The sequence below is a fragment of the Pleurodeles waltl genome, chromosome 4_1, assembly GCF_031143425.1.
Source record: "Pleurodeles waltl isolate 20211129_DDA chromosome 4_1, aPleWal1.hap1.20221129, whole genome shotgun sequence".
Lineage (NCBI taxonomy): Eukaryota > Metazoa > Chordata > Amphibia > Caudata > Salamandridae > Pleurodeles > Pleurodeles waltl.
In genome coordinates, this window is record NC_090442.1 from 82063396 (window position 1) to 82351753 (window position 288358).

The 288358-nt window shown below is 46.2% G+C and overlaps 1 protein-coding gene across 2 annotated transcripts; it reads right to left on the reverse strand.

Annotated features, from left to right (window-relative positions):
* Window positions 1-14079: 14079 nt before the first annotated feature.
* On the reverse strand, window positions 14080-179355 carry LOC138288428 (glycine N-acyltransferase-like protein 3). 2 transcript variants are annotated; one of them, XM_069229978.1, is made up of 6 exons: window positions 179159-179355; window positions 114668-114752; window positions 91263-91370; window positions 65934-66054; window positions 56239-56365; window positions 14080-18336 (listed from the first exon to the last, which is right to left on the reverse strand). In XM_069229978.1, the coding sequence occupies exons 2-6, from the start codon at window positions 114743-114745 to the stop codon at window positions 17919-17921; spliced, it is 852 nt and encodes a 283-aa protein (XP_069086079.1). In that variant the 5' UTR covers window positions 114746-114752; window positions 179159-179355; the 3' UTR covers window positions 14080-17918. The 2 variants fall into 2 exon arrangements, with proteins under 2 accessions (XP_069086079.1, XP_069086080.1); XM_069229979.1 differs by lacking the exon at window positions 114668-114752.
* Between the last annotated feature and the right edge of the window lie 109003 nt (window positions 179356-288358).

The following is a 288358-nucleotide window of genomic DNA, read 5'->3' on the forward strand; positions in this document are numbered from 1 at the left end:
GTCTGAGGTTATACCTGCCCCTCCTGCACTAAGCTGTGGTACCTCAGGTCAGGCACCTCACTAAGTAGGAGGGGGACAGGATCAGTCTCCCCTGCGATGGACTGTCCTGACCTGTTCAGCTCAAGCTCCGGAATCTTCAGAGTCACAAACAAGGGACCACGACCAGTGCAACATGATGGTTCAAGATGGACAGGTTGTCTCCATGGAAACAATGAATGGATGCAGGTTCTGCACCAATCAGTGTAAGCACAGCCTCAGCCAAGCTCGACCAAGGATAGTAAAACTGAGAGGACATGACAGGCACCCTCACGGGCATGGTCTGCTTCATCCTGGCAGCTCTTACTGTATTTATAGGCGGCACTTCATTACTGGATGCTTCATAGTATCCCAGCGGGACAAATTAAAAAGTTTGTAATGTAAGGGCTACAGGGAGCAAAGCACAGTCAGGTTTACCATGCATCTCACAAGGATGAAGCAAGGTACACTTGAAATACTGTATCACATTCCTATAAACATCAATACACAAATATAAATATTTTGGACGTGTCCGTATTATCGAGTAGTGCAGTGCCCCACAAACCAGTAAAATCTCCTGATAATGACCTTAACGCACAGACACAATCCATGCAGAATGCAGCACACATAGAAAGAGCAAAAAACGAGGAGGAAGAAAGATATTTCTTCTCATTGCGCCTCCCTTGTGCAGTGTAAGGCACTTCTTGTTCATCTGGTATTGTGTCAAAATCCATGGGAGTGTATAGGAAAAACCCCTGCAACACCCATGGAACGCCTCCCTGATGCAGTGTAAGGCAACGCAGCAACTTTTGCTGCATTGCCTCATACCATATCTACAAGACCATGAAAAGTCATGCAAAGCGGCTTTGCATTTCTTTGTAGATATAGCTCTACACTATGTGCCGCCGGTACATCACAGAAAGTGGCGCACCGGCGGCGCCCAGGGCTTGTAAATAAGCCCCTGAATTTCTACGAGTTTGCTCATCATTTGCTCATCATTTACTCATTTGCAGCAGTAACCTTCCTAAAGATTAGTGAGTTATGACAAAAATCTATTCCTACATTAGCCAAAGGTTAAACAGGCAAAGTTCATTTTGCTTTTAACATCCTTCATTGTAGATAAAATCAACCCCCGACACTACAACATCTTAGAGGTCACTTTGCTTTCAGAAATTCCTCTTCCCAGATTGAGCCTGCTCAGCCCCTGTCAGCTTTTTAGATGTTGTTCACTTTGATTTTTCTGTAAATCAAGAAGCCACTGTGGTGTAAATCATACTTTAGAAATAAATCATTCTGTCAAATCAATTCAGAGGCAGGGGCGTAACACAGTGGTGTGGCGGGGAGGGCCCAGCCCTTCCCAGCACCCTCAAAATTCAGGAGCGGCCTTTTCAGCATGTGGCTAATGCATATTTGAGATGTAACGCTCCCTCATCACATTCTTGATGGGGGTGGGGAGGCGGGGAGGGCAATAGTTCTGTATTCAGCCACTGTAGAGGCGAAATATGAAATGCAAAAGTGATTGTTTAAAAGCACTGCAGGGATCACAATAGGAACCTGCTGTGGATACTTGCAGACTTATAATAGAACATGTTCTTTGCTATGTTCTGTCAATGAGTGGAAACCAATGTACCTGATTCAGCGAGTGAGGGAACACTTTTGGATCTCATCTATATAGTATATTGTATTCCATCTCAAGCTCAAAATCCTCTAATGGGGAAAACTTGAAACAGTATCTGAGAAATCACACCAAAATAGGGTCTCACTGATGCTGCAGAGATCTTGGAAGTTCAAAAATGTTCTAAGCCCTGATTTTTCAGAGTTTCTGAAGTAACTCATCTTGGCCAATTCTAAGGCTTTTAGGACCTCAGGAATAGTACTTAAGGTCCAGGACTTACTTCAGCAGAGGGCAGCAGTAGGCTCTAATCCAGTTCCAGTTGCTACTTGTCAGTTGGGCACTTCAAAAAAAGACTCTTGCAGCTTGTTGTTTCCCTGCAGTCACAGAGGAAGTCAGACAATACTTCTTAGTCCTTGATCCAGGTACAGCCGCCTCAAGCAAGGGTTAAGTCACCTTCTGTTCTACGGCAGGTCCAGATACTGTTTTGATGAGCAATGGGTGAGGTGCCAGCTTTTAGGTTTTGTTGTGACATGTCATTGGTTGCTATGCATCCTCTCCGTAGTTCCCAGTTCCCTGCTGCTCATCCAGTGTGTATGTGAGGTCACAGAATGTTGAGGGGTACCTGGTTGGTGAATGTCAATTTGTGAGAGTGGGCTGAGCAGCAAGGATGCTGCTCCTGGTGGGCCTTAACTGTAACCTGTAACTAAGCTGAGTAACCTACTGCAAATCAGTCATTATCTACAACACTGGCAATAACTGGAAAAATAATATATGCGTGGGAGAAACAAAATCTATAGAACAAACCAAGAGGAAGATTAAGAGAAAAAGAAATTGAGGCCTGGAAGGAAGAAGTGCACCCTGGAAGCCCCACTAGTGCCTTTAACACTAGACGGCCTGCAGGCATCGGTGTTTGAACAGGTCAGCATAATGTGAGATTGAGAGGGCAGGCTATTTCACATTGACAATTGACAGCCGCGTTAAGTACTGGAAGCATTGTCTAACCCTGTCAACTTGATTGAGACGGTTGCCGTTATCGGTAAGAGTGGGCCATTTAGAAGACTATCCGACCTGCATGAGGAGTTACTGCAGGTGTGCACAGAGGGGTGATCCTGAAATGACCGTGGCACTTCTATTAAGAATCAATGGGTGGTGAGGGTGCTTGGGGAAACTATTTTTGGATGGCTAGAGCTCCACCAGGCACCGCTTCATGTGCTTTAAGTGTGAAACCAAGGGCCAGATTTACAAGAAAGTGGTGCATCAGCTGCGATGTGCAACTATTCTTGAGACCGCCCTACTGGCAGCTAACGACACCATGTGTGTGCCGTATTTACAATTTTGTGCACGATGGCGCATGTAAGGACAATAGCGTTATAATTTATGACACTATTGTGGTACTTTGCAGGATTAGCACCATAAATTGTTGCTCTAATCCTACAAAGTAAAGGGACGCTCACTGAAAGGAATGGGCATGTCATTTTAACGCTTGTTCTGAGCAGGCGTTAAAAATTATGCTAAAATGGTACAGTGAAATGTTGCAAATTTTATTGCACCATTTTTATGGGCCTCCCTGAGGGGAAATGCCCTCCTTGCATTTATAGCGCAGGCATAATGTGGCGCAAGTGGGTGCAAAGTGGTGTAATGCAAGCATTGTGGCACTTTTTACATTTGCCAAAGGGGAAAGACCTCCTTAACACCACATTGGCATAAAAAAATGACGCTAGTGTGGTGCTAAGAGGGACTTGGGCATTGTAAATCTGGCCCTAAGTTTTCCCATACCACGAGGGCAGCATGAGCTTTTAGAGGCCGGATATTACCTTTTATAAAAATTACCCTTTGTAGTGGTGCATGCTACAAGCTGTCAAAGCAGCATCTCTGACATTCCAAGCTTTGTTGTGTTGCACCACACTCTGTGGTGTGCCTGTGATAGAAAGGCTGATTTTAATATTGAAAGGCTAGACCTCCAACTAAAAAGCCATTGTTATATGTGGCGCATTGAGGAAACTCACACCAATTTGTGCATGTCCTTTGAGTATCAGACTAGTTAATGTGAGACACTTTGATGGGTGGGCAAGTGTGTGATTATTTTGGGAATTCAAACAGAGACAAAGCAGGACGTTGGGGAGCATCTAGGCTGTGGTTGGAGTGGTATTGAGAGACATAGCATAGTATTGTGCTTAACTGACTAGCTCACTTGTTCATCTTGGGTATTCACATGGAATTGGGGGATACGTAGGTACATTTCTGGCCTGTGCTATGCTGACTTGATCAGGGATTGGGAGAGGCAGGTTTTGGCACTTTCCTGTCAGCTGTGATTGAAGGCTTGATGTTCTATGTGATGATCAGTACCGGGAATCTCACATGCTGGTGGTGTGGAGTTTTGGCATTGTGTTCGGGTGAGAGATCATTCACCTGGGTGAAGAACAAGTCACCTGCCAGAGATGGAGTTTTTAATCCTATTCTGAATTTTACTTGCCAAAGACTTGTTTTCTTTTAATGTTGATTTCTTTGGATATGCTGAACATGTTAATGATGCATTGATTATTTGACTATTTGTGAAATGCTATGCTAAGGTCTGTTGTTAGTATAGTGCAAATTTTAACTAGATAAGATGCTGCTCCTGGGGATAGGTACAGTAGCTTTTATGAAGATTAGTGGTTATGTGGAATCTGTGTGAGTTATGAGTACTTACCCTGGTCCTGTTCTTGTATATAGAAGAGGGGGGGGGAATATGTACCCCTGGTTCTGTTAGGTATACACTGAGGCCCTCATTACGAGTGTGCCTGTCTTAAGACTGCCACACTTGTGGAGGAGGTCTTACCACCGCGGTCCTGGCAGTAAAAACAACTGCATTACGGGTTTGGTGGTTTGGCTGAAGCCAAACCACCACTACGCCACCAGTCCCGCTGGTGCGGTTGGACAGGCGCAGGTGTCAGTGAGCTCCTCCAGGCTGGCGGCATGCCTGAGACCACCGGCCATATTAGGAGGCAGCAAACCGCCAGGCTTTTCGTGGTGGTTGCCCCACCACGAAAACCCTTTCGGTAATGCACCCGGCAAAGGGAATCCCCATTCCTGTTGCCGGCACACGCATCCTCACAGGTCCACACACTTGTGGACACACACCTACACATGTCGGCACACTTGCAGACACACACCTGCACCCGACCACAAGCATAAAATCCAGACACCCCCACACAACTGCATGCATACATCCAGACATCCCCATTCACCCCCACACAGACATGCACCCCCACTCGCTCGCACACAGACACACACCCATACCCAGCTGAACACAAACAGACACGCACCCCCACTCGCTCGCACACAGACATGCCCCCCACCCAACCAAACACAAACAACACTCACCCCCACTCACTGGCATGCACATGCACCCCCCCTCTGCATACATTCACACACACACACACCCCTCTGCTACATTCACACACACAACACCATGCATGCATACAGTCACACACACACATGCAAGCACACCCATTCTGACACACACACACACATACATGCACACACCACACAAATGCATCTGCCACACACACCCTTCTGGTCGGTCCACCAACCTGTCTGGGCCACACAGGGCCCACATCGAGCTTGTCATCTAGATGGAGGTGGATGTCGGCGGTTCCACCACCAATGTCGCACCACCGTGCCATATTACTGCTCGTAATATGGCGGGTGGAGTACTTCCTGCATGGCGGTGCTGGCATTGGAACCGCCTCTCACCTGCCGTTGGTCAGGCCGACCGTCTGGGATTTCCACCTGTCTTCGTTCTTTTGGCGCCCTCTTTGATGGCCACCAAAGACCACCAAAGTCGAAATGAGAGCCTGAATGTTGAGATTTAGGGGTCATGCATCCTTGTGTTATGTTGTAGAGTTGTGGTCAATGCTGGTCTGGATTTGCTGCATGCGAATATTTTTAGAATGCTCACTATTTGCCTGAATGTTTTTTTGTGGCAGCAATTCTGTGATTTCTGCCTGTGTAAGTGTATTATGCCATGCTTTTAACCCTGGTCCTATTGTTCGGACCATTATCTGTTCTTTTTGTTTTTGCAGGCCCACTAATAGCATTTAATTTACAGGTCCTGGGTACATGTAGGGACTTACAAGTAAATTAAATGTGGCAATTGGATGTATGGTAATTGTACCATGTTTAAAGGAGAGAGAACAAGCACTTTAGCACTGGTTAGCAGTGGTAAAGCCAACAGAGCCCTAAAAGCCCAAACAACTGGTTCAGAAACTGGAGGGATGAAGGCAAAAAGTTTGGAGGTGACCCTGCAGTGAGGGCCAAGTCCAACACTTATTAATTTTGCTCACCATGCCCTCTGTAGTCGGGCTTCCATGTCCCAACCAATTCACCAAATGTATTGTGCCTTACATTGCCCTTTGGTGTACTTCCACTGGGGCTAAGATTGTCTATTCCAAGTCCATTCTTTCTTATTGAAGTCACGCACAAACCCACCTGATTCAGATTATGGCCATAGAAATACTATAACATAAGACTCCAGTAAATGCAATGCAAAAGACGCTGCTGCACCTATACTTACCTGGTGTCTTATACAAATATCATTTCACTTGAACCATCTGCATTACAGCCAATCCAAGAAGGCTTCTCCACTCTCTGGCCCATTACAATACTTTCATTTGGGTGACTTCAGCCCTGTGAACACTGATAGTAGGTGTGACTTTCTTCCCTACTTGCAGTTTCCCATCTTTAACATAGGGGCTTTGCTCCTTCTGTACTAGCCATACCAGTACCTCATGCATCTTTGTAAGAAAGGTGTCCCTGTTCCTCAGTCAGAGGGCTCCTGTTCGGGATTGTTAAAGGTGCCAGGAATGTAAGTATGTATGAATAATTTCTTCAGGCAACCCACAACGCAGCTGTGTAGGAAATTGGGAAGATTTTTGTAATTTTGTGAAGACGAAAGTATGAGTCGTTGAATTTACCTGACCTGGAACTTGGAAAACTGATTGCACCTGCAGGTAGGAGATTTGGGGGCATATTTATACACTGTTTGCACCGGATTTGCGTCATTTTTTTTTACGCATATCCGGCGTAAACTTAACTCCATATTTTATACTTTGGCGCTAGACCCGTCTAGTGCCAAATTTATGGAGTTTGAGTCATTTTTTTACTGAGGAAACCTACCTTGTGTTAATGAGATGCGAGGTAGGCGTTCCAAGGCAAAAAAAGACTCCAAGGCCTTTGTGCCTTATTTATACTCCCGTGCAAAAATGACGCACGGGAGGGGGAGGGCCTTAAAAGATGACTCTAAACCAGTTTAGAGTCATTTTTTAACGCCTGGGCAGGGCAGGCGTTAAGGGACCTGTGGGCTCATTTCCATGGTCTCTGACCATGGAAACAGTCCACAGGTGCCCTTCCCTGCCCCCAGGGACACCCCCTGCCACCCTCGCCCACCCCTGGAGGACACCCATGGGTGGGGGGACCCATCTACAGTAAGTAGAGGTAAGTATATATATATATTTTTTTAAAGTGGCATAGGGGGGCCTAACGTGGGCTGCCCTACATGCAACTGTGCCCAGTGGCCATGCCCAGGGGACAGAAGTCCCCTGGGCATGCCATTGGACAGGGGGCATGACGCCTGCCCAGTTAGAGTCATTTATTTTGACGCTAACCAGGCCGCAACGCCAGATAACATAATTCCATAAATAAGGCGCCCAGCTGACGCGTTGGAATGGCGTTAGCCGGCGGTAAACCTTTTAACGCAAATCTGCCCAAGTGCTGATTTGCGTCAAAAAGTATAAATATGGGCCTTGGTGAGATCCTGCAGGAAGTGTTTGGATCTCTGGTGAACAAACTGCCAGCACATGAAAAGTGGCACATCAGGACCGATGCGCCACTTTCTTGCAAATATTCCCCAGAGGAACTTCTGATGAAGTTTCAGTTGCATTCTGTTGTTCAGGTTTCAGGTGACATGCTGGCCAACTACTTTTCATGTAATCTACCATATTGATGCAGTTTTCTCGGAAATAAGGTACAGTCAGGAAACAAAAATGTACAATTTCACCTATATCCATGCACGTTAATTCACCAAAATGCGGGGGGTAGCAGAAGGGACATCACACCCCCTTAGATCTTCACTCACACACACATGCTTATACATATACACTCTCACATAAACACAGTCTCACACGCGAACACCCACACAACATACATTTAAAAAGCATTTTTTATTCTACTTTCCTCAGCTGCCAGGGAAGGTCATAAACCAGATAATTGAACTCTGTTTTTATTATAGTAATAGTGAAAAATTATATGTATGTATGCCCCAGGATTTTACCAACTCCGAGGCCAGGGGTCACAAGAGGCAAGGCAAGGGTCGCAGCTTTCACTACGATGTATTTACAAGGGCACTGGTTACCATGAAAGTCAGGCATGTATCTAACCTCCGGGCAGTCCTTTGGACATCCTCGGATAAAAGCATTCTTTTTGCCAGCTGAAGACACAGACATTGACATTACTAAAACGATAATTTCAACATTGTTGTTTTTTATTGTAATTGTATTGTACCTGCTTACACAGCACCTTCAGTAAGTAATGACGTAAAAACAGCGAGATTATATGCTTATTTTATACCTAGAGCACAGGTTCACATGTCCACTTATACTGTATACAGTCTATACAGTGAGGCTATCAGAATCAACTGGATTTGCAATACTATAACCTTTGAATCAATTGTGGTTACTTTAGTCATTTTTGCTGGAAGTTGCCTTATATATTTTATTTTAAACATTCCTTATTTAGAAACATTTGGAGCAGTAGGTTCTAAAGGTTTTATATTTTCCGTATACAGAAGAACCAAGTGAACCACTTCAAACCATTACTGCCACATTCCAAATGGCACAGTTCAATGTTTTGCCCTCTGTTCAGTCCATGGGCATTTCCTTGCAGTCACACCAATTTCAAAGTCCCCATTGTTACTGGTGACAACTTGTATGCTCAGCGGATGAGTCCAGATCACTTTCCCAAGCACTGAGGTCTGTCTTCAACATGCATCTTCATGTGGTCCTTCTACTCACGACCACTTAGTAAAGTTTACCAGCCTGGAGTGCCCCAAGGTAAGTTTGGGTGAGACAGTCAACAAAGTTGGATTGGTCAATATTGCATACCTGTGGAGATTCCTCTAGCAGCAAACATGACACACACATGTACTAACTATGAGAGCTTACCACGTTGAGAAGAAGGGGTAACAAAGCTACTCATACATACTGTGTTGTTAATTAGCTGATTTCTTTGTAGTTACAGCCCATTACTTGTGGCTGAGTTCTAATTACAGCTTTCCAGACATTGCATCCTTATGGTGCCAGGCTCTGGTCATAAACGTCCTGCCACAGGAGCAAACGCTAGTGATTTGCACTATTTATTGCAATACTGCTAAACCTATTTTTTAATTAAATATCTGACAGTATTTGAAGAATAACCAACCGATCATTTCTCTAAAGCGTGTCGTTCATTTTCCTTGACTTTTGCACTTGTGTACTATATGAGCTTGGTTGCAACTTGTGTCCTCATATTACAGGAAATCAATATTAAAACACTGACATTATATTGTTAAGATAAAACGTAGTCTTGCAAAACTAATCCCACAGAAGCTGATGTAACATAGCAATCTTGTCTCTCATTGGATTGCTTTAACCTGTACTACATTGTACTCCAGACTGGTCTATAGTTAAAATATTACATAAATTTGCATGTTGCATTTGTCGTTGGCTAAAAACATGTTTTACATCAATACACACAGCTATGTAGGGCTTGGGTTCTACCCTATGTTTAGCTTTACAAATTTGACATGTGTGTGCTGTTTGTTTGTGTGGTACTCTGTCTTCCTTACTAGTTTCCAGTTCACTCACAGTTTGTGTTTGCATGCATCATGCAATGGTTATTATCAAACAGTATTAATTGTGTAGTGCCTCACCACAGTCGCTTAAGTGCTATGTAGGTGAACGGAGACATCAGTTCTAGTTCACTACTATTCCTCATGCAGCCTGGGTTCCAGAAAAAAAGGAAACAGTCACAATGTGGCAACATTTAAATCAACTTCATCTCCACAGGATGTAGTTAATATTGGAAGCCAATTCTAATACTAAACACAGGTAAAATTGTAGATATCAGAATATTTTTGAAGTACATCCATGAAATGACTGCTTTTGTTTAATTTATTTCGTATTTTTAACTTATTTTCTCTACAAGTGCTCAGCAGGTTCCCAGACACCACTTAGGGGCTGTCCCCATTAGTTGCAACGCACTATATTATGCATACGTACTGCTAGCAGCGATGCTTTCTTTTTTAAATGGTCAGTCAGTGTGAGAAGGTAGCCTCTTTCTAGCCTTGTTACCCCCACTTTTGGCCTGTTTGTGAGTGTATGTCAGGGTGTTTGTCACTGTTTTCACTGTCTCACTGGGATCCTGATAGCCAGGCCTCAGTGCTCATAGTGAAAACACTATGTTTTCAGTATGGTTGTTATGTGTCACTGGGATCCTGCTGGTCAGGACCCCAGTGCTCATAGGTTTGTGGCCTATATGTATGTGTCACTGGGACCCTGTCACACAGGGCCCCAGTGCTCATAGGTGTGCATGTATATGTTCCCTGTGTGGTGCCTAACTGTCTCACTGAGGCTCTGCTAACCAGAACCTCAGTGGTTATGCTCTCTCATTACTTTCAAATTGTCACTAACAGGCTAGTGACCATTTTTACCAATTTACATTGGCTTACTGGAACACCCTTATAATTCCCTAGTATATGGTACTGAAGTACCCAGGGTATTGGGGTTCCAGGAGATCCCTATGGGCTGCAGCATTTCTTTTGCCACCCATAGGGAGCTCTGACAATTCTTACACAGGCCTGCCACTGCAGCCTGAGTGAAATAACGTCCACGTTATTTCACAGCCATTTTACACTGTACTTAAGTAACTTATAAGTCACCTATATGTCTAACCTTTACCTGGTAAAGGTTGGGTGCAAAGTTACTTAGTGTGAGGGCACCCTGGCACTAGCCAAGGTGCCCCCACATTGTTCAGAGCCAATTCCCTGAACTTTGCGAGTGCGGGGACACCATTACACGCGTGCACTACATATAGGTCACTACCTATATGTAGCTTCACCATGGTAACTCCGAATAGGGCCATGTAACATGTCTATGATCATGGAATTGCCCCCTCTATACCATCCTGGCATAGTTGGCACAATCCCATGATCCCAGTGGTCTGTAGCACGGACCCTGGTACTGCCAAACTGCCCTTCCTGGGGTTTCACTGCAGCTGCTGCTGCTCCAACCCCTCAGACAGGCATCTGCCCTCCTGGGGTCCAGCCAGGCCTGGCCCAGGATGGCAGAACAAAGAACTTCCTCTGAGAGAGGGTGTGACACCCTCTCCCTTTGGAAAATGGTGTGAAGGCAGGGGAGGAGTAGCCTCCCCCAGCCTCTGGAAATGCTTTGTTGGGCACAGATGTGCCCAATTCTGCATAAGCCAGTCTACACCGGTTCAGGGACCCCTTAGCCCCTGCTCTGGCGCGAAACTGGACAAAGGAAAGGGGAGTGACCACTCCCCTGACCTGCACCTCCCCTGGGAGGTGTCCAGAGCTCCTCCAGTGTGCTCCAGACCTCTGCCATCTTGGAAACAGAGGTGCTGCTGGCACACTGGACTGCTCTGAGTGGCCAGTGCCACCAGGTGACGTCAGAGACTCCTGCTGATAGGCTCCTTCAGGTGTTAGTAGCCTTTCCTCTCTCCTAGGTAGCCAAACCCTCTTTTCTGGCTATTTAGGGTCTCTGTCTCTGGGGAAACTTTAGATAACGAATGCATGAGCTCAGCCGAGTTCCTCTGCATCTCTCTCTTCACCTTCTGATAAGGAATCGACCGCTGACCGCGCTGGAAGCCTGCAAACCTGCAACATAGTAGCAAAGACGACTACTGCAACTCTGTAACGCTGATCCTGCCGCCTTCTCGACTGTTTTCCTGCTTGTGCATGCTGTGGGGGTAGCCTGCCTCCTCTCTGCACTAGAAGCTCCGAAGAAATCTCCCGTGGGTCTACGGAATCTTCCCCCTGCAACCGCAGGCACCAAAAAGCTGCATCACCGGTCCCTTGGGTCTCCTCTCAGCATGACAAGCGAGGTCCCCCGAATCCAGCGACGCTGTCCAAGTGACCCCCACAGTCCAGTGACTCTTCAGCCCAAGTTTGGTGGAGGTAAGTCCTTGCCTCACCTCGCTGGGCTGCATTGCTGGGAACCGCGATTTTGCAACTACTCCGGCCCCTGTGCACTTCCGGCGGAAATCCTTTGTGCACAGCCAAGCCTGGGTCCACGGCACTCTAACCTGCATTGCACGACTTTCTAAGTTGGTCTCCGGCGACGTGGGACTCCTTTGTGCAACTTCGGCGAGCACCGTTTCATGCATCCTCGTAGTGCCTGTTTCTGGCACTTCTCCGGGTGCTATCTGCTTCAGTGAGGGCTCTTTGTCTTGCTCGATGTCCCTTCTCTCTGCAGGTCCAATTTGCGACCTCCTGGTCCCTCCTGGGCCCCAGCAGCATCCAAAAACGCCAAACACACGATTTGCGTGTAGCAAGGCTTGTTGGCGTCCTTCCGGCGGGAAAACACTTCTGCACGACTCTCCAAGGCAAGAGGGACCGTCCACCAAAGGGGAAGTCTCTAGCCCTTTTCGTTCCTGCAGAAAACTCAGCTTCTTCTGTCCAGTCGAAGCTTCTTTGCACCCGCAGCTGGCATTTCCTGGGCATCTGCCCATCTCCGACTTGCTTGTGACTTTTGGACTTGGTCCCCTTGTTCCACAGGTACCCTAGATTGGAAATCCACAGTTGTTGCATTGCTGGTTTGTGTCTTTCCTGCATTATTCCTCTAACACGACTATTTTGTCCTTAGGGGAACTTTAGTGCACTTTGCACTCACTTTTCAGGGTCTTGGGGAGGGTTATTTTTCTAACTCTCACTATTTTCTAATAGTCCCAGCGACCCTCTACAAGGTCACATAGGTTTGGGGTCCATTCGTGGTTCGCATTCCACTTTTGGAGTATATGGTTTGTGTTGCCCCTATCCCTATGTTTCCCCATTGCATCCTATTGTAACTATACATTGTTTGCACTGTTTTCTAAGACTATACTGCATATTTTTGCTATTGTGTATATATATCTTGTGTATATTTCCTATCCTCTCACTGAGGGTACACTCTAAGATACTTTGGCATATTGTCATAAAAATAAAGTACCTTTATTTTTAGTATAACTGTGTATTGTGTTTTCTTGTGATATTGTGCATATGACACTAAGTGGTACTGTAGTAGCTTCACACGTCTCCTAGTTCAGCCTAAGCTGCTCTGCTAAGCTACCATTATCTATCAGCCTAAGCTGCTAGACACCCTATACACTAATAAGGGATAACTGGGCCTGGTGCAAGGTGCAAGTACCCCTAGGTACTCACTACAAGCCAGTCCAGCCTCCTACAGTCAGTCAATAAATTCTTTATTCAGCATAACAGCCATAAAAGCATAAAACATGAATACATAATATAATCATTCATAAAACTGATCTGGCACATAGCTTACAACCTCATAGTTGTTCTTAATTCATAACAATTCTTGATTATAAAACCCTCATGAAAAAATTCAGTAATTACCGAACATATCCTATTCACAATAGGCTTCGTGGACATTATTACATGCTTGCATAGAACAAACCCAGCCTGTCCCACTAAAAATACTACAAGCATCGGTCTAGAGTTTAAATATGACGGGCAGATCTAGATAAAGCGGCATGTGCTTTGCAGTAAAACCTGATTCCAATATCATGCGGATAAATAATTTTTCCATGTTCCTCGGATGGTGAGCAGCTTCAAATATAAAGATTCAATTTAAAAGTAGTTAAATAGAACAGTAGCTTAAAGTCTTGAACCTAAATTCGCATTTGCATCATTACTTAAAATACAAGATGCTCACAATATAAGATAAGAGTATCATCATCTGCTAAATCCACTCAATCATACAAGGCAGCGTTATGCAATATGACAACGATTCTCGCAGTTCCCCGAGGTGCCACTGATTGTATTTCTTGGGGAAGCAGACCTACCTAACCCTAAATGCATTTAAGTTACCATTTGCGTATTCCTTATCATATATTAGAACATTGGAATGCTGGAGGCTCCATTGAAAACAATGGAGTGCTGCGGGCTTTTACTGGCCGGTAAAAGCCCGCAGCGCCAACATTCCAATGTTCGCTTTGTTCACAGCAGCAGCTGTGAACAAAGCCTCACGGAGCCCGAGGGGATTTAAATACCCTCGGGCTCCGTGAACATTTTTTTTTTTAATAGAACATTCTGCCCTGTGTGGCAGAATGTTCTAATAGCCTTAGAACCCGCCGTAGTGGGCTCTACCGGCTATTAAAGTCCCTCTCCCTTGTTAAATGCCCGAGCCGAACGCGGGGAGCGGGCCTTTAATAGCCGGTAGAGCCCGCTAGGGCGGGTTCTAAGGCTATAGTCAATTATTACAATGGTTTAACCCTTAAAAAATACCTTTACTTGATTATATCTCGCATACTTGCTTTTTCATCCCTTACAAAGCATCAGAGAGCCCGATTAATGCACTTCTTATTTCATTTAAAAATTGGCCTAAGGCACAGGTCACATTAAAAAATCTCTTCTCTACTAATAGGTTGAGAGCTTGATCCCGGTTAATAACATTGCATTCCCAACAAATTGGCTTTAAAAACTTTTTCTGTTCAGTTAAGAACCACAAGCAATCCAGTAAAATATGTTGGCCACTACATTTTTGTTTGAGGCCGCATGTACATAAGTCCAAGTCATCCCTCATTATGACTTTTGTTTTTAGATCCATATAGCATGGGTTTAACCCTACCCTGAATTTTAACACTGAATCCCTTAACTTGGGGTTAGGCAGAGCCTTTAAATAGGGGAAGTTTTCCTCGTTCCTTTTAATAACTATAGCACACAGCTCGTGCTTTGGGATGTGTTCTCTGCACCACTGATCGGCAGCTAAGCCTAAGGAGACACAAATCTTCTCTAGCCGACCTCTCACTTGCGAGGCCCAATTCATGTTGATTGTCCTTATTTCCCTTTTACATAATCGTGCAATTTTGGAAATCCCCTATTCAGACAGGCTCAACCAAAATTTTAATGAGGCTTGCATTCCCTGGTAACTCCACACCATCATTTGGCATTCTGCCCTTATAACCTGTATCATGCTTGAGGAGGGAAGTGCAAGCAGACGTTTCACACATTTACTTTCTTCCGGGTCCCAATTCAACTTCCAAGCAAAAGTTAAAACTTTCAAACCGTATTAAAATTGAGGACGCACCATGGCATTAAAGGCAGAAAGTACAGCACGAAGAGACGGACCCCCATATTTCCAACTAAACTGCTTTAATCCCCAAACCAGTGTAAATGTTGTGGCTTTTAGTGACTCTATATGCCCTTTCCATCGTAATTCAGAGCCAAACCACATACCTAAATATTTATATTTATCAATCCTTTCTACTTTGTCACCTCCCAAATACCAGAAAAAGGCCCTCTTCTTTTTTCCCGGCACCATTATTTCTTCTTTGTCCAAATTTACTGTAAGCTTTTTACTTTGACATTAGTCATAAAAGGCGTCTAATTTTCTTTGCAATCCCAGCTCTGTCATATCAACTATCACCAAGTCATCAGCGTATAATAAACAAGAAATGTTGGTCCCATCCATTTTTGGTCAAAAACCCCGTGCCTCCTTTAATATGCTTAGAAAGTCAGACAGAAATATGGCAAACAGCAGTGGGGCCAATATACAACCTTGTCGCAGCCCATTATTAAAACGGATCTTCTTCGATAATGACCCACCAGTATCTAAAATCACTTGGGCCCAATTTTGCGAATCTAGTCCCTGGTGGAGAAAAAGAATCGACCCCGAGCCGCCTTAACATATCCCATAACAATTTCCAAGCTACCAGATCAAAAGCAGCTCAAAAATCAACAAAATAACAAAACAGACGTCCTGGCACCTCTATTACGTTTGTAAATGGGCTTTCAGTCCATTGTAAGATGGCTGCTCATTCGTGAGTATCCGTATCCATGTGAGCATATGTGGACCCATCTTTGAATGTTTCTGTAAAAAGTTATTACATAAATATTAGACCTGGCAGCCCTGGTGTGGTTTCCCCTGTCTTTTTGCCTCCTCTTCCTGTATTTTTGGCTGTGTGCTGGACTTCGTTTTGCTGGTTTGTGGTACTTTGGGCACTTTACCACTATAGACTAGTGCTAAAGAGCAAGTGCTTTCTGCATAAATTGCGAGTATGATTGGTTATCCCTGATTGGCATATTTGATTTACCAGTAAGTCCCTAGTAAAGTGCACTAGAGGTGCCCAAGGTGCGCAAATCAAATGCTACTAGTGGGCCAGCAGCACTGATTGTGCCACCCACATGAGTAGCCCTGTAAACATGTCTCAGACCTGCCACTGCAGTGTCTGTGCAGTTTTGCACTGCCAATTCGGCCTGGCAACTGTACCCACTTGCCAGGCCCAAACCTTCCCTTTTACTACATGTAAGTCACCTCACCCTTAAGGTAGGCCCTAGGTAGCCCCATGGGCAGGGTGCAGTGTATTTAAAAGGTAGGACATGTACCGGTGTGTTTTGCATGTCCTGATAGTGAAATTCTGCCAATTTCAGTTTTCAAAATTGCAAGGCTTGTCTCTCCCATAGATTAATACGGGGACTGCCTTTAAATATCTTGTAAGTTTCCGGTTGGGAACAGATAGAGATGTGGAGTTTGCGGTCTCTGAACTCACAATTTAAAAATACATCTTTTGGTAGAATTGTGTTTAAGATTGTCTGGTTGAAAATGCCACTTTTAGAAAGACTGTACTTTGCTGTGTATCCTGCTTGTGAAGATTCTCTAAGGGCTTGGACTGAGCTTGCTCCTGTTCTGAAGTCGTTGGGCAAGGAAAGACTTCATCTGCCAGCACCTGGTCTCTCTTGCTGAGACCCCAACCCTGCCAAGTGGTGCTACATCCAGGCCCTGGGCCCTTGAAAGGCGAAGCTGGTAAACTTATGATGTAAATCCACGCACCGGAGGCAAGCAGCAGAAAAATCAACACAGCACCTACAACGCTGCTGAAAAATCAGTGCATCGACGGTAACAATGATGCATCACCAGCTCAGTGCCTGTGCTGCTTTATTTTTTTTAAACAATGCATCCATTGGTTTCTATGGACTAGGATTCATTTTACTTTAAAAATGCATATCTTTGCTTGTGGTTGTTGGATCTTTGTCCTTTTGGTCTTGTTAGATTAAGATAGGTATTGTCTACTTTGCTAAATGGAGTCTTTTTGTAGTGTTTTCACTGTGTTACTCTGTGTGTTTGTACAAATACTTTACATATCACCTCTGAGATAAGCCTGCCTGCTTGTGCCAAGCTACCAAGGGGGTGAGCAGGGGATATCCTAGGTGTGTATCTCTGATACTATGACGAGAGTGAGGGTCCCTGCTTGGACAAAGTGCAAACTAACTTCCAACCAGTGATCCCATTTCTAACAATAGACATTTAAAGAAGGCCACCTATATGTGCATACATGAGTCCACATGAGCAGCCATCTTGCAATAATTTTTTATAAAACATTTTTATTAAAAAAATCAAAGATGGTTGCCGCACATTAGAAAATATATTAGTTAGATCAAACAGCCTAAATCATTGGTTCAAGGAAGAATGAATATTTAAATGCATCTATTATAACATTGGGGGAATACTTGCAAATTTTTATTTTATCTTTTCCACTTGAAAGAAGCAGCAGCATTATAATTGCAATGTTCTCTTGAGCCCTCTAATTCACTAACCATTAATATTTACATTTGTTAAACACATTTCTAGTGGCCTTTAAGTATCAAGACTGCTTAAGTGAAAAGCACATCTTCTCTTTGTGATTCAGGCTTGAATTTATTGTCAAGAAGTTTCCATTATGTTACACAGAAACCTTTTTTAGAATTCCATCACTTATGTCTACTTAAACATGATGAGGTGATGAGACTAATGAGAATCTGAACTCTCAAAATTATTTTATAATACACTACAAGTAGACATGAAATATTAGTGAGATCAGGACATGAGGAAGTAAGCATGCAATTTGGAAGAAACAGACAAATTAAATGTTGTACATTACAAACATATGGACACACAGCATGAGGGATGGTAGCATTTACAGTTAGCTGGAAAGCATTTTCTTAGACACACATGGCTCTCGTAATTAGATATATTTGGATGTCTCGCCTCCTTCACAACTATTGTTTTGCGTCTGGTGTACTATGGAACCACAGTAGTTTGTCACTTGTGACTTCCTTGAAGCCCAAACTCCTAAACAAAGCCTTGGAAGGTTCATTGTCTTCTTCCACATGACAGTAAACTGGACGCCCATCCTGCCTTAGCAAATCTGCCAAGGATGAGACTATGCACTTTGCATAACCCTTACCTCTGTACTCAGGCAGAGTGTAGGCCATGCGTATAGCCCAGTACTGATCTGTCAGTGCCCAGGAAATGGCGCGCTCTGAATATTGTGTTAAGCAACAGCGGCTGGGGGAGTTTGTGATACAGGCCCTCACATACTGCAGACTGCAGTCACTGCCTCCAAATGCCCAGGTCTTGTCCACTAGTTCTGCATGTGAAAGTGTAAGGGATGCAATCTCTGCCTCCTTGCCTCTGCTGTAAAAGACAAAAATAGTGCTATTGTTATGGAGATATTCCAGTATCCTTTATTGAAGTATAGGGATAATAATACTAATACTTACACTAACAATTGGTCCTCAACCCAATCTGCCAAGATCCTTAAAAATGTCTTTAAATAAAATGTCAACAATAGCATTTTCCAGATTAAGGCAAATATATAATATTCTGCAGTCTATGGTTGTGGAAATGTCTTTGCTCTTGATGTCCTTCAATGTTTTCTAGATAATTTGCCTCCTATCTTCACTGCTAATACTTGTTCAGAATACAGTAGATCTTACCTGTTAGAAACATATTGCAATCTTGCCACAGCATAGACACTCAACCTATTCCTTACACCCTTCTGGCCTTGCTTTGATCACCCTCACTTTGTTTTACTTGACTGTATGTATTTATATATCTATGTATGTTTGGATGGATGTATCTATGCATGTATGCATGAATGTATTTATGTATGTGGGTGGTATGTTTGCACAAACCTAGCCAAATTGCAACAGAATATTGTACATGGTCAACTTTCAGCATAAAGTTAACGAGTGATAGGAGAGGTAGCTAATTTGTGGAATGTTAATGAATTATGGTGTTGTGCTTTTTAAAGAAGTGCATCTTTAACTCTTTTCTAAAGTAGAGAAAAGTTGGGGTAGTCCTGATGGATATGGGGATGTTGTTCCAGATTATTCAGAATCTGGGATGCACAGATGAAAAAAACCTACCCTTCTGCTTTTCTTACATTTCTTAGTCTGCAGTGTACAGTCTAATGTTACCATGGTGTAGATGTGCCTAGGACCACCAGAGAGGGTAAGGTTGTCTGCAAAAAATTAAAGTGGGTGCTGGTTGTGATGATTTTATAAATGGTGCAGCTGGTTTTGAAGATGATATGGGCTGGCAAGGGAAGCCAATGGAATTCCATCCATACGGAGAAATTCCAAGGAGAATGGGGATTATTGCATTTTACTTCCCCTTTATTGTATATAGTCTGATGTTTGGCAGGGTGGTCAAGCTGTATAAGTCATGTTCAGAAATGCTTTCAATTCTCCTATTAATAATAACATATTATTGTTTTAATCAACAATAATAAATAGATGTTGAACTTGCAAAAGTAGAATTTCACTCTTATTCAAAGTTGATTAAGCTACTTAGCAAGAAAGGCGGGATATCTAATTAAATATCCAAATTTAGTCAGGCTATCATCATTTACATTATCTTAGAGTACTTTCTGCAATAGTAATGTGACACTGCATATCATAGGTCTCATTGAAATCCATCAACAATTAAAAGAGAGGAGGAACAGGGAGGTTTTACCTGTTTTTAGGCATAGGCATAGCTTAGAAAAAACAGTCTTCTGAATATAAACCTAACAAGATAATGCATTGTCTTGGTTCTACCGAAGCCATCATTATCTTGCTAAATTTCTTAAAGGTTATGGTGGTCCAAAACTCAGTTAAGTTAGACGAGGTAAGAAACATTTATTTCATATTAGCTTACACATTGGAACATAAAGTCAAAGCTTTGTCTGGTGGCAGCATTTCTTAAATTTGGATGGAGTTATATAAAACTCAACTGAAGTGCGGTATACTTTAATGCTTAGTAGTTTTAGAGTGATGATATTACAGAGACTTTGAAGTGTGCAATAATTTTATCCTCTTCAATTGAGTCAAATAGCCATGACAACCACTTATTAGTCCACAGTGATAGTTAATCATTGGTCTCCCTTGCCAGGCATATAGATGCCATATAAATGCTGCAACACCAAGAAAACATTAGCTTTAGGAAGTTATGTTGGTACAGCAGGGCAGCCAAATCTACTTTCCTGAGGAGGAAATGTCTAGTTTAAAAATATTAGAAAAAGGCAGTTTAATGTTGGCTAAATTAATTTTGCAGAAGAGAGAAGGGTTTACTCATTACATTGTGAAAAAAATCTCTAGCTCACTCCACTTATGAAATAACGTTCCCTAAATATATCAGGTATCTCAGCATTACTTAGAGCAATGTAAATGAGTGAAGCTCAGGAATATATAGAAATTGTATTATCTTGTACCAAATGCTTTCCACATTTCCCAGAGACTTGAGTCTAATTTACTTCACACTTTGGGATCACCAAACTTTATGTGCATTCTGGTGGTAATTTACATGAAGTAGGTTATTAAACAAGCATCCTTTTGGTGGATTGATAGAATATAGAAATCTTTCAGGTTTCCATACTCACCCAGTAGCAGAACATCCAGTCATAAAGTTCCTATCCACCCATACTAATAGCATCTTTAAGTGAGTTTAGAGATCTCTAAGAGATATTTCTATGCTTAATGAAGCAAAAACTGCAGCATCAAATTTCTTAAAGAAGGCATCACGTACATAAAGTGGGTATGCACAGAAAATAAATAAAGCTTTTTGGAAGATCTACATTTTAATTAGGTTCAATTGGCCCACCAATGAGCTAGAATTGTTTTCCATTTTTATAATTGAACTTTATGTAACAAAAGTAGAGTGGAATGTGTCCTCAAAGCTTGTCCGACCTTACCTATAATCTTAAAGGCACTGCATCAAACTGAATGTGTTACCCTTGAGTCATGTTTGGCTAGCCCTTGAATGATTTCTGTCTTAGTAGCAGTGAGTTACTACCAAGATATGGAGCCGAATTCCTCCATTGTTTGTACTATAATATTGAGGGCTGAATTTAATGAGGATTCAAAAATAGCTATATATTCTCAATAAACCGCAGATGCAGCAGACATTTTCATATTTAAGATTGGTGGTAGTGGTGCTTAGCAAGTCCTAATACATGTCTTAATTGTACACAAGGTGGGAGGAAATGGGCAATCCTATTTGGATTGGGGAAAACATACTAATGTTGATGCATATGTAAACTTTGGGAGAATAATAGTAAATTGAGGATAAAATGTCATGACCTGTAACATCTCCCATAAAAAACTCCAAGGAAGCCTTTTTAAATATCAATACTTTATTAGCATACTGCTAGAATACATGAATAGAAAACAGAACTTGTTAAAGCCACCCAAAAGCAGCAAACCACCCCACAATGTATTTGTTAGAGTCTCAATCATGAAATGCTGTACACTTGCCTATAAACCAGAAACATTTTCAAAGCACAGATCCATTAGATGCCCGCAACACAATTAAATCCCGGAAGTAATTGTATAGTGACAAGAGGAATGGAGAAACTCTGCCGAAAGATGGAGCGGTGAGATTCCACCATGTGGTTCTCCCACAGTCTGCTCCACTCCCACTCTCTCTCAATGTACCCCCTTCCTACATTCTGATCCCTAGCTACCTAAAGATGAAGCTACGAACACGACCTCCAGCGGATCTGGTCCCCATGCCATTTGGCTTAGGTTTTCAAAACAACCTCTTGAAGCCTTTTGAAGATTTTATGCATAGTCAATCAAAGCTATGACAATATTTGTGTAAGTTATGGAAAGATAGGGTGAGGTGAAATCCATGGCAAGTAAGAAACAAGTGATAAAAGTGTTTAATGTATTGGTTAACATTTTAGCAAATGTTTTGGGTCAAAGGTTAGCAAGTGGATTTTTTTATAAAGTCGCCAATTTAAGGGATCCTTTTCCTTTTTCAGAAAGATGACTGCTGTTTTCTCAGATTATAAGTGGGAATTCGGAAATGTATTCTGGCTTCTTGAAGTAGATCTGATATGCTACATTTACCAATACTTTGTAGACCTAGGGTCAAATATTATCTGCACCATGATGTTTGCTAAGTGGCAGATAGTTTATGGCTTAATAGTTAAGCCAATAGTTTAATGGCAGTTGTGTCTTCTTCAAGGTTAAATTCTGCTGTTAATGTAGAGCTTGAATTATTTTCATAGAGGCAATTCCCATATAATGTAAAAGGTTCTAGATAGTAGATGCATACTATCCCTTGTGATTTTGCTATTGGGTGGAGTAGTATTTACTGAATACCAAGGGAATTTCTTTACAATAATGATGTGACCTGACTTGTTTAATTGCTTAAAGAAATAATATAATACAAACCGTGTGTTGTCTGCTCATAAAAACAAGGAACAATACATTTCTACTTGTCGTAGCTTTAAAAATCATGCACCCAGCCTTTTGTGCAATAAGGCCTATTTAGGAGTGAATTATTAATACAGTATTTAAAAGGAAGGTTTAGGTCTATAAAAAGGGTTTATTTTTACGCTGTCACTGTAGAGGATGGCACAATATGTACTGAAGTCCACTAGTGACATTTAACTTCCTGGCCCTGGATACACTTTTGTACTGTGTACAAGGGGCTTATTAATAAGTCAAATAAGCCAGTTATGAGTATAGCAATTTGGACATGTTTTAGAGGGCCTGCACTGGAGCCTGGTTAGCAGAGTTCCAGTGCACAGAGTCAACCAGCAGCATCCGCCCACAAAACACTGCGGATGACCAAACAAAAACAGGAGGAAATATTCCTATACCCACTTTTATTTGCAGGTTGGTGCAAGTAAAACAGGAACTTACAAAATCAATTGCTATTCTTGATTATGACATGCTATCATCAATTCTATTTTTGTTCTGCTCCCTTTTTAAGCTAGTGAAGTGCTTTATTGTCGATGTGTATATGGTGATGATGAAGAAAAAACATACAAAATTAAGTCTTGCTCTTACTGAGAAAGGGTTGGGGTCAGCCAAGATGTGTCAGGCGGCTCATTTCTTGCACTACTTCTGCACTTGCATTACACACTTTACTCACCAATAAATAGACAACATTTTCCAATGCTGTTGTGCCTTCTTAGAAAGTTTCATGGCTGCCCGTGTGTGGTGATTTAGGGGATTACCTCATGAATCAGGAGGAGTGCTGCTGTTTGTGTGGAGCATTGCTTGTGTGGTCACAACTGTGTAGCTATAGTCAGGTCTGACATTCTATAGGAAGAATCTTTTTTATTTTGCTCATAACTTTAGTGCCTTTTGGCATCTCTTCACTAAACTTTACCCCAAAAAATCATCCACCTTAGATCCATTACAGACATTTTTGGAGTAATCTGTCAAGTGGGCACTGAGAAACAGGGGGGGTCCCAAAACAGGTATCCCAATGCAGGGACTTGAGAACAAAGGTACGGCAAACACTGCTGAACAGAATTACAGCAAACCAAAATCTATATCTTTACCTAAAAAGCATGATATTTGTGATTTGGTGTAAACCTTCTCTGCAGTTTCTAAGAAATCAAGGCCCATATTTATGGTGGCCATTCCAACGCCACATTAGCATAATTTTTTAATGCTAATGTGACGTTGGCAGGGCAAAAACGCTGCACCATATTTACAAAGTGGCCAATGTTTGCATTTTTGTCAGTTTAAAAAAAAAAAGTTATATTCTCTTGGGGTGAGGGGCCTGCGGCACCCCCTGCATCCTCCCAAGACACTCAAATAAAAATTTGGAGGTGTCCTCCTTGGGGCACCATAAGTACTGAGAGGCATATTTATAGGCCCCTAGTGCCACCTTGTGCCACTTTAACGTCATTTATTTTTACGTTAATTTGGCCTAACGAGGCTAAAATCCTGTGCCGTATTTGCAGAGTGAGGCAATGCATGCATTGTTCCACTCAGTAACCTTTTGCGCTACATTATGCTTGCACCAGGCCTGATTTCGAGTGACCTCAGGGTCAAGGTCCATTCCCTGGTCTCCCAGCACCACCTGCAGGGCAAGAAGACTGGCAGTGGCCCTCCCAGTGCTTCATTACAACTTTCCCTGGGAGTAGAAGGTCTTGGCCATCTTGCATCCAGAGGGCTTGACAGTAATACCTAGTGGAGTGGAGTCTAGTAAGCCACAACAAGAAAGACGCCACCAAAATGTTATGTAACCCATGGTCACTGTCCAACTTTTGCCACCTTCACTGTTACTCCACTCACCAGCCCAGTGTCCTTTGCAACAAATCCTAGTCAGTCAACTTCCAACTGAAGTGTACTGTGTGTACTAGAGGGACTGACATGACTGCTAAGGTCAGGAGGCACTGTTACTGTTACTCCACTCAGCCAGCCCAGTGTCTTCTGCTCCAAAGACCCTTGTTAGTCAACTCCCAATTGATGTGTACTCACTTGGGAGGATAACATTTCTATACTGTATGTCGTACAGGATCTGACATGACTACAACTCCCAGCAGGTACTGTTCCTGTAACTCCAAGCACCAGACCAGTGTGAACTTTCCCAAGTGCATCCGTTACTGAACTCCCAATTGAAATCCACTCACCTGTGAGGATAGCATTTCTATACTGTGTGTAGGACAGGTACTGGCATGACTACAGCACCCAGCAGGCACTGTTCCTGTACCTTCAAGTGCCAGACTAGTGTGCACTTGCCCTAATGCATCTGTTAATTATCTCCCAATTGAAATCTACTCACCTGGGAGGATAACATTTCTAGACTGTGCATAGTACAGATAATGACATGATTGATAAGGCCAGGAGGCTCTGTTACTGGTACCCCACTTAGCCAGCCCAGTGTCCTCTGAAACAAAGACCACAGTATTCACTTGTGCAAGGACCCCTGCGTCACAACTCTGTGTTGAAGTGTACTCACTTGGGAGGATAACATTTGTACAGTTCTTGTGGTACAGGGAGTTACAAGTCTGCCAACGCCAGGATGCCCTGTTCCTAGAAAACCAAACACCAACACAGTGTTCTCTTTTCCAAGGACTCCTTTGTCTCAACTCTCTGTTGAAGTGTAGTCACCTGGGAGAATACCATTTGTACAATGTGTGCAGTACAGGGAGACACATGACTGTCAATCCCGGGAGGCCCTGTTCCTAGAAAACCAAACACCAACACAGTGTTTTCTTGCCCAAGGACCCCAGTGTCTCAACCCCCTGTTGAAGTGTATTCATCTGGGAGGATACCATTTGTACAGTGTGTGTAGTAGAGGGAGTCACATGACTGCCAAAGCCAGGAGGCCCTTTTCCTAGAAAAACAAATACGAACACAGTATTCCCTTGTCCAAGGACCCTTGTGTCTCAACTCCCTGTTGAAGTGTACTCACCTGGGAGTATAACATTTATAGTGTGTGTAATACAGTGGTTTGTAGGAAACTGGCCCCTTGTTTGCATTACCCTCCCACTTTTGGCCCGATATCTGATGCTAACTTGACTGAGTGAGAGCTGAGATCCTGCTAACCAGGCCTCAGCACCTGTGTTATTTCCCTAAACTGTACCATTGTTTTCACGATTGCCACACCCCTGACACAGAGCTAATTCCCTTGTAAAAGGTGCCAGTGGTACCAAGGGCTCTGCGGCCAGGAAGGGTCCTTAAGGGTTGCAGCATATATTGTGTCACCCTAAGGGACCCCTCATAAAAACACATACACACTGCCATTGTAGGTTGTGTGTGTTGATGGGGAGAAAAAAGTAAAGTTGGCATGACATCCCTCTCAGAGTGCCATGCCCTCAAACCACTGTCTGTGGCATAGGTAAGTCACCCCCTTACAGCCCTACAGCAGAGTGCACAATACCAGCGGGCATAACTGCATGAGCAATATGCCCCTACAATGTCTAAGTTCACTTTTAGACATTGTAAGTGCAGTATTAAGTACATGAGCAGGGTGAGTAGTGTGCTTAATACATTTTTTGATTGATTGATTGATTGAGCTGGGAGTTTGTCATTATGAATGCCACAGCTCCATGATGGCTTCACTGAAGTCTGGGAAGTTTGGTATCAAACCTCTCAGCACAATAAATCCACAGTGATGCCAATGTAGGATTATTGTAAAATGCACACAGAGGGCATCTTACAGGCGCCCCATGCATTTCCCCTAACCCTTTAGTGTAGGGCTGACCAGTCTGTGCCACCCTGCCTCTAACAGGTAAGCTTAAGACCCCATGGGGTGAGGGCCTTTGTGCTCTCTGGGGTCAGAAACAAAGCCTGCTCAGGGTGAAGGTGGTTCACACCTCCCCTGCAGGAACTGTAACACTTGGCAGTGAGCCTCAAAGGCTCAGGTCTCCTGTTACAGTGCCCCAGGGCATTCCAGCTATTGGAGTTCCCAGACCCCCTAGATCAGGCCCCACTTTTGGCAGCAGGTACAGTGGAAAAATTAAGTAAAACAGAGAGGAGTGACCACTGCAGCTAGGACCGCCCCTAAGGTCTCTAGAGCTGGAGTTACCCCCTGTTTGAAGAATTCTTCATCTTGTTTTGGAGGATAGGGACCAATTGGGATAGGACTGGGTCCCCCTCCCGAAAGGAAATGGACACCAGAAGGATGTAATCATCCTCAGGGACAGTAGCCATTGGCTACTGCCCTCTGATCCATGTAATGCCCCTAAATCTAGTATTTAGGGGCTCCCCTGAGCCTCACTCACCAGATTCCTAGTGACCTCAGAAGAAAAAAGCAAGAAGAAGGACTGCTGAGCCGACCCCAGCAGTGAAAACTCCAGAGAACAACTGATTTGGGCCAGTGCCTCCAGGTTGTCTGCAGCTTCAAAGATACCTGTTCCAAAAAGGTGACGCATCCTGCAAGACCAGTGACCTCTCCAAACCCCCAGAGGACTGCCTCCCCAGCAGAGGACCAAGAACTCCTGAGGATAGTGGCCCTGTCCACAAGAGAATCTTGAAAAAGACTCCAGATATGCCTCGATCTGCATGTCCTGCCCACTCTGCACCACGAAACCCACATTGCAAACGCAACACCAACTTTGACCTCAGCAACCAGCCGGCCCCTTGTTGTTGGTGGTGTGCTTTTGTGGTCAACTTGAACTTTGACCTGTGGACATCCTAACCCCTGAAGACTGGAATCGTAAGTTATTTGTTTACCTGTTTTTTGTGCTAACACTTTTCTTCCCCAGGACTCTATTGACTCCTATGAAAAATTGCCTTGTCAACTTTTGAAATTGAAGTGTTACTTACTTGTAAACTGTTTTAACTTTGAAATTCAAACAAAATATAATTGATACATATGCTTGATACATAACTCTGACTGTACTTATCTACAACTGAGATCCTTTGGTTCTAGTAAATAAGGGGCAGATGTAGAAAAGTTTTGCGAGTCGCAACTGGCCCGATTCGCAATTTGCGACTTCGTTAAATCCGAAATGGGATGCAAAAATCCCATTTCCGAAGTGCTAATAGTGATGCGAGCCAATACCGACCTGCAAAATTTGCGACCTGATTGTGCGACCCGCAAAGAGGAAGTTGCAATTTGCGAGTCGCAAACCATATGAAAAAGCCAGTTGCAAATTGCGACTAGTTTCAAAAAGCCCATTTTGCACACCCAAATTACCACTAATTCAGAGCAGTTGGTAACCAGAACCAAAGTATAAACGGAGACCCAGAAGGCATCTGGGTTACTCAAAATGGCTGAACTGTATGTGATAGCATGGAGGCCAGCAGAGGAGGAGGAGGAGCCAGAGACAGGAGAGGATATACCAAACCAGGCAGACACTTTTCCAACAAACTGAGGAGGAGATTTATGACAAATATAGATTGAGCAGTGCAGCAATATTAGAATTAATTGAACTACTCGTTCCGCAGCTTCAACGACAGACAATGCGCGGCAGCGTCATCCCCAAACATGTGCAAGTGCTATGCTCACTGCACCTCTTGGCCTCGGGTAGCTATCAGGGGGTGATTGCTGTGGCAGGTGGGGTATCCCAAAGTGCACTCTCACGATTCTTCAAATGTTTCCTAGATGCCATACTCACACACATGTCCAGATACATATACCTACCCAGGAATGAGGCAGAAATTAACAGCACCAAGTTGGACTTCTACAGAATTGCCAGCTTCCCCTATGTAATAGGGTCTGTGGACGGGACACATATACAAATCTGCCCTCCTGCAAATCAGGAATTTGTGTTCCCGCAATAGGAAATGTACCCACTCACTAAACATCCAGGTGGTATGTGACACCCATACTGTCATTACTGACAATGTAGCCAAATTTCCAGGGAGTACACATGACTCATACATATTCAGGCACAGTGGGATACACCAACGCCTCGAACGTGGGGAGTTTGGAGACGGATATCTATTAGGTATTGGTGACTACACTCTGAAGCCATACATACAGGTAACTGTAGAAACCATCCATGCCCTGCTAACATTGCTTATTTTTGCCAAACAGGTGACAGTGCATATGCTCTAAGACCATGGATACTTACCCCGTACCTAACACCTGGCAATGAGAACGAGAGGCGAGATAACAGTGCCCATCGGCGGACCAGAACTGTCATCGAGAGGACCTTTGGATTGTTAAAGGCAAGATTCAGATGCCTCCACAAAAGTAGAGGTGCGCTCCAGTATGCCCCAGAAACAACATTCAAGATCGTTGGCACATGTGCAATCCTACACAACATTGCCACCAGACGTGGGCTACATCTCACCCCTTAAGACACAGATTCGGAGGATGAGGAGCAAGAGCTACCACACCGACAGCCTGGGGATAGAAGCATTGCAAATCAAGGCAGACAGAGACGGGACCACATTGCAACCTAATACTTTGGCAGGTACGTGGCAACTGTCACCACACTCACTGATGTCGGACAAACAGAGCCCAGTTGTGTAGTGGAACAAACAAAATCTTTTTATTAGTAAACTAAATGATGAAAGAAAAGTGCTGTCCGTTAAAGTCTGTACATGTCCAAATGTAATGAGGACACATTAACATCATGTGCCTCATGACTCATGCTGTCTGATGGCTTACACCCTCCTCCTTGTGCGCCCATCATGGCTCATCCCAGGTGGGTCAGCTGACCCCTGCCGTGCACTTGCACTCCTTAACACACGGGTGTCACTGGCAGACACACTGCTTATTGTGGACCCATCCTTACTGTCCTGAGGGGTCTCACCTGTGCCCCTTGCCACCTGCCTAGCTTCCATCAAGTCCACTGCGTGGCTGATGCGGCCAAGTCCACGTGCCACATCCCCTGCAAAGTGGCCAAGTTCCACCTGTAAACTCACTGTCCATCTAGACAGGGCAGTAGTGTTTGTTGCAAGACGCCCAATTGAAGCTGCCATACGGTCGAAGCGTGCCACTGTGTGGCGCTCCCTGCGCCTTGCGCTGCGTCTGTCTGCCACCAGTTTCATCACAAGTTGGCAGATGGCCTGTGTGAGATCCCCCACATTATCATTCAGTCTAGTGAACTCCGTGTTCACTTCAGCCACTCTGGTGGTGTCCTGCTGGGCCCAGAAATTTCTGCTACAGCCTCCTGCACTGTCTCTGGCCTGTTGTCTCCTCCCTGCATGTTGTCGCTGCTGGGGGTGTCTTGTGGGAGACCTGTGGGACATAGGGAATACACTGTCAGTCTCTCACATCTGTTTTATGCCTCATAATAAACATTTGCCTATATGCTGACTACTGTACTACATTGCCCATAATGCACTATTCTAGTGGTTGCTAGACTGGAATGGAGCTAGTCTGGTTGTGCCTGCTGCTGTGTACTGGGAGAGTGTGGATACTGCATTTGTAGGTGTGAATGCATATCTCATGGTACTCACTTTTGGATGTCCCTAGCGCAGAACTGTCCACTTCTCCCATTCCAAGTACGACCTCAAGCTCCAGGGTCTGCTCCACCATTGCTTCCATTGCTGTGGGTGGTGGGACAGTGGATGGGCCTCCTCCGGTGCCTCTCATTTCTCTGAGCTGCTCTGCTACCCTCTCCTTTGTCCTGGAGCGCAGGTCATACCACCTTTTTTTTATTTCCTCCAGGGTGCGGTGGCTCACCCCTATGTCATTAATCCGGTCCTGGATTTGCAGCCAAATCTTCTTTTTTTCTGTGTCTGGGACACTCAGGGCTGTCTTCCCAAACAGTTTATCATGGTGCTGGCAGCATTCCTCTGTGAGCACCTCCAGGTCTTTGTCAGAAAACTTCAGTTTTCTTCTTCTCCCAGCACTGCCTGTTTCCTCCATAGTAGCAGCAGGTCCTCCCCCCCTGGGTGTTGCACAGCAGTTTGGAAAGGGTGTGGTCCTCACTCCTCCCAGGTGTATTTGATGACTTCCTGGTTCTGATGTCATCACCAAGAGCCAGGAATTGAATTTCCAAACTGTTATGCTGCGCCTTCAGGCAATTTGTGGGCCAGTCGCAATTTGCGACACCCTATTTGCAAATTGCAAGCTTGCTTTTAGCGAGGTCGCAAAAAGCGACCTCCTTAGAAGCGAACTCGCAAAATGCGGTGCAACATCATTTGCGAGTCGCAAATTGGTGTCACACTTTTTTCTTGGATCCCATTTTGCGAGGCGGAAATTGTGATTCGCATTGAATCGCAATTTCCGACTCACTATTTTTTTCATACCTACATCTGGCCCTAAGTAACAAAATATAATTTTGCTATATAAAAATAATTGGCCTGGACTTAGTCACTGTGTGAGTACAATAAATGCTTTGCACTATCCTGTGATAAGCCTATCAACTCGACTGAACTACCACCAAAAAGCTGTTAAGCCTCTGAGAAACCCCTGGACTCTGTACACACCATACCTCATTTTGGTGTAGTACCTACAGGAATTTCTTGATTGAAACTCACAGGAGGCCCTGTTATTGTCACTCCAACCACCAGGCCAGTGTCCTCTTCTCCAAAGACTCTTGTTTGGGAAATCACAAATACCCCTGTACTTTAACTCACAGTGGAAGTGTACTCTCCTGTGAGAATGACATTTCTCTAGTGTTGGATGTAACATGGAGTAGTGACATGGATGTACAGCACAATGGGCCCTGTTTTGCTAACACTATTCACCATTCCAATGTGCACTTGCCCCAATGCATCTGTTAGTGAACTCGCAAAGGAAGTTTACTCACCTCAGAGGATACCATTTGTCTAGTATTAGGAACTAGGGGAGTGACCTGAAGGCAACTACCAGGAGGCACTGTTCAAGTAACTCCAAATATCAGAATAGTGGTCACTGGTCCAAACATCCTAGCCTGATAACTCTCAAATCGTGTTTGCTCACCTGGGGGGGACCAATATACAGATAATGCCCATCTCAGAGATATGCCTGGCCACCTAGCTCTATCTTGAACTGCTATCCAAGTTGAAACTATTGTGGACAGGAAATAAAGCCTACACAGTATGCAACATAAATGATCAACAAGGCCTCAGGATACATCACCAGAATGGTATTGACTGCAGACACATTCATCATGCACTGACCAAATTATGACTTCAGTCACATTTGCAACAAACTCCTGGTTTGGCCTGCATAACATTCAACTAGGTCTCAAAATGGTCAAAGCCACATTCTGCCCAGCCACTGTTTGGGCGGCACTGCTGGCAAGATGTAAATCTCTACCCATCCTCCCAAGTGCTAATGAACTGCCTAATTCAGCAGCTGCTGGACTTTAATGAAATTGGAATGCTTCACAAATGTCAGCTCAATACAACCAACAGCATGGGTACCTTTCAAAATAGGATCGCCTGCAAATCAACTATGTACCCACGTTGTATAAAGTGTCACTGTAAACCTTTAGAACTAGATGTCACAATAACACCAGTAACATTGTATCTTTCACATCAAGAAGTTGAGCTGCCACTGGGCACACAGAGGCCACAGACGACTGCAACCATCTCCATGGATGAAGCCCTCCATGATCATGACACTCCTGAACATCTGAATGTGAGGACGGTTCTGGCACCTCTGGGCAACATGGTCAGATCCCTATTGTGAGTCTCACTGTGCCCACATCAAGGCCTTCCAGCCCGGTTGCCTTGACATCACAGACAGCCATTCGCCCCCCTAGCCTGTGGCCCTAGGACAGTGCCTACCATCTCTTGGACCCAGGTCCAGGATCCTGAGTCACAGGACACCACCTCAGACAATGATGGTCCTGGAGCCAGTGGGAGGGGGCACCCTGTGGCAAGGGCACAGGCCCATAGGGGTATGGTGCATGGGCGGGGTGTTGTGGGTCTGTGGGAAGAGGCCACTGGGAATGCTCCTGCCAGGATTATTGGTGTTTTTAATCTTGACCAGCACTTCCGTATATTAATAAATTTGGTTTCAAGTGAGTGTCAGAGCCAATTTTAATACTTTTCTTTCTTTCCAGCAATTTTTTGCCGTTTGTCTTTCTTCAAAATTGTGGCAAAGAGGCTCCCACAAGGGTCCCGTCAGACATTGCAGTGCCAGTCTGACATGGAGCAAGCCCGATGATGGCACATGAGGGCCCTTGCTTCTGAATTGAATGCATCTGAGACATCTGCTAGTTTTTTTGTATTGTTTTGCCTCTTTTTTGGGACAGTGTACTTTGTTGATTATATATGATGAATAGGGAGTATGTACACTGGACCAGTTAATCCCCCAGTCCCTTTTTCTTGTTAGATAAGGATTACAACCAACACACCCAAACACATTGGTACAAGTGTCTGCTCACACCAAATATTTTATTTCACTAGAAAGCACATAGGTTGTCCAAATGTCTGGCCTATTCAGAGCCAGGAATTGCTGACTCATAATTGTGTCAAGGTAAACAAGCAGAGGTACAGTCCCCCAGACCACAGACAGGAAGGGTCTCGTCAGACATTGTCCTGTAGAATAGGCAAATAGGAAAGTGAATGGTGTCACCAGCTTCAGCCTTATCACATACCAAAACCAAGTAATTCAACATCACATAATCAAAGATACGGACAGGGGGCAGTACAACAGTCCCTGATCACAGGTCCATCATAACCCAATGACCACATCTGATGGCATGATACAAACATATGTCAGTGTTGTGGCACAGGCACTGTGGCTTGTAATCATGAAAAATACCTATGGCTACGTACAGGTCATACAAGAACAGTGTTTAGTCATAATGAAGGGTGAATGCCTGGCTTGCACTTACTGACAAAATATTTTTTAGGCCATTTGATCACACACAATGGGCCTACCACAGCACACAAGTCAAGTACAATGTGCACTTCAGTCCTTCTAACCCCACACCATCCAGCTGGGTTGGCACAGGTCTCATATACCCCAAATCTGTGGCCCACATTACCTGAAACTATCCACGTCCACTTCCTATGTCAGAACAGCATCAGATACCTGCTGATGTTACAAATCTGAAATGCACACATGAGGATATTAGGATGAAGGTACCTGGAAATAGACAAAACAAGGAGCATAGATTTGAAAACATACCTATTACACAAATCACATAGCAAGCATCTGGAAATGAAGTTACATTGCAATGAGACTGACACAAACAAATCAACTGCATCAAGGTGGGAAGATGACAGAGGCTAACTCTTTAAGCATCCTTTGGCTCAATATTGATAAACATTAGCAGTGTAATGGCAAGACACTCTATTCCACACATTCTGACAACTACAATTCTTCGTACAGAAACGGTCATTACATCACATGACATATTTATCTTGAAGAAAATTAATTATTGATGAGATCTTCCTGCAAGTCAGCTCCTTCATCTTCACCACTGTCATCCTCACTTGTCATTGCAGAAGACTTGCCTGGTGGCACTTTGTAACCACGTCTGGTGGGAAGGGTCACCTACCTAACCCTGATTGGCTTTTTTCCCATCTAAGATGGAGGAAAATGAAATGGAGTGTCCAACTTGCAGGCAACACCTTAGAGGTGGTTCATGCCAGGTGGGGCCACTCCTCCTACCCTTTGTATGTTTTCCCGCCCTTGCTCCCACCAAAAGTGGGGGGCTTCAAAGGGGGAGGCCATCTGCTGCTAGCAGCAGGCCTGGGGGCGAGTTTTAAGGGCGGTTAGCCCTTTGAAGCTCACTGCCAGGGCAGTGCACATTCCTGAGGAAGGGGGTGTTAGCTCCTCCCCCCAGGAAGGGCATTGTCTTACAAACCAGAGAGACAGGGCTCTCCCCCAAGGTTTATATATTGGCTGTCTGGAGGTGGCAGGCTGGATGGAACCTTTCAGCAACCATGCCAGGGTAAATAGCTTTTGCAGGGGCACCTCTAAGGTGACCCCTCTGTACACATAGGGATAAATCCAATACTGGCACCAGTTTGGATTTGTAATTCTGAGTTGTTTGATACCAAACAACCCAGGGTTTAGAGTGGCCATAATGTGTCTGAGAAACTTGTGTTGACCAGTGTCCAATATTACAATGGCTGCTCTGTTCACTCACTATGTCCCAGGTTTGACAAGTACACAGTGGGGGCATTTTTCCCATGCAGCTATGCTCTCACATATAATATGAAGTAATATGAAGGAGCCTGCCTTAGGGATGTAAGGTCTGCCAGAGGGGTGTCTTATCCATAGTAAATACAGCGTATGGTGGACAGGGCACACAGGGGGTGTGCCATGTCGAGTTTGTGGTTTAGGTTTGCACCAGGACACCCAGCCTGCAATGGCAGTGCTGGGTGCATCTGGATGCATGGCCCTAGAGGGTGGCACAATCAGTACTGCTGCCCTCGGGCCATAGTACCCATGCACTGGGTACCCAGGTACCCCTTTACTAGGGGCATGTAGTGCCAATGCATCACAACAGTTTTAGGGAAAGAGCTCTTGCCCAGGGAACCTGATTAGCAGTGGCCCTGGGCACTACAACGTCTAGTCGACATCAAACATCAGGCAAACATTGGGGGCTAACCATGTTAAAAAGAGGCCTTTTTCTCACAGTTCCTCCTCAGTGCAATATTGTGGACCATGCAGCAGGCCACAGTGATCTTACACACTTTCCCAGGTGAGTAGAGGAGGGCTCCACCAGTCCGGGCCAGACACCTAAATCTGGCCTCCAGGAGCCCAAAAGCCAGTTTCACTACCCATCTTGTTCTTACATGGGCCTCATTGAAACAGACTTCCCTTGGAGTAGTTGGATTCCTCAGGGATGACAACAAGCAAGGATGGTTTGGATATGCTGAGTCTTCTGTTTAGACATTTGAAATATGTGTAAGAATGAATCCCTCTTATCAGTAAATCCTCACCAGATATTGCACACACACAAACAGGACAGATGTGACATACCTACCAGCCAGGCCCCCTCTGGGTACATTTGTGTTATCAGCTGCTGGATTGTGCTGTTCCGCATGATGGAGGTATCATGGACTGAACCTAGGAAATGGGCACAGACATGTGAAATGTAGCGTTCTGCCAAACATACAACTTGGACGTTGATGGAATGGAAGTTCTTTTGGTTGTGGTATACTTTTTCATTGCCATGTGGTGTGACCAAGCCAACATGTGTGCCATTAATCGCTCCCACCACATGTAAGATGCATGCAAAACCATAAAAGTCAGCCTTCATATGAGGTCAATCTCCACATTGGGGAAACTGGATTTAGCTGTCCATGTATTTCAACATTGCTGAGACAACATCCTTCTACTCCAGACTAAACATAGGTTAGGACATACTACCAGTTTGGGGAACTATATGTTGGAAGGTCCCTGTGGCTAGGAAGTGCAACACTGACATGACTTGTACAATGGGTAGTATGATGTTTGGATTACTAATAGCTGGCATCAGATCTGACTCCAACTGAAAACTTAGATCCACTATTATTTGCAGACTCAGATGATGCAGTAGTATAATATGTTTTTCTTCCATGGCCTGAAGGTCTGGCAGTGGACCGTAGACCAGTGGTTGTCTCATCACCCTCTCCCTTGGTACCTAAATACGACAGGAAATGAGTTCTGACATTAGTAATTGTGTCCACAGCAACATACATGATGCTTGTCATTCTTAACGTGTAACAACACAATTTATAAGGGATGAACATGGCAAACAGTACACATCACAGCTGTTAATGACACAAGGTTCACATGTCACCCCTTTGATTTGCCACTCATATGTACACAACATGTATCTGGACCTAAATCCAAAATGTGCATCACAAACGTCCCTTGGAATGCGACCGGATTTCCAGAGCACAAACATGACATTTGGCAGGGGTAGACTGTGCCCCACTGTGAATTGCCATCTGTGCCCTGCAACAATCAACAATGGTGTTTGAGTAGTAGGACCTACATGACAAGACAATATGAGCAGGTCTTTGTGCAAAAAACAACATTTTCTTAGGTGTAACAGTGTTAATAACCCAATCCTACATTTCACGCACTAAAATGGTGTCTGCCCGACCTACTCCACTTGACATTCGGAACCGCCTTTGACCACTGGAGGAAGTCGTCATGATGGTAGGTGGTTGAAACTGCGGTGGACACAGCCATAGGCTAATGTTGTTGCCAGTTGCAGTCACAAGCCAATGGCTGTGTCTGCCAGCGGTGACAACCGCACAAGTGGCGGATGCGACTCCCATGTTCTGCAAAATCCCTCAGTTGACTCCTGACACTGCTGCCAGCAAGACCTCCACTACCGAGCTGCTGTGTAGCACCTCTGGGAGCAATAATGCAATTTTCAACAGTCATTGTAGGGCCTGAGCAGGGTGGTGGGTTGGTCTGAGGATTGGGAAACGTATGTCTTGAGTCATGTGATTGTATGCGTCGGGGAGTATTGACAATATGATAAACTTATAGTTTGATGTAACTGACATGTATGTGACTGAACCATTTGTGATGATATTTGGATCATGATCTCTTGATTTGTCTTTTGCATCCATGCAGGCCAACGCCCATCAAAAGAAACGAATATGGAGAGACATCGTCAAGATGGTGCGGACCCTGGGGTCCAGAGCCAGCCGGCCATCTGCCCACTGCAGAACTAGGTGGGAGGACCTGAGATTGGGTGGGGTGCCCATCTGACCATGACCCCCCTAATGGCCAACATTCTGGCAGTGGCCTATCCAGAGCTTGATGGGCATTTGAGGGCAGCACAGTGGCCACAAGGGTGTGAGTACATGGCATATTCCTGCGTGTCTCATTGATAAGTGATTGAGTGAGGTTCTAACTGCTCCCCTGACTATGTGTCATACAGTGGAGGAGATATTTCTTGTGTTGACATGTCATGCATTTTGTACTGATGTGCCTTTCATATTGGACCGGGCACCTGGGAAAAAACTGGGTGGAATCCTCACACCGCTTGTTCTGAAAAGACCACATATGGCTGTGTACAGTGATAATTATATACTCTTTGTTGTTGTAGTGTGCATAATTTCTATTCAACAGACTACTACTACTTAGTGTTTCACGCCACAAATAAGTAGGTGATGGATGACTGTCCTCAGCCATGTGTCTGTGTAAATGTGTATGTTGGCATCTACCACCCAGAAGCTTGTTTTCTCAGTGTATGATGTTTGCTGGTGCCTCACTGCAGTCTGTACATGTGAAGTGGCTCGAATTGTTCTATGTGTGCAGCTATAGATCACTACTTTCCTTTGGTAAGGTTGGAATGTCATTTGACATGGACAATGTGTCATCACTGTTGCCAACATTCCTTGTACCTACATGTCAGCATGTGTCCCTTTCTCTTTCGAAAACATTTGTGAGCTGCAGTTTCAAGCATGGTCTACCTACTTTGATGGGATGATGTCTGTATTCCCTCACCTATCTCTGTATGGCAAACTGTTGGTGGAATAGTACATTTGCAATGGGGGTACATTTATTGTTGTGCCATATACAAGAGTATATCACAATTATTTATTGACTGACACATTTTCTCATGCGTCTTTGCGTGTCATTGGGCATGTACTACTGCAGTTGCAATGAGGGACATGACAGGTAAGCCTAGAGTTAAGAACCACAATGTGAATATCTTTGAGCTTGATGTCGCATTATGTGCAAAAATGCACTGCACATGTGTAAAGGTTAAGGTAAGTGCCCTTACCATTGGCATGCATTATCGAATGACTAGCAGTTTTGTTTTAGACACATGTGTTTGGGTACAGGCATACAGACACAAACAGACATCTGGGTTTGTATGACAATGATGGGGATGGAGATGTAACGTCCCATTGGGCAATATGTTGGGGTCCTCCTACAAATTCTTGCTAATTCAGGGGCTATTTATACTCTGATTGCACCTTTGTAGTGTCATTTTTTTTTATATGCTAAAACGGCGCAAACTTAACTCCATATTTTATTTTGATGCTAGATACCTCTAATGTCAAAATATTGGAGTTAGCGTCATTTGTTTGGATGCATGAACCCACCTTACTTCAATGATATGCAAGGTACGCATTCCCGTCCAAAAATGACTTTAAGCCCGTAGCGCCATATTTATCCACCGTGCACCATGTGGGTGGGAGGCGGACCTAAATAATGGCACTTAGCCTGCTTAGCGCAATTATTTAATGCCTGGGTCGGACTAGGGGTAAAGATACCTGTGGACCCATTTCCATGGCCAAACACAATGATATGGGCCCACAGGTGCCAACCCCACGTCCCAGGAACACCCGCACCCACACCAGAGGGACACTACACGACAGGGGACCCCATCCTGGGTAAGTGTAGGTAACTGAAGTATTATTATTATTTTTTTCTGTGCCATTGAGGGTCCCTTACATGGGCCCCCCTGCATGGCACTGGGTCTAATGGCCATGCCCACGGGACACTGGTCCCCTGGACATTGCCATTGGGGTGGTGGGCCTGACTCCGGTCTTTACTAAGACAGGAGTCATTTTTGGGTGCTATTGCTTCAAGAAATGATGCTAGGCTGGTTAACGGCAAATATATTTGGCGTTAACCAGCCTAGCACCCGCCCACCACTGCATATTTCCAGTTGAATAAACCCAACCAGTTTGTTTCCTTGGGCATAGATTTGTCCTGCAATTCCTTTTCTACCTTAGTGTTGTTCCTGATTAACTCGTGTTTTGTGCCTACAGTTGTGTGTGTTTGTGCTTGCTTGCAGCACCATGTGCTGTTGTTTGCAGTGTGTAACTTTCAATCAATCAGTCAAAGTATTTGCAAAGCTCACTATTCACCTGTGATAGTCTCAAGGCGCTGAGAGGGGATGCTACTGCTCGAAAAGCCAAGTCTTGAGATGTCTCCTGAAGGTAAGTAGGTCCTGTGTCTATCGCAGGTGGATGGGAAGAGTGTTCCACATCTTGGCAGCGAGGTGGGAGAATGATCTGCCGCCGGCCGTCGTTCTGTGGATGCGTGGTAAGGTGGCGAGGGCAAGGTCAGAGGAGTGAAGCTGTTGGCACGGGGTATAGCAGGAAAGCCGCTTGTTGAGGTATTCTGGTCCGGTGTTGTGCAGTGCCTTGTGAGCGGGGGTGAGTGTGGGCAGTGCTGATGTCCACCAAAATGAGAGTATATTTTGAGTGTATGTATATGTGTGTGTAAATGCAATGGTGGTGTTATGGCATTGTGCGGTGTTTGTTTTGGTGAGTATTTCATCTTCTGTTGTCCACCATTAGACCTGTCACCTCATATGGTTAATGTATCATTCTGTTTGCCAGCTGGAGTTTTGTTAGTGTAGACATGGAGTGTGTTTAGTTGTGCTAGTTTTGTTTGTTTTTAACTGAGCACATGTCTATTTAGGTATGTGTCCCTTGCAGCTAATTTCTGTAGAGTTATGTCCCATGCAGGTAGAGTTGTATGTGCTTGTTGATTTGCAGTTCATATTGTACAAATGGGCAGGTGATTTGTGTCTACTACTGTTTGTCTTAAACACACCTGTAGGGCTATGTCCTGTGCAAATGAGGTTTTATGGGCAGCTGCAAGGTGATATATGTCCCATGCAGCCTCCTTCCCTGAGTTTTCCTGATGCCCTCATCCCAATTTGCAAGTATTGTGTGCATAGTACTCTTTGACTATTCGTCTCTCTGTGTATTGTGCATGCCATTGTGCTTCCATTGTGCTGTAATGTGTGTGTCCATTGCAGGGCTATTTCATGGTGGTGGTGTTTGTGTTCCATGACACATTGATACATATGTGTGTTGTATGTGATAACAGTCCCTGGTCTGTGTGGAATGTGACTGTGTGAGTTATTTTTGTATGAGTGATTTTTGTGTTTTGTTGGTGATGTGAAGGTGAATGTTGTGTACCCTTAACTGTCCCTGTGGCAGAGATGTGTGGCAGTGTGTTTTTGTGTAGTGTGAGTGAGCTACCAAAGGGGGTATATTATGACTGTAAATGGAATGTGACGTGTACTTGGTGCCCGAGACGTGCCCCCCACATGATGTGAATGACGGCGCTACAATTTGTTATTAGGCATTCTGATATGGGTAAGCGTATGTATTTAATGTCAGTGGCATCCACAGCGGTGTTGGCTTTGTGCACCTTCAAGGATCATCAGAAAAGGCAGGACATGTGTGATGGGCTCCATGGTAGCATTGTACAAGTTAGGCTGCCTACAGGTGAGTGTCTTCCTTCATACTGTCTGTTTCCGCCTTCTGAGATGTGGTGGTTGAATCGCCAAGGTCACATGGCAGTGTGCAACCTCATAATTAGTCTTGCAGAAGCACAGGCTCTGCCAGCCTGCTTGTGCAGCCTCATGACTGTGGCAGTCTGTGCTGTCTGGCTGTGATGGCGGAACAGCAGCGGTCTTGGCTTCAAAGGCCCACTTGACTCATAAAACGGTGGTCCGACTACCAACCTGACGGCGGTCGGATCGCCACCGTTTTCAATGCAGTCGAGGGACCGCCAAACTAATAATGAGGCCCTGAGTCTTCTGGGTAATTGAATGGATGACCTCAGGAGAGGTCTCTGTAGTGCGGGAGTCCCTTCTTATTTGTCCTGTGGCTACATTATGTGGTTTTGAAATTGTATACAAAATAGCACATTACAAGCAACAGATGCTATAGGCAAACACACATAACCATATCCAGAGCACAGAGTTTTAAATCCTTGCAGTTAGATGAAATCACAACAGTTTATTTTGATGTATGTAGCCCCAGTTGTTTTCTCCCTTTAACTGATCCTGGATTGGAACAAGTGACACAATAATCATTATTTTGTCGCATCAGTTACAGTATACTTTAGTAAAAAAGGAACTTGCTATGTATTCTGGAGTAAAACACGAGGGGAACTGTTACATATAGGGTATTTCTGTGTTTTATTAGTGTACTTGTTTCAGATACGCAATGTATATAATAAATATGTATGAATCATTAGAGTAACTGTAGTAATTAATACATATTCACACTTAGTGCAAGGGTCTAATTCCATGTTATGACCACCACATTACAATGAAGCTAAGATGAAAAAATACTGTTCACTGCCTTACAGATTGCATGTTACTAATATTTCCCGTTCCATACGGATGCAAGTAGGCTAACTGTGAGACTGCTTCAATATGTATTTCCTCAATGAACCTCTATATGGCCTGATCTACTAAAGAAATTTGCATTAGTAAGCTCTGCAGTTTGCAAAATCACTGTGTTTGATACCTCAAAATGCCTTTTTCAAATGTACAAAAATAATTTTACAAGGCAGAAAATTTTTTTGTCTTGAAAAATAGTTGTTGCGACGCATATAAAAATACAACTTCCTTTTAATTGTATGACAGAATATCGCAGGCAAAAGTGCATAATACAGAATATCACCAAAACAACATCATGGACACAATATATGTACTTTCTATGTAAAGTGCAAAAAAACTTGTCTGCAAAAATATAGGGCCTTATAATGACATTGGCGGTAAATGCCGCCTACCGCCATGGTGAAGGCTGCCAACATACTGTCGCCGTGGCTACCAGCCCCCAACCGCATTATGGCCGTCGGCAAAAGACTGGCGGAGTTCCGGCTACAGTTTTGGCGGCGGACGGCAGCAGCGCCACGCCAGAAAATCACTGCCTGCCGTATCATGTTGGCAGCAGCGCTGCATCCCGTCTCCTGCTGGAGGAACACCAGCAAGCAGGTAAGTCGGGTTCTCTGACAGGAGAGAGGGGTTGGGGGTGTTGTGTGCATGTGTGGGGATGTTGGGTGTGTGTCTGTTTTTGAATGCGTGTATGCGGGTGTGAGTAGTGTGGAATGCATGCATGAATGACTGAATATAAGTGTACGTGCAAATGTTTGTTGTGAGTGCATGTGTGCGACAATATATGTTAGTGTGTGTTGCAGTGTGTGGGTTTGTATGTGTGGATGTGGGTATGCGTATGCGTATGAGTGTGTATGTGTGCGCGTGTGGGTGTGTGGATGTTGGGGAGGGGCTGGGAGTGGGCAAAGTATAGATTCAATTTCAAGAAAAAGAAAATGAGCGGCGAAGAGCATAGATTTGCAATGGCCATTCCAAACTCTGCAACAGAAGGGAAAGTATTGAACTTTTGGGGCTCAGATTTACCATTTATGCTACAACATAAACAACAGTAGGGAGTGTGTTGGGCTTTGAAGAGGTAATGTTTACTATTCCTAATCCAACCTGAGCAACAATAGGGAAAGTGGTGGACACTGAAGTCCATCCATGCAAATGTGCAGAGATTAATGTACAACGCTAAAGGTGGGGAAGAGCACTTAACCCCCTCAAGGCTTCACCTCTCATGAGTCATGGTCATTCCTCACATTCAAAAAGTTGAATTATAAAACAAAATATATATATTACACTTTACACACACACACACATATATATATATAGATATTTATATTTTGTTGGACAATGGGTTCTGCCAATCTAATCCGTCTGGATTGTTCACTTTTTGATCACCTGGTTTTTGCCCCTTTACTTTGACTGTGATTCACTTACTGTAAACTCATGATATATTAAATGGGTTTACCAGCAGTGTCCGCCTTTTAAGATAAGGCTGCTTCAAAGGGGCCCTGGATTGAGTACACATGAACACATGTGCATGCGCACATGTATGAGGGCTGCGCCTGAGAAACTCCTATTGTGTTTAGCCATGTAACTGTGCACAGGTAGCCTGGCACAGATGGTACTCTACAAAATTGCATATTGAACTGGGATAGGCCTCAAAATGATATTGTACACTCATAGGGAAAGTCAGTGTGGTTTACTGTCTTGTTTGCAGTGACTCCATTATACACCTATGGGAAGGGCTACCTTAGTGTGCAACTTCACTTCCCTATGGCCTACCGAGACTAGAGACACATCGAACTGGGGTGCAACCTGTGTGGAAAAATCAATTCCTTGAAGTTTCAAAGAGATATATGCACAGCATATGGGTCATCGAGGAATGTCATATTTCTCTCAGGATCAGAGTCCAGTCCTTTTGTCACACTGCAGGGCTGTATTAATTATATTAGTCTCAGACAGCAGGAACAAAGGACTTCCCTCACAATGGGAGCAATTAACAATGTTTACCTTGGCTCCTAAGGAGGAAATGGGTATGGCAGAATGTTCTGCATCAATCAGCCACCTGTCACACTGTACTAGGGATGGGCCTACCCAAGCGCACTAAACAAAGAATGGAGCGCATACCTCTGCAACCAACCCAAGAGGGTGTTCCCTTTGACGATGTGCTGGGTAAGGCCCTGGTAGTGATGTCAGTAATGGACAGTTGTAAGGAAGAACCCCCTGTTGGCCATCTGGACCAAGGACTCAGACTTCAGTTAACCCTAGGACCAGTGGGGCTCTCTTCAGGACTAGGGAAGCCGGTCTCCTTACATCCTTCAAAGGACTAGTTGGGGGAAAGACTGGGCTTCTATGCAAGGAGGAGAAAGGCTTAGAGGAAATCAAAGAAAAAAGGCTGGTGCAGAGAGCCAGTGAAACCAGTTCCCTGCACAATTCAACACCTTTGAGGCCAGAAGGCCTAAAGAGAGTGCTTCATCTGGCTAGAGCTCACCACGAGAAGCAAAACTAGACCAGAATCAAGTAAAGCATCCCAATGAGGCCTGATAAATAAGCCTGCATAGGATTTGACCTTTTATCCCCCCAGTGAGGCCAACTGCGTTTGGGGCTCTGCTACCAGAGCCTTTCTAAACCCTCACGGTAGGCAAGGGCTCAAGAGTCACCTCAAGCAGAAATCCAGTAATTGAGCTGGGAGGTGGCATGTGTGGGGCCCCCTTTCCAGCATCCAGTGGTCCTGGGACCCCATCCCCTAGGCCTGTTTATGTGAGGGGAGTCCAGGACCCCAACTCTCGGCCCCGATGGACCGGTATGGCAGGGGGTGTAATTGCACTCCCTTCTGCGGGAGGAGGAGGGTCCCAAGACTCCATCCCTAGATCCCTGCATTCCTGGAGTGACTCCCCCAGCCATGGTAGGCCTGCCCCCCTCCCTGTGCCTATGATCGGGGGAGTTGAAACCTGTCACTGGCATCAGCTCCTGCCCGCTGGCTCCCATGACAGCACAGAGCAGTGCTGTGTAGGAAGGGAGCATGCAGGGGGAAACCAGGGGTGGGGGTAGGCTCCTTGGGCTGCCCCAACATCAGTAGAGTGTGGGGTGCAAGGGTAGGACTGGGCACTCCTAAAAAAGAAAAGGGCAGCACAGTGCAATGCCTTATGGCAGAAAAACAAAGATGAAGGCAGCAGATTTTCCCAAAGCAATGGGAGAGCTGCTCATGAAATATTCACTGCTCCTGAAGGAGCTCCCCATAATGTCCTGCGGGGCTTGTTCATTTTTTCCCTTATGGTGACTCCAGGAAGGATGGGACACAATCAACAAAGGCAAATAGAGTGCAGGGGGGCTGCAGATGTACCGCAGCTCCCCACAAAGGCCCAATGAACATTTAGGAATTGTACTGTCCTACGCCTACAATAGCATGACCACCCCAGGGTTTCTTTCAAGTTTCAAGCACTCCCCAGGCTGGAGCTTGTGCTCTTCACCTGGGAGTTCATCTCCCTCCAGTCTATGGCTCCAATTACTGTGATCTAAAGGATGTTAAAGAAGGTGTACATGTTGTGCAGAGCAAAATGTGATACCCCCTAGGGGCTATGTTTACAGTTGTGTTTTCCATGTTGAAAGTTTATCAAGAGTACACAAACCATTAAAACATGCATGTACATTTTTCTTCAAATGCGTTATTGAAATAATGATATTGACAGCCACTGGTGATCAAAACGAATATGCTTTATTGCCAGTAATAAGTGCATTCATTAATGATTCTATTCAAACATTCCATGTAAGTACAATATAATGTTTTGACCTTTGGTTTGTTGAACTGGACCCCCTGTGGAAGGCCAGAATTGATTACTCAATGTCATCAAAAGGTACTTTCATCAGCCTCTGTATATTTGTAAATTACTGCATTGCATTGAGAAGAGTGTGTGTAATGGATGTACTTTTACTTTTACAAAAGAAAAAGCACAGAATGGACAGTCCTTATTGTGTGTAATTCTGGTATGCCAGTGAATGGTGATTTCTTGATCACTAGCCACACAGTCTCCTTTGAGTAGGCCTGGTGTTGTGTTCCCAGTGGAGGACAAATGTGGACCCATTACTTGTGTAGGCCGCGCAACTGTACACGCACACACACACACACACATGTGCCACAGCTATTCGGATCACAGATGCAGCACACCTCCATAGCTAGGAAGATGGAGCTATGGCGAAGAATCGTGGACAGGGTCAACACAGTGGGACAGCACCCAAGAAATAGGGATGACATCAGGAAGAGGTGGAACGACCTACGGGGGAAAGTGCGTTCCGTGGTCTCAAGACACCACCTTGCGGTACAGAGGACTGGCGGCGGAACCCCACCTCCTCCCCCACAACTAACAACATGGGAGGAGCAGGTCTTGGCTATTCTGCATCCTCAGGGCTTCGCAGGAGTAGCTGGAGGAATGGACTCTGGTAAGTCAAATCTTTCACTACTTCATCCCCCACCCTACCTGCATGCTATCACATACCCCCACCCTCGCCCTCACCCCCATCACTCCTACTCCTCACACATGTCCCAATATCACAAACCACCCATCCCAACACCAAGCCCTGCATGCAACACCAAAGCATGGACACCCATCACCAAGGCATGGCCACTGCACATACCCATACACCCCCCTAAACCATCATCACACAAGGTCCTACACAGAAATGCAAGCACTGGGGTACACGGTCATCCACCCATTGCACACCATCTCACACACAGATGCAATAATCATGCTTTTACACCCCTGCAGGACCCCTACCCAACGTCACCGGACAGGAGGGTCCAGACATGTCCACTCCACCCACAGAAGAGGCCCACAGTGATGACAGCAGCTCTGTCCAACTGGATCTAGACAACCAGCCCGGCCCATCTGGGACCTTGGGATAGTCGGTTCCCCTCACACTGGCACAAGCCACTACAGGGCTTCCCCTCTCGGGAAACACCAGCACAGCACCCACCCAGCGGGCCCATACCTCTGTCCCCAGGACACGTCAATCAGCAGTGTGTCCACCACTACAGGGAACCCAGGCTAACCCACCACCCCAACAACAACAGGGACCTGGGGGCAGTGGCAGTGGGCACATGGTTCAGGGGACAGAGGCCCAGGAACACAGGGTAACTGGGAGGGCTGCTGTGCGACAGGGGGAGGACAAGGCCAGGGAACCCACTCTCCACGAGCCCCTCTCCACCATCATGGGAGCCTACCACCACTCCCAGGAGACGATGGCAACGGTACTGGCCAAGTTTCAGGAGACCCAGCGCCTGCAGGAAGAACAGTATTTGGGCTTCAGGAAGGAACTCAAATCCATCAATTCCACCCTGGGCACCATTGTAGGGGTGCTGAAGGAACTCGTCAACACCAGGAGGGACACTGTGGCACAACAAGGGGCCCCTGACACTAGCCTGGACGATGAACTGCCCACCACCTCCGCCGGCACTAGTGGACAGGAGGCACCGCCACAGGACCACCACACCAGCACCCCACAACCTGCAGAGGGAGAACCACCCCGCAAACGGTCCCTGAGATCCAGGACAAAGACAGAGAACGATGCCAAGAACCCCGCCAAGAAATGACACCACCCTGATTGTCATCCATTTGTCCCACCTTGTCATCCTGTCCATCCTTAAACTGCCCCAGCTCCACTTCCTATGCCCCTTTGGACAATGCACCTGTGAGACTAACAGACTGGACTCTGCCATGGATATTCCTCCACCATCACCCCTCACCATTTTACAACCCCCACCAATATTGAGCACTTAAATAAACTCCCTTAAAGCAGAAAACAATCTGGAGTCTGTCTGTGATTTCTAAATAGTGTATTAGCAATTACAGTGCCAAAATGCTCTTTCAAATGTAATGTCAACATACCTATGTCACACAGCTCTAGTCCATGAGGAAACAAAGCAGATGTCACACAGTGGAACCCACATCTGTGAAATCGTAAGGGAAAGTGACAACTCAGTGACCATACACTGGGTGAAAAGACAGACAGTAGAGAGATATTAGATTTAAATTAGATGTAGCAGGCAGTGTTGTCTTCTTGCCTGTGTCTCACTGGAAGTATGGCATGATCACCGTGTTCCTGTTGTCGATGTCCTCTTCTTCTGCTTCCTCGTCTTCACTGTCCACAGGCTCCACAGCTGCCACAACACCTCCATCTGGACCATCCTCCTGCAGAAAAGGCACCTGTCGTCGCAAAGCCAAGTTGTGAAGCAAACAGCAGGCCACGATGATCTGGCATACCTTCTTTGGTGAGTAGAATAGGGAACCACCTGTCATATGAAGGCACCGGAACCTGGCTTTCAGGAGGCCAAAGGTCCGCTCTATAATCCTCCTAGTTCGCCCATGGGCCTCATTGTAGCGTTCCTCTGCCCTTGTCCTGCGATTCCTCACTGGGGTAAGTAGCCATGACAGGATTGGGTAACCAGAGTCACCTGCAAATGGCGAGGGACAACTGTTAGACACACACCAACTCATAGGGACATCCACAGACCAGACAGCTATTCCCACAGATTTGGGTCCATGTGCTCCCCTAATAGCCACACCCGGTGCCTCTGTAGTTGCCCCATCACATAAGGGATGCTGCTATTCCACAGGATGTAAGCGTCATGCACTGAGCCAGGGAACTTTGCATTAACATGGGAGACGTACTGGTCTGCCAAACACACCATCTGCACATTCATGGAATGGTAACTTCCGGTTTCTGTACACCTGTTCACTCCTGCGGAAGGGGTACCAAAGCCACATGTGTCCCATCAATGGCATCTATGATGTTGGGGATATGTCCCAGGCCATAGAAATCACCTTTCACTGTCGGCAAATCCTCCACCTGAGGTAAAAGGATGTAGCTCCGCATGTGTTTCAGCAGGGAAGACAACACTCTGGACAACACGTTGGAAAACATAGACTGGGACATCCCTGATGCTATGGCCACTGTTGTTTGAAAAGTCCCACTTGCTAGGAAATGGAGTACTGACAGCACCTGCACTTGAGGGGGGATTCCTGTGGGATGGTGGATAGCTGACATCAGGTCTGGCTCCAATTGGGCACACAGTTCCTGGATTGTGGCACGATCAAGCCTGTAGGTGATGATCACATGTCTTTCCTCCATTGTCAACAGGTCCACCAGCGGTCTGTACACCGGAGGATGCCGCCATCTCCTCACATGCCCCAGCGGACAGTGCCTATGGAGGAGAACAGCGAGCACAGAGTCAACCAACTCTGAGGTACGTAAACACAGCTTACTCTGAAAATATTCATAAATCGAAATTTGCCTGTATGAGTGTTTAGGCAAGGCCTAGGTATGTGTGACGCAGTCAAAAATAATACCATGTGGGCACCTGAAATGGCGGCTGCCGGACCTGTAATGTGGGACAAGGGGATATGAGGTAACTGCGCTGGCATTGTACACCGTTGCGGTAGGTGGTCGAAGACCGCGGCGCAATTCTGCATTAGTTAACATTGGACCCAATGGGTCCCAGGAGCCAATGACAAGTACGCCGGCGGTGACGGTACGCACCGCCGTGGACGTGACCGCCATTTTCTCTCTGTTCAATCACTCGATACCTGATCTTCGACAGGACAGGACCTACACTGCAAGTGCTGCTGTGACCTCAGTCTGGAAGAGACAATGGCTCGTGTGTCTGGGGAAAGGGCCCCTGCCTTCAGCACGGAGGAGTTGGAGAAATTCGTGGATGGGGTCCTCCCCCAGTACACGCTACTCTACGGTCCTCCAGACAAACAGATAAGTACACTGTGAGCATGCTGTATGGGCAATGCCTGTGTGGAGTGGGGTGGATGAAAGATAGGGGGGGTGAGAATGAGGCGTGCATGAAACAACGGTGAGTGCATGTGCGTCATGGCAAGGGTAGGGATGCGGGCCAATGACTGTGATGGTGCAGTTGGTAATTACTTCTCTTTTTCCCCTGTACAATTCCTGTAGGTCAGCGCCCACCAGAAGAAGGACATCTTGCGTGCCATCGCCAAGGAAGTCCAGACCCTGGGGGTCTACCACAGACGGAGCACCCACTGCCGGAAAAGATAGGAGGACATTCGCCGCTGGAGCAAGAAGACGGCGGAGGCCCAGCTGGGGATGGCCTCCCAATGTGGGAGGGGTGCACGTCGCACCATGGCCCCCCTGATGTTCAGGATCCTGGCGGTGGCGTACCCGGAGTTGGAGTGAGGGCATCACAGCAGCAACAAGGGGGTGAGTACACTCTCATTCTGCTGATTCAGCGTGCATTGTAGGTGTCTGGGTGGGGGAGGTGGGCTGTGGGTTCCCCTAGGCCAGGGCGAGTTTGGTAGTTAAGTTCCCTTCTTCAGGCAGGCTCTGTGGCACCCCACCCCACCTGTGTACAGTGCCAACTACACCTAGTCAGGCTCCTGTGACATCCATGTGTGCAGAAATCGGCCATAGCCTTGTAACCCATGTCCCAGGGATTGAATAGTGGACCCCAAGTGCGCAGCGTAGCGCAGGGGGCTTCTGTGTCTGTCGTGTCCGCCGACGGTAGCGGTATTGCATGCACTCAACATGTCTTTCTTCTGTCTTCCCCCCCTTTTTGTGGTCTCCCTATTCTTGTGTGCATTAGCATCATCAGGCGGAGGAGCAGTGGCACCGGAGCATGAGGGCAAGACTACGGACTCCGAATTCACCAGTGGGACGGAGGGCGAGGGGACCTCCACGGCAGGGACAGGAGCTGACACCAGTGATACGGACTCCTCCTCTGATGGGAACTCCCTTGCGGTGGCGGCCCCATCTGTGCCCCCGCATCTACAGGTACAGCCGCCACCCCCCCACCAGCACCGTCCTCCCAGCAGCCCCTCAGCATTTGCCCCGTGCCCCCTCACCCAGGAGGGTGGGCATCACCTCCGCCCCAGGCACCTCAGGCCCTGCTCCAGTCACCCCTGCTGCCCTCAGTGAGGAGGCCATTGACCTCCTCAGGTCCCTCACTGTTGGGCAGTCTACCATTTTGAATGCCATCCAGGGTGTTGAGAGGCAGTTGCAACAAACCAATGTATACCTGGAGAGCATTCACTCTGGTCAGGCAGACTCTGGCCTCAGCACTGATGGCAGCCATTGTCCCTGTCTCTAGCCTCCCCCTCCAACTTCCTCCACCCAGACCCACACCCCTGTACTTCAGCCTATCCCAAGCACACCATCAGGCCAGCATGCACACACCTCAACACACAAGGGTAGCTCTGGCAAACATAAGCACCACACATCCCACAGGCACTCACTCAAGCATCACACACATTCAGACACAACAGCATCCACTGACTCCACTCTGTCCCCCTCCTCCTCGTCTCCCTCCTCTCTCCCTGTCTCGTCTCCACTCACACCTGCATGCACTACATCCTCAGCCACTACGTCCATCACCAGCACACACACCACCACACCCCGCTCACGTGCAGCCACCACCTCCACTACCATTCACACATCCCCTGTGTCCTCTCCCAGTGTGTCTGTGAGACCACCTCCCAAGGTACGCAAACGCAGCCACACACCCACCCAACAGCCATCCACCTCACGACAGCCTCCAGCCCATGCACCTTCCCCCAAAGTCAGCAAACATACACCTCCTACAATAACTACCTCTTCCTCCACTCCCAAACCCCCTCCAGCTACCCGTCCCAGTGTTCCTAAGAAACTTTTCCTGTTCAGCCTTGACCTCTTTCCCTCACCTCCCCCACCCCGCCCGACTCTCCAGGTCCCAACCTAGCACCTCAGCTACACCATCGGCGGGACCAGTGGTGCCAGTAGTCACCGGATTATGGAGTGCACCAGGCAGCAGGGCAGCCAGTGTGGCAAGGAGCCACAGCACGGACAGTCCGCCACCTGTCAAGCATAAAAAGTTGGACAGTGCCCGGCGGAAGAGGGGAAAGAAATCAGCCACCAAAGCCGCTCCCAGGGGTACAGTTGGGAGTGTGGAGACAGCTGCGACACCATCCTATGTGGGGAAGAGGCACAGTAAAACCGGCAAGTCTGGGAAGATCAGCACGGCGGACAAGACCGCCAGCAGCCCCACTGCCAAAGACAGCACCGCCAGCAGCAGCCCCGTTGCCAAAGACAGGACCACCAGCAGCAGCCCCGCTGCCCAGGAGATGACCGCCAGCAGCCCCGCTGCCAAAGACAGGACCGCCAGCAGCCGCCCTGCTGCCCAGGAGACGACCGCCAGCAGCCCCGCTGCCAAAGACAGGACCGCCAGCAGCTGAACCGCTGCCCAGGATACCGAGAGCAGCTGAACCGCTGCCCAGGACACCGACACCAGCTGAACCGATGCCCAGGACACCACCGCCAGCAGCTGAACCGCTGCCCAGGACACCGCCACCAGCTGAACCGCTGCCGAGGACACCGCCGCCAGCAGCACCGCTGGGTAGTGAGCGCCAATGATTCTGATGCTACTGAGTCCGCCATGGGCAGGATGAAGCACTCTGGGCACAAAGCCCCCTCCAGAACCAAGGGAGAGATACATCCACTATCTCTGTCCTTGGCAGGATGAAGCACTCTGGGCACCAAGCCCCCTCCAGAACCAGTGGAGAAAGACATCCACTACCTCAGTCCTTGGCAGGATGAAGCACTCTGGGCAAAAGCCCCCTCCAGAACCAGTGGATAACTGTTATCCACGAGAGACTGTGGCTTTGCACTCCCCAGAATAAAGCAGTGGGCAAACCACCCACTGTAGAGACTAGAGAGACTGTGGCTTTGCACTTCCCAGGATTGAACAGTGGGCAAACCACCCACTGTAGAGACTTGTGAGACTGTGGCTTTGCACTCCCCAGGATTGAACAGTGGGCAAACCGCCCACTGTAGAGACTTGAAAGATTGTGGCTTTGCACTCCCCAGAATTGAACTGTGGGCATGGAGACCCCTCGTGGATCTGGCATTGTGCCTTCAACCGGCTGAGGTGCCCTCCCTTCCCCTTCCCCTGAGGTGCCAGTTTTATTTCTAACTTATGCCCCTGCAGTGTTCTCTCCGTCTTGTTCGGGTATTGAGTGTGGGCCTCTCCCATGCCTTTTGGGCCCAGTGATCCACGGACTATGATGGTGGAATCCCTTGGACTTGTGTTCTTGGTGTATATAATTGTATATAGTATAAATGTATATATTTATAAATATTTTTGATGTATGTAATTGAATATATCACAATTATTCGACTCATTTCCTTTTGTCCTTGCATTCTTCCAGGAGGGGTTGGGGGGTGTAACTGTAATGTATCAATGTGTATTAGCATGTGTGTTGTAGTGGGTGAGGGTGGGGGTGTTGCGTGTGTGTGTGTCACTGTTTTTTCCCTCCCCCTCCCCTGTGTCGTAGGTGCAGTACTCACCGTGGTCTTCACCTCCGGCGTTCGTGCTCCTGGTAGAGGAGCAGGAAGATAAAGGCTGGCAGAATCTGGAGCTCGAGTTCCATGGCGTCCTGATTCCTCGTGGGGTGTGTAGAGGTGAGCGTTTTCCCTTCGAAGTCCTGTTTCCGCCGTGTCTTTGTTCGCGGTGAATCCGCCCCGGAAAAGGTGGCGGATTGGCGGGTTGTAATAGTGTGGGTGGTACATTGTCCTCCGCCTGTCTGTTGGCGGTTACCGACGCGGTGTTTGTTTGAACCACCGTGGCGGTCGGAGTGTTAAAGTGGCTGTCTATGTTGTCGGTTTCCGCCACGGTCGTGATTCCATTTTGTTTTCCGCCGGCCTGTTGGCGGTTTTACCGCCGCTTTAACACCGACTGCCAGGGTTGTAATGACCACCTATGTATGTTGGATGGGGGCCTCGCTCATGAAGCTCTCGCGCATGGAGCCTGCTATGTCCTGGGGTGCACATCCCGGGATATAGCTGTTTGCTGTGGCACGGGGGTTGCTTTGAAGCTGCCGACAAGCTACAACAATCACTCTGGTCTGATGAAGAGAGAGCTGTCATAGAGCTCTCCCTTCATCGGAATGGAGTTTCCTCTGTTTGCCTGCCCGCGAAGATGCAGGCAGACAGAGGGAACATTGCTCTCATAGAGAGGGAGCTGTTTTAGCATCTCCCTCTCTGTGCCAGAAACGCTGGCTCCCACTGGAGGTGTGGGGCCAGCTGGGACGTGGAGACTTCAGGGTCCCCAACATTGAGAATGGGTGCCCTGGGGAGCATCCATGTCACATGGTTGGGCCCTGGGGGATAGGGTCTCCCGGGGCCGAGATCGGTCTTAGGGAGGGGGCCATGCGGCTCCACCATAAAAAAATTAAAGTTTTAGGCCAGGCCTCGGGGTAATGTGGTCCCCTGGGCCAAGATCATCCTGGGGAGGGGTGGCCACCCGGACTCCCTCTCAAAAAAAAAAAAAATTGGGCTAGGTTTTGGGGGAGGGATGGGGTCCTATGGTTTTTTTGAGTGAATTTCTGTTTTTTTAATTTCTATGGTTTTCTTACTATATGTATATGTGTGTATATATATATATATATATATACATAATATATATATACATATGTACAGATGTATAAATATATATATATATATATATATATATATATATATATATATATATATATATAGATAGATATATGTATCATTAAATATATATGTACTTTTTCAGCAGGTCCTCACCTCAAGTAAGAATAGCTCATGCACTAAGGTAACTATAATTTGCTCTGCACATAAATACTTCCTGGGTTTGGTGAAATTCATGACCAAATTTGTTAGGAACCTTTCGGAAGTGTGATAGCACCTATGAGGGCCCTATTAAAAAAATAACTCTTTCAGTTGGGATAATGCATGTCAGGCGTCCTTTGAAGTGCTAAAGATAGCAGCTGCAGACGCTCCCAATTTAGGAAACGTTGACAGTAAGAGGAAGGCAATACTCACAACGGTTGCAAGGTGTAAGGGTTTAGGTGTTACCCTATCACAAGTTGTAAATGGGAAAGAAAACATAATAGCATTTTCATCCAGAGCTCTAAGAGAAGCCGAACACAACTATTCTACCATAGAATGCCAAGCGTTAGCCTGTTACTGGGTGATGACCAATTTCAAGTTCCTTCATCGGGGAATGCCTTTTACCTTGAGGACAGATCACAACCATTCCACATATCTCTTTTCAACTAGAGGCAGAGACAACACTACTCCACAAATAGCTAAATGGTTGTTGGGCCTAAAAGGATTAACCTTTTGTATTGAATAGCTACCTGTCAAAAATAACTTAGCTGCTGACTGCTTGTCCAGGTTGCCTAGGACAGAGGTATGTGAAGAGGATCAAGATTCCTCAAACCCGGTTTTATGTGTGGAGATACCAGTTCAGATAAAAGAGGAATTTGAGAGAAAAGTTAAGGAAGAACGTTACCTTAAAGTTATTGATAAAGAAAATAATCCAGGGATGGCCACCTAAAACAAAAGATCTACAGGAGTAACTTAGAAGCTACTAGGATGTACATATGGAACTTGCTATCTGCAATGATATGGTAATGAGAGGTGAGAGAATTGTACCACCCAAGGAGTTATGGGACAAGCTAGTTGATATAGCTCACAAAGGTCATTTAGGAAGAAACATCACAAAGTCTAAGCTCAGAACCACTTATTGGTTCCCCACAATGGTGGAAACAAGAATGAAAGAATGTGTAAGGTGTGCAATGAATAATACATCTGAGCACACCCACAAAACCCCTGTTTCAACAGTAAAAAATCCCCTTAAACCCTGGGATATGCTAGGGCTAGACATAATTGGTCTTTAAATCAGGGTAGAACACATTTTGGTCTTAGTTGATTATCATTCTCACTGGATAGTCACAAAGGTAGTGAACTGCATGACTAAGCAGAATCTAATTGCTTTTCTATCTGACATGTTGGTAATAGAAGGGATACCCAGAGTTTTGATAATCGATAACGGGGTGCAGTTCACTTCTGGAACTATGAAACAATTTATTGCGGAAATGTTTATCCACCACCACAGAACGGGCTCTGCACTTGCCAGGAGCTAATGGATTAGTGGAAAGAGTATACCAAATGATTAGGGAATGATTTGAACTTGCCACTAATTCTACAGAACTATTGGAGACATCCCATAAGAAGATGCTGTGGTCATACCATACTGCACCCAATGCTATCACAGGTTTTTCTCCATTCCTATCCTTGAAAAGGGAGATTTCCAGGCACTAAATTGAATCCCAATTATTTGAAAGGCAGGAAGTGAACCTAAATGGATACTCAGGGAAGAAGAAAGTGAGAAAGTCCGTCAGCATCACAAGAAATACAGGGACAGGTACAACCAGAAACATGGGGTTAAGGATGGTCATTGGAAGGTGGGGCAATGGGTTTTGGTTAAATTACCTAATTCACGCCAGAAAGAGGGCTGCACATTTTCCAGTCCGTTGAGAATAATAAAAGCTCAAAGGGATGTGGTTACATTAGATGACGGCAGAATATGGAGCACGTACAGGCTCTCAAAATGTTGCCTATTCTCGCACCTTAATTCACCGGTCTCATGATGTAAATCCTCTGTTACTCCTGATCAACAGGGGTTCGCTAAACCTGAGAGAAGCAAGACATTGCCATCTTGGCATAACAACTACATTTTTCATTAATTGTGGAAAGGAGATGTATTGACATATGCTAACTGTAATTTAGTATATCCTCTGTAGTTCAGTAACCTATATACATTTATAGCAGTAGTTTTATGATCACCTGCGTAACTATATACTATGTGGCTCCTTTAGAATATATCTAAGTATATGTTTAATTAACTGGTACATTCCTCTTCCCTTTCCCCCTTTGTCCCTCTTTCCATTTTGGAATGTTCTGAAGGTTGTGTTAAAATGTTGGGGACCTGTGTTGAGTACTTGAGGAGTCGTATCTACTGAATAAAGTGATCTAATTTGCATCCCTCCTGAGTGATTACTTCATGCAATATTAACTAAAATGGTCTTTTCCTAAATAATACAACATCTCACCTTGGATTTGGTATGGAAATGTGTGTTTCTTTGTCCTGGCAGAAGGTGATCAGTGTTGTCATTTCAGTACTTGTGTGCCTAACGTTTGCAGCATCCAACAGTATCTCTCCCAAGAAGCACTGGAGACCTGAAGATGGGAAGAAAATTGAATTAAGTTGTTGTTGTCATGAGAGCTCATGTGGAAATATTTTAGAAAATGGCTTTTTGTAATGGATGGATTATAATGTCATTACACTGAGGATGAGATGGGTGGAGATGTACAACCAGAAAGCGTTTAACAAAAGTAGAGAAAATGTTAGATTAAAATAATGGAAATTAAAAGTAATTAAGTTATGAAAAAGTTGTGTGAAAGTAGAATGAAGGGCAAGAAAAGGAAAAACAGAGAGGAGAGGTTGAATAGATTGCAAAGGGATACTCATAGTTTAGCAGGTTTGTGAAGAAGAACAATAGAAGAGTCATAAAAATCAATAGAGTTCCTTTATTCTGTGCTCAATGATATCACAGGAAGTAATTTCACAAATATAGATGTTACTGGCGAGGTCATTGCAAAAAGTGATATTACACGTTACAGAGAAACCCCATATACCAACGAGTTTCTGTGTATACAGACTAACATAAGGGGTACCTAGAAGAATTATTTTGATTTGCTCATATTGCTATTCATATTGCTTTATATAAAAAAAAGTAAGTGCTTCAGTTCTTAACTCATCACATGTAGTGGACCATAATCATAATGATGAACTGAAATCCTCTAAAAAAACTAGCAGTGAACTGCACTATAGACAAATGGTCAAATAATGTTTACACTGGAAAAACTATAGAAACAAATTACAGTAATTCTTCTTGGCTTTCAGAGTAAGTAACCTATTTATGAGAGGCATGCACAGCCATTGCCTCACCTTTATTGATGCAAAGGCAGCGGAAACCTTTCAATCAGATCTATCTGTGCGTGGCTTTGAATGGCTTCATAGATATGGAGTAAGGTAAGGCATCGCAAATCACTGTGCAAGGGAGGCATTTTGATGCATTGTCAAATTTACAAAGCCATGTAAACCTGGGGATGCACCAAAACTTTATGCCTCACCAGGGGAAGCGCCAAGAGGAGAAGTATCTTTCTTTCTCCTCGTTTTTATGTGTGCTAAATTCTGAGGTTCACATAAAAATAGGAAAATGCCTCCCGGGATTGGTTATGTGCAGGAAGATGCCCCTTCCTGCACAAAACAAATCCTGCCAACAATGCAGCCTCCCAGCCCATTGTGCGGCATTGTGCACCAGTACAAGGGGAAAGGATAGGAATGCACCATATTCTATAGATACAATAAATTCCTGCCCTTTCACTTTGACGCAGGGGAGCGCAGCAAGGTGACCCAAATTCCAGTAAATTTGCCCCTAAATCGGCACCACAAACGGCCAACGACTGGCAGCACAACATCCTCAGATACAAAAAAATGGAGGTAGGGATTTGAAGTAGAACCCCATAGGTAATAATGCTAAATTAAATCCAGATATTTTGAAATGTTAAAAAGGTAAATCTTATTTAATGTTAAAATAAAATGTTTATTTTATTTGCGATATTTTAGTACCTTTTTAATTTAAAAATGCATGGAATTTTTTTTAATTAAAATATAATCATGTTACATTATTACTCATCATTTTTAAAAATTATTACAGCAGTTCAACTGTCAGTCTGACCCAGACAGGGAACACACAAGCGGGCCGAGACACAGAATGGTTTAAGCAAGAAAATGCCCACTTTCTAAAAGTGGCATTTTTAAACTGACAATTTAAAAGCCAAGTTTACAAAAATATGTATTTTTAAATTGTGGGTTCAGAGCCCCCAATCCCCCCATCTCTATCTGATCTCAAAAGGAAACTGAAAGATATTTAAAAGCAGCCCCGATGTTAACCCACGAGAGAGAGGGGCCTTGCAACACTGAAAAATAAACTTGGCAGTATTTCACTGTTAGGACATGTAAAACACATCAGTACATGTCCAACCTTTAATCTACACTGCACCCTGCCCATGGGGCTAACTAGGGCCTATCTTACGGGTGACTTACATGTATAAAAAGGGAAGGTATGGGCCTAGCAATTGGGTACACTTGCAAGGTCGAATTGGCAAGTGAAAACTGCACACACAGACATTGCAGAGGCAGGTCTGAGCCATGTTTACAGGGCTACTCACGTGGGTGGCACAATCAGTGCTGCAGGCCCATCAGTAGCATTTGATTTACAGGCCCTAGGCAACTCTAGTGCCCCCCCAGTCATTGTGAACCTGTTCAGATCCGAAGTGACCCTTCCGGAAATCGATGCATCACTTTCATGCGAAAGAGAAAAACAACGCATCTCCCAACTGACCGGAGACGAAATGATGCAGGGCCTCACTTGTGAGTAAGGAATCGACGCATCGCTGACTTTTCCGATGCATGCTCACCCGTGGGGCTTTATTTTTTACGCAAGCTAGGTACTTTGTGTAAAACCAACGTTTCCATTGTTTTTTATGAAGTAAGTCATTTATTCTTTTGAAAATGTATATCTTGACTTGTGTATGGTGAATTTTTTGTCGTTTTGGTCTTGTTTGAGTTAGATAAATATTACATATTTTTCTAAACTGGTGTGGTGTCAATCTTGCAGTGTTTTCACTGTATTACTGTGTGTGTTGGCACAAATACTTTACACATTGCTTCTGAGTTAAGCCTAACTGCTCGTACCAAGCTACCAACGGGGTGAGCGGGGGCTAACCAGGTGTGTTTCTTTTTTGCCCTGAATATAGTAAGGCTCCTTGCTTAGACAGGGGGTAACCTGCCTGCCAAACCAAAGACCTTGTTTCTAACAGAGGAGAAATATGTTTATTTCTCCTTGTTTTCTCAGTGGATTGTTTTTGTGCAGGAAGGTGGCCCATAATGGCCCCAGTGCAGGAACAAAGTCTGTAATGTGCCATATTCATTTCAATATGGTGCATTCCTACCCTTTCCCTGTCACGCACTGTAGCAAGGTGACTCGTTGCTGCATGACTTAGCCATCAATATGGACCCATATGCAGTGAAATACATATTGGATTTACATCAATATTATTATCAACTCCAGTTGTTAGTATATGTTTATCATATGCTTCCATTACAAACACTGATTAATAATTTCATGATCTATTGTAATTCTATGCTATATGCCACATGCTGAAAAGAACCTTGGCCACTTACTCAATTACTGATTTAATGTACATAAATACCATTCCTGATGTATTTGGAATTGTGTATTATCTGTCATAAACATTGTGAAAGGTTGCCAAATGTCCAGATATTAAAGGAGCACGTTTGACTGTATTTTGAATTCAAGCAAGGCGGCTGACGCAAATAACATATAAGTTAACTATTTTAAAATGACAGCCTTGTTAGATGGTTTATTGATTCCGGAGTGTTTGTCATTTGTTAATGTTTATGCATTTGATGCTATTATTTAAATGCAGTGCTTAATTTGTGGTGGTGTTTTATGGTGCTCAGGACTACACTTTATTCTCAACATTAGTACCTATTTCTGATATTCCACCACATGTGGGCACTGTCAGTCCATTTATGAGTAGATCTCATCCACATATGTTTAAAAATTCAGTTTACATGTACATTAAAATAACATTATCTCACCAGGTCACTGTTGCAGCTTTAGTGACATGGGATAATCCAAATGGTCACTTTTGTTGGAGAGTTTTGGTTATAAGGTAACAATGACAATGACATTTGTCAGGGATGGCTGGTTGCACAAGCTGCGTTGGCATGCTGTAATATACCATGTGCCCTGGAATGTATTTCTACACAAATAAAGCACTGTTTAAATGGCACTATCTCAAGCCTCACTTTTTACCAGGGGTGTAGCAAAGACCCCTGCAACCCTAAGGTGCTTGAGGGTCCCCCTCAGCACAGTACCCTGGCCTGAGAGCTCCTGAGTGAGTCTGGAGGGGGGGCACTCTATGTGCTTTGCAGGGGGCCCCCCTCAAGTTTCATTATGCGACTGCCTTTGACCTGTGAACAAGACTTTCGCTGCAATGTGTCCGGGTCATCGCTAAATCAGGATCATGGTTGGAGAATAAAAGAGATGTCAGTACATGCAGATGAGTAGACTGTTAATTGCAGGATATGCTTGATCAGTAGGTAGACATTACTGTTGTAGAACATTGGAGGGATCACAGGGTCATACAATAAAGATCCAATAGGCATGAAAGTGTATGAAAGGAAGAAGGAAGAGAAAAGATCTTTTCATTGAGGTGGTCTGCTGAATCCTGGGAGCTGATGGGGGGCAACACCAAACTGTACAGATATCTTCAATAAATGATAGATGATGACAACAATGACAATGCTTTGTTAGTGCAGATCTTGCAATCAACGCTCAACTTTCAATATTGTGTTCTGTGTAATGTTTCTTGCTCTCAGATGTTATGCATTCTGAAAAAGCTTGAGGGTCATCACAAAAGCACATGCCAGTTCTGTTGATTTGTGCAATAGAGTCAGTTGTTGTGTCTAAGTGTAATATTTTTAAAGAATTATGGCCTGAATTAGAGGTTAGCGAAGGGGCAATCGTGACGGATATTCTGTCTGCAATATTACAATTCTATTATAGCCTATTGAACTTGTAATACAGTGGATGGGATTGGAATATCTGTCACATTTGTGATGGAGTAATAATTCTGCCTAACTCTAAATCAGGACCTAAATCTCCTGATTAGCCTAATGACATCTTCAAGGGTGTATTACATGCTTTTAGAAGAGCAATGCTGAAACTCACTTGGTCACCTAACTCAAGACAGAGACAACAAGCATGTGCAGGTGCTCCTTAGGAGAAGGGATGAGAGGGAATCAACAGTCGGCGAAGCCTCACCCTTGATGAAGATGTAACGACAGGGTGACATCCCAGTTCCTCCCAGAGTTAAGAGTAATTACTGTATCCTTAGAAATTATTAGTGACGTCAGAAACTAATTCCCACACAGCACACCGTGTCCACAGACTGGTGTTTAATTAGCATGCAATAATATCACATATAATATTTGGTGTTACATATTGGTTTAGCCTATGTGTACAGCCATAGACCCATATAGGTCCTCATGAAATCCGCAGACCAAACATTAATTTTCTTAAGCAGTTGGAACATGTTGACCCAGTCATATTGTAGGATAATAATAACCCTTACCTATTGCCTATAATTCTTATTAACATAAGCTTTTATTTCACCCAAGAAAACAAGGAGTTAAATCCAGGTGGTTGATATATACTAGATTGTTTTAGTTTCTCTCTGGCAACAGAAGCAACACTTTTCCCTGGGATATCATTTACAGTACAAAAAACACTCGCTCCCACCATCCAGTGGTTGTAGCTCATCTTGACTCATATCATTCAAGGTGTGGGAAAGCCCAATCTTGTGGGTGAGAGCCCTGCTTTTCCCAGTGCCAATGCTGTCCTAGAATTGGTGACAACAGTTAGACCAACCCTACTCTTCTGCTGTTGTGTGTTTGGTAGAGACACGTAGGCCCACCAAGAGGAGACAATCTGTTTTTGTTTTTGCAGCATCTGATAGTGACCTAGGAGCTACCTGAGAGGCTGGTGGTAGCAAGGCATCTCCAACAATTAGCAGATGCATACTGAGCTAACCTCTCAGTTCCCCTGCCTCACTTACAGGTCGGGAGGGCCTTGTGTTGTATCCTGCAGTGGAGCCATCGTTGGAAACACCCTTGGCAATGGAGAGCTGATGAAAACTTGGTGACAAATGGCCTGCCCTACTCACAGATTTGTTTACAGCATCAGCATTTTTTCCTCATCTGACAGCCTTGCAATTCATGGCTGTAGCACCAGAGATGTTTTAAGGCATGGGCAAAGTGGCCACTTGCCCAGGGCCCCAGCCTTTCAGGGGGCCCTGAAAGAACCAGCCTTGTTCTGCACTGAGTCTTGCCCTAATGACCTTAAATACTTCTTAAACAGGTGGTTTTAAATACAATTTTCCTTGAATTTATTTTCAGTATACATGATGAGTGAGTGTCTATTGCAGAGATTTTCCAGAGAAATATTTTGTTTATTTTTTGTCCATAAAAAAAGTGTTTCTTTGAGATCACAGTGGGAACTCACATAAGAAACATGGGAGGGTATCACAGAGAATATTTGCATTAAGATTAGTGAACTGCCGTCGGTTTTACAAGATTGAAAACACAATCAACTATATCTGAATATTTGATGTAAACACATTTAGAGATTGGATGATTGCGCCTGTGCGTTTGTCAGTAATCTGTTTAAAGAGGGCACGAAGAGCTACAATTTAACCATAAATTCAAACCTTTTCTGAACAGGGGCCCCCAAAATATGTTTGGCCTGGGGCCCCCAAAATCCTTATGATGACCCTGGTAGCATATATGAAAATAAAACAATATACTCCCCCATGTAGGAAGAAAAGTCCATGAGCTTCAAGGATAGCCTTTATTTCTAAAAACAAATACCTGCTCCATGTCATAATGGTGTGCTAGATAGGCAAATATTAGGCCTCATTTATGAGGCCCTAGCAGCACACTGGGCGACCCGGTTGTCATTTTCTGTTTACGCTCCAGTGGCGCAGTGTGCCAGTCCATATTTACAAGGACCTTGTGTGGCATTTCGTGTGCCAGTCCATATTTACAAGGACCTTGTGTGGCTTTTCATGTGCCAGTCCACATTTACAAGGACCTTGTGTGGCTTTTCATGGCCTTGTAAATGTGGTATAACACTGCGTGAAAGGGGCGACACCCATGGAACCTGAAGGAGTCTGACACATTCCCAGATTTACAAGTCTAGGAATGTGTCAGATTCCTATGCCATATCAGGGGTGGCATAAGAATGACAAACAGAGGAGAGATATACACAGAGGGGCATATTTATACTCTGTTTGCGCCGGATTTGCGTCGTTTTTTTTTACGCAAATCCGACGCAAAACTAACTCCATATTTATACTTTGGCGTTAGACCCGTCTAGCACCAAAGATCTTGGAGTTTGCATCATTTTTTAGCGTGGACACCTTCCTTGCGTTAATGATATGCAAGGTAGGCGTTCCCGTCTAAAAAATGACTCCGAGGCATGTGCGCCGTATTTACACTCCCGGGCAAAAATGACGCCCGGGAGTGGGCGGGTCAAAAAAAATGACGTCCAGCCGCTTTAGCGTAATTTTTTAACGCCTGGTCAGGGCAGGCGTTAAGGGACCTGTGGGCTCGGAAGGATCCCAGAGGTGCCCTCCCATGCCCCCAGGGACACCCCCTGCCACCCTTGCCCACCCCAGGAGGACGCCCAAGGATGGAGGGACCCATCCCAGGGAACTTAAGGTAAGTTCAGGTAAGTATTTTTATTTTATTTTGTGGCATAGGGGGGGCCTGATTTGTGCCCCCCTACATGCCACTATGCCCAATGACCATGCCCAGGGGACATAAGTCCCCTGGGCATGGCCATTGGGCAAGGGGGCATGACTCCTGTCTTTGCTAAGACAGGAGTCATTTCAATGGGGGTTGGGAGTCCAAAAAAATGGCGCTAATCGGGTTGAGGAAAATTTTGCCTCAGCCTGACTTGCCCCATTTTTTGGCGCCCAAGCTCCATTTTCCCCTATGCCGGCGCTGCCTGGTGTAAGTCATTTTTTTTTACGCACACCAGGCAGCTCCGCCGGCTAACGTCATTCGTCATGGCGTTAGCCGGCGTTAAATTTTTTATTTTTTGACACACAACTGCGTTGGCGCAGTTGTGCGCCAAAAAGTATAAATACGGCCCAGAGTTTTTCCTCTTTCTCTTGCTGCATTATGAGGCACACAAAGCAAGAGGAAAACAACTCTTGTGATTGTTTTTGTGCAGGAAGGTGTCCCTTCCTGCACAAAAACAATCATCCCCTCAACGCAGGCATCCTTGCACCCTGCTCAAACTGCAACATACAACATCACAAACACCTATCGTGGGTTACATTTCCTTGTGTGGCTTTCTAAATCTGCATTAAGGAATTGCGCTTTGTTGCATCACCTTGTGGGATGTAAGGTCACTCGGGCTCCTTAATAAGCTTGGCCCTTTATGGCACCAGGGGTGGCTCCTTCTTTAGGGTGGAAGAGTGTCACCTCACTAATTAAAATGCCCCCAGATGAAAAATAAAATGCTAATGATATTTATTACACATTTATTTCACTAACTAAGCAAACCTGCATCCTGAGATGAGTGTCAGGACAGGGTGGGGTATCTGCTGATTGGCAGGAGTGGTGGGCTGGGCACTTTAAGTTTAAATTGTACATGTCTCTATGGCCGGCTGAATTTGCGCAGCAAGCAAGACATGCTCAGTTTAAACCTCTCAACTCATCTGTCTTAGAAAGCTGGTTTGAGAGAAAGCTCAGGCCTCCAGTGCTCTTGGGAGCACTGAGAGAGCCTGCTCTATCCAGTCCTGGTGCTTTTCTCATGCTGGTAAAAGCATGAAAGCAGCACAAGGATTGGTTAGGGAAGTTGACTGGATCCCTTCCTGGAGGAGAGAACACTGGGACGGAGCGAGGACATGCAGCAATGTAAGTGAGTATTTTATTTCCTTTTTTAAATGTATTTTACATGGATATGTATGCCCTTAATCGCTGACATGCATTACATTACAATTTAAAAGTTAAACATTTTGGGGCAGATTTGAAAGGCCCTATCACCTCTAGAGCATATTTACACTTTTTGTGGCTTTAATATGGCCCCTTCTCACGCAGCACCTTGCATGGAAGGCGTGCAATGGGTGTTGCTGTGGGCGTGCCACAGCAACACCATTCCATTTTGACGCTCCCCCAGGTTTATGAGCTTTTGTAAACCTGAGGCACCGCCTAAATTGAATGCCACCCCAAGGGTGGCATTGGCATGGCATAACAAGAAGAAATGCTTTCATTCCTCCTGGTGTTTTGCTCTTTCTATGTGTACTGCATTTTGCAGCACACATAGAAAGAGCAAATCGCCATTGAAGATTGTTTTTGTGCAGGAAGAACCATCTCTCCCGCATTGCAGCCATCCTTGCTCCATGGCGCAAGGTTGGCTGCATTGGCGCTTGGCGGCAAATTTAGCTCAAGCGCAGGAGGCAAAACAGGGGTGCACCGTATTCTATTAAATAATCCCTCTGTTTTGAAAATGATGGAGCATGGCGCTACCAAATGGTGCAGCGTTGGGCTCCATCATTTTCGTTTAAATCTGGGCCTTTAACTTTGAAATGATAAAACGATAATGTAATGCATGGCGGCATGAATTTAGTTAATATATTTTTGCTTTTTCTTGCACCCACCACCCATTTGTCCACCCTACCACATGCCACTGACTGTTTTTCACCATGACAGTGGGTCTGCACTTTTAACACTGAAAGTGGGTGTGCACTGTTGACACTGAAAGAAGGCATACACTTTTTACAAATGCACATGCCTAACTTGTTGCTTGTTCCACTCTCGTATAGGAACTTTTATCGATTAACTGCAAGCATAGTCATCATCAAAGCAACTCCTTGACACGCATGCGGTTTCTTTCAATGATTTGTAACATCCTTAAAGAATCTACAGTAACAGGATCATTTGACTGATGATTATACTGAATGCTATAGAAACTCCCACGGAATTCACAACTCCAGCAGTAGACATCCTAAACTTTACACAATGAGATCAAAATACAGACATATCTAAAAGTGTCTCAGATAAAGGTGACACCCCTCTCACCTTGTACTTCGAATGCCTGAGTCCAGTCAATGGCCTCAATAAAAGATCCAGGGACACTGGTTGGATCCTTGAAAAAATACACATAGGAGTTCATGTAGGTGTCAGAGCTACTGGTTTCCCCCTATTCAAAACAAGAGAGTAAAAAACACTCATTTTAGAATTCATATGTTTCACCACACGTTTAGGGATGCGATAGGTAACACATGAAATCTAGAACTGTACAAAATTTAAATTACGCCAGCGTGACTTCCTTATTGTTTGTTAGGTGGAATTCCCAAAAGTACATCATAATGTCACATCTTGTCAAGTCAAAGGAACTTTATTTCGGCTACAAGAGCCATAAAAGCGCATAGCAGCAATAAATACAAATAAATACACAAAGTAATAAATGTAACAATACATCTAATGCTAAAATGTAATAAAGATAAAATACACTCACACAGTGTGATGGGACAGTCTTGTTGGAACCATTAAGCAGATAAAAATTTCCCTCTAGCAATCCAGCTAGCTCCGAGGAATTTGGCAATGGCGATCACTAGCGTTGGCCTAGTGTCTGATCTGAGGATTCGCAGGGCTATTTCAGAGCTGCGGACTCCCAGCATTCTGCATGCCGGGGCCAGCCATTTCCTGCGTGAGGCGGTGTACGCGGGGCAGGCCAAAAGGACATGAGGGAGGTTCTCAACGGGGGCTTTACAGGCTGGACAAGCAACTGATTCTTTGTGTGGTAGCGAGCCAATGCAGAGCTGAAAGTACAGTTTCCTTTCCCTTGGGACCGTGATTATGTCCCAAAAAGCCTCATACTTGCATGTCTCTTTTAAGTTAACAAAGTCACAAGATAATTTAGTGTGAAGTGCGGCCCCTAGATCTTCGTGATCTGCCATTTGCCAATATAATTTCTTTAGTTCGCTTTTCGAGGGAAAGACGGAGGTGGTTGGTGAATTCCAGAGTTCACTGAGCCCGAGTGTGTAAAGTGACCCCTTGATGTATCGTAGCCAGGGGATGCTGTGAAGATGATCAGCTTTCAAAATAACCTGCAGGGCTTCAGTAAAGGTTTAAAGCTCTGGGGTAGTCCAGAGATGCCGCCAGTACAGGAGAGGACGTAGGCGGGCTTTATGACCGATGTGTTTTATGCCAAGGTCCTTAAAAAGGGGGAACAGTTGAGTGATTGGCGGAAGGGACACAATGTTTCTTAGGAAGTTGTTTTCAGCGATGGTTATGTCTTGGATTTTAGCGTAACCCCATAGTTCAGCCCCGTAAAGTGCTGAGGTCACAGCCTGGGCTTCGTATATCTGTATTGCTGGGGGAATTGGTTTTGTGTGCGAGAGGTGAAAGTTTTTTAATAGTACCCCTGTTGTTTGCTTTAGTTTTAAGCTTGCTTTCCTATATGTGATTTCCAAGTCATGTTGTCAGTCAATGCTATACCCAGGTAGCTGAAAATGCCCACCTTCTCAAGTGTGGTGCCCTCTAGTGTAAACTTCCCTCTAAAAGATCTGTGGGGATTGAGGGTCATTAGTTTTGTTTTAGAGGCATTGATTTCAAGTCCCTGCGTTGAGCAGAATTTCTCGAAGCACGTGAGAAGTTTCCTTAGTCCACTAGCGGTCTTAGATATCAGGAGAGTATCATCTGCAAAGAGCATGACAGGGGTTTTTTGTGTGCCAAGTGATGGTACGTCAGCCTCCACCCTAAGCAGGGAGTGGACGATTTCATTGATATACAGAGAGAAGAGGGTCGGGGCAAGGACACACCCTTGCCGCACACCCTTTGATACATGGATTCTATCAGTCAGTTGCCCCTTATTGTCCCACCTGACTCGTGCATAGTTGTCCTCGTGGAGCCGTATCAATAGTGCTAGAATATGCTCCGGGATTCCCATTCGGGAAAGAGTGTCCCATAGTTTGTTGCGAGGTACTGGGTAAAAAGCAGAATTTAGATCCACATAGCTACGTAAAGGCTCCCTTTACCAATGAGTACTGTTTTCCAGTATAAAATTAGGAACCTGAGGGCTTGGCCAGTGGTAGATATTTTTTTCCGGAAACCGGCTTGGAGGGGACTAAGGATATCATGTTCAGTCATCCAGCCTTCAATCTTTCCCAAGAGGCAGTGGCAGAAGACTTTTTGCACACAGTCAATTAGACTAATTGGTCTGTAGTTGCAGGGGAGTGATCTATCGCCCTTTTTAAAGATCGGGACAACAATAGCCCCTTTCCATGACTCAGGGATAGGCGCACCAGATGCTATTGCGTTCGCTACGATGGTGAGGTATCTTGACCAGGATGCAATGTCGGTTGAGAACAGGTCTGCTGGAACACCATCTGAGCCGGGGGCCCTGCCGCGTTTTATGGTGCCTAGGGAATATGTTATGTCACTTTTAGAGAACAGCTGGGGCACTTCGGTGGTGGGTGCTAAAGAAGTGTTTAGGAAGGGGTCCATGTGAACAGGAGTGGGGTTATTATGGTCATGGGAGTACAGCCTGCTAAAGTGGTCTACCCAGTCTTTCGGGGCGATGTTGGTTGTAATGTTCAATTCACTGCTTTCTGGGCCTCGCGCTGCCAGGGACCAGAACAGACTGCAGTTCCTCTCGCGCACAGCGTCGCTAAGTGCTGTCCACCACTCATCATCTTGGTCACGCTTGGCTTTGCGTTTGGCTGACTTGTAGGACTTTCTAGCTAGGCGGATGGCAGTGGCATTCTTGGATTTAATAGCTTGGATTAAGTGATTATTTAAGGACCGGCACATAATATTGAACCAGTGGTGCCTACCTTCGGGTCTCTTGCCATCATGGGCTGTGGATACTGAGAAGTGGGCTGCGATATCCCTGAAGCATGAGGTGTGGATTAAACTTATTTCCTTATAGGGGATTGCGGGACTCACCTCTAAGTTCATTAATGTAGTCTTTAGGGTGTTATTAGCTGCGTTGATGAGTGCGGGCCGAGCCGCAACCTTGTCCCACTATAGGTGTCATTTGCCGTTAACCAGGCTAATAACCTCTGGTGCTGCTACTGAGGAGTTAATCGTGGGCGAGTGGTTGCCCAAAGCTAATGTGTGGACAGAGAGAGGATTATGATCACTATCAGTTCTTTCAATGATCGTCATGTCGATGACTAGGGGCCATAATCTTATGTTGAATAGACAGTAGTAGATTCTGCTGGTGTGGTTGATTTTGTTGAATGTGTGATGGCCTTTGGCGTCTGATTTGGTCCTGCCATTTAATGCCCTGAGCCCAAATTCCATGGTCAGTGAATTAACTTGGACAGCGACCTGCGTCCATCTCTTGATGGGTGGAATGGACAGGGCGGGGATAGACCAGGCTCGATCCTCCTCGTCTGTGGACCTGAGATCATCGCAGTCTAGAGGTTCGAATGTGACATTAAGGTCACCTGCCACAATGGTTTTATGATGGCAGGGACAGTTTTGCAAGAGGGCTGCCAGGACACAAAGGGTTTTGGAGACTTGACCCCACCTGACCCCTCGAGTGTATATATTGAAGATGTTCACAACAGTGTCAGGCCTGAATGATAGACGAAGACCTAACAGGTCGGGAGAATCGGTGGGTAGCTGTAATATACGACAGTTAAGTGATGTTCTGATCCAGATGGTCAAGCCCCCAGAAGGCCTGCCTCTAGTACTGGGCACGTCAGGAATGTGGAAGTTTGAATAGCCTGTTCGAAAAAGTGGATCAGTTGACCATGTCTCTTGGAAAAGACATATGTCATGTTCTTCAATAAAAGAGGTAAAAGATGGAAGAGGGAGAATAGATTTAAAACCTGCCACATTCCATTAGACAATTCGTGCCCCAGTGAGTGGAGGAGCTATACCAGGAGCTGCCTGGTATTTACATAATTAGCTGCCAGAGGTTGGTTTGGCAGGTGAGGTTGAGTGGGAAGAAGTGGATCAATACCAATGTTGGTCAGGCAGACCTGGGGTGAGTGGTGATTTTCGTCTAATGGGGCTGACCTGGCCCTGGTGAGGGAAGTGCTTGCAGGCTTGGCTATCGGTTCTTGATTTGGTGGGCAGTATTCCTGAAAGATGAGAGATGCAGTATTGTCATATTTGCACAGCAAGCCGTCAGAGGTCTGGAGGAATATGTCATGAGAGGGAGAATGAGTACTTGCACTGGCAGTGTTAGGGATTGCGGCATGCCTGGAGGTGATTGATATATGTTGGTTGCGTAGTTTTTCAGCATAGGTTTTAGATGAAGCTTTAAGTCAATCGTTCTCACCAAGGGTAGATAAATTTATTGCTGGACAGTAGCTCGGGCAATCCCCGTAGTGCGCAGGTAGCCCAGGGTATTTGAAATGGATGCGCGAGTGTGCTGGTGGGCTTGTTCTTGCATCTAGGGCCACCAAATTGTCCACCATGGTCCCGTCCTTGAGTGTCAGTTTTAAAATGTCAAAATGTATTCTCGGGTTAGGCCATCTTGCTACATTAATTATGTCCTCGTGTAGTACAGAGCGACAGCCTCTTACATAGGGAATCCAGTGAATTGCCTTGTTTTTAATAGAGTCCCTTCCTTTTGTGTCGATGTGTTTAACTTGTGAACGTTGACCATTAGAACTACATTTCCTGATTGAGACCAATCAGTGGCAGGCTGTACAGAGTATTTTGGGGCAGTATTGCTCATGAGTTTGGGGATTTTGTATGATCGTCTAGTGTATTTCCTGCGCCTGAGCTGTTACGCAAAGGAGGCTGGTGGAAGTTCTTGGTCTTAACACTGGCTGGGAGGAGGCCATCACAACGGGGTGGGCTTTGGGTAAAGTTCATGGTGGTCGTGTCATCTGAAAGAGTTAACTGTTTTACTATTGCAATTAAGGAGTTAACCATGAGCTTAAGTTCTAGTACTTCCTTTTTTGATTCTTGTATCCATTGAATGTGCCGTGGGTTTACGTGAGTTGAGTGTGTTCTTGCGGCTGCTAGCCCGTCCACCCTGGTGCCTGGGTCAATGTCATCATGTGATTCTAGGGCATTAATTAACAGGTTAAAGCGGTTGCTGCACTGGATGAAATCGTTAGAGCCCAGTGGTAGCTCGTTCACTAGAGATGGAGAAGTGTGGGTGATAACATTCCTGGCCTCTCCCTGCCCTGTAGTGGCTGTGTCCTGTTGCCCACGTTTCACAAAAATCTCAGCAATTTTCTTTGGGCCAGCCCTCCTTTTGGTTGGGGAGCGCTCCCCACCAGTATCGTTAAAGTTATTTCCCTGAGGAGTAGTTAAAATTCCCTCGCATTCACCCAAAAGAGTGTCAATTCTGTTCATAACGCAGTTACTAGCTGCATGCTTGTGCCTTTTCCGCCTAGCTTTTAGTACTGCCCCTGCCCCATCCTCTATTGCTTTCCTTTTACCCATCTGGGACTATTATTGGTGATAAAATGTTCTATAGAGTATCAATATAATGATGCAACCTACGGGATGGCACAGTATTGGCAATAGCGCATAGAGCTAAGATCAATGATGCCTACTTGAATGGTCAATGTTAGGGGGTGGCTCAGCCTAGCCTCTTCCGGGCTCCGACGGGCGTGGACGGGCCCGCCCTTGGCCTGAGCTTTGCCCGCGCGCGTCCCGCAGAGCGAGGTGCCCCCACGCGCTTTATAGCGCTCGTTGGTGTCAAGTGGGTGCAGGTGAAAATGGCCGCCTCCTGGGGCCTCAAAGCAGGTTGGGATAGGTAGTCCCTCTCAAGTCTTTAGCGCGTCCCGCGCAGCAAAGTGCCCCCACGCGCTTTATAGTGCTCGTTGGTGTCAAGAGGGTGCAGGTGCAGGTGAAAATGGCCGCCTCCTGGGGCCTCAAAGCAGCTTGGGATATGTAGTCCCTCTCAAGTCTTTAGCGCATCCCGCGCAGTGAGGTGCCCCCACGCGCTTTATAGCGCTCGTTGGTGTCAAGTGGGTGCAGGTGCAGGTGAAAATGGCCGCCTCCTGGGGCCTCAAAGCAGCTTGGGATATGGTGCCCCCATGCGCTTTATAGCGCTCGTTGGTGTCAAGTGGGTGCAGGTGAAAATGGCCGCCTCCTGGGGCCGCAAAGCAGCTTGGGATATGTAGTCCCTCTCAAGTCTTTAGCGCGTCTTGTAATTCTGCACCATTTGTTGTAAACATTTACCGCAATTGTGCTATATCCATGGGAACACGCATAGGAAACAGCATGGGAATAAGCACTGGGAAACTCACATGACCACCTAAATGAAAGCTTCTTTTGTTCTCATTGTTTTTAATTTTAAGAAATTCACACACACCTGATGTAGAAGAAATGTTACAAATAACCGCGATGTTACAGTGATCATCTATACGTAACAACCTATGAAAATGGTCAATTAAAATATTAATAGTTTTTGCTGTAAAGTGGTGCACTGAAAGTCATATTAAAGTACATTCACTAGATCACTAGACAAAAGTGTTGTGGTAAAGCCCTTAAACTTCATGTTTAATCAATTAAATAATTTCTATTTTATCTCCTATTATGTTAATAAATAGAGAGCAGCACTAAAACGATTAAATATTTAAAGAGAGAAATGTTTTAAATATTACATGTTTTAAATGCTACACGCAAAAATTTAAGTTTGTAGCTCTGTATTATACTTAAAAGAATGTATTAACTGGGTTATTTTCTTTGAATTCTACCCAGTCAATCAAGAAATGTTTATTTAGACTTTTATCCTTAAAACTATAACATTAAATAACAAATAAGATAACCCATTCATTAAGAATTATATTATAAAAGATCTAAAAATACATTTTATAAATACATTCATCATAAAATCTGCTATCCTATATACACATAAAAACATTCTTTACTGCAGTCATAAACCTCCTAATAGCACAAGCAATGTCCAGGGAACGGCCTTCAGTTGATAATTCACCTGCTTCTACACAATGTTTATTATTATACTGTGAAAAGATTGGAAATAAAATCATTTTGTGTAAAGTTACAACCTTTAAACAATCCAGTAAAATGTTCAAAATATCACATTTAATATTAACCCACATGTAATTCCCCCCTGAATACATCAACATTTGCATTTTCTCATTAATATAACAAGGGGTAATTGCAATCCTTATTAATTATCCGTATTAATTCACTTCTAAACTGGAGATTCAGAAGTATATCTTCATACGGAAACCAAGCTCCATTCTGCCATGAGGTACACATGAAATAAACAGATTTTTCCCCTCAAGATACTGTTGATTAAAATTCCGGGACAATTCCTTGTTCGTTATACTAAGCTCACTTTTAGCAACCTCTATCTGTAAATTTTGTGGATACCACTTAGCTCCCTTATCCCTACTAACTTTCGCTAAACCTTTCCTAACCCCATTAACCCTCTTCAGTTAACTTTTCTGAACTTAATTTTTATACCAATGAGATACCTTGTTTCTCTCCCCAGTATTCAGCCTTTGCCAAAAACTAATCACCGCCACTCTAGCCAGTACATTCCATGACACCAAGCCCACCTCCATTCTTATGGCGTGGGCCATGGAAAACCTAGGTTGGGACAATAAACATGTTAAACATTTTCACTCCTCCACATCTCATACCTTTTTTCCATTTATTTATATATAACAATTCGACTCCTTACTGAACCCGGGGGGGTATCATAGCCGCATAAGGTTTCAGAACAGGTCTATATGACATCTCACCTTAATCCTTGTTAAATCTTTTCAGGCCACCAACTGATGTGAGAGCCTTTATTCTCAATATCTCCAAATGAGTATTTAATTTCAGGGACTTCTCAAACCAAGTTCCTAAATATTTATATTCCTTCACTATTTCCAACTTTGAGGCCCCTAAAGACCAGTTAAACTTTACAGTTTTTTCACCAAACCTGAACACTTTTGTTTTTTCATATTTACCACCAGTTTTTATGACTACAATACTCCCTAAACTCATCCAACTTCCTTTGCAGACCTATCTCAGTTGGAGCTAATATTACTATGTCGTCTGCGTACAGAAAGCATGCAGCATGCTTCCCATCCATTTTAGGGGTGGCCGCGCAATCCACCTCCTAGACTGAAGGTAGATCTGCTATGAAAATGGAAAACAAGAGGGGTGCCAATATTCATCCCTGTTTCAACCCATTTTCAATGAATATTTTCTTTTTCAGGGTTCCTTCCAGGTCTATAAAAACCTGAACCCAATTTTGGCTGTGCCTGAATCATAGCTAAGTTATCCTTAAGCATGCTATATTTAGACTGGGTTACCCGTAAACAATTCTGATCTACTAGATCAAACGCTGACCGGAAATCGACAAAGCAGTTATACAGACTACCCCTCTTCTCTACTGACTTCCATGCAATAGGCCAGAGGAAAAACAGCGATCAATAGTGGAATGACCTTGCTTAAATCCACCTTGTTCTGGAGGCACAATATGATATTCTTAAACCCATCCCTTACGCCTTCCCAAGACAATTTTTGCAAACACCTTTTCCTCTACATCCAAAAGGTTTATCATCCTATAATTCTTAGAGGATTGCACATCAATCCATTTATGAATAGGCCTAATATTAGCTCCTCTACAATTTTCTGGAATCTGTCCTGTGTCTAAAATACCAGTAAACAATTCAGCCCACAAATCTGATCCAGTCTTTATTATCACAGTGGGAAGATTATCAGGGCTGGCAGCCCTAGTCAATATTAAGCTTGCTATGATGCATCTAATATTACTTACTGATAAGTGGGACCTAATCTGCTCTTCTATGCCAGGCAACAGGATTATTATCTTCCTTACCGGTTCTACCCTGTTCCCATATATTTCTTCCAAATGTTCTTCCCAGGCGTCATTTTCCACCACACAGTTCATGGTCACCTGCAGCTTGCCAGAGCCTTCCTGTATTAATTTCCAAAATGTCTTTATATTTCTTGTTTCTATCACTGCCAGCGGGTCTCTCAAAATTTCTCTTTATATATTATTTTCTGTTTCCTAGTGAGTGTCTTATGCATTTTCTTTTTCTTCTGGAGTTCATAATAGCTCTCCTTGTTATACCTTTTCCCAAGGTTTCTATCCCCTTTTCTTATCAGTGCCTTTAATTTACAGCGTTCCTCATTAAACCAAATCAGCCCCTTAGTTAATTTTCTCTGGTTCCTACTTTCACTAGCTATATTCCTTTTGAATTCTATTCTCAAACAATTAATTACATGGCTCATTCTATTTTCATACCACTGAATGGGCCAGATTTACAAGGCCCTATCACTGACACAGCATCACTTTTTTAAACGCTCCGGTGGTGCTAACCACTTCTCCATATTTACAAGGAAGTGTAACACCACTTTTTGTGGCTTTACGCCACCTAGTAAATGTGGGCCCCTCTGATGCAGTTTTCTATGTCAGAGGGGCATGCAATGAGTGATGAAGTGGGTATTCCACTGCAACACCCATTGCTTTTGATGCTGCCCCATATTTACGAGAAATCGTAAATCTGTGGCAGCGCCAAAAACTAACACCACCCCAGGGGTGGCGTTAGCATGGCAAAACAAGGAGGAATACTTTTATTCCTCCTTGTTTTTTGCTCTTTCCATGTGTGCTGCATTCTGCAGCACACATAGAAGAAGGAACATGCCATGGATGAGTGTTTATGGGCAAGAAGGCGTCCCTTCCTGCACAGAAGCAATCATAAAAAAATGACGCTTTGGTACTTCTATGTGTGCTGTATTCTGCAGCACAAATAAAAGAACCAAATCACCATTGTAGATTGTTTACGTGCAGGAAGGGACACATACATGCACATAAACAATCAATCCCCTCTACGTACACATCTGTGCACTATGGTGCTAGGATGCCTGTGTTGGCGCAGGCAGCTTAATTTAGCGGTGTAGCATGGGGAAATGCAGGGCTGCGCTGTATTCGTGGAAATAAAGCACAGCCCTGCTTTTCAACATTGGCACAGCGCTGCTGATTTTAGCACAGCACTAGTTTCTTGTAAATCTGGCCCTATATTGTTTATTGGGGCACTACTTAGCTCTTGATTCTTCTGGAATTTAGTCAGTTTTTCCAGACTCCCTTCATTCATTCTGGCAGTAAGACATCTTGGGTGATCCATTTGTACTAGGATCACTGTATCTTGCTGTCTTTTTTCACCTCCTTCTAATTTAAGTTTTAAGGGGAAGTGATTGATTCCTCCACTTTGTACGACGTGGAACTCTTTAACTTAATCGTAATTCCAGACCTGTATATAAACAGTCTATTAGGCAAGATTGCTGACCTATCTTAACCCCTTCTGTGCCCAGGACGTGATGGTTACGTCCTGAGGCACAGTGCTCGTGTGCCCAGGATGTAACCATTACGTCCTGGGCACAGAGCCCAGAGGGAGCAATAGCGCGCCCTCTGTGGGCTTCTCACCCCCCCAGCCCTTCCCCTTCCATCCGACCCCCCTCACTCCCCCTGTGACGTCAGCGCACGACCGCACGCTGATTGTCACAGAGGCCTCCTCCCATCGCGCTGGAAGCTCAGCTTCCAGTGCGATCAGAAGAGAAATGCTTTGCATTTCTCTCCCGATCACGTGGAGGGGGGCCGGAGAGGCTTCAAAGGGAAGGAAATGAATTTCCTTCCCTTTGAAGGCTCTCTGAGCATTTCAAAAGCCGGCTTTTGAAATGCCCACTAGACACCAGGGATTTCTTTTCCAAAAGGAAACTGGCATGAGGGGAGCGACCCCTTGGGCAAGGGTCGCTCCCAGGGGGGGGCATTTTTTTGAAGGCTTTTTCTGCCCCCCCCGGGGGCAGATCGGCCTATTATTAGGCCAATCTGTCCCCAGGGGGGGCAGAAATCTCTAGGCACCAGGGATATATATATTTTTTTTGTTTGTTTTTGTTTTGTTTTTGTTTTTAGAGGTGGGGAGCGACCCCTTAGGCAAGGGTCGCTCCCACAGGGGGCAAATTATATTTAGGCCATTTCTGCCCCCCTTGGGAGCAGATTGGCCTATTTTTATGAGGCCAATCTGCCCCCAAGGGGGACAGATACCACTAGACACCAGGGAGTTTTTTTTGTGTGTGAATATCACGCAAGGGGAGCGACCCCTTAGGCAAAGGTCGCTCCCCTGGGGGGCAAATTTATTTTAGGTCATTTCTGCCCCCCGGGGGGCAGATCAGCCTATTTTAATTAGGCTGATCTGCCCCCAGGAGGGGCAGAAACCACTAGGCAGCGGGGATTTTTGTTGTTGTTGTTGTTTTACAGATGGGGAGTGACCCCTTAGGCAAGGGTCGCTCCCCTGGAGGGGCAAATTGTATTTAGGCCATTTCTGCCCCCTTCGGGGGGCACATCGGCCGATTTTAGGTAAATCTGCCCCTAAGGGGGCAGAAACCACTAGGCACCGGGGATCTTTTTTTTTGCGCCAATGTCACGCAAGGGGAGCGACCCCGTAGGCAAGGGTCGCTCCCCGGGGGGGTTGGAGAGGGAAATTTATTTTAGGCCATTTCTTCCCCCCCCGGGGGCAGATCGGCCTATTGTTATTAGGCCGATCTGCCCCCAGGGGGGGCAGAAACCTCTAGGCGCCAGGGCAATATTTTTTGTGTGTTTTTTTTTTGTTTGTTTGTTTTTTTAGAGATGGGGAGCGACCCATTAGGCAACGGTCGCTCCCCTAGGGGTCAAATTGTATTTAGACCATTTCTGCCTCCCTTGGAGGCAGATCAGCCGATTTTTGTTAGGCAAATCTACCCCCATGGGGGCAGAAACCACTTAGGCACCAGGGATTGGTGTGTGTGTATGCGTGTGTTTTCTTTAGGGGGCAGCCCCTTGGGTAAGGGTCGCTCCCCATGGGGGCACATGACGTTTGTAATGGATTCTGGGTAACAGAACCTGGTCAGAGCCCCACAAGTCACCCCATCTTGGATTTCCCTTGGTGTCTAGTTTTCAAAAATGCGCTAGTTTGCTAGGTTTCCCCAGGTGCCGGCTGAGCTAGAGGCCAAAATCCACAGGTAGGCACTTTGTAAAAAACACCTCTGTTTTCTGTGAAAAAATGTGATGTGTCCATGTTGTGTTTTGGGCCATTTCCTTTCGTGGGCGCTAGGCCTACCCACACAAGTGAGGTACCATTTTTATCGGGAGACTTGGGGGAACGCTGGGTGGAAGGAAATTTGTGGCTCCTCTCAGATTCCAGATCTTTCTGTCACCAAAATGAGAGGAAAAAGTGTTTTTTTGGCCAAGTTTTGACGTTTGTAATGGATTCTGGGTAACAGAACCTGGTCAGAGCCCCACAAGTCACCCCATCTTGGATTCCCATAGGTGTCTAATTTTCAAAAATGCGCTAGTTTGCTAGTTTTCCCCAGGTGCCGGCTGAGCTAGAGGCCAAAATCCACAGGTAGGCACTTTGTAAAATACACCTCTGTTTTCTATGAAAAAATGTGATGTGTCCAAGTTGTGTTTTCGGCCATTTTCTTTCGTGGGCGCTAGGCCTACCCACACAAGTGAGGTACCATTTTTATCGGGAGACTTGGCGGAACGCTGGGTGGAAGGAAATTTGTGGCTCCTCTCAGATTCCAGATCTTTCTGTCACCAAAATGAGAGGAAAAAGTGTTTTTTTGGCCAAGTTTTGACGTTTGTAATGGATTCTGGGTAACAGAACCTGGTCAGAGCCCCACAAGTCACCCCATCTTGGATTTCCCTTGGTGTCTAGTTTTCAAAAATGCGCTAGTTTGGTAGGTTTCCCCAGGTGCCGGCTGAGCTAGAGGCCAAAATCCACAGGTAGGCACTTTGTAAAAAACACCTCTGTTTTCTGTGAAAAAATGTGATGTGTCCATGTTGTGTTTTGGGCCATTTCCTTTTGTGGGCGCTAGGCCTACCCACACAAGTGAGGTACCATTTTTATCGGGCGACTTGGGGGAACGCTGGGTGGAAGGAAATTCGTGGCTCCTCTCAGATTCCAGAAATTTCTGTCACTGAAATTAGAGGAAAAAGTGTTTTTTTTGGCCAAATGTTGAGGTGTGCAAAAGATTCTGGGTTACAGAACCTGGTCAGAGCCCCACAAGTCACCCCATCATGGATTCCCCTAGGTGTCTAGTTTTCAAAAATGCGCTGGTTTGCTAGGTTTCCCCAGGTGCCGCCTGAGCTAGAGGCCAAAATCCACAGGTAGGCACTTTGTAAAAAAAACACCTCTGTTTTCTGTGAAAAAATTTGATGTGTCCACGTTGTGTTTTGGACCAATTCCTTTTGTGGGTGCCAGGCCTACCCACACAAGTGAGGTACCATTTTTATCGGGAGACTTGGGTGAACGCTTGGTGGAAGGAAATTTGTGGGTCCTCTCGGATTCCAGAACTGTCTGTCACCGAAATGAGAGGAAAAAGTGTTTTTTTGGCCAAATTTCGAGGTTTGCAAAGGATTCTGGGTAACAGAACCTGGTCAGAGCCCCACAAGTCACCCCATCTTGGATTCCCCTAGGTGTCTAATTTTCAGAAATACGCTGGTTTGCTAAGTTTCCCCAGGTGCCGGCTGAGCTAGAGGCCAAAATCCACAGGTAGGCAGTTTGTAAAAAACACCTCTGTTTTCAGTGAAAAAATTTGATGTGTCCACGTAGTGTTTTGGGAAATTTCCTTTCGTGGGCGCTAGGCCTACCCACACAAGTGAGGTACCATTTTTATCGGGAGACTAGGGGGAGCGCTGGGTGGAAGGAAATTTGTGGCTCTTCTCAGATTCCAGAACTTTCTGTCACCGAAATGAGAGGAAAAAGTGTTTTTTGGGCCAGATTTTGAGGTTTGTAAAGGATTCTGGGTAACAGAACCTGGTCAGAGCCCCACAAGTCACCCCATCTTGGATTCCCCTCGGTGTCTAGTTTTAAAAAATGCGCTGGTTTGCTAAGTTTCCCCAGGTGCCGGCTGAGCTAGAGGCCAAAATCCACAGGAAGGCACTTTGTAAAAAACACCTCTGTTTTCTGTGAAAAAATGTGATGTGTCCACGTTGTGTTTTGGGCCATTTCCTTTCGTGGGCGCTAGGCCTACCCACACAAGTGAGGTACCATTTTTATTGGGCGACTTGGGGGAACGCTCGGTGGACGGAAATTTGTGGCTCCTCTCAGATTCCAGAACTTTCTGTCACCGAAATGAGAGGAAAAAGTGTTTTTTGGGCCAAATTTTGAGGTTTGCAAAGGATTCTGGGTAACAGAACCTGGTCAGAGCCCCACAAGTCACCCCATCTTGGATTCCCCTAGGTGTCTAATTTTCAAAAATATGCTGGTTTGCTAAGTTTCCCCAGGTGCCGGCTGAGCTAGAGGCCAAAATCCACAGGTAGGCACTTTGTAAAAAACACCTCTGTTTTCTGTGAAAAAATGTGATGTGTCCACGTTGTGTTTTGAGCCATTTCCTTTCGTGGGCGCTAGGCCTACCCACACAAGTGAGGTACCATTTTTATCAGGAGGCTTGGAGGAACACAGAATAGCAGAACAAGTGTTATTGCCCCTTGTCTTTCTCTTTTTTTTTCCTTCCAAATGTAAGGCAGTGTGTAAAAAAGACGTCTATTTGAGAAATGCCCTGTAATTCACATGCTAGTACGGGCACCCCGGAATTCAGAGATGTGCAAATAACCACGGCTTCTCAACACCTTATCTTGTGGCCATTTTGGAAATACAAAGGTTTTCTTGATACCTATTTTTCACTTTTTATATTTCAGCAAATGAATTGCTGTATACCCAGTATAGAATAAAAACCCATTGCAAGGTGCAGCTCATTTATTGGCTCTGGGTACCTAGACTTCTTGATGAACCTACAAGCCCTATATATCCCCGCAACCAGAAGAGTCCAGCTGACGTAACAGTATATTGCTTTCAAAAATCTGACATCGCAGGAAAAAGTTACAGAGTAAAACGTGGAGAAAAATGGCTGTGTTTTTACCTCAATTTCAATGTTTTTTAATTTCAGCTGTTATTTTCTGTAGGAAATACTTGTATTTACACAAATGACCCCTTGCTGAATTCAGAATTTTGTCTACTTTTCAGAAATGTTTAGTTTTCTGGGACCCAGCATTGGTTTCTCACCCATTTTGGTCACTAACTGGAAGGAAACTGAAAGCACAAAAAATAGTAAAAATGGGGTATGTCCCAGTAAAATGTCAAATTTGTATTGAAAAATTGTGTTTTCCAATTCACGTCTGCCTGTTCCTGAACGCTGGGAAGATGGTGATCTTGCACAGCAAACCCTTTGTTGATGCCATTCCCAGGGAAAAAACCACGAGCTGCCTTCTGCAGCCCTTTTCCCCATTTTTGTGAAAAAAACTAAGTTTTCACTGTATTTTGGCTAATTTCTTGGTCTCCTTCAGGGGAACCCACAAAGCCTGGGTACCTCTAGAATCCCTAGGATGTTGGAAAAAAAGGACACAAATTTGGCGTGGGTAGCTTATGTGAACAAAAAGTTATCAGGGCCTAAGCGTGAACTGTCCCAAATAGCCAAAAAAAGGCTCGGCACAGGAGGGGGAAAGGGCCTGGCAGCGAAGGGGTTAAACATACTATACACTGGACAGTCAGCCTCCATTCTTCCATTTAAACAAACTAAAGGGCAAATTTATACTCTGCTTGCGCCAAATTTGCATCATTCTTTTTTATGCAAATTCGGCACCAACTTAACTCCACATTTAGATTTTAACGCCAGACCCGTCTAGCGTCTCAATATAGGAGTTCACATCATTTTTTGGATGTGTGAAGCCACCTTGCGTCAATGAAATGCAAGGTAGGTGTTCCCCTCCAAAAAATGACTTTAAGCCCATAGCGCCATATTTATCCTCCCGGGCCAAAATGGTGCCCGAGTGGGAGGCGGGCCTAAATAATGGCGCTAAGCCTGCTTAACGCCATTATTTAATGCCTGGGTCAGACTAGGAGTTAGGGGCCTGTGGACCCATTTCTGTGGTCAAACACCATGGAATGGGCCCACAGGTGCCCATTCCAAGGCCCTAGGAACACCCCCATCCTCACCGGAGGGGCACCAGAGAATGGCGGACCCCAGCACAGGTAAGTAGTGTAAATATTAGTAAGTATTTTTGTTTTTGATTTAAAGTGCCATTGGGGGTCCAACAAGGGGCCCTCTGCATTGCACTGGGGGCAATGGCCATGCCCAGGGGACACTTGTCCCCTGTGCTGGCCATTGGGGTGGTGGGCATGATTCCATTTTTTTGTGATTGTGTGCCAGGAAATGGCGCTTATCTGGTTAGAGGCCGTCTTTTGCCTCCAACCAGGCCAGCGTCATTTTCTAACAAACAACCCCCTCCTTCTCTACCGCCACCCCCACCCAGCTATAGGCTTCTTCCAAGACGCTAGCCCAAGTTTAGCGCCGGCTTGCACCATTCAATAAATACGGCGCCCAGCATTTTTAAATGACACAAGCCAGCACTAAACGTAAAAAGTAGAAATATGGGCCCAAGTCCTTAGATCTCAGCAACATCCATGAAACCATATCTAATGCTGCCAATTAGATTTTTGGAAAAACTAGCAACACTTATGTTATATGCAGACAATAGATATTGTTTATGGTTAAAATCTCCAAACAGAATGAGAAGGCCTTTATGATACGTTTAATTTACTAAATCTATATATTATTTACATCTTCTCATTTCATTTCTATACTCCTCACTTCACCCCCGCATATATACATTCACTACCACCAAACATTCATAGCTAAGATGGAAATCCTTGGGGTGCACTCTGCAGGCTGCCAACCAATTACAATTAACTGCCAAAGGTATCACCTTTTTGGCTATGTTCGTAGACACCAGCATTACTAACCCTCCAGATGGATGCCCCTGTTGGCTCTTCTTTGCAGGCCTAGTCAACTGTACAAAACCATCAATTGTAAGGGTGTTGTCACACAGACATGTTTCTTGCAAACACAAATTTCATGGAGATTCACTATGCTCCAGAAGTTTTTTTTTTATTCTTGACATTCTCCTGAAACCATTTATATTCCATGTCAATACCTTAAGGCTGGCGAGTGAGACAGCCCTGATTAAGTCATAGGGAAACCCCCGGATGACAAAACACCTGTTGGCTGAGACTTCACTTTGGTTGATGGTCAGAGGAAAAGGCCAAAGGGGACATGAATAAACTTTCAACAAAAAACACAGGACTGCCTAAAGAATGTACATTGCATCAGTGTGTGCCTTAAACCTTATACACTTTCTTTTCTTTTACCTACTTTTTGCCAATTTGGTTAGCCACCTTATGCCCCAGATGTCATTTTTCCAAAATCTTTTTGTCATTTTCTTTGTGCTTTTTGTCCACATGTGTTCTCGCCCAGCACATATTAACTTTTGGCTTGTTAATTTGTAGAGATTTTGTTGGAAAATGGCCTTTTCTGAAGAGTCACCCCAAACTTTTTGCATTCCTCCTCCTCTTCTTCAGACCTAATTTTTTGCTGGTTTAGGTCTTTGGGCACTTTACCACTGCTAACTAATTCTAAAGTGCATGTGCTTTCTCCCTAAAACCCGGTAACATTGGCTTATACCCAATTGTCATATTTAATTTACTTGTGAGTCCTTAGTAAAGTGCACTACATGTGCCCCGGTCCTGTAAATGAAATGCTCCTAGTCCACCTGAAGCAGTGGTTGTGCCACCCACATGAGTAGATCCTTAACCTTGTCTCAGGCCTGCCATTGCTAGGCCTGTGTGTGCAGTTTCACGGCCACTTCGTCTTGGCATTTAAAAGTACTAGCTAAACCTTACATTCTCCTTTTATTTACATGCAGGTCACCCCTGAGGTAGGCCCTAGGTAACCCATAGGGCAAGGTGCTATGTAAGTAAAAGTCAGGCCATGTACTTATGTGTTTTATATGCCCTGGCAGAGAATAATTCACAAATTCCTTTTCCACTTCTGTGAGGTCTGCTCCTTTCACAGGCCAGCATTAGAACTGCATTTGCATACTGAATGGCTCTCCTTGGGCAGAGGGGTGGACAGCTCTCTCTTACACTTCAAAGGCCAGTGGTCTGCCCTCACACAAAGGACTGATAACCCCCCACATGGACCTGGGAGTCAGGGCTGGGTTGAAAGGGGAACTTGTGCACTTCAAAACCTCTCTTTGAAGTTTCCCCCACTTCAAAGTCATTTTGGGGAATTTATATGGGTCCTTTACCCTACCAAATCAAACACTTCGTGATCTACCCCTGGACTCTGTCAGAGGGACTACTTGGCTGCCTTCCTCCACAAGTGCTCTCCAATGGCTTGGATTGAGATTGCCTCCTGTTCTGAAGTCTCAGTGGCAACAAAGACTTCACCTACAAGCTAGTTCACCGACTTCAGTGACTCCGGAACTGGCGCCGCTGTCTGAACCCGCACTGCTGCCTGCTCCGGCTCTGTGGTCCTCACTGAACTGAACAACGTGGCCTGCAACGTAAGTCCAACATTGCTGCAACGCCACTGAAGTCCCACAGTGTGATTGCATCACTGAGAAGTTGAAACCTCATGTTTTGACCAGCTGGATTCATCGACCCCGCTGGATCACAAGGAACTGACGACTCGTTCCCCTGCAAAACAACAGAACCAACACCTTGCCTCCCCTGCTGTGCAGTAAGGAACTGACGCCGCACCTGTTCAAGTGATGCCTCACCTCCCCAACTTAGTTTCATTGTTTTCAAAGGTACTGTACCTGGGGTTCCATGTGACTCTGTGACCGGCACCACACTCCCTCACGAGTGGCGTTGGACTGTTGGAAACGACTCCGTCAATGACGTTGTGATAGCCCCAGTTGGAGCTATTGCGTTTCGAAGTGCTTTATTGGGATTGAATCTTTAAAATTTCATATCTTTGCATGTGCACATTGGATTCTTGACATTTTGATTTTATGTTATTCTATTTTTCTAAGCTGGTGTGGTCTGCTTTTGTGGTGTTTGTCTTATGTTACTGTATGAGTTATTCCACAAATACTTTACAAATTGGCTTCTAAGTTAAGCCTTCCTGCTCTGTGCCAAACTACCAGAGGCTGAGCACAGGATAATTTGGATTGTGTTTGATTTTCCCTGACTAGGATTACGGTCCCTACTTTGACAATATCTCTGCCAACTAGAGACCCAATTTCTAACAGCTTTCCCTTGCCTTTGCTAGCGAAGCTTAGTGGATTTTTAAATTGCTTTAATGCTTGAACAAACTGAACAGAGATTGTTTTCTGTGCATCGGATTATTCTTCTGATGTTTTGCATTGCCTTTGTCAAATGTCTAGTCTGTTTCGTATTAGTTAATTTTCATAATTTTTTTTTTAGATCTTTCTACATGACTTTGAGTCTGAGCTCGTAATAAGAATTCTTAACCTTATTTCAGACTGGAGTTATTCTTGTGTGGCCAAATTGGTCATACTATAATTTTAAAATGTACTTGTTGTGAAGTATTGATGCCTTATGTCTCCAAACCCCTATGGTGGTTGTTATACTTGGCATCCTTGGTGTGGTCTCCCCTAACTTTTTGCCTCTGCTCCCCAGGTTGTTAATGTGTGCTGGACTCGGTTTTTGCTGTTGTTGATACTCTGGGCAATTTACCATTGCTAACCAGTGCTAAAGTGCAAATGCTCCTGTGTAAAATGCAATGTTGTTGTTAATGTGTGCTGGACTCTGTTTTTGCTGTTGTTGATACTCTGGGCTCTTTACCATTGCTAACCAGTGCTTAAGTGCAAGTGCTCCTATGTAAAATGCATGTGTAAATTGGCTAATCCATGATTGGCATATTTGATTTACTAGTAAGTCCCTAGTACAGTGCACTAGAGGTGCCCAGGATCTGTGCATCAATTGCTACTAGTGGGCCTGCAGCACTGGTTGTGCCACCCACCTAAGTAGCCCTGTAAACATGGCTCAGATCTGCCACTGCAGTGTCTGTGTGGGCAGTTTTAAAGTGCCAATTTGACTTGGAACGTGTACCCACTTGCCAGGCCTAAACCGTCTCTTTTCATTCATGTAAGGCACCCCTAAGGTAGGCCCTAGGTTGCCCCATGGGCAGAGTGCACTGTATGTTAAAGGTGGGACATGTACTGATGTGTGTTACATGTCTTAACAGTGAAATACTACTAAATTCAGGGGCATATTTATACTCTGTTTGCGCCGGAATTGCGTCGTTTTTTTTTTACGCAAATCCGACGCAAAGCTGTCTCCATATTTATACTTTGGCGTTAGACCCGTCTAGCGCCAAAGATCTTGGAGTTTGCGTCATTTTTTAGCGTGGACACCTACCTTGCGTTAATGATATGCAAGGTAGGCGTTCCCGTCTAAAAAATGACTCCAAGGCATGTGCGCCTTATTTAAACTCCCGTGCAAAAATGATGCACGGGAGTGGGCGGGTCAAAAGAAATGACGTCCAGCCGCTTTTGCGTCATTTTTTAACGCCTGGTCAGGGCAGGTGTTAAGGGACCTGTGGGCTCGGAAGGAGCCCAGAGGTGCCCTCCCATGCCCCCAGGGACACCCCCTGCCACCCTTGCCCACCCCTGGAGAACGCCCAAGGATGGAGGGACCCATCCCAGGGAACTTAAGGTAAGTTTAGGTAAGTATTTTTATTTTTATTTTTTTGTGGCATAGGGGGGCCTGATTTGTGCCCCCCTACATGCCACTATGCCCAATGACCATGCCCAGGGGACATAAGTCCCCTGGGCATGGCCATTGGGCAAGGGGGCATGACTCCTGTCTGTGCTAAGACAGGAGTCATTTCAATGGGGGTTGGGAGTCAAAAGAAATGGCGCAAATCGGGTTGAGGCCAATATTTTGCCTCAGACCTGGCTTGCCCCATTTTTTGACGCCCAAGCTCCATTTTCCCCTACGCCGGCGCTGCCTGGTGTGGGTCATTTTTTTTGACGCACACCAGTCAGCTGAACCGGCTAACGTCATTCCATAAATAAGGCGCCCGCATGGCGCTTTGGAATGGCGTTAGCCTGCGTTCAAATTTTTGACGCACAACTGCGTTGGCGCAGTTGTGCGTCAAAAAGTATAAATATGGCCCTCAGTCTTTACTTTTGCAAGGCCTAGCTCTCTCATAGGTTAACATGGGGGCTGCCTTTAAATAACTTTAATGTGCAGATTCCCTCTGAGAGCAGATAGAAATATGGAATCTGTAGTCTCACAATTTAAAAATACATCTTTTAGTGAAGTTGGTTTTTGGATTGTGAGTTTGAAAATGCCACTTTTAGAAAGTATGCATTTTCTTGCTTAAATCATTCTGTGACTCTGCCTGTTTGTGGATTCCCTGTCTGAGTCAGTTTGACAGAGGAGCTGTTTACACCTCTCCTCTAGACAGTGACCCAAAGGGAGCTGGGGTGTAGCCTGCATATCCTGATGAGTCATCTGAGCTAGAGTGGAGGGAGGAGTGGTCACTTGCACCTGAAAGGACTGTGCCTGCCCTCACACAATGCAGCTTCCAATCCCCTGGTGTGTGTCTCGGGCCTTGCCTGGACAAGAAAGGACCTTGCAAACACTTGAGACTTTGCTTTGGAGTTTGCCAACTTCTAAGGCAGAAAGGGGTATAAGTATTGGATCCAAACCCCATACTTTTAGAATCTTTCTGGAATCAAGATGAACCTCTGACAAGGAGAAGTGCTGAAGAGCTGGAGGAGGATTACTATCCCTTGGCTGTGTTGCTTTGATGGATTGGCCTGCAGTTGCTGCTTCTGCCTGAAAAGAGTGCAAAGGGTGAACTTTACTGTGTATCCTGCTTGAGAAAGTACTCCAAGAGCTAGAAGTAGAGCGTGCCTCTTGTTGGAAGTCTCAGGGACACCAAAGACTTCAGTTTTCCTTGACCTGCAGCACCGGGAACTGAGTGTTTTGTGCTGTTCAAGAGGAAAACCACTGTGATGCCGCCAACGACACCGCTGGCCTGCACCCTGACCTGACGGCACTGCATGGAGCCGCACTGCCCCGGTTCTCACCGCAACCCTGGTCTCACCAATGCAGTCATCGGACGATTTCACTGAGATGCTGTTCGCGCCGCAACCTGTGGGCCCGCACTCCGCCATCGCCTTGTTCACACCGCAGCCTGGGCATCCCTGAAGCCACCGCTGCTGCTGACACCAGAGCGCTGCCTGCACCGTGGCCTGTGGACACCACCCGTGAGGAGCACGAAGCACCGTCCCATCCTGCACCACAGCCCTGGTCCACCGACGCCAGCACCATCGACTCCAGTGTCGTCACCAAGCATCCCTGCCCGCACCATGGCCTGTAGACACCGCTCGTGAGGGTCACAAAGCACCATCCCATCCTGCACCGCCGGCTTTGGCCTACTGATGACAATGCTTCAGCAACAATGATGCCGTTGCCTACACTGTCACCTGGTGACTCTGCATGTTTCACCTCCCTTCTTCACACTGCAGCCCTGGTCTCACCGACGCCATTGGACACTGTCACCGAGCCGCTGCCTGCACCATGAACTGTGGGCACTGCACGTCTCATCGTCCTGCTTCACACCGCAGCCCCAATGCCATCCATGCCAGCTCTCCTGACTTCTTCTGCCGGAGTCCGATCTGCACCGCATGTGCCTTCAAGGGCCCGACGACGACCACACCGACTCCGGAACCATACTGTTTGCGGGTCTTCCCAACACTGTAGCTGGCCCGCGACGCCACAGCCGGCCTGAACTGTTGATTTTGTTGAGCACAACGCCGCAATAGCCACAGGTGGAGCTATAAACTTCAAGGAACTGTATTTTTGAGCAAATTTGGGAGAATTCACATTTTTATTACAGTATGTTGGATTTGTATCGTCTTTGGTCTTGTTTTATATAGATAAATATTGGCTATTTTTTCTAAAACCGGTGTGGCGTCCTTTTGTAGTGTTTTTATTTATTACTGTGTGTTATGTGCAAATGCTTTACACATTGCTTCCGAGATAAGACTGACTGCTCATGCCAAGCTACCAAGGAGGTGAGCAGGGGTTATCTGAGCGGGTATCTCCCTTATCATGACTAGTGTGAGGGTCCCTACGTGGACAGGGTGCAAACCGACTGCCAACTAGAGACCCCATTTCTAACATTCCATTTCTAGCTGGCGTAAAACAAATGACACTATTGCTCCTTATCTGCGCCATGATGCGTAGTAGTATAAATATGGTGCACACATGGTGGCAGGAGGGGGGGCGGTAAAGGGAGTAAGAAAAGTGGCGCTGCACTGTGTGCAGCACCACAGTTCTTAAATATGCCCCTCTGCTTTTCTCTTGCCATTATGTCATCAGTGACAGGGCTGGGTAATTTTCAGCTTCATAAGTTCGTTTTCATAGCGTCCTATTACCACCATGTGTCCAGTGCTGGTACTACAGGCTTAGCAGTGCAAGCTATGTAATGACATTATTTGGAGCCAAAGAGTAGCTATTGCCTCAGCTTCACCATTCCATTCTTCAATCAAACTTTTGCTTTATTTTTACTGTTTGTCTAACAGGGGATGGCGCAGACATCATGTGTTCCAAAAAATACCCTTGCATTAGGTCAAATCTACATATTGCATCTCTAGTAATAGTCTTTAACACGTTCCTGAATTAGCGCAATCTATCAGTTACTCCCACATTCTGCCCTTGTATTGAATGATTTTTAAAATAATTGCCCACTTGATTTTCCTCTTGGGCCATCCTTGGTAGATCAATGCTGTGGCTGTAGCAGTTCTAGTCCTCATCAGTTAACCTACTAATCATGGACATTTTGGAATCAAATGTGACTCCCAGAGTTTTCCTTTACCCTTAGGTTACTTTTATTCTGATCATTCTTAAAGCTTATCTTTTGTTTGGGAAGTGTCTGAACTATTAAGGTTTGTTCAGGCCTAAAAGTGTGCATCCATCCACTCATCAATCTTTTCAAAGGTTTCCTCTTCTGTGCTCCTATCACTCTCAGGTTCATTCGAAAGTCTGAACAACACTTGGGGCCGTCACAGTATTTGTGGTAATCTACATCAGTGGGAGTAAGGGACTGCATAATGGTTTGGCATTTATAAGTCATGATAGGTATGAGCCCTGCTGTACCTAACATGCCACCTGCCTGGGACATTATTTATAATGGAGCAACCTGTCTTAAGTGGATGAATGGATAGAAGGACAACGCCTCATCTGAAAAGTTTATTTTAGTCTTTTTCTAATACATTGATATAATATAAAACCGAGCAAATGATGGCAAAAAGGGACAACGGGTAAGGCAATCTGATTGTTCATTTTCAGCACATAATCAGGAAAAATATAGCAATCTTTGAAAAAAAAGTATTTCATGGATTGCGGTTTCTTGGTGTCATTTCTAAGCAAGACAAACAAGCACACAGACAGACAGACTCACACATTTTTTTTCTCGTTCTCTTTAAAAGCGCGTTGTTTCCAAGGACAAAACATCACTGCTCCTCAGTGACTGTATACCTTCAAAGGATGTTGCCTGAATGAAAGGAACTGGATTGTTTAGGTCCATTTTTTTATCACTTAGCAAACAATAAATAAAGAAGATTGTCGCGATAAATGCTTCCTGCTGAATTTGGTGCGATTTGCAAACGGTTAGGCCTGTCATACTTTTGAGACTTTTGAGACTGAAGAGTTCAATAACATTACAGTGACGTAATAATTGTTCTATGAAGCATTACATACAATAAAGTAATTACTCAATACTTGGAGACACTGCTTTGAAAATGGATGTTTACCGCCCTGTACCGCCCTCGACTCTGAAAACTGGAGATCCTTAACGAGGGCACGCACTTGATAGGTATGTTTAGTTGGCCTAATATTTCTGCCTAGGTTTTGTAGAAGAGGTAAGCGTTTGATGGGCAGAGAGATTTGATCAGGTACCTTGTATCTTACTAAACCTTAGTGGAAATACATTATATGTAGCGTCACTTTTCTTGGGGCCCCTTGCGCCCCCCCTACCGCCACCATGTGTGCGCCGAATCTCTTAGATTCCACTGCACCATTGTTGCGGTGCCCTAAAGGGGGGAATGCTCCCCTTGCATACATTATGCCTGGTGCAGGAATAATGTGGCGTAATGGGTTACAAATTGGAGCAATGCATGCATTGCACCACTTTGTAAATCTGGTGTGGCGGTATTGGCCTTGGGACATATTAGTGTAATAAAAAATTATGCTACTGTGGCTCAAGGAGGCGCTAGGCCCTCTTGCATCTGGGCCTAGGGATCTAGATTCTAGCCCCAACGATACAGGAGAGAGAAATATGTGTCTCCCTATTGGAAAAGGCTGCACCTTTGAGGAAGTACTTAGCAGGTCACTGAGACTGAGCGTTTGCCCTTTTAGTCCTGAAAAGCGCGATTAATGGGGTATGTAGCATTGGCTTCTCCTCTCTTCTGACATCCCGGGGCTTAGAAAAGCCTTTCATCAGTAATCCGGTGTACTAGACATTACCATTGTACTTCATGTTACACAGATTACTGTCGATTTCAGCCTCATGCCATGTGTTACTTGGTTTAGAAGTGGTATGTTAGAGAAAGACAAAACTTTGAGTAGGAAGATTTACCTTCTTTTGGGGCCGCACAAGCACAGCATTGAAGTTCGGCCAGGAATCTACCAGGATCTCTTGATGAAATGGGTTTCCCTGAAGAATTTTTAACATAGCGCCATAAACCTGTTTGAAGGATTCAAAAATAACAAAAAGATATCTTTAAACAGTTTAATTTTATTGTAACTTGATAAGCAAATAAAAAATTAATAGGAAAAATCATCCTTGATGTCCTTCTCTCGGATTACAGACGCCACAAAAAAAACTATGGGGGTCATTATGTCCCCGGCGGTAGGCGATAATGTGGCGGTAGTACTGCCAACAGGCTGGCGGTACATACTGCCACTGTATGACATTGTCGGGTTTTCTGCACCCAACCAGCTAATTTACCACTCCGACCGCCATGGCGGTAGCAGCCGCCGGGATGAAGATAACAATCTTCAGCATGGCGGCCGCTATTGTACTGTCAGCGGCATTTTGACCCTGCCTACCACCATGGTTTTCATGGCATTCGTAACACTACGAAAACCATGGTGGTGGGGCCTAACAGTGACAGGGAATTCCTTCCCTGACACCGGTAGGAGGCTCACCTACCCCCCAACACTCCTCAGATGCCCCCACCCATCTCCATCCATGCTCCCCCTTCCAATCCTCCACCCCCCATTCACTCACACTGGCATACACGCATTCATTCACGCATGCATCCATTCATTCTCACACACATCCATACAGACATTCACACTGACACGCAGAAGCGCATTCACATTTCCATTCTTACACGCATTCTCTCACATGCATACACCCACGACAACAACACTACACAATCACATTCACGTACACACTCACACATTCATGCACACAACCCCCCCCACACACACACACGACACCTCCCACCCTCCTCCCCTGTTTGAAGCCCAACTTACCTGCATCCAGTTGCTCTTCAGGCAGGGAGCGGGACAGGGCGCTGCTTCCGCCAGCAGCGGCCGCCAGCAGAACACTGCCAGGCCGTATTATTTGTCTTAACACAGCTGGCGGGGGTCTACTGGCGTGACGCTGCTGGTGGTGGAAGCGCCACCTTAACACCATCCGCCAGTATGACCACAGCCGGATTTCCGTCCTTCTTGTTGTGGAAATCCGGTTGTGGTCATAATCTGGCAGACTGGGGTTAGCCGCGGGGATGGTCTTTTGGCGTCCATCGCCACGGCGGTAGGCAGCATTTACTGCCATTGTTAATATATGCCCATGATAAGCCATCGCTCCAGTGGTCATAGAAAACAGTGATTCCAGCACGCTGTATGCATGTAAAATCTTTATGTGGCTCACTACATGCAAGAGGACTAGCTGCTTAAGAGTGGGCTGGTTTCAAGATTAAGGGGGTCATTCTGGGTTTCCCGCTGGGCTGGCGGGCGACCGCCAGAAGGCCGCCCGCCAGCCCACCGGGAAACACCCTTCCATGAGGATGCCGGCTCCGAATGGAGCCGGCGGAGTGGAAGGGGTGTGACGGGTGCAGTTGCACCCGTCGCGATTTTCAGTGTCTGCATGGCAGACACTGAAAATCTTTGTGGGGGCCTGTTACGGGGGCCCCTGCAGTGCCCATGCCATTGGCATGGGCACTGCAGGGGCCCCCAGGGGCCCCACGACACCCCATACCGCCATTCTGTTCCTGGTGGCCAAAACCGCCAGGAACAGGATGGCGGTCGGAATCCCCAAGGTGCCGCAGCAAGCTGCGCCGCCATGGAGGATTCCCCAGGGCAGCGGGAAACCGGCGGTACACTGCCGGTTTTCCGTTTCTGACCGCGGCTGTACCGCCACAGTCAGAATGCCCATGGGAGCACCGCCAGCCTGTTGGCGGTGCTCCCGCGGTCGTTGGCCCTGGCGGATTTTACCGCCAGGGTCAGAATGACCCCCTAAGAGTCGTTGGATAAAAGTGCAAAGATTGTCAAAGTCTTTGCTTCAAGTTGGTGCCATGCTGTATCATTTTGAAAGTACAGGGATACAGAAATACAACACACTCCAGTACTTTCCTAAGCGCTGGCACACAAACTGCTTCCTAACACCAGCACAGGCACCATTGCACTATGGTGCAAGGGTGTCTGCATTGCAGGGATAATTGTTTATGTGCAGAAAGTGACACCTTTCTGCACATAAGCAATCATTAATGGAGTTTTCCTCTTCCTATGTGTGCTGCAGAATGATTAGGTGTGCTTGAATGGATAATCACTGGGAGGATGGGAAGGGGGAGCTTGGCACAGCCCTATCTACACCTGAATAGACTGTGCCCTGCTTCACATAAAGGGCTGCACACTCCATGTAGTTAGGATGGAGCCAAGGTAAGGGAGGCAGGACACGTGCACTTCAAAGGTAAACCTCTGGAAGCTTCTCTCACTTCGAATATAGAATAAATATTGGGCCTAAGACACCAACTCTTCAGTATACGTCTGGCCTTGGTGACTCTACTGTGAAGAAGGAATGCTGTGTTACTGAAATTACTGCCACTCTGCTGGACTGCTGCTCTGCTGGTCTACTGCCTTTCTAGACTGCTGCATTGCTGTCCCACTGCTCTCCTTGAGAGTCACAGAGATTGGAGCTGCACCTTATCCCCCCGGAGCTGCACAAGACTTCCAGAGTGAATCTAAGGGCAAGTCTGATGCCCTCCTGTTCAGAGCCACAGGGACATAACAAGCCCCCAAACACGGGAACCATCACCCACATCCAGCTGGAGCAAGCCCGACCCCTAAGTGGAACTCTCCAAGTCATGGACCCTTGTTATGGCCTCAGTGGAGCTGAATGGAAATTTTTCGGCTCTTTGTGATCGAGAACGGACCCATTGCTGCCAACACCTCGCTCATACTGCCCACCAATAGGAAGTTCTATCAACCCATCCCTTCACTCTACAGCATCAATCACCTACAGAAAGCATGACCACGAAGCTCCAGACCGACCATTCATGACAACAACAGGATATTCCCATTACAGTGAAGACTGCCCGCAATGCTGGGCCTGCCCTTTGTGCTGTAACAACCGACATCTGTGATGCTTCCCTGCTCCTCTTGGCCTCCTCACGATAAACAAGACTCTGTGCTGGGCAAAGAAAGTAACTTTTCTGTGGAACTAACCTGGTCAACCTGAACTTGTGACTTTCTCCTGGTCTTACTCTACCATATAGCTTCAAATGACATTTAGGGCTTTTTGACTTTTTTTTCACTTAAATCTTTAAAATTGCATATCTACTCTTCTATAGATTGGATTGTTGTTATTTTGATCTTCCTTTATTTATTATGTGATGCTCTATCTTTGTGAATTGGTGTGGGATTTTTGTTGTGTTGTGTTTTCATTTTATTACTGTTTGAAATGCTGCATACATACTTTACACATTAGATATAAGTTAAGCCGGACTGCTCTGCGCCAAGCTATCAGAGGGTTGACCACAGGTTAATTTGTGGTTTGCTTGTACCTCACCCTGACAAGGATTGTTGTTCCAGTTTTCACCCCTCTCAACCAGTAACCCAATTACAGTTGCTGTTTGTTTTTAATTTTAATTTCATTGCTTTCAGGGATAATAATTTGATTTTTGGTCAAATTTGGAATCTTATATAGTATCTTTTTTTGTATGGCCAACCTCACTTTTGACTGACTTGTATTGCTTGCTTTTTAATTTTGCACACTGAGGCACTCCATTTCAGGTCCCATCACATGTGCTGTGACCCCTAGTACACTGTAAAATTGGCTACTATCCAATTGATATAGTAAGACCCTAGAATATGGTGCTGGGAAATATGCCAACATCATGGAAAGTTACATGTCACCTATGGACTGCAGCACTATTTGTACCATCCACTAGAGTGACAAAGAAAACATGGCATAAGTCATACCTGTATAACAAACCTGCTAAAATATTTATTTTTGACAGATATGAGATGTACATTTGAATATAGAATGTTTTACACACTTTGTAGGCTTTGTAACACTTAAGGTAGAGTGCCTAGTAGTTAAACATTATATATGCAAGAACTTAGGCCCTCATTATGACATTGGCGATAAGTACCCCTTACCACCATGCTGACTGCCGCCAACATACCACCATCGCAGCGGATTACCGATACCCATATTATGACACCCACATAGCAATCCGTCACGAGACAGCCACACACACAAGTCCGCCAGCCCAAAGGTCGGTGAGAAACGGGCAGTAGCAAAACCCACACTGTTACACCAACAGAACTACGCCCACAACATTATGACCCAGGAATCACTGCGGCAGACATTCAATCGTGGTAAACAATTGGCGCTACATATCACCGCGCTCAAAATACACACACACATACAAAACAACACTACATTGGACAATTCAAATAACACACACCTGACATCCATACACACAACACACCCACACCACTATAAAACACACACCCACATTACCTACAACCCTTTATGACTACAAACAAGTGCCACAAGAGAGATAGCGAGACCACAGACAAGACCACAGCCACACACCGCCAGCACCTTACATCACACACCCCAACACATCACCCCGCACACCCTCACCCACACCACTCACACTACACCCATGGCACCACAATGATGCCCCAGGTTCTCAGAGGAGGAGCTAAGGGTCATGGTGGAGGAAATCATCCGGGTAGAGCCACAGCTATTTGGATCACAGGTGCAGCAGACATCCATTGCTAGGAAGATGGAGCTATGGCGACGAATCGTGGACAGGGCCAACGCCATGGGACAGCACCCCAGAACAAGGGATGACATCAGGAAGAGGTGGAACGACCTACAGGGAAGGTGCGTTCCGTGGCAGAAAGATACCAACTCCCTGTACAGAGGACTGGCAGTGGACCCCCACCTCCTCCCCCATAATTCACCACGTGGGAGGAGTAAGTCTTGGCAATCATGCATCCTGAGGGCCTGGCAGGAGTAGTAGGATGACTGGACTCTGGTAAGTCAAATCTCTATTACTATCACCCCCCCCTACCTGCATGCCATTACATACCCCACCCTTACCCTCACTCCCATCACTCCAACACCTTCCACACACCCCCACCATCACAACCCACCACTCCCATTACCAAGCTCTGCATGCTCTACTAATGCATGGACCCCCATCACAGACCTGCATGGACCCCCATCACTAAAGCATGCACACTAGAGGAAAACAGCAAGCTCACCAAATACCTACTCACACAAGGCAAAGCTGCCAGGGCAATAACAACCATAGAGGGCAACACACCCATGCACAAGATATCACACGCAGAAACAATAACACTGCATTTACATCCCCATAGGTCCCCCAGCCAACGTCACCGGAGAGGAGGTGCCAGCGACATCCAGCCCCCCCCCCCCCCCCCCCCAGAAGAGGCCAACAATGATGATAGCAGCTCTGGATGTCTGGATCTGGATGACCAACCTGGCCCCTTAGGGATCTCCGGACAGTCGGTTACCCAGGCACAGTCCCATACCACCACAGAGCCTCCCCCCTCAGGAAGCACCAGCACAGGACCCACCCAACGGGCCCATACCTCTGGCTCAGGACGCATCAATCAGCAGTGTGTCCACCACTATAGGGACCCCAGGCCACCCCACAAACACAGGACGATCAGGGACCTGGGGTAAGTGGCAGTGGGAACACTGTTCAGGGGACAGAGGCACAGGACAACAGGGAAGTTGGGAGGACTGCTGTGCGACAGGGGGAGGAGAGGCCCAGGGAACCGACTCTCCAGGAGGCACTCACCAAGATCCTGGGAGCATGCCACCCTTCCCGGGAGACGATGGGCCAGATACTGGACAAGATGCAGGAGAACCAGCAGCTGCAAGAGGGACAGTACTTGGGGATCAGGGTGAACTTGAAGTCCATTAACACCACCCTGGTCTCCATTGCAGGGGTGCTGCAGACATGGCCAACAGTATGAGGAAGGCAGTGGCACACCACCGGGCCCCTACCACTAGCCAAACCAATTAACAGCTCTCCACCTCCGCTGCCGCTAGTGAACAGGAGGCCCCGCCATAGGACCACCAGCACCCCTCCTCCTGCAGAAGGAGAACCACCTGCGGCCCAGGCAGAAGCCAGAGACTATTGCCAAGATCCCTGCAAGGAAATAAGACTCCTGATTGTCACCCTTGTGTCCCACCCTGTCACCCTGTACACCTTGAACTGCCATTACTCCACTTCCTATGCCCCCTTGGACAATGTACCTGTGATCCACATAGACTGGACTCTATTCTTGACTTTCCGCCACCATCACCCCAGCCCATTGCACATCCCCCTTTAATTAGCACCTAAATAAACACCATTTGAAAAAATACAAGTATGGAGTCTGTCAAATGATTGAGCTATGCATTCATTTAACAAGCTTTAAACACTGCAATACAACTGTGCAGTAATGTATCCATAGGAATGACCTGTAGTTGGCTGCAATCAACACACCAGGAGCGATAGTGGGGCACAAATATCTGCGAATAGAGATGCCAAAGGGTACAGTGGTGGCCATAGAAGTGGGAAAATCAGCCTGCCAGTGACGATGTCAAACACAAAACTGTTAATTAAAAGTGAAGTTACACAGTCTTATATGTGGGTCCACTGCTGCCAGACGGCCATCTCCAGCCTCATCCTCCTGCAGAAAAGGTACCTGGTGACGTAACGCAAGGTTGTGCAACATACAGCATGCCATGATGGTCTGGCAGACCTTCTTGGGTGAGTAGCACAGGGAACCACCTATCAGACAGAGGCAACGAAACCTATTCTTCAGGAAGCTGAATGTCCTCTCAATGATTCTCCTTGTTCGCCCATGTGCCTCATTGTAACATTCCTCTGCCCTTGTCCTGGGATTCCCCACAGGGTCAGTAGCCATGAGAGGTTGGGATAACCAGAGTCACCAGCAAATATTGAGGGACAACTGTTAGACACACACTAACCCTGAGGGCCCACACCATACCCATACAACAACAGGAACCAGGGCTCACCTATTAGCCACACCTGGTGCCTCTGGAGTTGAGCCATCACATATGGGATGCTGCTATTCCTCAGGATAAAGGCATCATGCACAGACCCAGGATACTTTGCATTGACATGGGGGATGTACTGGTCTACACAATCTGCACATTCATTGAGTGAAAGCTCTTTTGATTTCTGAACACTTGTTCATTTCTCCAGGGGGTACAAATGCATTATGTGTACCATCAATAGCCCTAATAATGTTGGGGATATGTCCCATTGCATAGAAATCAGCTTTCACTATGGCCAAATCCTCCACCTGGGGGAAAACGATGTAGCTGTGCATGTGTTTAATCAGGGCAGACAACACTCTGGTCAGAACTGTTGAGAACATTGGCTGGGACATTCCTGCTACCAAGCCCACTGTCACTTGGAAGGAGCCAGTTGCCAGGAAATGGAGCACAGATAGGACTTGCACAAGAGGGGGAATCCCTGTGCTGTGGGGTGACAGATAGCAGATATCAGGTCAGGCTCCAATTTGGCACACATCTCTGTGATTGTGGCCCTGTCCAGTCTATAGGTGAAGATAATGTGACTGTCCTCCATTGTTGCCAACTCCGCCAGGGGCTTGTACATCGGAGGATATCTCCATCTCCTATTCATCCGCCGGGGGCAAAACGGTGAGCAGCTGGTCAGTATCCCATATTTCCAAACACCACACTTCCTTGCATGTTGTGACTGTAACAGTATATTGTTAGATAGGCACAAATGGTGCCTAAGTGTACTGTGACGCAGTTAGGTGCCATGGCGGGCCCACCCCCCGAAAAAGGCATCCGCCTGTCCTGTTAGGAGCGACATGTGGAAATGAGGTAATTCCACAGACGTTGTGCGCCATTGCGGGACGCGGTCAAGAACCGCTGTGCAATTCCTATGTGTAACAGTGCCCAATGGTGATGTATGCCAGCGGTGACGGTACGCACCGCCGCCAACGTGACCGCCATTTTCTATCTGTTCACTCACTTGCTACCTGACCTTCAACAGGAGAGGACCTACACTGCATGTGCTGCTGTGACCTGTGTCTGAAACCGATCATAGCTCGTGTCACTGTGGGAAAGGGCCCATGCCTTCACCACAGCGGAGTTGGAGAGACTGGTGGATGGGGTCCTACCCCAGTACCAATGCTGTATGGGCCTCCAGACCAACAGGTGTGTACACTGTGAGCACGATGCATGGGGCATGAATGCATGGAGTGGTGTGTGTGAAGGCCTCGTGTAGGGGGGATTGGTGGAAGGCCCCTGGGCAGTGTGCTGCATGTATGGTGGGCCATGTCTGTGCGTAAAGGGATGTGAGGGCTATGGTGGGCCATTAGTGTAACAGGCAGGACGGTCCTTTTCCTATATGTATTTCTCTGCAGGTCAGTGCCCATCAGAAAAAGGGTATATGGGGCGCCATCGCCAAGGACGTGCGGACCCTGGGGGTCTACGGCAGACGGAGCAACCACTGTCGGAAATGGTGGGAGGACCTGAGATGCTGGGCACGGAAGACCTCTGAGGCCCAGCTGGGGATGGCCTCCCAATGCAGAAGGGGTGCCCATCGAACCCTGACCCCCCTGATGGCCCACATACTGGCGGTGGCCTACCCGGAGCTGGATGGGCGCTTGGGGGCATCACAGAAGCCACAAGGGGATGAGTACAGTGCCCCAATATACTACTTGCGCGTGGTGGAGTGGCATCCGGGTGGGGGATGTGGGCCTGTGGGTGCCCCAAGGCCAGGTCGGACATTGCAAGATAGGTCCCATGTTGGGCAGGGTCTGATGTAAACTTCCTTCAACCAAGCTAGGAGACATCGACTACTGGGCAGAGGTCTGTGGGTCTCAGGTATGCTGCAATTGGCGTTAGATGTCTCTGTCCCTGGGCTGGTGACTAGAATTGTTACTGTTAGGGCATTGCCTAGTGTGCAGGGCTGTTCCCTGTGTGTGTGTGTCATGTACGCCAACGGTGGTGTTGTTGCCGCCATTGACCAAGTGTATCCTTTGTCTCCCCCCCTTTTTGTTTTCGCACCCTGTACTTATGTGCATTAGTATCATCTGGCAGAGGAGCAGAGGCACCAGCGACGGGGAGAGCTGCATCCCACATGGCCCAGGAGGCCGGATCTACCGATGGTGAGGGCACCAGTGGGACGGAGGGCGAGGGGAGCACCACGGCAGAGACTGGAGTGGACAGTTTTGACAGTGATACCTCCTCTGATGGAAGCTCCCTGGTGGTGGCGGACACCTCTGTACCCACCCCAACTACAGGTACCGCTGCCACCCCGTACCAGCACCGCCTTCCCAGCAGCCCCTCAGCGTGTTTCCCGTGCCCGCTCACCCAGGAGGGTGAGCTTCTCCTTCGCCCCAGGCACCTCGGGCCCTGCCCCAGTTAGCCCTGCTGCCCTGAGTGAGGAGGCTATTGACCTCCTACAATCCATCTCTGTTGGGCAGCCAAAAATTGTGAATGCCATCCAGGGGCTGGCAGCCCATTTGCAACAGACAAATGCATTCCTGGAGGGCATTCACTCTGGCATGGCAGCCCAGCAGAGATCAATCCAGGCTCTGACCTCCTCACTGATGGCAGCCATTGTCCCCGTTTCTAGCCTCCCCCTCCAACTTCCTCTACCCAATCCCATTCCCCTCAACTCAACAGACCAGCATGCACACAGGACAACACACAGGAGTAGTTCAGCAAACACAAGTACCACACATCATCCCACAGTCTAGGAAGGGCAAGGAGGCACCCCCAGCTGCTACAGGGAAAAGCTGGCTGCTGATATGAACGACAGGAGGCATGGTGCTGGGACACCTTCAGAGCCCCCACCACCAACCATGGTGGTTCAAGGACCAAGCAGTGAGCAAACCACCCACTTGAGACACTGTGGCCTTGCACTTCCCAGGACCAAGCAGTGGGCATGTAGACCCATCCAGGACCAGTTGCGTTGTACCATCTTATGGCTGAGGTGCCCCCCTGTTCCCCGTCCCCCTGAGGTGCCTGTCTATTTTCGACCTGATACCCCTGCAGTGTTCTCTCCGTGTTGTTCCAGGAGTGAGGTGGGGACTTGGCCTATGTGATGTGGCCCTGTGGCCCACGGACATTGAGGACTGGGCAGTGTCCCTACATTTGTAAATATGAATAATGTTTGGATTTTGATGCACTTATTCATAGTATTTTGTTATATTACACTAATTTTCTTCAAATCATTTTGTCCTTGCATTATTCCTGAGGAGTACGGGGTGAATGTGTAATGTTGCTGCATCTGGTTGTGTGTATGGTGTTGAGGGTGTGGGTGTTGCGTGTTGCGTGTGTGTGTCACTCTCTTTTTCCTCCCCCCCTCCCTTGTGTGCTTGGCGGCAGTACTCACCGTGGTCGTCTTCGCCGGCGTTGATGTTCATAATGCAGCAGAAGGTAGACGAGCATGGAGATTATGTGCAGCTCAGGCTCTATGGCATTGTGGTTGTTCCCTGAGTCTCCACAGGTGAGTCCTTTGACTTCTGAGATCTGTTTCCTCCAGGCTTTTGATGTCGTTGGTGCTGCCCCGGAAAAGGTGGCAGATAGGCCGGTCATAATAGTGTGGGCGGTACTTGGTCTTCCACATAGATGTTGGCGGCAACCGCTGTGGTGCTTGTTGATTCTGCCGTGGCGGTCAGTGTGTTACAGTGGCTGTCTGTCTGAGCGGTTTCCGCCGTGGTCATAATTACATTTTTGTAACTGCTGGCCTGTTGGCGGTATTACCGCCTCTTTATCACTGACCACCAGGGTTGTAATGAGGGCCTTAATGTTGGCATGTATCTGTATTGATTAACCCCCAAACACTATTTCCCAGGGTAAAGCTTTAGCTGGCTGTTAGAAATGGGGTTCCTGGTTGGCAAGGGAATGCACCTACGCCAGGCAGGGCCCACCACTCTAGTCAGGGCAAGTCAGATACACTACTTAAATCAACCTGTGCTCTCGCAGCTTGGCACAGAGCAGGCAGACTTATCTAAGAAGGCAATATGTAAGGTATTTGTGCAACCCCTTGTCACAGGAGCACAGTAAAGGGCACACACCAAATTGTCAAAACAAACAGTGTATTCCTACATATATATATATATATATATATATATATATATATATATGAATGAGATATATATATATATATATATATATATATATAAATATATAAATAATTATATATATATATATATATATATTTATATATATATATATATATATATATACAAACACACATATACCTTAGTTCATAAGTATATACCAGGGCACACCATGTACATCCAATTTATTTCCGTATGTATCAATGAAGATTCCAGTTCGAAATTGCTGTGTTGTTGTATTTATTGTTCATCCAAAATTATTCCATGTGATAATGTCCATCATAAATCAAGAGAAATAATAGCCAACACGTGTTTCGTCAACAAGACTTCCTCAAGGCTGCAAACTGTATATACAAAAAGAGAAGAAAAAATCAAATGGAATTTTTTCTATCACTTTGGACAAATATATGTAATTTTATATACAGTACTACCACAGACACAAAAGAAAAAAAGAGTGAAACAAAAAAAATAATTTATAGAAGGCGTAAAACCGGTGAGGCTGAAAGAAAATGTGTAAACCCAGATTAAACCATTACTGTAGAATATAGAAAAATATAATAGAAAATAACTATAGAGAATAAAAAAGACGAATAACCATGGTTTATACTAATAGTAGAGTAGAAATCTGTAGAAGTGTGGACATAAAAACAACTTCCAGGTGGTGATATGAAAGACACCCCAGAAAGCCCATATCTGTGAGGCGAAAAAATCTAGTATTACAAAGTGAAAAAAGGAAAAAAGGAGAACCTACCCAATAGAAAATGAATTTCCAACTAATAAATGTTTGAAGAGTCAAATTCGATTGCACCAAGACGTCCTATTGGTGCACTTTTTTAAACTGTTAGGTAGGAGTCAAATAGAAATTGAACGGAACAGACACGACCATGATAAGCCTATAGGAGAATAAAAAGAACCATGGAGAGAAGTGTAGAGAGCAAATAGTCCTACTACTGGCAATAACAAACTAGTAAAAAAAAAAAAAAACAAAGGCTTCAGGAGGAACCTTGTCCAATGGCTATACAAACGAGAAAGGAATTTGCTATATATATCTACAATCCTGATCTGCTGGGGTATTTCAACTTTCATTTCAGTGACTGAAGGCCTGACTTGGAGTTTGGAGCACAGGGCCACCTGGATGTTGGTAACACACTGCTTAATGGTCTATCTGACTGCACACTGGCACCCCTGAAGGGCATCTTGCACACTGTTGCACATCTCATACAGTGCCTTAAGAAATATGATCACATCACCCTAATCCAATGGAATTCTTCATCCTGAAGGAATTAAATTGGCTCCCCTTGCTGGCCCGCACCTTCATTTACAGAATCATCACTACCAGCACATCTGCTTATCCTGCAAACAAGCTCACCCTCTCTTGTGGTTCTTGGCACACCCGCAGCCAGGACATCATCAGACTGCAGACTAAGAAGTGTCAAAATTACCACATACAGGGCAGTAAGGGGCATATTTATACTCTGTTTGCGCCGGAATTGCGTCGTTTTTTTTGACGCAATTCCGACGCAAAACTAACTCCATATTTATACTTTGGCGTTAGATGCGTCTAGCGCCAAAGTCCATGGAGTTTGCGTCATTTTTTAGCGTGGACACCTACTTTGCGTTAATGATATGCAAGGTAGGCGTTCCCGTCTAAAAAAATGACTCCGAGGCATGTGCGCCGTATTTACACTCCCGGGCAAAATTTACGCCCGGGAGTGGGCGGGTCAAAAAAAATGACGTCCAGCGGCTTTTGCACCGTTTTTTAGCGCCTGGTCAGGGCAGGCGTTAAGGGACCTGTGGGCTCGGAAGGAGCCCAGAGGTGCCCTCCCATGCCCCCAGGGACCCCCCCTGTCACCCTTGCCCACCCCAGGAGGACACCCAAGGCTGGAGGGACCCATCCCAGGGACATTAAGGTAAGTTCAGGTACGTTTTTATTTTTTATTTTTTTGTGGCATAGGGGGGCCTGATTTGTGCCCCCTACATGCCACTATGCCCAATAACCATGCCCAGGGGACAGAAGTCCCCTGGGCATGGCCATTGGACAAGGGGGCATGACTCCTGTCTTTGCTAAGACAGGAGTCATTTCAATGGGGGTTGGGAGTCGAAAAAAATGGCGCAAATCGGGTTGAGGCGAAAAATTTGCCCCAGCCTGACTTGCCCCATTTTTTGGCGCCCAAGCTCCATATCCCCCTAAGCCGGCGCTGCCTGGTGTACGTCGTTTTTTTTCAAGCACACCATGCAGCGCCGGCGGCTAACGCCGGCTAACGTCATTGAATAAATACGGCGCCCGCATGGCGCTTCAGAATGGCATTAGCCGGCGCTAATTTTTTTGACGCAAAACTGCATTAGCGCAGTTTTGCGTCAAAAAGTATAAATATGGCCCTAAGTATTCCCAATCTTTGTACCCAGGATCTTCAACAACATTCCAGCCTCCATCAGGACCACTGCAGCACTGCTCCAATTTAGAAATGAGTTGAAGATTCACCTCTCTAAAGAATACTAAATCACAATCCATTAACTGTCCACAACCCATCTATTTTTCCTGTCAGTCAAATATTTATTTAATTATAGCGTTTTGTCATGTATAGCACTCCACTGTGCATTGTAGCATTTTCTTCCTTCACAGGAATCAATGCCTGAAGAGATGAATGGATCTTTGGTACCAGTATAATAATGTGGAAAACCAAACAAAAAATTTCAATATAAATCAGTTAAATTACACAGTATGACTAATGTTGCCAGACAAGGAAAACTCCAGTTGGGAATAAAGTTAAGGGGTTCTGTTACAAACTTAAGTTCAAAGTCATGTAGGCCAGGGTTCTGCAAAGTCGGTCCTGGAGAGCCGGGTCCATGCCAGATTTTTAACATATCCACATTTAGAAAAAAGATGTTTCAGAAATCTACAGTTTTCTAAATGTGGATATGGTAAAAATCTGGCATGGACCTGGCTCTCCAGGATCGACTTTGCAGAACCCTGATGTAGGCAATTCTCAAGACAAAGTTTTAAAGATACAGTATCACCAATGGTTGACTAAGGAGATGAAACAAGTTCAGGGGAACGAACATTAAGAGAAATAAGCAATCCGCACTAGCAATACGGAACATCAATAACATTATCTGATGAATAGAAAACAAGCATTGCTCAGTTTTAATAAGGATTAAGGCAATTCAAGTAATCAAGGTTTAGCTAGTTTCTACAAGGGAAAGCCATTGGGATTAGCCAATCAGGGAATAACATGCGCTGGGCGGAACACATTTGGACAACGGACAAAAGGACAAAAAGGGCAAAGAGAATTTGAAAAAAGGTAATCTTGGGCAACAGGTCACTATATAAGGTGGGCATAAGTGAAATAAAAAGGAAAATGCATCAGCATTTCAGAAGCTCAGTCAAAAGTCTTCTTTAGTGGGCTAGGGAGAAATCTCTAAGTCTCAGCAAGGCATATCAAAGAGGCAAGGGAAGAGAGGACAATAACTCTCAGAGCCCAAGGGGTGCAGTATACAATATGGAATGGGTCCAAAGGATCCTACATGGGGAAGTGCAGGTACAACATCCCCAGGATTTTTCTCTCGTTTCTGAACAAAATTCAGTAGGACAGTGGTGCATCAAAGTTCGTAGGACAAGATGATTCGCCAGTTCATCACTCCACCTGAAGTTGAATGGGTAACACCCAATAGAAATCAATCATGCAACTCCAACTTGAAACACCAATATGGTTAGTCAAGAGAACAGTGTCCATCGGTATTCTTCTGTGCAAGATTGTAACAATTTATGTATATTGCCAGTTCGCAGTCCTAGAGCTCCATCCTCAAGGTTGACTTTCTAAACTAACTATGTCTAAAAAAATAGGCACTATTTTCCAAGCTAGCCTTCTCATGGCAACACAATTTGGAAGAAAGGTACACATTAGCAAGATGACACAATTTTCTGCACAATCATGAATACAGGGCCTAGTAGGCCTCATTTAGGAAAATGCAAGTGAATTAAAACAGCACATTGATGCATTCAAATAATACACAACTGTTATTTCAGTATTAGTAAATCTTCATTAGTATTCCTGTTACCATAATTTTAAACAGAATTACTCTGTTAATAAACTTCCAGTAACCTGGCTCAGAACTTCATTTCTCTATTTTTGTATATGAATATAAAACACTTTACATCAAAAATCTAATATCATTTCAAAGCAAACCATCCTTTTAGACTCTAAAACATAACATAATGACAAATGAATTCTTCAAACATGTAATGTTTTCCAAGGTAGCATTCCATGCATGCATCTGCTAGCATACTGATCATTTAACATTGCTGGCAATTTTGGCATCTTTTTTAACTTAAATTTACAATGCCAAAATAACCAACGTGTATTTTAGGACATCAAGTTAAAATATATAGGACCTGGTCCACAAAGGCAACTTACAATTGTTAAGTAAGACTTTTGACTAAGTTTCCTACTTTTTGCTACTCCCAAACTCTAGATGTAGGTTATTACTAAACAAAAGTACAGCACCACTTGTGGACAACTATTAGGTCGGCAACACCCTTCCACAGAAAATAATGGAGGTAGGTAATTAAAATAAATCCCCGTAAAAAAAAGCAATGTTAACTTAAATGAAATTATTTAAGATAGTTTAAAATATACATACATAAAATTTGATAAATTATAAAAAAGTACATATCTATTATTTAATTTCAAATATTTTAATGCCCTATGTGGATTTTAAAACATAACATAGCAATATTTTTATAATTATAAAGCAGAATTAATTGATATTAATTTTCATACATAAAATATAATTATTAATGCAGAATGAAAATATGTTTTTCTTAAGATGGAAATATATTGTTAACTTTAAATTTCTGAAAAAAAGAATTCGAATGAAATGTAATATATTTTAAAAGCATTAAATATTTTTTCAAAATTAACTCAATAGTGCTGTAGCATCTGCTTACTTCGTTGTGCATCTAAAATAAAAATATAAAATACATTTGCATTATTATTTACATACATTTTTTAATGGCATTAGAAGCACACAACTCTTTTTCCAATTAGCCCACAGGGATTCCTCCCTCATCATCAATTTCTATTTAAGTTAGGAGAAACAAGAAGTTGGCTGAATGTGCAGACTCATGTTCGTGCCAATACTACTCATCTCTCATTGAGGGCCATATTTATACTTTTTGACGCAAAAGTGCGCTAACGCAGTTTTGCGTCAAAATAATTTGCGCCGGCTAACGCCATTCTGAAGCACCATGCGGGCGCCGTATTTAATCAATGACGTTAGCCGGCGTTAGCCACCGGCGCTGCCTGGTGTGCGTGAAAAAAAACGACGTACACCAGGCAGCGCCGGCGTAGGGGGATATGGAGCTTGGGCGTGAAAAAATGGGGCAAGTCAGGCTGAGGCAAATTTTTCGCCTCAACCCGATTTGCGCCATTTTTTTCGACTCCCAACCCCCATAGAAATGACTCCTGTCTTAGCAAAGACAGGAGTCATGCCCCCTTGCCCAATGGCCATGCCCAGGGGACTTCTGTCCCCTGGGCATGGTCATTGGGCATAGTGGCATGTAGGGGGGCACAAATCAGGCCCCCCTATGCCACCCCAAAAAATAAAAAAAAATACTTACCTGAACTTACCTTAATGTCCCTGGGATGGGTCCCTCCAGCCTTGGGTGTCCTCCTGGGGTGGGCAAGGGTGACAGGGGGTGTCCCTGGGGGCATGGGGGGCACCTCTGGGCTCCTTCAGAGCCCACAGGTCCCTTAACGCCTGCCTTTTCCAGGCGCTAAAAAACGGCGCAAAAGCGGCCGTACGTCATTTTTTTTGACCCGCCTACTCCCGGGCGTGAATTTTGCCCGGGAGTGTAAATACGGCGCACATGCCTCGGAGTCAATTTTTTAGATGGGAACGCCTACCTTGCATGTCATTAACGCAAAGTAGGTGTCCACGCTAAAAAATTACGCAAACTCCATGGACTTTGCCGCTAGACGCGTCTAACGCCAAAGTATAAATATGGAGTTAGTTTTGCGCCGGAATTGCGTAAAAAAAAACGACGCAATTCCGGCGCAAACAGAGTATAAATATGCCCCTGAATACCTTAGTATTAGGAATGATGTGTGGGTATTTGAAAGAACAGTGAGGTTATTTTAATTAGGAATGAATATTGTTGATGGGTCACTCGAATAATATGCTGCACTCAGATAATGTTAACCCCTTAGCTGCTGGGCCTTCTCTCCCTCTGCCCCCCTCCCCAGTGCTGAGCCCTATTTTGGCTATTTGGGTAGTTCCCACTTAGGCCTTCATAACGTTTTGTCCACATAACCCATCGACGCCAAATTTGCTCACTTTTTGCCAACATCATAGAGATTCTAAAGGCACCCAGAGTTTGTGGGTTCCCGTTGCGGAGGCCAAGAAATTAGCCAAAAAACAGCAACAATTTTTTTTTTTTTTTTAAAATGCGAAAAAAGGACTGCCGAAGAAGGCTTTTGTTTTTTTTCCTGAAAATACAATAAACAAAGGGTTTGCGGTGCAAAAATCACCACCTTCCCAGCTTTCGGGAACAGGCAGACTTGAATCAGAAAGCCACATTTTCCAACACAATTTTGGCATTTTATTGGGACATACCCCATTTTTACTATTTTTTTGTGCTTTCAGCCTCCTTTCAGTTAGTGACAGGAATGGGTGTGAAGCCAATGCTCAAACCTAGAAAGCTAAATATTTCTGAACAGTAGACAAAATTGTAAATTCAGCAAGGGGTCATTTGTGTAGATCCGACAAGGTTTTCCTAAGAAAATAACAGCTGAAATAAAAAATCTTGAAATTGAGCTGAATAAACCAGCCATTTTTCTCCGTGTTTTACTCTGTAACTTTTTGCTGCAATGTCAGATTTTTTAAAGCAATACACCATTACGTCTGCTGATTTACAGGGCTTGTAGGTTCATCAAGATCCCTAAGTACCCAGAGCCAATAAATGAGCTTCACCTTGCAAAGGGTTTTCATTCTATACCGGGTATACAGCAATTAATTAGCTGAAAGAGTGAAAAATAGGTATCAAGAAAATCTTTGTATGTCCAAAATGGACACAAGATAAGGTGTTGATAAGCAGTGGTTATTTGCACATCTTTAAAGTCTGGGGTGCCCATACTAGCATGTGAATTACAGGGCATTTCTCAAATAGACGTCTTTTTACACACTGGCTTACATTTGGAAGGAAAAAATGGAGAGAAAGACAAGGGGCAATAACCCTTGTTCTGCTATTCTGTGTTCCCCCAAGTGTCCCAATACAAATGGTACCTGACTTGCGTGGGTAGGCCTAATGCCTGCGACAGGAAACGCAACATCACATTTTTACATTGACTGACGTGTTTTTTGCAAAGGGCCTAGCTGTGGATTTTGGCCTCTAGCTCAGACGGCACCTAAGGAAAACTACCAAACCTGTGCTTTTTAAAAAATTAGACACCTAGGGGAAACGAAGATGGGGTCACATTTCGATGACAGAAAGTTCTGGAATCTGAAAGGAGCCACAGATTTTCTTCTACCCAGCATTCCCCCAAATCCCCTGATAAAAATGGTACCTCACTTGTGTGGGTAGGCCTAGTGCCCGCGACAGTTAATGCCCCAAAACACAACATGGACACATCACATTTTCCCAAAGAAAACAGGGCTGTTTTTTGCAAAGTGCCTAGCTGTGGATTTTGGCCTCTAGTTCAGCCAGCACCTAAGGACACCTACCAAACCTGTGCATTTCTGAAGCCTTGACACCTAGGGGAATCCAAGATGTGGTGACTTGTGGGGCTCTCACCAGGTTCTGTTACCCAGAATCAATTGCAAACCTCAATAATTTGCAAAAGAAACACTTTTTCCTCACATTTCGGTGATAGAAAGTTCTGGAATCTGAGAGGAGCCATAAATGTCCTCCCACCCAGCATTCCCCCAAGTCACCAGATAAAAATGGTACCTCACTTGTGTGTGTAGGCATAGAGCCCGCAGCAGGAATAGATCACACAACAGTCATTGTAACATGAGGGCAACTGTTGACCCTGGGGTGATCCATTCCTGATGCAGGCATTAGGTACAGACACTCAAGTAGGGTAGTGTTTTTTATCAGGACAGGTGGGGAAACACTGGGTGGTAGGAATTTTGTGGATCCCAGCATATTCCTGTAGTTTGTGTGACAGAAATGCAGAAAGTAATAACGTTTTCATCCAACAGTTCAGTTTGTAGGGTATTCTGGGTAAGAAAACTTTGGGAAATCCACACAAGTCACACATCTGTTGACTCCCCTGGATGTCTAGTTTCCAGCAATGTCTGGGTTTGTTATGTTTCCCTATATGGCTGCCGAGCCCCAGACCAAAAACACAGGTGCCTGCCTTACAAAACTAATTTGTTTTGTGATAGATCATTTTGATGTCTCCACAATACGATTTAGGCGGTGGAATTTGGGGCTGAACTAAATTGGTGAGCTCCCAAGAGAGCACTCTCTCTGTGCTTGACGCCGCATGCACCTGCTCTCTGGGTTGGGCTAACCCGCTATTGTCCCATTGCACAGACTGTGCTTGCGAAGGGACAGCAGGACTGTCCTCATCACCTCCCTCATAATCACTGGAAGAGGAGTTATCGAATGGGACTCCTTCAACTGAAAAATCACTCTCAGAGTCTGGGCCATTGTCCTATCCCTCAGATGTAGTCTCAGTATCTGCTGTCTCAGTCTCTGACCCCACGTCAGAGCTGTCTTTTATAACCCGAGTGAGGGCATCTAACGAGATGCCATCTCTGCTACTGGATAAACTGTTGCTATAAAACACTAGCCTATGTAGACAGTCACAAAATTGCTGGTGGGTGTGTGTGTGATACGTGCAACAGTAGAGGTCATCTTACCTTCACTTCTTCCCTTAATCAGCATGATCTTTCAAGACACTCAAAAAAAGACACCTTGTCACATACCAATTGTCACAGTCTTTAGCACCTCTAGCGCCCAGTCCAACAATCATTATTGGTGCTCCCACTCCCATGACATCCTCTTTGGATTCCCTCACTACCACCCAGCAAAAGTGCCCTTCATCTTTCCATAGCCCCCCGCACATACATTTAATTTGTATTGTAGCGCAGGTAATGGTTGACTTTACTAATGTACTCAGCTATTTACATAAAATACAGATTTGATCTTTGCAGTAGACATATGAACCTTCTGTGCTACTTTATGGCATCAAAACTACCATTAGACAAAAGTCTGATCCTTTTGTAGCAGAAACATAATCACAAGACTTACTTGACTTTTTAATTGCTGCCTAAAACCGACAGTAGAAACGTGCCAGTTGAAGTATGTACATTGCTTTGAAGACGCAAGCTGCAACTGCAAGACAACTAGTGGCATGTATATATATATATCTGTATATACATATATATATATACATATATATATATATATATATATATATATATATATATATATATATATATATATATAGATAGATATATATATAGATCACTTTTATATGTGGGACCTGTTTTCCTGGGGTCTGATCGCAGTCCCCAGGGAAACCACACACGCATTGACCAAAGTGATTGATAGATATATATATATATATATATTTATGGATCTATATATGAGTGTATATATATATATATATATATATATATATATATATAGATCTCTCTCTCTCTCTCTCTCTCTCTCTATATATATATATATATGTATATATATATATATATATATCTCCCAAACATGAAAAGCCCAGGCACCAGTCCATGTTAAAATGCAAGCATTTAATAGCATTTCTGAGCAGCAAGACAAAAAAATCCTGATGCGTTTCGGCAACAGCATGCCTTGTTCACAGGTAAGTAAAAGCAGGTGTGAGTGAGACAGTGCTTTTTAAATACACAGTCATGTGACTTCAATAACCAAACTCCAACTCCCATAATGCACAGTTCCATATAAATAACTTCCTGAACTGGAGCGCTTAATTTCCATATAGCTGCAATAGTGTCACAGGCACTTCAGATCACCATACAAATGTTCTTATGTGTATCAGGTATCCATTACTTGATAATCCACTTGCTTTTACAGTTGCTGCCCAGCATGATAACAGCAATACAAGGAATACATGAAAAGTAAGAGTGGAGGCACACTGTCTCCCTCCCATCCCTTGCTCACCTCCATCACAATATATTTCTCAGATAAATGCCTTGTTTGCATGAAGGTGAGCGGGTAGGGCCCCTTCCATAAAACTATCATTGTCACCTCCTGCTCCGTAATGGGCCATAGACCCTGCAGGGCGGCCTGGGTTACTGGGGCGAAGCATCCCACAGAAAATATCTCCCAAACACGAAAAGCCCAGGCATGGTCCATGTTAAAATACAAGCATTTAATAGCATTTCTGAGCAGCAAGACAAAAAATCCTGACGCGTTTCGGCAACAGCATGCCTTGTTCACAGGTAAGTAATAGCAGGTGTGAGTGAGCCAGTGCTTTTTAAATACAGTCATGTAACTTCAATAACCAAACTCCAACTCCCATAATGCACAGTTTTTGTGTTTGGGAGATATTTTCTGTGGGATGCTTCGCCCCAGTAACCCATGCCGCCCTGCAGGGTCTGTTGCCCCTTACGGAGCAGGAGGTGACGATATATATATATATATATATATATATATATATATATATAGAGAGAGAGATCTATATATATTTTTTAGGAGCTGTATGGTTTCCTTGGGGGCCACAGTAGTCCCCAGGGAAACCATGCAACTACAACTACAAAAAAAAAAATATTGCCCCACAGGGGGTCGCCCCCAGGGTCATCTACCATTTAAAAAATATATATAATGGGGGGCCCGTTTGCCGAGGGGGCCGACCTCCCAAGTGAAATCCCTGAGGGCCAGGAAACCTATTCAGAAAGGCCTCATATGAAAGGGGATAGTCTCCCCTTTCAAACGAGGCCTTCTTGGACGTTGGGGAGGCCGTTTGGGGCTGTTTTCCCCATTGGAGCAGGAAGCGGATGCAAGGCTGCTTCCTGCTCCAATGGAGAAAACAAAACAGTGACATCGTGCCTTGTGGCATGCTGATGTCACAAAGGGGAGGGAGGCGGGGGAGAGACACAGAAGATTTTCTGTGTCTCCCGGGGTATTTTCAAATAAAAAAAGATCCTCTGCAACGCACCAGAGGATTTTTTAACCCCCTCCCTGGTGTCGGTCACTGGTCATGACCCGCACAAGGGAGGTAGTGTGACGCCCACACTAAAGAAGTTAAAGAACAGCAGCAAAATTAAGGATATTATTTTCAACCAGCAGGATGCCAGACAAACCTTGGAGCGTTGCTGGGAAATGCTACGGATTAGCAGTGTATATTTTCTTGTAAACATCTGGAGGCACATTTTGCACAATTTTACACAGCTCAGCCAGTCACCTTGCTGTGCTGTGTGAAAGGGTAAAGGTAGGAATGCACCAAATTTACTATAGTATGGTGCATTACTTCCTTTCCTTACTCTGGCATCCTTTTGGCTGCCTAGCGCTAACTCAGGCACCCTTGCCCCATTCTGCAAGGGTGCCTGCATTGCAGACAGGATTGTATTTGTGGCGGAAGGGACACCTACCTGCACAAAACAATCCTCTGAGACACTTCCCTCTTTCTAGGTGTGCTGCAGAACACAGCACTCATAGAAAGAGGAAAAACGAGGAGAAATTGAGATATTTCTCTCCATTATGACTCACCTGTGGAGCCATAGCATTTAAACACATTCCCAGGACTACCTGTAATGGTAAATCTATGAATGCACCAAAATTCATGGGTGAATGCATGGGAACACCCACGCTCCATCCAGGGAATGCCTCTTTGGGGCACAGTAATGCAACACAGCGATTTACGCTGCATTGTTGTGCTCTAGATTTATCAAGCCACGCAGGCCACACAAGGTGGCCTTGTATGTCTTGATAAATTCACCTTAGTAGTTGTGTCACCTTTGTGCCCCTTTGCATGGCGCAATGCCGACACAACTACTTGATAAATATGTCCCTCGGTTTCCTTCAAAGACAACTTTTTGGAATAATGTGGTGTCTTAACCAATTTAATAAGAAATAATTTTAGTATGATTTAAATTAAATGAATGAAAGGAAACATTTTTGAGAGAATGGAGCACAGAGTTAAAAGAGCGATGTGAAAGACATAAGGTAAGCTGTAGGGTGGTTGTAAGGTTAAAAAAGATGAAAAGACCTTTTAAATCAAAAGGGTCTGTCGCCCTCGATTAAAAAACACTCACTTGCAATGTAATTTCAGTTTTTCAATTGGTTTTGAATCATTTTACCTGAAAAAGTGATTTGAGAAATAATCATAGATTCGTGTAGAAGCAAATGATTAGCATATTTTATAGACAATAGTTATTTACCTTTAGGGAAAGCGGGATATGAGACTCCAACTCCTTCCTCAGAAGAAGGAGACTTTCTTCACATTTTAGGAGTAGCATGGAGGCTCTAGAAACAACACACAATCAGTGTTTGAGAATGATAAATATTATCCACTTAGGAGCAGATTTTTTTGGTACTTTTATACGTCTTTTTTTCATGGTTTTTCTGTTCCACGTTTCTGTCTGTATTGTGTCTTAAGAATGTTTTGCTTAATACATTTATTACATGGATTTCTTTGTTATTTATTGTTATTTATTGTATTTTTTTATATTTATACTGTTTATATATAGCACTTGATTACCCCTTTTAGAATAGGTCCTCACTTAAATATTTTTAAAATAAACATTGAGCTCTCTGCATCACACATAGGATTGTGTAGTCATGCAGCACATTACCAATCATTTCTCCTATTCTGTTAATTTTTGGGTCTTTGCAGTGCAACAAGAGATGAAGGGCCAGATTTAACAAAGGATTTGCGCGTCGCAAACGGCGAAAATCGCCGTTTGTGAGGCGCAAATGCCTCTTTGCTATGCAGAAATGCATATTGCGAGTCGGGACCGACTCACAATATGCATTTCAGAATCGCAATAGGAAGGGCGATTCGGAGTGGCATGCAATACCATTTGCGACCGCATATGCGGTCGCAAATGGTATCACAGTTACCATCCACTTCAAGTGGATGGTAACCCACTCGCAAATTGGGGGACCCCTTCCTCTTTGCGAATGGACCCAAAACAATTTTTTCAGGGCAGGTAGTGGTCCAAGGGACCACTACCTGCCCTGAAAAAATACCGAAACTAAAGGTTTCGTTTTTTTTTTTTAAGTGCAGCTCGTTTTCCTTTAAGGAAAACGGGCTACACTTAAAAAAAAAAAACTGCTTTATTGATAAAGCAGTCACGAACATGGAGGTCTGCTGACGACAGCAGGCCTCCATGTTTGCGAGTGCCTTGACTCGCTATGGGGCCGCAATTTGCGACCCACCCCATGAATATTAATGAGGTGGGTCATTGCGACCCCATAGCGAGTCGCAGACGGTGTCTGAGACATCGTTCTGCATTGGAAATTGCGACTTGCAATTTGCGAGTCGCTGCGACTCGCAAATTGCAAGTCCCAATTTCCAACTTTGCTACATCTGGCCCTAAGGCCCAGATTTAAGAAACGTGGTGCTTCATTACATGACGCACCACTTTTCTTGTGCCCCATGTGTGTGCCGTATTTAATATGCGGTACATCATGGAGCAGGTTAGGAACAATAGCATCATAATTCTTGACACTATTGTGGTACTTTGCAGGATTAGTGCCAAAAATGCTGGCACTAATCCTGCAAAGTACATAGAGGCTCCTCATAAATAATGGTGTGCCTCATGTTAACACCTGCTCTGAGCAGGCATTAAACATGATGCTAAAAATGGCGAGGTGGAATCTCATAGATTCCACTTTTCTGAGCCTCCTAATGGGGGAATCCCTTCTTGCACACATTATGTCTGGAGGAGGCATAATGTGGCACAAAGCTTTACAAAGTAGTGCAATGCATGCATTGTGCAACTTTGTCAATATGTAGCAGCTTTTTCTCAAATCTAATGCCAGATTAGGGTTCAAAAATGATGCTAATGTGTCACCAGTTGGCGCTAGGCCCTTCTTAAATTCCGGCCTAAGAATAGACAAACGAGGCATGCGTAGAGAAGGGTATGCTGTTAAAATCCATGATAAGTGAATACCCCAGCATCTCCCAAGCAATATACTGACAACCCTCAAGGCCAAGCACAGAACGCAGGCAAAGATGTGATAGAGAGGACATTTTACACTGGAAACACTGGTATGGGAAAGTAGTAATCTCAAACATGAAGGAGGGCTTGAATGTTTAGGAAATGGGATATAACAACCATCTTGAAGATAGGAAACACTTTAGGCGAGACAGAGCACCAAGGAAGATGCTCCACATTGATCGTAGGGGTAAAAGGCTGAATTAATAGTTTGGCAGCTGAATCATTAAATAGCCACCTCGGCAAAATGTTTTACAAAACTATTAAAAACCTCACTAGTACATTGTAGAACTCCAAATCCCACCTAATCTCCTAAAATTCCTCAATACTCTTTCCTTCATGTTCAAAACCTGAGTCAAAACTCATGCACCCCCTGACGTCAACAAAACAATCCCCTGTTACCTTCACTCAGTGCATCTGCATGGTCCTTGACCATATCCTGGACCCCCTAAGCTGTGTTCGCCTCGCATTTGAGCCCCGCCATGCAAAAACAGTCTTGTTTCTCTGCAACCAGGAAAACTGAGTCATTTACCTGCACCAGCCCAGCTAATTTCCAGTATCCAGCAAACCTCACCTTCAGTTCCACTACTTTTTAACCACTATCTGTGCTATTTTCACACTCAACTCCAAAATCTCTAGAAGCACATACTGCAAAATGATACTCCTGCCATCTTACTCAAAATGTTGACCGCAGAAAAAACAAATTCAATCTGTCCAATCACAAACTGCGCAGCATCTCCTTGACTGATGGAAAATTCCATTTAATACAATGCTCTCCTACACGCTCCAGAATTTAGAAACTCCATCCATGCTGGCTTGTATGCCTTTTTAGTGGACAAAGCTATTGAATTTTAAGTGTTATCAAGCACTCTTATCTCCCAAGCTCCCAGAGTTCCCAGAGCATTTTGGTCTTCATTGATCCTGCTCTCAGCCCTAGCCATTGGAACCTCTGCCACTGTGACTGAAAAAGTAAAAAAATCGTCAGCAGACAGGTCCTGGCAAGATTACACTCCTGGATGTTAAAAAATAGGATAGTTTCGGACTGTCAAGTTGGATTCAGACCAAGGGTTCGTACCTTGGACCAAATCCTACACTTTTTATTGATACGTGGAAAGTATGTAACTATTAAGTGGGAACATCCTTATGTTGCATTTGTTGGCTTAGGAGTGGCATTTGACTTTGTGTCAAGGGATAGCCTATGGAATGTCTTGCAAGCCTATGGCATCCCTGTGGAGTTCTTATGAATTCTTAGTTTTTTACATTCTAACACTCTTTGACCCGATAAGGTGGAATAATGAGGGGGATTTATTCACCAAGATTCCAGTAAACTAGGTTTATTTAAGGTTGCATATTAGCTCTTACACCTTTCAGTTTATATATTAATGGAGTGGTGAATTGGTTAGCCCAATGTAGATGCAATACCCCTAGAGTTACGGGCATGAGCACACCAATACTCGCAGATGCCAAGCTCCTCGTTTTGCAAGCACTGTTGGATAGCTTTGCAAAACTGTTGTTCTGCTAGAGGCCTTGAGGTGAATCCCTCTAAAGTTTATGTATTTAAACCATCATAAATCTTTCAGGCAGAATGTGGCTGGATCGAGTATCATTGGAGCAAGTCAAGTGCTTTGGTTATCTGGGCATTAGACTTGCTGCCAACTTATCCTGGGCTCCCCAATTTGAGAAGAGCAAATTGGTCCTACATCAAAGATCCTCAGCAATAGTGAGGAAGCACAGGAGCATATCAAGTGGTGTCATTTCTCCTCATCTTGAAGAGCTGAACTCTGGGGATGGGTAGATGTGTCCTCATTGGTTGCTATTGAAAATATTTATTTTAAGATCACTGTTGAGCCTCCAACAGAGTACTCCTCTTACTCCTCTTCATATGAATCTTTCCTTACAAAGAATTGACCACTTCATCAATTTAAAACTACTGTCATATAGGGATATGGCTGTGGACTGCAGCTGAATTGGGCCCTTAGAGGGAAGATTTGAAGGAGTTTATTGGAATTGATAAATACACCCGGACCCCCTTGTTGAAAAGAATCAAACTCTTAAGCATGGAAATTGAGATGCAAGAATTCTGGGAATCAGCTGCTGATCTGAAAAAAAACATCCTTATTAAGGTTAAACAAGTATATTGGGACCATAGGATGCTTCTAATATCATGGGCTCGCAGCGGGCAAATTAAGTGAAAAATTATTGTCGCATAAATGGCACTATGAATTTTACTCGTATTTGAATAGGATACACCCCCTCATAGTGAGAACACTGTATATGAGGTATTGACTCGGAATCTTGCTCCTGAACTCCTTTACAAGCAAATGGGCCAAGCATGGTGTAGCGACATCAGAGTGCCCATTGAGCTTGGTTACTGTTGAAAGAGATGACCACTTTCTGTTTTTTGTCCAAATTATGCCACCCGTGAAGGAGGTGGTTTATTCCGGCGTGCGAACTTGTGGGCATAACCCAATTGAAGTCAGTGAGCAGAATCTTTAAATATGACACAACAGAATACATCGTTCTCGCTGTTGCAAGGCTTCTGATGTGGGCCTGGAGGATCCATTCTAACAAGCTTGCAGGAAAAGTAATAGGTGTTCTTTAATAATGATTTGAATGTTAACTCTGTCTAGGATAGTAAGCTCATTAAGTATTTTACGGTTATCAGGGGCCTTGTTTGCAAGTATACAGTAGTGCACAACTGTTGGCTGTATTGGTGTACTGTATACATCTTGTGTGCCTCAATGAAAAATGATACAAGGATGTGATCTTAAATGTCTTTGTTGCATATATTCTCCTTATTTATGTATCCTAGCTTGTCTTTTGTTATTATGTATTTTAGGTTGTCTTTTGTTATTAGCCTTTTTTAGTATGATGAGTAGTTTGTATATATTACTTTTGTATGGCACAATACCAAGCACCTTGTCGACACTTGTAACTATGTTTGTATCTATTTATCCTTATGTGTGCATTGATGTCACAAACGTTTTATGTGTGTTTACTTAAACGTTTTTGGGAGATGAATTTTTTAAGTAATTTTATAGTATAATGTATTTATTTGGACTTTCATGGCCTATGGTCGAAATAAAGGCATTAATGATATAATGCATCTACTATATTTGTATCCACACTGTGTACATATCTCACCTTAAATAAAATGTTGAGCTTCAAGCAATTGAGCAAGAATTTTCTAATCTTTGGCTTTTTCCAAATTCACCAGTGACACCAGTGTTCGATTCTTAATACTGAAAAAACACTTTCCTGTTATCTAAAAGCTTCCCCCACAATATCAGGGCAACAGCCAGAGGAAAATAAGCCAAGAAAGTAATACTTCTCTTCTGGTATAACCAGCTCTGTGGCCAAGACTCAGTAGCCCATTGCCTGTCCCAGAAAAGAACAAAACTGTGTGTTCCTGCTGTACTGGAAGACAGTCATCTGTTGAATTCCTTCAAAAACATAATCAAAACCTGGTTAGAAAAATAGAGCTAAATTCAGTTAACAAAATAAGACACCATTCAACCGCCAAACTCATGGGAGAGACACCACCGCAATGGTGGTGACATTTCCCCCCAAGTGTATTACAATGTTCCTGCCAGGCAGACTGGCTGGAACATTGTAATACGCATTCTCTCTGGGCTCCCAGGCAGGAACAGTGTTAGGATATTGGCCTCAACTTCTTTAGGGGAGTTGTGGCCAATATCTCTTCACACACTAGCACCCTCAGAATGCGCATTGTCTGCTAGGTGGACGATGCCCATTCCGACGATGCTGGGCAGGGGGCCCCTTCATTGCCATGACTTTGGTGTGGACAGTGCAGGGGCCCCCTGTGGCCCCCGCCACTGTCTTTCCACCAGCCTTTTCATGGCGGGGTCCCCGCCATGGAAAGGCTGGTGGAAAGAGGGGTTGTAATCAGCCAGGCAACACTGAATTCAGCACCGCCATGGCTAGTTACAAGCCTGACTGCCGTCACCCCGTCGGGATCTGTGATCCTAGCAGAGATAGGCGGATTGGCTGCCACTGTGAGGCTAGTGGTCCTAGGACCACCAGTCTCATAATCAGCCCTTAAATCTGCAAGTAGTACTTTAAAGCCTATTAGGATATCTGGTCATGCTAGACTGGGACAAAGTCAAGAGTTCAGGCCACCCATGATGGAGTGCAGGCTGGCTACAGGACCCGTGAGCAAGAGCACCTTAATCCTTGTTGCAGCACGAGTCCACACAGTTGGTGTGTTTCACCAAATTTCTCCATGCAACTGTGGTGATGCATCATTTCCAAGTGTGATGCACCAGTTTCAGGTTTGGCAATTTGAAATGAGGTATACCAGGTTAATTTGTGCTTGTGAGGCGATACATCGATCTTCTACATGCAGTGGCGGTGATGTGTTGGTTCCAAAATGGTGGTTTAAGGGACGATGCAGCAGTTCCCAGTGTGATATGCCAGTCTGGTCTCTGCAGCAGCAGTGATGCATCAATCTCAATTTCGCAGCAGGCAATACATCAGTTCCGATTGGTTCAATGGCGTCAATGCACAGATTCTGGGAGATGCAACACTTTATACTTACTTCCAAGGGTCCTGGACTGGGTTGGCACCACTTTGCAGAGCAAGACTTGCAGCTAGCAAAGTCCAGGTGCTGTTTGTAGATGGAAGGGAAGTCTTTTATGTCGTTGAGACTGCAGAACAGGAGGAAAGCCAGCAAGTCCTTCAGTTGTACAGCTGTCCTTCTTCCTCTCAAAATGTAATCAGGTCCAGAAGTGTACTGACTTGGTGGGGTCAGAAGTCCAGTTCTTATACTCAGTAGTGCCTTTGAAGTGGTGGAGACTTCCTTGAGAGCTTTTGAAATGCACAGAGTCCCTGCCCTTTTTTCCCTGGCTCCGGACTCACTACATGGAGTTAGGCATCCCTTTTTGTGGATTCGAATCACAGACCATTCAGGTGTTGTTGAAAGTGGATTATTAGTAAGGGCAGGTACGTACCTACACTTAGTAACAGCCACAATCTCACAATAGGTCCAGTCAAGGTCTCAATAAATCAATCCTTGCTCAACCCTTGGTAGCGTGGTCCACAAGCAGTTACGCTTAGCCTAGGAGATAGTTGTGTAAAGCAATCAATATCAACAAAACAGTATATAAGTAAATCAAAACACACAATAAAATCCAACACCAATTTATGAAAATATGAAAATAGGAAATAGTTTTATCTTTAAAATGACACAAAAATCCAATGTAGGGAACTGGGGATTCAAATTTGTAAAGATTAGATGTAAAAATAATTCTTTCTAGTGCCTAAAAACAGAAAAATGCCACCAGCCGGGGACATCTGGTCGTGGTTAACCAGGGCATAGTCAAAAGTTGAGACCAACCTCAATGGAGCCGAGGTCGGATACACTGAGCGGTAGGCCTAAGTCTATATTTTACCTTCTGACTTAGGGCCTCATTACGAGTGTGGCAGTTCGGTGACGTTCGGACTGCCGCACTCCAGGTGGTCTGACTGCCTCATTACAACCCTGGCCAGTGGACCCACCAAAAGTCCACAGTCACCACCAGGAACATCGTTCCTGACAGGCTGACGGCGGTCTGAGTTGTGTTCAGCCACAGCGGCACTGAACTCAGCGCCTCCGTACTGATTACAACTCAGCTTTCTCCTAGCCTTTCCATGGTGGTCACCCCACCATGGGAAGCCTGGCAGAAAGCCAGTGCCGGGGGCCACATGCACTTCCCATGGCATGGGCAGTGCATGGGTAAAGCAGACAGTGCACATTCCAATGGTGTTGGTGTGTAATGTTATTGGCCTCTGCCCCCTAAAGCAGCCAAGGACAATACTGTAGCACTGTTCCTGCTGGTCAGCCCGGCAGGAACCCATAATGCAATGTTCCCGCTGGTCAGCCTGGCTGGAACATTGTAATATGCTTGGGAGGGATGCCACCGGTATGACGGCAAGTTTGGTGGTCAGCTCATCCGACCACCAAACTCGTATTAAGGCCCTTAATCTCTTTTTTCTATTTTAGCCTTTTCTCTTGTCATCAGGTGAGGCTCCTCTTCCGTCTAGCTTGTGATACAATATTGTTACCTTGGCTGAGCGCTAGGTACTGGTCAACTCCTGGAAGTCTTGTTGATGGGGAAAAACTCAGAAGCTTCAGGGGGACAACCCAGGTGTCTGCCCTCCAGTAGTGGGCTGTGCCCTCCTGGTCACCCTTAGAGTGTCCAAACTTGGATCACTCTAAGCATTTCGGGAAAAACATCCCTTTCTTCTTGTCAAAGAATCCCGGTCCCTTCTCAGACTCAGGCTGGAACTGGGTATCCCCACCCCTCTGGGAACTGTTTTGGGGGCCTTTTGAGATCTCCTTATTTTTAAGTTTTTCTCCCCCCTCTTTCTTCTGTTGGGAACCCTGACCAACTTTTTGGGTGTACCCCCCAGGTACCTTCTTGGACACTCTGGTGCTAACCTAGAGATCCGCCTCCTCAGAAAGCTTCCTAAGGTTAGTCAGCTTACTGTCCACTAGGTGCTGGCGCAACTCTGTAAAGCAAACACTGAACATATGCTCTTTAGGATCAAATTATATAACCCTAAATAGTCATCTACTTTACTGCCCCGCACCCATCCATTCAGTGCCTTACTGGAAAAATCAAAAAAGTCTACTTAGTTCTGTGTAGAGAGTTTGGTGCTGTCCCTGAACCTCTGACAGTACTTCTCAGGGGTCAGCCCAAACTTGGCAAGCAAAGCAGTTTTCATGGGTGCGTATCTGTTTTGATCCTTAGGATCCAATGCTAGGAGTGTGTCTCTCCCTACTTCTGGTACATAACACCACAAGGCCGCCCCCCATTGCTCTTCAGAGACCCCATGAGTCCTTAGTGCAACTTCATAAGCAGCCAACCACTTAACAATGTCATCTTCACCACATAACTTGGCACTACATTTTTGGGTATGCAAACCTTCCTTTACCCAGCAGGTCCTGCATGTATGCTGCCACCATCACTGCTGGGCTGGACTCAGACTGCCTCGCCTAGATCTCCAGCTCTTTGAGACCCAGTTCATGAGCCAACAAAAGTTTCTTTTCAGCCAAAGCCATTTCAGCCTCAGCTTGTTTGGCTGCTCTTTCAGCCTCTCTCTCTGCTTTCCTCTCCTCTGCTTCCAGGTTTAACTTTGCCATTTATTGTTGGAATTTTCTCTCCTCCCTCCTTTCCTCTGTGGTTAGGCCATGGCTAGAGATACTGTTCACTGGTTTACTAGGAGGCACAATTCTAGGGGTAACTGGCACTACTGGCAAAAAAATCCTCTGAGGGGCCCTCCTCTGGACCCTCTTCCTCAACATTCTCATCTGAATGGGCCTTTCGGTATTCCTCCTTATGTTTCACTCTACTTGTCACAATTTTAATCATGTCATGCTTCATCGTCCTAGTTATTGCAATCCATGCTTTATTATCTAAGATGCAGTCATTTCAATAAAACCTTATTGAAGTATACTCTGCCTCTGATTGTCCTTGCATATGTGACACTAATGTAACTAAGAGAAATGGATGAGATCTGAGTGACCACGTGTTAGAAATGGGGTCTTTGGTTGGCAGTCAGGTTACCCCCTGTCCAAGCAAGGACCCTCACTCTAGTCAGGGTAAGTCACACAGAATCCAAATTATCCTGTGCCCACCCTCTGGTAGCTTGGCACTGAGCAGTCAGGCTTAACGTAGAAGGCAATGTGTAAAGTATTTGTGCAATAAATCATGCAATAAAAATATGAATTTTTCTGGTTAAATGCAGGTCAAAACGATCAAGATGTGATAAGCACACATTCGTTTATTACTTTAGAGAGTGATAAAAAAAGTCTTTAGTCTTTAAAAAGCAACAAGTGTCTCTTGCAAGCACAAAGTACCTGGTTTGCGTCAAAATTTTATGCAAGGGGCCACAGAGGAGATGCGTGGAAAACGGGTAGGTGCACGTCAGTTTCTCCGTGTGCACACAGACGATGTGTTGATATTTTTCAGGCAGCCAAGTCCTTGCGTTGATTTCTGGCATGCAGACTTGGATCCACTTTGGGTTGCAGGGTATTTGGATGTCCAGGGGACGGTGCAGAGAAATCCTAGACATGCAGGACGAAGTCACAGGAGCTGTGTTGATCCGGTGGGTGATGCAGGGAAATTTCTGTCACACAGCAGGCTCTGCATTGATTCTTCTTACAGGAAGTCAGACTGAATCATTCCGACTCGGCTATGCGTCGATCCATTGGGCCGTGTGTCGAAGTTCCGGGCACTGCATCGATCTCTTCTCAGGAAGCTGGGCAGCATCATTCCAGTTCGGCATGCAGTGATTTTCTCACCGCGATGCAGGCTGTGCATCGTTTCTGGCAGGCTGTGCATCCAATTTTTGCCACACAAAGAGTTCTTTGCAGGATCAAGTCTTTTTGACCCTGAGACAAGGAACAGGAGGCAAGCTCTATCCAAGCCCTTGGAGAGCACTTCTCAGCAGAGCCAGAGGGAAGCAAGGCAGTAGGGCAACAGCAGGGTAGCAGTCCTTTGCAGAAAAGCAGTCATGCAAGTCCTTTGGGGAGCCAGGCAGTTGCTCTTGGCTGGTTACAGATTCTGGTTCAGAGTTTCTTCACCAGTGGTATATGGTCCAGAAGTGTCTGAGTTGGTAGAGGCCCTGTATAAATACCCAAATCTACCTTTGAAGTGGAGGAGACTTCAAAGAGTGGCTTAGAAGTGCAAAAGGTCCTCTTTCAGTTCCATCCTGTCTGCTAGGGTCCAAGTAGGGGGTTTGGCAGTCCATTGTGTGAGGGCTGGTCACTGTCCTTTCAAATGTAAGTGTCAGGACCTCCACCCTCCCAGCCCAGGAAGACCCATTCAATATGCAGATGTGTGCAGGTGTGACTGAGCATCCTGTGTTTAAGGTTGTCTGAGTGAAATACACAAGGTAGCTGTCAAATAACCTAGCCAGACGTGGATTGTAAGGCACAGAAGGATTTAAGTGCAGAGAAATGCTCACTTTCTAAAAGTGGCATTTCTAAAATAGTAATATCAAATCCAACTTCACCAGTCAGCAGGATTTTGTATTACCATTCTGGCCATACTAAGTATTACCTTGTTACTCCTTTCAGATCAGAATCTACCACTCAAACAGTATATGAGTGTAACCCTAATGTTAGCCTACGAAAGGAGCAGGCCTCACAGCAGTGTAAAACGAATGTAGGGGTTCTACACTATCAGGACGTATGAACTACACAGGTATATGTCCTGCCTTTTACCTACATAGCACCCTGCTCTATGGGTTACCTAGGGCCTACCTTAGGGGTGACTGATATGTAGAAAAAGGGGAGATTAAGGGTTGGCAAGTACTTCTAAATGAGAAGTTGAAGTGGTAGTGAAACTGCACACACAGGCCTTGCAATGGCAGGCCTGAGGCATGGTGAACGGGCTACTTAGGTGGGTGGCACAATCAGTGCTGCAGGCCAACTAATAGCATTTAATCTACAGGTCCTAGGCACATGTAGTGCACTTTCCTGGGGGCTTACAAGTAGATTAAATAAATAAGCCAATTGGGTATGAACCAATGCCACCATGTTTTAAGGGAGAAAGTATATGCACTTTAGCACTGGTTAGCAGTGGTAAAGTGTGCAGAGTCCTAAAACCAGCAAAAACAGTGTCCAAAAAGTGGAGGGAGGCAGGCAAAAAGTTAGGGGTGACCACCCTAAGGCTGTCAGGTCTAACACCCCTATGTACTGGTCAGGTTTAGCTCCAAAATTTTGGAGCTAACCCTGAACGGTACATCAATAGTATTCGAAATTCTGACGCTTTTTCCCCCTACCCTGGGTTGCGGTGTGCCGTATTTTAAATCTAAGGGGCGCAAGAAATGTGGCGCTGCACTAGGTGCAGCCCCACTTTCCTTAAATTTGCCCCAGTGTTTTTTCCAGTGCCAAAGTCATAGGGGCATATTTACCTGTTTCCCGTAGCACTGGCATGAAGTTTAGCTGCCTAGCATCAATTGAGGCACCCTTGCACTGTAGTGCAGGGGCGCCTGCATTGCAGTGAATTATTGTTTATGTGCAGGAAGGTGTTCCTTCCTGCACATAAACAATCAATAATGGCCTTTTTCTTTTTCGATGTGTGCAGCACACATAGAAAAACCAAAAACGAGGAGAAATAAAAGTGTTTCTCCTCGTTGTGCCATGCTAACGGTGTTAATTTTTTGCGGTGCCTCAGATTTATGTTTCCTTGTAAATCTGGTGCAGTGTCTAAAAGTAATGGGTGTTGCGTGGGTACGCCCTCAGAAAAACCCATTGCACGCCACTCTGCTGCAGAAAACTGCATCAGGGGCCATATTTACAAGATGGAGGTAAGCTACAAAAAGTGGCTTAGTGACGCTTTGTAATTATTGCACAGGGCACAGCGCCACCGAAGCATCACAAAAAGTGATACTCTGGTGGCATTAGGGGCTTGTAACTCTGACCCTTAGTCACTTGAAAGTTATTAAGAGCTCTCTGGCAGTCTCCAGATTTTCCTTTACCGACCAGCAAAAAATCATTCAAATAGTGTGCCACATAATACAACTTACACCATCTCTGAACTGAAAAATCACTGAAGGAAAAAATGTAACATTTCAAATAGAGAACAAGAGATTGAACATCCTATGGGCAACATTCTGTTGATGTAAATACTTCCATCAAACTGCAGTCCGAATAAAGGGAAATCTTCTGGGTAAACAGGAAAAAAACTAAAAGTAAACTTGGGCCCTCATTACAACCCTGGCAGTCGCTGAAGGGAAACGACTCACCTCTCGACACTCAAGGAAGAACCACAACACCTTGGAGCCCGAGCTGCACTTTTTTCCAGTGCTGGTGTACCTTCTCATACACTAGGAACATGAACGCCGGTGAAGACGACCATGGTGAGTACTGCACCTAGCACACAAGGGGGGGGAGGAAAAGAGAGTTACACACAGGCACAACATGCAACACCCCCACCCTCACCCCCACCCCAACACCATACACACAAACAGATGCAACAACATTACACATACACCCCGTAACCCTCAGGAATAACGCGAGGACAGAAGGATTTGATTAAATTGAGTGTAATATCATAAATTTAGAAAAATAAGTTCTTAAAGCAATAAACAGTATGTACAATATATACAAAAGGAGGGACAATGCCCACTCCAAAATGTCCGTGGCCCACTGGGCCATAACACATAGGCCAAGGCCACACTTGACTCCTGCCTCATTACGGAGAGAACACTGCAGGGGCATCAGGTCGAAAACACACAGGCACCTCAGGGGGACAGGGAATGGGGGGGGGCACCTCAGCCAGAAGATGGTACAACGCCACTGGCCTGGAGGGGGCTCCATTCCCACTGCTTGGTCCTGGGGAGTACAAAGCCACAGTCTCTCTAGTGGGTGGGTTGGCAACTGCTTGGTCCTGGGAAGTGCAAAGCCACAGTCTCTCTAGTGGGTGGTTTGCCCACTGCTTGGTCCTGGGGAGTGCAAAGCCACAGTCTCTCAAGTGGATGTCTTCTTCCACTGGTTCTGCAGGGGGTCTTGTGCCCAGTGTATTTCATCCTGCCAAGGAGGGGCTGAGTGGATGCCTTCTTCCACTGGTTCTGGAGGAGGCCTTGTGCCCAGTGTGCTTCATCCTGACAAGGAGGGGCTGAGTGGATGCCTTCTTCCACTGGTTCTGGAGGGGGCCTTGTGCCCAGTGTGCTTCATCCTGGATGGGGCAAGGTCACAGTCTCCACCTGTGTGTCACACTGACAGGTGTTGCAGGGGCCAGGACGCACTGGGGCCCATATAGTCACTACTACACACTGCTCGCTGGTGGTGACGGCTGCTCAGTGGATGCCAGTTGCGCTGCAGGTGGCCGTGCTGGCAGCGGTGGTGGTAGCCTCCAGGCCTTCACCTGCAGCCTCGGACGGCTGCCCACTGGGGCTGCTGCTGCTGGCAGTGGTGCTGCTGGTGTCGGTGCACGTGGCGGTGCTGGCGTCGGTGCATGTGGCAGTGCCGGCCGCGGTGCAGGTGGCGGTGCTGGCCGCAGTGGTGGTAGCCTCCGGACTTCACCTGCAGGCTTGGGCGGCTGAAGTGCCATGGCTGGTGTTGTGTGCCCCTTCCTGCCCATGGCAGACGGTGGTGGATCCTTGCTTCTGCCAGCTGGTGTCTTTTTCTTGCCCTTGCTGGCTGGTGGTGCCTCCTTCCCCTTGCTTACTGGTGTCCCCTGCTTGCCCTGGCTAGGTGGCGGACCCTTCTTGGCCTTGGCAGGTGGTGCTGTCACACTGGCTGGGCTGACGGGTGCCTCCTTGGAGCCTCTCACACCTGCAGTTGGTGCAGAAACCACAGTGGCCGTGGACTGGGTGGTTGAGGTGCTGGGCTGGGTTCTGGCCACCCTGGGCCGAGGAGAAGGACGGGGGGGGGGGAGAGAGGGGTAGGGAATAGGTCAATGTTGGTGAGGAAAAGTTTCTTAGGGACACTGGGGCGGGAAAAGGGTGAAGGCTTGGGAGTGCAGGAAGAGGGAGTGGTAGTAGGAGGTGTCTGTCTGCTGTGTTTGGGTGCAGATGCATGGGCTGGATACTGTTGTGAGGTGGATGGCTGTTGGGTGTCTGAGTGCTTGCATTTGTGTACTTTGGGAGGAGGCGTCACAGACACAGTGGGAGAGGACACAGGGGACGTGTGCATGGATGTGGGGGTGGTGACTGCCAGTGAGGGGCATGTAGTGATAGGCGTGCTGGTGATGGAGGTAGTGGATGAGGGTGTAGTGCAGGCAGATGTGAGTGGAGAAGCTACTGGGAGGGAGGTGGACGAGGAGGGGGACACGGTGGAGGCAGTGCATGTTGGTGTGTATGCATGTGGATGGTGCTTGTGTGAGTGCCTGTGAGATGCAGTGTGGTGCTTGTGATTGCCTGAGCCACTTCTGTGTGTTGATTTGGGTGATTGCTGATCTGAAGGTGTGCTTGGGATAGGCTGGGGTTGAGGGGTTTGGGACTGGGTAGAGGAAGTTAGAGGGGGGAGGCAGGACACAGGGACAATGGCTGCCATCAGTGAGTTCGCCAGAGCCTGGAATGCTCTCTGTTGGGCCGCCACACCAGAGTGAATGCCCTCCAGGTATGCATTTGTTTGTTGACATTCAGTATGGCTGACTGCCCGACAGAGAGGGATCTCGGGAGGTCAATAGCCTCCTCACCGACGGCAGCAGGGCTGACTGGGGCAGGGCCTGAGGTGCCTGGGGCGAAGGAGATGCCCACCCTCCTGGGTGAGCGGGCACGGGAAACACGCTGAGGGGCTGCTGGGAGGGCAGTGCTGGTACGGGGGTGGTGGCTGTACCTGTTGTTGGGGTGCCCACCACTGCCAGGAAGGTTCCATCGGAGGAGGTGTCGCTGTCGATACTGTCCCCTCCTGTCTCTTTTGTGGTGCTCCCCTCGCCCTCCGTCCCAATAGTGCTCTCACCATCGGTGGATTCGGCCTCCAGGCCCATGTGGGATGCAGCTCCCTCCATCACTGGTGCTTCTGCTCCTCTGCCAAATGATGCTAATGCACACAAGGACAGGGTGATAAAACAAAAAGGGGGGGAGAGACAGAGGATATACTTGGTCAGTGCCAGCAACAACACTACGGTTGGCGTACACAACTCACAGGGAACAGCCCTATGCACTAGGCCATGCACTACCAGTTACAATGCTAGTCACCAGCCCATGGGGTACAATGCCTAACGCCATTAGCTGCACACCTGAAACCCACAGGACCCTGCCCAGTAGTAGATGCCCACTAACATTATTGGGGTTGGAGTGCATCTGAGCTTGCCCATCATTGAACATACCCTGCCATGTTCGCCCTGGCCTAGGGGCATCCACAGCCCATATCCCCCACCCAGGTAATACCTTAACGCGTGCAAAGTCATGATTCTGAATCTGTACTCACCCCCCTTGTGGCTGCTGTGATGCCTTCAAGCACCCATCCAACTCCAGATAGGCCACCGCCAGAATGCAGAACATCAGGGGTGTCAGGGTACGACGGGCACCCCTTCCTCGTTGAGAGGCCAGCCCCGCTGGACCTCCGCCTTCTTCCTTGCCAAGTGGCGCAGGTCCTCCCACCGCTTGCGGCAGTAGGTGCTCCGCCTGTCAAAGACCCCCCATGGTCCGCACCTTCTTGGCGATGGCACGCCAAATACCCTTTTTCTGATGGGCGCTGACCTGCAGAAAAAATACAGCAAAAAAGGTATTAGTCATACCGTCCGGACTGTTATACTCATGGCCCAACATATCCCCCCATCCCCTTATGCACATACATTGACCGCCACACATGCAGCACTCTGCCCAGGACCCCTCAGACGCCCCCTACACAAGGCTTACACTCACAGCAATCCATACATTCATGCGCCACGCATCATGCTCACAGTGTACTCAATTGTTTGTCTGGGGGACCATAGACTAAAGGGTACTGGGGTAGGACCCCATTCACCAGTCTCTCCAACTCATCTGAAGTAAAAGCAGGGGCCCTTTCCCCAGACACTCGAGCCATTGTCACTTCCAGACACAGGTCACAGCAGCCCTTGCAGTGTAGGTCCTCGCCTGTTGAAGGTCAGGTAGCAAGTGAGTGAAAAGATAGAAAATGGCGGTCACATCTGCAGCGGTGCGTACCATCACCACCGGCGTAAATCGCCATTGGATCCTGGAACCCATAGGCCCCAATGATAACCAGTATGGTGTTGAAATTACCTAATTTCCACTTGTCCCTCCTCACAGGTCAGGCAGCCGACATTTCACGTGGGCACAGGCCAAGGCACCTAACTGCGTCACAGCAGACATTGGCACATTAACTGACTTACGAGTTCACATACTATTTCTGTAAAGCAAAAATTGCATGTTAATGTTGAAATATGTGTGAATATGACCTTCTGCTCACCGTTTTTCACTCTAGACTTCAACCCATGAGGATGAATAGGAGACGGAGACATCCCCCCTTTTACAGACCCCTGGTGGACCTAGCGACAATGGAGGACAGGCACATTATCTTGACCTACTGCCTTGATAGGGCCACAATCCAAGAACTATGTGCCCAATTGGAGCCAGACCTGATATCTGCTATCCGTCACCCCACTGGGATACCCCCTCTAGTGCAGGTCCTGTCAGTGCTCCATTTCCTGGCAAGTAGTTCCTTCCAAGCGACAGTGGCCATGGCATCAGGGATGTCACAGCCTATGTTCTCAAACGTGCTGACCAGAGCGTTGTCTGCCCTGCTGAAACACATGTGCAGCTACATCGTATTTCCCCAGGTGGAGGATGTGGCCACATTGAAGGCTGACTTCTATGCACTGGGACATATCCCCAACACCATTGGTGCCATTGATGGTACACATATTGCATTTGTTCCCACCGGAGAGATTAACAAGTGTTCAGAAATAGAAAAAGCTTTCACTCTCTGAATGTGCAGATGGTATGTTTGGCGGACCAGTACATCTCCCATGTGAATGCAAAGTATCCTGGCTCTGTGCATGATACCTTTATCTTGAGGAATAGCAGCATCCCATATGTGATGTCTCAACTCCAGAGGCACCGGGTGTGGCTAATAGGTGAGCCCTTGGTCCCCACCCAGTTGATGTTGGTATATGGGTGTGGGTTTGGCCCTAAGGGTGATTGTGTGGCTAACAGGTATCCCTCGATATTTGCAGGTGACTCTGGTTACCCCAACCTCTTATGGCTACTGACCCAAGTGAGGAATGCTAGGACAAGGGCAGAGGACCGTTACAATGAGGCACATGGGTGAACAAGGAGGATCATTGAGCGAACCTTTGGCTTTCTGAAGGCCAGATTCCGGTGCCTCCATCTGACAGGTGGATCCCTGTACTACTCACCCAAGAAGGTGTGCCAGATCATCGTTGCATGTTGCCCAACCTGGCCTTGAGACGTCAGGTGCCTTTTCAGCAGGAGGATGAGGCGGGAGATGGTCTTGTGGCAGCGGTGGAGCCTGTGGACAGTGACGAAGAGGAGGCAGAGGAAGAGGATGTGGACAGCAGAATTACTATAATTCAACAGTACTTCCAGTGACACACAGATAAGACACTGTAACTTCACCTTCCTTTGCAGTTTTGTGTTTGACATTGAATATGGCAGCCTGATTTCCCTATTTCTATGGCCACTTACTGTACCCTTTGGCATCTCTATTTTAAGATCTCTGTGCCCCACTCTGGCTCCTGGTGTGTTTACTGCTGCCCACTACAGTTCATACCTATGTAAATATTACAGTACATTTGATTTGCAATGTTTATAGTTTGTGAAACTAATACATATGTCAAACAATTGACAGACTCCATATTTGAATTTGTTCCATGAGTGTTTATTTAGGTGCTAATAAGTCGAGAGGGTATTGCAATGGGCTGGGTTGCTGATGGAGGAAAGTCCAGGGTAGAGTCCAGCCTATTTGTATCGCAGGTGCATTGTCCAAGGGTGCATAGGAAGTGGAGCAATGGCAGTTCAAGGTGGACAGGGTGACAGAGTGGGACACAAGGGTAACAATCAGGAGAGTCTTATTTCCTGGTGGGGGTCTTGGCAATGTTCTCTGGCTTTTGCCTGGATCTCAGGGACCGTTTGCAGGGTGGTTCTCCTTCTGCAGGGGGTGGGGTGCTGGTGGCCTGTGGTTCCTTTGGTGGGGCCTCCTGTCCACTAGCGTCGGCAGAGGTGGAGGGCTGTTCTTCGGTGTGGCTATTGTCAGGGGCCTCTTGGTTGTGCCACTGCCTCCCTCATGGTGTTGGCCATGTCTGCCAGCACACCTGCAATGGCGACCTGGGTGGGGTGCATGTACCTCAGGTCCTGCCTGATCCCCAGGTACTGTCCCTCCTGCAGCCGCTTGGTCTCCTGCAATTGTAGTGATTGGCGTGCTGGTGATGGAGGTAGTGGATGAGGATGTAGTGCATGCAGGTGTGAGTGGAGAAGCTACTGGGAAGGAGGTGGACGAGGAGGAGGAGGGGGACACAGTGGAGGCAGTGGATGTTGGTGTGTATGCAATAGCTGGCAATATCTGGCCCATGGTTTCCTGGGAATGGTGGAGAGTCGGTTCCCTGGGCCTGTCCTCCCCCGGTCAGACAGCAGTCCTCCCAGCTTCCCTGTTCTCCTGTGCATCTGTCCCCTTAACCATGTGCCCACTGCCACTGACCCCAAGTCCCCGATCGTCGTGTGTTTGTGGGGTTGCCTGGGGTCCCTGTAGTGATGGACACACTGCTGATTGACGTGTCCTGGGGACAGAAGGATGGGCTCGCTGGGTGGGTGCTGTGGTGGTGTTTCCTGAGGGGGGAGGCTCTGTGGTGAGTTTGGACTGTGCCTGGGTAACCGACTGTCCAGAGGACCCTAATGGGCCAGGTTGGTCATCGTGATCTAGGCCTGCCGAGCTGTTGCCATCAGTGTGGGCCTCTTCTGGGGGGACTTGATTTGGCTGGCACCTCCTCTCCGGTGACGTTGAGTGGGGATCCTGTGGTGATGTAAATGCAATGTTATTGTTTCTGCGTGTGCCATCTTGTGCATGGGTATGTTTCCCTCTATGGTTGTTATTAGCAAGGCAACTTTGGCTTGTGTGAGTTGTGATTGGTTTGGCTAAGTGATTGTCACTAGTGTGCATGCTGTGGTGATGGGTGTCCTGGCAGGTCTGTGATGGCGGTCCATGCATTGGTGTTGCATACAGGGCTTGGAATTTGGATTGGGTGGGTTGTGATGGTGAGGTATATGTGAGGTGGTGGGGTGATGGGGGTGAGGGTAGGGGTTGTTGTTTGTGATGACTTGCAGGTAGGGTGGGGGATAAAGTAGTTAGGATTTGACTTACCAGAGTCCAGTCCTCCTGCTACTCCTGCCAGGCACTCAGGATGCATGATCACCAAGACTTGCTCCTCCCATGTTTTTAGTTGTGGAGGAGGAGGTGGGGGTCCACCGCCAGTCCTCTGTACTGCTATCTGGTGTCTTGCAACCACGGAACGTACCTTCCCCCATAGGTCGTTCCACCTCTTCTTGATGTCATTTCTTGTTCTTAGGTTCTGTCCCACAGCGTTGTCCCTGTCCACGACTCTCCGCCATATCTCCATCTTCCTTGAAATAGATGTCTGCTGCACCTGTGATCCGAATAGCTGTGGCTCTACCCTGATGATTTCCTCCACCATGACCCTTAGCTCCTCTGAGAACCTGGGGTGTCTTTGTGGTGCCATGGGTGTAGTGTGAGTGGTATGTGTGAGGGTGTGTGGGGTGATGTGTTGGGGTGTGTGCTGTTAGATGTGTGGATGTGTATGGGTGATGGTATTTTGTGGCTCATATTCAGTGGGCGCTCCTTGTCTCTCACTTGCCAAAATCTTTGGGTCGTAAAGGGTTGTGGGTAGTGTGTGTGTGTGTTTTATATTGGTGTGGGTGTGGTGTGTGTATGTGTGTCAGGTGTGTGTAGTTTGAATTGTCCAATGTGGTGTAGTTTTGTATGTGTTTGTGTATTTTGAGCGCGGAGGTCTGTACTGCCAATGGTTTACCGCGGTTGAATGACCGCTGCAGTGATTCGTGGGTCATGATGCTGTGGGCGTATTTCTGTTGGCGTAACGGTGTGGGTACTGGTGCCGCCATTTTATCACTGACCTTTGGGCTGGCGGACCTGTGTGTGTGTCTGTATAGTGGCAGATTTCTATGTGTGGGTCATAATACGGGTAGCGGTATACCGCCGCGGTCACGGTATGTTGGTGGCAGTTAGCATGGCGGTTAGCGGCACTTACCGCCAATGTTGTTATGAGGGCCTTAATGTCTAACTTTGCCATTTCAGGATCCTCTCCACATGCTCTAACTAAGATGATAGCCTCATCTACAGATGAATAGTGCACCACTGCATCCTCACTTGCTATAACATCATCAACTGGCTCATGTTGGGACCATGAAAGATCATTGATCAACCTGCATGGTTTTTGTAGGGGAAAAATGTCAAATTCTCCAAAGGCTGTTTGGAAAAATTACCAAAATTACTTCCTTCTCACAGTTTGTTAGTAAACTTTTCTCATACCATCTCTGGGTTGTTGTAGGAAGCTGGCTCTGTATATACTATATCAAAATGAGATATAGGCCCTCATTATAACATTGGCGGTATATACCGTCTACCGCCGCAGCGACGGCCACCAAAAGACCATTGCCGCGGCTACCAGCGTCCGCCGTATTATGACCACAGTCGGATTTCCGCCAAAAGGATGGTGGAAATCCGGCTGTGGCCATGCTGGCGGATGGCGGTAAGGTGGCGCTGCTGGCAGTAGCAGCGCCCGGCCAATAGACCACCGCAGACCGCATCATGACACTTGATATAGCCTGGCGGTGTTCTGCTGGCAGATTTGCTGCTGGCAGCAGTGCCCCGTCCTGTCTCCTGCCGGAGGACCCCCTCACAAAAGGTAAGTCGGGTGCTCCGACAGGGGAGGGGGTTGGGGGGTGTTTTGTGTGTGTGTATGTCTGTATGTGCGTGAATGCGGGTGTGTGTTGCCTGTAGTGTGCGTGTGCATGTATGGATGTGTGAGTGTGTATGTTGTGTTGTGTGTATGTGTGTGTGCTTGAATGTGAGAATGAGTGTGTGAATGCATGTGTGCATGTGTGAATGAAGGTGCATCAATGAAGGGGAGTCTGGAGAAGTAGGGGGCTTAGGGGGAAACTTGGGGAGAGGAAGGAGGGGGCGGGGAAGACCCCTATCAGTGACAGGGAAGGAATTCCCTGTCACTAATAGTGCCTACCATGGTTTTCGTGGCGGTAAGGAAGCCACGAAAACCATGGGTAGGCGGGGTCATAATCCCGCAGGCGGGCTAGTGACGGCCGCCGGGCTGGAGACTGAAGTCTCCAGCCCGGCGGCTGTTACCGCCGTGGCGGGCATGGTGGTACATTGGCGGTTTGGCTTGAGCCAAACCGCCAATGTTTTAATATGGGGAAAAGGACTGCTAGCCTGTTGACAGTACTTTTCTCCATTTTACCGCCGTCCACCGGGGTCATAATGAGGGCCACAGTGTGAGTCCAGGGGTTCCCCAAGAGGCTTGACAGAGGCCATAATAGATAATACTAATGCTCTATTTGTGGTAGTGTGGTCAAGCAGTTAGGCTTATCAGAGGTTAGTGTTAAGCATTTGTTGTACACACTCAAGCAATAAATAAGAACACACCCTCAACAACTTAACTCTAGGCCAATAGGTTTTTATATAGAAAAATATTATTTTCTTTATTTATTTTTAGAACCACAAGATTCAGATTGCACGTACGTACATTAAATGTAAGGTACTTTGCATAGGTATAGTTGGAACTTTGAACCAAAACAGTAATGTACACAGACTTTCATAAAATGGCAATAAGCTATTTTAAAAGTGGACACCGTGCAAAATTCAACTGTTCCTGGTGGAAGTAAGTACAGTTTGGTTAATACAGTAAGTGAAGCACTTACAAGTTCAGTCTCCGGGGCATACATAGCCCACTGTTGGGGGTTCAAGTCAACCCCAAACACCCAGCACCAGCAACACATTGCCAGTCAGGTACAGAGGTCAAAGAGGAGCCAAAATAACATGGGTGCCTACAGAGACACGGGGTGCTGCGGTTCCGGTCTGCTGGCAGGTAAGTACTTGCGTCCTCCGGGGGCAGAACAGGGGGGTTTAGTAGAGCACTAGGGGGGCCCAAGTAGGCACCCAAAACACACCCTTAGCGGCACAGGGGCGGCCGGGTGCAGTGGGCAAACAGGGCATCAGGTTTGTAATGGGATTCTAAGGAGGGACCCGAGAGTCACTCAGACGTTGCAAGGCACAGGGGGGTTCTCAGGTCAGCCACTGACTGGGCAAGGGTGAGGGCCGCCTGCTGGTCACTGCTGCACTGGTGGTTGGTTTCTCGAGGGCCTGGGGGCTGCAGGTGCAGTGCTTCTCCAGGTGTCGGATATCTTCGTTCTGGGCAGTTGCGGTCAGGGGGGTTCTTGGGATTCCCTCTGCAGGTGTCATCGTGGGGGAGCAAAGAGGTTAGCCCAGGGTGGACACGTCGTCAGAATCACCTGGAGATCCTTTCTGGGTCATTGGTTTCTCTGGACATGGGCCGGGCCGTTGGGTGCAGAGTGGTGGGGACTTACGCTTCTGGAGTGAGGTGGGAGTACCTTTAAAGATGGTTTCTTCTTTCTTTGGTTGGACAGGTCAGCTGTCCACTGGAGTTCTTGATCCTTTGTAGTGGAGTGGGCAGAGGTTCCTGGGCCCGCAGGATGCGTCGCTGGTTCAGGTTCTCTGAAGTTGGAGACAGGCCGGTAGGGCTGGGACCAAAGTAGTTGTCGTCTTCCTTCTTCTCTGTGGGGTTTTTAAGCTAGGCAGTCCTTCTTCTTTGTAGGTCGTCAGGTGATTTCCTGGGTTCAGGGTCGCCCCTAAATACTGAATTTAGAGGTGTGTTAGGGTCACAGGGCAGTAGCCAAACGCTACTGTCCTTGAGGGTGGCTTTACCCTGCTTGTACTTCCTCCCTTTGGGGAGGGCAGCACATCCATAGCCCTATTGGGATAAATACTCCAAACCAAGATGGAGGATTTTCCAAGGAGGGGGTCACTTCAGCTCTGGTCACCTTAGGGGTGGACCTGGCTGAGGGGGTGACTCTTCCTTGTTTTTCTCATTATCTCCCCGGACTTGCCGCCAAAAGTCGGGGCTGTGTTCGTTGGGCAGACATCTCTACTAGCTGGAGTGCCCTGGGGCACTGTAACACCAGGCTTGAGCCTTTGAGGCTCACCACCAGGTGTTACTGTTCCTGCAGGGGGCCGTGTGAAGCACCTCCACCGAGGACAGGCTTTGTTTATGACCACAGAGTGCACATAGGCACTCACCCCATGCGGTCAGAAACTCATCTGGAAGTGGCAGGCTGGCTCAGACCGGTCAGTCATACACTAACAGTGGAGCTGGCGTACAGGGGGCATCTCTAAGATGCCCTCTGTGTGTATTTCTCAATAAATCCCACACTGCCAACAGTGTGGGTTTATTGTGCTGAGACGTTTGATACCAAACTTCTCAGTATTCAGTGTAGCCATTATGGAACTGTGGAGTTTGTTTTTTGACAAACTCCCAGATCATATACTCAGTATGGCTACCCTGCACTTACAATGTCTAAGAATTGACTTAGACACTGTAGGTGCATAGTGCTCATGCAGCTATGCCCTCACCTGTAGTACAGTGCACCCCGCCTTAGGGCTGTAAGGCCTGCTAGAGGCTTGACTTAACTATGCCACAGGCAGTGGGTTGTGGGCATGGCACCCTGAGGGGAGTACCATGTCTTTTTCTCCCCATCAGCACACCCAAGCTGTGAGGCAGTGTGCATATGCTGACTGAGGAGTCCCAAGGGTGGCATAATACATGCTGCAGCCCTTAGAGACCTTCCCTGGCCACAGGGCCCTTGGTACCAGAGGTACCTTTTACAAGGGACTTAACTGTGTACCAGGGCTGTGCCAATTGTGGAGACAAAGGTACTGTTTTAGGGAAAGAACACTGGTGCTATGGCCTGGTTAGCAGGGTCCCAGTACACTTTCAATCAAAGCTAGCATCAACAAAAGGCAAAATGTTAGGGGGTAACCATGCCAACAGTGGCATTTTCCTACAGTTGTCAAACAGTGATCTTAAGTTATTTACCAATCAACTCAACCTAGGTTGGTGATAACACAAACAAAACACCTCAGTGAAACCTCAAAACAAACAGTTAACTTCCTTCCTACTTTGGTAAATGTAAGAAACTGGGTTGTTGGTTGATAGGGGTGTGATTCCTGGTCAAGCAACAGCCACAATACCTGAAAGAGTGAACCACAAAAAGTCACTGAATTAACATGTGTTCAACCCTGGATAGCATGTCACATAAAGCCGACAGTCGTAACTTGGAGGCAATGTGTAAAACATTTATGCATCATTCAAACAGTGTTAATGTAAAACCACCACATCAATTTAGAAAAATAGAGAGACTTTTTAGAAATTATTTGACACCAATGCAACAACTCCTAGCAATAACAATCAATTAGATTGAAGCGCCAACCAAGGTCATCTAGTCATGGAAGACAGCGTCAAAATAAAAAAATATGGTCAACCAAGATGAAGAGAGTGTCGGGTTCAAGAAGTGGATTGGGCTGGGTCAGCGCTTACCTTCGGACTTTGAAGCATTTTTAGGATACATTTTCTGAGAAAGGTAAAGTTCAGTGGGAAAAGGCTGCAGGTGATTTCAGATGAGAAGGTGTCATCATCGGGATGCCTCTGGACCAAGTCGTGGTGAAGATTTCCACATTTGGAAGTTATACATCTCCGATGGGAGGAGGCTGGAGGCTGTTGCTGACAAGGGTTTCACAAGGCGAGATACCCCTTTTGCAAGTGACCTGTGAACAGGATTTGTTGCTTCGAAGAATACAATAGTGGGTGGTGCCGTGAAATCAGGCTGACAGCGATGCATCTTGGGGAGATAGATAAGCAAGTTTATCCCTGTCTGTTCCTGATTCTGAAACCAGTTCTTAGCAAAAAAATATAAGTCCCAAGTTTTGGACTTTGGCTGTCTGTTTACCTTTAATACCACCACCAAGGGCCCAAAACATGAGGGGTAACACTTGGGGGGGTGGCATTAGGAATCACTCAGGCTGTGTCCAGGTGATGGAGTCTCATGTCCCTGAGGCTGTGATCAGGAGACCAGCCATCTTACTCTTGGCCCCTGGTTGACCTGAGTTCAGAGGGGTCTAAGGGTCCTAGTCTTATACCTGGAATCTTCTTTGAAGTAGGAAACGTTTCTTGAAAACTCTTTTGAAGTGCTTGAAGTTTTCTGCTTCCCTTACCATGGCTCCTGACTGCTTGTGTGAATAATGCAGGGGTGGCAAGTCCTTTGTGTGAAGGCAGGACATAGCCTGTTCAGTTGGAAGTGAGGTTCTTCCCAGCTCATCTCCACCATTCTGTCAGTGATGGCCCATCCAGGCTAACCTAATCTCTCTATTATGTTGCTGTTTGAGGGGAATAAACAAAGTCCAACTGTCAACTACATCAGTCAACACAGGAACAGTCACCAAATATTTAGGGCTGGTAACCTTTCTATAAGTGGCATTTCTAAAATTGTAACTTATAATCTGACGTTATTATTAAAAAGGGTTTTCAATTACAATTTCTCAGACACCAAACATGACATTTTAGATGTTCCCATTCAAATGTTAGCACTTATCAAATGTAATAAGACAACTCAATGTTATCCAATGGTAGAGAGATACCTCAAAGTAGTGAAAAACAAATATAGTGGCTTTTCAATACTATAACATGTAAAATGTAATATTGCATGTTCAGTTTTTAATTACTATGCTCCCTGCCCTTTGGGATACTTTAAGCCTACCTGAGGGGGTGACGTATATGTAATAAAAGGGATTTTAATGCTTGTCAAGGGGGTTTTATTACCAATTTGATTTGACAGTTGAAAACTGCATTCAGGCTGCAATGGAAGGTCTGGGACAGATTTTGAGGGTGTACTAAGGTGGAGAGCATAATCAGTGCTGCAGGCCCATTAGTAGTATTTAACTTACAGTCTCTGGACATATGGTATACAAATTGCCTAGAAACATATATCAAATGAAATATGCCAATCAGGGGCAAGACAATTTTATCATATTTAGAGGAGAAAGCACAAGCACTTGAGCACTGGTTAGCAGTAGCAATGTGCAGAGAGTCCTAAGGCCAATAAAAATGAATTCAGCAAAAACAGGAGGGATGAAGGCAAAACCTTTGGGGGTGACTGTGCAGAGAGGGTCGGGTCCAACTGCTAGAAAATCATTACTGGTAGGATGAAAATGAAAACTAAAAGAAGGCAGAAATACTTAATCCTCTTACCTTGCGTGCTGCAGCTGGTAGTATATATAGATAGATGGAATTACTAGATGTGTCTCAAATTTATGTCTGTGTCTGGTATCCACACAATTAATGCAGTTGTAGAGCAATTAGCCACTGTCAGTCTGGTAATGTGCGGAATACATTGAGTTAGTGCATTTGAATGGCCATGATCCACCCATGGAGTATCTACCTGTCTGAAATGTAATGCAAGTCCACATAAGGCAGCTACCTTGCATGAAAGGTATGCACAAATACACAGGCTACGCATAGTACTGCACGGAGGCTTTATCTGGTATATGCATCAGACATTAGGACCCACATTAAATCACACCCTAATGTAACTAAAACTCGCGCCTTTGCCATGCACAGCTAATTGCACATATGATATCACTGATGACACCTTCTATGGCATCATTGATATTATCACTACAACATTTGCAGTACAATTATTGATGAGAAAACTGTGCATGGCGAGGGTGTGAGTTATACTTACCTTAGGGAGCAAGTTATAGTTACTTGAAATAACTCTAACTATAACTGCTGAATTTCTATGGTTTGGTATGAGTAAATTCAGAACCTAACTATAACATCCCTATAACCTTTGTTATTTTCATTGGAAAATAATATATAGTATAAGTATATATATATTTATTTATTTTCCGTTTGGCCCCATTCTGTGGACAGTTGGTGGAACTCCTTGCTCTAATCTTTGGTGGCTGTGTCCCGTCTGACAGGACCAAGTTGGTTAATATTGCCACAAACTGTTGCTCAATGGTGAGGAAAGGGATGCACTCTCAAGGAGATTTTTCACTGTTTCTTTTATTGAATAATCACAAATTGTGAGTTAGTTACAACCTATTGTAACTAGCTCTGAATTTGTAATTATTCAATATATTCATATATATATATATATATATATATATGTGTGTGTGTGTATATATATATATATATATACATACATATCACCTATTTGCAGTCATCACTAGGTAGTTATAATTAAGACCTAGTTTCTATAGATAAAGTGTTTTCTGTTTTGCTAATAACTTTGGCGCCGTTTGATGAACTTTGGCGCCGTTTGATGACTATTCATGAAATTGTCCAAGACAATAGGCCGCTCACTTCAGCCCCTGTGTCTGGAAAGTTTTGGGGTGATCCATCAAGCGGGGCAGAGTAAAAGGGGGGCCCAAAACACTTTTTTCCCCATTCATTTTTCCACAGGGATTTTGAACAGAGATAAAGCCCAAACCACTGGACGAAATTATACCAAATTTGGCAGATAGATCACTCTTGGTCCAGAAAGTGCCCTTTTTGTTATTTGGTGTAAATCCATTTAATAGTTTTTGAGAAAAAAAAGAAAACAAATATTTGTATATATGGGGACACAAAGGTTCTGTGAACCCTTCTGCGCTGAGATCTGATTGGTTGCCAACACTTCAACCAGGAAGTTTTGGGACCCACGTTGGGACTTGGCTTCAGCTGAGCCCCAGAAAAAAAGATTAAAAAAAGAAAAGGGGACAGTGTAGGGACACTCTGAACACTTATCTCAGAAGGACCCCCATAGCAAAAACTTTTTTTTACGGTTTTCACCGTTAGTCACAGCGGGTCTGGCAAAAAAAAAAAAAGTACGGGCTCCTGCGTTTGTTTTAATGAAGCCCACAGGTGGGCCAGGTCCCAGATGCATTGAAATTTAGAATGCGGCCCCGGCAACAAGCACCTCCCTAGGGGAGAATATATAATGAAATGCTGGGAGACCACCTGATTAATACAGGGGTGCCACTCTGCCCCCTCACAGCCTCAGAGACTCCCACCTCTCTGGGGCTAACATCTAATTAAACACAGGGGAGCTGCCCATCCCCCCTGCATCCCCCCATCCCAGGGGACCATCACCTCTGTGGGGCTAAGTTTAAATAAGATAGGGATTCTGTTTCAGATTCCTGGCACTGGGGACCAGCACCCTCCAGGGCCGGCTCCTGCTATGTCCCGGGATGCCCACCGTCAGGACATAGCAAATAAGTGTGCAAATATGCGTGTAGGGAAACAGATGAAAACATTTCTCCCGCAAGCAGGGAGCTGCTGTTGAAAGCAATCTTCTTGCTTGTGGGAGCAATGCTGGCTCCCGCAGGAGGTGGGGAGCTGGCTAGGACCACAGAGGCCTTGAGGATCCCCGCACAGTCCTGTCACTCTCTCTCTCTCTAACGCTTCCGTCCCATGGTCACTTCTGGCCTAATGGTAAAGCTCTTGGGCTGTCAATCAGTGGCTAATGGTTCAAATCATTGTATCTCATGGCTGTGTGTCTCTTTATTTTTTAGTGTTCTGACTGTTAAACATTCCTAGTGATGTAACATTGAAGTCTTTTTTCACTCAAAATCTTTGGGTTCAATGTCATAGCTACGTCTGGACAGCACATGCTAAGGAGTCACTTTTGGCCTAGTGGTTAATGCCTCAGACCCATACACTGAAGGCTGAAGTTACAAGTGTATCTGTGTCTGTAGTCATTTCCCTGGCTTCCTGGGGTGGAAATGGGCTGGTGTAGGGGGCTGCATCCCCCCAAAAAAAACCTTTGAAAGGACGGACCTCAGATGATGGGGTCCGTGGAGCTGAAATCAGCTGGGGGAGGTGGAAATGCAAACCTGCGCCCAACTCCAGCTGCGCATGGCCAAAAGCTGTATGCAGCATGTAGTTGGGTAGTTATGGGGGTTGGCAGCAGGGTCTGAAGGCTGTACTCAGCAGTGGTTGGATTAACATGTAGTAATGAAAATTACTTAACATAAAAAAAAACATAGAAATTCACAGAAAAAAACAAAGTTTACAGGGGACATTATAGTTATGAAATAGAAGTAAAAAAAACATAGAAATTCACTTAAATAAACAAAGGTTACAAGGACGTTAAAGTTAGGCTCATATTTTAAACATACAAACTCTTGGAAGTTCACCTGTTATAGTTATAGATATCTCAAGTAACTATAACTCGTGCCCTAAGGTAAGTATAACTCACACCCTCATCATGCACTGCTAATTACCCCACAAATTACAGCACTTATGACATCTTTGATAACATTGTTGGTAATATTAATGTAATATTTGCAGTAAAATGTTTGATGAATAAAGTGCATGGTGTGGGCACGAGTTACGGTAACCTTAGGGCACGAGTTCTAGTTAATTGAGATAACCCCAACAGGTGAATTTCTATGGTTTTGTGCAGTTAAAACGTCAGACTCGGGATATATATATATATATATATATATATTTATATTTATATATTACCTACTGGCAGTCACCAGTAGGTAGTTATAGTTAGGACCAGGTTTCTATTGAAAAAAACATTTTTTGACTTGCCTATATCTTTGGTGTCGAATCTTGTTGTACATATGAACTATCGGGGTGATCAATCAAGTGGGTGCCAAGAAGAAAGGGGGATCAAAAATGTGCATTTCCCATTTTAATTTCCAAAGGATTTTAGACACCACTACAGCCTGAACTGCTGGATGGAATTACACCAAATTTGGCAGAAAGGTAGCTCTTGGTCCAGAAAGAGTGCTTGTTGTTATTTGATGTAAATCTGTTCAGTACTTTTTCAAATAGTAAAAGTAAATAGTAAATAGTAAAAGAAAACCAAATATAGATATCTAGAGGCACAGAGGGTTTGCTAATAATAACAAGCTCATGCAGGGACATAAGGAGCTCTGATTGGCTGCTAACACTTCAGCCAGGAAGTGTTTGCAGTCACCTTGGGACTGGGTGTCACAACAAAGATTAAAAAAAGGAAAGGGGCCAGGGTAGGGACACAATGGCCCCTGAGCTCTGGTGCTGGGGTCCCAGAGGGACCCTCCAAGGACAAAAGAGCATTTTGTTTTTAAATTTGTGCTGCAAATTCATGGTGGATTAGCAAATCTGAAGCATTTTTTTTTTTAAAAACTAGTGCAGTTTCCTTTGGAAGCCCCCAGCTTGGGCAGGTCTGGGTGTATTGAAAGTTTTCATGGGGGGGCTGCTGAGCACCCTGCAGCCCTGGGGACTGCCACCTTCCCAGGACCAATATATTAATCAAAAAAAGGGGGGGCCACCCCACCCCCCCACAGCCCCGGGGACCCCCACTTGCCCGGGGTTATTTTACATTAGAGGGAGGGCGTGTAGCCCTGCTTGTGGAGCCACTAATGGCCATGGGGGCTTCTACCCCCCAGGGTCAGCTCCTGCTATGTCCCAGGGTACCCACCCGCTTGACACAGATGTTTGCTTTGAATTGGTGGGAGCATTGACAGCTCCTGCCAAGTCAGAGCAAACATTTCAGTTTCAGCAAGTGAGAGCTGTCAAATGACTCTAATTTGCTGGAAGAGGTGTTTCCTCTTTTTCCCTGCCTGCAGAAATGCAGACAGGGTGTTAGAGGCCGAGTATTGGTAGGGGTAAGTATGCACCTATCACAAATAATACACCCACAACACAGGTTGGCGCGCAGTCAATGTCCCACAAAGTAGCCCTGGCTCATGTCCTGGTAGCTTGGCAATGAGCAGTCATGCTCAGCTCAGGAGACAGGTATGTAATGCATTTAAATACACTAATATAATAAATAAGTGCAACACAACACACAGTAAAAATCCCACACCAATTTAGAAAAATAGTAAATATTTTTATATTTAAAATGAAACCAAAATGACCAAAATCCAATATAGGGGAATCAGATATACGATTTTTTAAAGCTTAAAAGTAACTAGTGCTTAAAACCCAATAGCACTTAGAGGTAAGGTTGCACTGGACCAGGACACAGTCAAGCTTTCCAGCTGCCTGCAATGTAACAATTCACTCTTACTTCCAGAAGCGTTTCTTGATGAAGGGTAGGGGTCCACGATCCCAATCCAAGGTTCCAGAAGCTCTGAGTTGCTCCTTGGGATGTTGGGACTAAAATTCCCACAAAGCACCTGGCTAAATTTTTGCAAGTCAACTGGACACACTCCAGGCTAGGGACTTTTGTGGAAGTTGGTGCAGGTAAGCTCTACTAACCTTTTGCTTCAGGGATTCCACTCACAAGTCCTTTTTGAAGCATGGCAAAGTCCAATGGGCTATGGTTCCAGTGTACAACAGGAAGTCCTTAAGTGTGAAGGCCTCTAGGTTGCAGGCCAGGGTTTCAGCAGGGCAGCCCTTCTCCTTCTTGTGGTTTCAGGCAGCAGATCTGAATTCCAATACAGATCAGCCACCTTAATTCCATAATCTTGGGGGACAGTCAGCAGGCACACCCATCCAATGAGTTGCAGGTGTAGCTCATTTCCACCAACTCCTCCTCGGGACATATGCAGATGCCTTTCTTAATCCTACCATATATCTGTGGACTACAGGGGTGAGAGGGAAGGCCTGATTACATTACTTTCTGACTGGTATGCTTTTGAAGCCTCAGGTTGCTTCAACCAGCCTACTTCTTTGCTTGGTTCACCATCTGCCTACCAATGCCCATCCGATAACCTCTGCTCAGAGCAGGCTACATATCACCTAATCAAAGCAGTCTAGCTAATCCTGTCAGGGCTGACCAGGAGAGACCCATAGCAGGCTGGAATTTGGCTTACAGAAATGAAAGTCTTATAACTTATTTTCTGTATAAGTTATGATAAATTCAACAATGGCTAATTGTTGCATTTATCATTACCACTCATTCGATTCTACTTATGACAGTTTATTGTTTTTCCTAGCAATACTTAGGCTTATGAAACAACTTTACATTAAAGCCTATGGAGCTGAATTTCTACAATGGGGGGAAAAGAAAAGGTGTAGTTTTTCCCTCACCACAGCATATAAGACATATTTAATAATGCCCCTGCTTATAGTTATCTGGCATCCCACCCATGGGGCATCTAGACATCGGGGTGACTTATGTGTAAAAATGAGGTAGATTAATACTTTGGAAGTACATTTAATTCCAAAGTTGAATTTGTATACATTTTATTTTTTAAAGGCAGTCTGCCAAGCAGGGCCATCTTTAAAAAAGACAGTAGGCATACAGCAGTGTATACTGCAGTGCAAGTATCCTACTGGTCCTCTAAATGTCCAAGCCCAATTATATACTTGGGACTTCTGGTTGTTTGAATTCCCCTGGCCCTATTATCTACTAGGGACTTACAGAGTCTGTCATTGCCAATTGGAATTATGACATTATCACTTGACCATATACCTTTTTATTCAGATCACTGGCCCTGGGCTTGTCAAGCAGACATCAGTATCAGTCTGAAATATTGGGGTGAGCATGATCAAAGGATTACCTCCTCATACAGGGAAACAGAGGAAACGATTGCTCTCACAAAGAGGGAGCTGCATGTTTATCAGCTCCCTCTCTGTGACAGCAGTGCTTTCTCAGCAGGAGCGGAGGAGCCAGATGGGACCGTGGGGACCTTCAGACTCCCCTCGATAATCCCCAACTGTGGGGGCACCCAGATGACATAGCCAGGCCTGGGGGTCCACAGGGTGCAAACATCATTGATAATATTAAAGTAACATTTGCAGTAAAAGTGTTGATGAAAAACTGTGCATGGCACGAGTTATAGTTACTTGTGATAACTCTAACTGTGAGCCTGACTATAATGTCCCTGTATATATATATATATATATATGCAAACAAGAATACCTGGGTGCTCCCTTGTGTCTGGACACAGCTAAAGCGCTCTGATGAGCTCTAATGAGAGCGAAACACGTGTCAGGAGTTGCTTTTACTCATTCCTGGTTGGCTTGGATAGTATTTTACCAGTCCAAAGCTGTAATACTGTGTCTGGAGTGATAAATGGCTTTTGTCATTTTACAGCTCAGCAAGGTTGACACTGTGTCAAACCCATGCTTAAAGACTTTGTTGTACAAATGGCAAAAGACTTTGGCCCATATTTATACTTTTTGACGCAAATCAACGCTAACGCCATTCCAACGCGCCATATTTAAGGAATGGTGCAAGCCAGCGCAGTGGCCTGGTTACCGTCAAATAAATGACGCTAACCGGGCAGCGCAAGCGTAGGGGAAAATGGCGTTTGTGCGTCAAAAAATAGTGCAAGTCAGATTTGCGGAAAAATTCATGCCTCAAACAGGACTTGCGCCATTTTTTGACGCACAACCCCCATTGAAATGACTCCTGTCTTAGCAAAGACAGGAGTCATGCCCCCTTGCCCAATGGCCATGCCCAGGGGACCTGTGTCCCCTGGGCATGGCCACTGGGCACAGTGGCATGTAGGGGGGCCCAAATTAGGCCTCCCTGTGCCACTTTAAAAAAATTAAAAAAATACTTACCCCAACTTACCTGTACCTACCTGGGATGGGTCCCCCCATCCATGGGTGTCTTCCGAGGTGGGCGAGGGTGTCCCTGGGGGCAGAGCAGGGCACCTCTGGACTCCTTCCATGGTCAGAGACCATAGAAGTGAGCCCAAAGGTCCTTTAACGCCTGCTCTGAACAAGGCGTTAAAAAATGACGCAAATGCAGCTTTGCGCCATTTTTTAAGGTCCACCCCCTCCCGTGAGCCATTTTTGCACGGGAGTTTAAATAATGCACAAATGCCTTAGAGTCATGTTTTTCGTGGGAACGCCTACCCTGCATCTCATTAACGCAAGGTAGGTGTCCACGCAAAAAAATTACGCAAACTCCATTATTTTTTACGCTAGACGGGTCTAGCGTCAAAGTATAAATATGGAGCTAGCTTTGCGTCGGATTTGAGTTAAAAAAATTGATGCAAATCCGGCGCAAACAGAGTATAAATATGGGCCTTTGCCCCTATCTAGCTCAGCATGGATAGCACTGTGCTGATCCTATGTTTAAAAACTTTTCTAGATAAACAGACATTTGAGGTAAGCAAATCTAGAGTGTCTCTGGTGTTGCAGGGTCCTCCTTACTGGAGCTGCCCTCCACCTAAACTTGGGAACTACCCAGAGTTCTCTATTCTTTTTTGCATAATTTATGCGTCACTCTAACCCTGAAAGGGATTTATTTTGACTTATACTGGGTGCTCCCTTGTGTCTGGACAAAGCTAAAGCTCTCTGATGAGCTCTAATGAGAGCAAAACACATATCAGGGGTTGCTTTTACTCATTCCAGGTTGGCTTGGATGGTATTTTACCAGTCGAAAGCTGTAATACTCTTCCTGGAGTGGTAAATGGGTTTTGTCATTTTACAATTTGGCAAGATTGACACTGTGTAAAACCTATGCTTAAAAGCTTTGCTATACAAATGGCAAAATACATTGTCCCTATCTAGCTTGGTGCGGATAGCACTGTGCTGATCCTATGCTTAAAAACTTTGCTAGATAAACAGACATTTGAGATAAGCAAATCTAGAGTGTTGCTGGTGTTGCAGGGTGCTCCTTACTGGAGCTGCTCTCCACCTAAACTTGGGAACTGCCCAGAGTTCTCTATTCTTTTTTGCATAATTTATGCATCACTCTAACTCTGAAAAGGATTTGTTTTGAGATATGTATATATATATATATGTATTTGTCAAAATAACTGAATAGTCAAACGCCGGCACTCCAAATAACTCCAATGTTTATTCAGTGGCTGTTAGATACTTCAAAGGTAAGAAAGTATCGACTTGCGTGAAATAAAAATATAGAAAAAATACTATATAAATCCCTCATAATATGCAAAGCAAACCAAAATCATGTATATAACACATTTGTCTAAACATATAAATTGTGAGTCCCAACCAATTCTGTTTCCATAATTAACATTAAAGTGTTAAATGCCAAGTGGCATAGCATTTAAAGGCCAATAGGCCAGATTTGTATTTCACCCTATAACTTAAACAAAATAATATCTTTTAGAATTGGTACATCAAGTTAGGATATCATCTATATATTCTCTCGGGAGTGCAGCCCAAAATTAAATGCAAGTCAAATATAATCACATCATTCCAGAACCCAAAAAAAATCTAATAAGAAAATTCACAGTGTAATCAAAATTCCTTGTGACACATTTTGTATGTTATGAAAATTAACGTATATGAACATAAAGTTCCTCATCCTGGTTTAATCCCAACGGATGTCTGCTATTTAAGCGAATCATGTACTCAGATTCGATTTTCCTAAGAATCCGTTCCCTATGTATATACACATACCCTGGAAAAAACAAAGGTTATAGGGACGTATTAAATGAAAAAGAAAAGAGTGCCCCCGGGACTTGGCCCACCCGGGGCCTTTTTGAAAAACAACTGCTGGAGCCTGCGCTTTTAAAAAAAATTATTACAGTTGATTTGCGACCCAGTAGAGATCATGTGGTAAAAATGTTAAACAAATATTTTTAGCAAGGGGGGAGGGTTCTCTTTGGGCCCCCAGCACCAGAGCTAAGGTGTCAGGGTGTTCATACCCTGGCCCCTTTTTTGTTTTTTATTCTTTTTTTCCAGAACTCTGCTTCAGGAAAGTCCCAAGATGGCTGCCGACACTTCGTTTTTGAAGCATTGTAAGCCATTCGGGTCTCAGCACGGGATCCGGAGGGGTCACAAATCCTTCACGTCCCTGTACATACAAATTTGTTTTCTCCTTAATTTGTCAAAAACTACTGAATGGATTTACACCAAAACATAAAAGGTCACCTTCAGGATCAGGACCTAACTTTCTGCCGAATTTGATATCATTCCGTCCAGTAGTTTCGGCGTTATCGCTGTTCAAAATACCAATGGAAAAATGAATTGGGAAAAAGTGTTTTAGGACCCCCCTTTCTCTCAGCGCCCCTGGATGGATCACCCTGAAACTTTCAAGAAAGCAGCCCAAGTGAGCACTGTATTTTCTTGGAAAATTTTGTCAAGCGGCATGTAGGTTATTAGCAAAAATAAAAGGCTCTTTCTATAGAAACTTGTGGCCATATTTACAAGAAAGTGGCGCATCACTAGTGCTGCGCCACTTTTCTTGTGGCCCCCGCGCATCCCCTAACGCCACCATGGTAGCACCATATTTACAATACTGGGCATCATGGCGCATATTAGGGGCAGTAGTGTAATTTTTTTACGCTAATGTAACGCTGGATTAGCGTACAAAAAATGTACACTAATCCAGTATAGTGTTGAGGCCCATTGAAATGAATGGGAGCCTCATTTTAACGCCTGGTTCAAGCAGGTTTTAAAAAGGACACTAGTAATGGCACAATGGAATATTGTACATCCCATTGCACCATTTTTAATGACCTTCTAACGCGGGAACGCCCCCTTTGCATACATCATGCATATTTTATACATAATGTGACGCAAAGGGTTTACAAGGTGGCGCAAACCTAGTTTGCGCCTCTTTGTAAATATGGTGATGTGGTAGTGGCCCATTAGAGTCACATTTGCGGCAAAAATTTTGCCACAAATGTGGTACTAATGGGCACAAGGGCCTTGTAAATCTGGCCCTTGAGCCTAAGTATAACTACCTAGTGGTGACCGCCACTAGGCAATATATTACTCAGTGAACACTTATAGTTAGGATCGTGTTTCCATAGGAAATGTACTGTTTGTGTTGCTATATATATATATATATATATATGTATATATATAGATATAGATATAGATATAGATATATATATAGATATATACCAACAAGTTTACTCTGTTTACAGAGCCTAATCGCAAACAGGGCAGCACCGGCGCGTAGAGACAGAGCACCCTCGCAAATATTCCAACAAACTTCTCCACTTGAAGAGATGCGCCATACGCCAAAGTTAGCAGCAAAGTGAGAAATTTTATTTTCAGAAACCAAATGTTATTTCCTGACGCGTTTCGGCTGTCGCTATCAGCCTTAATCATAGGTATCTGGTTCTACTGTTTGAAAATGACCACGTGATAAAAATGGCCATCCCTATATCCTGTGGCCTTAAAGTCACAGAATCACTTTGCTTTCCATGGCATCGCATTTCCCTTGAGTGCTTTAGTTAACTTTATTTCCGCAGTGTAATTTTCATTCTTATGTAAGTCAAAGTACACTCTAAATCTGTAAATTTTATCGTGCTGTTGCATCGTTTTTTCTGTCTCATAATTGCAATGTTCCATTTAGTTAACACTGCCATTTGTATTATTTCAAAATACTCAGCAACAAACATCTTCACTTAATCTGTCAGAAGTGTCTTTGTGAATCCATTTCCAAAATACACTGCAGTTTGTCCTGATTTATATGCCTCATAAATGCTTTTCAAAATGCAGATGGTCTTGCAAGATCCTTTTAGTGCTTCACTAAAGTTGTTAACCAGTGACCGGAATTCAAATAATACCTTCACTCCCTTGCCCGGTTTCACAAAATACTGCACTCCTCAAATTCATTTCATGGTCGGTATCCCCGTACCTTAGTGTCTTAGGGCCATATTTATACTTTTTGACGCAAAACTGCGCTATTGCAGTTTTGCGCCAAAAAGATTAGCGCCGGCTAACGCCATTCTGAAGCGCCATGCGGGCGCCGTATTTATTGAATGGCGTTAGCCGGCGCTAGCAGACCGGCGCTGCCTGGTGTGCGTGGAAAAAAACCACATACACCAGGCAGCGCCGGCGTAGGGAAAAATGGCGTTAGGGCGTCTTAAAATGGGGCACGTCAGGTTGAGGCAAATAAATCGCCTCCACCCGATTTGCGCCATTTTTAACGACGCCCAGACGCCATTTACATGACTCCTGTCTTAGTAAAGACAGGAGTCATGCCCCCTTGCCCAATGGCCATGCCCAGGGGACTTATGTCCCCTGGGCATGTTCATTGGGCATTGTGGCATGTAGGGGGGCACATATCAGGCCCCCCTATGCCAAAAAAAATAATAAAAAAAAATAATAATTATACTTACCTGAACTTACCTGAATGTCCCTGGGATGGGTCCCTCCATCCTTGGGTGTCCTCCTGGGGTGGGCAAGGGTGGCAGGGGGGGTCCCTGGGGGCATGGGAGGGCAGCTGTGGGCTCATTTTGAGCCCACAGGTCCCTTAACGCCTGCCCTGACCCAGGCGTTAAAAAGAGGCGCAAATGCGGAGTTTTTTGCCCCGCCCACTCCCGGGCGTGATTTTTGCCCGGGAGTATAAATACGACGCATTTGCGTCGCAGTCATTTTTTTAGACGGGAACGCCTACCTTGCATCTCATTAACGCAAGGAAGGCGTTCACGCAAAAAAATTACGCTCTTTCCTCATACTTTGGCGCTAGACGCGTCTAACGCCAAAGTATAAATATGGAGTTAGTTTTGCGCCGAATTTGTGTCGAAAAAAACGACGCAAATTCGGCGCTAACGGAGTATAAATATGCCCCTTAGTGTTCCTTGCAGTGAAAAAACTGGCGGATCCGGCTCCAACAAAAATACGAACCAACAAGTTTACTCTGTTTACAGAGCCTAATCGCAAACAAGGTGGCACCGGCACGCAGGGACATGGGCACCCTCGCAAATATTCCAACAAACTTCTCCACTTGAAGAGATGCGCCGTACACCAAAGTTAGCAGTAAAGTGAGGAATTTTATTTTCAGAAACCAAATGTTATTTTCTGACACGTTTTGGCTGGTATCTGGTTCTCCTGTTTGAAAATTACCACATGATGAAAACGCCCATCCGTATATCCTGGGGCCTTAAAGTCACAGAATCTCTTTGCCTTCCATGACATCACATTTCCCTTGAGTAATTTAGTTAACTTTATTTCCGCAGTGTAATTTTCTTTCTTCAAAGTACACTCTAAATCTGTAAATTGTATCGTGCTGTTGCATTGTTTTTCTGTCTCATAATTGCAATGTTCCATTTACTTAACACTGTCGTCAGTAGGTAGTTATAGGTAGGACCATGTTGCCATAGGAAAAAAGGTTTTTGACGTACCCATATCTTTGGCACCGTTTGACGAATCTTCACAACATTTTTCCCAAAAAAGTGTTGCAGTGATTCTTGCTGCACATGTAAAGTTTTGTGGTGATTTGTCAAGCATGAGCTGAGAAAAAGGGTGGTCTGTAGGAGGCTGGACTGGCTTGTAGTGAGTACCAAGGGGTACTTACACCTTGCACCAGGCCCAGGTATCCCTTATTAGTGTATAGGGTATGTAGCAGCTTAGGCTGATAGATAATGGTAGCTTAGCAGAGCAGCTTAGGCTGAACTAGGAGACGAGTGAAGCTCCTACAGTATCACTAGTGTCACTTGCACAATATCATAAGAAAACACAATACACAGATATACTAAAAATAAAGGTACTTTATTTTTATGACAATATGCCAAAGTATCTCAGTGAGTACCCTCAGTATGAGGATAGCAAATATACACCAGATATATGTACACAATACCAAAAATATGCAGTATAGCAATAGAAAACAGTGCAAACAATGTATAGTTACAATAGGATGCAATGGGAACACATAGGGATAGGGGCAACACAAACCATATACTCCAAAAGTGGAATGCGAACCACGAATGGACCCCAAACCTATGTGACATTGTAGAGGGTCGCTGGGACTGTAAGAAAACAGTGAGGGTTAGAAAAATAGCCCACCCCAAGACCCTGAAAAGTGAGTGCAAAGTGCACTGAAGTTCCCCAAAGAGCACAGAAGTCGTGATAGGGGAATTCTGCAGGAAAGACCAACACCAGCAATGCAACAACAATGGATTTCCAGACTAGAGTACCTGTGGAACAAGGGGACCAAGTCCAAAAGTCACGATCAAGTCGAGAGTGGGCAGATGCCCAGGAAATGCCAGCTGTGGGTGCAAAGAAGCTGCTACTAGGAGGTAAAAGCTGAGGATTCTGCAAGAACGACAAGGGTTAGAAACTTCCCCTTTGGAGGATGGATGTCCCACGTCATGAAGAGTCGTTCAAAAGTGTTTTCCCGCCGAAAGACCGCAAACAAGCCTTGCTAGCTGCAAGCTTGCAGTTTATGGTTTTTGGATGCTGCTGTGGCCCAGGAGGGACCAGGATGTTGCCAAGTATGTGAGGGGACAGAAGGGGCGTCCAGCAAGACAAGGAGCCCTCTCAGAAGCAGGCAGCACCCGCAGAAGTGCCGGAACAGGCACTACAAAGTGGAGTGAAACGGTGCTCACCCGAAGTTGCACAAAAGAGTCCCACGCCGCCGGAGGACAACTTGGGAGGTCGTGCAATGCAGGTTAGAGTGACGTGGACCCAGGCTTGGCTGTGCACAAAGGAAATCCTGGAAAAGTGCACAGGAGCCGGAGTAGCTGCAAAAGACACAGTTCCCAGCAATGCAGTCTGGCGTGGGGAGGCAAGGACTTACCTCCACCAAACTTGCACTGAAGAGTCACTGTACTGTGGGAGTCACTTGGACAGAGTTACTGAGTTCAAGGGACCTCGCTCGTCGTGCTGAAAGGAGACCCAGAGGACCGGTAATGCAGTTCTTTGGTGCCTGCGGTTGCAGGGGGAAGATTCCGTCGACCCACAGGAGATTTCTTCGGAGCTTCTAGTGCAGAGAGGAGGCAGACTACCCCCACAGCATGCACCACCAGGAAAACAGTTGAGAAGGCAGCTGGATCAGCGTTACAGTGTCGCAGTAGTCGTCTTTGCTACTTTGTTGCAGTTTTGCAGGCTTCCAGCGCGGTCAGCAGTCGATTCCTTGGCAGAAGGTGAAGAGAGAGATGCAGAGGAACTCTGATGAGCTCTTGCATTCGTTATCTAAGGAATTCCCAAAAGCAGAGACCCTAAATAGCCAGAAAAGAGGGTTTGGCTACTTAGGAGAGAGGATAAGCTAGCAACACCTGAAGGAGCCTATCAGAAGGAGTCTCTGACGTCACCTGCTGGCCCTGGCCACTCAGAGCAGTCCAGTGTGCCAGGAGCACCTCTGTTTCCAAGATGGCAGAGGTCTGGAGCACACTGGAGGAGCTCTGGGCACCTCCCAGGGGAGGTGCAGGTCAGGGGAGTGGTCACTCCCCTTTCCTTTGTCCAGTTTCGCGCCAGAGCAGGGCTGAGGGGTCCCTGAACCGGTGTAGACTGGCTTATGCAGAAATGGGCACCATCTGTGCCCATGAAAGCATTTCCAGAGGCTGTGGGAGGCTACTCCTCCCCTGCTTTAAGACCTTTTTCCAAAGGGAGAGGGTGTAACACCCTCTCTCAGAGGAAGTCCTTTGTTCTGCCTTCCTGGGCCAAGCCTGGCTGGACCCCAGGAGAGCAGAAACCTGTCTGAGGGGTTGGCAGCAGCAGCAGCTGCAGTGAAACCCCGGGAAAGGTAGTTTGGCAGTACCCGGGTCTGTGCTAGAGACCCGTGGGATCATGGGATTGTGCCAACAATGCCAGGATGGCATAGAGGGGGCAATTCCATGATCATAGACATGTTACATGGCCATATTCTGAGTTACCATTGTGAAGCTACACATAGGTAGTGACCTATGTTTAGTGCACGCGTGTAATGGTGTCCCGCACTCACAAAGTCTGGGGAATTTGCCCTGAACAATGTGGGAGCCCCTTGGCTAGTGCCAGGGTGCCCACACACTAAGTAACTCAGCACCCAACCTTTACCAGGTAAAGGTTAGACATATAGGTGACTTATAAGTTACTTAAGTGCAGTGGTAAATGGCTGTGAAATAACGTGGACGTTATTTCACTCAGGCTGCAGTGGCAGGCCTGTGTAAGAATTGTCAGAGCTCCCTATGGGTGGCAAAAGAAATGCTGCAGCCCATAGGGATCTCCTGGAACCCCAATACCCTGGGTACCTCAGTACCATATACTAGGGAATTATAAGGGTGTTCCAGTATGCCAATGTGAATTGGTGAAATTGGTCACTAGCCTGTTAGTGACAATTTGGAAAGAAATGAGAGAGCATAACCACTGAGGTTCTGGATAGCAGAGCCTCAGTGAGACAGTTAGGCATCACACAGGGAACACATACATATAGGCCACAAACGTATGAGCACTGGGGTCCTGGCTATCAGGATCCCAGTGACACATAACAAACATACTGAAAACATAGGGTTTTCACTATGAGCACTGGGCCCTGGCTAGCAGGATCCCAGTGAGACAGTGAAAACACCCTGACATACACTCACAAACAGGCCAAAAGTGGGGGTAACAAGGCTAGAAAGAGGCTACTTTCTCACACAACCCCCCCCCCCCCCCAAACGAAGGACAATAAGGCTAACCTTGGCCAGTTGAGACTTTATTGTCCAAGTGGTGATAAGTAGAGAGTAGCTCTGCAATAGACTGGTTACTCCCTTTATCATCCACTATATGGTTACTTCCCTGTGGAGATGTAAACCACCCTGTTTGAAGTTTTTTACCTAGGCAACAATGTGAAGATGTATTTTCAGAGTTTCTATCAGTAAGTTTTAGTTTAGAGCAGTGGGAATTGTCCACTGAACCTATTTGTAGTGATGGAAAGGCCAGACAGGGATGCTGTCTCAGTAAAGCCATAGCTGGGCAAAAACTTTGTCCATATGGCTGGAAGAGAGAACAGGGATGCTGTTTCTCTTGAGTTGGAGCAGGGCAGGGATGCTGTCCTATGAGCTCCACACTAGGGCAGGGATGCTGTCCTAAGTGTTGTGAGGCAGTGCAGAGTTTCTGCACTAACGTTTCTCTGGGAGGGTTGGAGGGATGCTCCATGTTAACTAAAATGGTGCTCTTTTTCTCACCAATATTAGTTATCCCACAGAGAGGTACTTCTACCTCATGGAGTACAGCTTTGCCAGCTGATGATTCCCTTGGAACAGGTGCCACCTTAGGAGAGGTTTCTCCCACCACAGGAATGATATCCTGATTGGCAGGGTGGTTAGGGGATACTGTGATACCCTTTTTACCTGTTCTTGAAGAGGGATCCTGAGTTTTCAGGCCTTCTCTCCTTTGCTTTTTCATTTCAGTAGAAATGAGAGGGAACAATTCTTCAGGGATGCCCAGCATGGCTGCATGGGCATAGAACTCTACATCAGCCCAACCTGAGGCCTCTAGGTCATTACCTAAGAGACAGTCTACAGGGAAGCTAGGTGATACTACCACCTGCTTAGGGCCAGTAACTCCACCCCAACTAAACTGAATTATAGCTAAGGGAAGAAACTTAGTGGAGTTATGGACATCAATAATCTTATACTGTTGTCCAATGATGTGTTGTTCAGGATGCACTAGGTTTTCAGTCACCAAAGTGATACTGGCACCTGTGTCCCTGTAGGCCAAGGCCTCAACACCATTTATTGAAACTGTCTGCCTGTACTTATCCATTGTAAGGGGACAAGCAGCCAGTGTGGCAAGGCCAATGCCACTAGGTGAGACAGAAACTGTCTTGGGACTAACTACCCCAGTTTCTATTATGGACCCATAAGTGAACCCAACTACACCCTTAACTTGACTGTTGCCAGCAGTCCCACCACTAGTACCACTACTGCTAGGGGCACTAGAGCTTGATGTATTAGTGGTGGTAGGCTCAGGGGGTTTACCTGGACAGGACTTATCCCCTGGCCTATGGCCTCTGTTTTTACACACAAAGCACCAAGGCTTTTTAATGTGTGCAGGTTGAGAAGAAGAGGAAGAATTTGTTTTATCCCCACCCCCTGAAGAGTGTTTAAGATTTGAAGAAGGATCTTTGGTTTTACCCTTATCCCCATGCTTATCTTGAGATTTCTCACCATCTTTCTTCTTGCCATCCTTGTCACCACCTGTATGAACTTTTCTGTTCACTCTTGTTCTGACCCATTTGTCTGCCTTCTTTCCCAATTCTTTGGGAGAGGTCAGATCTGAGTCCACTAGATACTGGTGCAACAAATCAGACACACAATTATTAAGAATATGCTCTCTCAAGATTAAGTTATACAGGCTTTCATAATCAGTAACTTTACTGCCATGTAACCACCCCTCCAAGGCCTTCACTGAATGGTCAACAAAGTCTACCCAGTCTTGTGAAGACTCCTTTTTGGTTTCTCTGAACTTCATCCTGTACTGTTCAGTGGTTAAGCCATAACCATCTAGGAGTGCATTCTTAAGAACTTTGAAATTATTGGCATCACTTTCTTTCACAGTAAGGAGCCTATCCCTACCTTTTCCACTAAATGATAGCCATAGGATAGCAGCCCACTGCCTTTGAGGGACATCCTGTACAACACAGGCCCTCTCAAGTGCAGCAAACCACTTGTTAATGTCATCCCCCTCCTTATAAGGGGGAACTATCTTGTGCAGATTCCTTGAATCATGCTCTCTTGCAGGATGACTATGGGGAATACTGTTGCTGCCACCATGGGTTTCTAAACCCAATTTCTGTCTTTCTCTTTCTACTTCCAAGGACTGCCTATCAAAATCCAGCTGTTGTTTCTTGAGCTTCAGCCTGGATTGTTCCACTCTCAATCTATTGAGTTCCCTTTCTAACATTCTGTCATCAGGGTGGGTGGGAGAGGCATGTCTAGAAACAGAAGTATGCTGAGAATGAACAGAAGGAGACCTGTCCCTAACAGATGGCACTCTAACAGCCTGGCTAACAGAAACAGTACTTCTACTATGATGAGAAGGAACACTCTTACTGTGATGTGAGGCAACACTATTACTGTGATGTGACTCTACATCAGTACCAGCTATGCTAGGTGGTCTGCTAATGGGCAGGCTGGGAGTTTCCCTTCTAAATCTTTTGCTAGGGGTGCCCCAGGGTCAGATTGGGAACCATCAGCTAATTTCTCAACAGAAGTGCCAACTCTGGTCTTATCTTGTTCAATGAGCATATTAACCAATAGTTCTCTAGAGGGATTCTTCCCTACACTTAAACCTCTTTCTATGCAGAGACTCCTTGCTTCTTTCCAGCTAAGGTGATCATAAGCAAGTTTGGACAGATCAACAGTTTGGCCTGTGCCAGACATTTTAGAAAGTGTTTAAGGGATAGAAAAAGTGAGAACAAAGTTTTTCAGAACTTTTTGAAAGACAGAAAAAAACTTTTTAAACTTTTTAAGAACTTTTTAGAAAGTTTAGAGGTACTTTTCAGCACTTAGCAAAGAAGTGAAAGGAGAAAAGCAAAACTTTTTGGTTAGGTGTACATACACTGAACTTGTTTTTTATATTTTTCTCTTATGAAAAGTACAAGGAAAAAAGTGGTAAGTAGTTGCAAAGTACTTATCCCACCGCTGCACAACCAATATAGGAGGCTGGATTGGCTTGTAGTGAGTACCAAGGGGTACTTACACCTTGCACCAGGCCCAGGTATCCCTTATTAGTGTATAGGGTGTCTAGCAGCTTAGGCTGATAGATAATGGTAGCTTAGCAGAGCAGCTTAGGCTGAACTAGGAGACGAGTGAAGCTCCTACAGTACCACTAGTGTCAATTGCACAATATCATAAGAAAACACAATACACAGATATACTAAAAATAAAGGTACTTTATTTTTATGACAATATGCCAAAGTATCTCAGTGAGTACCCTCAGTATGAGGATAGCAAATATACACAAGATATATGTACACAATACCAAAAATATGCAGTATAGCAATAGAAAACAGTGCAAACAATGTATAGTTACAATAGGATGCAATGGGAACACATAGGGATAGGGGCAACACAAACCATATACTCCAAAAGTGGAATGCGAACCACGAATGGACCCCAAACCTATGTGACCTTGTAGAGGGTCGCTGGGACTGTAAGAAAACAGTGAGGGTTAGAAAAATAGCCCACCCCAAGACCCTGAAAAGTGAGTGCAAAGTGCACTGAAGTTCCCCAAAGAGCACAGAAGTCGTGATAGGGGAATTCTGCAGGAAAGACCAACACCAGCAATGCAACAACAATGGTTTTCCAGACTAGAGTACCTGTGGAACAAGGGGACCAAGTCCAAAAGTCACGATCAAGTCGAGAGTGGGCAGATGCCCAGGAAATGCCAGCTGTGGGTGCAAAGAAGCTGCTACTAGGAGGTAGAAGCTGAGGATTTTGCAGGAACGACAAGGGATAGAAACTTCCCCTTTGGAAGATGGATGTCCCACGTTGTGAAGAGTTGTGTAGAAGTGTTTTCCCGCCGAAAGACCGCAAACAAGCCTTGCTAGCTGCAAGCTTGCGGTTTAGGGTTTTTGGATGCTGCTGTGGCCCAGGAGGGACCAGGATCTCGCCAATTGCGTGAGGGGACAGAGGGGGCATCCAGCAAGACAAGGAGCCCTCTCAAAAGCAGGCAGCACCCACAGAAGTGCCAGAACAGGCACTACAAAGTGGAGTGAAATGGTGCTCACCCAAAGTTGCACAAAAGAGTCCCACACCGCCGGAGGACAACTTAGGTGGTTGTGCGATGCAGGTGAGAGTGCCGTGGACCCAGGCTTGGCTGTTCACAAAGGAAATCCTGAAAAAGTGCACAGGAGCCGGATTAGCTGCAAAAGACGCGGTTCCCAGCAATGCAGTCTGGCGTGGGGAGGCAAGGACTTACCTCCACCAAACTTGGACTGAAGAGTCACTGGACTGTGGGAGTCATTTGGACAGAGTTGCTGAGTTCAAGGGACCTCGCTCGTTGTGCTGAGAGGAGACCCAGAGGACTGGTAATGCAGTTCTTTGGTGCCTGCGGTTGCTGGGGGAAGATTCCGTCGACCCACGGGAGATTTCTTCGGAGCTTCTAGTGCAGAGAGGAGGCAGACTACCCTCACAGCATGCACCACCAGGAAAACAGTTGAGAAGGTGGCTGGATCAGCGTTACAGTGTCGCAGTAGTCGTCTTTGCTACTTTGTTGCAGTTTTGCAGGCTTCCAGCGCGCTCAGCAGTCGATTCCTTGGAAGAAGGTGAAGAGAGAGATGCAGAGGAATTCTGATGAGCTTTTGCATTCGTTATCTAAGGAATACCCCAATGCAGAGACCCTAAATAGCCAGAAAAGAGGGTTTGGCTACTTAGGAGAGAGGATAGGCTAGCAACACCTGAAGGAGCCTATCAGAAGGAGTCTCTGACGTCACCTGCTGGCCCTGGCCACTCAGAGCAGTCCAGTGTGCCAGGAGCACCTCTGTTTCCAAGATGGCAGAGGTCTGGAGCACACTGGAGGAGCTCTGGGCACCTCCCAGGGGAGGTGCAGGTCCGGGGAGTGGTCACTCCCCTTTCCTTTGTCCAGTTTCATGCCAGAGCAGGGCTGAGGGGTCCCTGAACCGGTGTAGACTGGCTTATACAGAAATGGGCACCATCTGTGCCCATGAAAGCATTTCCAGAGGCTGGGGGAGGCTACTCCTCCCCTGCCTTAACACCTTTTTCCAAAGGGAGAGGGTGTAACACCCTCTCTCTGTGGAAGACCTTTGTTCTGCCTTCCTGGGCCAAGCCTGGCTGGACCCCAGGAGGGCAGAAACCTGTCTGAGGGGTTGGCAGCAGCAGCAGCTGCAGTGAAACCCCGGGAAAGGTAGTTTGGCAGTACCTGGGTCTGTGCTAGAGACCCGTGGGATCATGGGATTGTGCCAACAATGCCAGGATGGCATAGAGGGGGCAATTCCATGATCATAGACATGTTACATGGCCATATTCGGAGTTACCATTGTGAAGCTACACATAGGTAGTGACCTATGTGTAGTGCACGCGTGTAATGGTGTCCCCGCACTCACAAAGTCCGGGGAATTTGCCCTGAACAATGTGGGTGCCCCTTGGCTAGTGCCAGGGTGCCCACACACTTAGTAACTTAGCACCCAACCTTTACTAGGTAAAGGTTAGACATATAGGTGACTTATAAGTTACTTAAGTGCAGTGGTAAATGGCTGTGAAATAACGTGGACGTTATTTCACTCAGGCTGCAGTGGCAGGCCTGTGTAAGAATTGTCAGAGCTCCCTATGGGTGGCAAAAGAAATGCTGCAGCCCATAGGGATCTCCTGGTACCCCAATACCCTGGGTACCTCAGTACCATATACTAGGGAAATATAAGGGTGTTCCAGTATGCCAATGTAAATTGGTGAAATTGGTCACTAGCCTGTTAGTGACAATTTGGAAAGAAATGAGAGAGCATAACCACTGAGGTTCTGGATAGCAGAGCCTCAGTGAGACAGTTAGGCATCACACAGGGAACACATACATATAGGCCACAAACTTATGAGCACTGGAGTCCTGGCTAGCAGGATCCCAGTGACACATAACAAACATACTGGAAACATAGGGTTTTCACCATGAGCACTGGGCCCTGGCTAGAAGGATCCCAGTGAGACAGTGAAAACACCCTGACATACACTCACAAACAGGCCAAAAGTGGGGGTAACAAGGCTAGAAAGAGGCTCCTTTCTCACATGGTCAAAAAACATTGTGTTTCCCATGTTAATTTCCATAGGATTCTTTAGACACGACTACAGGCCGGACCACTGGATGGAATTACACCACGTTTGGCAGAAAGCTGTCGGTACGCAGATCACATGTTTACTATTTGGAGTAAATCCATCCAGTAGATGTTGAGAAATTTAGGGAAATTCAAATTTGTACATCTTTGGCCGGGAAGTATTTGCGAATAAAGACAAGCTCATGCAGGGAAATGAACAGCTCTGACTGGCTGCCAACATTTCAAACCAGGTAGTGTTGGCAGCCATCACTCGACTTGAGTGGGGTTATTAGCAGTGATGGCGAGGGAGTGAGTCGTAGTTACCTTAGGGCACGAGTTATAGCTATAACTGGTGAATTTCTGTGGTTTTGTATGTTTAAACTCTGAGCCTAAATAAAACCTCCCTGTAACCTTTGTTTTTTTAAGTGAATGGTGAGGCTTCACGACCATACAACTCCTTTACAAGATCCATTAGGTGGACAGCATTTTTCTTGTCTGAAAGATGTCTAGGAGTGTGTCCAAACACAATACTATAATTTCCTCACCATTACTCACAAGGAAAAATATGACATCCTTACTTACACCTTTCAACACACTGTCCTTCTCAACAACATCCTTGATTTAACAAAAATTGCATCAGCATAACCCAGCTAGACAACATGCTGTGCTGCACTGTGACAAATTGAGTGTGAAGGAATGTCCAACATCTAACATATTATGGTGCCTCCCTAGTCTTTTCTTCTTCTGGCACACTTGTGCTGCCTTGTGCCAACTCAGTCATCCTCACACAATGCTACAAGGGTGCCTGTGTTGCAGGTAGGATTGAATTTATGCATGAAGTGACAAAAACAATCTGTGCTGGCACAATGCAACTCCATTAGAAAGAGGAAACAAGAAGCATACATTTTGATTTCTTCTACTTGTCCCTTCCCTGGAAAGCTTTGCATTTTCACCTATTACCATGTCTGCCAGGGTTGGCAAATTTGGAAATGTGCCAGAATCCATGGGTGGACGTGTGGGAACACCCACTCTACACCCATGATACTCCTTCCCAGGGAACAGCTATGCAAGACTCTGCCCTGGTTGCTCCAGATGTAGCAAGCTACAGAAGGACAAACAAGGTGACATTGTGTTGCTTGTGAATTCTGACTTAAGTATTGAGTTGGTATTCAAATACAAAATTGGGCCCTGATGTGACTTCCTTATGTCTTCCATATTCAAGTATATATTGTCATAAGCAGAATGTGATGAGCATACTCACAATCCGTGGACCACATTTAGTAATCTTTTAGGCAATGCAGTGCTACAATGGGTTGGGGTGTTATTTGAAAGGGAGATGTGTAAATGCACCATATGTACAAAATATAAGGGACACTACTGCTGTCTCATAGCACTTCTGAAATTCATGCATCCTAGTGTGCAATCACTCACACTTCAACCATGGGGGAGATTAGCCCATGTGACAGGGATATTTGTGTTTGTACAGGAAGAGGATCCTTTCTGGGCCCTAAAGGGGGCATATTTAAAAGCCCCTAGTGCCATTCTAACACCACTGTAGCGTAATTCTTTTACGCTAATGTGGAGGCTGAAATCGCAGCACCATATTTACAAAATGGTGCAGTGCATTCATTGTGCCACTTTGTAACCCTTTGCGGTACATTATTCCTGCACCAGGCATAATGTATGCAAAGAGAGCATTCCCCCATTAGAAGGGCTGAAAGAATGGCACAAGGAAATCTAACCTTCATTGCGTCATATTTTGTCTGCACTTTTAATGCCTGCTCAGAGAAGGTGTTAAATTGGGGCATGCCATTGATTACAATGGGCTCCCCTGCAGAGTACATCAATAGCATAAAAGAATAACGATATTGCCCCCTACCCTGTGCCATGGTGTGCGGTATTTTAAATACAGTGCACACATGGTGGCGATAGAGGGGAGCTAAAAGGCGCAAGAAAAGTGGCGCTACACTGTGTGCAGCGCTACTTTTCTTAAACATGCCCCTAAATGCCTTGTGCCATTTTCTCCTTTCTATGTGTGCTACTTCTTGCTGCACACATATAAATTGGTTGTAAGATTTCTGAAAAATAAATGAGTAAAATTTTGTTCATACTGTGGGAAGGATGGAGGTATAAGGCAATATCAGGAGTACTGACCATTTGTAATCTGGGAGTGTGTGAAGTCCATGGGTGGATGCACAAGAAACAGCAGTGTTCTACCCATGGAATGCCTTGCAGACCCTTAAGTAGTGAGGTGCAGCACAAATCACTATTTTGCATTACTTTTATTTACACCGTGAGGCAACACAACACAAATGGGCCCTTGTTTGCCTTTGCAAACATGTATTAGCTCATTGGGTTATTGCAGCACTACTGAAATTGGACAACTATACGGCAAGAAGTAGGTTGATGTGTGCAACTGAATTTGGAAAGCAAATTTGCATGTTGTCTATATCTCCTATTATGTCACCCAATTAAAGACTAAGGGGCATATTTATACTCTGTTTGCGCCGGATTTGCGTCGTTTTGTTTTACGCAAATCCGACGCAAAGCTAACTCCATATTTATACTTTGGCGTTAGACCCGTCTAGCGCCAAAGATCTTGGAGTTTACGTCATTTTTTAGCGTGGACACCTACCTTGCGTTAATGATATGCAAGGTAGGCGTTCCCTTCTAAAAAATGACTCCAAGGCATGTGCGCCTTATTTAAACTCCCATGCAAAAATGACGCACGGGAGTGGGCGGGCCTTAAAAAATGACGTCCAGTCATTTTTTAACGCCTGGTCAGGGCAGGCGTTAAGGGACCTGTGGGCTCGGAAGGAGACCAGAGGTGCCCTCCCATGCCCCCAGGGACACCCCCTGCCACCCTTGCCCACCCCAGGAGGACACCCAAGGATGGAGGGACCCATCCCAGGGAACTTAAGGTAAGTCCAGGTAAGTATTTTTTTTGTTTTTTTTTGTGGCATAGGGGGGCCTGATTTGTGCCCCCCTACATGCCACTATGCCCAATGACCATGCCCAGGGGACATAAGTCCCCTGGGCATGGCCATTGGGCAAGGGGGCATGACTCCTGTCTGTGCTAAGACAGGAGTCATTTCAATGGGGGTTGGGAGTAAACAAAAATGGCGCAAATCGGGTTGAGGCCAAAATTTTGCCTCAGAACTTACTTGCCCCATTTTTGGACGCACAAGCTCCATTTTCCCCTACGCCGGCGCTGCCTGGTGTGAGTCATTTTTTTTTACGCACACCAGTCAGCTGCGCCGGCTAACGTCATTCAATAAATAAGGCGCCCGCATGGCGCTTTGGAATGGCGTTAGCCGGCGTTAAAAGTTTTGACGCACAACTGCGTTGGCGCAGTTGTGCGTCAAAAAGTATAAATATGGCCCTAAATAGTCGGATAAGGATTTCCATGAAGGATGTCTGAAAAATGTTATGTGATGCTACAGAGGAGACAAGTGGAGTCATACAATACCCAATGAAACTGCTAGTAGATTAATGTGCATAACATACTATATATATGGCTTTTAATTCTTATATTAGGCAACTACAACCAATGTTTAGTAAGATGTACTTTCATCTGTCACCCTTACCAGTTGTGTCATCATACACAAATATTACATACACATACATGTCAACTATATGCACTCTCCAATGCACATTCTCAACATATCTACACAGGGCCTGTAGCAATACTGCTTGTTGTCAAATTTCCATACCATGACATACATCAGGTGTTTGTGTGAACCTCTAAACAACATCCTGTATAGTACTATGGACATATATTAGCATTTCAGGTGATGTAATTTGTAGATGTTAGGATGATGTGACATGTAATATGTCCTGTAGATTCTGTACCACATGCTGAACCAACCATACTGAGGCATTCTAGATCCATGGTGTAAGCATATCACCATTTAAAGGCCCTTTTGTGTGTAATGTAGGGTATGCTGCCCTGATGGTTAATGATAAGATGGACAGTACAACTAGGGATTTTATACAAAGATGTTCATATATGACTTGTACTAACTGTGTCACAAATCTCGATGTATAGGATCATCATCCTGAAAAATGTGAATAAAGTATTTTACAATTAAATGTCAGACTTTGTTACACACTGGCATCATAATGTTACCATGGATACACAAAAGGCCAATTCATCATATTACATATTGAGATATTTGCTGCCTAAGTGTAGTGATAGGCTAAGCTACAAAACCATTGGGATAGTGATAGAGTGGGTTCCTGACACTCATCATCCAAGGGAAAGTTTACATGTAATATATGTTGGCCTATACCTTCAACCCAATAGTGTTAATAAATTGGAGTTGCAGGCCTACATCTATCACATGTATGATCTAGTTCAACAATATAATGTGTCAATAATTACTGTCATTTGGCTTACACTACTGGTATGACTATGTGAACGGCAAGAATACTACACACCAACATCTAATGTATTGATCTTCATCCTCAAAAGACTTCTTCTGCCATAGGCTGCTGGACCCCTACCTCTCTCTGTTGAAGCATGCCTTGGGGGGTGATCAGAGTTGTTGCTGTCAAATACGGGGAACAGATATTTGATAAACAGTCTGGGTTACTTCCTGTGGAGACCCAACAACATCTTCTTCCCTTGCTAAGATCAGAGGAGAAGTATCAATAGTATCCAGGAGTTAGTTAAAGGTATCTTCATCCAAGGGGCGGAGGGGAAACGAGGACAGGTTGTTGTACCGGAGAGGTAGTAATATCCTCTGAAAGGAGGGGAGATGTTAGCATTCCACAAAGACTGTTTTTGATGTAGATGAGCTCAAATTGATTATATCATTTGTTAAATACACTTGCTCTTACACAGGTGCTTGTCAAAAATATATGCCAACATGTAAACATTGCAAGAGTGTATTGTACGCATAGATAACCGAAAAGGACATGTGGGATGGTTTCACAACTTCATTTTGCATTATAGTATTGTTGAAGTGTAAGTGCAACAACATAACATGTTGACACACACATATTGGTTTTGCATAAACCTCAGTGCAAAGGTCAATGTTCAGGAATGAACATCATCTTGATCACAAACTAGTATTCAGCAGCACACCTAGAAAGAAGAACATGCTGATAAAGATTTTTTGGTGCACAACGGTGTCCCGTCCTGCACACAATGACATCCTATGTGGAATGCAAGCACGCTTGCACCATGGTGTAAAGGAGTGTGCACTGGTGCTAAGCAGCACATAGTGCACTAGCACAGTGAGAGAACAGGAATGGGTCATATCTTGGGAGATATCAGGAAATGCTTCCATTTCCATTTCATGCAGTGTATTGATGTTTTGCACTGCATCAAACATGGATAATTCTGACCATGGATTTCACTTCACAGTCAGTTGTTTTCGTTGCCTGTGGACATTGGTACACAAAGCTGCATGCTCCTTAAAACCTCTAGCATGTGAAAAAGTGAATTTGTACTAGATACCTCCTTTATGCATGTTCACCACGTTACCAAAATGTAACATTATGTCAGAATCCGGACCTTCACTTAACTATGACATTTAGTAGCAATCAAATATCAATAGGGATCATGTTATGTCTACATTGTCACAGAGATATATAAGTGATGGTTGGCATCCTGACAAATTTCTGAACTTAACACACACAGAAGCACAGATTCATGAAGATATCTGACATTTATCAATGATCGATCAGAGGGATGTATCACAATGGATAGTACCCTTAACAGCTTTTGGTTGAATAGTTGTAACTGAAGCTCCATACATGAATCTGCACCAGGAAGTTTTCACATGGATGGATAGTGGGTGTTCCCACACATCCACCCATGTATTTTGCCACATTCCCAGATTTACCAGGAGAGTAAACCAGGGGATGTGTCTAAATGGTACACCTTCCCTATTGATGAAAATCAAGGTGAAATAAGTTTCCTCTTTCTAACTGTTCTGCATTCTGCTGCACACTTAGAAAGAGGAAAGGTCACCTGAGAACACATTCCTGCACAAAAACATTCCTGCCTGCAACAAAGACACTCTTTCACCATGGTTCAAGGGTCTTTGTGTTGCCAGTAAGCAGCTCCCAGTGCATGAATGTGCCATATCTTCGTGTAAATGGCACATTCCAACTCTCAACATTTGATGCAGCACACCAAGATGTCTTAGTGCATTGCACTTCGTGAAACATTGACAGGCCTAAGTTTCACATTGATTTCTGAATGGAATTGTAAAAATTAGAGAACATATGTCACATTACTTAACTCAGGATAAGTAGGGATTCTAATTTAAGTTTATGTAGTTGAGGTAAATAGAGCAGCTATGTTGCCTCGTTTACCATATATGTAAACAGCATAACACATTCATCATAACATCTCAAATTGTATATTTGTTATTGAAAACACATCCATACTTGTGGCATTGTGGATGTGTGACACATATATAGGTACTGAGGTGTTCTGTGTCATGCGTGAGATTAAGGCAAACCAACCGCTTTGATGTTAGTTTAAAGTGCTCTGTGCGTGTTTTCTACATGTGGCTTTTGGGAAGGTATAACACAATCCTGCACACATGTAAAAGCCTGCAGCACAGACACCCGACTGATTTGTCTGTAAGATGTGTAGCTTGGCAGCACACAATGACCCATGGGTAACTGGTATATGGATTGTGTGCCTGTCATCAATTGTGATTCAGTACTGTACACTCCAGGGCTCATTTATCAAAGGCTTGTGTTGCCCTTCCATCATGCAAAGTGACACAAGGGCAGAGCAAGCCCTTACATGAGATTTATGGTGCACACATGATGGCAATGGGGGGGGGGGTACTAAGGGGCGCAAGGAAAGTGGTGCAGCACTGAGTGCATCGCCACTTTTCCTAAATCTGCCCCACTGTTCATTGGGGGAAAGCCCTTGGGCAGTCCGCAGCTTCTTCTTTGAAGTATGCCTGCCCCACTGCACCAGCATCAGGAATGTGGCATGAACTTGCTCTGAAGGTTTAAAAGCAGCCTTGACCTTTCCTGCTTCCAATTGCCCCAGAAGTGTCATTGCAGACTGGAAAGAATGCCTCACTTTCATTGCACTTTTATTTTACATAGCCTGTGATGGCTCGCCTAAAGCTACCTTTTGTATCTCACGATTCTTCACTTCAAATGCTGTGACCTGGAGAATCTTTGTAAAACGCTTAAAAAACAAATTCAAAAAACAAATGTAACACAAAACAGAGTGGCAGGGCCTGCTTTATCGCTGGTGGTGGTGAGTGTGACAATCATTTTTGCCCCTCCACCCACTCCTCAGTTTCCCTCACTACTCCCGCTCAAAAGTGCCCCTCATCTCTCCATAGCCCCTCTCTCACATACATATTTACTCAAAATAACTCTTTTTAGCAACATTAGGAAAAGAGAATCAAAGACCTGGGAAAAAACATAACGTCCTAACCTGTTTTATGGAGTCTGGATGTAACACTTTGATGATAGTTTGTAACAGTCACTGTTATACATATTAGATTTGTATCTTGTCAACTGCGGTAACAAAAGAAACTTTGTGACAAAAGCAGTAATCCACTCAGCTATTTACATAAAATACAGATATGTGAACTGCACAGCGTGCGTTCTTCGCAGCAGGCATATTAACCCTCTGTGCTACTTTATGGAGAGTCAAAACTGCAGGTAGGCAAAAACATAATTTCTCTCTAAAGCAGGAACAATAATCACAAGCGTTATCTTGACATTTGTATTCCTGCGGAAAGCTGGATGCACAAGGAACTCTGCAGCCTCTGTTTTTAAATTAAATTATTGCTAAACACAGTGCCCCTCTTCCAAGTCAGCACCCTCTTTCCCCAGGTCAAGGTCCAGCTCTTGGAGTTCAATATCTCACTGCCAGTTTTATTGACATGTCAGGCACAGACTGGGGGTTTCTGAACTCCACTAGAAGTTCTGCTTGATTTTGTTTCTGACGTAGATCAAGGCATCTCTGTAGCACCTCCGTGGATCACCTGCATTGCAATCGCGTTATTGCCATCCATACTGATTTCTGTGGTATGTATTAAGCTCATCAGGCACTGGAGGAATAGTAAAGCTCGTTTCTAATCAACCAAGTGAAAAAACATTGCTCAGGTCTCAGATTTTCCTACCCCCATTTAGAGAAAATGCCATGCTTTCGGAGAGCACCCACAGTCCTTTTATCTCTGCAACACTGTTCCTGACTGCCTTAGCCACCGGGTACAGACTGATTTCTCTCAAGCATCTGTAGCTTGTGCTTTTCCCATGTACAGCTCTTTTTAGGGTCGAGCCTGCGTTGCATGCGCTCGTGCATGCGTATCGCAGCGAGATGCTTTAGTTATTAGAAAAGGGCTCGGAGCCCTGTCGACGTCACGTCAGTGTGTTTGATTGGTTGGTGGGCTTGCCTAGTAAAATCTGCTTGCTTTCATTAGTCGAAGGCATGCCCACGTCATGCCTTTTCCGATGGTTAGCCCTCCTCGAGCGCAGCGACCAAGTACAGAAAACATGCGAGGCTCGCTGTTTTCTGTCGGATCGTGGACTACTTTTTCTCTATTCGGGTTACCTACATAAAAGCACTTTTGCTGATAGATGAAAAGTCGGGTTAGGAATTTACAACGTGATCAGCTCTAACATGAGCAAACGCGAGACCCGTTGCATTGCAAATGCTTGTTAAAAGTATTTTTACGGTAATATGCAGAGGCAGGAGTTAACTTTCACCTACTACCAGCCTGGTTGCTAGGTGTCAGGTGGGCAAGCTGTTTTGTGATGGTACATCCCGCCCGCCTCAGCAACATAACTGAACAGATATTACATTCTAGAAACCATGAGAGTACTTATTGGTGAATAATACTGCCACGAGCTAGGAAAGCTGGATAGTGAAAGGGAATGATTCTGAACGCTGGACAAGCCTTTATTATTACCAGTAGCCGATTGGAAGTATTCATTGGAAGGTGCTGTCTGGCCCTGACTGAGTGACTGCCTTACTTGCTTGGAATCACTCAGTCCTCTGACCTCGTCCCTGCCTGTCTGGACCGCACCTGCCTCGCTCGCCTGAGAATGCCCTCGCTTATCTGTTTCTCTTTTGCTCTGTGTAGGAAGTTGGCTCTGTATATACTATCTCAAAGTGAGAGACAGTGTGCACAGAGTCCAAGGGTTCCCCTTAGAGGTTGATAGTGGCAAAATTAGATAATACTAATGATTTATTTTGTGGTAGTGTGATCGAGCAGTAGGCTTATCAGAGGGTAGTGTTAAGCATTAGTTATACACACACAGGCAATAAATGGGAACACACACTCAAAGACAACTCCAGGCCAATAGGTTTTTATATAGAAAAATATTATGTTCTTAATTTATTTTAGAACCACAAAATTCAAAACTCAGGTAAGTACATAAATTGTAAGGTACTTGGCATAGGTAAATATGGAACTTTGAATTAAAACAGTCATATACACAGTTTTGGCAAACAATGGCAATAAGCTATTTTAAAAGTGGACACAAATCAACAGTTCCTGGGGAAGGTAAGTATTGGTTAGTTTTTCAGGTAAGTAAAGCACTTACAAGTTCAGTCCCCGGGGCATAGGCAGACCACCGTTGGAGGTTCAAGTTAACCCCAAACACCCAGCACCAGCAACACAAGGCTGGTCAGGTGCAGAGGTCAAAGTAGGGCTTCAATAGCATAGTCGCCTAAGGAGAATAGGGGTGCTCCAGTTCCAGTCTGCTAACAGTACCTGTGTCCTCAGGGAGCAGACCAGGGGGGTTTTGTAGAGCACTGGGGGATCACAAACAGGCACACAAAATACACCCTCATTGGCACAGGGGCAGCCGGGTGCACTGTGTGAAGTAGGTTTTGGGATTCAGATGGGAATCAATGGAGAGTCCCAGGGGTCACTCTGGCGATGCAGGCAGGGCTCAGGGGGGCTTCTCGGGCCAGCCACTGACTGGGCAAGGAAGAGGGTCACCTGCTGGTCACTCCTGCACCAGTAGTTGGTTTCTTTCGGGCCTGGGAGCTGCAGGTGCAGTGCTTCTTCCAGGCGTCGGGTTCCTTTGTTACTGGGCAGTCAGGGGGAGCCTTCGGATTCTTTCTGCAGGCGTCGCTGTGGGGGTTCAGGGAGGTAATCTCAGGGCGTCCACATCGTGGGAGTCACCTGAGGGTCCTCTCTGCAGTGTTGGTTCTTCTGGACATGAGCAGGGGCGTCGGGTGCAGAGTATTGGGGACTCACGCTTCCAGAGTGAAGCTGGAGTCCATTTAAAGATGGTTGTTTCTTGATTTCTTGGACAGAGCCTCTGTCCACTGGAGTTTCTTGGTCCTTTGGGTGCAGGTCAGTCCTCTGAGTCCTCAGAAGTTGCTGGTCTCGCTGGATGCATCGCTGTGCAGGTTCTTGGAGTCTGGAGACAGGAAAGTAAGGCTGGAGCCACGTCAATTGTCACCTCTGTCGTCTCTGCAGGGCTTTCAGGTCAGCAGTCCTTCTTCTTGTTTTTTGGTTGCAGGAATCTGATTTCCTGTGTTCAGGGTCACCTCTAAATACTCAATTTAGGGGGGTGTTTAGGTCGGGCAGTAGCCAATGGCTACTGTCCTTGAGGGTGGCTACACCCTCTTTGTGCCTCCTCCTTGTGGGGAGGAAGGCACATCCCTAATCCTATTGGGGGGAATCCTCCAAAGCAAGATGGAGGATTTCCTAAGGCAGGGGTCACCTCAGCTCAGGACACCTTAGGGGCTGTCTTGACCGGAGGGTGACTCCTTGTTTTTCTCATTATCACCTCCGGACTTGCCCCCAAAAGTGGGGGCTATGTCCGGAGGGGCGGGCATCTCTACTAGCTGGAGTGCCCTGGGGCACCGTAACACCAGGCTTGAGCCTTTGAGGCTCACCGCCTGGTGCTACAATTCCTGCAGGGGGAGGTGTGAAGCACCTCCACCCAGTACAGGCTGTGTTCCTGGCCACAGAGTGACAAAGGCACTCACCCCATGTGGCCAGAAACCCGTCAGCCTATCACTAGTAGTTGGGCTGGTATTCAGGGGGCATCTCTAAGTTGCCCTCTGTGTGCATTTCTCAATAAATCCCACACTGGCATTAGTGTGGATTAATTTGTGCTGAGACTTTTGATACCAAACTTCCCAGTATTCAGTGTAGCCATTATGGAACTGTGGAGATCGTGGTTGACAAACTTCCAGACCATATACTCTTTATGGCTACCCTGCACTTACAATGTCCACGATTTGGCTTAAACACTGTAGGGGCACAGTGCTCATGCAACTATGCCCTCACCTGTGGTATAGTGCACCCTGCCTTAGGGCTGCAAGGCCTGCTAGAGGGGTGACTTACCTATACCACAGCCAGTGGGTTGTGGGCATGGCACTCTGAGGGGACCTTTTTCTCCCCACCAGCACACACAATCTGTAAGGTAGTGTGCATGTGCTAAGTGAGGGGTCCCCAGGGTAGCATAATACATGCTGGAGCCCTTAGAGATCTTCCCATATCACAGGGCCCTTGGTACCAGGGGTACCATTTACAAGGGACTTATCTGTGTGCCAGGGCTGTGCCAATTGTGGAGACAAAGGTACAGTTTAGGGAAAGAACACTGGGGCTGGGGCCTGGTTAGCAGGGTCCCAGCACATTTTCAATCATAACTAGCATCAACAAAAGGCAAAAAGTTAGGGGTTAACCATGCCATCAGAGGCTTTTTCCTACACTCTGTTTACACCCTTTTTCACGCTTGCCACCCCTTCAAGTCTTTTTCGCTTTTTCCCTTTTTCCACTCTTTTTTCCCTTTTTCCATATTTTCATTATTTTTTCACATTTCCCCAGTTGCTTTTTTCCGCTCACCCTTGCTTTGCTTGACTCATGCTTGTTTTCTCTGTTTTGGTCCTTTTTTGGGTTCCAGCATTCACGTGCTCCTGCCTCTCCCACTTGCTCCGGCCTACATTTTCCTGCCACGTACTAGCTCCACCCACTTTCCCCCAGGGACATCTTAATGGCAGCTGCAGCATGGATGTGCTCCCTGGCATGCCAAAGGCATACCAAATGCAATCCCGTCTGCTGCTACCAGCACCTTGACTGTGCCTAAGCCCAAGAACCCTGGTCTATCAGCCACTCACTGAAACCCGAGATGCTACTCAGAGGGTGCTTAACTAGCCATGAATCCCAGATGTCCGTTCTGCTCTGCACCTAGGAATCCACAAATGAATGGAAGGTGCATTTCCCGGTGATCCCGCTGCTTCTCCTGTGTTCCCCCCGACCCACACTCACCAACCCTCTCATTGTACACTCAACCTCATCCGGACTGACACCGCCAATCACAACACATACCCCACGCCGACCTGCTTACTCGCCAAACACAACATAGAAGCCTTGAATCTCCTGCACAATCTCTCCCTGAATGCACTATGTCTCATCGAAATCTGGCTGAACCCTGCATCAGCGACAGACATTGCAAGGGCCAACCCCAGACTGGCTACATAATTCCAAGACAATATAGAGTCAATAAATGAGGAAGAGCACTTATTAAAAGATCTCTCATTCCATTAACTCAGCTAACACCAACGACCACTAGGACACATGGCATTCAAACTCAGCATGTTGATTACCGTCACCCTGGTAAGAGTTCTACTCTACCAGCTTCCCAGACCAAGATCCAACCGCAGTTAAACACTTGCAGACCTCATCGTCAGCCCTTCTAATTTGTCACCAGTCAATCAGAACCAACAAGCACATAGGCCTCACTGTTTGTATCCAAAAAAGCCCAAACATCTTGTAAAACGCTTTCATCATAGTGAAGAAATTCACATCCTCTTCTGCCAGCTCAATGCTCAATACCCCGTCACAGGAACTCGGCTCCAACCCTCCCACTACTTCACTAACAAAATCAACACCGTCTATAGAAACTTTACTCCTAAACAGGACAACTACATCCTCAAAATCCACTTCTCTGGGGCTAAGAACACCCTAGTATCTGCTCTGTCCTGCCCCGCTGCTCAGTCATCACACCTACAGAAGCCATCGAGCCTATGAGGTCGGCCTACCAATCTCTTTTGAAGCTCCAAGGAACTTATTTAAGGAAAAGTGGTCCACACCTCATTTGGTGGCCCACAACTGTATGAAAAGGGAATTGTTCAAATAGAAGAGAGTGCTGGACCTTTGGAGCAATGTATCTGCCTTATAATGTAACTCTCTTCATAAGCTTATCATATTAGGATGTTGCATTTTAAGTGTTCTATAATAAATGGCCACTGGATTCATTGATTTGGCTTACGTATTGATTAAAAACATCTTTGCACGTGAAGAGTTGGATTCTTACATTGGATTTATGGTGGGCCTACCAATCTCTTTTGCAGAGCCAATTCTCGTTATTCACTCAGGAGCATGTTTAGGTCCTTGTCCACACTTCATCTTCACCAAAGAACTTGAGGACAATTGAGGATAACCTTCCTGATTCTTAGAAACACACCACCATTCAGTCCCTAATGACGAAACCTTTATCAGACACGATGATGTTAGCTAATTACAGACCCATTTCCCTCCTCTCTTACCCAGCCAAAGTCAAAGGGCAGTTCATCAACACCAGATGAGCCAACCACCTATTGGGCCCTTTCCATCCAGCGTCAGGCCTAACCACAGCACAGAGACAGCCTTCATTGTGGCCTCCAAGAACATCATGGACAAGGGGGGGCACAGTGGCACTCATTCTAATGGACTTCTCAGCAGCATTTGACACTATCTCCCACCCTATCCTCAGCCAATGCCTCATCAAGACTAGACTCTATGGCTCGGCATTTCACTGGATCAGCTCCTTTCAATCTGGATGCACCAAAATAGTCAGCCTAGCACAATTGTAGTCCACTGCTTCCAACCAGATCTCCAGTGTCCCTCAATACTCCTTGCTGAGCTCCACATTCTTTAACATCCTCATGAGTCCTCTTGCCAACATCATCCATGCACACAGAATGAGCATAATCTCATACGCTGACAAAACCCAGCTTATCCTTTTTCTAACTAAGGATACCTCGAACACCTGAGCAAGCTTCATTAGCTCCATGTTTGAGGTCACAGACTGAATAAGAATCAAGTATTTGAAGCTCAACAGTGATACAACTGATATTGTCCTCTTAGGAAAAGACACCTCCCAATGGTCAAGGGGATGATGGGCCACAGAGCCAGGACCAAATTCAACTCCTTCTTATCTCAGCCAGGAACCTATGAATCATGAATGACAACCAAAGTTTGATGACCAGTCAAGTTAACACAAACATACAGTATGCATCTGACTCTGCACTCTGAAACTACTCAAGAAAGTCTTCAAATGGCTCCTGCTAAACAATTGAAGGTCTGTCATGTAAGCTCTCGTCACCAGCAGATTACGCTGGGGAAACACGCTCTACATTCACATCACTACAAGACTCACCAAGAAGCTGCAAGTTATACAGAAAGCATCTGCAAGATTCATTCATACTACCACACTGCATTGCAAGATTCTTCCATACTACCACACCACATGCAGATATCCAAACACCTCAAGGACTTCGACTAACTCCCAATCTACAAACGCACTTTATTCAAACTACTCACACAAACCTACACAACTCACAACCAAGGCCCAACAAACCCCGACAGCCACATTCAGTTGACACACCAGCAAGAAATCTTCAGTCGGCTAACCTCCTCCTCTCCCACGTCCCCTAGATCCACCAAGCCAGAAATGAAAGCTGTGCCTTCTTCTACATTTCCCCAAAGCATGGAATGATCTCCTCCTCAACATCAGAGCTGCCAGCTCAATCTTAGAGTTCTGTAAGAAACTAAGGGGCAGATTTATAAAAAGTGGTGCTGCACCTTGTGCAACGCCACTTTTCTAGCACCCCTTAGCATCCGCCTAACACCACCATCGTAGCGCTGTATTTAAAATACAGTGCACCATGGCGGTAATTAGGGTGACTAGCGCATAATTTTTTATGCTAGTCCGGCGCTTTTCAGGATTAGTGTAAAAAATGATTACACTTATCCTGCAAAGCACCCAGAGGCCCATTACAATCAATGGGAGACACTTTTTAACACCTGCACTTAGCAGGAATGAAAATTGGCTATAGAAATGGTTCAAAGGAGTCTCATAGATTCCTTTGCACCATTTTTAAAGCCCCTCTTCTGCAGGAACACCCCCTTTGCATACTTTATGCCTGGCACAAGCATAATGTGGCGCAAGGGGTTACAAAGTGTAAAATATGGCGTGCTGTTTTTCCCCTTCCAATGCCACATTAGCATAAAAAAATGAGGCTAGTGTGGCATTGGAATGGCGCAAGGCCAGCATAAATCTGGCCTCAAAAACCTAGCTTTTCCAATAAGCTCCAGACAGACCAGCAGAACCTTCTTGGATGATATGCAAATCGTAAAAATATGCATAAAAAACATAAAATTGTCAGACATTGCCTTCTCTCTGTGATGTGGTATGTTTGTGAATAATGTTGCATTGATTTATTGGTTTATCTGTTCATGATGTATGTAACTGGTCCATTCCTCACCCTTCGCATCCTCCACAAGATCTTCAGGTGGCTCCCAGCAGACACCAGAAGGACAGTCATGCAGGTCCTCATTACCCACACAGTGGACTACAGAAACCCACTCTACATAGGAATCACAGCACGCCACATGAAGAGACTCCAGACAATACATAACTCAGTGGCAAGACTCATAGCCAACCTCCCCAGAAGGACTCACATCACACCCCATCTCAAAAAACTACACTGGCTTCTAATTCAGAAGAGATGCCAGTTCAAGATGCTGACCACTCCTAAAAGCCCTGCACAATTTGGGACCAGTATACAGCAGCAAACGCCTGACCTTCCACCCACTGACCTGACACCTCTGATCAGCTTCCCCCCTCCCTTTCAGGTACCTCAAGGATCTGTCAAGCCAACAACGGAGGATGCTCCTTCTCACACCTGGCAGCCAAGGCTTGGAACAACCTCCCTCTGCACCTCAGGGCCGCACCGTCACCCCAGAGATTCAGAAGAGAACTAAAGACCTGGATTTTCAAATGATCAATTTTCCACGCAGCAGCATACAGCTCCAGCACCTCGAGACCCTCCCAGGTGATTTTCCAGTCTGTTAATGTTTCAAAACAATGAGGGAAAATACCAATTAAACATATTAATAAGTCACTTACCTTCTGGATATGCTTTGGCAAAGTGTTTACTTTGTTGTCATGCAGCAGTTGTGTGGGTTTTTCCGCTCTTACCTTCTTATCTCTGCTCTTTGAATCCCTGGAACATTCAAGGTAAAAGAGCCGCCTATTGTGCAAGTGCTACATGTAGGAGACAATCCTGAGTGCCCTCACAGTGAAGAGATGAAATCAAGGCTAATCCAAAAGTGCATCAATACATGTCTAGAGTGACTCTGTGGTGGCGTGCACAGTCCACTAAGTGCTGCTATGCATGTCTAGAGTGGTGGGATGGAGAGTTCAAAGTGGGCAAGCTACAGTTTCTTTCATTAGAGGCTCAGTAATCACTGTCTGGCTGCTGAAAAAGTGTGTTACGAACAGTTTATGGCTCTATTTAAAGAACATTATACTTTCACTGAGTGAGCATGAGTGTCAGATAAACAATGAGGGGCAGATTTATGGAAAGTTGGGCTGCACTGAGTGCGCCGCTTAGCAGTCCCCTACAACCACCATGTGTGCGCCGTATTTAAGATACGGCACACCATGGCACAGGGTAGGGTGCAATAGTGTAATTTTTTTATATTGGCGCAACTCCTGCAGGAATTAAAAGTGCCGAAAAAAATGGCACAAGGAAATCCCATAGATTTCCTTACACCATTTTTCCAACTCTCCTAATAGGGGAACGCCCCCTTTGCATACAATTTTGCCTGGCGCAGCCATGATGTAGCGCAAAGGGTTACAGAGTAAATAAGGCACCGGGTTTCGGCCTCATTGGGCCACATTAACATAAAAAATAATGAAGTTAATGTGGCACAAGATGGCTCTAGGGCATTATAAATATACCCCTGAATGTTCAACGCATCTGGGTGGGGTCAGGGCTGGTAGCAGTAGCGTACCTGCTGTCACCCCAGGAGGGTGGATACAGGGGAGGACTTGTGGTGGCACCAGGGGTTCTCTCATGGGTGGGTAAAAGGACATGCTGGACTTGTCCTCAGCATTTCCAGGTTTACAAAACCTTGTAAGTCTGGGAATGCAACTAAATCCATGGGTGTTGCATGGGAACACCCACCACAATGACCATGGAAGGCCTCTTTGACGCAGAGTAAAACAACGCAGCGACTTGTGCTGCATTACCTTACTCCATATCTACAAGTGACTTTGCGTGGCCTTGTAGATATGTGTCTGCACCGCCAGAGCATCATAAAAGTCACACTCCGGTGGTGCAAGCTGCTTGTAAATATGCCCCTCTGTGTATAAATGTGTACAGGTAGTAGGTCAGAGAAATTTTCTAGCTAATTAGAATACATTATTTTAATATCTTGTTGTTTATATGGTGTTTAACATACCCAGTGCAAGGGCTAATGTGTTTCATTTGTGGTACAATTAAGTTATTTTCACTGTGCTCCATGGCCTGAGGAGGTTATGGCATGATACAATATAGCCTTAGAACCCGCCGTAGTGGGCTCTACCGGCTATTAAAGGCCCGCTCCCCGCGTTAAATGCCCGAGCCGAAGGCGAGGGCATTTAACAAGGGAGAGGGACTTTAATAGCCGGTAGAGCCCGCTACGGCGGGTTCTAAGGCTATTAGAACATTCTGCCACTCAGGGCAGAATGTTCTATTAAAAAAAAAAATGTTCACGGAGCCCGAGGGGATTTAAATCCCCTCGGGCTACGTGAGGCTTTGTTCACAGCTGTTGCTGTGAACAAAGCGAACATTGGAATGTTGGCGCTGCGGGCTTTTACCGGCCTGTAAAAGCCCGCAGCACTCCATTGTTTTCAATGGAGCTAGCAACATTCCAATGTTCTAATTTGTATTAGATACCTGGGCACTCTCCGCATTGCAGGTTTGAAGGATATTTTCTCCGGTTGGGTCTATGTGCCACATGCTGCATGAGGTACATGCAGTTTGAGTGATGTGATGAAAGTGATGAATGGTTAAATGCACTTCACATAAACATGAGGAAGTGGGGAGTGTGAGTTGGCAGGGGGTAAGAACCAACTTTAGGGTGGGCGGTATCAAATGTAGAAACCATCATATTGATGTGTAACAGTTGGGTCCACTGTGTATTTGAAGCCCACTTGGCAGCATCAGAATTGGAGGCACAGTTAAGACATCAAAGCGCAGATTTGCAAAACATCAAGGAATGCAGCGCAGCAGGCAAAAATGCTGTGCCGCATTGCGTTACAGGGAGGGAGCAGGAGAGCACCATATATACATCATTATGGCACTCTCCTCTCCCCTACCTAGCGCTTTTGCTGATTTTAGCTGCTGTGCACCACACACACACCTTTGTGCCATAGTGCAACGGTGTGTGCATGAGTCTAGAAAAGGTTTTGTACTGGAAGGGTACCCTTCCAATACAAAATACTATGTTTAGACATACTTTGAAACTTGTTCTACTTTGTATATGTGCTGCACAGTGTAGTACATATGCAAAGTCGGAAAAGAAAGGAGAACTGATAACATCTTTCCTTTAATGCCTACTTTCAAATGGTGTTAACTTTTGGTGCAAAACCCTGTCTACTACTGCAAATATATAGGGTTTCACGTCAAAGGGCCTGGGTAGTTGCATGGAGACGCCCATTTACCACACATGCAGATTTCTTGCAGTGATGAGGTAATATTTCAGGAACCATGAGACCTATATGCATCATTAATTTAGTGTCAAAACATAGGTTTTAGGGGTCAAGTAGTCTTATAGGGACAGGAATATAACTCCACAGAGCAACCCTTTTGCCATTTTCCAAAAAGGCTTCTATAATAGAGGATAAGAGACATACACAGAAATGAAACAAATAATAATGGTTTTTAATCCTTCTATGTAGACACCAAACAATGTTTATGATCTGAATATGAAAAAATAATGCTTCTCATTCCTGTTTTAGACACATTTTCATAATTCACTTTATTTATTTGTTTTGGCAATCACTCGTGGTAAATTTGCAGAATGTTGAACAAATGAGAAAAGCATATCGAAAGGGACATCTTTCGTATTCCAGGTTTTGCAAGTACATGTACGTGTAAGTTCTGAGGGTAGAGGCGTTAGACATTTTGTAGGTTTCAGCACCCCATCAATACCTTTCTAACCAAATTCACACAGATCTCTCTTTACATAACCATGATCCAAAACTTTTACACATCTTCTGATCAAGTAGAAGCTCTTCCATTCATTTTGAATATATCCCTACAGGCACCTACTCCTCATTGAAAATCATTCCACTTGCAATAATTGGAAATTGAGGGGCATATTTATGAAAAATGGTTGCTGCATGCAGTGCAGCGCCACGTTTTCTGCGCCCCATAGTGCCCCCCTAATGCCCCCATTGTAGTGCCGTATTTATAATACGGCGCACCATGGTGGTAGTTAGGGTGACTAGCTTCATAATTTTTTATGCTAGTCTGGCGCTTTGCAGGACTGGCATAAAAAATGATGATGCAAATCAAGCAAAGCATCCAGAGGTCCATTGTAATCAATGGGTGGCTCTTTTGAATCAGGGACCCAATTTATATACCCAAAAAAGCCTTTGAAGTAGCGGAGACTTCAAAGAGTAGTTTTGAAGGGCACAAGGTCCCCTTTCAGTACAGGTCTGCCTGCCAGGGTCCCAGTAGAGGGTTAGGCAGTCCATTGTGTGAGGGCAGGCCACTACCCTTTGAAATGTAAGTGTCAGGCCCTCCTGCCTTCCGGTCCAGGAAGACCCTTTCAGTATGCAGATGAGTGCAGGTATGACTGAGTATCCTGTGTTTGTGGTTGTCTGGGTGAAATGCACAAGGGAGCTGTCAATCAGGCTAGCAAAAACGTGGATTGGAGACAGGCTGTAAGGCACAGATGGATTTTAAGTGCAGAGAAATGCTCACTTTCTAAAAGTGGCATTTCTAAAATAGTAATATAAAATCCAACTTCACCAATAAGCAGGATTTTGAATTACTATTCTGGCCATACTAAATAAGACCTGGTTAATCCTTTCTGATCAGAATCTATCACTCAAACAATATATGAGGGTAGCCCTAATGCTATCCTATGAAGGGAGCAGGCCTCAGAGTAGTGGAAAACCAATTTAGGAGTTTTCCACTGCCAGGACATAAACCCACACATGTACATGTCCTGCCTTGTAACTAAATAGCACCCTGACCTATGGGTTACCTAGAGCCTACCTTAGGGGTGACTTATATGTAGAAAAAGGGGCATTTTAGGGCTTGGCAAGTATTTTTAAATGCCAAGTCGAAGTGACCTGAGACATGGTTAAGGGGCTACTTATATGGGTGGCACAACCAGGGCTGCAGGCCCACTAGTACCATTCAATCTACAGGCCCTGGATCATGTAGTGTACTTTACTGGGACTTACAAGGAAATCAAATATGCCAATTGGGTATGAAACAACGTTTCCATGCTTAAGGGGGAGAGCATATGCACTTTAGCATTGGTTAGCAGTGGTAAAGTGCGCAGAGTTCTAAAACCAGCAAAAACAGTGTCAGAAAAGTGGAGGGAGCCGGCAAAACGTTGGGGGATGACCACCCTAAGGCTGTCAGGTCTAACAATGGCATACAAATTTGTTCAGCTGGTGTTAGTGCTGGCCAGGCGCAGGGTTCCAATCACTTACATGGGACGATCCCCCATGAGCAAACTTTTGGCATCTGGACATCCAAGAATAGGCATTAGCCAAAGAGATACATAAGGAAGTGAACAGACAGGATGACAAAGTGGTGGAAGACTAGTGATAGTGGCAGCTCGAATGATACAGAGAGTATGGTTCCCTCACAAAAGGGATCAGGGTGATAATATTGCTTAGGATACACAGCATGGAACCCCCAGGATCAACGGGGAGAGACTATCAGTGACCATCTTATCTCAAAATGCAATGGAAATGGAAAGTCCTATTAAGTACCATCATACACTGCCTGATTTGCTGAAATATGTCATCTGTGTCACTGTATTGTGTTGAGATGTTTTTTCAAAAACTGGAAAATAAAGTTTTCTTAAATAAATGTCAGACAGAGACTAACTGGTTTCACCATTAGTAACATCGCCCAACCAGACAGCTCCTGCACACAGACCGGTAGCTTATCTTATGACACTTCTTTTACCATGTATATTGCCCACACTCCATGCCAGCATGGAATATGGGATGATGTTGATAACATTCAAAAGCAATGGATGACAGTCTCATTTATAATTCTCATATCATCATCTCAAATGTATGCCAATATTGTTGCGATAATTACAGACCAGGTGATGACCTGTATTTGTTCTATGTCAATATTATTTAAGCAATATTGCATAATATTTGATGTAGACACTATGCTGGGGGTCATACAGGGATGGTTAAACTATTCTATAAACGAGGAACTCTGCAACAAAGAGACAACTGTTGATTTCTAAAATTTAACACTCTTTTTAATCTTGGAAAAGTGACACCTCAATTTGTGCTTATTGAATCTTCATTGTTTTGAACTTAATTTAACCAGAAAAATACCTTATATATTTCTAAACCTGTGTGTGTTTGTGTGGTGTATTTTTGTGGTGTTTTCACCATGTTACTGTATGATTTATTGCACAAATACTTTACACATTGCCTTCTAAGTTAAGCCTGACTGCTCACTGCCAAGCTACCAGAGGGTGGGCACAGGATGATTTGGATTGTGTGTCACTTGCCCTAACTAGGATTGTAATCCCTATTGGACAAGGGTGAAAACTTCTGCCACCTAGAGACCCCATTTCCAACAGCCATGTTCTGTTTCTTAAAGCACTTAACACTTCCCAATAGGTAGGACTGTGCGGGACACTCTAAAATGGGGGTGCGGCCTGTTTCAAGTCATTCACCACCTGTATCCAGAAGTCTTAGACTGACTAACAGTGCCAAATGTGGTGAAGGAAGCCCACGTATGTGGCATTACAATGGGGACACCTGTCTGATCGTATGTGAGATATTTTATGTAGTACTTTGGGAGTCAAGTATGTTCTATGAAAGTAGTTGTACTGTATTCATTTAAAATCTGATATTACCTGAGACAGTATGTGTGAAGCCACAGACCTGGCTCCATTCTAATAGTCCATCTAGATCTGCATCCCAAACAAAGTGGGTTTTATAATGGGCTTGTCATGTCTGGTTCCATCGGTTTATACAAGTGTGTGATCAGGTGGCGACCTGCACCAACTGTCAGTAAGATGTCCAGGGTGTGCGTAGGTGGTTGTGCTGCCGGAAAAGAAGACCAGGTCATCTTAGCCACTTCTGTCAGTCCTGCTTGGTGTATAAATTGCTCTGGCTCTAATGCAAATTCTTCACTGTCTTCTTTAAAAGGTATTACAGTCTCTCCTGGGTATAAGTCACCCAGCTCATTGCAACCCCCTTCCTTCCAAGATTAGATGGACATGGTATCTATCATTTGTCTCATTGGTTCTAATATCCATATAGAAAGCTCCCAGTGCAATAGGGCTCATCTTATTAATGATTCAGTTACTCATTGCCAAATGTGAGCTGTGTGATGCACTATGTATGACCAGTCCCTCAACATGTTACCACCTTCCATTAATAATTTGGGAGGATGGTCGGTATGTACTAATCCATGCAGCAGCTGTGTTTCCCAGTTGTCTTCCTCAGTTAGCCATTGGGCAGCGTGTTGCAGGTGTGCGGCTTAATATTATAACTTGTGTCTGCGGGGCGTGCAGTCCACCTTCATCATATTGTTTAATAAGGGTGGCAAAAGCCATTCTGATGTGTTGGCAAGCCCATAGCAGCCACGTGAGGATGTCATTTATCTGCTTAAATGTCTTCACGGGAAGGGGGCAGAGCAAGTTCTGTACTGTGTACAGGCACCTCAGTAGTAACTCCATTTTGGCTATCGCTAATCTACCCATCAGGGAAAGTGACAACGTATCCCAAAAGGTGACCAATCGCCATAGTCCTGCTAGTATTCCACCAATGTTAAGGGTTAGTTTCTACATTCTTGAATGTGCAACTTTGATCCCCTACTAACTGAAATGTGACACCTCCCATCGTAGGTCCAGGCCCGAAAGGAGTAACACAGGTGTTTTAGCCACAGTCGCTAGAGGAAACAAAAATGGATTTCCATGTGTTGAGTGTGAGGCCCGAGATGTAAGTCCTGTTATGCCCAGATCACCAGGGGTTCCAGAGCCACTGTGAACAAAAGGGAGAGAGGGGGCAGCCCTGTCGCGTCCCCCTCTCCAGTGTCCAAGCTTCTGATTGGCCATGTATCCATCCACGTAATTTAGGCTAGATCCCACTGTTTTTGGGACTGCATGGAGATAACCTCAGCCCACTGTACCAAACACTTTTCCTAGGTCAGTGGAGACCAGGGCCATCTCCTCATTGCAGTTTTCCACCTTGTGAAGGATATGGGCTAGTAATCTAAGGTTTATTGCCGTATTCAGTGCAGGGATGAACCCACACTGGTCCTCATGTAACTGGGACATATGGCGTGCCAGCCTATTGGCTATTAATTTACACAGGACTTTCATATCTGCATTATTTAACATTATTGGTCTCTTATGCTGCCGGGTCCAATTTATCCCCATCTGGTTTTAGGAACATACAGATTTCCCCTTCCCTCATGGAAAGCAGCAATGTTCCTTTGTCATGGGCCTTTAAGAACACCTCTAGTAGCTTCTGTGTTATTGTTGCAGAGAACATTTGGTACAATTCAGAAGGGATGCTGTCCCCTCCCAGAACTTTAGCTCTTGGTAGCACACTGAGGGCTGTTCTGAGACCTTCAAGCTCCACCAGTGCATCTAACACCACCACTATTTGTGGGTCAAGCTGTGGGATCTCTAAGGCTTCTAAAAGGGTAAATACTGGGATGCTGTAACTCCCTGGTCAATTGAGTACACTAGCTGCAAGTATTGTTTGACTATGTCTATGATAACTACTCTAGGAGTAGTTTCTGTACCATCTGGCAAGTGTAGGTATGTGAGAAAGGAGAGTGGGTGCTCCCTGTGCAATATCCACGCAAGCAGTCTGCCTGACTTGTCACTCACCCAATGGAGTCTTTTCTATACTGTTTGAGGGTATATTTATCCAGACAATTCCAGGTGTCTGCAATACATCTGCATATCTCTTGCTCTCTATTATGTGTTGTGTATGTGGCCACCCCGGTTTGTATTGCTGCCACGTTTGCATTATCTCCGGTTAAGTCCTTTTGGTGCTGCCTACGGACCCAGAAGATTAGTCTCAAATAGGTTCCGCTGAGCACTGTTTTGAGTGCTTCCCACTTCATCGCCCTACTGCCTGTGGAGCACCAGATAGTCTCCACGTTGTCATTTTGTGCTTGTGAGAGGACCTCCTTCCCCATTTGGTCCAGCAGGATGTCTGCCGGCATTCTCCAGTGCGACATGGACTGTCTAATGCCCCCCCAACTTATAATACAACTGACTGGTGAATGATCTAATATGTAACACATCTGGTGTATGGCCTCTATATTATCGATACTTTGAAATCCTGTTAGTAGTATTCTATCCCGTCTTCTTTATGTATTATGCATTGCAGAGTAACATATAAAATGTTGCTGTGTTAGTTGTTGTGATCACCATATATCTACTGACCTCAATGTCACATCAGTTCCTTAAATGGTAATGGTCATTTGTGGTTTCATACCTTTCCTGGGCCGGGGGGGGAAGAGGGTGACCTATCAAAGTGAGCATTCAATATGCAATTGAAATCACCAAGCCCAACTGTTTTAGAGTCAATATCCTGGGTTAGTATGTCCCGTATACTATAATGAAAGGAGAGGTCGTCTATGTTCGGGCATAAGAATTTAAAATGATCATGTTATGGCCATTTATTGTTCCCTGTAATAAGAAATAGAGTCAAGACACATGTGCTTCCATATATGATAGTGAGAAGGGCATCCCCAGTTACTACCCAGATCAATGTACCCCTGACATAGGTAGAGTAGGATGAGTGATATACTTATCCGTGCCATTTTTAGTCAGATTTGCTGCCCCTGGGATATCTAAATGTGTTCCTTGTAGGCATGCAATAAGGAATGTGTGCAATCTATGTCTTTTCGTGTATGTTCCTAGTCCCCTACCATCGTAGGCTAGGATTTTTAGATTAGTCCCCATCGTCATGAATATGTTTCAGGTCTGAGTGTCCGTCTCTACATCCTGTCTGTGTCCTTGCCAGTTGCCTTAAACAAATAAACAAATACATCATTATCATAACACTACCAGCCCCCCGGACAAATTTAGTACCAAAATTGGGCCTAACATGTCACCATCTGCTTGCCCTAGGTTGTAAACAGTATCCTCTCTGACCCAACTGGGATCAGTGAATGGTGCAATCACAACCAGCTTCCCACCCAGCCAATCACCAAAATTCATTAAATCAAATCCATTCTCCCCCTTTGTATACATTTTCATTTCCTTTTTGGAACATTGAAGGAGATGTAGTGTGAATATATGTATGCAGTCATCTGGATAGCGCAACCAGGTACAATGCCATGCAAGCTCTATTGCCGTTATTATACTTCTCAGCCAAGTCCTCTTTGAGAAAGCTAACCCATAATACCCCCAAGCATACTGTCCTTCCCGACTCGTTACTTCCATCACACGTGTTCATTACCAGTCCCCACTTCTGGGGTAACCAGGGTGTTGGGTGCAAAATCTGTCACAGAGTTTGAAACTCCAAGACCAGTCTTGTACAACATAAAAGGCATTTATGTGCTTTGTCCCATGTCCTGAAGCACTGGAGCACTAAGAATGAGTATCTTGTCATCCAGAACCATGACTCTCTGAGTACCTAAGGGGGTAGAGTTAGGATCATCAGTGGAGGCACTGGAACAGCTTGGTCATTCTCGGGGCAGAGTCCCCCAGTTCCGTTTTGGGTTCCTAGTTTTGTGTAGGGGCCTTCTCTGTCCCCTGAGTTCTAGCCATTCCCACACATCCTCAGGGTGATCAAAGATGTGTGCTGTCCCCTGCAAGATGACTTTTAATTTTGCTTGATATAGTAGGATGTATTTAATATTCAGCGTCCACAACGTTTGCTTCACCCCAAGGAAGGTTTTACATCATTCCTGTATCTGTCTTCTGTTATCTGGATATAGAGAGATCCTACTGCCTTTGAAGTGACGTGGTGCACCTTCATGGGACACCCATAGAATGCAGTCCCTGTCACGGTAGTTGAGGATATTGGCTACAATTGTTCTTGGGGTGCTCCTGGCGGCAGTGGAGGCACCAGGGCTCTATGTGCCCTTTCCTCTACAAAGAACTCAGAAAGTCCCAGCGGTTTCAGCTCTGTGCATACCCAGCTCTCCAGGATTTTTTCGGGTGACCTTCCCTGTGCTGTCTCTGGAAATACCAGGGCCCTGATATTGCTGCATCTGGAGTAGCCGTCTGCCTCTTCAGCCCGCCTTTACAGCTTCCTAGTAGTCTTGGACAATTAGAACATCGGATGCTTGAGGGTGACCACTTCACTTTGCAATTCTGTGATGTTTCCCTCTTCTGTTGTGACATTGTCTGTGCCTTTTCTAAGGTTGACCCGGAGGAGATTGATGTTTATTAATATTGCTTCAATGTTATGCTTTAGCGCCATTCTGGAGCCTTGGATTGCAGCTTGCAGCTCCGCCCCGGATGACTCAGTGTCTCCTCCCATTGAGCCATCTGAATCTGCCACTCATGTTTGCCTGGTTATTCTTTGGATCGAGTTTCCGACAGGGGAGGGGGTGTTGTGTGTGTGTGCATGAATGTGTGAATGTGTGCGTGAATGCCCATGAGTGTGTAGTGTTGCTTGCATGTGTGTGTGCATGTGTGAGACTTCGTGTCTGAATGTAAATGTGAATGCGTGTCTGTGTGTAAGTTTGGATGTGTATACAGATGTGTGTGTGAATGAATGGATGCATGTGTGTATGCCTGTGAGAGTGAGTGTGTGAATGCGCAATGTGTGCCTGCGAGTGTGCGTGTATGGGGGGAGGATTAGAAGGGGGTAGAGTTGATGGAAGGGGTGGGGCAGTATGAGGAGTGTTGGGGGGTGGGCCTCCTACCAGTGACAAGGAAGGAATTCCCTGTCACTGGTAGGACCTACTGCCATTGCCACGAAAACCATGGCAGTATGCAGGGTCATTATGCTGCAGGCAGGACAGTAGCGGCAGCTGGGTTGGAGATTGTTATCTCCAGCCCGGCGGCTGCTACCGCCAACGTCATAATGTGGCGGTATGTACCGCCAGCCTGGTGGCGGTACTCCCGCCACATTTCCACCTACCGCCGTGATCATAATGATCCCCTTAGTGATCACGGACCCGTGCTGCTACCTTTCCAGTAATTGCAGCCCCCGTAGCCGCCACTGTTCCAAGCGCAGTGTTGTTACCTCTCCCCAGTCAAATTACATGCCACATGCAGCTCCCTAGATCGGGCACACCTGGTGAGTCATTACTGCTGCTGCATTCTCACCACATTGCCTCTCCCTGGCATAGCGTTCTAGGCTGGGGGTGAGGCACCAGCCATGCTCAGTGCTGTCCTCTTACCAGTGCCTGGTGTTTTAGGGTGTATGCCTATGGGCCACTGATGTTGAGGAGGATTTCTTGACCCTTCAACCTTTACTATCTGTGTCCAGTGTTGCCAGGATCTCACAACTCAGTTCACCGCCACTGCAGGCTGGTCTGACATACGTAGACCTCATGAATGAGTCCTTGAGTAATCAGTGTTATTTTGGGTGGCCACCATTATTCGCCTACTACATGTGTTCATTTTTCTATTGTCCATAGCTTTCACCTTCATGCCAGCGGATGATTCCCATTGTTAGTGGGGGGAATCAGCAGGATTATGCATGATTTATGCAAAGGCCGCTCAGGATCTCCGGGTCTCGTGTCATGTTTCCTAAATGCACCATACCTACTAAGATATGCAGCACTCCTTCTCTCTCATAGTGCTGTAGCAATGCAGGCACTACTGTGCAGGTGCCTACTTTACAAGGAAAATTGTTTTTGTGCAGGAAGGGATAACTTCCAGCACAAAAACAGTAGTTTGAGGCATTTTTGTCTTTCTATGTGTGCTGCAGAATGCAAGGAGATTGTTCTCCTCTGGTAGAAATGAGGGTATTGACTGAGTAGGGTTTGAGTCCTGGTCTTGCGGGCTGAATCACAAAAAGTCACTAAATTAGCCTGTATTTGACCCGAGTAGATTGGCACAAAAGTAGCCAGGCTTAACATAGAGGCAATGTACAAACAGTAATGAAGTGAAAATACACAAGAAAAACCCCAAATTAATTGAGAAACAGAGTAAATGTTACTAATTTTTGCAACATTATTTGACACCAACATGACAAAGATATAGGGGGTTATTCTAACTTTGGAGGAGGTGTTAATCCGTCCCAAAAGTGACGGAAAAGTGACGGATTTACCACCAGCCGTATTACAAGTCCATTATATCCTATGGAACTCGTAATACGGCTGGTGGTATATCCGTCACTTTACCGTCACTTTTGGGACGGATTAACACTCCTCCAAAGTTAGAATAACCCCCATAGTCAGTAGAACCGGAGCACTGATTTTTAAAAATTTTGACTAAAAACTAGCATCAAAAAGAGAAAAGCACCAACCGTGGACAGCTAGACATGTGAGACCAAAGTAAAAAAAATATGGCGATGGACTGTGGTTTGTATACAAGACCATTCAGGAACATAGCCAATGCAAACTTCTCACACACACTTAGAAAGTCCTATACAATCAGAACAATCAGAATACCTGAAAAGTTGCATAGACTTTGACTAACCGACCAGACACCTAAGATCTATCTCACTCTCACTTGCACATACAAACCTTGATGGAAATGAGGTCTCTAGTTGGTAGAGGTATACACCCTTGTCCAAGTAGGGAGCTGTTAGAAATAGGGTCTCTGGTTGGCAATCAGGTCCATGCACTCTAGTCTCACTCTAGTCAGGGTGAAGGAGAATCACCCTCAGTTAATCCCCGCTCAGCCCCCAGGTAGGCGATGCGTCAAATTTTCCATCACAAAGCAGGCGCTACGTTGAATTTCTAGTAGGGAAGTCAGAGCTGTGTTGTTCTGGTTGATGCACGTGGAGTTTCCTGAAGAGATGAAGGTGGTCATTCTGACCCTGGCGGTCTTGGACCGCCAGGGCAAGAATGACGGAAGCACCGCCAACAGGCTGGCGGTGCTTCATTCCCTATTCTGACCGCGGCGGTAAAGCCGCAGTCGCACCGCCGGGGCCGGCGGTTTCCCGCCGATTTTCCCCCGGCGGTGATAATCCGCCAGGGCAGCGCTGCAAGCGGCGCTGCCCTGGGGATTATGACCCCCTTACCGCCAGCCTGTTTCTGGCGGTTTACACCACCAGGAAGAGGCTGGTGGTATGGGGTGTCTTGGGCCCCTGGGGGCACCTGCACTGCCCATGCCACTGGCATGGGCAGTGCAGTGGCCCCCTAACATGGCAGACAGTGAAAAGCGTGACGGGTGCAACTGCACCCGTCGCACGGCCGCAACACCGCCGGCTCCATTAGGAGCCGGCTCCTGTGTTGCGGCCTCATTCCCGCTGGGCTGGCGGGCGCAAACTTGGTTAGCACCGGCCGGCCCAGTGGGAATGTTGGAATGGGGGCTGCGTTAGTGCGGCCGCATGGCGGTTCCCGCCTGGCAGGCGGCAGTAGCCGCCCGCCAAGTTTGGAATCACCCCCGAAGTCTTTTTGGCTCTGAGACTTCATAAAACAGGATGCAAGCTCACTCCAAGCCCTTTGTGAGCACTTTTGGGGAAGGCAGAGTCCTTCTCAGTAAAGTCAGAGGCCAGCAGGGCAGCATGGCAACAGCAGGACAGTAGTCCTTCTCAGCAAAGCAGTTCAGATGAGTCCTTTGGGCAGCCAGGCAGTTCCTCTTGACAGTTTTCAGGTTCAGGTCCGGAAGTGTCTGATTTGGTGGGGTCAGAGACCCAGGTTATATACCCAAAAATGCCTTTGAAGTGGGGGACACGTCAGTGAGTGGTTTTGAAATGCCCCTTTCAATACAGGGCTGTCTGCCAGGGACCCAGTAGGGGGTTTGACAGTCCATTGTGTGAGGGCAGGTCACTAGTCTTTGAAATGTAAGGGTCAGGCCCTCCACCCTTCCAGCCCAGGAAGACCCATTCAGTATGCAGATGAGTGCAGGTGTGACTGAGTGTCCTGTGTTTGTGGTTGCCTGGGTGAAATGCACAAGGAAGGTATCAACCAGACGTTGATTGGAGACTGGCTGTAAGTCGCAGATGGATTTTAACTGCAGAGAAATGCTCACTTTCTAAAACTGTCATTTCTAAAATAGTAATATACAATCCAACCTCACCAATTAGCAGGTGTTAGAAATGGGGTCTTTGGTTGGCAGTCAGGTTACCCCCTGTCCAAGCAAGGACCCTCACTCTAGTCAGGGTAAGTCACACACAATCCAAATTATCCTGTGCCCACCCTCTGGTTGCTTGGCACTGAGCAGTCAGGCTTAACTTAGAAGGCAATGTGTAAAGTATTTGTGCAATAAATCATACACTAACACCATATAGCACCACAAAAATACACCACACAGTGTTTAGAAAAATATAGAATATTTATGTGGATAAATGCAGGTCAAAACTATTAAAATGCAATAAGCAAATGTTGAGATATCACTGAAAAGTGATATAAAGTGTCTTAAATCTTTTAAAAGCAAACAAAGTCTCTTTCAAGCACAAAGTACCTGGTTTGTGAGAAAAATCTCCTCAAAGAACTGAGGAGATGCTTGGAAACAAAGGGGTGTGAGTCAATTTCTCGGGCCGCACACAGCGATGCGTTGTTTAGTTTTCACACAGGGACGGCTGTGTGTCGATTTCTGGTGCTCAGTCGTGGATCTTCTTCAGGTTTTGGGGTTTTCAGATGCCCCAAGGACAATGCATGGATTTCCTGCCCTGGCAGGACGAACTCACAGGAGCTGCGTTGATTCGGTGGGCATTGTGTCGAATTTTCTACCACACTGCCGGCTTTGCGTCTATACTTCTCTGGAAGTCGGCCTGCATCATTCCGGGTCAGCTGTGCGTCGATTCGGTGAGCCATGCATCGAATCTCTGGTCACTGCGCTGGCACTGCGTCAATCTTCTCGATGCAAAGTCGGGCTGCGGCATACCGGTTCAGAGTGCTGTGAAATGTTCACCGTGGTGAACGCTGTGTGTCGTTTCTGGCAGGCTGTGCTCCAAATTTCGCCACACAAGGAGTCCTTCTTGTAGAGATGAAGTCTTTTTGGTCCTGAGACTTCAGGTAACAGAAGGCAAGCTCTATCCAAGCCCTTGCAGAGCACTTCTTCACCACAGCCAGAGAGCAGCAAGGTAGTAGGGCAACAGCAAGGCAGCATTCTTCACAGAAAGCAGACAGGTTAGTCCTTTGGGCAGCCAGACAGTTCTTCTTGGCAGGATGCAGGTTCTGGCTCAGGTTTCTTCTCAAGGAAGTGTCTGAGTTGGTAGGGGCAGAGGCTCTGTTTAAATACCCAAATGTGCCTTTGAAGTGGGGGAGACTTCAAAGAGTGGCTTAAAAGTGCACAAGGTCCCATTTCAGTTCAATCCTGTCTGCCAGGGTCCCAGTAGGGGTGTGTGGCAGTCCTTTGTGTGAGGGCAGGCTACTGTCCTTTGACATGCAAGTGTCAGGTCCTCCACCCTCCCAGCCCAGGAAGACCCATTCAAAACGCAGATGTATGCAAGTGAGGCTGAGTATCCTGTGTTTGGGGTGTGTCTGAGTGAATGCACAAGGAGCTGTCAACTAAACCCAGCTAGATGTGGATTGTAAGGCACAGAAAGATTTAAGTGCAGAGAAATCCTCACTTTCTAAAAGTGGCATTTCTAAAATAGTAATATTAAATCCAACTTCACCAGTCAGCAGGATTTTGAATCACGATTCTGGCCATACTAAATATGACCTTCCTACTCCTTTCAGATCAGCAGCTACCACTAAACAATATATGAGGGCAGCCGCAATGTTAGCCTATGAAGGGAGCAGGCCTCACAGCAGTGTAAAAACGAATTTAGGAGTTTTACACTACCAGGACATGTAAACTACACAGGTACATGTCCTGCCTTTTGCCTACACAGCACCCTGCCCTATGGGTTACCTAGGGCATGCCGTAGGGGTGTCTTATATATAGAAAAAGGGAAGTTTTAGGCTTGGCAAATACTTTTAAATGCCAAGTCGAATTGGCAGTGAAACTGCACACACAGGCCTTGCAATGGCAGGCCTGAGACAAGGTTAAGGGACTACTTAAGGGGTGGAACAATCAGTGCTGCAGGCCCACTAGTAGCATTTAATCTACAGGCATTGGGCACATCTATTGCACTCTACTAGGGACTTATAAGGCAATTAAATAGTCCAATTGGGTATGATCCAATGTTACCATGTTTAAGGGAGAGAGCATATGCACTTTAGCACTGGTTAGCAGTGGCAAAGTGTGCAGAGTCCTAAACCCAGCAAAAACAGTGTCAAAAAAGTGGAGGGAGGCGGGCAAAAAGTTGGGGGATGACCACGCCAAATGGCTGCAAGGCCTAACAAAATATATATCCAAACATAGAACATATAACAAAACATAACCTAATATATCACAAAACATATAACAATTGGGTATAAGCCAATGTAACCATGTTTTAATTATGGAAGTGCGCATTACCAAAATTCCTCTGGCTTAATCAAAATTTAATTCAGGAATGGAAAACCCTACTAGAGAGAGAAAAATAAGTGGGAATTTTGTGGCTCTTGATTGGAGATGAAGATCTACAGTGAAGTGATTAGCAAGATATTAAACATGCTTGACATCACAGAAAAGAACCAGGCTTGATTCCAAAATCAGAATCCAGTAGAAGATCTGACTGCTAGAAGCAGAAATTAGGGACACACATAATAACAAAGCAGCAAAGAATGAGGCAAAAAGTCAGGGTAGTAATATTTTCTGATGCTTCAAACAGGAAATTACATTAGAGGAATTGAAAATTCTCTGAAAAAATCCTATAGATAGTTCCCCATTTTTGAAAGGGTTGTTTATTAGTTTAATAGGTTTGTCCATGCCCCTTTCCTCACATTCATGGCTTTTCTTTCTTTTGTATCCTCCTTTCCCAACCCATTTAACATTCTTCTACAAAAAATAATATTCTGTGGTAAAATACAGCATTGTATTGTGTATTTTTATAATGTATCCCACATATATCTCAGTGCTTAAAAAACCTACTGCTTTTTAAGGATTTGTTCTAATCATCTATACTTTGCCTGTAACATATGTGTTATTGCAGAAAAGCGGAGTTTTATGCAGTGAGGCTGATTAGGCTTCACTATGCAATACTCTCACAATGCCCCAAAGATGGTCCCTTCGATTCACAATGATAAATGCTTAGCTCAGTCCTGGTAGTGCAACACAGAGCAGTCAGGCTTTACTAGAAGAACATGTATTAAGCATTTCAGGGTGTCAACATGGACGATAAGTAATTGATGTGACTCAAATAGAGCTGCTATTTACATAGTTTTAGACACCAAAACAAATCATATTAGTTATGTATAGCCGGAGTTATGGTTTTTGAAGCAGAAGTAAAATCAGTGCATTTTCAAACTGTCAAATCTCACCATTGCGGTGCAACGCACAACTATGGAATTTCATCGAGACCACCAACTCCCTGGACAGCTCCCAGTCCACCTTCCGCAGCAACCACAGCAGGAAGACAGCCCTCCTGGCAGCCTGGATGACATCAGATTACTCCTAGACCGCAGCCACACCACAGCACTCATACTCCTCAATCTCTCAGCAGCTTTCAACACTGTCTCCCACAGCACACTGCGCACCAGACTCCATGACATAGGAATCCTCGGAAGAGCACTGGGATGGATCCACTCCTTCCTCTCTGGGAGAACACATAGGGTCAGGCTCCCGCCCTACACTTCCAGACCCACAGGAGTCAACTGCGGAGTCCCCCAAGGATCATCACTGAGTCCCACACTGTTCAACGTATATATATGGTCCCTCTCGCTGCCATCGTCAGCAGCTACGTTGCTATTATCGTGTCATATGCCGATGACACACACCTCATCATTTCCCTCACCAAAGACCTGGACATGGCAAAAAGGAACTCCCACTTAGGAATGGATGCTGTCGCCATCTGGATGAGCTCAACTCCAACAAGACTGAGCTCATCATCTTCGGTAACGCCCCCTCAGCTTGAGACGACTCCTGGTGGCCCACATCCCTCAGCACACTCCCTGCACCGACTCAGCACGGGAAACATCCTGAACAACTAGGTCTAAACCACTACTTGCTTGAACCACTACTGCTAAACAACTAAAAAGTCTCTACAACTAAGTACTGAACAATTACTGTCTAAACAACAATTGTGCCTGAATAACAATTGCCTAAACAACTAATTTTAAGGTAAGGTTTTTTTTGAGGTTTTTATGGTTTATTAGTTGTTTAGAATATATATCAAAATTAGTTGTTCAGGCAATTGTTATTCAGGCACAATTGTTGTTTAGACAGTAGTTGTTCAGTACTTAGTTGTAGAGACTTTTTAGTTGTTTAGCAGTAGTGGTTTAGGCTATAGTTGTTTAGGACCTAGTTGTTCTGTCACATATTCACTGAGCACGCCCGCAACTCAGGAATCATCCTTGACTCCTCCCTATTCCTGACCCGCCAGGTAAACTTTGTCATCTCCTCCTGCTGGCACACACTCTGCAAACTTTGGAAGTCCTTCAGATGGATCCCAGCAGACTGTCGCAGGACAGTCACCCACAACTTAGTCACTAGCAAGCTCGACTACGGCAATGCCCTCTATGCCGGCACCTCAACCAGGAACATCAAAAAACTACAACTCATCCAGAACACTGCTGCCAGGCATATTATGGACCTCCCTCACCGAGAACACATCTCCCAACATCTGAGAACCCTCCACTGGCTATCGGTCGAGAAGTGAATCACCTTCAAGCTTCTCACCCACACATACATGGCCATACACAATGCAGGACCAACCGACCTAAACCACTGCATCTACTTCCACCCCCGCCAGATCCCTCCACCCAGATGGCCCTGGCCACCATCCCTCGCATCCACAAAACCACCGCCAGAGGACGATCCTCCACCTACACTGCAGCAAATAGCTAGAACAACCTCCCCCTCACCGCAGACAAAGCCAGTCACTCACTATCTTCAGGAAGAACCTCAAGACGTGGCTCTTCAGATGAGACAATTCCCTCCCCCCCCAGCACCTTGAGACCCTCACTGGTGAGTAGCCGCGCTTTACAAATACTGATTGATTGATTGATTGGTAGTTAAGGATGTGCGAGTCTCAAGATTAAGCTGCAAAGGTCAAACAATTTGATCTGGCTTGTTGGGCTGTGGTGCAGAGGTGTCCTGGCTTTCCATGGTGCTAAAAGTGGGAGCGGCAGGTGTTAAATAATGGTACTTGTGATGCTTGTTCACTTACTAGTTGAGTTTGTGGGAACCCACTGGGGGTTAGGCTTATTTGTGCCCTTGATCAGGATTCACCAGGAACAACAACTCCACCCAGTCTTGCTGTCTCAGATGCAGAGGTGTGCTTGGCTATCTTTGGTGCTGAATTTTAACTGAATTTGCTGGTTTTACCACAGAGACAGTGCGGGTGAGGAAACGGATGCAGAAACTTGACTGCGGAGCCACAGGTGATGTCAGATGAAGGTGTTTCAGTGTGCCCTTGAGATGCAGTGTCAAGTAAAGGTGGTGATGACAAGACTGGCCACCAACAAGCCTTGGCAGTGGTTAGGTGGAGGGGAAGCTATTTTCCCTCTGGAGGTCCAGTGGAAAACCGTAGCTGGCTGTGACTTGGCAAGGAGCTAGACTACACTTCCCACAATGTACTGAACCACCTATCTTTGGGCCATCCCTCTGAGGACCTGATGACCAACACTTATATGGAGTGTTTTTTCAACTGCAGTGGGCAGGGTAATAGTGCCACTAGTCCAAGGGAGCCTGGTCTTGCCTTTGACTCACAAAGGGTTCCCTCTTGCTGGGAGAAACAGTCTTTGGTGCAGGACAAGCCGTAGTCGAGCAGTTCCAGGAGGTTACTGCAGGTTCAAGGTATCACACCTTTTGTTAGTGCACGTTCCTCTTGTCATTGATCTGGGTCTTCTGCCGGGTGCAAAGGTGCCTGGGAGCAGGGGGATGGCTTTGCCCTCAACTGGGAGAGAGCCTGCTTGCATATCAGAGGAGCTGTGCCCTTAGAAGCTCACCATCTTGATGTGCCACTTCACTAACCTTCCTGGGAGGGAGGGATGTGTGACCTCCTTCCCGTCCAAGCCATTTCCACACGCCTGGGAGTGTTCACACCTCTGCCAAGGTGGTCAGAAATCTGTCTTGGCAGCAGCAGCTGCAACTGGTAGCCAGAGCACAGGAAAATGGGGGTAACCCAGTGAGCAACTGCTGAGCTTGCTTTCAGGGTCCATGCCACCTCACCATCAAAATGAGATTCCTGTCAGGGGTGAAAAGACACATTGTGTAATACCAAACTTGACCCACTTCTGCGGTACCATAATTCAACTGATGACTTCAGCTTTGCCAAGTGCCAGCCCATGTTATCCTACAGACCATTGTTCACTTACAGTAGCCTTTATTTGTAAAGGCCACTACAGCAACATATAAGCTTGCATGTAGATGGCTACACCTTTACCATCATGCAACCTGCCTTCTGTGCTTAGGAGGCCTACCTTAGGGGTGACTTTCTTCACGAAATCAATCCTGCTCATAACTTAGGCACCATACTGCAAGGGTGCTTGTGTTACGAGCAAGATTGTTTTTGTGCTGGAAGGAAAACCTTTCTGCATAAAAACTATTCTTAAAGGCATTTTCCTTTTTCTATGTAAGATGTGGAATGCATCACAATTACAAAAATAAAGTAACAAGGAGAAATAAAGATTTTGGTTCCTCATTATACCTGAGTCTGGGAGGGGTACCATTTTGATGCATTCCCAGAGTTACAACTCTTTGTACATCTGACAATGCATCAAAGTCCCTAGGTGGATTGTGGGAATGCACACACTCCACCCATGCTTCCCTACTGCAAGGTATTGCTATGCAGTAAAAAGTGCTGCATTGCATCACCTTGGAATTACTAACCACGCAGAGCCACACAATATGGCCTTGCGTGACATAGTAAATGTTGGTTAAGGGTTTGTGTTGGCTGCGTCACTTGTGTTATGCAAGGACAGCACAAGCCATTAGTAAATTTACTCCTCAGTCTCCACACGTTAAGCTATTTCAAAAACATTGAAGTAATTTGTCTAAGTTTTAGAAAATAACTTAGTGAAGTTGACATTCCACTGTTTCTCTGATCAGGAGCTATGAGAAGATCAAAGTAGCTGGTGTTGAGCTGCTCAGTGAAAAATAAATTGGGCTCAACTGAGCTGGTGGTGAGGAAAAGAGAAACAGGTCTAAAGCAGTATGAAACCACATTAGAAAAGCACTAATTACGTACTTACTATCTCCTCAGCTACTCCTTTGTCGAGCCCTGCAACAAGCAACAGCTGGGTAACATGGTGGAAGCAGAGGAAAACCTCAGAGCCACCATGGAGAAAGTAGCCAAGAAGACATCTTCACAGATGTTCACCTGTGCCCTCAAAATGGGTTTTATATCATAGTATTTAATGAAAAGAAAACACCCAGGCATAATTTTGGTGGGCTAATATTTGTACCTAGCACACCATAGCCAGCGTAGCAAACAAATCTCCAGACATAAATACCCCAAACAGGAGACAGACAAGAAGTAATTGCATGAAGAAACCAGAGAGGTCGTATACAGGCCAAGTGAAGCTGCAGCAGCCTCATCGGCTATACAAATTTCACAATGCCTCACTAAGCAGTAAGCTTTCCTGAAAGAGGACCAAAAGGAAATGACAAACAACCTGCCAATCCAAATAACTGGACAAGAGGTGCCAATAAATGGAAGAAGAAAGGACATTGAAAGGTAGAGCCCAACCAGCAACAATATAGAGAAGCTATAAGCATCTGGCCAAAAATCCTGCATGGAAAAGGTTCAACCACAGGGGAAAAACAGAGAAGCCCACACCAGAGGCTTGTAATGTAAGCAACTATTCTGTCTCCAAAAGAGGTCATTGAAACTTAGAAAACCCAGAACATGAGGAATGGAGCATCTAGTGCAAACACACTTTTTTTCTGTGGGGTCCATATATTTCCTCGTGGGGAAAGCTGTTGTATAAGACCACATCCAAGTCCAAATTATCTTTGTGAATAGGGCCGTAACACTGCAGTAGTTTCAAGCAGAAATGTTGCCCACTGCTCCCCTCCATCTAGCTTAAGTCCAGTGACCTCAGCTAAACATGGCTAGTGTGGTGTTTATTTTTGAGTGGACATCTTCATGAAGATAACCTGGCTTGTGTTTCCAATAATGATTGCAAACATCTGAATTCATTGATTGCAGGATGTTCAAACTAAGCCAGTAGTCTTCTTTGAAGAAGTAAATATTCCAAGAAATCCTAGGAACATACCTCAATTACAGCAGTTTGAAATAAAGATTTAGGGCCAGATGCATGAGGCACTGATCGCAGAATACTATTTGCACATTAAAACCAGTATTATTGCGACCAATGTGGTATTTTGTGATCCGGCCTATATACCAATAGATTGCTTTGCAAAATACTGATTCCTAGTGGGTTGCAAATCAACCACCCAAATGAATGTTAATGAGTTAGGAAGGTCACAATTTGTGACTTGCTCCCTTGGGAACCTTTCCGATTTGTGAATGGCTTACCACTACATGTCTGTAATCAGAAAAATATTAATGTTTTGCAGCAGTGTTTTAGTTGCATAGCATTTATACCTACCTATCCGATAAAGTATTGCAAATGGATGCCCTAAACACGCCTTTTCCAAATACCGAAGCAATATTGCGTTTGATCCCCAACTTATGATTCAGTATTGTTTTACCAAATTGCAGTTTGTAGGTTGTATACACCAAAAGACGTGTGTGATCACATACATTTGCAACTGCAAAAAAGCCTACATATATATGGCCCTGTGCAAGGTTCAGTTGGAAGACCTCCACCGCTGACTTAAGAATTTCTAGGTATTTCCTCTTACCTGATACCTTTTTTAAATCCTGCGCCCGCAGTGAACGTGCTTGAGCTATTTCACGTCTGTTGTTTGGAGTCATGTGTCCCTATGACAACCTACAGCCAGAAACATCAAATCATGCTTGAGGGCTCAAGCCAAATAAAGGTGCTCCGTTACAGAAACGGTGTTAGAAATGGGGTCTCTGGTTGACAGTCAGTTTGCACGCTGTCCAAGGAGGGGCCCTCACTCTATTCAGGGTTAGGGAGTTACACTCCAAAGACAACCCCAGCTTCACCTTTCAAGGTCCCAGGGACTGGCTAGGGCACCACTTGACAGGGAAGGTGTCTCAGCAGAGAGTCCAGATGCTAGCAGAGGAAGTCTTTGATGGGCCTGAGACTTCAAAACAGCAGGCAAGTTCAGTCTAAGCCCTTGGAGACACTTCACAAGCAGGAATATACCACAAAATCCAGTCTTTGTCCTCCTACAGGCAGAAGCAGCAACTGCAGGTCAACCCAGCAAAGCACAGTCAAAGGAAAAGGGGCAGTACTCCTCCTCCAGATCTTCAGCTCTTCTACTTGGCAACAGTTCCTCTTGGTTCCAGATGTAATCTGCAAATCTGGGGTTTGGGGTCTACTACTTATAGCTCTTTCTGCCTTTGAAGTAGGCAAACTTCAAAGGAAGGTCTGTGTTGTTCACAAGATCCTGCTGTGCCTAGGCTTTTCCCCAGACACACACAAGGGGGTTGGAGACTGCATTGTGTGAGGGCAGGCACAGCCCATTCACGTGTAAGTGACCACTCCTCCCTCCACTCTAGCCCAGATGGCTAATAAGAATATGCAGGCTACACCCCAGCTCCCTTTGTGTCACTGTCTTGTGGAGATTCACAAAAGCCCAACTGTCAGTCTGACCCAGACAGGGAATACACAAGCAGGCAGAGTCACAGAATGGTTAAAGCAAGAAAATACCCACTTTCTAAAAGTGGCATTTTCAAACGGCCAATTTAAAAACCAACTTTACAAAAGATGTATTTTTAATTTGTGAGTTCAGAGACCTCAAACTCCATATCTCTATCTGCTCCCGACTGGAACTGCATTTAAAAGTTATTTAAAGGAAGCCCCCATGTTAACCTACGAGAGAGGTAGGCCTTGTAACAGCAAAAAACACATTTGGCAGTATTTCACTGTTAGGACATGTAAAACACATCAGTTCATATCCCACCTTTAACATACTTCCTACCCTGCCCAGGGGGTGACCTAGAGCCTGCCTTAGGGGCACCTTACATATATGAAAAGGGATGGTTTGGGCCTGGCAAATGGGTACACTTGCCAGGTCAAATTGGCAGTTTAAAACTGCTTACACAGACACGGCAGTGGCAGGTCTGAGCCATGTTTACAAGGCTACTCATGTGGGTGGCACAATCAGTGCTGCAGGCACACTAGTAGCATTTGTTTTACAGGCCCTGGGCAGCTCTAGTGAACTTTTTCTGGGGACTTGCAAGTAAATCAGATATGCCAATGATGGAAAAACGAAACACCAATACAATTTATAAGGCGGGCATATGCACGTTAGCACTGGTTAGCAGTGGTAAAGTGCCCAAAGTCCTAAACCAAACAAAACAAGGTCAGAAAAAATAAGAGGAAGGAGGCAAAAAGTTTGGGGATGACCCTGCAAAAAAGGCCAGGTCCAACAAATGGTATAAAGAGGCAAGCTTTACAGGCCTCTGCACATTCTCACATCAAACTGAAGGAGCACAAGCCAGCTGTTACTTCTGCTGCACGCTATACAATTTGGACATATCTATAGGGTGAATTTCGGAAAACTAGAATATTTAAATGCCTTTCTAGTTGTAGGGTCATCTTTGGAGCATATATACTGCTAAGTACATTGGGGGATATGTGCAAAGAAGTGATGTTGTCATGCTGATTATACGTGCTATGCAGGATCGGTTGAGGAGTTTCAGTGGCATTTGAGGATTTATGTAGTATTTTGAGGCATTTCCCTTACTTTAGGTGGTCCCCTATTTATGGTTGGTACACTGATGTGGGGAAAGTCCGGGTTTGTGCCACAACACACAAGTTGTATTTTGAATGGAAGCACTTACATGCTTTGTGAAAATATTGACCATCACTTTTTGGCAGTGTTCATCATGTTATGGGGTCCACACCCCTCTCCAGAGACCTGCTTTTGCAATTTATGCCTCAAATGATGGTCTTTTGTGATCAGCCCAAATTATGACCCACTCTACTCTACAGCAGTTAGGGCCTGATTTAGGAAGGTGGTGCTACATCAAATGCAGCACCACTTTTCTTGCACCCTTTACCGCCAGTATTGATGTATTGTAGAGGTTTAGCGCAAACATTTTGGAGCTAATCCTGCACACTACATATGGGCCCATTGAAAGCAATGGTATGCCCCTTGCTCCATACAGGCATTAAAAGTAGCCGCAAAAAATGACGCAGTGGAATCTTTTAGATTCCACTACGATACTTTTGCAGTCCCCCTAATGGGGTAACGCCCCCCTTGCATATGTTATGCCTAGCGCAGGCATAATGTGGTGCAAGGGGTTACAAAGTGGTGCAATGTATGCATTGCACCACTTTGTAAATATGATGCAATGATTTTGGAAGCCTAACGCCACATTAGCGTCAAGAAAATGACGCTAATGTGGCACTAGGCCTTCTTAAATTTGGGCCATAGTCCCTATGGCCACTGCCAGGTACAATAAATGTTACTGCTGGAGAAGCAGTGAAATGCATGTCTTTTCGAGTAAGAAATAATTTGTTTTCTCCCGAATATGATGGCTTTTGGGGGTTTCCATCAGAAAATTTAACATTTAATTTTGGGAAGAGAAAGGCTGTGACAAAAGGAAGCAGGGAGCCTAAAGTGCTGGATATTTAGGGGCATATTTATGATGCCTGAGTGCAACCTTGCGCCTCAGAAACATCTTTATTTTTGACGTTAATGTGGCCCAACGAGGCCGACATCCCCGGTCCTATTTACAGGGTGACGGAATGCATACATTGCGCTACTCTGTAACCCTTTGTGCTACTTCTGCCTCTGCCAGGCATAATGTATGCAAAGGGGGCATTCCCTCGTTAGGGGAGCTGGAAAAATGAACTTTTTTACGGCACTTTCACCACCTGCTCAAGAGCAGGTGTTAAAAGGGGGCTTCCATTATCTTAACTGGGCCCCTGTGTACTCTGCAGGAGTAGCGCCAATATTTTGGCACTACTCCTGCAGAGTACATCAATAGCGTCATGAAAAATGACGGTGTTGCCCCCTACCCTGCGCCATGGTGCGCCGTATTTCAAATACGGCACACACATGGTGGCCGTAGGGGAGTGGCAAGGAGAGTGCAGCGCCACTTTCCATAAATCTGCCCCAAAATGTGTTTAAAATGGACGCTGTATGCATGCTTGCGGGCGGGCGGTGTTTATGTGACAGAGCGTGTATGTACATATGATGTGTGTGCATTAGTAGGTATGTGCGTAAGTGAAGGTCAATGGGCGTGTGATGTCACTTCATTTCGGTCAATTGACGTCTTTGGCTCAAATGTGTTCCAACAACCAGTAACAAAATTATAAAAATGGTGTAAGTGTTTTTAAAAAAAACACAGAACAGTGTGGTATTGTAACTTTTCAAAAGCAAATTCTTGTTTTTTTTGGCAAGTTTCCATCTTAATTTGTGTAACTTGATGGACACAAGGTTGATCCTTGCCAGGAATAACTCACTTTATAATTTTTTTAAAAACAAAGAAACGTGTTGCAATAAAATCTCTTACACGTTTCAACCCAGGACCGGATATCTCAGTCTTTTATCACTTGCATGTTTACAATCTTATGTTCCAGTCGAGGACAGCGCGTCTCAGCCTTTTATCGGATTAAATTTACTGAACTATTATAACTTGGCGAAAGTTACGTTTATTATTAACTTATAGGTCAAAGGTTTGAATGTCTGTTGCTTGCTTAAGTAGACGGATCACTGATCTCCCCAATGAGCGGTTTCCTTTGATCCATTTCTAAAGAAAGAAACAATAAGTCATTCTTCTCAGATTCTCCCTTTTGTTAGGTAGAAGTAGGAGCTAAAATCACCCAAGTCAAAACGAATTTGTCCGGACTGGTGGAAGACGGAGCTGTTGTGATTTTGATCCCCCAAAGAAAGCTGAGTCAGATGGGGACTGAGGCAAGGTACCTCACTTCCTTCTGAGTAACTTGACAGGGAAATCGGTGACATCACAGCAAAGCAAAGCACCAGATTTAAAAGGCCTTATCGCCACCGAAGCGTCACTTTTTGTGACGGCCCGGAGGCGCAAAGATCTGCGCTGGCTTAACGCCACCTTGTAAATACGTCCCCTTCACAAGCAGAACTTTGTGTGATAGGGGCGTGCAATGGGTGTTGCTGTGGGCATGCCACAGCAACACCCATTTAGCCAGATTTAAGAGGACGTAGCGCCTCTCTGACGCCACAGCAGAATAATTTGTTTACAGTAAAGTGGCGTTGGAAGGCAAAAAAAGCTGCACCATATTTACAAAGTGGCGCAATGCATGCATTGCGCCACTTTGTAACCCCTTCTAGTAAATACGGTGCATCCCTGCATTTTGAAAATGACAGTGTGCAACGCTGCCAAATTTGGCGCAGCGCACCATCATTATCCATTAAATCTGGTCCAAAATGTAGTAGTTTTGCTGTGTGTCCAAAACCACCACTGCTTAGTAAAGAGTCTAAACGAGTCCGAAGTCATGAACACGAATACATTGATGAAAGCAGAATGAGATTTGATCAACATTTTTAAGTGCTTCTTTCAATTAACACAAATCTATCCATCGATATTTAGTTATTTACCTATTCGTCGATTCAATGATTTTGAATATTGCACAGCAACAGCAATTACAGTCCTTTCAGTCCAGGTTAATTTAGTATTAAAAAAGAGCACCGTTTACTATATAAATAAATGTGTATATCTCCCATTCCTTGTATGTAGACTAGTTCATATGTATGCACTTTTTCTTTTCTGGCCACTATATTCAGTTTAATGATTCTCAGTTTATCGATAAACGATAAAATGATCAGTAACCCTCATCAGGATTTTAACTTGTGACCTGCAGAAGACACCGGATATCTGTCGGCTGAAGCATCGTGCTGGCTGTTAATGTAATGAAAATGCAAGCAAGCTGAGGTGGATGTAAAATTAGCATTGAATAATGGTGTTTACGCAGTTTTATGTAAAAAAGTATAGCGCTGGCTTGTGCCATTCCAGAACGCCAGCCGGGCGCCAAATTTATGGAATGGCTCAATCTGGAGCAAAGGGTGGGCTAGCGTAAAATAAAAATGACGTTAGCCGGGTGGGAGTGTGGTATGGGGGAAAGGGGGTTTACACCAAAAAATAACGTTAGGCTGGTTGGAGTAAAAAAACAAAAAAAGAAATTTCTTGACGCAAAACCATCCATTCCACATGATTCCTGTGTTATAAAAGACAGGAGTCATACCCACCGCCCAGTGGCCACCACAGGAGACAAGAGTCCCCTGGGCGTTGCCATGGCACCCAGTGCCATGTAGGGGGACCCATTTCAGGATTCCCAATGGCACTTAAGAGAATTAAAATACTTACCTATATTTACCTGGGGTGGGGTCCACCATCCTCTGGTGTGTCTCTGGTGTGGGTGTGTTGTTCCAGGGCCTTGGGGGGGCACCTGTGGGCTCTTTCCATGATGTTTGACTATGAAAATTGGTCCACGGGTCCCCTAGCACCTGCCCTGACCCTGACCAATATTTTGGCACTACTCCTGCAGAGTACATCAATAGCGTCATGAAAAATGACGGTGTTGCCCCCTACCCTGCGCCATGGTGCGCCGTATTTTAAACACGGCACACACATGGTGGCCGTAGGGGAGTGGCAAGGAGAGTGCAGCGCCACTTTCCATAAATCTGCCCCAAAATGTGTTTAAAATGGACGCTGTATGCATGCTTGCGGGCGGGCGGTGTTTATGTGACAGAGCGTGTATGTACATATGATGTGTGTGCATTAGTAGGTATGTACGTAAGTGAAGGTCAATGGGCGTGTGATGTCACTTAATTTCGGTCAATTGACGTCTTTGGCTCAAATGTGTTCCAACAACCAGTAACAAAATTATAAAAATGGTGTAAGTGTTTTTAAAAAAAACACAGAACAGTGTGGTATTGTAACTTTTCAAAAGCAAATTCTTGTTTTTTTTGGCAAGTTTCCATCTTAATTTGTGTAACTTGATGGACACAAGGTTGATCCTTGCCAGGAATAACTCACTTTATAATTTTTTTAAAAACAAAGAAACGTGTTGCAATAAAATCTCTTACACGTTTCAACCCAGGACCGGATATCTCAGTCTTTTATCACTTGCATGTTTACAATCTTATGTTCCAGTCGAGGACAGCGCGTCTCAGCCTTTTATCGGATTAAATTTATTGAGCTATTATAACTTGGCGAAAGTTACGTTTATTATTAACTTATAGGTCAAAGGTTTGAATGTCTGTTGCTTGCTTAAGTAGACGGATCACTGATCTCCCCAATGAGCGGTTTCCTTTGATCCATTTCTAAAGAAAGAAACAATAAGTCATTCTTCTCAGATTCTCCCTTTTGTTAGGTAGAAGTAGGAGCTATAATCACCCAAGTCAAAACGAATTTGTCCGGACTGGTGGAAGACGGAGCTGTTGTGATTTTGATCCCCCAAAGAAAGCTGAGTCAGATGGGGACTGAGGCAAGGTACCTCACTTCCTTCTGAGTAACTTGACAGGGAAATCGGTGACATCACAGCAAAGCAAAGCACCAGATTTAAAAGGCCTTATCGCCACCGAAGCGTCACTTTTTGTGACGGCCCGGAGGCGCAAAGATCTGCGCTGGCTTAACGCCACCTTGTAAATACGTCCCCTTCACAAGCAGAACTTTGTGTGATAGGGGCGTGCAATGGGTGTTGCTGTGGGCATGCCACAGCAACACCCATTTAGCCAGATTTAAGAGGACGTAGCGCCTCTCTGACGCCACATCAGCATAATTTGTTTACAGTAAAGTGGCGTTGGAAGGCAAAAAAAGCTGCACCATATTTACAAAGTGGCGCAATGCATGCATTGCGCCACTTTGTAACCCCTTCTAGTAAATACGGTGCATCCCTGCATTTTGAAAATGACAGTGCAACGCTGCCAAATTTGGCGCAGCGCACCATCATTATCCATTAAATCTGGTCCAAAATGTAGTAGTTTTGCTGTGTGTCCAAAACCACCACTGCTTAGTAAAGAGTCTAAACGAGTCCGAAGTCATGAACACGAATACATTGATGAAAGCAGAATGAGATTTGATCAACATTTTTAAGTGCTTCTTTCAATTAACAAAAATCTATCCATCGATATTTAGTTATTTACCTATTCGTCGATTCAATGATTTTGAATATTGCACAGCAACAGCAATTACAGTCCTTTCAGTCCAGGTTAATTTAGTATTAAAAAAGAGCACCGTTTACTATATAAATAAATGTGTATATCTCCCATTCCTTGTATGTAGACTAGTTCATATGTATGCACTTTTTCTTTTCTGGCCACTATATTCAGTTTAATGATTCTCAGTTTATCGATAAACGATAAAATGATCTGTAACCCTCATCAGAATTTTAACTTGTGACCTGCAGAAGACACCGGATATCTGTTGGCTGAAGCATCGTGCTGGCTGTTAATGTAATGAAAATGCAAGCAAGCTGAGGTGGATGTAAAATTAGCATTGAATAATGGTGTTTACGCAGTTTTATGTAAAAAAGTATAGCGCTGGCTTGTGCCATTCCAGAACGCCAGCCGGGCGCCAAATTTATGGAATGGCTCAATCTGGAGCAAAGGGTGGGCTAGCGTAAAATAAAAATGACGTTAGCCGGGTGGGAGTGCGGTATGGGGGAAAGGGGGTTTACACCAAAAAATAACGTTAGGCTGGTTGGAGTAAAAAAACAAAAAAAGAAATTTCTTGACGCAAAACCATCCATTCCACATGATTCCTGTGTTATAAAAGACAGGAGTCATACCCACCGCCCAGTGGCCACCACAGGAGACAAGAGTCCCCTGGGCGTTGCCATGGCACCCAGTGCCATGTAGGGGGACCCATTTCAGGATCCCCAATGGCACTTAAAAGAATTAAAATACTTACCTATATTTACCTGGGGTGGGGTCCACCATCCTCTGGTGTGTCTCTGGTGTGGGTGTGTTGTTCCAGGGCCTTGGGGGGGCACCTGTGGGCTCTTTCCATGATGTTTGACTATGAAAATTGGTCCACGGGTCCCCTAGCACCTGCCCTGACCCTGACCCTGGTGTTAAATAATGGCGCTAAGCAGGCTTAGCGCCATTATTTAGGCCCGCATCCCTTTCGTGCACCATTTTTGCACGGGGGATAAATAAGGCGCTAGGGCCTAAGAGACATGTTTTTTGGACTGGAACGTCTACCTAGCATCACATTGACACAGGGTGGTTTCACACATCCCAAAAATGACTTTACCTCCAATATTTTGATGCTAGATGGGTTCAGCATCAAAATATAAATTTGGAGTTAAGTTTGTGCTGAATTAGCGTAAAAAGTGATGCTAATTGAGTGCAAACAGAATATAAATCTGGGCTATAGGGTCATCGAAGTATAGACATTTTATTAAGGCTAAATGCTGCAATTGGGAAAGTTATGTGTGTCACATGAATGTGAAACTCAGCATGTGAAATGACCAAGAAAACAGCTCTGTTGATAATAACATCTCTTGAAGCTCTGAGGCCCATGTTTCTACTTTTTGGTGTAAAACTGAATCTGCGCAGTTTTGCATCAAAAAGTATAGCGCCGTCTTGCGCCATTCCAGGACGCCAGCTGGGTGCCAAATTTGTGGAATGGTGCAATCCGGTGCAAAGGGTGGGCTAGCGTAAAAAAAAAAAAAAACATTAGCCAGGTGGGGTTGGTGGTATGGGGGAAGGGGGTTTTGCACCAAAAAATGACATTAGGCTGGTTAGAGTGAAAGAAATGACTCTAACCAGCCTAGCGTCTTTTCTTGACACAAAACCATCCATACCACATGACTCCTGTCTTATAAAAGATAGGAGTCATGCCCACCACCCAATGGCAAGTACAGGGGTCAAGGGTCCCCTGGGCATGGCCAGTGCAGCCATTGGGGTGATGGGCATGACTCCTGTCTTTTCTAAGACAGGGGTTATGTGGTATGGATGGTTTTGCGTCTGAAAATGACCCTATTTGGTTAGAGTCATTGATTTTCCCACTAACCAGCCTAACTTCATTTTTTGGTGCAAAACCCCCTTCTCCCATACTGCCACCCCTACCCAGCTAACATCATTTTTGCTACACAAGCGCACCCTATACACCGGCTTGCGGCATTCCATAAATTTGGTGCCCGGCTAGAACTCTGGAATGACGCAAGCCGGCGCTGTACTTTTTTACTCAAACCTGCGTTTGCTTAGTTTTGCCGCAAAAAGTATAAATATGGGCCCTAGAAGGCAAGCTGGTTATTAGCTCAGTGGGTTAAGTGCATGTTCCTCAAATCTATTTTATGACATGCAGGCTTCAAGTGTAGATTCTAGGCTGGCACACAGTCTGTTATACATCATTTGTCAACAAAAATGGCATTATACTGTAGAGTTGGCTAATGGAATTTAAAACATCACAAGATTAGTTAGCAGTTGAGGGGATAGCCCTGAACTGTATCAGTAGTTAGCTTCTGGCTTCTTAAGGATGTATGGAGCTGTGGGTCAAGAACATATAGCCAGGTGACTGGTGCCTTACCTAAAAGGACATGAGCGGTGGAAACCCACCAGTTATCACAGCTTGAGATGTCAGTATCCAAGCTGATGATCTACATTACCAAGTGAGCCTGAACCTGAGCATTTGAATCTAAACTATAGGAGAGATTATGAGGAGCAGCTGTGGTTGTGATGTGATGCACTTGATGAAAATGACAAGCTGATAATAGAAGACACAATCAGTGTGAAAGCTGATTAGAGGTTAAATTGTAGTGTGATTCAGTTAAAGGAAAAGTAATTGAAACCTCTGTTTTTAATGCACTGCGGAGGTCTGTGTATAACCAGAGAGCTGCAGAATTAAATCTTGGTTGATGCAGTGGAGAATAGTGACGTGTATTTTTAGTGCTACGAGGTCACCAGCTGTGACAGAAAGCACTGTGAATGTATGTCATTATTTTCAACTTATATTACACACAGGATAGCCTGCTACAAAAAGAGCATAAAGTTTAAGATAAAACGGTGCTTCCAAGATTTAGATTTTAGTAATACCCATACTGTAGGTAATGCAATTCTTTAATAAAACTGTCCCTCCAACACCTTGTCGGGAGTAGTAGTCGTTATATATAAATACAATTACAATTAAAAGCACTCATTTCACTACTACCCAAAAATAATACATAGTTGTTATCACAAAGCTTTGAGTCATTCCATCACTTAAAGACAGTCATTGCTCCCATGGATCTTTTACAGTTGCAATTACCCTTTTCATTTGCAGATGAATTCCTTCCACACATTTGCATTTCATTCAGGCAAGGAGGCATCTTGGCAGGGAGGCTTGTTTAGTGGTCTTTCCGACTTCGGTTTCACGGCACAGGAGACTCGCTGAATGACCCTTCAGCTGAAGCTTTTAAAGTATCAAAATTAGGCATCCCATGACGGTTGTCTTTTTACAAAACAGTATGAAAACGGAATGGTATGGACGCGTCATGCCCCTCCGATCCCACCTGCTTCAACCTCTGGTTTTATATCACTGGCACAGTGGTTCACTAATACACAAATTGACAGTACTAATTTTTATCGATTTTAGAAGGATGAAAGCCTGAGTTATACTGTTACAATAATGAGAATACAGTTAAGATAGGGAGGAAAAAACAGCACTTGATGTGCCCTTAGATCCACTTACAGCCAACCCATTTATTGCATCCTGTTGTGAGGTCGCAGTTCTCATGGTATTTTAGAGTGTGTGACTGGAGAAGAAGTCTTGTACTGTTGATGAAGCTGAAATGAAGGTTTTACATTTATTAGTGCATAAACGTAGTGCTGCAATAATCAAGTGTGACTTTAATCGAACTAAATAAGATTGTACTGGGACAAATGTGCCCTCAGCGTAGTTTGCCAACATTTATAAGCGTGCTTCATATAACGTGATGTATTAGAATTGTACTAGTTTGACATAATCGTAAACGTGTGCCATGATTTGCTTGTTAGAAATGCTTTAGCTTAGCATAACTTTAGTGGAGGCTTTGGCCTGGTTGCCATGTCTCACGGTTTAGATGCTCGTATTTTTCCAATGTGCTAATGAAACGTGTATTCTTGCTTGAAGCTGTACTTTTCCAGTGAGATCGTTCACATGCTTATCTTTAAGGTTTCGTGCCAGCCTGGCATCTTCTTCTTCACTCCAAGGTCAATCTGCAGGTGCAGACAATGGACGCTCTGAAAGTGAGTTAATTGGTAAAATATGTTGCAACTTACGTTCCCGACTCCAAGGATAATGTATGCTTAGGTGAAAGCTTGAGAACTGTTGTTTTTGATTGGACAATTTGAAGCTAACCTATGAACCCTCCAATGGAAGACCCTACTGGATTTGAACTGTTGTCTATTTAAACCAGGTGCACAAGAAGAAAGTAGCCATTAGCCATTATAGACATTGCGGCCATTACCTATCGGACATTATTGCCTATCTTCTACGATGCCAATTGATGTTCGACGCCATTTTGAGAGACTTTGATGCTTTCTCCAATCGAGAGAAAGAGACTTTAAGTAATTCTCGCCCTAGAGACTTTAACTTTGATACGTCCCTTTGCATGAAGTATTAGTTTTATCTTGCCGCTGTGAGGCAATTGCCCCGTCCACCCTGCCCCTTTGCCCCGTCCCATGCTGATCGAATCCGGTACCTGTGAGACGAAGACTTCCTTGAATGCTGATTGAATTTGGTAAATATGAAAGGAAAAATGTACAATTGCATTGTGTTTCTTTTTAGGTAACCAACTGCTGATTTTTTATAAGAGCCTTAGTTAGGAGTTTTCCAAATTAATGTTGCTAAATTGTTTTTGCATGAAGACCCACATGCTGATGCTAATTTGAGGTTAGATGAGGATTCATTTGATGCACGATGCAATTTGAGACCTTGTTATGCTGACTAAATGTATGCAATTAGCCCATTACAGATTGTAGTTTTAGTGGTTTGCGTTGCCATCATAGAAGGCATTGTTATTCAAATGCTGCATAGATTGCATCTGTTTCGTCGTTATGGACAGCTATTAATGTTCATTTACATATATCATTTGGTGTTAAGACACATCTACATTGTGCTAGCTTTGTTAATATAGGGAAATAAATTTATTAACTTTGCATAAACTGGTGTGGTTATTCATGACCGAAAGGTCATGGTTTCGCCGAAATGTATTCTGGATTAATTGTGAAGTGTTATGTTGATCAGGGCATTGCTTATGTTCGTTATTGATTATCGATTATTGATTTTGATTGATTACTCCTGGGTAAAGAGAGTCCCACTTGGTCAAAAGATTCATCGACCCAAGAGCGTCCAAACACAGGTAAATTATTAGGTACGGAACGCTCTATCAGTAGATGGTAGCAGAGGACGGTTTCGCCCTTTGGGACCCCTTACTCTTAAAGTACATGGTGTCGAATTAACGGTTACGCCCTTTGAGACCCCACTCGAGAAGTTGAATTCGATTTTTCTTGGATAAAACAGATTGAGAGAATGATGATGGGCTAAGTCCCCCGCGACTTTCCCGGGATCTCGGAGCTTGCGAATGGAGAGAATGGAGGTGTGGAATCGGCGTTGGTGGTACTAGTGACGGTATGAAAGAAGTTAGGGTTTTGCGCTTGCACAGCTTATTGCCGCAGATTGTGTGAAAAGGTTGCGGGGATTTTAGAGAATAGCGGAGGTGCGACTCCGAGTGTAGGAATAGGGAAGTCGTCGAACTTCATAGAAAATAGCGGAGGTGCGACTCCGAGTGTGAGAGTAGGGAAGTCGTCGAACTTCACGTGTTTTGTGGCGCTTTGTGCAGAAAAAGGTCCACGTGGTTGTTGTTGTTGAGACGGGCCCTGCGAGGTCAAGAGACTCCGGAGTATGTTGAAAAGTGTATGAGACACTTGTTTATGTTGTGGTCTGGTCGGTTTAGTAGGTTGATCGGGCGTGGTCAACGAGTCGGTACGTGTGTTAAGGGAAAGAAAGAAACTTCGACTTCGGGCTTTGACAAATTCTAAGTGCACTAGAATAGATCATTGACAAGTTGAGAGCAGAGTCTGCGGGTCAGATTTGCTTGCGAAAGTGGGGACCGAGAAAGATGGAATAACTGCAGAGGCTAGTGAAAAATCCCTAAGGTCCTGAAGCGATTGTGTTACCCTTCCTGTAGTAAACCGACAGATCTGTTTTATATTTTTGGTTGCTCGCGATACATGCTAGAAGTTGTTACGAGAGGAGCTGAGTGAAGGAGGACGAGCCGCGAGGCTTTGTCAGCCGCAGTGTGTGTGAGTGTGACGTCACTAAGAGCCGCGCTGGGATAGGTTGGTTGCAGGGAAGGGTCGCGCACGGATTGGACGCAGTCCGTGGGGCTCGATTGGAAGGGGAAAGGCAAGCGAAGAGTATTCCGGGAATTAAAGTCACCTATTGATTACATATTTTGTGAAATAAAAGACGAGAAAATGAAATTTTTTAAAGCGTTAAATAGTGCGATGAAGGGAGAGTCTTACATTAAAGCGAGCGTAGGAGAGGAGACGCCACCCGAAGGTACACCAGCTTACATTGTAATGGAGGAAAAAGGGGTAGCTCCGTGTCTTTGGCTAAAGCAATGGCACAAGCTGACAGAGAAACATGGGAGCGTAGCGTTCCCGATTCATGGGACATTCAATATAAGGATCCTAGAGAATTTGAGATTCGCGATGTACGACATGAAGGTACCTCCAAGGCCAGCACAGTTTGAGGCTCTAGCGATTTGGGAACTAATGGCTAGACAGCAACAGCAAAAGAAGTTCGAGACCAGGATGAGAAAGGTAGAAAAGACACTAGCGGACGCTAGGTGGGATAATTCACAAAAAGTGTGGAGGTCAGATATATTGCAGGGGCTAAAATTGTTCCCCGCAATTGCTAAGGAAGAAGAGGCGACAGGCAAGAAAGCTACCTGTAAGACAAACAGGAGGTGTTCCAAAGATAGAGAAGAAGAGTCAGAGGATGAGGAGTTCATCATCCAATTGCTGAACGACCGTCCACCACCCTATGCAGCGAGTGGACAAGGTCCAAGTACCAGTTCTGCCCCTCCGGCACCGGTACAGAATAATGAAACTCCGAATTCAGAAATGCCATCGGGATCTAAGGACCCGAGTTTACTGTTCACCCCGCAGATACCGCAGGTTAGGAGAATATATCCAGATGTGCCCATATTGAAACCAGCAGAAAATTATCAGCCGCAGGTCCCAAGGTACTACAGCAGTGACAACAGTGCAGGAATGATTCTAGATCCAACCGTAATGGGAGTACAGAATGGTTGCAACCCAACATTGGCACAAGCTGAATCAACTCAGTTTTTGATGCCTCAAAAGCAGATGCAGGGGGGAACCGCACATGCTCAGATGACGGGGAGTCAGATGGGCATGCCGGCAATGATGACCCATGGTGTGGGAATGAACATGCCTCAGAACCTGGGGAATGGACAGAACCCAGATGCGATAACCCTACCCATTACTGTAGGTCCACCGGTACCTTTGTACACCCAGCCTAACTTAGGTATGAGCGGTCAAGGATCAATGGTGCAGAATGGGACGGAGAGGAGGGGCATAGAAAACACTCCAGAGACAACTCCGATAGCGGCTCTGCCAACTGGATCTGGGTCCTTGATGGAGTTTAGTCCCATATGTGCTCAGTCGACAGTGGTGAGGTCGAGTCCCCCACTGATGATACCTCTAACATCGAACACTGAGAAGTTGCCGCAACCATCAATGGCAGTCGATGTGAATGCTACACTGATGGGGTTGAATGCGCAACAGCTAACACAGTGGTTCAACAGTCTGAATTCCACACAAAGCTCAACAAGTGGGAAGGGGGAAGACTACCTGAATAGGGTAAGGTTGAGCATGGAAGCAGAAGAGTTGGTGGAATGGACTATGGGTGTGAATAGGCTAGAGTCCCACTCGGAAGAAGAGCTGAGGTATCTATGTCCCAGGATTACGAAAGAAGTGAATAAGGTACACAGAAGGTTGCAAGAAATAGCTGACAAAAACGGGGTTGAGATAGACAAGACAAAACACTTGAGCACGAGCTATAGATTGGATTTCGGGACCACAGACTTTGAACACATGAGGTCAGCAGGTATGAAGACGCACCTTAGAGAATTGTTGCAGAGTGCACAAGTGTGGAGGTGCTTAGACAAATGGGAAAGCAGGTGGGCAAAGAAAAAGGAAAAGAAGAAAGACAGTGTCCCAGAGCATAAGGAGAAAAGACCACAGAGTAGTGATACAGTAACCATGTTACCAATGAGGGAGACAGCAGGGGGAAAATTAATACATGTACCGTGGCACAGAAGTGACATTCAGTCTTTTACGGATGATTTTCCCACACTGAGAGAGAAACCGATTGAATGGTATCAACAGACTGATAGGTTTGTGAAGCTTGCAAAATGTCTTTGGGAAGACCTGAACACCCTCTTTGAGATTGTGGTTCCGGCAGATTTGTGGGAAGAATGCAAAAGAGCTGTAGGTTGGCCGACAAGTGAACCAGAGAGAGACAGGGATACGGGTGCACCATCACCTATGGTGATGAGCTTGTACCACAAGGTGATTGAGCATTTGAAGACGAAGGTTGCCGCGAAAAATGTGGATTGGCAGAAGATTGATCAAACTGCCCAAGAGGCTAAAGAGTCGATTCATGGTTACTATGAGAGATTGTTGAAGGCGTTCAAGAACTACAGTGGCACGGAAACAATAGAGGCGAAGGACATGCTTCATTTTGTGTTTAGATTTGTGGAAGGGCTGAGACCAGAGATAAGTCAGATGATAAAGACGCATTTGATTTGTTGGCAGTCGAAACCTATTGATGAGGTGTTGAATTATGCGAAATACTGTAGTGACGAGATTGAGGTGAAACAGAAAAGGTTGAAAGAGAAAGTGATGATGATGCAGCTTAAAGCAGCTCAGACAGGTTTGCAAGGGTTGCAAGGGTTCCAACAGCAGATACCGCAGCCGCAGGGAAATATGGTGTTCCAGCCACAGGCGAGAGGCAGAGGCAGAGGAGGTTTTGTGAATAATGGTCCGGATTTGAATACTGTTGTGACTTCGAATGGTGTGCAGGCAATGAAAAGGGTGATGCCGTGTCACGCGTGCGGAATTGTCGGACATTGGAAACGCGAGTGCCCAATGATGGTGCAGGAAGGTGCAGGTGTTGGTCAGCAAAACAATGATGTCAATGCATTTCAGACAATGAGGGGACCGAAAATGAGAGGTCCAAACCCAAATTTTCAGACCATAAATCAGCTGCAAGGATTACAGCCTATGCAGCCGCAGCAGATGCCTCGTATGCAGATGACGCAAATGCAGCCGATGCAACAGCAGTTTCCCATGGTGCCTAATCAGCAAATGCAAATACCTTTGGCACCAATGAATCAGCAGCAAGTGATGGTTCCTCCACAGGTCTCGAGTCAGGTGATGAATACAAATGGCACAGTACAACAGTTTCCATTACACAGTGAGAGTGGAATAAACAATGTATAGGAGAGTGAAAGTTCAGATGAGGAGGGAAATTGTGTGCTTGCAGCATCCTTGGAAGTTGATCAAAAGGGTCCATATGTAGAGGGAAAAGTTATGGGTCATCGTGTTTCATTCTTGGTGGACACAGGAGCCACACGTTCAACTGTTAGGAGCATTGAAGTCCCAAATTTGCCCCTCTCAGGGAGAACAGTTCAAGTGGTGGGAGTAGCAAACAGGTACCTGACGAACCCAATCACAGATCCAGTACCAATCAGCATTGGTAACTACCAAGGGTTACATAATTTTGTGGTATGTGACTCAAGCCCGATAGCACTGTTAGGGAGAGACCTATTGTGCAAATTGGGATGTTCGATTATGTGTTCGTACGATGGAATCAGAATTCAGACGAGCAGTGATGGGGAAGAAGAGGACAGTGTAGAAGGGGAGGAGATGGAAATTGTCGATGAAAAATATCCTTTGATTAACCTTCTTCCGATGTTAACTGAAGAAGATATTCCAGCTGAATTACGGGAAACAGTCGGAAAAGAAGTGTGGGATATGACAGGAAAGGAGGTGGGATTGGTGAAAGGAGTGGAACCAGTGAAAGTGACCGTAAAACCCAATGCAACCTTTCCCCAGACCCCACAATACCACATGGCACAAGACACCCTCATGAAAGTCGCCCAACTAATTGATGAGTTCGTAAAACAGGGAGTACTGAAAGAAGTGTTGAGCAGTCCATGTAATTCACCAATCATGGGACTAATAAAGCCGAGTGGAAAGGTCCGAATTGTGCAGGACTTGAGGAAAATAAATGACATCATAGTCAAATGCTGCCCTGTAGTACCGAATCCAGCTGTGATAATGTTCCAAGTCCCTTGCGATGCTGAGTGGTTCTCAGTCATCGACTTGTCACAAGCCTTCTTTTCGGTGCCTCTCCATGAGGACAGCCAATTTCTCTTTTGTTTCAAATTCCTGGACAGAGTTTACAGTTGGTGTCGAATTCCTCAAGGGTTTTCTGAGTCACCGTCAATTTTCAATCAGATTCTAAAGAAAGACTTGGAAGCGTTAGAATTGCCATTCGAGTCAGTCCTAGTACAGTACATTGATGACTTACTGATTGCAGCCAAGACAGAAAGTGGCTGCACAGCCGACACCATTGCCCTACTGAACCATTTGGGAAGGAATGGACACAAGGTGTCTCCTTCAAAGTTGCAGTTCTGTCAGAAGAAGGTGAAATATTTGGGTCACCAAATAGAGAAAGGGTCACGGAGAATAATGAAGGAAAGAATAACAAGTGTACTTCAAATGAGTCCACCAAAGACAAGGAGGGAGGTGAGGAAGTTCTTGGGGATGGTGAGCTACTGTCGCCAGTGGATTCCCAACTTCTCGACTCTAGCAAAGCCTTTACTGAAACTGACCCAGAAGGATGCATTGGATGAAATTGAGCTGAAAGGAGATGAAATGGATGCTTTTATTGAATTGAAAGAATGCATGTGTAGGGCTCCAGCTTTAGGTATGCCTGATTACACAAAGCCTTTCACATTGTTTTGTCATGAACGTGATGCATGTTCTTTGTCTGTCTTGACCCAAGCCCATGGCGGCGTAAACAGACCAGTAGCGTATTTTTCAGCCACTTTGGATCCGGTCGCAGCAGCACTGCCTGGGTGTTTGCGCGCCGTAGCAGCAGTTGGTATCAGCCTCACTCAGAGTGAAGGAATACTGATGGGACATCCATTAACAGTCATGGTCCCTCACTCAGTTGAGATACTTTTGACTCGCTCCCGAACACAACACATGACTGGAGCAAGACTCACAAGGTATGAAACCATAATTCTGGGCTCACCGAATGTGCAGCTGAAAAGGTGCACTACGTTGAATCCAGCAACCTTGCTTCCCGGAGAAAATGCTGAAATTGAGAACGCTGAAGACGTCGAGCATGACTGCCTTCAGGTGACTGAATTTTGCACAAAACCCCGACCTGACATCAAGGATACTAAACTTGATGAAAATGACCAAATTATTTTTGTTGATGGGTCATGTTTGAGAGATGCAATGGGAATATTGAAAGCAGGATATGCTGTATGTACTGTAACAGGTGTCTTGGAAGCGTCCTGGCTTCAAGGAGTCTATTCTGCACAAGTAGCAGAGCTTGTAGCCCTTACAAGAGCATGTCAACTGTCTACATTGATGAAGGTTACCATTTACACTGATAGTCAGTATGGGTTTGGAATTGTGCACGACTTTGGGCAACTATGGTCACAGAGAGGTTTCCTGACTTCTTCAGGGTCCCCAGTGAAAAACGGGGAGAGAATAAGGGAATTGTTACACGCCATTCAAATGCCAGCCGAAATTGCAGTGGTAAAGTGTAGTGCTCATACAAAAGGACAGGACTATGTTTCTTTGGGAAATGCATATGCGGATCAGGTCGCAAGATTTTGTGCCTTGAACTGTATACTGCTCAGGGATGAATGGAATTCGATAAGTGAGCCAGAGCTTGAACCAGCTGAAGCATTTGCCTTAAAGGTCCTGGATACAATGGATGAACTAAAAGCATTGCAGAATAGTGTCAGGGAGGATGAAAAGGCTTCCTGGATTAAGTCACAATGTACACAGAGACCAGATGAGTTATGGGTTTCAAATGAGGGAAAATATGTTTTACCAAATTGTCTCTTATCGCAGCTAGCGCGGTTCTATCATGGGCAGGCTCACCTAGGGAGAGATGCCATGATAAGATTGTTCAAAACTGATTGGTTTAACCCCAGATTTCGTCAAGCTGCAGAAGCAGTTTGCCATTGTTGTGTCATTTGCCAGCAGATGAGCCCGGGGAAGGGAACAGTTGTGAACGCGAGCCACATTGGCAGGGCGAGTGGCCCGTTCAGCAGAATGCAGATGGACTTTATTGAGATGCCTGTGCATGGAGGTCTGAAGTTGTGTTGGTGATTGTGTGCATCTTTAGTCACTGGATTGAAGCATACCCTACACGTAGAAATGACAGCCTTACAGTTGCAAAACTATTGTTGAGGGAGTTGATACCACGTTTCGGATTCCCGATCTCTTTAGAATCAGATAGGGGAAGTCACTTCAATAACGAGGTGGTAAAGTTACTTTGCGCAGCGCTGAACATTGAGCAAAAACTGCATTGTAGCTATCGCCCTGAAGCCTCAGGACTGGTGGAGCAAATGAATGGTACACTGAAATCAAGAATGGCGAAAATATGTGAATCAACAAATTTGAAATGGCCTGACGCATTGCCTTTGGTGTTAATGTCAATGAGAAACACCCCTGACAGAAAGACTGGATTGTCTCCGCACGAAATTCTCATGGGCAGGGCCATGAGACTTCCTGCAGTTCCCGCAAACGCGCTTTTGAATATTACAGATGATATGGTGTTAGACTACTGCAAAGGTCTGGCTGACGTGGTTCGCTCTTTCTCTCACCAGGTGGAAGCAACCACCTTGCCACCGATCCAAGGTCCAGGACACACACTGAAAGCAGGTGACTGGGTCGTGGTAAAGAAGCACGTGAGGAAGTCGTGTCTGGAACCCCGTTGGAAAGGCCCTTTCCAAGTAATCCTGACAACCACTACCGCTGTGAAGTGTACGGGAGTTCCCAACTGGATTCACGCCAGTCACACAAAGAAAGTGTTGTGTCCCACAGATGAGGAAGTTGAAGCGCTGAAACTGCCAGTACCTGATAACAAAGTGCCGAGCGCTGAGACAGAGCAAAACAGAACTAGAAGCGAACAGGCAGAGATAGAGGAGAGAGAAATATTCTCTGAGGACGAAGCAACAGATTCACTTGGGGAAGACCAAGGAGAAACCTCAGACAACGACGAAGCAGCTGAAGGTGACAAAGAACCTGAAGCAGCTGAAGGTAACAAAGAGCCTGAAGCAGCTGAAGGTGACAAAGAGCCTGAAGCTGCTGAAAGTGACACAGAGCCTGAAGAAAATAACGGTGACAAAGGGCTCGAAAGAGGTGAAGAAGCAGGAGAGCCTGATCAGAGGAGGGCTTTCCCAGAAGCAGACGGTAAAAGAAAAGAAAAGGAAAACCTGATTGACTCCCCAGAAGGAGGGGACAAGGCAGAACAGAACGAAACTGTTCAAACTTCTTCAGAAGAGATCGCAGGTCCATCAAATGGACACGGTGCAAAGAAAAGACAAAGTAGATCGCCAGTAAAACTAGGAACTAGAGAAAAGTTGAATGACGGAGGGCCAAGAGTGAAGGAGAAAAGAAAAGAAGTGTCTGTCGTGGTACCAACCTCAAGTGAAGGAAAAGACTTGACCAAAGAGGAAAGTACCAGTGAGGCAGAGTCAAAGAGAGATGCAAAATTGAAAAGGAAAAGGATACCAAACAGGAGATATTCCGGTCCTGAATGGGCATATGTAGTCCATGACGATTGGACTGACGAGTTTGTATCTCTCAGCCTCGAGAACGAAGAAGAAGAGATACCAATAGAAAAGAAAAGTTTTATGGACACTGTTGATTGAAAAGCTGATAAATGACATTGCTTGCTATAATCTAACGTGATACAACCAGCTGAGACATTGCTAAACCGGATGAGACATTTGCTAACTTGATAAGACTTTGAAAACCTGATTGACTCTTAAACACGATTTGAGACAACGTTGCCAACTGAAAAAAAAAAAAAAAGAGAGAGTGAGTTATTGAACTTTGAAAAGAAAAAAAAAAAAAGAAAAAAAAAAAAAAAACGAGTTATTGCCATATTGAGACTGAGTTCTGAGTTATTGCCGAATTGAGACAAATGCTGCTAACCGATAAGTGACTGGGCTCCTGAAGAAAACTGTGTGAACATTGCGCTTGTTCAGCTTTGTAACTGATTGCTAAATCGTTTCTTTTACAGGTGCTTCTAGCTCTCTGATTCTATACAGATCATGACGCAAAACAGTAGAAAGAAATATTGTAAATATGTGTGTATAGGCTTGGTAATTGCATGTGTACTAATAATAATGGCAATAGTGCTTGGAATGCATGGTAAGGGTGAGAATGAGAAAATTGATGCTTCTACTTTTGCTCCTGTTACTGTCACTGAACTAACCGCACTGAAAAGACTAGAATTAGATGAGAGACACTTGCATGATAAGAAGGAACTTTCGTATAATGTTTTCTATCGCTTGCTAACAGAATATGTTGAGACTATGGATGCGAAAGATTGTTATGTGTGTACACAGATACCGACATCGGTAACGGAAGGGGTGACTTATCATCACATGCCTCTTACATATGGGATTACATGTAGTATAGTAACTTCTAGATTTTATGGTCAAACCAACATACAGTATTTTTACTCAAATTATGATGTTACCTTTGCATATGTTCCTATAATCACGCAGCTAAGCCAGATTGCTAAAGATTGGGATGCTAAAATAATGAGGGAATTTTTCGAGCCAATGCAACCTTTTGAAACAGCTCACGCTCATAGGGAGAATCTTACCTGCTCCCTCTCTGCAGTAGAAATAAGCTTTTTAGATCGCACAGATGATAGAAGGGCACAAATGAATGCGAAATTAGAAAAGGAACTACATAAGAGGACTTCAGTAGATAATTATGCTTTTGCTGCAATAAAGACACAAGGGAGAATAGCTTTAGATGCTTGGCATGTAGGGAAATTTTGTATATATCGAGGTGAATCTTATTATGATAACATTTTTGTAGGAGCGAGTGAGTGTAAACATACGTTTATCTTTAAGGCCAAATGGACATTCATGCTGAACGGACTTGATCCTGTCATACCAGGTGTATATTACATTTGTGGGCATAATGCCTATTATCGTCTTCCAAAAGGATGGTGGGGGAGATGTTATTTGGGTGTAGTGTTCCCAAAGGTTTATCAACTGGATGACCTATCGATGATTCCAAAGACATCTGGATCCCATCGTATCCAGAAAAGAGAGACCGCAGCTGCTGTGGTAGGAGATATATTTGGAGCCATGATTCCTTCATTGGGAGTTGTGTTGAATTCCATCAAAATAAGAAAGTTGTCTACTATAGTGGATAACATGTTGACAAAGTTTTCAGGTGCTATAATCCTGATAGATGCTGAACTTGCAGCGGAAAGAGCTATGACTCTTCAAAACAGGCTTGCCTTAGACATTCTTTTAGCAAAGGATGGCGGCGTTTGCAAAATGCTTGGTGCACGACACTGTTGCACGTATATACCAGATAATAGTGTGAAGATTAAAACAATGCTTGCTAATCTAACAAAAGAAAGTGCAGACTTGAAGGAATTGAAAGAACCAGGAGTGTGGGAGAAGGTTGGAAAGGGACTTGCTTCAGTGGGAAATTGGCTTGGTGGCATTTGGAATGGAATCTTGCTAAAAATAATACAGGGAATATTAATAGTACTAATTTGCATCTTTGGAATTTGGGGAATAAAAAGGGGAATAATAATGATCATGGAAAGAATTAAAAGAAGGAAGGAAGAGAAAATGATGAAAAGAATGGCAGAAGAATACAAAGCAAGGACAAGGGGAACTAAAAGGCAGAGGGAACTGACAGAATTTTAATGGAATAAAATTTGTGGGAATAGTTTTGTGTGATGACAAGTAGTCATCAGAGGAGGGATTGATGAAGCTGAAATGAAGGTTTTACATTTATTAGTGCATAAACGTAGTGCTGCAATAATCAAGTGACTTTAATCGAACTAAATAAGATTGTACGGGGACAAATGTGCCCTCAGCGTAGTTTGCCAATATTTATAAGCGTGCTTCATATAACGTGATGTATTAGAATTGTACTAGTTTGACATAATCGTAAACGTGTGCCATGATTTGCTTGTTAGAAATGCTTTAGCTTAGCATAACTTTAGTGGAGGCTTTGGCCTGGTTGCCATGTCTCACGGTTTAGATGCTCGTATTTTTCCAATGTGCTAATGAAACGTGTATTCTTGCTTGAAGCTGTACTTTTCCAGTGAGATCGTTCACATGCTTATCTTTAAGGTTTCGTGCCAGCCTGGCATCTTCTTCTTCACTCCAAGGTCAATCTGCAGGTGCAGACAATGGACGCTCTGAAAGTGAGTTAATTGGTAAAATATGTTGCAACTTACGTTCCCGACTCCAAGGATAATGTATGCTTAGGTGAAAGCTTGAGAACTGTTGTTTTTGATTGGACAATTTGAAGCTAACCTATGAACCCTCCAATGGAAGACCCTACTGGATTTGAACTGTTGTCTATTTAAACCAGGTGCACAAGAAGAAAGTAGCCATTAGCCATTATAGACATTGCGGCCATTACCTATCGGACATTATTGCCTATCTTCTACGATGCCAATTGATGTTCGACGCCATTTTGAGAGACTTTGATGCTTTCTCCAATCGAGAGAAAGAGACTTTAAGTAATTCTCGCCCTAGAGACTTTAACTTTGATACGTCCCTTTGCATGAAGTATTAGTTTTATCTTGCCGCTGTGAGGCAATTGCCCCGTCCACCCTGCCCCTTTGCCCCGTCCCATGCTGATCGAATCCGGTACCTGTGAGACGAAGACTTCCTTGAATGCTGATTGAATTTGGTAAATATGAAAGGAAAAATGTACAATTGCATTGTGTTTCTTTTTAGGTAACCAACTGCTGATTTTTGATAAGAGCCTTAGTTAGGAGTTTTCCAAATTAATGTTGCTAAATTGTTTTTGCATGAAGACCCACATGCTGATGCTAATTTGAGGTTAGATGAGGATTCATTTGATGCACGATGCAATTTGAGACCTTGTTATGCTGACTAAATGTATGCAATTAGCCCATTACAGATTGTAGTTTTAGTGGTTTGCGTTGCCATCATAGAAGGCATTGTTATTCAAATGCTGCATAGATTGCATCTGTTTCGTCGTTATGGACAGCTATTAATGTTCATTTACATATATCATTTGGTGTTAAGACACATCTACATTGTGCTAGCTTTGTTAATATAGGGAAATAAATTTATTAACTTTGCATAAACTGGTGTGGTTATTCATGACCGAAAGGTCATGGTTTCGCCGAAATGTATTCTGGATTAATTGTGAAGTGTTATGTTGATCAGGGCATTGCTTATGTTCGTTATTGATTATCGATTATTGATTTTGATTGATTACTCCTGGGTAAAGAGAGTCCCACTTGGTCAAAAGATTCATCGACCCAAGAGCGTCCAAACACAGGTAAATTATTAGGTACGGAACGCTCTATCACTGTGAATTTTGCAATAAGTTTGCAGGTTCTCCCAGAAGTACCCAGGCTGTGCCCCAGACCGTGTACATGGGCTGTGATTGGTGACGGAAAGTGTGGCTTCGTGATTGATTTAATCATCTGCCTGTGTGTGTCTGAGTGTGTTTGCTGTGCAAATGTTTTTAGATATCTACAAGCAAGGTGACACTGATAGCTATGCTTCGTCTGTGTCACGCAGAGGCAGTGGCAGGGTTTAAGGACATCTTTGATGCAGACCTCACTGTGGAACATGCCCACTCCGAATGCACTGAACAAATACGTGGGCGACCCCTAGGGAGCAGGAGACAGCTGGAGGCCTTCCTGTCCCTTCCTTTATTCATTGTGATACAAATATTTTATTTGCATTTATATAGCACTTACTACTCCTGAAGAGACAACGAAGAGCGCTGCCTACAGTGGAGGGGTTATGGCATCCTGAATACACTAAACTCATGGCTGTACAGTTAGTGTGGGACATCATCAGGTCACAACCAGGGCTGCTGTCTGTGAGAAATCCCTTGCAGGGTGATCCACAAAAAGTCACTAAATTAACCTGTGCTTAATACTGTGTAGCTTAATGCAAAAAGCTGTTGTGTTTAACTTAGAGGCAATGTGTATAAAAAACAGTAAGGCTTAACTTAGAGGCAATATGTAAAATATGTATTACTGTGTGTAAACACACAGTAATAAAACTACAAAACTCCTATCAGTAGAACCAGAGTAATTAATTGTAAAAATGTTTTGTGAAAACTAGTGCCTAAAGCGTCAAAGTGCCACTCGCAGACATCTAGTCAAGCGAGACAAGATCAAAACCAAAAACTATGGCTGACTACGATGGAGCGCGGTTCGGATACATGGATTGGATTGGGCTCAGTTAGCGCTTACTTTTGAACTTAGAAGAAATTCTGAGAAAAAGTGCCAGCGAAGGTAAAGTTCAGCGGGACAAGGTTGTAGGAGGTGTCTGAGGTCTTGGGTTGAAGCCATGGGGAATATTTCTAGTTCAAACTTAGGGGCTGATTAGGAGTCTGGTGGACGGAAACACCCATCCGCCAAACTCCCAATGGGGGGTCGCTGCCATGCAGTCGACCTCCCCACCGGCCCCATTACGACTTTCTCACTGGGCTGACCGGCAGAAACCAAAGTTTCCTCTAGGCACATTGTGAGGGTGCTGGTCAGGGGGACCCCAGCGCTGCCCATGCCCCAGGCATAGACAGTGCAGGGGGCGCCTTGTGGCCCCCTTCACATGTTCTCCACCAGCCTTTTCATGGCGGTGGTACCTCCATGAAAAGGCTGGTGGAGAACATGGTTGTAATCAGGAGGGCAATTTTAGCTGACTTCAGCGCTGCCCTGGCTGATTGTCAACTGCACCGCCATCAGCCCGTCGGGATCTCGGATCCTTGGGGTGATGGCGGGAGGTTAGCGGGTCTGCCTGCCAATCTCGTAATGTGGCGCTCAGACCGCCACAGCTGTGGCGGTCCCACAGCCACCGTGAGGCCGGCGGTCTTCAGACTGCCAGCCTTGTGATCTGGCCCTTGGTCTCCGAAATAGAAGTTGAAAATCTCCAGTGGGATGCAGAAGAGGGCTGTAGCCAAAAAGAGCTCTGCGAGGCCAGATACCCCTTTGGCAAAGGACCAATGAAAAGGATTTTCTGCTGTTGAGAAGAACTTAACGGGAGAAGCTGCAAAGTCGATCCAGCCAGTGATCGCCCTTGGGCAGATAAGCAAACAGGTTGGTCCTGGTCTCCTCAGAGAGGTTTTTGGCAAAATATTTTCTAAATCCTCAGTTTTGGAATTTGGCCATCTGGGCACCTTTTCGCACCACAACCAAGGGCCTAGGACTGGTGGGACTGGTGAAACTGTTCCTGATATTCCGCATTGTATGCATCATCATAACTGCTGGGAATGCTGGAATGTATTTATTTATATTTCTTTTATTTATAGCATTTGTAGAGTTCTCTGTCACCAAACAGGTATCCTTGTGCTAGCCATAAAACAGAATACAATCTAAGGTAGGTTACATGTACAGGAGGCAGATCAGCTACTTAGGAAAAAGCTTCAAGGCCTTCCTGAAATAGAGAAGATTGGTAAAGGATCTAAAGGAAACCAGGAGTTGATTCTAGAGCCTAGCTGCTCCAATCATAAAAGTCTGGCCACCTTGTCTTACCCTGTTAAACCTAGCTACCTGGACCAAGTTGGCCGATGAACAGCGGAGGTCTCTATAGTGGGTATATCTCCCTAAACGACAGCATAGAAAGGCTAGGCAAAGCCCCTGCAGTGCTCAGAACACAATACATAGAGACCTAGGCCCTCATTACAACTCTGGCGGTCGGTGGTAAAGCAGCAGTAATACCGCCAACAGGCCTGGCGAAAAAAAAAATGGAATCACGACCATGGCGGAAACCGCCAACATAGACAGCAACTTTAACACTCCGACCGCCACTGCGGTAGAAACAAACACCGTGACGGTAACGCCCAACAGACAGGCGGAAGACAATGTACAGCCAACACTATTATAACACACCAATCCGCCAGCTTTTCCGTGGCGGTACCCACGCCATCAAAAGCACGGCGGAAACAGGACTTGGAACTGAAACCACTCACCTCTCAACACCCAACAAGGAACCAGGACGCCATGGAGCCCGAGTTACAGGTGTTACCAATGTTGGTCTACCTCCTATTCTATCAGGAGCACCAAAGATGCCGGCGACGACCACAGTGAGTAATGCACCTAGCACACAGGGGATAGGGGAGGGAAAAGAGAGTAACACACAGCAACACGAAACACCCCCACCCCAACCCTCACCCACAACACCATACACAGAAATAAATGCAGCAACATTACATATACACCCCGTCACCACCTGGAAGAACGCAAGGACAAAATGAAATGATTGTAACAAGTGAAATCATAGAGATTTCAGATAGGCCAAATTCAAATATCAGTATATACAAATTTGTACACCAACTACACAAGTCCAGATAGGAATGAAAGCATTGTCCGTGGTCCCAAAATGCATGGGCGAAGCCCACACATGATACCTGACTCGAAGCGGAGAGAACACTGCTGGGGCATCAGATCGAAAAGAAACAGGCACCTCGGGGGGAGGGGGGGGACCTCAGCTGGATGAACGGACGATGCCACTGCTCCACGAGGGGGCTCCATGCCCACTGCTTTATACTGGGGAGTGCAAAGCCTCAGTCTCTCAAGTCTCTCCAGTGGTTGGGTTGCCCACTGCTTTATCCTGGGGAGTGCAAAGCCACAGTCTCTCAAGTCTCTCCAGTGGGTGGGTTGCCCACTGTTTTGTCCTGGGGAGTACAAAACCACAGTCTTTCAAGTCTCTCCAGTGGGTGGGTTGCCCAATGCTTTGTCCTGGGAGGGCAAATCCACAGTCTCTCAAGTCTCTCCAGTGGGTGGGTTACCCACTGCTTTATCCTGGGGAGTGCAAAGCCACAGTCTCTTAATTCTCTCCAGAGGGTGGGTTGCCCACTGCTTCATCCTGGGGAGTGCAAAGCCACAGTCTCTCAAGTGGATGTGAATCTCCACTGGTTCTGGAGGGGGCTTTGTGCCCAGTGTTCTGCATCCTGCTAAGGACTGGGACAGTGGATGTGAACCTCCACTGGTTCCGGATGGGGCTTGGTGCCCAGAGTGCTTCACATGCAGTGTGTCAGGTCCCACTCCCTCACTTGGGTGTGTGTGCCACGAGATTGCCTGGGAACAGGTAGCATGATACTCCATGGAGGCAGAGACACACTCCACCATGCTGTGACTTCGCCTGCCACATGCAGGTACAAACAGTGCTGGGAGTTATGCCACATGTATGCTGGGCAGGGTCCAGGACATCCTCTGCAGCCTCGGATGGCTGCCCACTGGGGATGATTGCCATGTCAGCTGTGGTGGCACTGTCTGAGCACGTCGAGAGGCTGGTGGTGGTGGTTGCGGCGGTGTCTGTGGCGGAGGTGCTGGCAGTGGTGCATGTGTCTGCACCTGTTGAGGGACACAGCAGGACGTCTCCTACAGCCTCGGATGGCTGCCCACTGGGGATGATTGCCACGTCAGCTGTGGTGGCACTGTCTGAGCTCGTCGCGGGGTTGGTGGCGGTGGCGGTGGTTGCGGCAGTGTCTGTGGCGGAGGTGCTGGCGTTGGTGCATGTGTCTTCACCTGTTGAGGGACACAGCAGGAAGTCTCCTGCAGCCTCGGATGGCTGCCCACTGGGGATGATGCTGGGGACTGTTGCTGAGGAAGCAGACGTGCAGGTGGCGGGGCAGGTTCCGGGGCAGGTGGCAGTGTCCACCGCCGTACAGGTTAATGTCCTTGTTGACAGAAGGGGTGACTCTGGTCCGTCAGCCGGAGCCTCAGTGCCCTGTCTTGACCTGCTCTTCGGCTTGTGTCCCTTCCCCACCTTTGATTTCGCTGCTGGTGCCTTGCCACTGTCAGCTTTTGGCTTGGAGGACCCTTGCTTGGTGGTAGGTGCGGCTTCTCCCTCTGGCATGTGGGCACCTTCTTTACCTTGGCAGGTGGCGGAATGGCCTGCTCCTTGGCCTCGTTAGGTGGCACACTGGCAGCCCTGATGGGTGCTGCCTGCGATGTGACCGGACTTGCTGAGGCCACTGTGCTGGATGATTTTGTGGCTGAGGTGCTGGGCTGGGACCTGGACAGCCTGGCCCTAGGGGAAGGACGGGGAGGTGAGGTTTAGGGAAGAGGTCAATAGTAGCGAGGAAATTATTTTTAGACACACTGGGACGGGAAGCTGGAGGAGGTTTGGGAGTGGAGGAAGAGGTAGTGGTTGTAGGAGGTGTACATGTGCTGAGTTTGGGTTAAAGTGCATGGGCTGGAGGCTGTTGTGAGGGCTGTTGAGTGGGTGTGTGCCGGCGTTTGTGTACTTTGGGAGGAGGGCTCACAGACACACAGGGAGAGGACACAGGGGACGTGTGAATGGTAGTGGGGTGGTGACAGCATGTGAGCGGTGTGTGGTGATGGTCGTGCTGATGATGGAGGTAGTGGCTGAGGATGTAGTGCATGCAGGTGTGAGTGGAGACAAGACTGGGAGGGAGGAGGAGGACGTGGAGGAGGGGGACACCAGATTGGAGGAGTGGAGGCAGTGGATGTTGGTGTGTCTGCATGGGGATGGTGCTTGTGTGAGTGCTTGTGGGATGTGTGGTGCTTATGTTTTCCATGTCCACTCTTGTGTGTTGATGAGTGTGTATCCTGGTCTGATGGTGTGCTTGGGATAGGCTGAGGTAGAGGGTATTGGGTCTGGGTAGTGGAAGTTGGAGGGGGAGGCTGGACACAGGGACAATGGCTGCCATCAGTGCTGAGGCCAAAGCCTGAAATGCACTCTGTTGGGCTGCCACGCCAGAATGAATGCCCTCCAGGTTTGCATTTGTTTGCTGCAAATGCCTCTCGACACCCTGGATGGCATTCAAAATGGTTTATTGCCCAACAGTGAGAGATCTCAGGAGGTCAATAGCCTCCTCACTGAAGGCAGCAGGGCTGACTGGGGCAGGGCCTGAGGTGCCTGGGGGGAAGGAGATGCCCACGCTCCTGGGTGAGCGGGCACGAGAACCACGCTGAGGGGCTGCTGGGAGGGTGGTGCTGGTGGGGGGGTGGCGGCTGTACCTGTTGTTGCGGTGGGCACAGAGGTGCCCGCTACCGCAATGGAGCTCCCATCAGAGGAGGAGTTGCTGTCGCTGGTGTCTGCTCCTGTCCCCGTCGTGGAGCTCCCCTCGCCCTCCGTCCCGCTGGTGCCTTCGGACTCTGCTGCTTCACCCTCCATGGCCATGTGGGATGCAGCTCCCTCCTGCTCTGGTGCCACTGCTCCTCCGCCAGATGATGCTAATGCACACAAGGACAGGGTGAGAAAACAGAAAGGGGGGGAATACAGAAGAGACACATGGTCAATGCCTGCAACACCACTACTGTTGGCAGACACAACACACAGGGAGCAGCCCTATGCACTAAGCAATGCACTGACAGGGCAGGGAAAGAGCACATGCCCATAGGGGACTCTGTCGAGAACCAATTTATGCACAGCTGGAAGCCATAGGAGCCTGACTAGGTGTAAATCAATGGATCTACCTTTGCACGTCTGCCCTGGCCTAGGGGAACCCACAGAGCACCTCCCCCACCCAGGCACCTCGTCAAGCGCGCAGAGTCAGCTGAATGAGAGTGTACTGACCCCCTTGTGGCAGCTGTGATGCCCTCAAGCGCCCATCCAACTCAGGATATACCACCGCCAGGATCCGGTACATCAGGGGGGTCATGGTGCAACGGGCACCCCTTCCACGTTGGGAGGCCATCCCCAGCTGGGCCTCCGCCGTCTTCTTGGTCCAGCGGTGCAGGTCCTCCCATCTTTTCCGGCAGTGGGTGCTCCGTCTATGGTAGACCCCCAGGGTCTGCAATTCCTTGGCGATGGCACGCTAAATACCTTTCTTCTGGTGGGCACTGACCTAGACGAAAAGTGAAGTAAGAATGGATGGTACTCCCCCGTTCATTTTACCCCACACATTGCCCACATACCTCCCACCCTGGCCCAGAAATACATACACACACCATCCTCACATGCTGGCCTGTCTCCCCGTCTCTTCCATCCACAACACTCCATACAATCATGTGCCAACCGCCAATGCACACAGTTTACTCACCTGTTTGTCTGGAGGACCGTACAGTTGTGTGTACTTGGGGAGGACCCCATCCACCAGTTTCTCCAACTCCTCGGCAGTGAAGGCAGGGGCCCTTTTCCCAGACACTCAAGCCATTGTCACTTTTAGATGCAGGTCACAGCAGCACTTGCAGTGTAGGTCCTCTCCTGTAGAAGGTCAAGTATCAAGTGAGGGAACTGATAGAAAATTGCGGTCACGTCCACGGCTGTGCGTACCGTCACCGCCGGCGTCATTGGCTCCTAGAACCCATAGGGCCCAATGATAACCATTGCTGAATTGCGCTGCGGTCTTCGACCGCCCACCGCAATGGTGTACAGTGCCAGCGCAGTTACCTAATTTCCCCTTGTCCCACCTTACAGGTCAGGCAGCCACCATTTCAGCGGGTCACATGGCAGGCCACCTAACTGCGTCACACCTATTTAGGCCAGGAATACGGGCAGACAAAGGCACATAGGGAAAAATTTACGATTGTGCTAAACAGCCTTGTGAAACCTATGTGGTGTATGACCCTCTGCTCACCGTTCTTCTCCATAGGGCACGTCCGCTGGGGCAGGTGATGAGATGGCGTCATCCTCTGGTGTACAGACCCCTGGTGGTCCTGTCGACAATGAAAGACAGACACATCATAATAACTTACAGACTTGATCGTGCAACAATCCAGGAACTGTGTGCCCAGTTTGAGCCAGACCTGATGTCAGCTATCCGCCATCCCACAGGAATCCCCCCTCTAGTGCAAGTCCTGTCAGTACTCAATTTCTTTGCCAGTGGGTCTTTTCAAACAACAGTAGCCATGGTATCAGGGATGTCACAGCCAATGTTCTCTAAAGTGTTGTCTAGGGTGTTATCTGCCCTGCTGAAACACATATGCAGCAACATTGTTTTCCCTCAGGTGGAGGATCTGCCCACAGTGAAAGGTGACTTCTATGCCCTGGGACATATCCCCAACATCATTGGTGCCATTGATGGGACACATGTGGCATTTGTCCCCCCCGCAGGAATGAACAGGTATACAGAAACCGCAAAAGCTACCATTCCATGAATGTGCAGATAGTGTGTTTGGCAGACCAGTACATCTCCCATGTGAATGCTAAGTATCCTGGCTCTGTGCATGATGCTTACATTATGAGGAATAGCAGCATCCCTTGTGTGATAGGGCAACTCCAGAGGCACTGTGTGTGGCTAATAGGTGAGCCTAAAGTCCTCACACAGTTTAATTTGCTGTCTGGGTATGGAGGATTCCCTAATGTTTGGAGGATGTCTAACAGTTGTCCCTCTATGTTTGCAGGTGACTCTGATTACCCCAACCTGTCATGGCTACTGACCCCAGGGAGGAATCCCAGGACAAGGGCAGAGGAACGATACAATGAGGTACATGGGTGAACTAGGAGGATAATAGAGCGCACCTTCGGCCTCCTGAAGGCCAGGTTCCAGAGCCTCCATCTGACAGGTGGCTCCCTATACTACTCACCGAAGACTGTATGTTGCACAACCTGGCTTTGCTACGCCAGGTGCCTTTTCTGCAGGAGGATGGGCCTGATGGTGGTGTTGTGGCTGCTGTGGAGCCTGTGGACAGTGAAGAAGAGAAGGCTGAAGAAGAAGATGTAGACAGCCGAAACAACATCATCATGTAATACTTCCAGTGAGACACAGGTAAGAGGATGGAACTGCTTCACACATCTCATAGTATTGTAGGTCATAGCATAAATCTGGCTTTTTACCTCTGTGTATGGACTCTGACTTGTCACTATGGCTTTCCATTTCACAGATCTGGGTCCCACTTTGTGCCCTCTGCTATGTTTACTGCTGGCCTACAACTGTGTAACATTGGTATGTGAACATGAACATTGACGTTGCTATACTTGAGAGATGTTGCAATTGCACATTTGTGAAAGCACAGACTGACTCCAGATTGTTTGGTGATTCAAGGGTGTTTATTTCTGTGCCAATAAGTGGAGGGGGGTGTGCTATGGGCTGCGGTGATGGTGGAGGAATGTCCATGGTAGAGTCCAGTCTCTTGGTCTCACAGGTGCATTGTCCAATGGGGCATAGGAAGGTGAGCAATGGCAGTTTAAGGTGGACAGGGTGACAATGTGGGACAGGAGGGTGACATTCAGGAGGGTCTTATTTCCTGGCGGGGATCTTGACAATGTTCTCTGTCTTGTTCCTGGATCTCAGGGACCGTTTGCGGGGTGGTTCTCCTTCTGCAGGGGGTGGGGTGCTGGTGGCCTGTTGGTCCTGTGGCGGTGCCTCCTGTCCACTACTGCCAGCGGAGGTGGAGGGCTGTTCATCCTCCAGGCTAGTGTCAGGGGCCCGTTTGTGTGACACTGTGTCCGTCCTGGTGTTGACAAGGTCTGCCAGCACCCCTGCAATGGTGACCAGGGTGTTCTTAATGGACTTCAAATCCTCCCTGATCCCAAGGTAGTGTTCCTCCTGCAGCCGCTGGGTCTCCTGAAACTTGGCCAGTACCGTGCCCATGGTCTCCTGGGAATGGTGGTATGCTCCCATGATGTTGGATAGTACCTCATGGAGAGTGGGTTCCCTGGACCTGTCCTCCCCCTGTTGCACAACAGTCCTCCCGGCTTCCCTGTTATCCTGTGCTTCTGTCCCCTGAACCGTGTGCCCACTGCCACTGAGCCCAGGTCTGTGATTTTCTTGGGTTGGTGGGTTTGTCTGGATTCCCTGTAGTGGTGGACACACTGCTGATTGACATGTCCTAGGGACAGAGGGATGGGCCCACTGGGTGGGTGCTGTGTTGGTGTTTCCTGAGGGGGGAGGTTCTGTGGTGGCTTGTAACAGTGGTAGGGGAAGCGACTGTCCCGAGGTCCTTGTTGGGCCGGGCTGGTCATCTTGATCCAGGCGTGCAGAGCTGCTGTCATGACTGTGGGCCTCTTCTGTGGGGGGATTGGATATGTCTGGCACCTCCTGTCCGGTGACGTTGGGTAGGGGTCCTGTTGGGGTGTAAATGCAGAATTTTAGTTTCTGTGTGTGCCATCTGGTGCGTTTGGTGAGTTACCCTCTACTCCTGTGCTTGCCTTGTTGTATTTGTTCTTGTGTGATTAGGATTTTGGGGTCTGTGTAGGTATCTGTACTGGACATGCTTTGGCAATGGGTGTCCATGCTTTGGTGTTGCATGCAGGGCTTGGTATTAGGATGTGTGGGTTGTGATAGTGGGGCATATGTGAGGTGTTGGAGTAATGGTGGAGAGGGGGTGGGTGAGGGTATTTGATGGCATGCAGGTAGGGAGGGGGGATATAAAAGTAAAGATTTGACTTACCAGAGTCCATTCCTCCTGCTACTCCTGTGAGGCCCTCAGGATGTAGTATTGTCAAGACTTGGTCCTCCCATGTTGTTAGTTGTGGGGGAGGAGGTGGGGGTCTACTGCCAGTCCTCTGTACAGCAATCTGGTGTCTGAATACCACGGAACGCACCTTCCCCCGTAGGTCGCTCCACATCTTCCTGATGTCATGCCGTGTTCTTGGATGCTGTCCCACTGCGTTGACCCTGTCGACGATTCTCCGCCATAGCTCCATCTTCCTTGCAATGGATGTCTGCTGCACCTGTGATCCAAATAGCTGTGGCTCTACCCAGATGATTTCCTCCACCATGACCCTGAGCTCCTCCTCAGAAAACCTGGGGTGTCTTTGAGGTGCCATGGTGTGGTGTGGATGATGTGTGAGGTGATGTTTGGTGTGCGGTGTGTGTGTTGTGTTGGTGTGTGTTGTTTGAGGTGTATGGATGTTGTATGAATGATGGTGTTGTGTGCCTGTGGATGTTGGTGTTGTCTTTGCTATTCTCTCTTTCTCTGCTTTTTGACAAAATGTCATTGTGAGGGGTTGTGGGTAATGTGGGTGTGTGTCTTATAGTGTTGTGGGTGTGGTGTGTGTATGTGTATCAGCTGTGTGTATTTTGTATTGTCCAATGTGGTTGTGTTTGGTTCGTGTGTGTGTATTTTGAGCACAGCGGTTTGTACCGCCAATGGATTACCGCGGTTGTAAGACCGCCGTGTTGATTTGTGGGTCGTGATAGTGTGGGAGTATTCTTGTTGGCGTGACAGTGTAAGTTTTGTTATCGCCAGTTTATTACTGGCCTTTGGTGTGGCGGACTTGTGTGGGTGTATGTATTGTGGCGGATTCCGATATGAGGGTCGTAATATCTGTAGCGGAATTCCGCCACCACTACGATATGTTGGCAGTCTTCAGCACGGCGGTAAGCGGGATTTACCGCCAGGGTTGCAATGAGGGCCTTAATGTGCATTCTTTGTTTGATAGGCAGTCAGTGTAGCTCTTTCAAAGCTGCTGATGCAGAAGCCCTTCTAGGTTTATTTAGGGCAAGTTTCGCTGCTAGGACTTGTATTCTGGATAGTCGGCATAGCAAACAATCTGGAGCCCCTAGCAACAATTGCAACAATCCAGCTGGCTAAGAATGACACAACGTATTACAGAGGCCCTGACTGTGAAAGGAAGCAAGGGAGGATCTTTCGTAAAGCTCTCAAAGGAGCAAAACGAAATACCTGCAGTTCTATGTACGCGACTCTCCAGACTGAGCTTGCTGTCAAACAGAACACCTCGGTTCCGTACCATATCTGCAACCAGGATATTACCATCTGACGGGAAAGAACAAAAGTCAGATGGGAGACCTGATGGTCCTTTACTGCCTAGACAGCACAGCAGCTCTGTCTAATCTCCACTAAACGTCAGAGAATTGGCGTTGAGCCATCATCTAATTCCTCACAAAAAGTCATGGAAAGTGTCTAGCTCCTGGCTACCAGCCAACGACAAGATCAACTGAATGTTGTCAGCATAATTTCCGAGTTGTACGTTGTAAAACTTAATCGAGCCAACTAGCGGGGCTATATAAATGTTAAAAAGAATCGGGCTAATGGCTGAGCCCTGTGGCACTCCTCGATTCACCTTCCTAAACTCTGATTGAAAAGGGGGGAGTGCAACTGCCTGATATCTGTTTGCTAAATAGGAGTGGAACCTTGTAGTGCTAGCCCTCCAATCCCTATGTCACTCAGCATAGCGAGGAGAGTATTGTGGCAGACCGCATCAAATGAGGCCGAAAGGTCAAGCAGAATCAGTACCACAGAGTGCCCCTAATCTGCCCTCATTCTGAGCCCATCTATAGCCATAAGCAAGGTTATTTCCGTTCTGTGGCCTGACTGGAACCCAAATTGTTCCTCTTCTAGCAAATTATTGTCTTGATATTGTGATAGTCTTTGACTTACAAATTTCTCCAGAATTGTCACTGGATAGGGCAACAATGAAATTGACCTAGATGGTTGGGGCCAGGGAGGGTTTCTTCAAAATAGGCCTCACCATAGCTCTTTTCCAGGAAGCTGGTACTGACCCTGCCTGTAGTGATTGATTGCAAATTTGCCAGAGCCATAAAAAGAGCCCCTCTGCCAGTTCTTTCCAAATATGGTGTGGCAACGGATCAATAGGTGAGCCTGAGGCAGTAGCCATAGCCAGTGTGTGGAACACATACCTCCATTAGGGGCCTAAGGTGGTGAAGCTGGTAGGCGCAGCTCCTACAGTCAGAGTCATACGACTGAGAAGGGCTGAGGCTGTCCTGCTGACTTTCTGCTACCGGCCTCATAGATATGGAAAAATCAATTCCTTTGAGAAATAAATTAATCTTATTCTCAAAAAACAACACCCGCTCATCACAGAAAGCCAGGGAAGTTGTGGTTACATGACTCATGCAGAGCAGATTAGATAGTTCTTTCATGATTTCCAACAACTTCTTTGTTCTATTTGGAGCAGCCAAAATGGCATTGGAAAAATACTCTGCCTTGGCCTTCAGATACCATTTTTATATTTGCGCAGGGCCTCTTTCAGTGCTACCTTATCTACCTCCCTATAGGCATGATGCCAGTGCCTTTCTGCTTTTTTGCACCTTTGTTTCAAGAGCTCTAGTGACACATTCTACCATAGCGCCAAGGATTGCTGTTATGTCTTAGCTGCCTTAGGGGAATAACCACATTCAAGGTTTTAACAATTGATTCTGCTACTGCAGCATAATTATCTTTATCCGATTTACCTATGCCAAAACATTTAGGCAGCTTAAAAATAGAATAGTTGAGGCTAAATGTTCTAAGCTTTCTCCATGCCCCCCTGGCCATTTCTTGCCCTTGAAGTTGAAAAGCAATCAGGGCATGATCTGTCCAGAAGACCAGCGTAAACGTATCTGCTGAGACCAGCCCCTTCATAGCAAATATATGATCTAGATTGTGGCCTTTAATATAAGTTGGGGTATTGACTAACTGACAAAGTAATAAGATTTCACACAATCCTTGAACATTAAAAGATTACAGTGGGAGAATGCCCACTCCACGGCCTTTCCTATTTATCCTCGGCTTATGAAATATGTTATACCCTCCCTGACATGTTAAGCCCAGGTCCACCACCAAGTCATGTTTCTGTCAGAAAGAGGGCGTCCCAGTCTCCTGATTGGAGCAGCAGGTGGACTTCTACACCATGTTTCACAAAGGACCTAACATGAAGAAGTCCACACTTAGGGACTCATAATGAACATAGTGGTTCAGACCGCCATGCCGGCGGCAGCGGAAAATACCGCCACCGGCATGGTGGTCTGAACCGCCACACAATATACAAGGGAGGGCTGCCACAGGTGGCCCTCCCCCACCGCCAGGGTACCTCCGACAGGCAGCCTGATGATGGCGGATCTCATTACCCAACAGGGCAGCGCTGGAAGAAGCGCTGCCCTCTGGATAATGAACACTTGTTCCTCCAACCTTTCCCTGGCAGGTTCCCAGGAAAGGCTGGCTGAAGGGGTGCTCCAGGGCCCCTGTGCAGAGCCCCTTCGCGCAGGTCACTGCCCGATTTACGGGCAGTGAGCTGCGCGACAGGTGCTGCTGCTCCCGCCGCACTGTGGCATTGACGGCAACTCCATGTGGAGCCTTTCGCAATGTCCCGGCCCAGCAGAATGTACATTATACGGCCGACGGGGTCTTAGGGGAGCTGGCAGTCTATGAAAAGACTACCAGCATGAACACAGCGGGGTTTCCCGCCATGTTCTTAATGACCCCCTTAATTTTGCTAACCTAAACGGTCTTATTATTACGGACCAAGCTTATTTGTATGGCCCACTCCCCTTTATAGAAAGGGGTCTATTCCTCCAATTTCTAAAAGCTGCTCTCTAGAGTATATTGTCTAAGAATTTTGGGAGTTACCTTCACATCTGCCATCTGGCCAGCGGCATGGGTGGAGCTGTACGCAGTTGGTGCATGGACGGGCACAGAAGTGCTTGCCTTAGCATGCCTTTGGTGCCAAATTATCCTTCTGATCACAAGGGATTCCTTTCTTCACACATCTAAGTATTTCTTCATTAGTCACCTTGCCTCTATTGACCTTTGCTTCTCTTCCACTGTCACCCCTAAGATGTTGACTGGCATCAAAGCAGTGAAGAAGTCTATCTCTGTTCCTGTCTGCCTTTCCCAACTCTCCTCCTTCTTCTTCTTTGCTATGATGGAGTGCAACCTTCTATCACTGGTGGCTTTTGACAGCTACATAACAATTTACATCCCACTGTGTTGCACATTCATAATGGCCAAGAATGTACGCTTGTGGTTAGTGGTGCAGGTGTATGCTGTTAGTTTTGTATGCTCTGTGATTAATGTAGAGTATGTATCTGTACCCTCCTCCTGTGGGTCCCAATGTGAGCTGGCACTTCAGTTTTGACATTTTGGCCCTTTACAGGCTCTCATATCCTGTTACCTTGAGAAAAGAGATGCTACTGTTCACCTTTTCTGCACTGTTCACACTCAGAGCAACCCTCATTATTATGTTCTCCTACAGTTCCATTCTTGTGACAGGTAGGAGTAAGGTCATCTCCACTTGGGGATCCCAATTCCTCTGTGTTGTGATCTTCCACAGGATCATTTCCTATATGCATCTCAGGCCCAATTCTATCCATACCCAGGAGAAAGACTTTTTGAGCTCTTTATTCCATCCTAAACCCTATGATCTACAGCCTCCGAAACAAGAAAATGCAAAATGCTTTGAAAAAGATTAGAGTAAAGAAGATCGTGCCGCTCCAGTGAGAGGCTGGTAGAGACACTTGTAAGAATAAAGCTTCTGCACTTCGGTAGTAGGGATCTGTGATGATATTAATGGAGTTTGACCAATGACTTTGTGTTTCACCACTGCGCATATTAGTTGCTCAATGTTCACCAGTAGCACATTATGGGGGTGATTCTCACCCTGGCGGGCGGCGGAGGCCGCCCGCCAGAGTTCCCCCCTCCAAAATACCGCTCCGCGGTCGAAAGACCGCTGAGGGTATTTTGGGTTTTGCACTGGGCTGGCGGGCGACCGCCAAAAGGCCGCCCGCCAGCCCAGTACAAAACACCCTTCCCACGAGGACGCCGGCTCAGAATTGAGCCGGCGGAGTGGGAAGGTGCGACGGGTGCAGTGGCACCCGTCGCATATTTCAGTGTCTGCAAAGCAGACACTGAAATACAAAGTGGGGCCCTCTTACGGGGGCCCCTGCATTGCCCATGCCATTGGCATGGGCACTGCAGGGGCCCCCAGGGGCCCCACGACACCCCATACCGCCATCCTGTTCCTGGCGGGCGAACCGCCAGGAACAGGATGGCGGTATGGGGTGTCAGAATCCTCCATGGCGGCGCAGCTCGCTGCGCCGCCATCGAGGATTCATTTGGGCAGCGGAAAACCGGCGGGAGACCGCCGGTTTTCCGCATCTGACCGCTGCCAGCCTGGCTCCCGCCAACCCTGGCCATGACCGCCGGGGTCAGAATGACCCCCTATATGTTTTGTTCAGCTCAGCTGCCTATTGGCTTTGACATGATATTAGACATTGCATTTTGTATTCAGCTCAGCTGCCTATTGGCTTTGACATGATATTAGACCTTACATTTTGTATTCAGCTCAGCTGCCTATTAGCTTTGACATGACATTAGACATTGCATTTGATATTTAGGTTAGCTGCCTAGTGCCTTTAACGTGGAGTTAGACATTGCAGTTGAGAATCCAAGCTGTATTTTTCCAAGCTGTGTTTTTGCACAAGATGAACCAAGCTGTTTTCTTCTCACAGTAGACTAGACCTGATAAGAGAGGGTACATTGGGTGTTTTTACATCCTGCTCGGGCTTGGGAGGAGGAGCAGTCTAGGAGATCTGGCCAATCTCCAAAGGCTTGCATAGTTTTCCCGAGTCTGAGAGGAGGGGGCACACCTTTGTAACGGATGTCTCAGGGCTTCAGAGAATTAGATTCGAATCTGCCTGACTTCGGACTGGAACTTGGCGCCAGTTGCCAGCCTCCCGTTTGGGTAGATTATCTCTTTCTCGCAGTTGACCAGGAGTCATCAACTTGCAGACCCCAGAAAGATGAAGCTGTAAATAGCTTCTCACACGGTGAAGTATTTGTTTTGCTTTGCATTCAATATCTTATAAATATAACTTGCTGTGTACATTGCAATTGAAATATATTTTGTTTTCATTGAACGTGTGCTTGAACTCTAATAATTCGTCTCTTACGAACTTGTGGGTGGGGAAGAATTAACAACAATAAAAGTCTTCTTTGAACTCAGAAGTGCATTCTTGATATGTTCTGTAAGCTCTGAAAACGAGATAAGTAGGAAAGCAGAACAGGATCTAGAATACTGTTTTGCTTCTCTTTGGGGGAATAATGTTACTTAGATAAAATGCCACCTTTAAGCTGTATTCACTTCCCGTTATTTCGCATTTCAGGTACACCAAGCCAAACACTATCTGGCAGTTTATGAGATCACATGGAGATTGTTAAAAATGGGGTTTCTGCTCGGCTAGAACACCTAAGACAGGCAGAACCCACCCACTCTAGTCAGAGCGATGAAGTTACACACCCAAGATAACCCCTGCTCACCCACTTGGTAGCTTGGCATGAGCAGTCAGGCCTATCCCAGAGGCAATGTGTAAAGAATGTGCACAACACACACGTGATGCACTATTCCCACCACAAAGGAAACACAACACCAAGTTAACTGAAAATTAACTGTTTTGTACACAACATCATTAGACCAAACACAACATGTCAGTAATACACTGCTACCCAAGCAGTTGTCAGAACATTGCACAGTACTGTTACCCTGCAGAAATCAGTAGTAGTCACATAACACACAGGTTACTCATTATTCTGTAACATAAACAGTAGTCAGGAAAAACATTACTACAACAATGCACGTCACAGGATCCTCCTTAATGCCCATAACATGCATGTTAGGAAACATAGGGCACGTCATAAAAAGAAAATAGGTTAGCATAATACTACCAGACTACCCTTAAAAGTAACAGTATAAATATACATGGCAAGTCAGGTGCAGAAACATATCATCCTGAATGCCCACAGCAAACACGTTGCTCCTGAAATGTACCTGTCTTTTTATGTTGCAGACACCATCAGTGCCACGAGGAAGAAAAGGGGGCCCCTGGTGCTCCTCCATGCCAAAACAGGGGTCGTTTTATGGTTGGGGGAGGGGGGTTGCACACACCCCCTACATTTTTATACAGGGCCCCCTCCTGGTGCCCGCGCCCAAATCGGGTGCCTATAATCTCGGTAGCTCCCTGGGTCACGACTGACCCTCCGGGGGGGCAGAGCCAAAAACAGGACAAGGGACCAAGCGGCGCGGGGGCCTCTGATGAGGCCTCGTTCCCGCCTGCGACCTTTAACAAATAAGGGCCTCCGATGAGGCTTGCTCCTTGACTGTTCTCTATGAGAAGAAGGGGCTTAACAGTGCTGGGGCCTCCGACGAGGCTTCCTCCCCACCTGCGACCTCAGAGGACAAATGGGGGCCCAGTGGGGCCGGGAACCTCTGATGAGGCTTTCTTTCAGTCCCATCCCTGGAACACAGACTCGCCTGCACCTGATCTGGTTCGCAAGTCTGCTACAGCCTGCCCGGGCTGCAGCAGTGAGCAGGGCTGACTTGGGTCCTGTTGGTGCCCCAGGGGCACTCATCGGAGCGTATTTCGCCCTAGGGGCACTGCTAGGAACGAAATCGCTCCAGGTTTAGAATCTTCATGCGCCGGGGGCACCTGAAGGAGCGTGTTTCCGATGCACTCCGATTTTACAGCCAGCCCGAGTCACTGTGTGATTTCTTTTACTAAGAACCATTGCAAGCACTCTCAAGGTGCTAAATTAGACAAAGTAAAAGTGCTTTCCAGGCGCTTTGGCAGGAGAACATCCAGCGCTCACCAGGTGCCAAGGCAGTCAGTAGAGCATTTCTCCAGGCACTATGAGGGCAGTTGCAGGGGTCAGGGGCCACAGCACCCAGCCCATTGGGACACAAAGAGGGAGCACAGGGCGGCAGGGCCCAGCAGCAGGCCAGGACAAAGGGTTGCAGGCAGCCACGGTTCCTCCTAGTGACCCAGCAGGTCACAGGTCAGCACAGCAGCAGCAGTCCAAGGCGGTTCCTAGTGAGTCCTTTCAGGAGCATTTTGTGTCCAGTAACAAGCGTGTTAAAAGTGTCTATAGTGTCTCTGTTTGTGGGTAAAAAGCCCCTTTAATTATACTCAGTTTTGGAAATGTTTAACACTGAGGGGGAGAGGAGGTTCCAACCAGTTACAACTGGTTCCAGGAGTTTCCCCTCTCTCCCCCAGCACAGGCTCCAGACATTAGTTGGGGGTAAACAAGCACTTTGTGTGAGGCCAGGGCACAACCTTTACAGATGTGAGTGTGACCCACCTCCCCTTCTCTCAGCCCAGGAAGACCATTCATTTTGCAGATGCAACTCTATGACACCTCCACCCTCCCTGTGTACAGGCTGTCTGAAAAGTATACACAAAGCCCAACTGTCACACTTCCCAGACGTGGATTGGAGTCAGGCTGGAAAACACCAGAGTCATAAGCACAGATAAATGCTCACTTTCTATAAGTGGCATTTCTGTAATGCTGTTAAAAAATCTACCTACACCAGTAAGCAACATTTTTCACTACCATTACAATCATACCAATCATACCTACGCTACCCCTATTAAATCAGACAGTACCCCTGAGACATAGGGCAGGGCATTTCCAATGTAATCCTATGAGTAGGCAGCACTCAAAGCAGTGAGATACCAAAAAGGCTGTTTGTTACTACCAGGACAGGCCGCGAAACTAGGCACATGCCTTGCTTTCTACATATATAGCACCCTGCCCATAGGGCTAGCTAGGACCTACCTTAGGGGTGACTTACATGTAATAAAATGGCAAGTAAATTTAGATGGCAGGTCTCTGTGGCAGAAGACTGTGCACACAGGGCCGCGCTAGCAGGCCTGAGACAGGTTTGAAAGGCTATTTCAGTGGGTGGTGCAAGCAGTGAGACAGGCACACCAGTAGCATTTAATTTACAGGCCCTGGGTACAGAGATACCACTGTACAAGGGTCTTACAGGTAAATTAAATGTGCCAGTTAGGTATAAGGTAACCATACCAACTTTAGAAGGGAGAGCACCTGCACTTTAGCACTGATCATAAGTGATAAAGTGTTCAGAGTCCAAGATCCAACAACAAGATGTCAGAAAAAATAGGAGGAAGGAGGCAACAGGTCTGGGGATGAACCCGCAAAAAGGGTCAGGTCCAGCACAACCCCCACCAGCCTAAAACCATGGGAGACCAATCAATACCTTGATGGGCTTCTCTGGTTGAGGCGATAGAACATGGACCCTGGCCCGCAACTGCAGGGGCATGCTCTAGTTCTACGCTACTCTGATCCCAGTTGGATCCCTCTGTCAGTGCTTCCCAAGCAACCGAGGCTAACCCACGGGTGCTCCCTAGTTGCCAGTAGCCAGGACCAGGCCCCAGGCCTTCCAGGGGCCTCTGGTCTCTGAAACCACACTGAGTGGAGGGTGGTAGACCCAGGTGCATAGCAACCTGTCTTCGATACACTTCCAACCAGTTCAGGGAGTCTACCCTGCCAGTGATCCACCAACCTAGGGTCCGCACTCATAGGTTCCACAGGGGCTAGAGATGAGGCTCTCCTCTCCCTACTCCTCCTTCTGGGGTCCTGCCACCTTATCCTAGGAGTGGTACCATCAGAATCCAGAACTGTCAGGGTGCTGGGTAAAGCCGTTCTGCACAATTCTCCCACCAGCACAGGATCACCACCCAGCAACTGGCCTCCCAACCCATGGATTGCACAGGGGCCCCGGTGAGTCTTTCCATCCCAGAACCCCACTCCTAGAGGTCAGAGTTTCCCCCCTGAACTTGACTACCCAGTCCAGAGTCACCAACCTCAAACTGGACCATTGCCCGGCAAACCAGGACTTCCTGGGGAGCACACCTACCCCCTGCCAGGTCAGAGCTGACCCCCTGAACCTGACCATCCAACCCAGAGTCACCACTCTGAGGCTGGACCACTGCCTGGCGAACCAGGACTTCCTGGGGGCACACCTACCCCCCCACAAGGGAAGCACCTTCCCCAAGGGCTACTCAAGAGACTGGCTGGCACAGGTCTCCTGGCAGAGCCTGGATCCCCCCAGCCCAGAAATGGTATCACCAATCATTCCCAGAGCTGAACCCTGACCCTCACGGTTCTCCACTGGGGCCCTCAACTCCCTCTCAACCCTACACCTGGATTTCCACCTCCTCCACTCTGGGATGGGACTACCATACACTAGGACCGGCGAACAATATCACTAGCCACCCGCCCATGTCCTCCTGGTAAAATGGGATCCCTCTTAGCAGCTGGCCTTACAGTGCAGGCTAGGCTGCCCTCCTGGCGTTCACTCATGAAAGCAACCAGGCTCTGCAACTGGGTCTCGGACATCCTGTGACACAGCCCTCCCCCACTCTCTCTCCTCTGAGACAGGACATGGGGACCCAAACCCATCCCACTACACTGGAACCCACCTGGACTACAAGCCTCTCCCACCACACATGGTTGGGAAACACCTAGGCCACTCCCTTTAGAAACAACCACAAATGCCACACCAGACCCTCTTGCACTCACCCAGAGGTCTGCCTCCTTTGCAAGCTCCCTGGGGTCAGAGAGCTCACACACTGACAAGTGTTGGCGTAGCCCTGAAAAACAACGAAGCAGGTGCTCGCTGACAATCAGATTTAACAGCCATTCCAAATTGTCTACTGTGCTGCCCTTCACCAACCAATCTAGTGCCATGCAGCAATCCTCCACGAACTCCTACCAAGACTGGTGGGACAGTTCCTTACAGCCCCTAAACCTCTTTCTTTATTCCTTAGGGGAAAAAACATACTTCACAATCAGTCCTCTCATATTCCTTCAAGCACTGATGCATGTCACTCCCCTCTTGGAACCTAGGTACTAGATCTGTGGGTATGTGAGGATCATCTTTGCTACTGCACTCTACATTGCTGCCCCCCCCTGGACTCAACCAGCAGCGCTGGTGAGTCCAGACCCTTCAGACTGTGCTCAATAGCGAGTTTCTCTCTGGCAAAGACCTTCTCCTCCTCTGCCATCCTCTCTTGCACTAAGGTCTTTTCCACCTCAGCCCTTCTCTCCTTAACAGCCAGACACGCAATGAAACTTCAGGTCCCTCTCTTCCCACCTAGCTCTAAGCTCATCATGCGACAAGGAATGAGAGGTAGCTCTGCTTCTTACACTGGACCCAGCAAGGAACTCACACCTGATCCAGCAAGGCACTCCCTATCACTGGGGCCTTCACTGTCAACTAGTATCCACGCCCGGTCATTATCACACTCCTGGTCAGTCTCTTCACTGCTCACTAGGGATGATGTCTAGGAGCCCTCCCTTTGGGAACCCTCACTACAATCAGGATCCTCTGAATACCCCCTAAGAACACTCTTCCCCTGGGCATATGTCACAAATCTTTCAAAGAAATTCAGAGATCTCCTGAGGTCCCCACTCACTGGTAGTCCTCTCTCTCTACAGAACTGTTGTAATTTATCATAAGTAATGATTTGGTATAAGATGCACGTTCCCTAATTCCCTGTTCCTCCCATTTTGTATATGTCTGCCCATATTTTATCCAAGGGTACCATTACATTCCTCCCCCATTTTCCATTGTCTTCCCAGTTGGTTTCTACCAACATTCCATTACTGTTGCTATGACAGTTAACAGCTGTGAGAAAAACACTCGCTAATGGTAGTGGCTGGAGGCTGTTGTTAATCCTTCTTGTCACTAAATAACTTCATATCAACTTAACAGGAGTTAAGAAGAGTTTATAATACTGGCACCCAACTGCTGGTAGGGGACAGCACTCACAGCCTCCTCCCCTACAATTTACAGCCACTTCAAGCCCCTTGTCACAGACGCAGGAAAAATAAAACAGGAGATCGTGAATAATTATTTGAGGTGGGCAGAACTATCAGTCTCGTAATAATTTGGCGCAGTTACTGTCTGTTTTTACATTTAGCTTGCCATGCTGACCGACACAGCTTATTAATATAAAATATACTCACATCTTATCCAGCCTGTCGGATGGCAATTAAGTAAAATATTTAAAGTGCTTTGCTGTTTCAACAACGAGGAAGCTTTTATTAATCTTGCACTAACATGCAGATCTAAGTGCTGACAGGCACAGCTGATAAACGTTTTTGTCAAGGTCGAAATAAACTGCTGAAAAGCACAGCATTTTCAACCGATTTTCAAGATTATAAACATAATTATATTTGGCTCAACTCTGACAAGCACAGACAAACCATACAACAGAAACTCTGATTTAAATTATTGCCTAACAACATATAATTAAAGGAAAAGGACTCTTGTAAAACTCATAAATCTCTCCAAGACACATCCCATGTGTATGCAGATAGGCACAGCTTTAAAATAGCCTGTCAACTTTATCACCAATTTGCTTTTCTACAATGAAGCCCTTTATTTACCTCACGTTGTGACTGGAATCCCTTCAGCTTTGCGGAATCTTATGTCACAAATGAAATCTTTTGCTTTGAATGCCTGGTCGGACCAAAGGAGCAAGGAAATCCGACCCATTCTGCAGGAAACTAGAGGGTGAAGACTAAGGCGCACACCTCAAAACCTTAACAAAATAGAGCACCATTTTTGATTTAGTTCTATCATCACCGCAATTATTTCACAGCATTTTATTTTCACGCTGTTCCGCTGAAAAGCTATTTTGCTTCACTACAGACCAAGAGGAAATACACAAACACTGAAAGGAATTTATGAAATATGACACTTTTAGGCCCTCATTACAACCCTGGCGGTCGGTGGTAAAGCAGCGGTAACACCGCCAACAGGCCGGTGAAAAAAAAATGGAATCACGACCATGGTGGTACAAACAAACAGCTTGGCGGTCGCCTCCAACAGACAAGCGGAGGACAAAGTACCACCCACTGTATTCCAACACGCCTATCCGCCACCTTTTCCAGGGCGGATCCAACGCTAACAAAAGCACGTCAGAAACAGTACACAGAAGGGAAACCACTCACCTCTCGACACCCAAAGAGGAACCAGGATACCATGGAGCCCGAGTTACATGTACTGCCCATGCTGCTCTTCCTCCTGCTCTATCAGGAGCAAGACAGACGCCGTCGATGACCATGGTGAGTACTGTACGTACAACACAGGGGAGGGGGGAGGGAAAAGACAGTGACACACACGCATCACGCAATACCCCCAGTCCCACCCTCACCCACAACAACATACACACAAATATATGCTGCAACATTACATATACACCCCCCGACCCCCAGGAAGAACTCAAGGACAAAAGGAAATGATTGTAATGAATGTAATCATGAAAATCAGATAGTAAAAGTTAAAAAATCAGTATATACAAATATGTACACCAACTACATAAGTCCGGATAGTGTACCAATCAATGTCCGCGGACCAGTGGTCACAAAATTCACGGGCGAAGCCCATACAAGATACCTGACACGAAACGGGGAGAACACTGCTGGGGCATCAGATCGAAATGAAACAGGCACCTCAGGGGGAATGGGAAGGGGGGGCACCTCAGCCAGATGAACGCACAACGCCACTGCTCCTCGAGAGGGCTCCATGCCCATTGCTGTATCCTGGGGAGTGGTGCAAAGCCACAGTCTCTCAAGTCACACCAGTGGGTGGTTTGCCCACTGCTTCATCCTGGGGAGTGCAAAGCCACAGTCTCTCAAGTCACTTCAGTGGGTGGTTTGCCCACTGCTTGATCCTGGGAAGTGCAAAGCCACAGTCTCTCAAGTGGATAACAGTCTCCACTGGTTCTGGAGGGGGCCTTGTGCCCAGAGTGCTTCATCCTGCTAAGGACTGAGGTAGTGGACGTGATACTCCACTGGTTCTGGAGGGGGCTTTGTGCCCAGAGGTGGCCGGTCCATTCCCTCACCTGGGTGGGGGTGCCACGAGATTGCCTAGGAAAAGGTAGCATGATGTGCCATGAAGGCAGAGACATACCCCACCCTGCTGCGGCTTTGCAAGCCACCTGCAGGTGAAAACAGTGATGAACGTAGTGCCTCAGGGAAGCTGGGCAGGGTCCAGGAAGTCTCCTCCAGCCTCGGATGGCTGCCCACTGGAGATGGTAGCCATGTCAGCTGTGGTGCCACTGATCGAGCACATCGGGTGGCTGGTGGCGGTGCTTGCGGCAGTGTCTGTGGCGGCGGTGCTGGCGGTGGTGCATGTGTCAGCACCTGTTGAGGGACACAGCAGGATGTCTCCTGCAGCCTTGGACGGCTGTCCACTGGGGACGATGCTGCGGACTGTTGCTGAGGCTGAAGACATGCAGGTGGTGGTGCAGGTGGCTGGGCAGGTGGCGGGGCTGGTGGCGGTGCTTGCGGTGGTGTATGTGGCAGCAGTGCTGGCTGGGATGCATGTGTCAGCACTTGTTGAGGGACACAGCAGGACGTCTCCTGCAGCCTCGGACGGCTGCCCACTGGGAAGGATGCTGGGGACTGTTGCTGAGGCTGCAGATGTGCAGGTGGTGGTGCAGGTGGCTGGCCAGGTGGTGGTGCAGGTGGTGGTGCTGGTGGCGGTACTGGTGGCGGTGTTCGCCGCCGTATAGGTTGGTGTAGTCGTTGACGGAAGGGGTGATACTAGTCCAACAGTCGGCGCCACCGTCCCCTGTCCTGACCTGCTCTTCTGCTTTTGTCCCTTACCCACCTTTGATGGTCCTGCAGGTGTTTTGCCACTGCCCCCTTTTGTTTTGACAGAGCCCTTAGTGGCTGGTAGGTGCGGCTTCTCCCTCCGGGATGTGGGCACCTTCTTCACCTTGGCAGGTGGTGGAATGTCCTTGGCCTCGCTACGTGCCACACTGGCATCCCTGATGGGTGGCGCACTCGATGACCCCGCAGTTGCTGGCAACACTGTGCCTGGGAATGTGGTGGCTGAGGTGCTGGGCTGGGACCTGGAAAGGCTGGCCCTAGGGGAAGGACGGGGGGGAGATGTAGGGAAGAGGTCAACAATAGCAAGGAAAAGTTTTTTAGACACACTGGGACGGGAAGATGGATGGAGGGGGTTTGGGAGTGGAGGAAGAGTAGTGGTTGTAGGAGGTGTAGGTTTGCTGAATTTGGGTGATGGTGCATGGGCCGGAGGCTGTTGTGAGGTGGATGGCTGTTGGGTGGGTGTGTGCCTGCATTTGTGTACTTTGGGAGAAGGGCTCACAGACACAATGGAAGAGGACACTGGGGATGTGTGAATTGCAGTGGGGGTGGTGATTGCACGTGAGCGGTGTGTGGTGATGGGCGTGCTGGTGATGGAGGTAGTGTCTGAGGATGTAGTGCATGCAGGTGTGAGTGGAGATGAGACTGGGAGGGAGGTGGTAGACAGGGAGGAGGGGGACACAGTGGAGGCAGTGGATGTTGGTGTGTCTGCATGGGGATGGTGCTTGTGTGAGTGCTTGTGGGATGTGTGGTGCTTATGTTTGCCATGTCCACTCTTGTGTGTTGATGAGTGTGCATGCTGGTCTAATGGTGTGCTTGGGATAGGCTGAGGTACAGGGGATTGGATCTGGGTAAAGGAAGTTGGAGGGGGGAGGCTGGACACAGGGACAATGGCTGCCATCAGTGCTGAGACCAGAGCCAGAAATGCTCTCTGTTGGGCCTCCTGCCCAGAATGAATGCCCTCCAGGTATGCATTTGTTTGTTGCAAATGCCTCTCAACACCTTCAATGGCATACAAAATGGTAGATTTCCCAACAGTGAGGGATCTCAGGAGGTCAATAGCCTCCTCACTGAGGGCAATCTACTATTTTGCCCCTGACTGGGGCAGGGCATGAGGTGCCTGGGGTGAAGGAGATGCCCACCCTCCTGGGTTAGCGGGCACGGGACACACGCTGAGGGACTGCTGGGAGGGCGGTGCTGGTTGGGGGGGTGGCGGCTGTACCTGTTGATGCAGTGGGCACAGATGTGCCTGCTACCGCAAGGGAGCTCCCATAAGAGGAAGAGTTGCTGTGGCTGGTGTATGCTCCTGTCCCCGTCATAGAGCTCCCCTCTCCCTCTGTCCCACTGGTGGTTTCAGACTCCGTTCCTTCACTCTCCAAGGCCATGTGGGTTGTAGCTCCCTCCTGCTTCGGTGCCAATGCTCCTCTGCCAGATGATACTATTGCAAACAAGAACAGGGAGACAAAACAAAAAGGGGGGGAGATAGAGGATACACATGGTCAGTGCATGCAACACCACTACTGTTGGCGGACACAACACACAGGGAGCAGCCCTATGCACTAAGCCATGCACTAACAGTTCCTAGCAAATTCACATGCCCATGGGGGACGAGGCCTAGGCACAATTGAGGCACACCTGGAAGTCACAGGAGCCTGACTAGGTTCAGATGGCTATTACCAGTAGTGGGGTTGGGGTGCCACAGAGCCTGCCTAACAAGGGACCTAGCCTACCAAGTTCGCCCTGGCGTAGGGGAACCCACAGTCCACTTCGACCACCCAGACACCTCGTAAAGCGCACAGAGTAAGCTGAAGGAGAGTGTACTCACCCCCTTGTGGCAGCTGTGATGTCCTCAAGTGCCCATCCAACTCTGGATAGGCCACCGCCAGGATCCGGTACATCAGGGGGATCATGGTGCGACGGGCACCCCTTCCACGTTGGGAGGCCATCCCCAGCTGGGCCTCCGCCGTCTTCTTGATCCAGCGGTGCAGGTCCTCCCTTCTTTTACAGCAGTGGGTGCTCCATCTATTGTAGACCCCCAGGGTCCGGACGTCCTTGGCGATGGCACGCCAAATATTCTTCTTCTGGTGGACGCTGACCTAGAGGAAAAGGGATTTAAAAATGGATGATTCTATCCGGTACATTTCATCTCATGCATTGCCAAACAGCTCCCACCCTGGCCCAGACATACACACACACACACAATCCTGACATGCAGGCCTGTCTCCCTCCCCACCCTCTTCTATCCATGACACTCCATGCACTCAGGTGCCATCCACCAAGCTCACAGTGTACTCACCTGTTTGTCTGGAGGACCGTACAGTTGGGTGTACTGGGGGAGGACCCCATCCACTAGTTTTCCAACTCCTCCGAAGTGAAGGCAGGGGCCCTTTCCCCAGACACTGTAGCCATCGTCGCTTCCAGACACAGGTCACAGCAGCACTTGCAGTATGGGTCCTCTCCTGTTGAAGGTCAGGTATCAAGTGAGGGAACAGATAGAAAATGGCGGTCCGTGGCGGTGCGTACATCGTCATTAGCACCAGGAACCTATAGGGCCCAATGTTACCCAATGCTGAATTGTGCAGCGGTCTTTCACCGCCTACCGCGACGGGGTTCAATGCCAGTGCAGCTACCTCATTTCCCCTTGTCGTACCTTACCGGTCAGGCAGCTGCCATTTCAGGGGGCCACATGGCATGGAAACAAACTGCAGAACACCTCCTTAGGCCTTGAATACGGACAATTGAAGGCACATTGCGAATTTCCCACGCTTTACCAAATAACACATTGTGATACCTAAGTTTTGGATGACCCTATGCTCGCTGTTCTCCGCCATAGGGCACATCTGCTGGGGCAGGTGATGAGATGGCAGCATCCTCCGGTGTACAGACTCCTGGTGGACCTATCGACAATAGAAGAGAGACACATCATTATCAGATACAGACTTGATCGTGCAACAATCCAGGAACTGTGTGCCCAGTTGGTGGCGGACCTGATTTCAGCTATCCACGATCCCACAGGAATCCCCCCTCTAGTGCAGGTTCTGTCTGTACTCCATTTCCTGGCCAGTGGGTCTTTTCAAACAACAGTGGCCATGGCATCAGGGATGTCCCAGCCTATGTTCTCTAACATGTTGTCTAGAGTGTTGTCTGCCCTGCTGGAACACAAATGCGCAGCTACATCATTTTCCCTCAGGTGGAGGATTTGCCCACAGTGAAAGGTGACTTCTATGCCCTGGGACATATCCCCAACATCATTGGTGCCATTGATGGGACACATGTGGCATTTGTCCCCCCGCAACAATGATCAGGTGTACAGAAACCGGAAAAGCTACCTTTCAATGAATGTGCAGATGGTGTGTTTGGCAGACCAGTACGTCTCCCATGTGAATGGCAAGTATCCTGGCTCAGTGCATGACGCCTACATTTTGAGGAATATCAGCATCCCTTATGTGATGGGGCAACTCCAGAGGCACCGGGTGTGGCTAATAGGTGAGCCCAAGGTCCAAATACAGTTGACATAGGTGGCTGGGTATGGGGGTGTCCCTAAGGGTTAGTGTGTGTCTGACAGTTGTCCCTCGATATTTGCAGGTGACTCTGGTTACCACAACCTGTCATGGCTACTGACCCCAGTGAGGAATCCCAGGACAAGGGCAGAGGAATGATACAATGAGGCACATGGGCGAACTAGGAGGATAATAGAATGCACCTTCGGCCTCCTGAAGGCCTGGTTCCAGTGCCTCCATCTGACAGGTGACTCCCTATACTACTCACCAAAGAAAGTGTGCCACATCATCGTGGCCTGCTGTATGTTGTACAACCTGGCTTTGCAACGCCAGGGCCTTTTCTGCAGGAGGATGGGCCAGATGGTGGTCTTGTGGCAGCTGTGGAGCCTGTGGACAGTGAAGAAGAGGAGGCAGAAGAAGAAGATGTCGACAACCGAAACAACATCATCATCATGCATTACCAGTGAGACACAGGTAAGAAGATGTAACTGCTTCCCATATCTCATACTATTGTTAGAGCTAGCATAAGTGTGTCACTTTCACTCAGTGTTTGGACCCTAACTTGTTACTTTACCTTTCCATTTCACAGATCTGGGTCCCACTTTGTGCCCTCTGCTCTGTTTACTGCTGGCCTACTGCTGTGTAACATTGGTATGTGAAGAATTACATTGACATTGCTATATTCCTGAGATTTTGCTACTAAACATTAGTGAAAACACAGACTGACTTCAGATTGTTTTGTGATTCAAGGGTGTTTATTTCTGTGCAAATAGTGGAGGGGTGTGTTAAATGTGCAGGGTGATGGTGGAGGAATGTCCATGGCAGAGTCCAGTCTATTTGTTTCACAGGTGCATTGTCCAATGGGGCATAGGAAGTGGAGCAATGGCAATTTAAGGTAGACAGGATGTCAAAGTGGGACAGAAGGGTGACATTCAGGGGGGTCTTATTTCCTGGCTGGGTTCTTGGCAATGTTCTCTGTCTTGTTCCTGGATCTCATGGACCGTTTGCAGGGTGGTTCTCCTTCTGCAGGGGGTGGGGGGCCTGGTGTCCTGTTGGTCCTGTGGCAGGGCCTCCTGTCCACTAGCGCTGGTGGAAATGGAAGGCTGTTCCTCGGTTTGGCTAGTGTCAGGGGCCCTTTGTTGTGCCACTGCCTCCCTCATGGTGGTAGCTATGTCAACCAGCGCCCCTGCAATGAAGGCCAGGGGGGTGTTGATGTCCTTCAAGTCCTCCCTGATCCCCAGGTACTGTCCCTCCTGCAGCCGCTGGGTCTCCTGCAACTTGGTCAGTACCGTGGCCATGGTCTCCAGGGAATGGTGGTATGCTCCCAGGATCCCTGAAAGAGCCTCGTGGAGAGTGGGTTCCCTGGGCCTGTCCTCCCCTTGTCGCACAGCAGTCCTCCCAGCTTCACTGTTGTCCTGTGCCTCTGTCCCCTGAACCGTGTGCCCACTGCCACTGACCCCAGGTCCCTGATCGTCCTGTGCCTGTGGGGTTGCCTGGGGTCCCTGTAGTGGTGGACACACTGCTGATTGACGTGTGCTGGGGACAGTGGCATGGGCCCGCTGGGTGGGTGCTGTGCTGGTGTTTCCTGAGGGGGGAGGTTCAGTGGTGGTTTGTGACTGAGGCAGGGGAACCGACTGTCCAGAGGTCCCTGATGGGCCGGGCTGGTCATCTTGGTCCAGGCGTGCAGAGCTGCTGTCGTCACTTTGGGCATCTTCTGTGGGGGGACTGGATGTAGCTGGTACCCCCTGTCCAGTGACGTTGGGTAGAGGTCTTGTTGGGGTGTAAATGCATTGTTATTGTATCTGTGTATGCCATCTTGTGCAATGGGTTTGTTTCCCTCTACTACTGTGCTTGCACTATCGCCTTGGCCCTTGTGTGAGTGTTGGTTGTGTGCCCTGGGTGTGTCTCTCCCTTGGACATGCTGTGGTGATGGGCGTCCATGCAGGTGTGTGATGGGTATCCATGCATTGGTGTTACACGCAGGGCTTGGTATTGGGTTGGGAGGGTTGTGATAGTGGGGTATGTGTGAGGTGGTGGATTGATGGGTGTGAGGGTAGGGGCAGGAGTTTGTGATGGCATGCAGGGAGGGTGGGGGATAAAATATTAAAGATTTGCCTTACCAGAGTCCATTCCTCCTGCTACTCCTGCGAGGCCCTCGGGATGCATGACTGCCAAGACTTGCTCCTCCCATGTTGATAGTTGTGGGGGAGGAGTTGGGGGTCCACCGCCAGTCCTCTGTACAGCTACCTTGTGTCTGGATACCACGGAACGCACCTTCCCCCATAGGTAGTTCCACCTCTTCCTGATGTCATCCCGTGTTCTTGGATGCTGTCCCACTGCATTGACTCTGTCGACAATTCTCCGCCATAGCTCCATCTTCCTAGCAATGGAGGTCTGCTGCACCTGTGATCTGAATAGCTGTGGCTCTACTCAGATGATTTCCTCCACCATGACCCTGAGCTCCTCGTCAGAAAACCTGGGGTGTCTTTGAGATTCTATAATGTGGGGTGAGTGATGTGTGTGGTGATGTTTGTTGTGCTGTGTGATGTGTTGTGTTGGGGTGTGTTCTTTGAGGTGCGTGGATGTTGTATGAGTGAGGGTGTTGTGTGTCTGTGGATGGTGGTGTTGTGTTTGCTATCCTCTGTCTCTCTGATTCTTCCAAAAAAGTCATTGTAAGAGTTTGTGGGTAATGTGGGTGTGTGTTTTATAGTGTTGTGGGTGTGTGGGTATGGTGTGTGTATGTGTGTCAGGTGTGTGTCTTTTGAATTGCCCAATGTGGTTGTGTTTTGAAGATGTGTGTGTGTTTTGAGCGCAGCAGTGTGTACCGCCAATGATTTACCGCGGTTGAATGACCTCCGCGTTGATTCGTGGATCGTGATAGTGTGGGCGTATTTCTGTTGGTGTAACAGTGTGGGTTTTGCTATCGCCAGTTTATCACTGACCTTTGGTGTCGCAGACTTGTGTGGATTTCTGTATTGTGGCGGATTACGAGATGTGGGTCGTAATACCTGTAGCGGATTTCCGCCACAGCCACGGTATATTGCCGTCCGTCAGCAGGACGGTCGGTGGGATTTACCGCCAGGGTTGTTATGAGGGCCTATGTCATCTAAATATGCGGCCGCATATCTCATATGTATACGTAATAGTTTGTCCATTAAGCGTTGGAATGTAGCTGGGGCCCCATGTAATCCAAAAGGAAGAACTGTGAAGTGATATAACTCTGATGTTGTAGAAAAGGCTGTTTTTTCTTTATCTGTGGAATTTAGGGGGATTTGCCAGTACCCTTTTGTTAAGTCCAAAGTGGATAAATATATTCTGCTTTTCCTAAATGTTCTATCAATTCGTCCACTCATGGTATGGGATATGCATCAAAATCAGATATACTATTCAACTGTCTAAAGTCGATGCAAAAGCAGATGGTTCCATTAGGTTTGGTGAACACCAGGGACTGGTGGAGGGTTCAATAAACCCTAATTGTAACATAGACTGCACCTCCTGTTCTACCACAGATCTACAGGCATCCGTGATACAATATGGTCTGAGAAGTACTAGTTTCCCTTCCTTTGTTTTGATTCTATGGTAGGTTAAAGAGGTTTTGCCAGGCTTTAAAGAGAAAAGCCCTTTATGTTGCTCAAGGACCTTAGTTTATTGCTCTTATTGTTCAGGGGATATGTGAGGATTGATATGAGGCAATCAAGATTCTTCACTCTCGGGTTGTGGATATAATGTTATATTTAGGGCTTTTACCGTATTCACTAGATATCCATTGTCAAATTGCGGAATAGAGATGTCTGGTTCTTCCCATTTCTTTAATAAATTAATATGATAGATTTGTGTTTTCCTCAGGGACTCAGAAATGGTAAGACAATAGTTAACTGGGTTTATCCGTTCTATCACTTCATAAGGGCCCTGCCATCTAGCTAATAATTTATTATCGGAACTTGGTAGAAGCACAAGTACTTTCTCACCCACTTTTATTTCTCTCAGTGATGTTCCTTGATTGTAATATTTTTTTTTAATCTAATTGGGCTTCTTCTAAATGAGTCCTAACATCTTCCCAGACAGTCTGAATTTGTTCTTTCAATTTTTGGGTATACTGTAGCAGTTTTTTTGTCTTCTGATTCCTTTGCCTCCCAATTCTTAGCTGTCATATTCAGCAGGGTTCGGGGCTGACAACCAAAAACAAATTCAAATGGACTATGTCCAGATGAAGAGTGTACGTGTGTTCTGATGGCATACAATACTAAAGGCAGTTTTTTGTCCCAGTCACGTCCCGACTCGGCAATCGATTTCCTTAATATGGTTTTGATGGTTCGATTATACCTCTCCACCAAACCATCTGTCTGGGGATAGTAGACAGAGGTGCAAATTTGTTTTATGCCCAATAGCTGACATATTTGGGCCATTAGTCTAGACATGAATAGGGGAACCCTGATCTGTTAATAATTCTCGTAGAAATCCCACTTGGGAGAAAAACCTGATAATGGCATGTGCCACATTCTTGGTTGACATACTGGAACGGGAAATCGCCGAGTGATATCTGGTTGCATAATCAACTAATACAAGGATGTACATATTTCCTTTAGATGATGGTGTTAGGGGTCCTACAATGTCCATACCAACTTGAGAAAAAGGGATATCTATAATTGGCAGGGGATGTAAGGGAGCTTTCTTGATTGTTCCCAGATTAACTAGCTGGCATTTAGCACAGTGAGCACAGAATCTCCAGATATCTGAAAACACTCCCGGCCAATAAAACCGTCTGAGTAAGTATTCTTCCGTTTTTTCCCTCCCATAATACCCGCCCCCTATTTGACTATGGGCTAAGTGCAATACTTGAGTATGATAAGGTGTAGGTACTACTAACTGTTTTCTCTCTAGGCAGGTGTGCTGGGTTACCCTGTATAATAGCCCATTTTGGGTAATAAAATGGGGACCTACCTGTCCGGTTTTCTCTGCTAATGCTGAGACCCACGCATTTTGTAAGGTAGGATCATCCCTTTGGCTAGCTCGAAAGGTTGGTAATGTCGCTAGGACAGGTTTATTGGTCATGGATGAAGGTATGGCTGAGGAGGTAGTGGTTAAACGATGTTACCTTTTCAGTTCTCTCTTCCCAGATCTGGACAGTTTCATTTTTTCTTTGCCTTTTGTTAGGTCTGATTAGTCAACCGAGGCCCGGTTAACCACAAATTCAACACCTCTTTTTGCGTTATAGTATTTAATCAATCCGTAAAAGAACTGTAATCTGTTTCTCTGATTAGTTCTTCTACCAAATGGGGTATTACTCCTACCACCAGAGATTCTCATTTTCCCCTCCATTCTATCTGAATTCTGGCTAAGGGATAGTGTCTCAGATCTCCATGAATACAGCAGATGTAAACGGATGCGCCAGGAGCCATTTGCTCCTGAGTTACTAAGGCCCAAATTTATACTTTTTGACGCAAATCAGCACTAGCGCAGATTTGCGTTCAAAAAGTTTACTGCCCGCTAACGTCATTTCAACGCACCAGCAGGGCGCCTTATTTATGGAATGACATTAGCCAGCGCTGCGGCATTGTTAGCGTAAAAATAAATGACAATAACCGGGCAGCGGAGGCGAAGGGAAGACTGGGGGTTGAGTGCCAAGGAATGGTGCAAGTCAGGTTAGAGTCAAAAATATTGTCTCTAACCTGACTAGCGCCATTTTTTGGCGCACAACCCCCATGGAAATAACTCCTGTCATAGCAAAGACAGGAGTCATGCCCCCCTGCCCAATGGCCATGCCCAGGGGACATCTGTCCCCTGGGCATGGGCATTAGGCACAGTGTCATGTGGGGGGCACAAGTTAGGCCCCCCATGCCACTTAATAAAAAAATATATATATATACTTACCTGCACTCACCATGGATGGGTCCCCCATCCATGGGTGTCCTCCAGGGGTGGGTGAGGGTGGCAAGGGATGTCCCTGGGTGCAGGGAAGGGCACCTGTGAACTGCTTCCGTAGTCTCCCACCATGGAAATTAGCCCACAGGTCCCTTAACACCTGCCCTGACACAGGCGTTAAAAAATGGCGCAAATCCGTCTGGGAGTCTTGTTTTAAGGCCCACCTCCTCCTGTGCGTCATTTTGACGCCGGAGTATAAATAAGGCGCACATGCCTTAGAGTCATTTTTTGCACGGGAACGCCTACCTTGCATGTCATTAGCGCAAGGTAGGTTTTCACATACAAAAATGACTCAAACGCCATACCTCTGCCGCTGGACGGGTCTAGCACCAAAGTATAAACATGGAGTTAGGTTTGCGCCACATTTGCACCAAAATGAATGACGCAAATCCAACGCAAACAGAGAGTAAATATGGGCCTAGATCTTCCCGAATCACCAATTGGCTGCATCCAGAGTCGACTAACACTCTAACGGGTTTGTCATTAACCATAATTTCTTGCATATATCGAGTAGGTCCTTGAGCTGTGCACAGTACCCGTCACTGGGTTATGCCTATCTCCATTGGTTTCCGGTTTAGCAATTTTATGGGGGCAGTTGCGGGCTATATGGCTCCATTCTGCACGGTTATACCACTGGGATACTTGGTTGGGTTGTCTATCTGGGATATGTGTACTGGTGCCTTCTACTGTCTCTCTCAATATCTGCGGTTTGCAGATGGTTTTCCCTCCCAGAGATGGATTTTTTTGATGGCTGGCTTTAAACTCAGGGGCTCTATGAAATGTGCAAGCTAAGTCTATGGCTGCAGTAGTACTGATATTGGGCGGTTGTTTTATCCTGTTCCGGGTTTGTAAAGGGAGAGCTTCTAAATACTGTTCTAACAAATCCACTTCTACAACTTCTCCTCTAGTGGATCCTGTTTGTCCTAACCACTTTAACCATACATCCTGCACTCTATAATAAAGGGTTCTAGGGTTTTCCCTGGGTATCCACTTTATTTTACAGAACTTTATTCTATAATATTCCATGTTTTATCCTACTCGCTATAAATTGGCCTTTTTTATCTCTAGTTATGGGGTTGTACCACCAGGATTTACAGCCTGATATGTGGACTTCAAGGTTCTGGTCAGGAGGGGGCTATATACTGGCCCCAAAGGTCTTCGGCTGATTCGCAGAAGAGGCAACGCGTTCAAAATTAGTAAAAATTGCGTCTGGTTCTTCCTCGTCTTGAAATGTTTGCAATATTAAGCTAGGCACATTGGGGTGTACTTTAGTGGTGGCAATTGTATCTGTTAACTTTTGTAGAGCCGTTTCGTGCAATAACTGATTGTTAGCAAGTATAGTTGCTTGGCTCTTTAACGCGTTTTGTAGGGTTTCTCTATTGTGTTGTATTGTAATCGTATTTATATATCGCTTACTACCCCTGACGAGGCGTCGAAGCGCTTTTCGATGAGTAGCACGCTACTCTGGAACCCAACAAGAATTAGTGATGGATTAGTATTGTTAAATAATGAATACAGTTTTAGTATTATTGTGAGTTAATTTGAGCCGCGGATATGAGAGTTTGTTAGTTAGTTTGGGATGAGTCAGAGTGAGAATGGAGGATAGTTTGATAGAGACATGACATATGATGATGAGTAGATCAGTGTGATAAGATGAGAGCAGGAATTCATAGATATCTAGTATAACAACCCACCCAGGAGCTATGCAATGTTCCACGAACATGCCAAGCACAGAAACAACATATACACATACATACATATATATATATATATATATATATATATATATATATATATATATATATAAACACACACACATACAAATGAATACACACACATATGCACATACAATACATAATTAGAACCATGGGTAAAAAATACTTAGTTAAACAGGTTTAAAGAGTGTGTGTGTATTTTATTGTTATGACATAGTAGCAATACATATTTTCTAAAGAAACTATAAATAGAAATATACATATAATCTGAAAAAATATTTATCAACATAGGCATATGCACTTCATAGTTGTTTGAATATGGTGGTTATGAAGGAAAGAGCCAACTCTTGAGTAGTTTTCTGAAGACAAGAAAGTTATCTGTGGCTCTTATAGTTGGGGGTAATGAATTCCATAGTTTGGCTGCTTGGACGGAGAAGGATGTACCACCTATAGTCTTTTTCTTGTATAGTGGTGTTCTAAGGCGGCTAGCCAATCTTCAGCGGAGGGTTCTTTGTTGGATGTATTTGGTAATTTTCTTTCTGATAAAAAGCGTCCTGTTCCATGTATAGCTTTGTGGGTGATACAAAGCAGCTTGAAAGTGCATCTTCTGGCAACGGGTAACCAGTGTAGTGCTCTCAAGGCAGGGGAGATGTAGGCTTGCGGCTTTATATGTAATAGTAGCCTGGCTGTGGAATTCTGGATACGTTGTAGTTTTTTCATAACAGATAGAGATGATCCATGGTAGAGGCTATTGGCATAATCCAGTTTGGATAGTACAAGCGAGATAGTAGCATGCACCTTGTGTGGAAATCCGTGGTGGGGGAAGATGCGTCATAAAGTCTTCAAGGTGATGAAGCTTGTTCGTGCTAATTTGTCTACTTGGGCATTCATAGTTAACTTGGAATCCATGGTGATTCCTAGGTTTTTAACTTCCTTCGATAATTGAGGAGGTGGTCCGAGATCGTCAGGCCAGACGCACAGAGGGTCATCATTTTTCCAGTCACCACATATGAGTATTTCTGTTTTGGAGGTATTTAGTTTGAGATGGCTCCAGGTCATCCACTGATCAACGGCTCTGAGGCAACTTCGAGCTTCCCATGTGTCCAATTTACTTCTGAAGAAATGCATGAGTTCTTGCAAAGATTCTCTATCATACATCACAAAACAGCATTATATTGCCCTAGAGCATATGGGCTTGTGGAACGTGTCAACTGCATGATCAAAGAGTGTATCAAAATTGCACACATATCAAGAAGTCCTCCTGATAAAGCACTTCAAAAAATGAGTTGATCTTTTCACATAACCACTAATTCAGTTACCAATGTATCACACTTCTTAGCACTTAAAAGGAGGTTACCATGCACCAAATTGACCCCCAACTGGCTGGGTGGGGGAGAGCCTAAATGGGTTCATAGAGATAAAATGAACGATCAGGTCAAAAGACATCAGGAAGGGTACAGTAAAAGATATGACCAAAAGCATGGTTCCAAATCAGGGAGATGGAAGATTGGCGATTGGATCATGGTTAAACTACCAGACAACCACCAAGGGGGTGGAACTAAATTTTCTAAAAACTTAAAAATAACAGAGGTGAATAAAAATGTGGTAGCATTAGAGGACGATAGAACGTGGAACATGGACAGAGTAAAGCCTCATTGTCCGAAGAATTCATGTCTCAATTGAAAGTCAAATGATGTGTTGAAATATGATGGGAATAATCACAGAGCTAGGGCTTGTACAAGTCCTGTCTGGCATGAACATTACATGCTTATATGATTTTCTAAATAGGGTATTGCCTTCATACATTCTGCAAACGTCTTCTGTGGGAAGGAGAAGTGATGTAATTTATCATAAGTAATGATTTGTTAGAAGATGTACGTTCCCTAATTCCCCGTTCCTCTCATTTTGTACACGCCTGCCCATATGTTATCCAAGGGTACCATGCCATTCCTCCCCATTTTCCATTGTCGTCTCAGTTGGTTCCAACCAGCATTCTATTAAAGTTGCTGTGACAGTTAATAGCTGTGAGGAGAAATGCTTGTTATTGGCAGCGGTTGGAGGCTGTTGTTAATTGTTCTTGTCAATAAATTACTTATTATGAACCTTAACAGGAGTTAAGAAGTATTTATAGTAAGAACCCCTTTAATTCCTTCTGCTTGTAAAATGACAAGTCCTCTAGGTTAAAGGTTGGCCCCATTTTGAAAAGGTACAGTAAACACAAGTGTGAAAACCCAAACACCCAAGCGTAAGAACTGAAAACAGGAAAAATGACCAATGAGAGAAAATTATGAGAAACAAAACATGTGATGGTCTAAAATACAGTTTGTGGTGTAACAATGAGTCACAATGGTATTGTGCAAGTGCACGTCCTGCACGAAATGCAGTTTCTGGTTGGCTAGGGTAAGCACCTAAGCCAGGGAGAACCCACCCACTCTGGTCAGGGCGAGGGAGTTACACACCCAAGATAAACCCTGCTCCCCCCTTGGCACGAGCAGTCAGGCCTAACCCAGAGGCAATGTGTAAAGCATTTGCACAACACACTCAACACAAGTGACGCACTAGCCCTACCACAAAGGAAACACAACACCAAGATATATAAAAATAAACTGTAATGTACACAATATCATTAGACCGAGAGAAACATGTCAGTAATACCCTGCTACCCAAGCAGTTGTTAGAACATTACACAGTACTGTTACCTTGCAGAAATCAGCAGTAGCCACATATAACACCCAGGTTACTCATTATTCTTCAACATAAGCAGTAGTCAGGAAAAACATTACTGCAAAAATGCACGTCACAAGATCCTCATAAATGCCCATAACAGAAACATTAGCAAACATATGGCACGTCATAAAAAGAAAAAAGGTTAGCAAAATACTCCCAGACTGCCCTTAAAAGGAACATTAGAAATATATACGGCAAGTCAGGCGCTGAAACATATTAGCCTGAATACCCACAGTGAACATGTTGCCCCTGAAATGTACCTGTCTTTTTATGTTGTAGACACCTCCAGGGCCACGAGGAAGAAAATGGGGTCCCCTGGTGCTCCTCTGTGCCAAATCGGGGGCTGGTTTATGGTTGGGGGCAGCACGCACCCCTCTGTTTTTATATAGGGGCCCCTTCTGGGGCCCCCACCAACACTGGGCATCTTTAATCTCGGTAGCCCCCTTGGAGGGGGCAGAGCCTAAAAACAGGACAAGGGGCCAAGCGGTGAAGGGCTCAGTGGGGAGGGGGAGCCTCAGATGAGGCTCCCTCCTCACCCGCTCTCTACCAGAAGAAGAGGCTTAGAGGTGTGGGGGGCCTCCAACGAGGCTTCCATACCTGCCCGTGACCTTTGAGGACAATTGGGGGCCTGGTGGGGTGGGGAGCCTCCCATTAGGCTTCCTTCCCCGCCCGTCCCTGGAACACAGACTCGCCCGCACCCAATCTGATGCGCGAGTTTGCTGCAGCCCACCAGGGCCACAGTGGTGAGCAGGACCAAGTTGGGGCCTGTTGGTGCCCCAGGGGCCCTCCTCGGAGCATACTTCACCCAGGGGACATCGCTAGGAGCCCGCTCACTCGTGTGATATGTAGCCATTTTAGCTATAGTTTTATACACGTTATTTTAGCAAACTAGGCATGCCGCTGTGCACTTTAACCTAGACATATTTTATTCAGCTTCATTTTTATCATTTTAACAACAGCCACATTTGCAGTCTTGTTTTATTTTCTCTATCTAGCTGTTCTTTGCCTAGGCCAGCACTGCGTTCTTAAACAAGACATTTTTCACTCTGTGCTTTTCTCAAGGCTACAGTAAGATAGGTTGCCAGCAAAAGTGGTACGCTTTGTCTCCAATGCTCACAGAAACATACACACTCTTACGTGGGGATCCTTTCTTTGAACATCAGCTGTTTTGCTATAATAACACTACTTTGATCCATGTACATTAGAGGGAGATTTCAGCGGGATGACCACAACTGTATGCTGATTGCTGAGTGTTCCACTGCAGCTGCTTATGTAGACTACAGGTTGCTTGCTCAGGCATGAGGGATGATGTCTTCCCAGGGGAACCTGAAGGGCAGAATTAGAGCTTACCATGCTGTGCTCTAACATAGCCTAGGTAGGAGCTATTCTTAATGATCTTAGGGACAATATGGTAACGTTATTTTAATGTTTCACTTTCCTTGTCACAATTTTAATGCTGTCATGCTTCATCATCCTAGTTATTGCAATCCATGCTTTATTATCTAAGATGCAGTCACTTCAATAAAACCTTATTGAACTATACTCTGCCTCTGATTGTCCTTGCATATGTGAGACTAATGTAACTGAGAGAAACGGGTGAGATCTGAGTAACCACGTTTTAGAAATGGGGTCTTTGGTTGGCAGTCAGGTTAGCCCCGTCCCCTCACTCTAATCAGGGTAAGTCATACGCAATCCAAATTATCCTGTGGCCACCCTCTTGTACGTTGGCACTGAGCAGTCAGGCTTAACTTAGAAGGCAATGTGTAAAGTATTTGTGCAATAAATCATACACTAACACCATATAGCACCACAAAAATATACCACAGAGTGTTTAGAAAAATGCATAATATGTATCTGATACGATGCAGGTCAAAACGATTAAAATGCAATAAGTATATGTTGAGATATCACTGTAAATGTGATATAAAGTGTCTTAAGTCTTTTAACAGCAAACAAAGTGTCTTTCAAGCACAAAGTACCTGGTTCAGGTGAAAAATCTCCGCAAAGAACCGCAGAGGAGGAGATGTGTGGAAACAAAGGGGTGTGTTGATTTCTCGGGCCACACACGGCAATGCGTCGTTTAGTTTTCAAGCTGGGATGGCTGTGTGTCGATTTCAGGTACTTGTTCGTGGATCCTCTTCGGGTTGCGGGGTTTTCGGACGCCCTGGGGTGATGCGTGGATTTCCTGCGCTGGCAGGACGAATTTACAGGAGCTGCATTTCTACCGCATGGCAGGCGCTGCGTCGATTCCCCTCTGGAAGTTGGGCTGCATCGTTCTGGTTAGGCTGTGCATCGTTCCGATGGGCGTTACATTGAATTTCCGGTCGCTACACTGGCGCTGCGTCGATTTTCTTGATGCGAAGTCGGGCTGCGTTGTTCTGGGTCCGCGTGTAGTGAAAGTTTCACCGTGGAGCAGGCCGTTCGTCGTTTCTGGCAGGCTGTGCATCAAATTTCACTGCACAAGGAATCCTTCTTGTAGAGATTAATTCCTTTTGGTTCTGAGACCTCAGGGAACAGGAAGCAAGCTCTATACAAGCCCTTGGAGAGCACTTCTTCACCACAACCATAGAGCGGCAAGGCAGCAGGGCAACAGAAAGGCAGCAGTCCTTCACAGAAAGCAGACAGGTGAGTCATTTCGGCAGCCCGGCAGTTCTTGGCAGGAGGCAGGTTCTGGTTCCAGTTTCTTCTCCTTGAAGTGTCTGAGTTAGGAGGGGCAGAGGCCCTGTTTAAATACCCAAATGTGCCTTTGAAGTGGGGGAGACTTCAAAGAGTATCTTAGAAGTGCACAAGGTCCCTTTTTAGTTCAATCATGTCTGACAGAGTCCCAGTAGGGGGTATGGCAGTCCTTTGCGTGAGGGTAGGCTGCTGTCCTTTGACATGCAAGCGTCAGGCCCTCCATCCTCCCATCAGAGGAAGACCCATTTAAAATGCAGATGTATGCAAGTGAGGCTGGGTATCCTGCGTTTGGGGTGTGTCTGAGTGAATGCACAAGGAGCTGTCAACTAAACTCAGCCAGACGTGGATTGTAAGGCACAGAAAGACTTACGTGCAGAAAAGTGCTCACTTTCTAAAAGTGGCATTTCTAAAATAGTAATATTAAATCCAACTTCACCAGTCAGCAGGATTTTGTATCACTTTTCTGGCGATACTAAATTTGACCTTCCTACTCCTTTCAGATACGCAGCTACCATTCAAACAATGTATGAGGGCAGCTCCAATGTTAGCTTATGAAGGGTGCAGGCCTCACAGCAGTGTAAAAAAGAATTTAGGAGTTTTACACTACCAGGACATGTACACTACATAGGTACATGTCCCGCCTTTTGCCTACACAGCACCCTGCCCTATGGGTTACCTAGGGCATACCTTTGGGATGTCTTATAAGTAGAAAAAGGGGAGTTTTAGGCTTGGCAAGTACTTTTAAATGCCAAGTCGAATTGGCAGTGAAACTGCACACACAGGCTTTGCAATGGCAGGCCTGAGACAAGGTTGAGAGGCTACTTAAGTGGGTGGCACAATCAGTGCTGCAGGCCCACTAGTAGCTGTTAATCTACAGGCCCTGGGCACATATAGTGCACTATACTAGGGACTTATTAGTAAATTAAATAGTCCAATTGGGTATGATCCAATGTTACTATGTTTAAAGGGTGAGAGCATATGCACTTTAGCACTGGTTAGCAGTGGCAAAGTGTGCAGAGTCTTAAAACCAGCAAAAACAGTATCTAAAAAGTGGAGGGAGGCAGGCAAAACGTTAGGGGTGACCACCCTAAGGCTGTCAAGTCTAACACCACGATTTGCCTGAGGAGTCAATTGTGTTATGCGCTCGGTTGCCCAATCATCCTTGCTCTAGAGTGGAGATGAGGCACTGCTAGTTACCCAGAACAAAACTATGATTAGGCCAACAAATGTCACATGTAGTGGGTTCAGACTCCATCCCCCACAGTGCAAGTGATTCTGCCACTCAAATCCAGCAGTCTCATTAGGATAATGAGAGCCTACGCGACACCAGGACATCAGTGAGTGCATATTAAACAGTTGGTTCCTTGGGCCTGTCCTCCCCCTTGCGCGGAGCTGGCCTCCCAGTGTCCCTGGCCTCCTGTGCCTGTGTCCACTGAACGGTATGCCCACTCCCATTGACACCAGGACCCTGATTGTCTTGTCTGTGTGGACTGGGATCCCTGTACAGGTGGGCACACTGCTCATTGATGTGTCCGGGGGGAGAGGTCTGGGGACATTGGGTGGCTGCTGTGGTGTTGGATACTGAGGAGGGAGGCTCTATGGTGGACTGCGTGTGAGCTGGGGTAGCTGAATGACCAGTGGTCGGTGATGGGCCAGGGAGTTCATCCAGATCCAGAGCTCCAGAGTTGCTGTCATCACTGGGGGCATCTTCTGGTGGGGTACGGGTAGCTATGGCATATCCTTGCTGCTGAGACTGGTTGGGGACCTGTGGAAATGTAGGTGGTGTATTATGCTACATGTCTGTGACATATCCTGCATCCCTAGCTTCCCCTATATTGTTGCTGTTGCCCTGCCACCTTTGTTTGTGTATGGTGATGTATTGTGGGATTGTTAGTTTTCCATGCTGTGCACGCATTGGTGGTAGGTGTCCATGCAGGGCTAGGAGGGACATGCATCCAGTGGGTATGGCATGCAGGGCTTCGCATTTCGGTTTGTTAATTGTGGTGGTGCACTGTGTGAGATGGAATGGAGTGATGGGTGTCAGGGTGAGAGGTGGTGGTGGCATGCAGGTATGGGGGGTGACAGGTAATAAATGATGACTCACCACTGCCCAGTCCTCTGGCAACTCCAATGAGTCCTTCAGGATGCAGGATTGCCAGGACTTGCTCCTCCCAGAAGAGGGGAAGAGGTGGGGGTCCACCGCCAGTCCTCTGGATGGCAAGCTGGTGCCTTGATGCTATGGAATGCACCTTCCCCCGTAGGTCGTTCCACCTCTTCCTGATGTCGTCCCGTGTTCGTGGCTGCTGTCCCAAGGCGTTCACCCTGTTTACGATCCTCCGCAATAGCTCCGTCTGCCTGCCAATGGATATCTGCTGGCTCTGTGCTCCAAACAGCTGTGGCTCTACCCTGAGTATTTCCACAACCATGACCTGCAACTCCTCATCGGTGAAACGGGGGTGACTTTGTGGGAACATGGGTGTTGTGTGGTGTGTGTATTGCGCAGAGGGTGTTTAGTAATGAGGTGGGGTGTGTGGTGAGTGATGGATGAATAGGTGGTTGTAGTGAGTATGTGAATTTGTCCCTGTGATTTGCCTGGCTAGCTATTGCAGTCTTGTCATGGATTGTGGGTGATGTGGGTGTGTGTTTTATAGGGCTGTTGGTGGGTGTGTAGGGTTTGTGTAATTGTGTCAGGTGTGGGTTTTTAGTTCTGGCCAATGTTGTATTGTTTTGTCTTTGGGTGGCCTTATCCGCTGCTGCGGTGTTCACCGCCAATGGTTTACCGTCATTGAATGTCCGCTGTGGTGATTGGTGTGTCATTATATGGAGGGCGTAGTATTTGTGGCATAATGGTATGGGTGGGTCTGATAGATTTGTGGTTGTGGCTGTTTTCTGTTGATTTTGTATGTATGTATCATAATGTGGTGGACGGATGTCTGCCTCCGCGGCGGCATGCTGGTGGCAGTCAGCACAGTGGTATTCGGTATTTACCGCCAAGGTCATAATGAGGGCCATAGTCTGATGACATCCTATAAGATCAGGACAGGGAAGATGAAGACCAAGCTGATCCCTCTGATGTGGATACAAACCTTTATTTCTTTGCAGTGTTGAAGGCGGCACATTCTGGTTGGCTGAGGCCCTAGCCAGGCAGAACCTACCACTCTCGTCAGGGGTGGGTGATTAAACTCACTGTATAACCTGCACTCACCCTTGGGTAGCTTGGAACACAGTAGTCTGGCCTGTCACAGAGGCGATGTGTAAAGCACTAGGACAGCACATCCAAACAATAAGCACACTGAGCATCACAAACAAGACATCACATGAGGTGCATGTAAATAAAGTTTATATTCAATACATACATGAATGAACACTACATAAACGTCATGTAAATCTGGACATAAATTACATTAAAAAATATCACTAATAGTTTGAGGCCCAACAGCGTTAATACTAAATCAACAGTATGTGCACATGAGAAAACAAATACTTTGCCTTTCTGCACCCACCTGTGGTGCTACAGTGTTGGCAGCACAACACCCTCCCCAACAATCACTCCAATTCAATCTAAAACTGTTGTAGTATGCTTTTCAGTTCCCAGCGATAGTATGTATACATCTAGAGAACTATTGCACTTTTGAAATAGCTCCGGGTCTGCACCAGTTAGCGTCAATGCCAACCACTATTATCAGGACCCAACAACTCTGCCTAAGTTGTCAACATCCTCAGGGGCATTGTTTTAATCATGTGCGTGTACCACCACTGGGTTGCTTGTAACGTCATTCTACTGTCTGCATTTCAGGATAGATATTGCCAATGTTTGATATGTACTTCATGTTACCAATGCTTGTTGCACTATAGAGTTGGTTTCACCAATGCATGTTGAACACATGTGACTGCGTAAAGTCCTCATGCTTCTAAATGTGTACGGTTTAGTTGTTTATTGGTTGCCAGGCAACCACCATGCCCCCAAAGCCTCCAGGGAGCAGCTGCCTAGTGTTTTCAAAAGCATGAGTCATGCTGGCTATAAATACTCTTGCTGAGCACATGACTCTGCTTGGCTTGCTTCCTGTGTGGCAAAGGAAAGCCCTCTGTACGCTAGAATTCCAACCATTGCCCCACCCGCTGCCCTTTTGACTGGGCTGGCATTAAAGAGCCTCAGCAGAAATCGTATGGAAAGAACACACTTTTGTCAGTAAAGTGGAGCATGTAGTCTAGAATCTGTTGTGAAAATTTTATTATGGTCCCTTTGTTTTTTGGTGAAAGATGACAACTGAGACTGATTGCACTCTAGCCTTCTTGAGACCTAGAAAGGCATGTTCTAAGGACACAAACATGATCTATGAGTGGGGCCCTTGATGAGGTTGAATAACAGATTTAGCACGGGGGCCTTGGCAACTCTTGTTGTGTAACTGAGAAATGTGACAGAACTTCACTATCCTCCACTTGCTTGTTTTTTGTACTAATAGTGATTACGCAGAGCAGTGCTAGGATTACTTTATGTGTGAGTTTACTTGCATTTGCTATTGCAATTAATTTTATGTTAATAGTGATTATGCAGTTCAATGCTGGGAATACTCTATATATGAGTTTTCTTCGCTGTTGGTATTGCAACTCATTTTATGTTGTAGTGTAAGAAAACCTAATGTGAAAGTGCAGATCCATAAAAAAGACTTGTAGAACCTCCTAATTTGTTTAGACACATTCAGATTTTGTCACCTTTTGTATGTATTTGTCTGTGAGCAGAGAGACAGGGCCAAGTTGCTTATATTATCAGGTGAATGAGCTGTAATAACCAAATTAGACGAAATTAATGAGATCAGTGCATATCTTTTTGAATGCTGTTTAAAGAGACCAGTGCATGCTTTATTGAATGTTGTGAAACAGTCTCTTAATAGCCCATAGCTTCACCAATACCGTAATTCATCACAGAAAGGCAACTTCCAGGGGCTCCACTGACAGTCCTTCATAACCCGAAGAACCACACCCGGCTGGACCTGGTGAAAAGGAGTGCAGCAGCCCTGAGAGGTGCCTCAGGAGGTCAGGAGAACAGTCATTGCCCCTGCAGACAGCCTGGTTTTCAGGTGAGTGGCCGGGCCACAACAACTATAGTAAACAACTTGCACCACTATACATCCAGGCAGTGAAATCAACCCCAGACACCTGCTCCCACACACACAATCTGCACCGCTATGCGGTGTCATGGAAGTCAGCCACTCTCTTCTAAACACACTCGCTTCCAACACCCTAATGAGGTGCTCTGACAACCGGCAGGTGAGCAATACATGCACTGCAGACCCCTCTTGGACCCTAACTCACCTCCACCCTTTAACCAGTTCCCACCCCCCACTCAGAGTGAGAAATGTAGCAACCTATGCCAGATACTAGGCCACTCGCGGATGGTAGTTACACTTAAACAAGAACCCCAGGCAAAGGTACCGGGGAGGAAGGAGAGATTTGCAAAACAGGCAACAGTCGGCAATTGGTGGTTTTGGTTCCCACTCTGGAAGTTCACTCAACGGTCTCCACACCTGCCTTGCGACGTGGGCTTCGGTCTGCAAAGCACAGGGGTAGGGTAGCCTTGGGACATGCTGTTCCCGGTGGTGTCCAGTCAAGCCAGCCACACCACTTCACAAATAGTTACCAATCAGGCACCTCCCAGAACAGGAGGCCCCACGGCAGGGGCATGATGACTTGGACTTCCCCAGACATTCCTGTTGTACATGAAGAGTTTACCAAGTTCTGTGCCCTCCTGGTATGGGTAACACCAGACAAATCCAGTCCAATACAGGTCAGTTCAGTGGCATCTCACGAGGTAGAATGCGGCACTGCTCCCGGTATGCCACCATCTTTGAGGGTAGCAACCAGGGACATGGACACCGCATGCAATTAGGGTTCATTCAGTGGTCACATGAGAGAAATGCAGCACACTGGACATCAACAACCCACGCAGAGCCCCGCAACCAGTATTGTGTTCACTACCAACCAAATGCTTATATGCGATGTGGCCATACGTTGAAGGGCCCCACTCCCTGAATGCGGAATGTACTTTGCCGGTTCCACATCAGGCCAATCCAGGCTCCAAACCCAATACTTAGATCAGCGTTCAGACCGCTGCTGCTAGGTGGAATCCTGCAAATGATGTAAATATGTCAGAGGGCACCGCTCTCCAGGTGACACAGCAGATGGTGTAGGTCCCTCGCAGGAGGTCTTTGATGTCCCTGTGACTTCCTTGCAGAATAGGAGGCAAGCCAACAAGCCCTGGAAAGCCCACTTCAGAGTGTCACAGTGCACCAAGTGGTGTACCCGGGCCAGCCATGATACAGGAAGGATGCACGATTCCTTCCCAGGACTGTAAATACTCCTGAGCTCAGTAGATTCCTCTGGCAGTGTGCACCCCAGACTACGGGGACTCTGTCCTGAACTCCTGCAAGTGTATCTCTGAATTGCTAAAATGTGCCTCCCCTAGTTATACAGAAGTGGGACTTTAAAGTTGGGGATGGTTGAAAGGGTTTCCCTTTGAACCACAAATGTCTCCCCTAAATTTCAGTTCTGTCTGCTATGGGACCCTGGAATGTAGATCCTTATCTTTAGTGGTGCCATGATCTGGCGCTGAGAGGTCAAATGTCAAAATCTCTCGCTCCAATCTATCCAGCCAGGCCATCAAATGGCAGAGGTCTGTTGTTTCGGTTCTTTAAGTTTTATAGTTGTCGCTGGGAAATGCACAGATGTGTTCCTCCCCAGCCCCCAGTGAAATGAAGCTTGCATTGAAAAGGCACACAAAAGAGATTTCAGAACATGGAAATGCCTAACAGCAGTAAGCATGTACCAAGGTATTACTGACAAAACCACCTTTACCATTGGAAAGAGTTTGTCTTTAGGAATCTAATGATAGTAAACATGATGAGGCTGCTCCTCTGCAATCTACTATTGCAGATAGGATTAATTATAAATATTCTCCCATATTAACCTATGGGCCGAGCAGCTCTCAGTGATAGAGAAAACACACATAGGCATTCTTCACTCCATGGGCACACGTTCCCTGGCACACACAAGCCTGCAGGGGCAGGCTGGACACCAGTTCTGAGAACACTACAAGGATGCAAGCATGCCTATTTGGGCCTGCTGTGACAGGCTCAGTACATATATAAAAACCCTAATGTGCAAGAATGCACATACTGGCAAGTTGTGCCAGGATCAGTATACATCTGAGAACACCAATGTGCGAGTATACACATACTGGCAAGTTGTACCAGGTTCAGTCTACCAATGAAAAAAACAATGTGAAAGTTTGTACATCCTAGCAAGTTGTTGCAGGCCAGGAATACATCTGAGAACACCAATGTGCAAGTGTCCACTTATAGGCAATCAATGCCAGACTCAGTGTGTATACATGAAAACACTAATGTGCAAGTGTGCACATGCTAGCAAGTTGTGCCAGGCCTAGTATACATCTGAGAACACCAATGTGCGAGTGTGCACATATAGTCCAGCCAGGCCAGGCTCAGTATATACATGGAAACACCAAGGTGCAAGTGTGTACCTGTTGGTGGGTGCCCCTTGCTAACTTATGTGGGGATGGAAAGTGCCCAGGACTCTAAAATAGGATCAGCGAAGCCCCCTATAAAAAAGCAAAAGTTTTGGGGAACCGCTATCTCTGTGTGTCAGGTCTAACACACAGCCATTAACTAAACACCAAAAGTATGATGGTCCAGATTTTTGTAAAGTTCTTTCCAATCTATCTCACCCTTCTCAAAGACACCTTTAACCTGGAAGAGATAGCTAGCACACCCATGCTCATATGAGTCAGTTCCTTCAGCCAGAATGGCTTCATATGTTGATGCTAGATCAGAGGTCTTCAAACATTTTGATGCCAAGACACCCCTGTCAAACTCTTTGCGTCGTAAGGACCCCTTCTCGACAAAAAATTCTAGAACCTGGTACTCCTCATCATCACCAACCATAGCCAACCGTAAAGGCTCCCAATTCCCTTGGAAATCATTATTACGGTGGGGAAATAATAATAAACAGTATTTAGCAAATCAAATGGTACTGAGTTACTGTGATTCGGTGTCAAAGGTTTACCACACAGTTCAAATAAACAGTGTCCAACAATAATTATCCAAAAATGCAAAATTGTACTTTATTTTTCACAATCAAAATATAATTTGACAAAACTTATTTGGTTGATAGCACCTTCCTGAACTAATTTGATGGGTGTGCCAGTTTTTACCCAGAGAGACAGCCAATCTGTGGTTGCAACTCCTTAATCCCAGTTTAACATCCAAATATAGCAACAAGCAACAAAAGGGTGTCCAGTCCAGCTTTACAAAAGTACCTTCTACTACGTGGCAGCACCTGTTGCTGCGTTTTAGTAACTTTTGAACCATTTTAGCTATAAACAATTTGTTTTTCTTTAAATCAGCAGATTATGCAGGAGATGATGGTTTATGTGCCAATTGCTGTAAATCTATAATTATGCAGAAAATTGCTGTGGCTGCACAATCACATAATTCCTCTGGACCCAGGTATAATGGCTGTAATGCATGCACTGCAACTTTCCTGGTTCTATTAGTTTGCTGCTGTTGTTGACTCCAGTTTTTAGGCCTTTTACTGTCAGGTAGCAACATATAAAATAACAGGCAGATTAAACTAAAACTACATTTAACAAAGTTGTTACTCAGTGGGAAATGCACTATAGTACATGATGACACCTCTATTAGTTAATGCACTGCAGAGGTCTGTGTGTGTCACAGAATCTAAGAGTGCCGCAAAGAGTGCGGTGGAGAATAGTGAATTGTGCATTTTTAGTGCTACGAGGTCACACACAGCCTGTGACAGAAAGTACTGTGAATATGTAAGCTATTATTTTGTACCTGCATTACACACAGTATAAGATATACTGCTACAAAATGTGAAAAAAGTTTTGTGATAAAATGGTGCTTCCAAAATATAGATTTTAGTAATACTCAGACCCTACCTAATATATATATATATATTTATAACTGCCCCTTCAAAACATCCTCAGGGGTAGTAAGTGCCATATAAATACAATTAAAAACACACTTCACAGCTCAGCTGTTAGCTCTTTGAACTACCACTCAAAAAGAATAAATCTTTGTTATCATAAAGCTTCCCATGATTTGATCAATTGAAGCAAGCACACTCTCCCAAGCATCCTTTTCATTTGCAGATTACCCTTTACATTGGCAGATTAATTAGTATCACTTGTTTGCATTTGTTTCAGGCAAGCAGGCACCCTGGCTCGGCTCTGGTTTCAGAGCACAGGACACTCCCTGAATGACACTCCACCTGAAGTATTTTAACTATTGAAATTAATAGTCTGGGGATGGTGGTATTTTCTCAAAATGAAAAGCAAACATTTTAAATTTCAGGCAGAAGTGAAGCTGGGGAATGCGTGCTCCCCCACATCCCATGACTCCACTTTACCCCTGGCAGTTGCATAGCACAGATTGAAGGCCTCTGGGCAGGAAAACTTTCCCTACTGAAGTATGGAACCACTTAGGAGTGGAATGTCCTCGCCTGTTATTGAACGCCCAGGCAGCCAATACCCCAGAAACTCCCCATATGTTTTCCACCTTCTAGGGAAATATTTCAGGGGCTGTAAGAAGGGCAGTAACAGGTCTTGGTGGGCATGTCAAGATAAGTTGTTGGACCTTTTTGTCCCCAATCCCAAATTTTATATTTATTCTTTTCTACCAAAAAAAGTTCCCTTATCAATTCAGCGCTCTTAGCAGGCTGGGCTCAAAGACTTTAACAGCCATCCTTAAGGGCAGAGGGGCCACGTGCCCACACCTTTTGGACATAAAGAGTGTCGGTCAGGTTGAGCAAAGGTCAGTCTGATAGACAGTCTTTATTTTCAGGTCAGGCAGCCAGGATCAAGACGTGCTAAATGTGCAGGCCCCGGACTGCCTGAGCTGAATTTTGCTGGGCTGAGGACGTCATAGCTCCTGTGAGCGTGACCTCCACAACTCAGAACATGTCCTCGAGACCCTCCCCTTCCTGACAATGGAGAGCATCAGTGATAGCCTTGTACCTGGTCACTTCAGGTTTAAGCCCTGAAGTGCCCAGTGCTGAGTGTCTATCACTGTCACCTTGTCACAGAGTGGGTTGAGTAAGCAGTCTCTCTGAACCCATCCTACTCTGAGACGAGTTAGGGACTACCACCTCCCTCATTGGCTGACTGAGGGGAGGCAGCACTCCCAAACATGCTGGCTCCACTGAGGCTTCACTTTCTAAGCTGCAGTGCAAGTAAGTGTTGCTTTTTATTGACTGTGCATGTGTGTATGTATGAATGTTTGTGCATTTGCATGTGAGTGTGTGTGCAAGTCTGCATTGGAATGCATGGGAATGCATGGGTGTAAGTGAGTGTGCATGTGTGGGCATGCCACCCCACTCCTGCCCCCTTCTCGTTTGTGCTTACTGGCTGACACTGCTCAAAAGAGTCATTTGGTTTTTAGGGAACACACACTGCTCCCTCTCAGCTAAGACTCGTGCAGGCTGACTTCTACTGAAATATCTGACCCAAAGCTCTTGCCGCAAATGAGACTGGCCTCCAAGCTGATAAACTATTGTTTGGAAAACCATTAGTAAAGGAGATGACTAGGTTTCTGTGCACTTTTACATTATTAGACTTGGCTTAAGAAGGTTTTCAATAACGTTTTTCCCAGAAGTGATTTACTTGTGATACTTTCTTCCAGCCCTGCTTGAGAGATTTCCCATGGAGATAAGGCTATTGAAGGCTATTGAAATCCCTCCTATGAAAGAGGAGTGTGAGCATTCTCTCTAGGATGTATAACACTACCCAGGATCTCTGGTGGATCTGGCAAAAGAGAAAATTTCTCCTTGACGGTAGACATTTTCTTTCTCACCAGAGCCACGAGGGGTTGGAGGTGTTGTTGTGGTACATCCCACGGGGGACCCTCAATCTCATCATTCACAGGTGCTATTTACATTTATTTTTATTGTTCAGAACTTAGAGACAGAATTTGATTGTTCCATCATGGTGGGATCTCATCACTCAGGATGCTTGTGTGCTCATACTGTGCTTAGACAGGGACTTTGGCATATAATTTTACAATACTCCTTAACAAACACTTTCTCGGACACTAATACAATCTTAACAGAGAAATATGATTTTACAGACCAGAAGATACATTCTTTATTTTAAACAAAAGCAATCAAAGTCACTTGCCCCATCCAGGACGTTTTATAAGCAACATTTTCCTTGGGCTTGTGTTAGACTTGTCAGCTTTAGGGTGGTCTTCTCCCAAGCATTTTGCCTGCTTGCCTTTAATTTTGCTGAAATCGTTTTTGTTGGCCGTAGGACTCTGCGTACTTTACCACTGCTAACCAGCGCTTTAGTGATTGAGCTATCTCCCTAAAACATGATTTTGTTGGTATATACCTAATTGACATATTTAATTTACTTATAACTTCCTAGCAAAGTTCACTACATGTGGCGAGGGCCTGTAACTTAAATGCTAATAGTGGTCTTACAGCACTGCTTGTGCCACCCACTTAAGTAGCACTTTAAAACATGTCCCAGGCCTGCCCTCGCAGCCCAAATGCAGTGGTACACTGTCATGTTGACTTGGCATTGAAAACCCCTTGCCAAGCCTTACACTCTCCTTCCATTACCTACAAGTCACCCCTAAAGTAGGGCCTGGAGAGTCCATAGGGCAGGGTGGGTGTAAATAAATGGGAGGACATATACTTTTAAGTTTTATATGTCGTTTCATTACTATGAGGCCTATCCCTCTCATTGAATAACATTGGGGATTCCTTGTTACATTTGATAAGCTGTAACTCCTGATTGAAAAGCAGTAGATTGGTCATGTTTAGTACCTGTGAAATTGTAATGATAAATCCTCTTTAAAGGTAAAGTCAGACTCATTATTATAACCATGTATGCCTGCAGTCTGTCTCCAATACACGTCTGGGGTGTGTGACAGCTGCATTCCTTCTAGGCAGCCACACACAAAGGGAACTTAGGTGTGATTGATGGACCATCAACATCCTGATGGGCCTTTCTAGGCAGGATGGGATAGAGGAACTGGCTACAGCCTTACACTTATATCTGAATACGCTGTGTCCTGTCCCCATAAAAAAGAGTACTTAACTCACTTCAGTGAGTCTGGATCCAGGAGAGAAAAGGAGGACCTCTGTGCACTTCAAAGCCCTCTTTTGAGGTCCTTCCAACTTCAAAGGGGCCACTGGATATAAGAACTGGACTTCTGACCTTACCAACTCAGTACACTTCTGGAACTGTGGATAGAAGGACTGCTGTGCTGCTACAAGGACTGCCACACTGCTGGACTACTGCTCTGAAAGAACTGCTTTCTTGCTGTGCTGACCTGCTGCCCTCCTTGCCTGGGTGAGAAGGACTTAAAGCCAACCCTCAGAGTGTCTCCAAGGGCCAGCTGACTGGCCTCCTGTTTTCTGAAGTCTCAGCAACACAAAAGACATCCAACTTTCCTGTTGCAGCACCAGGCCCTAGGAAGAGGGTATAAAGTGGTACTTCAACCAGAATCCCCACATCAATGCCATTGTGTTTCCAGGGAACCGGTGCAGCTCCATCAGTGCTGATGTATTGCCTCTTCTGTAAGGATCGAGTGCAACACATCCCCGACTGCACAGCACATTGCCTCCATTTCTGACACATTTCCAACTTTACGCAGCTCAGAGCCGACATCACCTCCATCCCAAGGATCAACAAACATGTCTCGCCTCATCTGTTCCTTGCATCTTCACCAGTGCAAGCAAGATACTTTTTTAGTGGGCCAAGGCTGGTCCATGTATCCGACCCAAGCTTTATCATGGCCAGCGTGAACTTTCAGATTTCACCCAGTCTAGCGAGACCCAGTTAGTACTTGATGGTTTTAAGGGCTACTTTTCAAGTTATTCTTTAAAAATTCATATCTAAAGTTCTACTTATTAAATTGTTGTTGTTTTGGTCTTGTGCTGTTCATTAATTTAAGCTCTATTGTTCCAAATGAGTATGGTATCATTTTGTTTGGTGTTTTCACAGTTTCACTGTTTGACGTGGTGCAAAAAATACCTAGCGCACATTGCCTCTTAAATTTACACTGACTGCTCTGTGCCAAGCAACCAAGGGAGGAGTAAACGTTAATTTAGGGTGTGTTGGTGACTTAATCTGTTTCGCCAGGGCGCTTAATGCTGCCAACCAGAAATTCAATTTCTAACATTGGTGCTCAGAGGTGATGATAGGACTTGTGTTTGTTCAGTGCCATACAGTGAATTAGTGCACACTGCTATTCCACATCTAAGACCAATTTGAGTTAACGCTCCCTGATTGGCACTTTTGATTTTCACTTTAGATTTTTCCAAATGTATCCTCTTTCAGCCTGCCTATTGGATCTGTGATTTCATCTGTAATTATGGAGTTTGAGCTGGCCAAACTGGAGAGCTACACAGTGGCCCAGCTCAAGGTGTTTCGTCAGAAGAAGGAACTGCATGTCAAGAGAGCATCAAGAAGACATTGCTTCAAAAAGGCTTTAAGTGCATGGTAAATGAGGAAGTATAAGACCAAGGAGGGTCTTGGACTGTGTCCTGTGGAGGAGGGGGCAACATCCTTCCACGATTGGAAATACACGGCGGTGCCCTGTTCAGCGGTGCTTGAGACGGCTGTTCCCTGTTTAGCAGTGCTTGAGACGGTGGTGCCCTGTTCAGCGGTGCTTGGAGCGGCGGGCTCCTTTGCAGTGACTCAGCTGCTGGCGGTCCTTCATGGCCCAGTAGGGCTTGTGCTGGTGGTCCTCTCTGTCCCAGCGGGGCTTGTGCTGGCGGTCCTCTCTAGCCCAGCGGGTCTTGTGCTGGCGGTCCTCACTGTCCCAGTGGGGCTTGTGATGGCGGTCCTCTCTGTCCCAGCGGGGCTTGTGCTGGCGGTCCTCTCTGTCCCAGCGGGGCTTGTGCTGGTGGTCCTCTCTAGCCCAGCGGGGCTTGTGGTGGCGGTCCTCTCTAGCCCAGCGGGGCTTGTGCTGGAGGGCCTCTCTGTCCCAGCGGGGCTTGTGCTGGTGGTCCTCTCCAGCCCAGCGGGGCTTGTGCTGGCGGTCCTCTCTGTCCCAGCGGGGCTTCTGCTGGCGGTCCTCTCTAGCCCTGGCGGTCCTCTCTAGCCCAGCGGGGCTTGTGCTGACGGTCCTCTCTAGCCCAGCGGGGCTTGTGCTGGCGGTCCTCTCTGTGTCAGCGGGGATGACGGCTGTGGCCTCCTGGTCAGCGGGGATGACGGCTGTGGCCTCCTGGTCAGCGTGGATGATGGCTGTGGCCTCCTGGCCAGTGGGGATGATGGCGGTCTCCTCCGCCGTGCTGCTCTTCCCAGACTTTTCTGGTTTCTTGTGGCACTTCCACACCTTGGAAGGTGTCGTAGCTGATTCCACACTCCCACCGGGACCCCTGGGAGCGGCTTTGGTGGCTGTAGTCTTCCCCCTCTCCTGCCGGCCACTGGCCAACTTCTGATGCTTCACAGGTGGGGGACTGTCTGTGCTGTGGCTCCGTGCCACACTGGCTGCCCTGGTGGCCAGTGCACTCCAGATTCCGATGGCTACAGGCACCACTGGTCCCGGAGATGTTGTGGCTGAGGTGCTTGTTCGGACCTAGGAGACAGATGGGGTGGGAGAGGTGTGGGAAAGAGGTCAAGGTTGGACAGGTAAAGTTTTTGGGAGTCACTGGGACGGGTAGCTGGAGGGGGTTTGGGAGTGGAGGAAGAGGTTGTGGTTTTAGGAGGTGTTCGTTTGCTGATTTTGGTTGAAGGTGCATGCGCTGGAGGCTGTCGTGAGGTGGATGGCTGTTGGGTGGGTGTGTGCCTGTGTTTGTGTATCTTAGGAGGGGGCGTCACAGACACACGGGGAGAGGACACAGGGGACATGTGAATGGTAGTGGGGGTGGTGACTGCACGTGAGCGGGGTGTGGTGGTGGGTGTGCTGGTGATGGTAGTAGTGGCTGTAGAGGTAGTGCATGCAGGAGTGAGTGTAGACGAGACTGGGAGGGAGGAGGGAGACGAGGAGGAGGGGGACACAGTGGAGGCAGTGGATGTTGGTGTGTCTGCATTTGTGTGATGCTTGCGTGAGTGCCTGTGGGATGTGTGGTGCTTATGTTTGCCTGAGCTTCCCTTGTGTGTTGACGTGTGTGCATGCTGGTCTAGAGGTGTGCTTGGGAGAGGCTGGGGTACAGGGGATTGGGTCTGGGTGGAGGAAGTTGGAGGGGGGAGGCTAGACACAGGGACAATAGCTGCCATCAATGCTGAGACCAGAGTCTGAAAAGCTCGCTGTTGGGCCGCCTGACCAGAATGAATGCCCTCCAGGAATGCATTTGTTTGTTGCAACTGCCTTTCTACACCCTGGATGGCATTCAAAATGGTAGACTGCCCAACAGTGAGGGACCTGATGAGGTCTATGGCCTCCTTAGTGAGGGCAGCAGGGGTGACTGGGGCAGGGCCTGAGGTGCCTGGGCCGAAGGTGATGCCCACCCTACTGGGTGAGCGGGCACGGGGCAAAGGCTGAGGGGCTGCTGTGAGGGCGGTGCTGGAAGGAGGGGTGGCGGCTGTACCTGTAGATGGGGGGGCACAGATGTTGCCACCACCACAAGGGAGCTCCCATCAGAGGACGAGTCCGTGTCGCTGGTCTCAGCTCATGTCCTCGCCGTGGAGCTCCCCTCGCCCTCCGTCCCACTGGTGAAGTCTGATTCCGTAGTGTGGCCTTCCATGGCCATGTGGGATGCAGCCCCCTCGTGCTCCGGTGCCACTGCTCCTCCGCCTGATGATGCTAATGCACAGAAGAACAGGGAGTCCACAAAAAGGGGGGGACGACGACAGAAGAAAGACATGTTGAGTGCATGCATTACCGCTACCGTTGGCGGACACGACAGACACACAAGCCCCCTGCACTACGCCGCGCTCTTGGACTCCACTGTTCATTTCCTGGGAAATGGCCTACTAGGCTATGGACGACATCTGCACACATGGATGACACAGGGGCATGACTAGGTGTACTTGGAACTCTACAGAGGTGCGGTGGGGTGCCACATGGGCTGCCTTACGGAGGGACCTTGCCTACGGAACTCGCCCTGGCCTAGGGAAACCCACAGCCCACCCAGACACCTCCACTGCGCGCAAAATCAGCAGAATGAGAGTGTACTCACCCCCTTGTGGCTGCTGTAATGCCCTCAAGCACCCATCCAACTCCGGGTACACCACCGCCAGGATCCTGAACATCAGGGGGGTCATGGTGCGACGGGCACCCCTCCCACGTTGGGAGGCCATCCCCAGCTGAGCCTCCCCCGTCTTCTTGCTCCAGCGGCGAATGTCCTCCCATCTTTTACGGCAGTGGGTGCTCCGTCTGTGGTAGACCCCCAGGGTCCGGACGTCCTTGGCGATGGCACGCCAAATATATTTTTTCTGGTGGGTGCTGACCTACATGATTTGTACAGGGGGAAGAGAAACTCATTACCAACTGCACCGTCACAGTCATAGGCCCCCATCCCTACCCTTGCCATGTGGCACGTTCACTCACCGTCGGTTCATGCACGCCGCACTCTCCCCCCTTCCTTCTTCCATCCACACCTCTCCACACAGGCATATCCCATACAGCATGCTCCCAGTGTACTTACCTGTTTGTCTGGAGGACCGTAGAGTAGCGTGTACTGGGGGAGGACCCCATCCACGGGTTTCTCCAACTCCTCCGATGTGAAGGCAGGGGCCCTTTCCCCAGACACTCGAGCCATTGTCTCTTCCAGACCGAGGTCACAGCAGCACTTGCAGTGTTGGTCCTCTCCTGTCGAAGATCAGGTATCGAGTGATTGAACAGATAGAAAATGGTGGTCACGTCCGCGGCGGTGCGTACCGTCACCGCCGGCGTATATTGTCATTGGGTCCTGGGACCCATAGGGTCCAATGTTAACCAATGCAGCATTGCGCCGCGGTCTTCGACCGCCTACCGCGACGGTGTACAACGCCAGCACAGTTACCTCACATCCCATTGTCCCACTTTAGAGGACAGGCAGCCGCCATTTCAGGGGCTCACATGGCTTCATTTTCAACTGCGTCACACATATCTAGGCCTAGACTCAACACACATACAGGCCACTTTTTAGATTATGATTGGTGTTCTGTGTAAGCTGTGGGCACGTACCTCTGAGTTGTTTGACTCTGTGCTCGCTGTTGTCCTTCATAGGCACCGTCCGCTGGGACATGTGAGGAGATGGCGACATCCTCCGGTGTACTGACTGTTGGTGGACCTGTCGACAATGGAGGAAAGACATGTGATTATCACATACAGGCTTGACCGTGCCACAATCCAGGAACTGTGTACCCAGTTGGAGCCAGACCTGATGTCAGCTATCCGCCATCCCACAGGAATCCCCCCTCAAGTTCAGGTGCTCTCAGTGCTCCATTTCCTAGCAAGTGGGTCATTTCAAACAACAGGGGCCATTGCATCAGGGATGTCACAGCCTATGTTTTCCAACGTATTGTCCAGAGTGTTGTCTGCCCTGCTAAAACACATGCGGAGCTACATCGCTTTCTCTCAGGTGGAGGAGGATTTGCCTACATTGAAAGGTGATTTCTATGCCCTGGGACATATCCCCAACATCATAGGTGCCATTGATGGGACACATGTGGCTTTGGTCCCCCCCCACAGGAGTGAACAGGTGTACAGAAACCGGAAGAGTTATCATTCTGTGAATGTACAGATGGTATGTTTGGCAGACCAGTACATCTCCCATGTGAATGCCAAGTTCCCTGGCTCAGTGCATGACGCCTACATCCTGTGGAATAGCAACATCCCTTATGTGATGGGTCAACTCCAGAGGCACCGTGTGTGGCTATTAGGTGAGCACCTGGAAGCAAGTCAGTGGGAATGGTTGTGTGGGTCTGGGGATATCCCTACAGGTTAGTGTGTGTCTAACAGTTGTCCCTCGCCATTGGCAGGTGACTCTGGTTACCCCAACCTGTCATGGCTACTGACCCCAGTGAGGAATCCCAGGACAAGGGCAGAGGAACGCTACAATGAGGCCCATGGGTGAACTAGGAGGGTGATCGAGCGGACCTTCGGCCTCCTGAAGGCCAGGTTCAGGTGCCTCCATATGACAGGTGGATCCCTATTCTACTCACCAAAGAAGGTGTACCAGATCATCGTGGCCTGCTGTATGCTTCACAACTTGGCTTTGCGACGACAGGTGCCTTTTCTGCAGGAGGATGGTCCAGATGGTGGTTCTGTTGCAGCTGTGGAGCCTGTGGACAGTGAAGACGAGGAAGCAGAAGAAGAAGACATGGACAACAGGGACTCAGTGATCCAGCAATATTTCCAGTGAAACACAGGTAAGAATACAAACCTGCCTACTACATGTACTTAAACACTACTACCTCTCTACTGTCTGTTGTTTTCACCCAGCGTATGGTCACTGAGTTGTCACTTTCCCTTACGTTTTCACAGATGTGGGTCCCACAGTGTGACATCTGCTTTGATTCCTCATGGACTAGAGCTGTGTGACATAGGTATGTTGACATTACAAATGAAAGAGCTTTTTGCCACAGTGACTGCTAATACAGTATTCCGAAATCACAGACTGACTCCAGATTGTTTTGTGCTTTAAGGGTGTTTATTTAAGTGCTCAATATTGTTGAGGGTTGATGGTGGAGGAATGTCCATGGCAGAGTCCAGTCTATTAGTCACACAGGTACATTGCCCTAATGGGCATAGGAAGTGGAGCTGGGTCAGTTTAATGATGGACAGGGTGACAAAGTGGGACAGTAGGATGCCAAATCAGGGTGGTGTCATTTCTTGGCGGGGGGTCTTGGCATCGTTCTGTGTCTTTGTCCTGGATCTCAGGGACCGTTTGTGAGGTGGTTCTCCCTCTGCAGGGGGTGGGGTGCTGGTGTGGTGGTCCTGTGGCAGTGCCTCCTGTCCACTAGCGCCAGCAGAGGTGGTGGGCAGTTCATCGTCCATGCTAGTGTCAGGGGCCCCTTGTAGTGCCACAGTGTCCCTCCTGGTGTTGAGTACTTCCTTCAGCACTCCTACGATGGTGCCCAGGGTGGAATTGATGGTTCTGGGTTCCTCCCTGAAGCCCGAATACTGTTCCTCCTGCAGGCGCTGGATCTCCTGAAACTTGGCCAGGACTGTTGCCATCGTCTCCTGCGAGTGGTGGTAGGTGTGCCTACTACCACTGCCCCCAGGTCCCTGTTGTTGTTGGGGTGGTGGGTTATCCTGGGTTCCCTGTAGTGGTGGACACACTGCTGATTGACGTGTCCTGGGGACGGAGGTATGGGCCCGCTGGGTGGGTGCTGTGCTGGTGTTTCCAGAGGAGGGAAGGTCTGTGGTGGCCTGTGACTGGGTGAGGGGAACCGACTGTCCAGAGGTCCCCGATGGGCCAGGATGATCATATAGATCCAGTCTGACAGAGGTGCTGTCATCACTGTGGGCCTCTTCTGTTGGTGGTGTGGACATGTGTGGACCCTCTGTCTGGTGACGTTGGGTAGGGGTCCTGTAGGGGTATAAAAGGATGTTTATTACATCTTTGTGTGGCATGGTGTGCAATGGGTGGGTGACCGTGTACCCCAGTGCTTCCATTCCTGTGTGGGACCTTGTGTGATGGTGGTTTAGGGGGGTGTATGGGTATGTGCAGTGACCATGCTTTAGTGATGGATGTCCATGCTTTGTTGTTGCATGCAGGGCTTGGTGTTAGGATGTGTGGTTTGTGATGTTGGGACATTTGTGAGGAGTTAGAGTGATGGGGGTGAGGGTGGGGGT

What these genes read in the sequence shown, in the direction of transcription:
- LOC138288428 (XM_069229978.1), bottom strand. Translation starts at nt 114,745, where the DNA reads ATGCTACTCCTAAAATGTGAAGAAAGTCTCCTTCTTCTGAGGAAGGAG. An exon ending in TTGTGCGGCCCCAAAAGAAG is followed by an intron (nt 66,055 to 91,262) that starts GTAAATCTTCCT and finishes TGTTTTGAATAG; the next exon opens with GGGGAAACCAGTAGCTCTGA. An exon ending in TCAGGCATTCGAAGTACAAG is followed by an intron (nt 56,366 to 65,933) that starts GTGAGAGGGGTG and finishes TCCCATCTTCAG; the next exon opens with GTCTCCAGTGCTTCTTGGGA.